Below are 288,358 nucleotides of genomic sequence, written 5' to 3' on the forward strand. Positions count from 1 at the left end.
GCTGTTAAGAAATAAATCTCACATAGGAGAGAATTATAGAGCAGAAACACTTTAGCTACAGAGCTAAAGGAGGAGTTTTCAAAAATCAAGTTCTGCTTTGAGATTCTCTCTGTGAGAGAGTTTTGTGTGAATTACTTAGGGAGCACAAGAGGAGCTTGTTGAATCAGGTCAATAACCCATCTAGCCCAGCAACCTGTTCTCACAGTGGCCCACGAGATGCCCATGGGAATCCCACAAGCAGGGCCTGACTGCGACAGTGCTCTCCTCTCTTGCGGTTTCCAGCAACAAGCATCGAGAGACATATTGCCTCTGACAGTGGAGGTGGAATATGGCCACCATAGCTAGTAGTCATTGATAGCCTTATCCTCCATCAATTGGTCTCCATTAATTTGTCTACCATCCAAGTTTACTACCCCCTGTGGGAGCCAATTCCACATGTCCTGTGTGAAAATGTCATTCCTTTGGCCTGCCTTGATTCTTCCAACATTGAACTTGGTTGGATGGCACCAAGTTCTAGGACTATGAGGGAGGGAGCAAAGCATCTTGCTATTCAATTTTCTCACCATGTATAACTCTACCATGCACACCTCTGCCATGAGCCCTCATTCCAGGGGCTGCTAGTCATTCTGTGCTTTGCTTCTGCGCTTCTGCTGCAAAATGGAAAATGGAAAATGGCACCTTCCAGCTAAAGCAGCAGTGGACCATCAGTTTAGAAGGCATTTCTCCACCCAGAGCTGGTTGTAGAAGCGGAGATGGAGCTGTCACCCAACTACAGATGCCAATGGGAGCTCCCTTGGAATCCAAATAGGGGCTTCAGAGATGCAGTTTTTGTTGGGACCGCGTCAAGAGGAGCTAAACTTCCCCTCAGTATGGATGCGAGGCTAACCAGGTTTTCCTGTCATGACAATTTGCATAACAAAATCTGTACATGTTAGTTGAATTCAGGCAATCGGTTCTATGCCCAGTTTCACCTGTGGCTTTGCATGTAAATGGCCCTTGGTTCAATCTCTGGCAAAAGCTAGATTGCTTTTGTGAAAGTAAGTCCAGGATTGCTTCCTCTCTGGTTGGCTCCAATACCAACTGTTCAAGGGCACAGTCATCTGGGGTATCTAGAAGTTTCTGGAATGCACATGTAGCCAACCTGGTATGTGAGAATAGTCACCCATTACTATGATGTTTCATCTTTTGGTTTTATTCTTCATCTCAAGATCTCCCTGAGCATTTTGATCTGGGAAATGCTATCACATCTCCAGTATGAAATTACTCTTGGGGCCCAGTATCATCACTCACAATAATTCTGTGGGGGAATCTGCCCCTTTTGGAGATTTTTAACTTGCTGGACTCAATGCTCCCTTTGATGTGCAGAGTGACACGGACTCTGTGATGTCCTTCTCTATCCTTTCTATAGAATTTGTACCCAGAGATACCCATATCCCTCTGGTTCGCCATGTTCCACCGTTCTAAGCACTACTTCACAATGTTTCGCTGGAATCTTAAGTAGAGTGCGAAAATGAAGGCAATTCTGAGTTTGCATCCTTACCAAATCAGGTCAGTTTGTGGTACAGGCCTTTAGGGGAGATTCCTGCAATTACGCATGCTGTTGGTTTTCTTTAAGTATTGCATTCTGGCTGTGCATTGCTCTAGTTCCTACCCTGACTCTGTACATCTTTCTTCTCCACAATCTGGTAGGCTCTATTAAAAAAGAGCTGGGGGGGGGGCTGAAATAGGTGGCTGCCAAGAGTGCTCTCAAGTGGTGTGCTCTGGTCTCCATTGTTGGCCATGTTTAGGAGGAAGTTTATTCTGGCCTTTGAGCAACTTGGCTAGGGGTGGTCTACTGTAGAAGTTGGCTATGGCTGTCGCCTGTTGTTTTCTCCTTTCCGTTTCAGTAATAAAGGGTTTCATAAGACCTGGAAATATCCCACAGAGTAACCTGAGATGCTCCAAGGCAGTAAATCAATAGGACTGGGTGATCTTTATACGAAGCTTCCACAGAGAATAAAGTGTGAAATAGCTGAAGTACTGATGAGGCTATGTGATGTATCCTGACAAACAGCAGCTGCTCCTGATGGCTGGAAAATTACTAACATGATGTGTGCTCTTAAACAATAGCCATGAGAGAACCTGGAAATCCTAGACAGGGAATTCTCCTGTCACTGCTAGTGGGGATTACTGATAAGACTGAGAATAAAAACTCAGTAGGATGAGGCTGGTCAAGTATCTCAAGTACGGATGGGAAAATCTGACAATTTTGGCTTCTTTCTTTTCCTCATTTATCCTATCTTACAAGACAGGAGTGCCTGGCGTGCTCTGGTCCATGGGGTCACGAAGAGTCGGACACGACTAAACGACTAAACAACAACAAAATCCTATCTTAAGTTCAGTTCTCCACATTGCCAGATCACTTTGCATTAAAAAAACCCCAAAACCATTCTGCATGCAAATTCACCAGCATTTTATTGCGAATTTCTCCTAATAAGCGCATTTCTGCATGCATTTTTGTGCAATCTCCACATTTTTGCAAAGCAACTTTCCTATGTACAATGCATTTTTTTTGTAATAAGAATAATAATATATTGTTATTATTTGTACCCTGCCCATCAAGCTGAGTCTCCCCAGCCACTCTGGGCGGCTCCCAATTGAATATTAAAACAATACAGCATTAAATATTAAAAACTTCCCTAACAGGGCTGCCTTCAGATGTCTTTTAAAAATAGGATAGCTGCTTATTTTCTTGACATCTGTTGGAAGGGTGTTCCACAGGGCGGGTGCCACTACCGAGAAGGCCCTCTGTCTGGTTCCCTGTAACCTCACTTCTCGCAATGAGGGAACCGCCAGAAGGCCCTTGGCGCTGGACCTCAGTGTCCGGGCTGAACGATGGGGGTGGAGACGCTCCTTCAGGTATACAGGACCGAGGCCGTTTAGGGCTTTAAAGGTCAACACCAACTCTTTGAATTGCGCTCGGAAACGTATTGGGAGCCAATGTAGATCTCTCAGGACCGGTGTTATGTGGTCCCGGCGGCCGCTCCCAGTCACCAGTCTAGCTGCCGCATTCTGGATTAATAGCAGTTTATATGAAATTTTCACCAGTATATTCACACCTTACCCTGCTATGTGCATTTTTGTACACATTACTTGGCTGGAGAGGTGTACTGAAAAATTCAGAGAAATGTGAATTTCAAAGGGTGGGCTGTTATTCAGTTTGTGTATTGTTTCAGAAAATGTAAATTAAGTTGGTTACCCTTTAAATCAGGGGTTCCCAAACTAAGGCCCGGGGCCCAGATGCAGCTCAATTGCCTTCTAAATCTGGCACGCGGACGGTCCAGGAATCAGCATGATTTTACATGAGTAGAATGTGTCCTTTTATTTAAAATGCATCTCTGGGTTATTTGCGGGGCATAAGAATTCATTAATATTTTTTTCCAAAATATAGTCCTCCTCCCCACAAGGTCTGAGGGACAGTGGACCGGCCCCCTGCTGAAAAAGCTTGCTGACCCCTGCTTTAAATGCAAACTGAATTGGATCTATTCCATGCTGTTAAAAGCGTGTCTTTCCCCATGTTTTGAATTGTCTGCATCAATCTGGGGAGGGGCTGATTGGAAGTAATTTGGAGCTAAGCCCCCCACCCTGCAACTCCTCAGCTTTAAAAAGAAAAACCAGCGTAAAAACAAAATTGTGCCATGATAACTCCCTGAAACGAAGTACAGGCAAGGTGAAAAAACTCAACTAATAATTCCTCAAAGGCAAATAATAGATTTAAATATTCCAAAAGAAACTAGGTATAGAGAAGAAATAAATATCCCCAAATAACCTCTAAATAAAAGAAACCTTGACGAGGTGCTGGCTACTCGTTTCACTGGAAAATATCTGTTTCCTCGGAAGGAAATTGTGGAGGAAATGAAGCTCCATTTCTTAAAGGGCTAGGAACAATTAATGGTCTTAGGGTGTGTCAAAGGACACTTACAATAGTAAAATACAACAAACTTACATAATGCTGGTTCCAAAATGCTCTTAACATGGAGAGAGTTATAGAGGAATAATAGTACCAAATGGAGCTCCATTTGGTATATAAGCCAAGAACCAGCAACACCCTTTAGCAGTCTGAACAATGGTGTCATACCATCACAATCAGGAGAGCTTTTGCAGCCCTGTATTTAAGTTTTTCAAAGAGCAATGATATTTCTCAGTCTTCTAACATTAACAATTTCCTTCTGAGGAAACAGATATTTTCCAGTGAAACGAGTAACTTAGCCGGCACCTTGTCAATGTTTCTTTTATTTAGATGTTATTTTGGGATATTTATTTCTTCTCTATACCTAGTTTCTTTTGGAATATTTAAATCTATTATTTGCCTTTGAGGAATCATTAGTTGAGTTTTTTCACATTACCTATACCTCGTTTCCGGGAGTTATCACGGCACAGTTTTGTTTTTACGCTGGTTATACCCTTCCGTGATGGTCTTTTTTGCTTTTTTTAAAAAGAAAACCAGCCTTGGTGCTCTGTTACATTTGCATTTGAATGCGGAGCGCAGTCCCTCAATGCTATCAGTAAGCATTTGCCTTTCTTCAAAGCAGCACAGCTTGACCTGAGAACATGCAGTTTATTCAACAGCCCTGTTGCTGATTCCCAGGTGTCCTTGTTAAAGAGGTGCTTCAGGTCAGGCAGCAGCTCAAAGCTTAAAAAACACACCTTACTCTGCATTTACCAACCCTGTCCTGGAAGATTCAGGAAAGAAAAAAAGAATACCATGTAGTTAATTTTTGGAACTCGCTCCCACAGGAGGCCATGATGGCTACCAGCTTGAATGGCTTTTTAAAAAGGACTGGAAAAATGAATGAAAGATAAAATGATCAATGACTACTAGCCATGATGACTCTGCTCTGCCTCCACATTTGGAGACAGCAATGCTTCTGAATACCAGTCTCTGGAAACCAGAAAAGGGGAGAGCGCTCTTGTGCTGAGGTCCTGAAGGTTTCCCACTGGTCATTGGACTAGAAAGACCACTGACCAGATGACCTGATAATCCAGCAGGCTCTCCTTACGTTCTTACCGGTGATGGGAGAGAAATGGGATTCCGTTCACATTTGAAGACTTAACTTTCCAAGCTCCCACTTTCTGAAACAAGATGTGAACCAAAACACAGCCATCCTTTGAAATGTGCACTTCTCCGAATTTTGCAGTGCAGCTCCCCTGCCAAGTAATATGTGCAAAAATCCATTGCATATGTGAGTGAAAACAACATAAAAAATGCATTCTGTTTGGGGAAATTTCTCTGCAGAAATGCATGTATTAGGCTAAATTAAATTGCAGGCAAACATCCGTATATCTGGAGACATTTGCTGGTGAATTTTCAAGAAAAGTTAACAAATAATAATAATGCAGATGGATGTGGAGATGTGACAAAGTGAGACTAAGATTGGAAAAACGAGAAATAAAAAATTGACACCTTCACCCATCCTTGGCATTCACCCAGAGTAAACTTGTAATATATACAAGCTGCTGGTAGGGAGTGGTTTTACTGTTAGGTCCCTCTGAGAACTGTAGATCTGTGAAGGGAATAGGCACCACCTAACTACTCTCAGCACCCTTAATGTTTCTGCAGTTCCCAGAATGCTTTGGGGGAAGCCATGAGTGTTTAAAGTGCTATCATAGTTCTTTAAAAGGATAGTGGGAATGTGCCCATTGTATACACACATACAGGCAGTAGCTCTCCAGGGCTTCCGACAGAAATCCTTTCCAGCCCTACCTAGACATGCCAGGAATTGAGCCTGGAACCTTCTACATTCAGTCCATATGTTCCTTTCCCATCAAAGGCCTAATTGATAAACACTGTGGCTTTTTCATGGACCTCTCTGAGGAAGTCAATTATATAAATGGAACACAGAATCCAGTGGACATAATGGGGGTTAAGAGCACTATTTGAATCATAAGATTGGGGGGGGGGAGCTGTTTGGTAGAATTTGTGCTTGCTCTTTCTCATGTGAAAGTTTTGATAAGAGTGCCTCCGAGGCAGGCTGAACTCCCCCCTTGAATACACAGTGCATTGCATTTAAAATGATGTGCATCATATTTATTTTAAATCCCTCACTTCCTCCAAGTTGCTCAGGGTAGAATATTAGTTTCTCCCCCTCCCATTCTGCACTCATGACACCCCGTGAGGTACTGTAGGTTAGACCAGACACCCCCAAACTTTGGCCCGCCAGATGTTTTGGACTACAACTCCCACCATCCCTGACCGCTGGTCCTGTTAGCTAGGGATCATGGGAGTTGTAGGCCAAAACATCTGGAGGGCCGCAGTTTGGGGATGCCTGGGTTAGACTGAGAGACAAGGGGGACTTTGAGTGCACGTCCCTCTGCTGTAACTGCTTGCCATGGACTGGCAGGATGACGGGGAGGAGGAAGAGGAGAAAGAGGAAACCGGCAAGGGGTGTAGCTGAGACTGGGACACACCGGGGCAAGCAGGGGATGGGGAAGGAAGTACTCTTAGGGTGGCAGAGGATGTTGAGGGGATGGAGGTCAGTGCACAGGAACCAGAGCAGCAGGAGCCTTCACCAGAGCCAGAGGGGCCCCTGTTTCCAAAAATATGGCAGGCTCTGAAGCAAAGGGAGCAGCACTCTAGGAGGCTGAGGCAGGCAAGGGCCCACAGCCAAGCTCCCTAGCAGCTGGCCAGGTGGGGCTTGCTAGCTCTGGGAGAAGGTGTGTGATTCCTCAGCTGGAGTAGGCTTGGAACAGGTGAGGGTCCCATGCCACAACAAGCCCATATGCTTCAACCAGCAGACAAAGTACAAAAGGGAAGCAGAGGGGAGGTGTTGTGTCTGCTCAGCTGCCCATGTTGGTGGACCTTGACTTGGATGTTCCTGGATCTCAATGGGACTGTGCTTTGGGTTTGACTCTGGACTGTATCCCGACTGCTGAACCTCAGATTTGGCCTACTTAGATGAACCATGGATGGTGTTTCCTGACCTTTGGACTTGGGACTTGACATCAGGTCAGGTAGGCCAGGGTTCAGGACCCCACTAACACCGCATTGGGGCTCTCATGAGAATGCAGCCCCTGTTTGGGACCCCCACTTCTCAATGAAATGCAGCAAAATAGCATCTGGGGAATTTGGATGAGGGGTGGTGGAATGGTAGGAGGAGAAATGGCCATCACACCTCACAGAGCTATGATTCCAAGAGTTCCTTGATAAGAGGGATTGACTATAAGACTACTCTGAGCATTGTAGCTCTGTGTGTGGAATAGAGGCTTCCTAACAACTCTAAACAACCTTAACAAACTGCTGTTTCCAATTATTCTTTGGGGGAAGCTGTGACTGTTTAGCAGGATGCTGCTTTTAATGTATTGGGCAGGTGGGGCTGTCGGATCAGTCCCAACCTTATCTACACAGTACTTCTGAAAAATTAATTTTTGATGCCATCCCCGTGGTTCCATAACAGTTTGCGGATGTTTGTGCTTTTGACAAATTCGAAACCAAGGTAATTCTGTACTACTTGTATGTTGCAAATGAATGCATCATGTGACTTTAAGCAATGATAACGGTTCACCAGCAAGGCCCTGAACTATGCATTGCCACTAGTTAAACCTTTATTAAAGCAATCTATTAATTGCTTGTCAACTATGTATAAACTCTTAGAAATGAGATCCTTTGGACAAAAGGGTGGCCTTAAATAATTCAGTGAGCAATCAAGAGAATTGTGGATGAGATCTGCAAAGAGCTATTGCGGAAATGACAGCGAAGAGAGTCCATGGTTACTCACTCAAAGTCCTTGGCTGCCATTGGTGCAGGGACTTGTAATTGTAAGGCTACTGGTGACCTCTGGATTCACCTTCAACGTGTCAGGAATGGCAAAGGGCTCAGGTCGAGCAGAACCAAGAGTCTCAGTTCCACAGGAGCATAAGCCCAGCAAAAGTCCTGAGTGTTGGCAGAACACAGGAACATGAGTCAGGTCCCTCTAGTACAGAATTGTCCATACTGCCTGGCAGCAGCTCTCAAACATTTCAAGCAGGATTGTTTCCCAGCCATAGCTGGAGACACCAGGGATTAAATTTGGGGGTCTTCTGCATGCAAAGCAGATGCCCTTTCCAGAAGCAAGTCTGCAGAGTTTCGTTGGCAGGTCAAAACAGAGTCTTCCTGCAGCCATGGATAAAAGGGCTTACTTTGGATCCGATTTCTTGCAACCCAGTTCTGTAAGGTGCTAGAGACTAGTCTGCTGTCCCCTGAACCAGACCAAAGGTCCACATGTCTCTTCCCAATGTCTGCCCAGAAGCTCCCTGTTGCTTCATGGACTGCTCACCTGGATTGGATGAGTTCTCAGCTGCCCAGCATTCCCTGACTGGATCTGTCTCCATTGCTGCAAGGAGCTGGTTGGACAATGATGGCACAAAACCAGATATGTTTATCTATAGCGTCTTCCCTACAAGAAGCTGTAGGAACCATAGTTTGGGATGGGTGCCAGGGGTTCTCTGCTCTGAGTTCCGGGGGGGGGGGCAGGGCAGGAAGGAATCACAGAATCATAGAATTGGAGGAGGACTCAAATTAATTGGAAATCCATTGGTACAGCATTTCTGATAGGTTAAAAACTTCTAAGGAAGGAGAGTACCCCGCCTTCTGAGGCAATCTGTTCCACTGCTTGCTTTGTCAGGAAGTTCTTCCTAATAGTCTACTCTAAATCCTTTTTCTTGTAATTTTGTTCCACTGGTTGGAGTCGTATCCTCTGGAGCAGCAAAAAGCAATTTTGCAGTATCAGCTACATGGCAGCTCTTCAGATATTTGAAGATGGATATCCTATCGTTGTGCTAGTTTTAAGGCTATGATGTACACAGAACTGGCCACCTGCAGTCATGCAGCAACCCAGGTGTTACTGCATTTCCCACTTGGACAAAATTCACGAGAAGATGCCAAAGTCTTTCAATGCTCAGCTCCCCACATGGCCAGAGGCTACACTTAATTGGCTCTGCATGAGTTCAGAGCTATCCCAAGATGGATTTTTAAAGCAATCATAGCTGTGCAGTTCTGCCCTTGGTAGGTGTAGCTATTTTCACTTTTTAAAGCATTCCTTAATGCTTCATGTTATATTTAAACTAATTGGCCAATTAGTATCAAATTGCAACATTAGACTGACTTTGGAGCACCTAACAAATTTATAGTAATTGATATTTCCACCAACCTCTGCCTGTATTTCTGGGATTGAAACCTGGGGTAGTCATGCCCTCCCAAGAGCTCAAATCAGGGTGTTGGGTTTGTTGTAGGATAATTTAAACCCACAACTAGGTGCTATATTAGTAGGAGGAGTGATGCATGTCAGCACCTTCCACAGTTCAGGTAAGCAAAAAAAAAGGGGGGGGGAACACTGCTTTTCTTTTTAAGACTTAGTTTTTATTAAGGTTTCTTGTGTTGCAAAACAGATAAACAGGGAAAGGTACATCTATCGTCTCCACTTTCAATTCACAGTCTTTTTCACAGTTTGTTTACACATGCACTCTTTAGGGAGACAACACAAGCCCTAAGATCTTCTGATACCCAAACAAAAACCCAGTTCTGCCCCCTCTCTGCCTTTTCCCCTGGTCCCCACCAGCCCAAATGCGGACTGTTTGAAGGACATCATCATAGCAGGGAGAGGGGAAGGTAAATCAGCCTCTGGTTATTCACTATTGAGAACAATCTCCTTACCAACAACAGGAGATATCCCACAGTCCTCCTGGTTCCAATAACTCCCTCCTTTCCATCTCCCCTCTTGCAATCACAGGGCTGTAAGAGTCCCCAGTCCTTTTCTAATACACCTGCAAAGTGTGTTCATTTCTCTGGCCCACCAAACATGGTACTTTTGGCAGGTAAACCTGCAGCTTGCTCTCGTTGTGAGCAAACAGGTTCCATACTTCTGAAGCAGGTGCACCCACCTCTGGCAGAGATGTGTGCTCACTCAATGCTGATTTCTCCCTCGGAAAGCTACATGCCAAGAGTCTTTGAACTTCCATTTCCTTTAACAGTGCCTCACCAGGTACATTACATTCGTGGTCTGGCAGGCAGCCATTGTTCTCAGCTGTTAACAGAAGCTTATTTAGAACTCAGGAGTTTCTGTTCCACAAGGAAGTGAGGTGGGGGGGGGGAGCGGAGCAACATCGTCCCCAGATTTGATTCATCATGTCTGCACACTGCGAGCTGTGCAGCCACACCTGGTGAAATTGCATCTTCTGTGCGCTATTAAAAGCGTATGAGCCCTGAACAAAGCCCACCAGGTACTGGTATGGGGCAGAGGAACAGTTTGGAGCCAGGTTAGAGAGAGAGAGAGAGAGAGAGAGAGAGAGAGAGAGAGAGAGAGAGAGAGAGAGAGAAGTGGCAGCAAAAACTGGGGGGTGGAGACTTAAGCAGGTGCTGCCTGGAAATCTGATGGAGGATATTGGCTGTGCTGCTTGCGGAAAGGGTCACAGCTCCACTATACTCTGCTCAGGCATAAATATTACAAGAACACTGTAGATCTCTAGTGCTCGCTTAGGACTCGGCTACATTAGTAAAAACAACAACAAAAAACCCAGTGTTTTGAATGCATTATAAACATGCAACACCAGATGGTGCTGGAGAGCAAAGAAAATTTCTCTTTGATTTTACATAGCGTTTTTTTTCTTTTGTTATAACAATTTAATTTCTGACTTATTTATAGGGTTTTCCCCTCTGTGTGTAGATCCACCCTTATTCTTTAATACAAAAGCAAACTTAACTCTGTAGCATTGCCCCTAGAACTACTTAGAGAAGATTAGGCAGCTTTTTTAATTAAGTACACATGAGAGCACAGGAAGCCACATGATACTGAGGCAAACCATTGGTCCATCTAGCTCTGTATTGTCTACACTAACTGGCAGCCTCTCTCTAAGGTTTCAAGCGGAAGTGTCTCTCTCAGCCCTACCCAGAGATACCCAAAATTGAACCTGGGCCCTTCTGCATACAAAGCAAATGCTCTCACTGTGCTACGGCCTTATACTGTACCATTTTTATTCTCTTCCTCTTTTCCTTCCTATGGAAATGACAACATGCTTCTGGGGTGGGGGGTGGGGGCAGAGAACATCCCCAGAGTTAGCAAACTTCGTTTTGCTCCGGATAAAAATACATCTGCAGTTCTCCTCTGTTTTGACACAGCAGGATCTCTCTGCTGAAGTTCAAAGCTGTGTGTGTATTTTAGCCCATCTCTAAGAGGGCATGTCCTAAATGATACACCACCAAACAGCTTGTAATTTATGCCCTTTCCTCTCTCCTTTTTGTGCAACTTCCAGCACCTAATCATTAAAGTCATTTATGTTAAGGAGCTAAGCCCTTATTGCCATGGAAACTCCATTAAAACAGCTTTTGAAGTTTAGATGTCCTTTGTTTATCTGGTAGCATTTGGTACCTTGTTGAACTTCTCTTTACAAGAGCAAACAAACAACATGGGGAGATAGGTATTTTAAAGTTTTTCTTTTAATGTGGTAAAATGATGATGATTAGGGTTTTGATGTTTAGCTGATTAGTTTACAATCCTACCAGCAAACTCAGCATGTATGAGCAGGCATTCTTGGATGGCACTGTTAATTTATTATCTATTTCAGAATCCTCTTGGTCAGTTAAAAAAAGGTGTTGTTCCTCCAGTAATCTGTTAGCAGATTTTAAAATTTTTATTATTATTTTGAGGTTAAATGGGAACATAGTGATGTAGGAAGCTGATGTAGGAGGCTGTTGGTCCTTCTACTGGTACCAGTAGTTCAGTCTTGTCTACTGAGCTATAATCCAGGATTCCAGACAAGGAGTCTTTTCCAGTGTTCCGTGGAGATTCTAGGAATTGAACCTTTGCTGGGACTTCCTGCAGGCAAAGCTACTGAACCATGGCCCTTCCCCACAGTTGTTCCGACTGACAGTTGTTGCAACTCGTGAAAAGGGCTTGATCAGTGCTGTTTTCCTAGAAAAAGAAGTGCCAGAACTAACCACAAACTTCTCCCTTGTTCTCTTAGAATGGCAATGGCACCACCTGAGAGGTGCCGGAGCTGAGCTCTGGGCTTGATCAGGGAGAAGGAATGGAACATGTGCTCTCTCGGGGATGGAGATGTTAGTAAATCAAGATAATAATCCTTGGAGTGCCCCGATAACCCTTTTGTGCAGAGAGCTTGAGCAGAGGACCATTATATTGACAGGCTTCCCTACACAGCGATAGCCCAGTTCAGTGCGGTTCTTATCTTCCCCCTATTCTTACACGAAGGCACTTTCTTTAGAAACAATAACTTTGCTCGTGCTGAGTAAAAATGATAAATCGGCTAATAACCACCCTTATTTTATCTCTTAACAATGTGCTTTGGAGTATACAAAGCAATAGAAGCACAATGGCTGTCAGCCCTTCCTACGCTGGGGCTGGCTTACAAGTGTTGGTTGCATTTAGAAACTGAGTTTTTCGAGCATATTTGTGATAGAATTGCATTGCCAGGCACTGCAGTGCCATCAATCCTTCAGATTTCTGGTTCGAAGCCTGCAGGAGACAGAGCGAGAGCTAAGGCTCATTTAAACACAGGCAAGACCTTAATATGGTCCTCATATATAGCAACATGCCAACTGCAAAATGATTTAGCTACGAAACATGAATGTGGGAAGGCTTGAATTGGTTACACTGTATAAATGAGTTGTTATATTTTTATCACACCCTTCCCCCAAGCGGCTTGCATAAGTCTCTCTCTCTCTCTGTGCAATTTACCTTCAGAACAACCCTGTGAGGTAGGTTGAGCTGAGCAATAGTAACTGGTGTAAGGACACACAGCAATGGAGTCTGGTCCAGTAAGGAAAATAAGATCCTGCCCCAGCAACTTCAGCCTGCCCTCAGCCAGCCCCCATCTGCCTGCAATTCTTACAGGTGGTTGGGTAGATGGCACTTGCTGTCATCTTCCTCAGACTCAGTGTTGCATTTACAGAATTCAACAGGGAAGAAGATGGGAAAAACTAGAATTAGTGGGCACCCCCTCCTGCTGCAACAAGCTCCCCTCCCTCCTTGTCTCTGCAGAACCAGAAGAGGCATGAAAGGGGCAGAGGAGAGGTTGGCTGCACGCGGTCTCTGATTGCTTGGGGAAAGCCCTGGAGATGGCTTTGAGGACACGGGGACTTTCAGTCTTGGCAACTGTTCTTCATGAAGTAAAACTGCTGGGAATGAGCTGCTGTGTTCATTAGGCCTGACATTCAGCCAAATCTGCGGAGATCATGTTTCTGCCAATAAAGAATTGACTCTAACTTTGAACTCTGTGATTACTTACCGACAGGCTCCCTAGACACCTAGCCAACTCTTTCCCCCAAAACATGACCTTGTCACTTGGGTGGACAGGGGACAGCATTTGCATTCAGAGCCTTTTTCTGCCGATCTTGCCACACTGATCTGTTAAGGTGAGTGTTTAAGAGAGTGTTGCTTCCTTAACATTGGATGAAATCTCAGCAGTAAAAACCTCTTGGAGGGGAAGGCCTGCAAGGCATGGTACTTCTTCATGCATGTAAAAGAGCCCTTTGGATCATTTCCCACACAATCAGGAATCAGAAGCTATTCCTCTTACAATTGGGGGGGACAGGACTTGTCAGGAATTTGTAAGCAAATACGGCAACTGATTGCAGAGTACTGGCTGACATCCTCAGAAGCATATTTCTTAACAACATTACGTATTCCCTGCTGAGGACTGTTTGGAAACAATCTCTTCCTGGTAGTCAGAATGTAAGAGAAACTGCTGGGATGTTGAAGTTGGTCATGATGTTTTTTTGCTGCGGGGTAGAGAAGGAAGCTGAAAGCTTTAAACCAGCATGAAACCCCCTCCCCTCTGCAGACTGAAAATTTATGGGCCAGTTGCCTAGTCCAGGTGTAGTTGTACATCTCTGAATGATTTGCAGTAAATCAGCAAGGATTTTCCTCTTCTAATTACATAAGAAGCTGTCTTATACTGTACTGAGTCAGGCCAAAGCTATCTGGGTTTCTGACAGGGAGTCTCTTCTATCCCTAGCTGAAGATGCTGGGGATTGAATTTGGGACCTTCTACATGCAAGGTGGATGAATAACCATTGTTGGACTACAACTCCTATCATTCCTGATCATTGGCTGTTCTGGCTAGGGCTGATGGTAGTTGTAGGTCAGCCAGCACCAAAAGCACTTGTTGTTTAGTCGTGTCTGACTCTTCGTGACCCCATGGACCAGAGCACGCCAGGCACTCCTGTCTTGCACTGCCTCCCGCAGTTTGGTCAAACTCATGTTGGTGGCTTTGAGAACACTGTCCAACCATCTCATCCTCTGCCGTCCCCTTCTCCTAGTGCCCTCCATCTTTCCCAACATCAGGGTCTTTTCCAGGGAGTCTTCTCTTCTCATGAAGTGGCCAGAGTATTGGAGCCTCAGCTTCAGGATCTGTCCTTCCAGTGAGCACTCAGGGCTGATATCCTTAAGAATGGATAGGTTTGATCTTCTAGCAGTCCATGGGACTCTCAAGAGTCTCCTCCAGCACCATAATTCAAAAGCATCAATTCAAAAAGCACTACAGGTTCCTCATTCCTGGTCTACATAATGCCAAGCAATCTGTTGAAACAAACAAACAAACAAACAAACAAATACTTCCAGTAGCACCTTAGAGACCAACTGTGCAAGTAGATAAATAGGTACCGCTACAGTGGGAAGGTAAACGGCATTTCCGTGTGCTGCTCTGGTTTGCCAGAAGCAGCTTTGTCATGCTGGCCACATGATCTGGAAGCCGCACACTGGCTCCCTCGGCGAATAATGCAAGATGAGCGCCGCAACCCCAGAGGTGTTCACGACTGGACCTAATGCTCAGGGGTCCCTTTACCTTTTATACCACAAGTTTAATTGTTTAGTAGTTGGAAAATTGGGTTAAGGGATCTGGAATGTAAAATAATTTGGTTTATTTAAAGAACCAGAAGAGGAGGTGGAGGGAAGTCTGGGGATATGGGGGGAGGGTAAAAATCTGTTCTTTTATCATTATTTTTTAATGTTAATGAGAAATGTGTGCGGTAATCTGGTATTGATGCAATGTGGCATATACTGGATTTAATTATTATTTTTTGAAAACTAATAAAAATTATTTAAAAAAGAAACCATAAGGCTAGGAAGGGTAGTTTGATCCAGATTTTTCACCCTAAAGCAGTGATGGTGAACCTATGACACGCGGGTCAGACGTGACACGCAGAGCCCTCACTGCTGACACGCGCCCCATCGGCCCATTTGCACTGTTGTTGCCCCCCCATTTGTTCTCCCACTCCTCCTACAGCTTGTCTCCACTAGAGCTTGTCTCCACTGTTAAAACCCGGGTCCTTTTTTTGTTGTTGTTGCCGGTAGCCAGAGTTAACCCTTTCTGTGCTTTTTTTCTGGCGCTTTGGCTGACGTTGGGTGTAACAGTGTTTGCACCCCCCAAAAAAAACTCCAAAACTTTGGTCAGCAGCTCCCCCCAAAAAGCTCAACTCTGGGCACTTTGTGATAAATAAGGGGTTTTTGGTTAGGTTAGGTTAAATAATTAGTTTTTGGTTTATTAAATACAGTTATATATTACAATTATACATTTTTGTTGTTTAAACTATAAATATCGTGAAATTATGTTTTTTTTCCCCTCGAAGTGACACACCACCCGAGTTATGCTCGGTTTTTTGGCGAATTTTGACACACCAAGCTCAAAAGGTTGCCCATCACTGCCCTAAAGCATCTGGTTCCTATCCCACATTCCAGCCAGGCAGAAGCACCCAAGGAGAGTGCAAACAGGGCCAGAAAGGATGAGGCCTGGGAAGACTTCTGAGGGCCAAGTAGTGAGGCCTTGAGGGCCACATGCACCCCCCCCCCGGACCTGAGGTTCCTCAGTCTTGATATCTAGCATAAAAACCTGAGTTATACCTTTGGCCCACCTAATCCAGTATTGCCTTCTCTGAGCAACAGCAGCAGCTGTCTAGGATCTCAGGTAAAGGATCTTTCCCATTTCCCGATAGCAACAGTGCAGCCCTATGTGTGTTTGCTCAGAACTAAGTCCTCCCGTGTTCAGTAATACTTACTGCCAGGTTAAGTGTGCCTAAGATTTGTAGCCTAAGCTACACAGAATGCAGTTATGAGGGAGCTGCAAAGCCTCTGGATTTGATGCTGATTCTGCCAATGACTCACTCTGAAAGTGAGGATAAATACTTCTGCTTTGAGCTTTATAGATAGAAAACAATATGTTGGCCTGATCAAAAGCCAGACTCAGGAAGCAGATGCTAATATCCTAGCCTGTGTTGGAAAGCGCTGTAACTGAGCACATTATGTCAGTGCCATTTTGCCTACACATGGAATTTCGTGCCAGAATTTGACTCACTGCTTAATTGCCCCCCTTTAAAAATATGAGGAAGGTGCTGTAGGAGGTGAATTCTTATCCAAATTGAAATAATACCCCCCCCATAATGACCCCAGGATGTCCATACTTGGAATAAAGCAGGTTCGTTCCTTGTTAGCTCAAGATGAATTTAAACAAGACAATTTTGTTCAAATGAATGAATGTACATACTGTATATTCCTGCGTATAAGACTACTTTTTAACCCAGGAAAATCTTCTCAAAAGTCGGGGGTCATCTTATACGCTGGGTCGTATTTCTTATATGGCGAGTATATCCCAAACTCGATATTTTAACTGGAAAAATTGGGGGTCGTCTTACACGGTATATTGAAATCTTCATTACACACACACACACACACACACACACACACACACACACACACCAATTAATCAAAATAAGCCTCATGACAACCAGCTGTTTGTTTTTCCGCTATGGGCAATAAGTTAATGTTTTCCTAGTGTAAAGGAAAGGTATTATTATCTATCAAGTACATTTTGCAGTTCTGTCTGGTGTCTTTGATACGCAGAATGACGCCTGTATCTCAAGCTTCCCTGGATGGAATTATTGGAGTTTATGTGTGCATACAATGAGTAGAGCATCTCCTGATTCTATTAAATCTTGGTAGCAGCTCCAGGTGCCCAAGTCAGGGCTGTACTCTGGACGTTGCACTCTGCCTCTCTGTTATTTATATTATCTAATCACATTTTTGGCATGGAAAATGCCTTTTTGGTGGTGATTTCTGGGGTTTAAATGCAGCATCTGAGGATGTTACCTGCTGGTATTTTCAATATACCCTTCCTTCCTTCTCACTTCCCTACCCTCTGAAGCCCTTTCCCCATACAGCACAAGGCTTTTCTGTTTGTCCAGGGCAATGGGATACTGAATTAGATGGAACAATGTGGTCTGACTTGGTATAAGGCAGTTTCCTATGTTCCCGAAATGCAATGTGAGGTGATTGAAAAGCCTTACCACTCAATTAAGCGGCTCTGATATCACAGTGCTGCGAGGTACCTTGGAGAGCACCACTGGCCAGACTAGACCTGGTGGCTCCAATCTAGTGCACAGTCTCCCTTTTGGATCACAATTCCTATCCACTCCAGCCAGTATTCTGCTGTGTTGGCTGAAGCCTGGCGTGAGGTGGTGTCTAAAGCTGCTGAAGAGCATCAGGCTGGAAAACATTGAGATGGAGGGTACCACTACTAGGCCACGTAAGATGGCCTTAACAATGTCATACCTGCCAACAGTTCTCTGATGAAAATAGGGACATCCCATTCCATAAGGATATTTTTTACTATTTATACCCCACACGTCTTATTGGGTTACCCCAGCCACTCTGGGCAGCTTCCAACATATATAAAAACATAATAAAACCTTAAACAATTAAAAAAAACTTCCCTACACAGGATTGCCTTAGATGGCTCAGGGGTCGGAATAACTCCATACCCTCCAACATTTCTCCAATGGAAATAGGGACATTCTGGGATCAAATCAGGAACCGGGATGGCTTCTCTAAATCCGGGACTTCCCTGGAGGGTCCGCAATCCTCCTCGCCCCTCTCTCTGTGTGTATAGATAGATATCTCTAATGCTTGTAGTCTCTTTAGGTCTAATGATGCTATCTTGCTGTGAAAATGGCTACGGTTGTCATGGCAACCAGCCGTGACGGGGATCTCTCAAATATGGATAGGTCTTATGGTGGTATTAGATTGGGGAGCTTCTGGCTTTCAAACAGCATTTCCTACATAAATGGTAGGACACTTGGTTGCATGATGGGAAAATACTGGTTTATGGACAGAAAATACAAATGTAATAGGCATTTAGGTTAGGCAGTGAGTAGTGTCAGACTGGGAAGGTCAAAATTCAGATTTCTGCACAGGCATAATGCTGACTGGATGACTGACCCGCTACTCAGCCATGAAGCTTGTCAGGTGACCTTGTGCCGTTCATACTCGGGCTAGTGATGGGTGATTCTGCCAGTTTAAGTTTCTCTCCGTTTCTCATTTCTCCATTCCTAAGTTCAGTTCTCCACATTTCTTCATTGGTTTGCAATTATTTTTTAAAGATAGGGAAACATTGACAGCATTTTAGTGCAAATTCCTCAAAACGTATGGAATTTTCCCCAATATAAACATTCTTTTGAAAAGAATTTCCCCTAATATAATGTCTCATTAGTTTCACTCATATATGCCCCCAATACATGCATTTTTGTATACAGTGGTACCTCGACTTATGAACGACTCAAAAACTGAATTTTTCGACTTATGAGTGGGGCAAATGGCTGCAAGTTTATGAATTTCTCAACATCCAAACGGAAACTGTGGTGGTTTTAGCTAGGTTTTTTTCGACCTATGAAGGTGCCTTCGGAACAGATTAAATTCATAAGTCAAGGCACCACTGTACATTTTTTTTTGGTTTGGAAAACTGTGTTGCAAAATTCAGAGAAGTGCAAATTTCAAGGGTTACTTTTGTTTCAGTTCACATATTGTTACTAGAAATGCAGATCAGGTAGGTTCACATTAAAATCCAAATTGAACCAAATTCACACTCCACTCCACCTCTCATTTAGACCCATATGAACCTGCTAAGATCCTCCAGTGAGCCCCTTCTTTTTTGGTCCCATCAGCAACAGAAGCACTGCTGGTAGTGAAAGGAGAGAGTCTCATTTCTGTGTCTGCTCCCGTATTGTGAAATTCTCCCCCAAGAGAAATTACATTGGCTCCTTCCTTGTTGTCTTTCCATCGACAGGCTAAGACCTTCCTGTCCAGACAGGCCTTTGGAAACTAATGCTGATCCCTAGGCTGCTGTCAATGCAAATTATATTTTAATTGCTGGTTTCAGATATGTTGTATTTTAATTATTGTTTTTAATTAGTTTGCTTTTATTCTGTATTTTATAATTGATCTTTTTAAATGTGGTAGGCCGCCATGAATTCCAACTTGTCAGAAAGGCTGGATACAAATATAATAACTACCTCCCTCCCTCCCACTTCAGGCTCTGCTTTTGCCTTCTGTCATATTCCATGTATGTATGCATGTATGTATGTATGTATGTATGTATGTATGTATGTATGTATGTATTTTAATTTATATCTCACCCTTCCTCCTGAAGGAGGTCAGGGCAGCAGACATATCCACAGATAGGTAAAGGTAAAGGGACCACTTACCATTAGGTCCAGTCGTGACCGACTCTGGGGTTGCGCGCTCATCTCGCATTATAGTCCGAGGGAGCCGGCATATAGCTTCCAGGTCATGTGGCCAGCATGACAAAGCCACTTCTGGCGAACCAGAGCAGCACACGGAAACACCGTTTACCTTCCTGCTGTAGCGGTTCCTATTTATCTACTTGCATTTTGACGTGCTTTCGAACTGCTAGGTTGGCAGGAGCTGGGACCGAGCAACGGGAGCTCACCCCGTTACAGGGATTCGAACCGCCGACCTTCTGATCAGCAAGCCCTAGGCATGGTGGTTTAACCCACAGCGCCACCTGGGTCCCCATATCCACAGATAGATGTATTCTAAAGCAGTTAAAATATTCTAAACACAGTTAAAACATTACTTTTTCCAGTGATCTCCAGGTTGCCAAGAGCAGTATTCTTCAGTCATCAAATACCTGGGTGAACACGAGTGTTTTCAATTTCTTCCTGGCAGTTAATAATGTTGGAGACAGATGGGGATCAACACTTTTTGCAGAGGTGGTGGAAATACGGCATGTTTTCCCATTGAGGGGCTCTTCTGTAGAATACGGATGATGGTCGTTTTAGTCCAGCAACATCTTCAGGGCTGCAGATTCCCCATCCTTCTTCCACAGCAGGCATAGGCAACCTTTGGCTCCCAGATGTTTTGGAACTACAACTCCCATGATCCCTGACCACTGGCCCTGTTAGCTAGGGATCATGGGAGTCGTAGTTCCAAAACATCTGGGAGCCAAAGGTTGCCTATGCCTGTTCCACAGCAATAACTCATCCATCATGGAGGTGATATTGGCCCAGTTCAGATGAAATTATCTTCGTACGACAGATCACGTTCCCCCACTCCCAACTAAAAACGAGTAGTGTCTACGTGCTGTCTTTTCTTTTTCTCTTCTCATGCACCTTAATTCACTGCTTCTGGGGTTTCTAAAACCACATTGCAGGTGGACCAGAAAGATGTAGTGGGTTCAAATGTAAGGAGAGTGCAAGCTAGGACTGCAAACCATGGTTTGATCATGGGTTGTAAGTAGAGCTTAAACCATTGTTTCTTGATCCAGATAGAAACCAAACTGGTATTCACCATGTTGTCCTCTCTCCTTCCTCAGGTTCAACTGTTTCATGTGCTGAGGTCCTCAGGGACCACATTTGACCTCCAGAGCAGCCATCAGTATATTTATATCCTGGCTTTCTTGAGGCTTTTTTTTTTTGGGTTCACATTCACTATTAATAACTGTATAAAAATAGAAGTCTATAAATTAGTCAACAGCAGAAGTCATATAAGGAAAAAAGGCTTCTAAAGTTCAGGTCTGAGGATTCGTCAAGAAAGTATCCCATAAAATTGGGGATCCAAAGTCCTTCTCTTTGTTTCTCCTTCCCCACCCCAGATGGCACCTCTTGTGGCGCAGGGTCATAGAGCAAGCTTCCCCTGTGGTTCCGTTAAAAAAGGATCAATGAGTGATCTCCCATAAGGAGAAGGACTCCCTCAAATGGGCGAGATCAGGCACCCCCAAACTTTGGCCCTCCAGATGTTTTGGAGTACAATTCCCATCTTCCCCGACCACTGGTCCTGTTAGCTAGGGACCATGGGAGTTGTAGGGCCAAAATATCTGGAGGGCCGCAGTTTGGGGATGCCTGGGCTAGATGCAGACCATTCATCATTAGAACAGAGGTCAATAGGTCCCCATGCTTTTCAACATCTACATGCAGCCACTGGGAGAGATCATCAGGGGGTTTGGGCTGGGTGTTCATCAGTATGCGGATGATACCCAGCTCTACCTCTCTTTCAAATCAGAACCAGTGAAGGCGGTGAAGGTCCTGTGTGAGTGCCTGGAGGCGGTTGGAGGATGGGTGGCGGCGAATGGATTGAAGTTGAATCCTGACAAGACAGAAGTACTGTTTTGGGGGGACAGGAGCCAGGCAGGTGTGGAGGACTTCCTGGTCCTGCCCCTGAAGGACCAGGTGTGCAGCCTGGGAGTCATTTTGGACTCACAGCTGTCCATGGAGGCACAGGTTAATTCTGTGTCCAGGGCAGCTGTTTATCAGCTCCATCTGGTACGCAGGCTGAGACCCTACTTGCCCGCAGACTGTCTTGCCAGAGTGGTGCATGCTCTAGTTATCTCTCACTTGGACTACTGCAATGCGCTCTACGTGGGGCTACCTTTGAAGGTGACCCAGAAACTACAACTAATCCAGAATGTGGCAGCTAGACTCGTGACTGGGAGCGGCTGCCGAGACCACATAACACCGGTCTTGAAAGACCTACATTGGCTCCCAGTACGTTTCCGGGCAGAATTCAAAGTGTTAGTGCTGCTGACCTTTAAAGCCCTAAATGACCTCGGTCCAGTATACCTGAAGGAGCGTCTCCACCCCCATTGTTCTGCCTGGACACTGAGGTCCAGTGCCAAGGGCCTTCTGGCAGTTCCCTCGCTGCGAGAAGCCAAGTTACAGGGAACCAGGCAGAGGGCCTTCTTGGTAGTGGCACCCGCCCTGTGGAATGCCCTCTCACCAGATGTCAAAGAGAAAAACAACTACCAGACTTTTAGAAGACATCTGAAGGCAACCCTGTTTAGGGAAGCTTTTAATGTTTAATAGATTATTGCATTTTCATATTCTGTTGGAAGCCGCCCAGAGTGGCCAGAGTGGCCAGATCGGCAGGGTATAAATAGTATAAATTTTATTATATATTATTACCAAGACACAACAGGAAGCAACATATCAGGAACATGCTGTTGTGAACTAGGGCAGGGGTAACAAACACGGTGCACTCCAGATTTTGTTGGACATCAAATTCTATTAGCCCCATCTAGCATGGCCAATGGTCAGGGATGATGGGAATTGTAGTCTGATGATATAGCACTGGCTACCCTTAGGCTAGGGGAAGCAGAGTGCTCTTGGCAATCACCAGATTACTGTGTTTCAGTACATACTCCCAATTCAGAAGTTATTCTGAGATCCCCCCCCCAAGCTCTGAAACAGGGAACTTGGTGGTAGCAGAATTTTCACCCTCCAATGTTTGTTTCCGGGAGATGTCAGCATGAGGTTAACACTGGCAAATTCAACCTTATTTATTTTATTTCCCCTCTGCAGTGCTACTGAGCCTACCCCTAATTTTGTAGCCTGAAAAGCAATGGATTTGAAGGAGCCTTTGTGTTTTGTTATGTTGAGGCTGTCATGCAACCCATATCTCAGCCAGAAGTCTTAAAGTTCAAATTGATTTAGAAATGTTTCCATAAACAGTCCAGCATTGTTTACCTCCTGATTCAAAACCATAAATCCTTACCTGGCAGATTTACGGAAGTTGTTTCTGGAGAGACATAGCCAAGGATGCTCTTGGAAAGTACATCCTCACTAGATCACCTTTCAAGAGGTCTCAGCGAATGTTGAGCTTTTGTTCACCCAATTCTAATCCTGACCTGAAATTGTATCTGAGGTGTGACATAGGACCACCTGTAGCCATTCGTCAGGCATGTTTACCTTAGCTGGCCATGGATCATTGATAGTTTATTGTTGGAGGCTGGGTAGACATTGGGATGCCCGCGAAATCCAGTTCAGGATTAGATTTTGGATGAGCTGTAGCAAATAACGCAGCCACAGCAATTTGTTTAACAATGATTCTGGGAATGATATTGGCTGAAGAATTTACCATGTTAATTATTCACTTTTATTATTTATTCTTTTCCTTTTGTTATTCAGTTCCCTAGGGCTGCTAATTAATAGAATTGAATACAACTCACTTTAGAACAGGGAATGGGGAACCTGTCTAGATACTACAGTACTTCCATCAGTCACACCCAACAAGGCCAACAGCCAGGAATGATGGGGGATGGAATCGAGTAATTGATTTTTCTTAAAGGCTTACTGCAATCAATATATAGTAATGGTTTCACCCAATTAAGGGTCATTTTTAGTCATCTAATTAAATTAGTTTTAGTTGTTTGATTAACTCTGCATCTACTTTTAAAGAACTAAAACAATAGTTCTGAATATTTTTAGATGACATATGTATACGGGAAATGCCTCTTCTAAGATAGCGCAGGCAGCTGCAATTTCTGTAAATATGTAAGTTGCTGAATTCATCAGGCATGACCTGTTAGTCAGTTTAAAAGTTTTGTAGTCAATTACTCTAAAATTGATTAAGGGTTACAGCCCTAATATAGTCATTATTGTCACAGAGGGAGGAAATGCACATTCAAACTCTCCCTAATTGCAACAGGTGGAGGGTTTCCATCCTGGTATGTTATTTACCGGTAAGTATGGTTTGGACAAACCATAGTTAAGGGACCCAGGTGGCGCTGTGCGTTAAACCACAGAGTCTAGGGCTTGCTGATCAGAAGGTCGGCGGTTCAAATCCCTGCAATGGGGTGAGCTCCCGTTGCTTGGTCCCAGCTCCTGCCCATCTAGCAATTCGAAAGCGCATCAAAGTGCAAGTAGATAAATAGGGACCGCTCCGGCGGGAAGGTAAACGGCGTTTCTGTGCACTGCTCTGGTTTGCCAGAAGCAGCTTTGTCATGCTGGCCACATGACCCGGAAGCTGTCTGTGGACAAACACTGGCTCCCTCGGCCTATAGAGCAAGATGAGCACCGCAACCCCAGAGTTGGACATGACTGGACCTGATGGTCAGGGGCCCCTTTACCTTTACCTTTATGGTTTGGACAAACCATGGTTTCCTGTATTTGGATGAAAAGGGAAAAATTCTTTCGCCAAATCATGACCAGAAATTTTACATCTGCTTCCATCATGAGAGGAAGAGGAGAAGGGAGAGCAAGTAGCAAGCCCACCCATGAATTGATGCAAAAGGTTCTCATAATGACCAGTCATAGTTTATTGTTTCATCCAAAGTGGGCTGGTGTGCTAGAACATTGCTAATAAGCAGACATTTCTCCGACATACTGTAGTACAGAAAGCCAGCTGGATGATAATGAGGTGGCAAAGAAATATATTTGGAAATGTGTTATTTAACGAGTGCCTCTTTCTCTCTCAATCTGGCTTTTTGTGCATGCCCTGGAACTCCTGACCTTTAGTGCTACCTAATTTGAGAGATTTATACAATTTCATAGAATTGTTGGATTGGAAGAGATCCCAGGGACCACCTGTAACGCAGGAATCACAGCTAAAGAAGCCCCAACAGGTGGCCATTTGTAAATAGCTATTATTGAAATGCTATTGTGGGAAAAAAAACCTGTTTGTTTTTCTTGGGGGGGGGGGGAGACACTGTTAGAATGCTTAGGCCTTATGACAGACACCCCCAAACCTCAGCCCTCCAGATGTTTTGGACTACAATTCCCATCTTCTCTGACCACTGGTCCTGTTAGCTAGGGATAATGGGAGTTGTAGGCCAAAACATCTGGAGGGCCACAGTTTGGGGATGCCTGCCTTATGACATACAGTTGGAATGGGGTTCTGTTTGTCAATCACAAGTTCTGCAGCATTGCTTCCTGTTGCCAAGGCAGAAGTGCTACTTATTAGCCTTTTCGTTTGCTTGCTTGTCAGAGTGGCAGCTAACGTTTTAATCTAGACCAAGGGTAGCCAACGTGATGCTCTCCAGAAATAAAGGTGTTGCTTTTTTTGATAATATTTTTTATTAGTTTTCAATTACAATAATCCAATTATATCATTATATCAATGCCAAATTATATTACAATTCCTAATACCAACCATTCACATGCCAAATTATATAAACTCCAGAAATAATGGTGGATCCTATTTTCCAGGGACGTCCCCTGATTTAGAGAAGCCGTCCCGGTTTCTGATTTGATCCTGGAATGTCCCACTTTTCCTTAGGATGTCCCTATTTTCATTGGAGAAATGTTGGAGGGCATGGAGTTATCCGACTTCTGAGCTGTCTGAAGGCAATCCTGTATAGTGAAGGGTTCCCCCCCCTTAATGTTTTATTTTGTTTTTATATATGTTGGAAACTGCCCAGAGTGGCTGGGGCAACCCAGTAAGATGTGTGGGGTGTAAATAATTACATTATCATTATGGAATGGGACGTCCCTGTTTTCCTGGGAGAAATATTGGAGGGTATGCCATCGGTCATAGCCATCATGAGAGGACTTGTAGTCCAGCAACTTATCTTGAGGGCACTGTGTTCGTCAGCCTGTTTTAAACAAATGGAACTGAGAGGGAGTCATATGTTAAGAGAAATGACATATGTTTGACCTTGGTTTTTCGAAACAAGAAAGCAAAGAAGAGAAGAATCGGGGCTTTTGCACAGCAAGGGCTTGAAACCTGCTTCAGTTGGCACCATGAAAGAAAAGGGAGAGATTATTTATTTATATATGGGCAGTGACCATTTTGTGAGGGGGTTCTGTTCCGGGCCCCTACACGCATTGGTAAGGCACGCATAAGCCCACCCCATCCCACCCTATTCAGCTCCCGCCCCACCCCTTTCTGCCCCTATTCCCACTCTTCTGGGTCCCAGTGGTGTCAGTGGTCAAGTGTCAATTGGACATGCCTAAAATGGCTACCACCTGTATCACCTTTTGTGCCCCATAAGTTAGATAGAAGGTGCAGGGTGTGGCAAGACCTTTTAAAGCAGGTTTGGGAAACCTAAGACTCAGGAGTCACATATATAGCCCCCCCCCCAGGTCTTGCTACCTGGCCCACAGGCCTCAGCCTAGAACACACTCCCGTCATAGCCCTCACTGGCCTGATTCTGCACACTCCTTTTTACCTGGCTGGAGAGTGTCCTTTAACTGTCTTGCTTGCCTGGAAGAAGAGTACCGTGTGGGCTGCTCATGAGGCAATGTAACCTTTGGACTGAAAAACGTTCCCAGACCTTGTTTTAAAATATTTGCCATGGTGGTGGTGGGGAGGCCTTTTAGCAAACTGTCCTGGGCCAGTACTGAGGAGAGAAATATGTTGGGTGGGTATCCTCTCCCCCCTGCTTGTTTAGAATGGTCCAATGGACACAGGAAGAATCAGTTTGGATAAGTGCAAAAAAATAACTGTGACTGTTAATTAACTGTTCACTTATCCATTTTGGGTGTGCGCATAGTGTTCTGTGCAAGAAGGATACCCCCTTCCATGCACGGGGCCCATGAAGGGTCAGGGAATTTCTGCTCACAGAAGCTGCTGCTAGAACTTCTGCCTCTCTCTGTACACTCCTCGTGTGCTAGTGGCACATTTCAGGGCCAATTCATAATGTATAAATTGGCTCTGTCTGCCCTCTCTTGGTGAGTGCAATCCCAGAGCTTGCTTGTGTCTTCTTCTTTTTTAAAAAAACATTTTTCAAAATTGATTTCCCAGTTACTTGCAACCAAAAATATAATTCAAAACCATCCATTGTAATGAGAAGGCAACGTTGTTATTAGACAGCAAAGGATCCGTCTTACGCAGTTGGACTTAAAGAATTGTCTCAACAGTGGAGAGAAGGGCATTTTGTACTGTGCGCATCAGGTACACATTCATTCTGCTTGGGCACAGTGGGAGGGATTCAGCACAGGGCTAAGGAGATAGCTCCGTCAGCACAAGGCTTGCTGCTTTCCTGATGGAACAAGCTCTCCCCTCCCCTCCCCAATTCTGAAGGTTCTCCTGACTGAGCAAATTTGGGGTGCAGGTAGAGGATGGTGGGGTGAGGTGGGATGGAGAGAAGCCTGGTTGCACTCGTAGAAGTCCTTGCATGGGCTTCCACTAGCATTACAATACTGTCAGCTACATATTCTGGATCAGAATAGCCAGCATGTTGCCTTCCAGATGTTGTTGGACTACAACTCCCATCATCCTGGACCATTGGCTGTGTTGACTGGGGCTTGGAAGGGAGTTGGAGTCCAACAGCATCATCAGAGTATCATGTTGGCAACCCGTGAGTTAGACGTACAGAAAGAGAAGAAGAAACAGGCGACAAGCATTTGCATCATTGCAATACATAAATAGAACAGGATGGGTGTAGGGATACAGAGAGCCTTGGCGTGAGTAATGTGAACATGCTGAATGTCCACAAGAGAGGTTAGAGGTTGAGGTTGCAGTTACTGGCCTTAGGATTGCTTGGCATTCTATCCTAGCTATGTTGGAAGTGCCTTTGGGTGACGCTCCACCCAACAGCATTTGTAGCATTTTCAGGAAGTCACATTTATCTCTTTTAAGCCAAGAGAAGTAGAAAATGTTTCAGGTTCATATTGTGGGTGAGCCGGAACATCAGCCTAGCTAAAGCCTATTGCAGAAAATAGAGAAGATGCGTCTCTGTGTATCTTTATATTTAAATACACACATTGTGTTAAATGTGTTCATTGCATTTTGTTCATTGTTATATTGTTCGTTCATAGTTATTGTAACTATTTTTAGTTACTTGCTCTTGGCTGAATTTTTTTTAAAATTGAATGTTTTACTTTACTGAATGGTAGTTATGAAATGAATCATTATTCCACTTCCCTGAAACACTGCTGTTGTGTTTGTAGGGGACGTGAACTGACATTGGACAAATCAAAGATCCAAGACCAAATCAGGCCAATTTGGATTGATCTGGGATTTCCCCAGAGTGGATGGAAGCAGGTCCAGATCACAGATCCATTAGTACATCAGTAGCTCTCCACCCCCACCCAACCACCATTCACAGATATCGAATGTATGGAAAGGGTTAAGCAGGGCAACCCTATGCAGAAGGAAGACACACAGAATCCATGGAAGAGTCATTACCTACACTGTTTGTGGAACAATGAATTATTCAACTGTACAGTACATCCCTTGGTTTCCTTTGTATAGATTAATAAGGGTAAAATGGAATAATCTGGAAATACAGCTTCAGCCATTTCAGATTTCCTTCTTTTTTCTTCTTGCAGGAAAGCAATTTCCAGATCCGGCCTTCAGCATTTGGCTCCTGTTCAAAACCACAACATTGCCATCACCAACGGCCCAGTGAAGGAGCTCAGAATGGCACTAGAATGGAGTGTAGGTGTTTCCTTTTTGTTCTGGATATTTAGTACTGTTATGTCCTTGGTGCATATAATAGCTTGGTTGACATTTCTAGTAGACAGAGTTCAAATAACTGTAGGTTGGCGTTTGAATAATTGAAGGCTGTCAAGAGTGTTGCATGGCAGGAAACCCCTAGAATTTCTTCTTTATGTAGACAGGGTATGAAAGAAGACCTGTGTTAGTCTCCCTTCTTTCCCGATACCTTTGCATTTGGGAGACAGGTAAGGGGCAGCTTTTGTCCAGTCACAGCTACTCTAAGATCCTGGATACCTAATGTTTTTCCTATTGGCAATCACTTCTCCACCAAGGAAGACCCTCACAAAAGACTTTAAAAAGAACCAACAATAGTCTTCTGTGGGCAAAGGGTGTGTCCCTGTAACCTTCCCTTAGATTTTTCACACATTACATATTGTGCAGATGTCCCGTTTTAAGCAGGGCACCCTGGACTGACAAAAACACAGGACCGCACTGGCTTCACCTGAGGGTGTGCCAGCTTTGCCAACCTCCCCCAAGGCTGCAGTGGCTTCACCCAAGGCCATGATAGCATTGCCCGAGGTGGTGGAGGCGGCAGAGGTGATGGGTTGGTGGGCAATGGCGGCTGGCAAGTGGTCAGAAGATGGGACGGTGAGGGAGAGAGTGGACAGGTGGCAGCGAGTGGGTGCTTGAGGGAGGGTGTGAGTGGGTGGGTGGCAAGAGAGGCGGGCGCGAGCAGGCGAATGACGGGAGTGGCGGGATGATGCAGGGTGTGTGTGTGCCAATTTTCTCTCCCAAAATGTTGGAGGGGATTTGACCGGCTTAAAGCACAGTTAGGTCATTCTTTTACTCTGTTCAGATCAAAGCAGGAAAAGGCATGAAAAAGCTGTACTTCATAATAAATTACAGCACAGATACAGGATATGGATTGGGTCTGACATAGTGTGTACACCGTTTTCCAAACCAGCAGTGAGAGTGAACCGAATGCAGAATAAATGGGAGTGTGCACACTGTCTTTGTCTAATTGTCTAGATCTGCTTTCCTAAATGTCAGTAATTGCTGTGACTTCATTCATTAACTAAAATGAGAGAGAGAGCATCCGTGTGATGTAATTGTCACAGTGTGCTGAACTAAGACCCGGAATACCAGGGTTTAAATCTTCACTCCACCATGAAGCTCCCTGGGCGCCCTTGAGCCCATTGCCATCTCTCAACCTGACCTACCTCACAGCATTGCTCTTAGCATAAAATGGGGGAATGGGGAGGTGTGCCAGATTGAACTCCTGGGAGGGAAGGTGAGATAAATATAACATTTTAAAAGCCTGGAACAGTCTGGCTTATCCCAAAATGAATGAAGAGAACCTTGCTCACAGGCTTAGCTTCATAATCTACAAAGCCTAGAATCTGTTTTTCAAGAAGAAAGCTATATATTGGGGAAACATGGCTTATTCAGATAGGGGACAACTGTATCATCCCTCCTGGATGTCAATTGGTGGAAGCAGTAAAGATAAGCTTGCCTCTCCCTGTTGTCTTTGCCATTCAGGTGAATATTACGATGGATATTCTGACTGAGGGGTCACTCTTGGCTGATCACAGGGATCATGACAGGATATAAGGAAATACGACAGTCTCTAAGTTTAAGCATTGATAGGTCTGTTGGCTGAAAAAAAAGAGCACAATTTAAATCGTACCTTCAGTGGCCTAGGAAGCTATATTTGACTGCGGAGGACCAACATAGTAGGCTCTTGATGAAGCTCCCTTTTACGTTTTCCCTCGTGGGAATGGTGGTGTAATTTACAAGGGCAATTGAGAATCCAGTGCTGTCACCTTTTCAAGGACGTCTACATGAAGAGAAACGAGATTTCTTCCCAACTGGATTGTAGAAATAGGCCATGCTTACCTTTAGAAAAAAAATCTAGCTAGGGGTGTAATGAAGAAACTACATGCACTAGAATAGGGAAAGACAGGAAGACTCTTTTCAATGTAAATATTGTTCCAATCTTCTCTTTAAAAAATAGTTTTGATGGCCTGGTTGCAATAAGTTTTTTTCTGACACCCTCCCCCCCTCTATATATACAGTAGTTTAAATAATGTTGTTTTGGAAAAAGCTACTTCACATCACAGAGCAAGTTAAAGGATTTGGTGAAATAGAGTAAGAAGTTGTCCTTTTTTTCATTGGTCTGCCCCATTTCTTTAACAAGCTACCTTTATAGTAAAAGAGAAAGTAATTCCTCTTTCAGCACACTGAAACTATCAGTGCTGTATATTGAAAATGGTTTTAAAAGACACAAAGCTATGCAGTTGATTGAAAGTAATCTGCTGTTGGACACCATCTGGTTGGAAAGCAACAATATTGCTCGTGACTTTTTTTCTTTTTCTTTTTGCAGAGCAGAAGCCAAAATATTAGGCGTGATCAATGCATTTTGTATCATGTTGCAGTTTTTTTTATAACGATTTATTAAATTTTCCAATTAAACACATTTAAAGACATTAAACAAAACAAACAAACATTTATAACAACACAATACATACATCACTCTTTTTACTCTTCTCACAATCTTCTATTAAAAATGCTCCGCCGAGCTTGACTTCCCTCCCTCCCCTCAATAGGTTTTCTAATCAGTTCTTATCTCGCAGTTCCTTTATATCTAGTCCTTAAAGTCAATTCGTAGGATTTATTTCAAGCCTGCAAGTGTCTTTAAGCTTCTACAGTTCTTTTCCATATAATCCACAAATTTACTCCAGTCTCTTAGAAACCTTGTTTCCCTCTGGTTTCGAATCCTGCTAGTCAGTCTCGCTAATTCTGCATAGTCCATCATCTTTGTCTGCCACTCTCCAATTGTCGGTAAGTCCTGAGTCTTCCATTTTTGGGCTAATAATGTCCTCGCCGCAGTTGTCGCATACAGAAATAAAGTATTGTCCTCCTTGGTTATCTCTTGACCTATCATTCCTAACAAAAATACTTCTGGTTTTTTGGGAAAGGTATATTTAAAAATCTTTTTCAGTTCATTATATACCATTTCCCAAAATTCTTTAACCTTTTCACATTTCCACCACATATGATAAAAATCCCCTTCCTTTTCATTGCATTTCCAGCACATTCTATTACTCATTCTATACATTTTAGCTAATTTCACTGGGGTTAAATGCCATCTATACATAATCTTCCAAACATTCTCTTTCAAGGCGGTACATGCTGTAAATTTTAATGTTTGATTCCATAATTTCAACCACGCATCATATTCAATATTATGCCCAAAATCTTTTGCCCATTTTATCATTACCTCTTTTGTCAATTCATCTTTAGTATACCATTCTAACAACAAATTATACATTTTAGACAACAATTTTGTTCTGCCTTCTAGCAACTCCATTTGAAATTTGGACCTTCTCTCCTCAAAACCAATCTTTTTATCTTTTGAGAATATATCATTTATTTGATGGTATTGCAACCAACTCGTCAAAAGGACTTTGACCTCTTCATAGGGTTTTAATTTCCAACCTTGTTCAGATTTTCTTAAAAGTTCCTCATATGTTGGTCTCTCCCCTTCCATATTCACCTTTTTTACTGTAATTACCTCCATTGGTGAAATCCACCATGGGGTCTTGGTCTCTAACAGCACTTTGTTTCTTTCCCATACTTCAAATAACGATCTTCTGATCACATGATTCGTAAATCCTTTGTGGGTTTTTTTCTTATCTCATGTTGCAGTTTTGGATTCCCTTTGCTTAAAGCAGAACATCATACATTTTCTGTTTGAAATTAAGCTGGCATTATGACAGGAAGGAAGCTGAAGTCCCCTTTAAGCTGCATCGTTATTATTCTGGGTTATGATTGTTTGAAAATAAATATCCTCATCTTAATATTAGTTAGCTATCGCTCACTTCCCCCCAATCTTGGAACCTACCTGGGAACATGTAATTCCAAGGTGGTCACCCATCCTGCCATTGACCCACCCCAGGTCTGTATGGCTGCAGCATTGTGGTGGCTTCATGTGCCTTCAGACCATACCCTGGGACCAAGGTTCCAAAGAAAGCTCATGTGACCATGGAATGTTCTTCAGAGACACAGTGTAGGCACCTTCTCCCTCACCAGCCAAAAGGAATCCAGAAGCCACCATCTATAGATCATCCTTCTCTAGCCTGGCGCCCTCCAGATGTTTGGGACTAAAACTCCAAACGTTCTAGCAAGGATGATCCAAAATGTCCGGAGGGTACCAAGGTGGGAAAGGCCAATCTATAGATGCACACAAAAATCTTGAAGCACAGACTTGCTGGAGGCGCCACCTGTCAAATGTGAAGAACGGAAGCCTTAACTGCTTCTGACCATTTGCAATCCCCATAGCACATTTCAAAAAAATACCATGTAATGCCTTTGGCAAATAATGTCTACCCATGAATTCAACCCTACATTCTGATTTTATACATGGTTGTGGCATTTCATGCTTTCCGATCTGCCTTTTGGGTCTGCAAAGATGGGAATGTTTGAACTAAAATGTCTCTTTTCTCTTGAGTTTTATTATAAATAGTGGGTTTTGCGGTCCTAAAAGCAAGTAATGGATAGTTATCAGATAAAAACTAGTAGACATATTTGATACATTCCTTATGACTAGCACAATTGGTTGGTGTGTTCCTTCTGTTTGAGCAAGGCAGGCAATGATGCTCTCTGAGCCTTACGGGATGCAGAGTGGAACAAACAGAAATGGAGCCCATGAATGCTGGAATTATTGATGTATATGTATTATAATTAGTGGTGTGCTGAAAAATCTCCTCCTCCTCCTCCTCCTCCTCCTCCTCCTCCTCCTCCTCCTCCTCCTCCTCCTCCTCCTCTTCTTCTTCTTCTTCTTCTTCTTCTTCTTCTTCTTCTTCTTCTTCTTCTTCTTCTTCTTCTTCTTCTTCTTCTTCTTCTATCATTTTCCATCAATGGATGAGAAAAGCAATTGCATTCAAACATAATAAAAGTGAATCAATTTTTTGGTGAAATTCTCATAGATGAGTGCAGGATTTTTGTCATAACTACCTTACTTATATTTGATGTGCTCAAGGGGTGTTTGTGAATCTTCTTTCATTCATTCAACACACCATTTCACCCGAAGACTCTGCAGCCTTCACGGGTGTCTATGCTTCAGTTGAAGCATGGAGGAAGACATCATGATGGATCATGGCTGCAAAGTGCAGAAGAAATGTTTACTGGAAAGAAAGAAAAGCACATGTTGCCCCTGGCCACCTGGCAACAAGAAGTAAACTTAGCCTCTCACACAGAACAATCCTAAAGATTCTCTGCGGTGCCCTGAGAATGAAGTGGGAAAATGAAATTCTGTTTAGTGGAGAAGAAAACAGTAGAGAAATTGGAATATGCAATATGAATGTGTCAAAGGATGTTGGGCAGAGGGAAGCATCTGTTGATAGTTCCAAAGTTATGCTTCATAAAGAGAAGTGGGGAATGTGGTAAATAAAAGAACACTGGGCTTTTTCCACACTGGTAAAGTTCAGACACGAACCTTGTGCATGGAATATGGCTCAATGTGTCTTGAATGTTTTATATTTTTGTAAAAAAGCAACAACCAGGTGTGCTTTATGGTCGTCACTGCAGCTTTTTTTGCATTTTGAAAAGCAGATTGAAAAAATGTAATAAACGATCAAGCAAATATCAAAAAATCCCCAAACTGTGCCTCAGACTTACAGCTGATCTTGATAAAGTAAGGGAGATGCCTGAATTTTAATATGCTTTTCAGTGTTTATCCAGAAGTAAGAACCATTGAGTCCAAAAGGGCTTACTTTCAGGTAAGTATGCATAGGTTTGCATTGTAAAACCCTGGATCAGGGAGAATCTGGTTTATAATTTGAAGGCAGCTCCTTAAATGTTTACCTTGGGTCTTCTTGCTATTAAACATTACTAATAATGACTACAGAAGCTTGCTTTTCCCCATCCTTTTGAGTAGCTAACTGAATGAATGAAAAAACATTTCCATTTTCTCAGGAAAATGCAGTGAATGGCGAACATCTCTGGCTAGAGACAAACGTTTCTGGGGACTTGTGCTACCTGGGGGAGGAGAGCTGCCAGGTCAAGTTCTCTGTAAGTGTTCTTTTTTCTCCCATAATTTCTACCCTAGTGTTCATATGGCCCTAGGTGTGTGGACAGATGGATGGGTACATCCATTCAAGTATTCAGTGAAGCCTACTGTATTGACACTGCTCCCTTCTGTATGTGTTCACTGAATGCACAGAGGAATAACGGCATAATAGTTTTATGTATGATCTGCATGATCCCTGCGCATACAGTAGGAAACTGTTTGTATAACACCACCTCCTTCAACATGATGCTTTGGATTACAAGCCTGGGAAGCAGCACCCAGCTGTGTAGGAATCACTCTTGCTGGCTGAAACGGGCTGCTTTGAGAAGGCATTCCCTGCAAGGAACTTGCTGCTGAATCAGCAGCCAGTAAGACGCATAGCTGCCAAGTCTCCCGCTGAAAATTGCAGGATCAGCAGCGGCGCGGCACCGGAAGTGCCGGCGCCGCCCGATTTCCGGTGCCCAGACATGGGTAGCGTGGCACCGGAAGTCGCTTCTACGCATGTCCGGACATGTGTAGAAGCAACTTCCGGTGCTGCTCTGCCCGATTTCCAGCGCCCAGACATGGGTAGTGCGGCACCGGAAGTCGCTTCTACGCATGTCCGGACATGTGTAGAAGCAACTTCTGGTGCCGCTCTGCCCGATTTCCAGTGCCCATACATGGGTAGCGCGGCACCAGAAGTTGCTTCTACGCTGTAGAAGTGACTTCCGGTGCCGCGCACTACCCATGTCTGGGCACCCATGCCTGGGCACCGGAAAATGGGCAGCGCCAGGACCCAAAATGGAGCCTCCCTGGCAGGTAGGAAATCTGGGGGATTTACGGGATTTTTTCCAATCCGGGCTGCCAGCGGGAAACGGTTTAAAATACGGGGTTTTCCCGCGAAAAATGGGAGACTTGGCAGCTATGGTAAGACGGAACCCCAGAGATGTCAGCTGATGGGCAGGTGGGTGTGGTTTTGGGAGCAGGGATGCTAGTACAGTGCAAACACACCAGCAGGAGTGCCAGATTGGCTCTGCTGGTGTATTTGCACCGCATTGACCTCCCCACCACTTTGCCCCTTCCCTTCTCACTCCTTTTAAGCAACAGAGACCCACCTGTTGGGAAGCTAGTGTATCGGCTCCATCCCGTTTTCCAAGCTACTCCTGCCTGTATACTGTACTCTCTTTGAGCAAGCTGCTTTCTAACCACCAATTGAAACCATTTACTATTCGTTCCAAACATCTTGGCAATTCAATGTTTACGACTGCTTTTTATTTATAACCTGCATCTTTCTTGCCTAACTACTGGGTAAGTCGCCTTTGGAAGCAGATAGACAGGGTAGAAGTTTTATTATTTTGACAACAAAGCGCATTGTCCAATTGCATACTGTCAACCAGGAGCAGAAAATCTTGACTGCATGACAAGAATAAAAGTGGGAGGGAGCGTGGAAGAGCAAGAAAACGTCCACACCATATTACCTCCTCCTATATTGATGAGCATATGGGTACTATATATATTTCAGAAATCAGCTCCTCGAAGAAAATGTGCCGCTTGTAAGATTGTCGTCCACAATGCATGCATGGAACAGTTAGATAAGGTAAGATGGTGCCACCTGCTGGGATATCTGTGCCAGGGAACAAACTTAGGCAAAAGACCCTGTTATTTACTTGCATAATGTTACTATATATGACATTTCAACCTGTAAGGCCAATGGCAGGTCTTTTCACCATAGCAATGATTCTCTATCCATCATAAACTACCCCTGCAAAAAGAAAATAAAAAAGAATATGTGAAGAATCTTTTAGTAGTGATGAATTCTAGAAGAGCAGCCATACTTGTCTCCAGGGGAAAGCAATGTTTCCAGGAACCTGCAGCATTTGTTACCTGAAAGTTTTTGTTGTTCAGAAATGCACTGAATATAATGTGATGAATTAGGCTCTTGCTTATGGAAGTTTGTTCCACAAATTAAATGATTGGCCTTCAAGTTTTTGTGCTACCCAGAAATCCTCACTGGGTAGAATCGGGATGGACAGATTATGCTAGAGTCAGATTTTGGCCACATTCACACCATTCATCTAAAACACCAGAGTTCTCTGGGGAAAGGGATTGGTTGTTAAACTACTCAGTAAATTGTAGCTCTGGGAGGAGGGTTGCCATATTTTGAAGAGCAAAAAAGGCAACACATTTGCCGACTTCTACTTTTAACTATGGATCGCTATGATGACTATCGTTTTAAATACCTCTGCTATATGTAGGCTATAGAAGCTGTGATATATTGCTAGTAGCAATGTTCATAACGTTCAACAAAATAATAATAATAATAATAATAATAATAATAATAATAACAATAATACACAACAACAACAATAATAATACATATTGCTCACTCACTTGCCACATGAAAGTATTTGGGCTCATGTTCACATCTTTGTGAACATAAGTGTGCACGGAGCAATTCAACTGTTTAGCATGTACATATGGACTCTCATTAAGGGCAGGGGAATGTTAACTCTTACCCTCCCAGACTACTTCTCCAAGATCTTGTGGCAGAGTCAGCGTCGTTTTAGTTCAACTACAAGAGAAGGGATTTCTACAGTATGAAGCTAGTTTAAGATGTTGCTCTGCTGTGATTCTCTGCTGCTAACTAGCTTAGCTGAGTGCCTTAGATCCGAGTCTTATGCACTAGCAATTTTTTTCTTGGGTTACTGTAAACAAAAAAACCAAACCAAAAAACTCAGGCATTTTGCCAAATTAAAAAAATCGCCCAGAAAGAAACTTTAATCCTGAAAAAGAGGACATGTACTGGGAAAGTAGGACATATGGCAACCCCATCTGGGAGGAAAATAAAGAGTCTCCTGACAGCTCTGAGCGCCCTTAACAGACTACAGCTCCCAGAATTCTTTGGGGGAAGCCATGACTGTTTAAAGTGGTATGACAATGCTTTAAATGTATGATGTGAATGTGGCCCTAGAATGTGGCCCCTAGCATAAATCAAAATTGGTGGATATGTGTGTAATATCAAAATACACATGGCTTCTTTTTTCTATTACTGTGCAGAGCAGGGGAACCATTAGAGGGTAGCAGAGCAGGAGGTTCTAAAATGAAATGCTGGTTGAATTTTATTGCTGGCCTTTACTGGGAATTATATGTACTGATGACATCTAGCAGAAAGCCACATGCCGCCAGACACAAAAGATTCTGAAATAGCCAGGTTAGTTAGTTTATAAAGGAAAGAACTCCAAGGTCATTCCGGCATATAAATCTGCCTCAAACTTTATCTTGTGGCAGTGGCTAATCCATTGCTTGGCTCAATGCCCAGCACCTAGGATGAATTTTAAACAATATGATTACAATTTAGATAGCTTTCCTATCTTGGCAAGATCTATAGAAGGGTCAAAAGCTTAATGGTAGCATTTGAGGCAGCTTAACAGCCTGGAGTGGGGCGAGCTGACATGCATTCTCCAGGCCATATGTAGGTCAAGAGTCCTTGTATATTTTGCTTGGTCACCGAATCTCAACTTAAGAAGCAAACAAGCAAGCAAAAGTGACTCTCTAGGCTTCAGGGTTGCAGAAACAGGGTTAGACTCAGACTTTGCTGCCGTGGGCTGGGATGTCACACAGGATGAACAATTGAAGGTGGAGAGACTGTGTCCTTCCAGGTGTCATAGAATTATAGAGTTGGAAGGGACCTTGAGGATCATCTAGTCCAACCCCTGCAATGTCATTGGACTCCAACTCCCATCAGCCCCAGCCAGCATGACCAGTGGTCAGAGATGATGGGAGTTGTACAACAACTCTGATTTGCAATATCTAGTTCTGGCTTTGGTGTCATAAGCGATGTACAACATATTCATATCGTAATAGAGGTCCCCACATAATAGAGGCCTCTATTACGATATGCATATGTTGTACATATGCCATTCAACGTGGACCAATACTGAGTCTGTACTATACTGAGCCTGGAACTATAGAAACATAGGAAGTGGCCTAGGAAAGGGAGACCACCGGTCCACCTCACTCAGTACTGTCTACAATATCTGGAAGAGGTTCTCAAGCAGGCACCCCCAAACTGCGGCCCTCCAGATGTTTTGGCCTACAACTCCCATGATCCCTAGCTAACAGGACCAGTGGTCGGGGAAGATGGGAATTGTAGTCCAAAACATCTGGAGGGCTGAAGTTTGGGGATGCCTGTAAATCTAAAGGATTTCAGGCAGCCCTACCGGATGATGTCACTAGGGATCAAACCTAGGACTTTCTGCATTCAAAGTGGACGCTCTACAACTAAGTTACAGCCCTTTACCAGCCCTTTTGGGTGCTTGGGAGGGGTGGCCTGTTTCATCATGGGGATAGGCCTGCCATTATTACTCCTGTCTGCTTGCTTCCCACCTGGCAGATTAACTTTCGTTGCAAGCCAACTTTCCGAGAAGGCGGCTCTAGATCTCCCAGAGAGGTGAGTGGTTTGTGAACGTTACCTATGAGTCTCTTTGCAGGATTGTGGCCCATAAGCAGCTGCTCCATTCTTTTTTTTGGGGGGGGGGGATACTTTCAGATCCAGTGGAGCTTTGGAAACTGCTCCTCTACTTTTCAGTTTTTCCTGGTGCAATCTGCCAGGCTGCAAACCAGAGAGTGTTCATATGCCATTAAATCCTAAAAACAGCAGGCAAGCACTGCCTTCCGCCTCCCTGGTTCTGCTGTGCATCCTCCCCTTCATCTCTTGTGACATGCAGGAGTTTAGGAGTGCCACATGGGAGGTGGAGATATTTTGTGGGGCTGAAGAAAGGAGACAGGGGAAGCACAGCAGAAAAATAAATACAAAATGTCAAAGGTGCATGTGACATGGTTCAAATGGGCTTCTTCAGGGCCCCCTGGACAACTTTAAAAGGCTGTTTTGCTTGCTGTCTGGGAGAAGTCTTCGACCTCGATTTGATTTTGGTTTACTGTATTATAGTTTAGTTTATTGTCACGGTTCTCGACCAGCATACACATATATACATAAAACAATCTAAAATATAAGCAATAAATATAAACCATAAACCATTTTTAAAATTATTAGATAAAAGAAGGTATCGCTACTTGGGAGGGTACAACAAATATATTTCTCTGCCACTTTTCATTCGAATGAACCCCAAAGCAGCTTACGAACAACAAATAATAATGATATAATAAAACATAATAGAGCATCACAAATACAGCGCAAATCATACAGAATAATTAACAAGTCATCAGTGAAACGGTTACAATGTGTAAAAAAACACTGTTAACAAAGCAACAACTGAATAATAAGCCAAACAGTGGCTTTAAAGCAGAAGTCATTATATGATTAACAAATCAATGCAGCATTTATAATCTATAAAACAAAATAAAAAACATGAAGACAATAGCAACCAAAAAATAAACTAAGCACTGTTAAGCTAATACCCAAACACTCTCCACATCTCCTTGACACGTAACTTTCATTTTATTTGGCTCATTAAAATATGCATACACATAATGCCCATGGCAACAACTCCCTCTTTGAAGGTTCCTCAGGCTGCAGGTGGAGCAGCACAGGTGAGAAACCAACCATGCCCTGATGGCAAACAGTGTCTCCTTCCCCTCGCAGTTCTTCCTATGGAAACAGCTCACTTATGAAGGCTTCTACGGCTGGAGGGTAAAGCAACGCAGGTGGAAAAAGTCATTGCCTGCTGGCCAACACAGCATTTCTCTCCCCTCATCAGATAATGTCCCAAATTCAAGGCAATGCCTTGAAGAAGCTGCTTCAGTTGTCCCCTGGGGAGGGGAGAAGAAGACCACGGGATCACAGAGTTTCACGAGCACTCTCCAGCATGCGAAATTCAGCACAGAATACTAGATCTGTTGTGTATCATTTGCTCCTGATACGTGCTTCACGAGAAACTGCGCTCATTCTGAAAAGAAAACCGCATTGCAGATTGATTGACAGCAGCATGTTGAGGATGTGTGTAAATGATTATGGATTGAGAAAAGCTACATTTTTGTGCTTCAGATCGCTTAGTGCATATGTAGTCTTAGAGCTCATCCACAATTCCATTTGCCTATCTGCTTTCTCCCAGGAAAACCCGCAGTTGACCATTGAATTGGAGCAAACATTGATTTGGTTTCCTGCAGTTTGCCGGTCATTTCGATTTAGTGCTAAAGTGTGCGTTCTCTAGGGGAAAGTGGTGAGACAATGGCAAGACCACTTGGGACTCATGTTTTCTAGGCATGGGACAAGCAGGAGTGTGGACGAGCCCTCAGTGTCCCAAAGGAACAGGAGTCCAGCCCTGCTCCTGCAAGGCCTATAGAGCAGTTCACACACAGGTCTGCTGGATCACACACCTTATAATAATCTGATCCAATGCGACAAAGTCATTATAAAAACATAACTTCAAAATAATCAACTTAAATCAAGTAAAGTAATATTCAACAGTATATTAGAATATAATAGTACACAATAAAATTATCCCACAAAATATCTGTAAATAATAGACAGAAATTTGCTCTTAACAGTTACAATAAATGATTGCTAAACTATAACCAACAGAAATAACAGCAAATCACAATGCATAAAAAAACCAACCACACTGCATGTAAAACCATGTGAAAGAATCAAACTGTAACTGCCTTGGTTGCACTAGTCGATGATCTCCGGAGGGCTAGGGACCAAGATGAAAGCTGTTTCCTGGTCCTGCTGGATGTCTCAGCGGCCTTTGACACCATCAACCATGACATCCTTCTGGACCATCTAGAGGAGTTGGGAGCTGGGGGGGGGCACTGTTATACAGTGGTTCTGCTCCTTCCTCCTGGGCCATGTCCAGAAAGTGGTTTTGAGGGATGAGTGTTCAGACCCCAGGGCTCTCGCTTGTGGGGTGCCTCGGGACTCCGTACTCTCCCAAATGCTTTTTAATATCTATATGAGGTCGCTGGGAGAGATCATCAGGGGGTTTGGGATGATACCAGCTCTATCTCTTCTTCAAATCAGAACTAGTGAAGTTAGTGAAGGTCCTGCGTGAGTGTCTGGAGGCAGTTGGAGAATGGATATAAATAATAAAATTATTATTATAATAAATGGGGGGCACACACAACTTAATTTTTAAAAAAAATGGGATGTGGAGGAATACTGCTTTGAATACCAAAAGCCAAAGTTTTCCTAAATGCCTTTTTTATTTTCTGTTATGGAACATCTCTCTCTTATGTGTGCTTCAGAACAGCTGACAGCTCCTATCCCTTCCTTTCTGAATTGCCTCCCAGCAATGCCAGCGGCAATCTCTAGACTGCCATATGTGAATGGTGGCTTTGGAATGCAAAGTTCTGCACCGGATGCTGGGCTGTGTTTTCTTTTATTAATTTTATTCCTTGCTTCCGCTGCCTCCCCCCTGCAGAACTTTGTCCGACATCACTGGGTGCACAGGCGGCGGCAGGAGGGGAAGTGCAAGCAGTGTGGAAAGGTAAGGCTAATGTCGGGACCAGCGCAATTCATGTTGCTGCTTGAAGATGAATCCTGCCTGCCACCAGACACCCCAGAGTCCATATACATAGGCCGATCAGATTGGCAATTTATTTTATTTACCCAAAATAAATAAATCTATGCACCAACATCTCTGGGTGACAGATTCATTTTAAGCAGGTGCCGAAATGTCAGTACTGTAGGTGCCTACCTGATGTTCACTGGAAGGTGCTACCACACTAAAATGTACCAATCTTGATGGACAAAAGCTGAACCTTGGGAGCATGTGAAGCTAAGGCAGGCACCCCCAAACTTTGGCCCTCCAGATATTTTGGACTACAGTTCCCATCTTCCCCAACCACTGGTCCTCTTAGCTAGGGATCATGGGAGTTGTAGGCCAAAACATCTGGAGGGCCGCAGTTTGGGGATGCCTGAGCTAAGGTGTCTCTCCTTAGGATTGAAGTGACTGAGGAGGGGGTATATAAGGTAAGGCATTCCCAGAAATAACTTGGTCCCCAGCTGTTCAGGGCCTTATAGCAAGACCTTGAACTTGTCCCCGTAACATATTGCCTGTGGAATCTTATTCCTTAGTGAACCTGAGGGCAGCAAGCAAGTTTGTAGGGTGTATGACAGGCCTGGGGCACATAGCTGTGGACTCTGATGGAGAGAAGCGGCTTAGGAAAAACAGCTGAGGTGTTTTCTGCTGTTCTCCTCAGTTTCTTCCACCTGAGGCAATTGCCTCACTCTGTCCAATGACAGGACCTCCCCTGACTAATATCTACAGCATTTAAAGCTTTGCGTATCATTTACTCCAGGCATTCCCAAACTGCGGCCCTCCAGATGTTTTGGCCTACAACTCCCATGATCCCTAGCTAACAGGACCAGTGGTCAGGGATGACGGGAATTGTAGTCCAAAACATCTGGAGGGCTGAAGTTTGGGGATGGCTGATTTATTCATTCAGTTCTCTAGTTGGCCACCCTCCTTGACACAACATCAATTCATTTTAAGGATTAGAGCTTCTCCCTTGTTCTTTTCCTTTATGGTTCCATGGACTTGCTCTGCCATATTCCACTCCCCCCTCCAGTTTTTTTAAAAACAAAATTGATTTCAGAATGGAAGCATGTAACATTTGCTGTAGCTTCCAACGCCTTTAGTTCATTTCCACCATATATAGTTTCTATTTTGCCCTTCATTGTCAGGGGATCTCAGGGTGTGTTAAATAGTAAGACACACACATACACCAGCCTTCCCCCCAACCTGGTGCTCTTCGAGTGTTTTGGATACGATTCCAGAGCACAAGAGGCTGAGTTCCCGCCTCCGGCTCATTTAAAAGAAGGGAAGCCCCGCCTCCCGGCCGACCCTATTGGTCGGCCCGGGTATGACAGAGGCGGGGACTCCAATCTTGCGAGGGGGCTGAGCACTCAGCCCCTATCGCGAGAGTTCGCTCAGGCCACGCCCACAACACCACCTCTGTGAGATGCGGAAGTGGCTTTCCCAACATCCCTGGCCATGGGCAATGATGGCTAGGGTTTTGGGGGTTGATGGGAGATGTAGTCTGAAACATCCAAAGAGTGCCAGGTTGGGGTAAGACTATTCTAGGGGATATGAATAGACTGGGGGAAGAGTTGGCCCCTTCTTTACACACACATGCATGCATTGTGCCTGCTTGAAACACGTGAAAAGGGCATGCACATGATTGCACCGCTATGCACCAAGATCCCTGGATTTACTCTAAATCCTAGCTTCATCTGCGCTGGCTGGGACTGACAGGTTTTGTAGTCCAAAGCACCATCTTAGGGAAGCACACAGTACAATCATTTGGTAGAGCATTAGCAAACATGAAATAGCACAGAAGATAATAAGTCTGATTGCACAGTGTTCTGATTTTATGCACTGGCAATGCAGGAAGGGCCTTGCAGACTCAAATCTCAAGATTATGAGAGACTTATGTGGTTTGAGAGCTGGAAGTCTTAATAAAGCCTTCAGCGCCTCGAGCAATTAAACAATATGATATTCAAAATTGTTATCAATTTGGGGCTTTTCAAATCTGCTTAAATGCCCAGCTCATCTTTCCTTGTTCATTACAGCCCCGTTTCTCAAGTTTAGTGAATTAGGAAAAAAAATCAATTTGCAAGAACCGCAGAAAAGAATCAGAGTCCCATTATCTCCAAGTAGCATCTCTGCCTCTCGGATCACCCAGTCCTCTCAGCCTGTTTTGAATTAATACTTTTCTGCGAAGCAAGATAATTTCACCATCTTTCTTATTCTTTCTCCTCCACTTGAAAAAATACCCCAATAATCTATCTCTTTATCTTTCTACGTGCACCAGTTATAAAGTTCCTGCAGTTTTTGAAGCCTGGCTCTTCACTGCATCCCTAAGAAACAATTTCCTATTATATATGTGTGTGTCAGGCAGGAGTTTGGTAAAGGCAGGAGGTACGGTATTCAGATGCTGTTGAAACGGGGATAAGAAACCTCCAGTCAGTGGGCCACTTTGCCAAGGCCTTGCCCCTCTCTCTTCCACCTAGTGCCATATATTATGTCAGGTACGGGGCAAGTAAGAATGTGGCTGGGCCCAAGGGGTGGGAGTAGGAGGCGCTGTCAATCAAGTCCCGCGCACAGTGCTTTGCATGCAACGGCATTGAGTCTACGTGGGCAAAGCGGGTCACCTGACATCTGATGCCAGGTGATTGACAGATGGGAGGCTTTATCCAGTGGCCAAAATATTCCCGCATGGATGGGGCAGATAAGGCTCCAGTCCAGTAGCCAGATCCAGTTCCCCACACCTGTGTTAAAAAATGGGGAGGATTTGGGCAGAGGCTGTAGCTGGGTTCCAGAGAACATGCTGTGCGCATGTACCTGAAGCATGAAGGCCCAGTATACCTGAAGGAGTGTCTCCTCCTCCATCGTTCTGCCCAGACACTGAGGTCCAGCGCCAAGGGCCTTCTGGCGGTTCCCTCACTGAGAGAAGCAAAGCTACAGGGAACCAGGCAGAGGGCCTTCTTGGTAGTGGCACCCACCCTGTGGAACGCCCTCCCATCAGATGTTAAAGAGATAAATAACTACCTGACATTTAGAAGACATCTGAAGGCAGCCCTGTTCAGGGAAGTTTTTAATGTGTGACATTTAAGTGTATTTTGGATTTTTGTTGGAAGCCGCCCAGAGTGGCTGGGGAAACCCAGCCAGATCGGTGGGGTACAAATAATATATTATTATTATTATTATTTATTTATTTATTTATTTATTTATTTATTTATTTAAACAAGGTCCAAGTTTTGATTATTGTTGCTTGCAAATAAAGCAGGTCCTCTGGTTAAAGAGGGCAAAATACTTGGACATTTGCCTGCGTCCCCAAACCAACAAGCGACCCTCTGTGCTCACGGTCTTACCATTTTACAGTGTTATCTTCCATAGACCTAGACAAACTTCAGAAAAGGGCAACCAGAATGATTAATGGGATGGAGAGACTCCCCCTGAGGAAAGGTTGCAGAGTTTGAAAATAATGTTTTATTGATTTTCACAATTGAATTCCACATTTAATCACAATAGTACTTCCCCCTCCCATGCCCAAATTCACAAATATCTTTTTCAAAACCTTGTCTTTGAGGTTCTTTAGACCTCATGACTTCCCTCCATTCCCTCTTCTTGGTTCTTTATATAGACAAAATTTGAGTTTGAGACTTTTAAGTTTAGAGAAAAGGCAAGAGGTGACATGTTGTAAACGTATGCATGACATGGAGAAAGTGGACAGAGAAATGCTTTTCTCCCTCTCTCAAAGCACTAGGGCTCGTGTGCATCCCATGTTGGTGAATATTGTAAGATTCAAGACAGATGAAAGAATGCACTTCACACAGCGCATAGTTAAAGTATGGAACTTGCTTCCACAGGATGCAGCGATGGCCAACAACTTGGATGACTTTAAAAGAGGATTAGACAAATTCATGGAGGAGAAGGCCGTCAGTTGCTGTTAGCTGCGATGGCTAGGCCCTGCTTCCAAGGTTGGAGGCTGTGATGCCTCTGAATACCAGAAGGGGAAAGTGCAGTTGTGCTTGGGTCCTACTTGTGGGTTTCCCATAGGCACCTGGTTGGCCACTGTGAGAAAAGGATGCTTGACTTGATGGACCGTTGGCCTGATCCAGCAGGTCTCTTCTTACATTCTTATTTCTGCTTTGCACAAAGTATGCAAGGAGTTCAGATGCAGCCAAAAAGAATTCTACGTTTGCACGCCCCACTTCTCCAAGGTCAGGGGAGATGACTGTGTATGCCCCTATTTTCCGTCAAAAAACCCTGAAGGCATCAGGGCTTAGAAGAAACAGTACTAGAGATTGGACATCTAGACTTAAGTCTCATTAACGTCATGGGTGAACGGAGCATTGGATGAAGTTTCCCCAGAAATGGATTCTCTTATGCCTCCGTTGCACCATTCAAAAAGCATGTGAAGTACACAGGGCCGGTCCACTCATAAGGCGAGCTGAGGCAAGTACCTCAGGCAGCAGGTTCCACAGGGATAGCAGATCTGGCCCTCAGGAAATGCCTTGCCTGCTGCTGTTGCAGCCGCCGCGATGGCAGCAACAGCTGTGATGTGCTCCTGGGAGGCCAGATCTGCTGTCTCCTTGGCAGCCCCTCCTATTTTATCTGCCCCTTGGTGGTCCTACCACAATTTAATCAAGGTCTGGTTAACAAAAGAGGAAGATACTCCCCTGTAGTCTCACTTGTAAGGAAAATAAAATGTTACCATGCAATGTAGTACACACCAAACATTTTTTTTGGGGGGGGGGGCAGGACAGCTGTGCAATGTGATTGTTAGGTGATGAATGTGATAAACTCACCTTGTCGTTACAGGGCTTTCAGCAAAAATTCTCCTTCCACAGTAAAGAGATTGTGGCCATCAGCTGTTCCTGGTGCAAGCAGGCAGTAAGTGACTTTTGCACAGTGAACTGTGTGAGTGCTTGTGACCGTCTCGCCAGCATGGCTTGGACGGTTCTGCTTTGATTGCATAGGCAGCATCTCTAATAAGAAAAGATCCTGCGGGCAGGCTCTACCTTGCTTATTTTTTATTTTCCCACTCAGCCCTCCTTAAAATGCCCAAGTATCTGTACTGTGAGAGGTGGACATGCTGCATTCCTCTCCCACAAACATACTGAAGAACGTCTCCTTTTTCTTGAACTCGTGGCACTAATAGGGCATTATTTTTCCTTTTATTTCCTTCCTTTGGTCCATTAAGATGATTGTTTATTGATACAGCGTACCAAAAAAATCTGGCAAGAGAGTCAGGGAAGGGGAAATGTAAAATACTGAGCATACCCAGAAGAGCATAAAAGCATTCATTTAAAGAAAAAGCACCTCGTTTTCATAGGTGTCCCCCCCCTCCCGCCAGGTATATATTGCTTTGCAATTCCTGTGCTTAGTGGTTCCCGAGCCAAGCGGCTGGCAGATCCTCTTGCGCAGCAGTTCCCAAGTGCCTGGCAGCCAGCTAGTTGTCAGGTGTGTTGGAAGCCCTGTGCAAGGGACCTGGACAGGTACCAATCATCTAATGTCATGGTGGTGTCAGATGCCTGTCCCACCTGACTGTGAAAATTGGCTTGTGGGGATGGAGAGATGAGGATCTGGCCTGCTGGGTCCGAAAGATTTCTCAGCCCCATTTTACAACATAATTTTCTCTTTCACACCTGTCTCCCTGTTTCATTGGTGCCTCTCTTTTCCTCTCTCAAGTTCCACAACAAGGTCACCTGCTTCATGCTGCAGCACATCGAAGAGCCATGTTCCCTCGGAGCTCATGCGGCTGTTATCGTACCTCCCACCTGGATCATTAAGGTGAAGAAACCTCAGGTAACTGCATGCCAATGTCTGTTTTGACACTGCTGGTTGACTCGCTTGGCTTAAACACCTGATGGTTTGCCAGACGGGCATGCTTCACTTCCTTTCGTCCACAAACCCACCACCTTCTGCACTCATAAGTGTTATAAACCATTATCCGGCCTTTCCAGTTACTCCTTGGGGAGGATTCCTTCACCATATTGTTTTGGATTGTGGAGAACCAGAATACTAGGCTTCGTGGGGCCATTGTTGGAAGCAATATTGGAATTCTTCTATCCTTCTTCCCTGTCTGAATGTAGCTGAGGGGGTGATGAACCTCCAGCCCATGGGCTGAATTAGTACCACCAGCCCCCCCCCAATTTGGCCATTGAAGCTGTTTTGGCCAAGCCACACCCTCTTGCCTTACACCTGCCCTTCTCAGAGCTAGGACAGGTTAAGATGCAGCTGGCCAGTGGGTGGTGGCAAGCCTAATATTAATAAAAAAAATGGGGGTAATCTGTGACTTCATTGTGGCATCAGGTGATTGACGTGAGTGTGGCTCCACCCACGTGTCATATTTGGACCAGGGTGTGTTTTGGGAGAGATAAGGAAGGATCCAGTTTCCTGCTCCTGGAATAGAGTTAGAGTTGCCGGATTACAACCTGGAGATACTGCCTGTACCTTTAAAGATTCTGAGGCAGTTGGTTCAGGGCTGCATCTATGTAGGACTGGACCAAGGACTTTTGCCGTCTGAGGCAAAGAATGAGATGGCTGCCTGCTGCCCATTCATCTGGCAAGACTAGGAGTTGAACCTGGTGATAGAACAGCACCCTCTAGCTTAGGGGGCACAGGGCAGGCCATGTAGCACACTCAACCCTACCCTCCAACACCTCACCATCGCTTCCTGCCCCAAAGCATATACCACCTGAGGCAGCTCCTCACTCTGCCTAATGGTAGGGCTGACCCTGTCCCTACTCTGTCCCTTCATTGGTACCTCCATTCATGGTCTCCTCTACTATCTGGTGGGTATTTTTGAATGCTTAAGCATTTAGTTCTCTCTGGAAAGTGAGGGATGTTTTCCCCTCCCCCTCCCCTGGTAACTTGTGTATATACATTTGGAAATGGCACTGTTGATTGTCAAGGGAAAGATGGTTTGGTATACTTTGACCTGAAGAAATTGGGGTGAGATCCAATGTAGTACGAGTGGGCTTCTGCTTGCAAAATGGGGCTTCTCCTTCCTCTCCTCCCCTTCTGCATGCCTACAAAATCAGCTCCAGGGGGTTGGGCGGCGACCACCTGGAACATACTTTGAGGACATTTGAAACGGGGACAGTAGAGGTTGGAGAAAATAAACCAGAAGTACCATTGCGCAAGCAGATTCCGTTACACAAGATGGAGGACATATTGGATGTCTCTGCTAGTTTACTCTCTTTAGCGCAGTCTTCTGTGTACACGAGGTCATACATGACCCAACACAGGAACATTATTAAGTCTTCTTCTGATCTTTAACTTTTTAATCTGAAAAGCAAAGAAAAAAATAACCACCGGCTATGATTGACTTCCTGTGCCTGATGAGATTTGGAACACAGACCATTTGGCACTGGGGGATAAAAGGTGGGTGGTCGTCATGAAATGGACTTTTAACAATGGAGTCTCTTTTAAAGCAACCATCCTGGCCTGCCTTGGCAGTGTTGCCCCACCTTGAATATAACCAAAGAAGTAGAACATTTGCAGTGGATGGTTGGCCATGAGAAGAGTAGTTTTAAAATGATGTTCATGAAACAGAAATGAAATGTTTGTCAAAGTCATTGTGACCACTAGATTTCTATTAGAAAGGGAAATTGGTCCTCTAACTTGCTTCAGCTTTACAACCCCACTATAAATGATTACCTTGGCCTAGGATGGTCTTATTTTATTTTTTTGAAATTTGTTTTATCCTCCCTCTCCCCCCCCCTCTCTTTGGTAAAATTGATTGATTAAATAAATGTGCTTTTTATTGCTGTAAGCTTTTTTTGGACTGGCTTTGCCCAGAAAAACAGCATACACGTGTCTACTAAAATAAAATAAATATGCATGCCAATACATTTCAACCTTTGCCTAAAGGGGGGGGGGAGTGATTCTTTGGCTTGTGTGGGTAATTATCTACACATGCCAAGTAATCACTTCCCCCCTTTTTATCTCCTATGCAAAGAGATTTGCACCTTTGGCATGCAGGGTTTTTAAATTATTATTTTCTGATTCTTCCAGGCAATGCATAAATAATAGTTATGACACATGCTCTTGGGTTAAATCAGGCCTCTCAAATACAACATTTCCTTCCAGCCTTTCTGTTATGGTATTTCTTTCTGTTAAATTCAGAGGCCTTTCCCATAAATTGTGATTAAAATATTAAGGAATTCTGAGATAGAAAAACATGGGCACATGAATCCATTTGTTCTATGTATGCTTATGGATTTGCAAAGATGTACACACACAGATGTACACACACACATTAGTGTGAAAGAGGACTGTGTTCCAGCAGACAAGATGCTCCTGAAATTATGCTATTGTCAGGGAGCCAGGCCTGACTAGTGAAAAAAATATAATATGTGTCTCGGAGAGAAGGGGAAGGAAGCAGTACATAGACAGATCCCAGGTAGTCTGAATAATGAGTACACAATCTGCATGTTCCATTTTCTTCTGAGTAATGAATGCACATCTTATAGTTTTAAGAACACATGATATGAAAAAATCAGATTTTAAGTGGCATCCAGTTAGCCTGACCTAGAGAGTAACAGTGCTTCTGGCAAGGTTTGTGTGACCTAGAAAAGCAAAATTTTAGCTTTTCTTTGCAATTTTCATAATCTTTCTTACCTAGCATGACTTATAAGCCATAGATTTCTGAGATATTTAGAGCAACTAAATATTTCACCTACAAGGGTTGAGAGAAGCAGGGTGTATGCTTCTTTCTTTGGCGATCACTCATTGCGTGGAGATGGATGAGGCTGAGCCTTGCTCACTTCCATACTTGGTTTTTTACAAATAAAATTTGTCTAGGTACTTAGCTTTGCTGCATTTTCATTGGTAAGAAATTGGGTTAAACCCAAATTCATGACTTGGGTTTTGTAATGGCAATATTTGGGGAAAATAAGACATGTTTACAATATCCATAATTTTCTGTGCATTTCTTTTGCACATTTCCCTCAAGTGAAACAAGCACAGGAAACAAAATTAAAAAAATTCCTTCCAGTAGCACCTTAGAGACCAGCTAAGTTTGTCATTGGTACCTATGTATCTGAAGAAGTGTGCATGCACACGGAAGCTCATACCAATGACAAACTTAGTTGGTCTCTAAGGTGTTACTGGAAGGAATTTTTTATATTTTGTTTCGACTACGGCAGACCAACACGGCTACCTACCTGTAACTAGAAGCATAGGAAAATCACCATTGAGTGTTTTCATCCTGAAATCCACCTGCAATGCAATGTTAATCTATTACAGTGTCACAAGAGCACGGGACATGCGGGAGGAGGAGAGGCGGGGAAAGCCCATTGCTGTAGCTAAGACTGTATGTGCTGCCTCCCACTGTCAGAGCTCCTTAGTTTAATCCCACCCAATACATTTCCACCATAGGCGGGAAGCTTCTGATTAGGTGACTTATGTGGCTTTCCAATCTGCTGACCAGGGGAAGCTTCAAGACCCTCACTTTTCTTTCTTATGATTACCTTTGAACTGGACTCTAGCCAGCCAGCTCTTCAGATACAGGAATCCCTTCCAACAGAGGGTTGTCTTCATATGTATCCCTTCGAATAGAGCAGTAGGCATCAACCTTTCAGTGTGGCAGAGCCACATGGAAAAGAAAGACAAAGGATGAGAGCTCTTGACCAGCAAGGAGCCCTGAGAGAGAGAGAGGAAGAGAATGAAGATTCCCTCCTCCTTCTCCAGGCCATTTTTATTATAATCAGGGTGGCAACCCAGAATTCAAACGCTCCAATAAGATTCTAGTACAGTGAATAATTAACAAAGCTATCCTGAAATCCTACCCCCTTCTCACATTTCCCTGATCAACACTACAAAGCATGTGAACAGGAGCAGAAGCGGGAAATTGTAAAAGCAGTAAAACACACACAGGAACCTGTGAAAGATAGTAGATCTACATCAAAGGCACTTTGGGAGGATGTTGCCAGAGACGAATGCAGGATGCCCTTTTGGCCAGTTTTTTAGCAAGCATGTGAGACAAATGCTCTAGCCAAATGGCTTGGGCCTGTTTACCACAAACTTTGAATTATTAAACATTGACCATGCTGAAAACCCTGCAGAATTGCATGTCAGAAGCCATGTCTGAAACTGGTTTAGTTAAGAACACCCTATTCAACCAGATTTATTTAATCCAGGAATATCCTGCTCGATTAACCACTGACCAGATTCTTTCATGAATTCCTTTATCAAATCCACAAGGATGCTACATTTCAGATCTGGGGCTCTCCTTCAACCCAAATTTTGCATTTTGGGATCCACATCTTAATCATTGTTATTTTTAACCATATATTTGTATGGTGGCAGTACTGCTGTTGTGACTCTTTTGGATCTCACAGGTAGGTCTCAAATCTTGTCTCACACAGGAAATGGGTAGGCCCTTGCAGCCCTCGTCTGGGAGCTTCCCTTTCTTCTCCCCGTCTCCCGTCCTGCCTGGGAGACCTTCTCTGCCCTGCCTGTCCCACAGGGTCCTTCACCAGCCAGCCGTCACCTTCATGCAATCCTTTCATTGACCCAGAGTAGAGGACATCTTGAAGGGGGAAAGAGAGAGAAGGAAATGGAAGCAAAGGAGCGAGAGAAAAAGTGACATCACACGAGGCTTCTTTGGAAGGGAGTGTACAGTGAAGTGGGAGTGGCGTAGCTTGGAAAGGAATGAATAAGTACACCAATAAATCCCATGAGGCTTAGCTCGTTTTATCTTGTTCTGCTTCACCTTTTTACACAGATGGTCTCCACATTAGGAGACGAACCTGATTGGGCGGGAGACTGGAGCCCCGGAAGGAAAACGGGCGTCTCCTACCTGAATTGGGAGGGTTGGCAGGTACAACATGTGCTGTTATGTGAGTCTATGGGAGCATCTAGTATTCTTCTCCCTCGCAGCCTTGGAAAGTCTCCAGTTCTGAAAGTACCAGTCTGGTGGTCTCAGTCAGTGTGTGGCTTTCTCCATAACCGGTGGTGTGACAGTGTAAAAGCATGAGGCGCATGTCTTTTTCAACCCACGCATGTGTGGTGTTATCATTCTCCAAAGGTACTGCCACAGAAGTGTTTCTTATAGGGATACTTTCCTTTTCAGTTTGTTCTTTTTAAATACTCTTCCCCTTCTCCTCCCTCCCCCTCTTTAAAAAAACATATATATACAGAATTCACTGAAAAATTCGACCAGGCGGAAGAAGAGGACGTCTTTCAAGAGGAAAGCCAGCAAAAGGAGCAATGAGGTAAATCTTTAATGCACACTTTAAGGGTCTGACATTAGCTGGGGTTCCTAGAACTATTTGGGGGCCTGACAGGTGGCTGTAGAGCTATCAGAAAAAGCTAGGAGGTTCTCCGAAATGTAAACTTGATGTCATAATCCAGTCAGTCAATGGAGAGTGTTTTCAGTCTCCACTGTTCCCAGGCCAGATATATTTTATTAAAAACTGTAATAGTTGAAGTAATGATTCTTGTCCCTCTTCCTTTTGAGTGTGCAGTTATAGGACTGATAATGAAATCCAAGAGGATGAATTCTAGTTTGTTATGGATTCCCACAAAGAGACATGGGGATTGAAGGCTGGCGAGTTCTCTGTTAGAATTCTCTGTTAGAGAAGACTAATCTTTCTCCCCCCCCCTACATTGCTCAAGTCCCCTGAGGGGATGATATGACGATTAAATTTTATATTGTAAATATGGTCTAAGAGTAGGAAGACATTGGCAGAAATGGGGCAACACATAACTTTTGCCGATAGGGGTGAAAAGTGTCATTTGAAAGTGTCTCACATTGGAGAACTATTGGAGAAGGAAGAAGATCATGGCAAGAAAGTAGTTGTGATGTTGACCGCTACCACTGTCAATCAAGATGGTGGAAGGAGTGTGTATATAACCCGTACAGCACTCTGATTGGGTCAGGAAACCAAACGTTCACCCATCTGCCTTTCTTCAGTCACACAAAGTGATACTGGGAGGTCCATTCTCCCTTGCCAACTGCCTTCATTTCCTCATGGAGGACAGACTCATAGCTTGAAAGACTTAAGTCCATCTCTTTCCTCGAATGTTATGTTGCTGTTAAAATGATGGCACATGTGTAGCTTCTTGTAAACATATTTAGAACATGCAAGCCGTCACCCACATCTCTTTCGTAAATCTTGAATTATCTGGTGTCTCTGACTGGTAATTTTGCATATCTAATTCAGGGATGGAAGAACCTGTGATCTTCCTTCTCCCATGGCATCCCGAGTCAACATGCTCATTCCATAAAGCACACACCAATGTCTTCTGACCCATTTTAATTTTCTTTCTTCTAGGAGAACAAAGGCCGTCCTTTTGTGGTAAAACCCATCTCTTCCCCACTCATGAAACCATTGCTTGTATTTGTGAATCCAAAAAGTGGAGGGAATCAGGTAAACATGGAACACCGAACTTGGCTCCTTTGTGCATGTTGCGTCTTTGTCAAAGATGTGGGTGTAAAATGAATTGATTTTAAAAAAGAAATACTGTAAATGCTTCCATCTTGAATTAAATGCTTCTGGAGCGGAGGATTTTGTTTTCAGTAATGCATTTTATTGATCAATTGGATACGTATTCTGCCTTTCTGCCAAGGCACCTGAGGCAGTTTACAGTGTTAAAATATTAAAACAAATGCATTATATAAAATGTAGAGTGACAGAGTCCTTTCAGGCCAACTTGGGGGCTGATAGCACAAGTAATAATAATAATTTTGTTGTTGTTGTTTAGTCGTTTAGTTGTGTCTGACTCTTTGTGACCCCATGGACCAGAGCACGCCAGGCACTCCCGTCGTCCACTGCCTCCCACAGTTTGGTCAAACTCATGTTAGTAGCTTCAAGAACACCGTCCAGCCATCTCGTCCTCTGTCGTCCCCTTCTCCTTGTGCCCTCCATCTTTCCCAACATCAGGGTCTTTTCCAAGGATTCTTCTCTTCTCATGAGGTGGCCAAAGTATTGGAGCCTCAGCTTCACGATCTGTCCTTCCAGGGAGCACTCAGGGCTGATTTCCTTCAGAATGGATAGGTTTGATCTTCTTGCAGTCCATGGGACTCTCAAGAGTCTCCTCCAGCACCATAATTCAAAAGCATCAATTCTTTGGCGATCAGCCTTCTTTATGGTCCAGCTCTCACTTCCATACATCACTACTGGGAAAACCATAGCTTTAACTATAATAATAATAATAATAATAATAATAATAATAATAATAATAATAGTCATAATAATGATTGATTAATTGTACCCCGCCCATCTGGGCTTTCAGCATATATAAAAAACACAGTAAAACATTAAACCTTAAAAAGATTCCCTATACACAACTGCCTTCAGATGTTTCTTAAAAGTTATATAATTATTCATCTCCTTGACATCTGATGGGAGCACATTCCACAGGGCGGGCGCCATTACTGAGAAGGCCCTCTGCCTGGTTCCCTGTAACTTTACTTCTTGCAGCGAGGGAACCGCCAGTGCTGGATCTCAGTGTCTGGGACCTTTTGGCCTGATGCAAGAGCTCATCTTATGTTCTTATACACATGCAGGTCTTTTTTAAGCAGGGGAAGATGGAGAAGGAGCTGCCCCAGCAGTTGGCTCAGGCCATTAAGAGAACATTTTACTGGCCTGAATGAATAATTCTTTAAAAAATAAATAAATTGCTGCAGCATTTGTCCAGGGATTCAAGAACTGTACTTCAGAGAAGTTGACTGTTTTCTTTTCCTCTTTCTTGACAGGGTACTAAGGTTCTCCAGATGTTCATGTGGTACTTGAACCCACGTCAGGTCTTTGACCTCTCTCAGGAAGGACCAAGAGATGCGTAAGTTCTGAGATGTTTGATGTGGTTTGCTATTCTGCACTTTTTTTTTAGCATTAGCATGGGTATTTTGAAGGGTACCAAAATTGGCATTTTGAAGCAACCATTAAGAGATACTGGCTGGAATAAACACATCTTTCACAAGGTGGTCCAGAAGAATTTATGGAAGGAAGGGAAGTTAAACTCCCTTTGTCTCTGTCACAGTCAGTCCCTGGGGAGAGAGTTCTTTAAAAAGAGCATCTCTGCTGAAATCCTTGGCTCCTTGACTCCAACAACCTAACTTCAGATAAAGCTAGGATTTAGGATAAATCCAGTGCATGGATATATAACGGGTGGAATGCAAATTCTGTGGAATGCAAATAAGTTGGAAGAGGAGCATGCAACATGATGCCTTCTGACTTTGCATACCTGAAAATGACAACAGAATATGTGCTCTACAATTCTTCTATATAATCCAATACTGAGATTGTGTATTAGAGAATTGGAATCGGGCTGAACTTTAGGTCAAGGAGAGAGCCCTGAGCAGGGCCGGATTTAGGTTTGGTGAGGCCCTAAGCTACTGAAGGTAATGAGGCCCTTTATATGTCCAGCTGTCCTTTGTCAACAACAAATTATCAATGTTTTTTGTGTTGAATATACGCTATATGGTAATTTATGGACCTAATAGGTACCTAAAACCATTTGCACATAACAAAATATGTATTTTATCAAAGTAATTGTTGAACTGAAATACAGTCAAGAAGAAGTATATTAATAGTCAGGGCCGGCGCGCTACTAAAGGCAAACTAGGCTACTGCCTAGAACGCTGAAATTGAGGGGCGCTGCGCTGGCCAGCCCGCCCGCCGCCGCCTGCAGGGCCATCCCTAGGCTCGGGCTGGGGGGTGCCAGGGCACCTGGCGAACAGGGGCACTGTGGGGAGGAGGACGCGGGAGGCGATCCTTCTCTGAGGCCGCCACCGCTGTGCGCACCTTCTGGAGGCTGGCCTGGGCGGCGGACACTGTCTCCGTGCCGCTGGCAGCACCGCTTCTTTCCTGCTCTCGGCCACTTCCGGCCGCTTCCTCCCGCTCGGCCCAGAGGCGCCCGCAGCTTCTGATTGGCTGCAGGAGCACCTCTGGGCCGAGCGGGAAGCAGCCGAGAGCAGAAAGGAAGTGGTGCCGGCAGTGGCACAGAAACAGCGTCTGCCGCCCAGGCCAGCCTCCAAAAGGTGCGCACAGCAGTGGCGGCCGCTGTCTCCATGCCGCTGCCGGCACCGCTTCTTCCCTGCTCTCTGCCGCTTCCGGCCGCTTCCTCCCGCTCGGCCCAGAGGTGCCCACAGCTTCTGATTGGCTGAGCAGCCAATCAGAAGCTGCGGGCGCCTCTGGGCCGAGCGGGAGGAAGCGGCCAAGAGCAGGAAGGAAGCAGTGCCCCTTTTCATCCCTCCTGCCACTCACACGGGGGGGGGGGGTGCGTCAGAAGGTGACCTCACCTAGGGTGCCAAAAACCCTAGTTAATAGTGAAATACATTTAAGAAGAAGTAAATTAATAGTGAAATAATTATTAAGCTCTAACTTAAAATGCTTTCCCCCCATAACAAACTTAATAATGCAAACACATTGGCATTTGGCAATAACAAAAGTTATATTTTAGAAATGCACTTCCATTTTCCCCCTTTAATTTTTTGGGCCCCCCCAAAGAGAGTGGGGCCCTAAGATATAGCTTGTTTAGTTTATATGTAAATCTAGCACTGTGAGACAAGTCAGCAGCTTCATCTCGGTGCATGTGAATTGAGCATGAATTCTACACAAAACAGATTTCTTGCAGGGAGAAACTAACCAGTGGTAAACTTCCATGTTGCAACTTTTCATTATCTGAAATGCAGGCCATATTTTTCAAGGCCACGAGGTGGTGCTCTCCGATAGTTACTAGACCTCCTATAAGGTGCTGCTTTCATCGCACTTTCAGTCGTGGACTGCTTTGTGTGTGGATGTTAAATAGTATGTATGAAATCAAATAGGATTGATATAGCCAAGAGGATCACTGGCAGAAATTGTGCCACGTTTCAAAAAGCCACACATGTAGTTTGAATAGGGTTGCCATATTTCAAACAGTGAAAATCCGGACAGAACAGTTGTTGAGCTGTTTTAAAGGGAAATCGCCAAAGATGACACTGCCGACATGGATTGCCATATGTCCAGATCTCCCCAGACATTTTTTATCAATTTTCGTTTGGACACTGCTTCCGAAAGCGGCATTCTAGGTATGTCCAGGAAATTCCGGTCGTATGGCAACCCTAAGTTTGAAGATATGTGATACAGCAACATAGCTAAGCAGGTACAAGTCTTTCTGTATCTGGATGGGAGGCCAAGAACGAACCTGGTGGATGCTGCCTTGACTTCTATGATGGAAGAAAGATGAGATAAGAAAACTAATCATTTAATAATAAAAACAACGTTTATCTAATTTTTCACTCAGTCAAATAACAATAAAAAAACTTCGAACATATGAGTCTGCCCGTATTTAGGCCTGTAATATTCTGTAATGATTCTCCACTCCACTAGGCCACCTGACCACACAGTTTCTGGGTGTGGGCTTGATTATTGCCTCTGTTTCTCTCTAGAGTTAATAAATTTTTGGCATTTTGATTGAAATGGTGCCCTTTCTCCCATCCATGCTGAATGCTGCTAAAGTCCTAGCCCCTCCTTGCCATTTCATTTGCCCTGTGATGTTGCTTCCCTTTCCCATGTTGATCCTTGGGGGGGGGGGAACCATTTGGTGGACCCCACTTATTTCCTGCTATATTTATTGGTATGTCCTAGTCTTATACCGGTAGTTCTCTGTCATCTGCTCTAACTGACCTGCCCACACCTGTTTACACCTGGTCGTACCTGGGCAGTTCACCTGCTTACAGTTGCTTGTTGGCATATCTCTCCTTGCTTTTTCAATGCAGGGTTGGCCAACTTATAGCCCCCAGGCTGAATCATCACATCAGCTTTTTTTCCATGCTTGTTTTCTTTTTATAGGCTTGAATTGTACAGGAAAATGCCAAATCTTCGAATCCTGGCCTGTGGTGGGGATGGAACGGTAAGTCCCACAACATTTTGGGGGGTAATAAGCAAAGGAGGGAAATTGCTGTGAGCCGAATGCACAAAAGGGGTCACATCACCACTGACAAACAGCACACGCCAAGAAAAAAAGGGGGTGATGATGTTGAGGAGCAAATAGTCTGACCTGGTATAAATTAGCTTCCGATGTGCATAGCTGTCAAGTTCTCCCTTTTTTTAAGGGAAATTCCCTTATGCTGAATAGGCTTCCTCGCGAGAAAAGGGAAAACTTGACAGCTATGCCAATGTGTGCCCTGTTCCTCATGGGTGCAACAGCATGGATAGAAAATAGCAGAAGGCTTCATAGTGAAGCTACTTCATGCAGGCAGCTGCTGGTCATAAACGGTTAATTCACACATCCATGCACATGACTTGACTTTTCTATTCTTTATTACCATATACGAACAGTGGCAGCGTTATATGACTCCAATGGAGAGCATTTTGTTAGGTGTTGGGAAGTTTGAGTTGTTATACCCATAGCTGCCAAGTACCCCGTTTTCCCCGGGAAACCCCCCATTTTTACTTACCTTTTCCTGGTGGTCCCCCGTATCACTTCGTCTCCCATTTTTCTCCGTTATTTTCTCCTGCCAGGGGCCATTTTTTTTCTTTCCGATTTGCCCTTCTATGGGCACCAAAAATGGCCACCACCAGCTTCAAAAGTCGCATCTATGCATAGAAGCGACTTCCGGTGTCGGCGGCAGCCATTTTTGGTGCCCATAGATGGGCAGAGCGACACCGGAAGTTGCGCCGACACACTTCCTGACATGCGTACAAGCGACTTTCGAAGCCGGCGGCGGCCATTTTTGGTGCCCATAGAAGGGCAAAGCGACACACGTCGACGCAACTTCCGGTGTCACACGGCTGCCGGACCCGGATTCTGCAGGTTATACCTGAGATGATCCACACATGCAAACAAGTCACCGTGCTACAGCTATCAAGTGTAAAATCATGCACGTGTGAAGCTTGCCTCAGCATGCAGGAGTAAAGTTTAGATAAATCAAGCAATTTGTAAACCAGGCCTTGGAATTCTGTATATGACTGCTCTTCTTTGCTCTTCCTATAGAAGACATTTCTGGCAGATGGGAGATTATCTCCTTCTGCCTCTGCCTCTCTCATAGTTATAGTATTGGGGGGTGTCATCTTTGGGATCTCCTCTAAGCTTGTGATTTATGTCTGCAAGAAGGGAGAAAGGCGCTGCTAAACGGGTCAAACCAGTCTCTTTATTAAGCCAATGGCTGCAGCCAAGTCTGTAAATGATCCGGCTGCATAAGTAAAGATAACAGGTGAGTGGTTGACACAGAAATGACTAACTGAAGATGGGCAGAAGGGGGAGCCAGCCATCCCTGGCTGGGGGAAGTGTCATTAGAGCCTGTGTAGGAGAACAAATACCGTAACTGGCAGTCTTGAACTTGGCATGGAAAAGAGACAGAGGCTTGACCAGGTTCCCTGTGCTGAATTCAAAGCTATGGCTTTGCTCCACCCTCCGTCTCCCTGAGCAAAGGAGAAAGTTATGTTGCAGTGCTAATGCTGTGAACCTTGCATCTTATGCTCAGCCCATGTATGTGCATAAATACAACCACATATCACAAAGGCCCCACTGTCTGATTCTACGTGCAGAGAGCCCTGAAATCTTGCACCACTTGATATATGTGATGTGCGCAGCTGTATTTTAAAACGCTGGCTTTGGGTTTGTTGTTCCGGCATTCCTTCCATTTCACATTTTGAGCTAACGGGGGCAGCATCTTCTCATTAATATGAGAGGCACATGACTTATCTATGCTGAGGTTATGTTAGAAACAAATTAACGTCTCGTTGTTCCAAAAGCCATTAAATCTAGAAATGAAAATCTTGCTCAAATGGATTTAGTGAATATTCAATGAGACCAGATATTACTTTGCATTATTGAAAGAAACAGAAAGTGGGAGATTTTCCAGTGTACCTGCCCAATTGTTAACTTTTCCCTCTTCTGGCAATAAAATGGAACACTGTCAACTTCAGGCAATCTGTATTCTAGACTCTTTCAGTCAGCCTTCTGATTCGGAACAATTCGGAGGGTGTCTTATCCAATTTTCTAAAGATCATGCAGAGCATTTAGGATCCATAATAATATACTTTTTAAAAAAACTCAGCTGAAACCCCCAAAGCTTTATTTCTCAAAATGCAGCTGCTGAGAACAAGTAGAGAATTTGGACTGGGGCTGTAGTACAACATGGAGGGTGAAAGGGAGATGAACCCTAAAGGAATCTAGGAGCAGGGAGAGGGAAAGAGTTTTGGCCACTGTGAGAACAGGATGCTGGGCTATAGATGGGCCTTTGCCCTAGTCCAGTAGGGTCTTATTATATTATTATGGGGGTGCTGCTGTCCCAACTTCTGCCCCTGATTGATTTCCTCTGCAAACTTAAAGTCCTCCCCAAGCTGCTATTAGCTGCGACAGGGAAAACCCGCAGGCAAAATGTTTTCTCCTTGCAACTGCAAGTTTTCTTCTTGGTGGAGAGAAAACTATTTGTGAATGATAGTGTTTGTGTGTGATTTGGATCAGGGCCATGGCACAGGGAGGGGACATGAGTGAAATTATTTGTTTGTACTTATTTATTACATTTGTACCTCAACGTACCTGCTGGGAAATCAAGGCAGCGTACGTGTTTCTCTCAACCTTTTATCCCCATTAATACTCCTGTGATGTAGGTTAGGCTGAGAATGGGTGATCCTGGTTTTCGGGTTCTGATCTTTAAATTCATAGTATAAACCACACACCAGCAGAAATAAAATGGCACAGACTAGAAAACGGTTGAGATATGCGTTCGGAGAATCCCAAGTAGTGTGTCTCCCCTGCCCCGTAGCCTATGATATCATTTCCTTTCCTGTAATATTTGATGTTTAGGTGGGCTGGATCCTCTCCATCCTGGATGAGCTGCAGCTGAACCCCCAGCCTCCTGTTGCTGTACTTCCGCTTGGCACTGGGAATGACCTGGCACGCACCCTCAACTGGGGAGGGGTAAGCGGATTGCATGTTATGCCTCAAAATATTTTATCAGACATTCTCCGGCTGCTGTTTGAAAGGTGTGAGATCTAGTTGAAGCAGGAGAAGGAGAAGAGGTTTCTGAATATTCCCTTTAGGAGGTGGCAGGCCTCTCCATCATTGAACCCGGTAGGCATTTCCTTGGTGGATACAAAGTACACATTTCTTTGCTTGGGTACCACTTTCAAGAGATGTGTGAAGCATGAAAGAGAAAGGGCTGCTTGATTTCCCCTTTCCCTTGCTATTTCCTCACATATAATGAATTTTTCTATGTTGTTTTCACTAATATCACCACCATCATCATTAAAGAGGTTTTTATATGCATGTTTTAAATGCAATTTCCCCTAAAATGCACATGCTCGCACACACTCTTTTTTTGTGTGCAGAACTGCATTGTAGCATTGCGAATAGAAGGCATTTCAAAGGATAGCTGCATTTTGGTTAAGTTATTGTTTTAAGATGTGCAAATTAGCCAAGTCTGCAATAAAATGCAAACTGAAGTGAATTTCTCACCCCTACCTCTATGGACAGAAGACACTCCCCACTAACTGATTTTTATTTCCAAACCTTTAAGGGAAAACAACTTAGGTGTTATGTGTTATCAGACAAATAGCTGGAAGGAAAAGGGTTAAACAGCTCCCCCCACCTACCTCATATCTGCCCCCAATCACAGTACTTCCAGTCTGTTTTTCATTACAAAAAAGCAAAAACAAACAGCAACACTAAATAACTAATCTCGTTTGAGCCTGAGAACTTGCCCTACTATTACTCGGTTTTATTTCATTCTTAATGCATAAATCTCCTTTTGGTCTAATGTTTGGGAATTTCTGGGAGTATTACCCCCCCCCCATAATAATTCTAGCAACCTCTCTCACTCTCTCTTGAAAAGTGGTTGGAATAATGGAATTCACATACAAGCTTTTAATAATATTGACGATCCCATATTCTGATCAAGTCTCTGCAATACTGTACATAATTTACTGAGTACAAATGCCAATTGTTGACACCAGGCTATGAATATCTCCTATTTTCAGGGATACACAGATGAGCCTGTTGCAAAAATTCTCTGCCATGTAGAAGATGGGACCATTGTCCAACTGGACCGGTGGAACCTCCAGGTGGAGAGAAATCCTGATTTGCCCCAAGATGAACTAGAAGATGGAGCACGGAAGGTTAGTATGAGATCTTCCTCTACCGGAACAAACCGAAGGAAGAAAATCAGGGTTCATGGAGGATGACAAGGGAATGCTGCCCAGGAATGCTAAGAATTTACAGTAGTTTTCTGGCTTAAATAATTGCATTTATTTACATGGTTGTTTACTGTTTCTAGAAAGGCAGAACTAGAGTAAGCCAATAATCACGAAATAAACCCTATCTGTTAGCAGCATTAGGTCATTTAAAAGAAGTAAAATCAAAAGAACTAAACTTACGAGTCCAGTGGACAGGGACCCACTGGTTCCTTGGCTGATGATGGCAACAGGCCCTATTCAGGCATCTTTCCTGAGCAAGCCTGTGAGCTGTTGCAAGCGAAACGGTATTCATTACTGCCTCTGCAGCTTGGCTAATGAGCGTCCCTAATTAGCAACAGTCCAGTAGCAACTTCAATGGTGCTTTGGACCAGGCAGACCTTCTAAGCCAGTCTTGTAAACTTGATGTGAGCTGCTGTTGCTACATGCTTCACCTGTAGCAGGAGGCATTTCCAGAGAAGAAATCTGAATTGCTTGAGAAAAAGGTCCTACAGGCTGAAGGCGACCTTTTTGTGCTCCTTTTACAAAGTCCTCCTTTGTCTCCTTCCACTTCATATGGGGGACGGTCCCTGAGTGGTAGAGCATGTGCAGAAGAACCCAGGTTCATTTCCTGGCCTCTCAGTTATTATTATTTTTTAATGCTGTAGCTGGGAAAATAATACTTCTTGAAGAGCTGCTGGCAGTCGGATCATAAAATATTGGGTTACAAAGAACAAGGCAGCTTGCTATGAGTATTTGGAGCCATCATGCCTAGTCATTCTTGCCCAAGGTGTCCTAACATTTGCCATTGCATATTCTTAATCTTTCTTTTCACACACAGCGTTTCCCTTGTTCCCCTTGTCTTATTATTGCAGCTTCCCCTCAGTGTTTTCAATAATTACTTCAGCCTGGGATTTGATGCTCACGTGACACTGGAATTCCATGAATCTCGAGGTGAGAGAACAAAAACAATATCTCCTCTTCCTGAGCAGCAGGGTGGAAAATGAATAGGTTGTGAATGCCTTCCTTCAACAGGTGCTTTACCTTATATAGCAGGCAGAGCTGCAACAGGTGTGGCTTCTTCCATTGCAGTACAGTGTGGGATGAGCTTGAGGTGGAGACTGTTCTTATTCCTCAGAACACAACAGAGGAGTTAAAGCAGGGATGCTGTAGGCCTTTCGATATTCTTGGATCTCAACTCCCATAATCCTTGACCATTGGCCATATTGGACTTGGAGGGTGACATATTGGACTTGGAGGGTGATAGGTGCCCAAGCCCTGAGTTAAAGGAAAACAGGAGATGATTTAGGTTTCTCTTTAAGAGCTGAAGCTTTCTGCAGACAAGCTGCTTATCAATCAGCTGGTTTTTGTGTGTGCAGGAATTACATGATGCATGCAATGTTTTTGAACATTCATTTGGATCTGTTTGTGGGAAGGCTAAATGTCTTCCCATAAATCTCCCATTTCCCTACAATTTTAGCGCATAAGCGTCACTTTCCTACCTGCAAAACAACCTGTCTTTTAAAGCAAGAAGTGGATTTGTTGTGCCATATTGCTTCAATCCACTTTAATAGTCTAAACCTAAATCTGGCATGCATTTGAAACCCTCCTACAAAGTCTGGAGGTGATCTAAGAGTATACCTCTAAGACAGAGGCGTAGGAAGGGGTGTGTGGCCTGCCCTGAGTGCCATCACTGGGTGTGTGTGTGACAAAATCCCCCCTGGGCAGGGATCGCCACGCCAATCTCCCTCCTGGGTGGGGATTGCCGCAGATTGATTTGGTAATCTCCCCCCCTGGGCAGGGATCACTTCAGATCGCTTTGTCAATCTTCCCCCTGGGCAGGGATCGCTGCAGATCGCCATTCCGCTCTCCCCTCTGGGTGGGGATCGCCTTGCCAATTGCCCCCATGGGTGGGGATCACTGCCTCGCCCCGTGGGCGGCCTGCAACGCCCCGTGGGCGGCCCGCACCCAGGTGCACAGCATGTGCACTGCTCTGGGTGCCCGAGTGGCTAGCTATGCCGCTGCTCTAAGCTACTTATTAATGAGAAAAATCTCAGAGGAGACCTAGCGCCACCCCTTCCTAGGTTTCCACCCAAAAGGATTGCCAACTCCTTTCTGGCAGGGCTCATGTAGTTGGGGGTTTGGGCTGCTTTTAACTCTTCAAGGTAACTTTATATTATTTTATGCAATGAGTCACGTCGACACTGGGCTTTTCTCCTCTCTCGTGTGGTTTAGCTATTATTGTCTATCACATCAATGCTTTGTTTTAAAGTTGTTATTATTTTAACATATTGCACACAGCATAAAGGTTTTCTGTTATGAGGTGAGCAATACAGCCAATCAATAAATGTACCCTTACCAGCTACACAGAAGGTAGATGTTCCGCAGATGAATCTTTTTCCTTGCATGGTGATTATTTACTGTTGCTGCTCAAAGTTTCACCTGATAAATTTCTGCCTGCCGTGCAACGTTGAAGAAATAGGGGCCCCACCCATAACCAATTGGAAATCCTACCGATCTTCTTTTGTAAAAAGGATTGCAGTGGTATCTCTGGTTGCGAACGCTTCAGGTTACGAACTCCGCTAACCTGGAAGTAGCTGCTCCTGGTTGCCAACTGTCACAGTGGCTGGAGCGGACTACTTCAGAGTAACAACTCTACCCAGCTCTGCATTTTATTCTTTTATTGGTGCTGCGTATTTACAGTGCTGAAGTCATTGCTATTTACACGGAGCGATGTGTTCAGTCGGGTTCAGAACCTCCGAATGGCTTTTGGCGCGTCTTTCTCCAACACAAAAGCTTTGGCAGACCCATCCTCTTTCCTCTCCTCTTTCTGCGTAATTCCGGAGTTGGGGGGATGGGTCTCCCCCCCTTATTTGCCCCTTCCTGTCCCACCTGGGACCCTGGCTCCGCTACCTTGCCTGAGCCTCGGACACAACTTCCTGCTTCCCCACTGGAATCGGAACTCCCTCTGCTTTCCCCTGTGCTCGGGGATGGGCTTGAACTCAGGAGGGGAGGGACTTCGCGATATCCTCTGTCCCTCACATCCACCCCCCTCCCAAGCTCCCCTTCTCCCCTCCCCAGGTCTCCCCCCTGTGTCGGTGACGACTGGAAGCCTAAGAACTCAGTACTTTCCGAGCCCGTTGGTGTGAACACCTCCCCCCAGTCCTTCTCGCCCCCCCTTCCGCCTGGGAGGACTGGAATCCCAAAAAGTCCGTGGCGTCAGAGCTGGTGGGGGTAAAAATGTGCTGCCAGTCAGCTCCTTCCTCTGACTGAGTGGATCTCGGCGACGCCCATACTTCTTCCTCTGGTTCCTCAAACTCCGCTTCCCATCTCCATGGTGAACTGCTCTCCCGTACTCCTTCCCCCTCCCCCTCCCCCTCCCTTTCCATGTGCCAGGGCTTGGGTCTGTGGGGAAAGAGGGCGTGAAATTCTTCCACCAAGAATTCCTCCTGTATCTGAGTGGCTGGGACCCATTCATTCTGTGACGGTGGAGCATCCTCCCATGCCATGAGATACTCCAGGCCCCCCACCCCTCTCCGTGAATCAAGGATGGCCGTGGCCTCATTGAGTTGCTCCCTGCCTTCCCTCTCCCCCCCTCCCTCGGGGGTTTGTTCGCTGTCTCGGAGCCTGCTACTTTCCCTGTACGGCGACAGCAGCGATCTATGAAACACTGGATGCACCCTCATGTCCTCTGGTAGTGCCAATCTGAAGGCTACCGGGTTGACCTGTTGCGTGACCGTGAAGGGGCCCAGCCGTCTGGGCTCCAGTTTTTTGCACCTCCCTCTGGTGGGCAGGCCCTCCGAGGACAACCAGACCTTGTCCCCCACCCTGATGACCTCCCCTTGTCGCCTGTGGCGATCTGCCCCCTTCTTGTACGCCTCCTTGGCCCTCTCCAAGTGTTCTCTGAGCTGCTGGTGCACTGTCTCCAGTTCCTCCGCCCAATCCTCTGCCAGTGGGCCCTCCTCCTCCTCCTCCCCCTCCCTTTCCGGGAAAGATCTGAGGTCGCGCCCGTAGTTGGCCTTAAAGGGCGACACCCCTGTGGAGACGTGCACTGCATTATTGTAGGCAAATTCCGCCAGTGGCAGGCGATCCACCCAGTCTGTTTGTCTCTGGCTGATGTAGCATCTCAGGTACTGCTGCAGAATGGCGTTGACCCTCTCCGCCTGTCCGTTGGTCTGCGGGTGTCTAGCCGTTGATAAGCTGACCTCCACCTGCAGGAGGTTCATGAGCCGCCTCCAGAATCTGGAAACAAATTGGCGGCCACGATCCGAAATAATCCTTAAAGGTAAGCCATGCAGTCTGAATACGTGGTCAACAAACAGTTTGGCTGTCTCTTCTGCAGATACCGCTCTGGCACACGGTATAAAGTGGCACATTTTGGACATAAGGTCCACCACCACCAACACTGCTGTCTTGCCCCTGGACGCAGGCAGGTCTGTGATGAAGTCCATGGACACCACTTCCCACGGCCTGTGTGGCGTGGTTAAGGGCTCCAGCAATCCTGCTGGCGCTGCTCTGACTACCTTTGCCCGCTGGCAGGTGTCACAGCCCCGTACATAGTCTCTAACATCTTCCCGCACCCCTGGCCACCAGAAGTGTCTCATGACTAGGTGAGTGGTTTTGTCCCTCCCAAAGTGACCCGCCGTTGGGTTATCGTGCATCTGCTTGAGGACCGCACGTCTAAGCTGGGTGGTGGGCAGGTACAGTGCACCCTTGTAGAAAAGCAGCCCCCTGCGTTCTGCAAAGTCTTTTGCCTGCTCCCTCCCCCCTCTCAGTTCTCTGAAGATGCGGGTGGCAAACTCATCAGCTGCCGCCAGTGCTGTGAGTTCTGCCTCGCTCACCACTGCTGCTCCGCAGGACCATGCTGATGGGGGGAAAATGTGCCTGGGCGCTGGTGGCAACTCCTGCTCCATGTACTCTGGTTTGCGGGAGAGGGCATCCGCCCTGACATTCTGCTCCCCCGGGATGTAGTGGATGGAGAAGTTGAAGTTCGAGAAGAACTCTGCCCACCGTATCTGTCGCTGGTTGAGCACCCTGGCCGTTCTCCAGAACTCCAGGTTCTTGTGGTCTGTGCACACCTGGATGGGTTGCTTGGCGCCCACCAGGAAGTGTCGCCAGTGCTGGAAAGCAGCGTGGATCGCAAGAAGTTCCCTATCAAACACCGTGTAGTTGCGTTCAGGCTGTGTCAGCTTCCTGGAGAAGAAGGCACAAGGTCTCCACTCTCTGTTGGCGTCCAGTTGCAACAGGATCGCTCCCAACGCCCGGTCTGAAGCATCTGTCTCCACGCGTAGGGGCGCATCCTGCACCACGTGGAACAGGTTCTGGTCGGACGCGAACACCCTCTTGAGGCTTTCGAACGCTGCTTGCGCCTCTGGCGTCCACCTGAACTTCTGCTTGCCTCTCAGGCAGTCCGTGATGGGAGCCGTAACCCGCGAGAAGTTCTTGATGAATTTTCTGTAGAAGTTGGCGAATCCTAGTAGGCGTTGGGCATCTTTGCGCGTCCTGGGGCTGTGCCAGTCCAGGATGGCCTGCACCTTGTCCTTGTCCATCGCCAGTCCCTTGTCTGACAGCTTGTAGCCCAGGAAGTCCACTTCCCTGGTGTGAAACTTGCACTTCTCCAGCTTCACATACAGGTGGTTCTCCTTCAGGCGTTGCAACACCTCCCTGACATCCTTCACATGTTGCACTGGGTCAGCGGAATAGATAAGGATGTCATCCAGGAAGACCAAGCAGTTCTTGAAGAGAAGGGACCCCAGGACGTGGTGCATGAAGGCCTGGAAGCATGCTGAGCCCCCTTGCAACCCGAAGGGCATCACCAGATATTCAAAAGAGCCCAGAGGCGTGAACATCGTGGTTTTCCACTCATCGCCTTCCCTGATCCTGATCAAGTTGTACGCCCCCCTCAGGTCTAGCTTGGTGAAAATCTTTCCCCTGCGTGCCGCTGTCAGGAGATCGTCCACTCTGGGCATGGGGAAAGCCACTGGCTCTGTCACTGAATTGAGCCGTCTGAAATCCACCACAAGACGGCGCTGTTGCGTGTCTTTCTTGTCCACCCAGAAGACCGGGCTGCCCCCTGCTGCCTTGCTTTCTCTGATGAACCCCCTCTTGAGGTTCTTGTCTATAAACGCACGCAGATCCTCCAGTTCCTGATCTGACATGGAGTACAGCTTGGCTGGGGGTATCGTTGCCCCTGGCACCAGGTTGATCTGGCAGTCGAAATACCTGTGTGGGGGTAGGTGGTCGGACTCCGCTTCGCTGAAGACCTCCTGCAGGTCCCAGTACTGCTTGGGTATCGCCTCACCCCCCTTGACGTGCATGGTGGCCACCGTGGCTATTGGAGGCCCCTCCCCTGGTTGGTGCTGCATGCAATGTTCCAGACAAAAGTCCGACCCAAACGTGATGCATCTCTGGTGCCAACTTATGGAGGGGTCGTGGCGCGCCAGCCAGCTCATTCCCAAAACGATGGGGGGGTCTGAGATGGTTGTGACGTTGAAAGCCAGTGTCTCTGAGTGCCTTCCCACCGTCATTCTCATGGGGGGGGGGTTTGATGAGTGATGGCCCCTCCCAGCAACTCTCTGCCGTCAATGGTGGCTACGTGCAGGGGAAAATCCAGTTGCAGAAGCTGGATCTGGTGCTCTTCTGCAAAGTTTCTCGAGAAGAAGTTGGCTGAGGCACCACTGTCAATTAAGGCGAGGACCGTCAGGGGATAGCCATTTGGGAGCGTTAGTGTGACTTCTAGAACCACTCCTGCTCTGGGAGGGGTGGGCTGGCTCTGCTCCTCGCTGTGCGGGTGGGCGGGTTGGGGCTGTTGTCTGCTGACTGTGCCTGGCTGCTGCCCCTCGTCTCCTGCAACCAGGCTTTCCCGTTTCCCTGCTGTGGTGCTGCTTCAGTGGGGGAGGGCACAACCGTTCCCGCCTTTCCTTGCCATTCTCTGCGATGTGGGCAGTCTCTGACGCGATGCTGGGGGGAGTTGCAGAGAAAGCAATTCCCGCCCCTTCCCTCCTTGCGTCTTGTCGCCGCTGGGGTTTGAAAAGCCCCCCCCCCCGCGCGCTATCAATTTGCATGGGTTCCTGGTCTTGGCCAGCCCCTGGCATGGCGTGAGGTGGCTGTTGGGGGAGTGGCTTCTCCTCCGACCGTGGGAACCAAGCCCGCTTTGCGCGCGTTGCTTGCTTGTCGTTCCACCGGGATTCCTGTCTCACCCCCACTGCTAGAGCTGCTTTGCTCAGCTGATCCATATTACTGGGCTTTGGACCTCTTGAGAGCTCATCTTTCACCTCCTCATTCAAACCTAGGTAGAACGCCGCTTCCATCGGAGGCGAGTGCAGTTCCCACCCCAGTCTGTGCACTAGCATGGTGAATCTCGCCCAATATTCGCGAACTGTCATTGTTCTTTGCCTCAAATTATGCAGTTCCTCTTTGGTCTGGTCCATATGACTATCGGATGCATACATGGTTTTCAAAGCCTCTAGAAATAGTTTGACATTCTTCATGCACGGATTTTTTGTCGCTATTAACGGTCTTAGCCACTCCCTGGCTGCCCCTGTAAGGTGTTCCACAATAAAGGCTACCCTGTGCTCATCATCCGGGAAGTCATCATGGTGCAGCTCAAGAGCATACACTATCTCAGTCTCAAAGCCATGATATTCCCTCGGGTCTCCATTGAACTTACTTACTAGGGTCCCCGCTCTCCTTCCTGGCAGCACTTGGAGTTGGGGGGCCCCTCCCGCCTTGTTTTTCTCGGCGTCCAGCTTGTTTTGGAGCTCTACCGCCACCGCCCTTAATTGCAGTTCTTTGTCCTGAAGTGCTCTCACCTGTTCCGCAAGTTGTAGCCGTTCCTCCTTGACCTTCTCGGTTTCTTCTTTAGCTGCGTCTAATTCCCCCTGTGCCTGCAGCGCCAGTTGCTGCAGGTCCTGTTGGGCTTTCTCCGCGATCTGCCGCCATTTCTCCGCCTCTGACACACTCATCCCGGCAACTCCAAAGTAGCCCCAAAAAGATTCGGAGGTTGCTGTCACAGTGGCTGGAGCGGACTACTTCAGAGTAACGACTCTACCCAGCTCTGCATTTTATTCTTTTATTGGTGCTGCGTATTTACAGTGCTGAAGTCATTGCTATTTACACGGAGCGATGTGTTCAGTCGGGTTCAGAACCTCCGAATGGCTTTTGGCGCGTCTTTCTCCAACACAAAAGCTTTGGCAGACCCATCCTCTTTCCTCTCCTCTTTCTGCGTAATTCCGGAGTTGGGGGGATGGGTCTCCCCCCCTTATTTGCCCCTTCCTGTCCCACCTGGGACCCTGGCTCCGCTACCTTGCCTGAGCCTCGGACACAACTTCCTGCTTCCCCACTGGAATCGGAACTCCCTCTGCTTTCCCCTGTGCTCGGGGATGGGCTTGAACTCAGGAGGGGAGGGACTTCGCGATATCCTCTGTCCCTCACACCAACTTTGCCCCAGGATGCCACCGGAAAGCGTGGCTGGAGGTGCGCACACAGCGGGAGGCTCCATTAGCAAAAGCGTGCCTCAGGGTAAGAACGGTTTCAGCTTAAGAACGGACCTCTGGAACAAATTAAGTTCGTAACCAGAGGTACCACTGTACTTTTTGCCCAGGAAGTAGGGCAAAAATCTGGGCTGTCCTTGCCTGATTCTTCTGAATATGATGCACTGTGCTATGAAAGGTTGGGGATATATTGTGAAGACACAGGACATGCATGAATACTGTAGAAGCAAGGCTGGCTCTCTAGAAGAATCCCTACTAAAGTGCATGATGCTATTTGTCTTTGTTCATACGAACAAAGTACTCCTATCTGTTTTGAAACATTGCCCTTAATACTCACGTAGTTCCATACAGCTCAACCCAGCCAAGCACTAATGGACAGTCATTATGACAGATGTCTGTATGCTAGGAAATCACATTGATGATACCCAAGTTGTTGTTCAGTTGCCTTGTTTGGCATGCGGCTGATTTAACTACAGCCATACTTGTCCTCGTTTTCATGCTATCACAAAGCCATGCAAAAATGCCCCCCCCCTTTAAAAAAGGACATTCTAATGCCAGGCTAAATAAAGATCTGAATGCCTGACGGAAAGAGCGAATGCATATTTTATCGTGTTTAAGATGACTGCGAGCAGTAAGCATAATAATGAAGGGCCATGGAAGGGCAAAGGAATGAAGTGATGACAGCTGCGCGCTCATTTCCGTATGCACATGTGCTGGCGTGCATGCCAAATGTGCCTGGGACTATATAGTAGGGATGTGGTCCTGAGCTACTTTCTCACTTAGCAGAAGCATTACTTAATGATGAAGTCATATTGCGCTATAAAGAATGAATGGATATTATTCCAGAGATGCCAGTTTGTGTGTGTGTGTGTGTGTGTGTGTGTGTGTGTGTGTGTGTGTGTGTCACACATGCACACAACACTTTTAGAGGAGAGTGATTCTGCTTTGGGAAAAGCAAGCCTGCAGCTGAGTAATTTGGCCAGAAAGATTTTTTTCCTGTTAATACAGAGTTTCCCACCTCTTCAAATGTATAATAAAAATGAATTTTGATACATAAGGTTGGTGAGGGGGACCCTCTAGTAGTTTGCTTTAGTGTCCTTATTGTTTGTGGACTTCCTTTTGGTGTCTCTCTGTGTTTCAGTCAGATGCTGTTTTCTGATAAGTAAGGAGGGTTGTTTATTTGATTGAAGGCTTATCCTCTTGGTCCCCCTCCCTGGGGGAAACTGCTCCTTAGCGTTCAATCAGAGCAAATGGCAATTTGGTTTTCTCCAGATTGATGTTTGCTCCAATTTAGCACTAAAGAGCAGGTTTTCCCTGGGAAAGGAATGGGGCAAGGGTAAACCCACTCAGACTCACGCCTCAAAAGTGTGCGTCTGAGCAGAAAACCGCTCAGACTTGTGCTTTCTTGGAACTGGAGAAGTGGACTTGTGGGCGAGCCCTGAGTGTACTTACCGTATGTGCCGCTTTTCAACAATGATCTGCAGATTTGAGGGTGGTTCACAACATAAAGATACAACATTAAAACACAAAATATAATATAAAAGCACAAGGCGTTGTTATAAGAAAAAACTGCTCCTTTTCCCTTATAGGGTACCCAAGAGCCCGTATAGAGTTCTTATGTAGGTTCTCAATTGGTAGCAGAGGCCAACCAGAGAATATTGAGAAGCAAAGCAGGTAGTAAGCCTGATCTTTATTAAACTGTTGCAACAGGGCTTTGCTTCTCAATATTCTCTGGTTGGCCCCTGTTATTTTCTCCTACTGATGGAGAATCTACCTAAGGACTCTATACGGGCTCTTGGGTACAGAGGAGCAGTTTTTCTTATATATGTATCAATGCTATTTTCTCATTTTTCTTAGAAGCAAAAGGGTAGGTCTTCCATTAATAATGGAATTACACTTCATTTATTAATCCAAATTAACACTTCTCAGTTGTGCGCAAGGCCATCTCACATCACCATTCAGCACACAATGGTTTCTAGAAAGAAAGAAAGAAAAAAGATGTGCAATTTGCCCCCTTTTCCATAACAGACTGATATACAGTTCATCAGTTCCTTTTGACTCCCTTATCTAGGGAACACAGAAAACAAAGAATTCATCCTTTTCGCCCCTCCTCTTTAGTTAGCAGCCAGCAATGGCTAGAAACTCAGCTGTTTGCCTGCCAGAAGGAAAATAAGGAACTGAACCATCAAGGGCAACGTACTGTTTAATTGACTTAGTAAAGACTCCTTGCATTCTGCTGTTTTCTTCTTGTTTATCACAGAAGCAAATCCTGAAAAATTCAACAGCCGCTTTCGAAATAAAATGTTTTATGCTGGGGTGAGTTGAAATGTGTTTTCCTGAATCCAAATTCTTCTTCTTCTTCTTCTTCTTCTTCTTCTTCTTCTTCTTCTTCTTCTTCTTCTTCTTCTTCTTCTTCTTCTTCTTCTTCTTCCGTGGGGGTAAACAGTTTATTCTTGTTTTATTGCTTTAATTATCAAGGATCATCACCACTATTTTTGGGGACATCAACCAACTGGCACAGATAGCACATCTTCAGGCTCAATCTTGAGCCCCTCTGAAGTCACCTGACATCCTAATGAAATTGGGTAATTGACAGTTTCCCATCCCTGTGCCTTCAATAGTTCACTGGTTATCCTTTTGGAGTATTTTGGGCTCCTATTCCATGGCGCTGTCCGATTCAATGGAACTTTGACAATTACAAATGTCAAATTAACTGAGAGCAACTTCAGCAGTTATCTGTGCCCTGAAACTCAGCCTTTTTCTGTGGGGCAACTTCACTTAACAAGGCCTTGTTTTCACTCCAGATCTTTGAAGCAACAAAAATGAAACTCAGATGAAATTATTAAATCACACTTCTTTTCCCTGTCTACTTTTTTGTATAATTTAGGCAGCTTTTTCAGACTTCCTTCAGAGAAGCTCTAGAGATTTATCCAAGCATGTGAAAGTTGTGGTGAGTATAAAAAGGGGAACTATGCTTTTTAATGACGTGCTGTAGAATTGGTTGGTTGGTAAAATGAGATGAGAAAAGTTTCATCTTGATTGTAAAGTTGCATGCTTTTCGTGAAGACAAGTGGAAATTATTTTCACTTACACTTAGTGAATCTTAGGAATCTGGGCTGGTACCTAGATTAGTTGTTCTAGAGTTGCCAGTTTTAACACAGAACAAGACTTCCATGCCTTTAACTGAAACACTTGGCATCAAACCACATTAACATCTGGAGTACTTGCTTTTGCCAGGGGAGCATAGCAAAAATAAATACAGTATGGGCTTGCCCCCTTTGTTTCATCTGGGCTTCTTGTGTGATGTGACCTTACTTTATTTCATTCTTTCTTTCATTTAAGTCCAAGATCTCATTGAAATAAATCCACAGGTGTTTATTTTATAATAAACCTTCCTACATACTTGTGTACTCTCTCTCACTCTCTTTGGCAGTGTGATGGCACAGACCTGACCCCAAAGATCCAGGAGCTGAAATTCCAATGTATAGTGTTTTTAAACATACCCAGGTAAGGACTTGTCCTGGGAGGACTTGCGACAGGGTGAGGGAACCCTAGGAGGGGAAACCATTTTTGAAAAAAATAGACAATTATCCCATAGATCTAGGATTAGATCTCTAGCAATTACCTGGAAGGGCAGTTGTTATAGTTCTATCCCCCCCTCTCCCCCTCTCAATCTCTCTCACACTGAATTGGAAGACCTAATTGCGTGCCGAGGTACCAAGACTTCCCACCAACAACTCACACTTCACACCTATTTTAAGTTTAAGGTTTTTGGCATTAATTTGGCCACAACTTTATTTAAATACAACTAATGTGAGTGGTTGCTTAGGCATTGGTTCCCCAGCTATCTGTCCCCTGCCTGGGACAGATCTGACTCCCCTAGCGTACTGGGGAAGTCAGGATGGGTAAGCACCCTCTGAGAGAGGCTGGGGCAGGGCCACCAAGCCCTTGACCTCTCCCCCAGATGCTCCCCGAGGCTCATGCGCGGTCCTAGCCCCTACCAGTGGTACAGACAAACATGTGGAGCTCCAGGATTCCTTTAACGGAATACCCCTAAAGGCAGCAGCAATTTTGAGGGGCAGGCCCAGCCAAAATCCGTACCCCTCCACCATCCAATTTGAACCAATGCCTAACCGCAGCCTTACAAGTTGTGACAGTTTGCTATGTAGTAGGCAAAAACCACAAGGCACCAGCCAATCAGCCAAGTGGCAAAATTCCTACTAGGCCCCCGCATCAAAATGGACAACCCCACAACAGGCACAGTAACGTCATACGCAAACAAACCCCTAAATATAGGGAGGGAGGGCGGGAGATCCGTTGCAAGCACCAAAAGTGAAACTGTAAGCAGCTTGCTCAGTATATATAGGCTGTGGCTGTCAATCAAATAAGTTGCAACGTAACATTTTACCCAGCAACAATACCCCAGTGGCCATCCAAACTGACCCACCCAACAAACCAGGGAATGTCTTGTTAACCCTTCCGCAACCCATGCTCTCCTTAAGGGGAGAACCTGCTTTGAAATAAACCAATGGAAAGGAGGGAACAGCTTCCCCTTGTCCTCTTTCCTCAGCTGGAAGCCCTTACTCACTTTTTGAGAAATTGTTGTACTTTGGTGATGTGAAGAGTTGAAACCAAAGAGGTGGTGGGGAGGACATATGGAGCATTAAAAATAAAAATGAGTTTCCTCTTTTCCTTACTCTCTCAGACCTTATTCAAACAGCTAACTGTGGGATAAGTCCGAGGGTGCAACTAGCCCCTGCCCTCTAAATGGAGAATTGACCACCCTGTTCTGCATGATGCAACTCTGGTATAAAGCAGAAGTGTTCCTTCTGAAGCCTTATCCTATCTGAAATATATTTGTAGAAGACCTATGCTTGGTTTTGTTGCTAAAAGCCAAGTGGGCCAGATGTTCAGTGTTTGCTCAAATCCCACGTATCCTCAACCTCTTTCTAACCTCTCACATTCATGCTTGTGGGCTTTTCATGGGCATCTGGTTGGAAGCTGAACTAAAGAGGCTTTTTACTTTGAACCAGCTGAGCTCTCCTTAATGTTTTTCTGTTCAGGTATTGTGCTGGCACAATGCCCTGGGGGAATCCAGGAGATCACAGAGAATTTGAACCACAGCGGCATGACGATGGTTACATTGAGGTCATTGGGTTCACCATGGCTTCCTTGGTGAGTCTTTTTCATAGATTGCCTCCTGCAAGCAAACTGTCTATAAGTCAGCCAGACTCACAGAGAATAAACCAAATAGCAGGTTTCCAACTATAACTGAGTATGTAGAGTGAATCTTCCTCACTCCTAGGTTTGCCATTTGAGGGAACAGTGAAGGGTGGGTGACCACCCCTTCCTTCTACACCTGAAAAAATGACTTTGTTGCTATCGTAATATCTGGTGCCGTGATTATTGCCTCCTCCCATTTTTATTCCTTGTTTCTCTCCATGTCTTGCCCTTCCTTCCTTCCTGATTATTATTTCTGCAAGGATAGGGGGACTAGAAGAGCAAGGAACAATCAGTTCTCCAGGGCATCAACCTTTCCCTACCTATTGCTACCTGTCTCCCACCCACATACCTTTATTGCTCCCAAGTGCCTTTTAAACAGCACAGCAAGTCAAACTCTGAAGCTTGCAAATGTTGCTGGTGTGTGACTCTAAGGGTTAAACTTCATGTGGCATTAAACATTGCTTTTATCCGTTTTGATTGGAATTGGTGACCACAAGGAGCTCCAATCAGGACCCTTGGTAGGTAGGCACAGGGAGTTTAACCCTTTCCACGCACCACCATGGTCCCAAAGAAAATTGCCCTCCCTCAAGCTGCTATTTGCACTCAGAGAGAAGTTCCTATTGGCACATGTTTAATGTCTTGAGGAAAGGCAGAAGCAAAAAAGCCCAGAGCAGACAGCTCATAAATATCCACCATCCACCCTAAAAGAACCATTTGGGACTTTAAAAAGACCTGTGTTCACCGAGGAAAAGCAGAATCTAGTAAGCCTGGGACAGGGATCGAGTACCATCACCCTCATAATATTTTACCTTAGTATATGTATTTTTGTGCACATTCCGTGGCTGGAGAACTGCACTGCACAATTTGGAGAACTGCAAATTTCAAAGCATGGCTGGGTTTCAGTTTGCACATTTGTTTCCACAAATGTGAATAAGGTAGATTGGCCTTTAAATGCAAACCGAATCAAATATCTCAAAGTCAGTAGGTATTGAGTCACCTGCTGAAAGCAATCCTTGAGTTCACATGGTCTTCCAAATAACACAGTGCATTTTAGCCAGATTTGATGACTTGAACTGATTCCTCCCCTCTTTTTCTTTTTCTTTTCTTTTTCTGTTGCTAAGGCTGCTCTTCAAGTGGGAGGCCATGGAGAAAGGTTGCACCAGTGTCGGGAAGTGACGCTGCTGACGTACAAGTCCATCCCCATGCAAGTGGACGGGGAGCCTTGCCGGCTGGCTCCCTCGCTCATCCGAATCGCCCTGAGGAATCAGGCCAATATGGTGCAGAAAAGCAAAAGGAGGACTTCGATGCCTATGCTCAACGAGTGAGTTAGCTGCATGTGCATCTTGGGAACAGGGAAATGGCAAAGTTGAGCCAAGTCAGTGATGGATCAAAGACATGGCCAAACTATGCCAAACAACATCCTGGCATTCTCCACCTGTCCAAATGATATTGCTTACCTCCTCCTTTCACCACATACTCCACCTTTGTTTGTGCTTATACTCCACCTTTGTTTGTGCTTAGCATGCAAAGACAGCTATACAGCCAGAGAAGGAGGAACCCTTTTCTTACCTTGCAATATATAATAGCAACCCTTCCCTCCCCTGCAATTCAGTACTGGCTGCCACTACTTTAAATGTCAGAATAACTCAGGACAATACCATCACCCTAGCCCTCCAGTCACTTGTTCGTGGAACATTTACTGTATTCTGGTGAGTTTTAATGAAACAGCACACTTTTTTTCATAGCATCCTTTCCTGATAATTTCACCCTCGCAGAGCCTTCACTCTGTAGCATTGCTAGCCTGAAGTTAATCCAACCCTCAGCACAAGACTCTCAATCTAAGTTGAAATGAACAACCCACCCCTCCAACATTTTCCTTTTCTTAAAAAAAAAAAAATCCTTCACCGAATATTATCTGGATCTATGTTGCCCAGGCATTTGGTGACATTTCCCTAATACAGGAAAACTCACTGGGTTTTGAAATGTTTTCCCTACAACATCTTCCCTCCCCTTACCAAATGGCTTAGAGCTTTCCCCTTGTGTTCCTTGTGGGAATGAAGTCTATTTTTCATCCAAAGAGCTATTACTCCCACAGTTCCAACACCACAAGCTTTTAAATTGGTAGTACAAATTGGTAGTACAAAGCATTTATGTATTGTATTAGAGGATTCAAGGTAGTTCACATCACCTGATAATGTGTAGAACACAACTTCTAGGACAAATCAATATCATTCCTATATTGCAGAGGAGAAACTTTGGATTTGTCCTCCTGTATTGTTATGAGGAGGGTCAGGATACTTGTAAAAATGTGACAGCACACACACTCCAAAAAAGGCCCACGTAGCCCCCCACTTTTTGTAAAAAAGTGGATTGTATGTTACTTATCAAACATTATACAATTCTTTTCTTTTTTATGATTACTAGACCTGAATGTGCTGTTCCATCCGTGAACAAACAGGCCCTTCTATAATTTTCAGAAGCTTAGTGCCTGTGTACAAGATTAGGTTTGCTCCTGAAGACGATCAGAACCAATGACAGTCAGATCCCACCTTTAAACACACACACACACACACACACACACACACACACACGCCCAATATCAGAACTGTTGTCACCAGATATGGAATCCTAGTAGTTGAATGCCCTTGTTTAACAGAGCCTCTTCACACCATCCCTGTTTTGCCCCTGAAACACAGATGAGCTCTTCAACAATATTGGCAGCTATTCATTTCTCTCCCCCTCTCTGCTTGTTTTCAGTGAAGGGAACTGATTTAAATTATGGGCTAGGAAATAAGAATCTGTCTCAAGATGATAATTGTGTGTGGTCTTTTTGGCTCCTTCTGAAAATATCATTACCGAATGGGTTGTGACTGGATTTGATTTTCATTTATTTTATTTATGTGGGTTTTTAACACATTCAGTGCCCCAAAATACTATGTTGTCTGCACAGCTTTACTTCCTGCAAGAAGTGACCAAATAAGTATTGGAGAAAAGACCCGGTGCTTCAGTTCATGCACTGCAACAGAGCTGGGGAACCTCCAGGTCCTTCTTCCTGGCCATTGGGACTCTTCCCAGGCCACATCAGCCCATTGTTGCACCCCCCTTAAATGTTCTTGCCTGACTGGAATGTGTCCTTGAACTCTGATATTGACCTTTGCTTGCCTGGATTGGAAGGCAGAGAGAGGCACAAGAGTGTGTGTAGAAACTAGCCTACCATTGAAGGCTAACATCTACATTTGTTTTGCCTCTGGCCCTTGGAAGGCTGTGACCTTCAGACTGAAGAAGATTCCTTGCCCCTGTGCGTGGGAACGTTGAGACCTATATTCTCTGCCTTCTCTCTTCCGTGTCAATTCATCTCCAGAAAACAACCCAGCAAAAAGAAGAGAGGTTATGTGTGAGAAAGAGATGAGATCAGGCATCAGCTAAGGGACCTAGGCAAAGAGTCTCCTGAGGTCCAAGAGGAGACTCCAATTTCCACCAGCTCTCTTTCTCTCTGCAGTCACTTTGCTTCCGGAGATGCTCACTTCTGTACACTCTTGCAGCCATGTCCTTCCTAGAGTGTTGGATGCTGGACTGCAGATGGTCCTATTGCCTTACCATTTCCTCCTTACTTTTGGCCTACTTTGCAGAGGACGTCCATCTGTCTGAAGGACTGTCAGTCCTCTGATTGAAGGAGTCCTCTGTGTGAAGAGCTGTCCTTTCTAAGTCTGAGAAAGAACCCTAAGAAGGGAGAGTAACCAGGGGCCTTGGAGGGGGCCAACCATAGGTAGCACCTAGACAGCAGGCTGAGCATCCCTGGTCACAACCTTCCCCACTATGTTAAGATGCAGTGTGTTTCTATTTTAATTACGGCAATTATTTTCTGAATGTGCATCTAGATCAGGCATCCCCAAACTTTGGCCCTCCGGATGTTTTGGACTACAATTCCCATCATCCCTGTTAGCTAGGCATCATGGGAGTTGTAGGCCAAAACATCTGGAGGGCCGCAGTTTGGGGATGCCTGATCTCGATGTATAAATTAGTATATACAAATCCTTTGCAAATTGTCCCTTTACGCCCTCTTTTTGGTTTTTTGGTGATGTGTAAGTGGCCACTCTAGGTAGCAGATACTTCATGCCCCTCACATGTCCTCCCCATTCACATATATAACATGAGAGGCAGAGTAGAAAGGGGGGGGGGAGTGACCCTGAATTTACCTCTCTTCAGCCTATTGTGTCAGACACTTTCTCCTTTACAGGCTTGCTTCCTGTGTGAAAGTTGTTATAAGAAAAAAACTGCTCCTTTTCCCTTATGGGGTATTCCAGAGCCCACATAGAGTCCTTAAGTGGGTTCCCTATTGGTAGGAAAAATAACAGAAGCCAACCAGAGCAAATTGAAAAGCAAAGTGGATAGTTGTTGTTGTTTAGTCGTTTAGTTGTGTCCGACTCTTCGTGACCCCATGGACCAGAGCACGCCAGGCATTCCTGTCTTCCACTGCCTCCTGCAGTTTGGTCAAACTCATGTTAGTAGCTTCGAGAACACTGTCCAACCATCTCGTCCTCTGTCGTTCCCCTCTCCTTCTGCCCTCAATCTTTCCCAAGATCAGGGTCTTTTCCAGGGAGTCTTCTCTTCTCATGAAGTGGCCAAAGTATTGGAGCCTCAGCTTCAGAATCTGTCCTTCCAGTGAGCACTCAGGGCTGATTTCTTTAAGAATGGATAGGTTTGATCTTCTTGCAGTCCATGGGACTCCCAAGAGTCTCCTCCAGCACCAAAGTGGCTAGTAAGCCTGATATTTATTCAAGGAACTGTTGCAACAGGGTCCCCACTCACCACACGTAGGAGGGAGGAGAACCCTGAACAATGGTGCGCAAACAAGAGTTTTGAAATTGCCCACCCTGTAGCCCAAGACCGCCCCCCTAAATCATCATACATACATCACAGAAGGAAGCGGTCTACAGCAGAAGAGGCGGTCTACAGCAGAAATCCTGTTTGCCAGGATACCTGATAATGGTCACTGATTGCATTACCTGGGCAGCCTGGGCACTCTTTTGTGATGGTTAATACTTTAGTTCCTGAATCCAGGTCACAGGCTCACCCTGTTCATACACAAATACACCCTAAAGACAGGATTTGAAAGTAAAAAGACAATGGGAAGGCTTTCCCCATTTGCCAACCTTACTGCAGAGGAATATTTGAGGTCATTGGGAGAGTCAGAATGGCTCCAGGATTGCTCTCCCATACTATTTCAGACACATGGTTCATATAAAAAAATTCCTTCAGTAGCACCTTAAAGACCAACTAAGTTTATATTTTGGTATGAGCTTTCGTGTGCATCTGAAGAAGTGTGCATGCACACGAAAGCTCATACCAAAATATAAACTTAGTTGGTCTTTAAGGTGCTACTGAAGGAATTTTTTTATTTTGCTTCGACTCAGACCAACACGGCTACCTACCTGTAACTAGAACAATGGTTCATATATTTAGATATGTGTGCATTTATGAATATTTATTCTGTATTTCAGACCTTAAAATTCTTATAACAAAGTCAAGGAAAGGCCTCACAAATGACTGTGCCAAGGGAAGGGAGGCTAAGTGCTCCTCTCTCACATACTTCTGTGGTTTACGATGTTAATTAAAGGGTCCATAACATACTTCTCTTCCTCCTGCTCCTCCTAATAATAATAAACCTAATATAAAATGAGAACAGAATGCAAACTTCAGAAGATAGAGCGGAAACAGAAGAAAGTGGGGAGGGCTAACTGAAAAGGCAGTGAAACAAAAAAAGTCTTCACAGCCCATCTAAGTGCCACTTGGGCCTACTTAAGAGCTGAGTAGACTTTGGGTGGCAGTGGGACACACAACAATGGCAAATGTTATGGTAAGGCCAGTTTGTGAGAGAAGGTGGCCCCCCAAACATTTTTTTACATTGTTAAAGCAAGACCTCTGCCCCCTTCCCAAATTATGTATTGAATGGTTGGGTTTCAGCTATGCTGTATGGAGCTGAAAACTATTTTCTACAGCCTACAGCCTATTTGCTCAAAACGTTTTCCTTCAGCAAACATCCCCCTGAGTTCCTCCCCCAAATTCTTTGCAGGAAGCTAATGTGAAACACATGCAAACATTGCGAGAGCAAATTAGTTTAAACTTTAAAAGTCTGGGATAATATTTACAGAATGTTTGGTTAAACTGGCAAACAGTGTCCACATTTAATATATATTGAGTGAATTTGCAGGCTTCCTACTGGCTTTATCTTTTTGATGTTGATGATGACAGGCCCTTCCAAGTTACATAACAGCATCCTTCTGCTCTGGCGCATTCCAGGACTATGGGGCTCTGCATGCCTGGAAATTGCCCCATTTTCTTTAATATTAGGAAGCATCCCGAATGCTGAATGGGAGTGCATGTTTCAGTGGGGCTGCATGCTTGGGCTATCATCTGCCATTGAAGGTGATGGGGCAGCAGTTCCTGTTTGCATGGAGCTTTCTGTGCTCTGTCGAAGGCTGTATTTTCCTTTTGTGCATAGCGACTCACTTCTATGACAGCTAGAGAGCTTAAATTTGGTAGTGGCAGTGTTGACCCAAGGCACTTTGGTACCTGAGGTGTGAACCACAAAATAGTGCCTCCCCCTGGCCAGGAAGAGTGAATATCCACATCGGGAACAAAGGAGAGGGGAATCAAATCAACCTTACCCAATGGTTGAACTGGGAATCAAAGGTGGGTGCGGAGCCCAGGAAGCCCCAGAGGGCAGCCCCACCATTTCCTCCCTAGGGGTGAAAGGGCAGCAGTGTCTCCTGTTTGCGGAGATTCCACTGTGGAGGCAGCATGGGGGTCGCGGTGCCCAGGAGGTGGTAGATCTGCCCTCCAGGGAGTGCATTGCAGCTACTGTTGGCACCACAGCAGCAGAAGCAGGCGATGTGTTCCTCAGTGGCTGGAACTGCCACCTGGATCCTGTCACCAGAGGTAGCTGACATCCTATAAGAGACTAGAAAAGTCTGTACTTTGTCCACCTCTCTTTCAAAACTTGCAGCAGGAAGTCTTAACAGTGGCTACTTCTTTGGCTCAGAGCAAGCCAAAGCACAGAAGGGCAGGGTGGCTGAGCCATGGGAATTCTGTTCTCCCTTTAAAACACTTGGGGCTGCTGAGTTGTGCGGCTGGCCAGCAGGGTTTGCAGCGGCAGGAGCACAGTTTGCTTAGCCATAGTTTATTTGCACAGCCAATGCAAATCCCACACTGGTGTGTCTCTTACCACAAAACCCACAAAGAGTGGGCAGCCTAAGTGCATTTTTAAATGGGGGAAAGGGTTGGTTCAGCTCACAAGCATGTTTCTGCAATGTTGTTGTTGTTTAGTTATGTCCGACTCTTCGTGACCCCATGGACCAGAGCATGCCAGGCACTCCTGTCTTCTAATGTTTCTGCAATTGGTGATGTTAAATCCTGCCACCACCACCCCCTTTAAGTTTTGCTCCACCCACTTGTATGGAACAATGGGGCTGCAAATAGCAGAGACAAGGATCCTATTGTCCATCTCAGACCCTGATGTTTCAAGGATCTGAGGTGTGTGTGTGTGTGTGTGTGTGTGTGTGTGTGTGTGTGTGTGTGTTCTTCCCCTTTAGGGATTTCCATCTTAAGAGATGGAGCCCCTAGAACTCTGCTACTCCAGGGCAGCCATCTCTGCTGTTTACTGACGGACACAATGTCTGGAGCTACTATATATTTGAGCAAGGGACACCATATACGCAAAAATTGATCTCTCCACATGCTTTAGATTGGGCATGGGGGGACCTATACAGCAGCTGGGAGCCTTTATTCACATTATGGGGAAAATATTGCACTACCCCTGAATTTTCCCTCCCAACTTCAGCAAAATCTTGAATTTCATGTATTTATTTACTGCATTTCTTTCCCACCTTTCCTCCAAGGAGTTTAAGGTGGCATGGATAGTTCCCCTCTTCCCCATTTTATCATCACAACAGCCCTGTGAGGTAGGTTAAGCTGAGAGTGGGTGACTGGCCCAAGATCAGCCAATGAGCTTCATAGCTGAGTGGAGATTTGAGCCTGTTGTCTCCCAGGTCTAATCAGACGCTACAACCACTACACCAAACTGCCTTTCTAGTCTTCCAGTGGCTAAAGGTTTGGTAAACTAGGACCTCTCTTGTCTCTGCAACTGCACTGAGTCAGCATCTGTTGTTGCCAAAAGCTATGTTTACAAGTATATAAATAAGAACGATGGGAAATTCTTTCAGAGGCAGAAGGTAAGGTGCAACTTGGGATAAAAGTTTAAGTGCCGCCGATGTGCAGTGTCAATATTGTTTGTCTCCAGATAGGGAAGAAATAGGAGGTATAGATGTGAACAAAGAGATATCATGTTTGTTTGTGGCTCTTATCTTTTGTCCATTTGTCTTCTGAGTCATGCTTGTTAAATTCGGTGGCAAAGTTTTACTGAAGTTAATCTGGGAGAGAGTCAATTTTGCTTTAGAAGAATGAGCCGCGTTTCAGTCCGCCTCATGCATCATTAACAGAATTGCCAGCTAAACTCCAGTTCCAGAATCTCTAATAGATGGAGGGGAGGGGGAGGGGGAAATACCCATCCAACTGAAGATAAATGAAAGAGAGGGAAATTGACTTGATAGTGACAACGCTGCAGTGCCGGCAGATTGGAGAACCTGGCCTGATATGTAATCTGAATGTCACTTTGAAGAGAAAAGTGCTACGGTATATAATCAGCATCCAGTTTCCCATCATGCACTTTATGATCCAAAGACAAAGTTGAAATGGGTTTCTCTGTAACACAGTCAATGAGGGACATCAGCTTCCTCCGTGTGAGGATATCTATTTTTTTCCTTTCGGTTTGCTTTTTTTTGGGGGGGGGGATATTCTGTGTGATGAAATGCCGTTTCAAAACTGAGCTATTAAAAAACTGTTCACCAAAGAACTCCAGAGAACTCAGGCCAGAGAACCAGGGGTTCAGAAAGGATCTCCCACTGGCTCTTCCAGACTTGCTTAGTTTCAGGGACTGTGATGCTGCTGCCTTCAGACCATTCTGTGGACCCAATTGTGGACTCACATCCTCTTACTTGGGCTATTGATCTAACAACAATAACAACAACACAATTCACCCTAAGGTCCCAGGGCACGTTACAACAAAACACAGCGTTACTATTAAGGCACAACAGTACACAATATTAAAAACAGTTTTAAACACCCCAAATCACCGAAATAAGGTGAGTCCTAAAAATACGCACCTCAAAAGCCAGGGTGAAGAGGTGCTGTGTGAAGTCCCAAAGGCCATCATAATGTATTTTCATGTGGACATTTTTATGCACATCAGTGGCTCCATTGGCAGTCCCTGACCCCTCTTTCAGATGCCATCCGGGCCATGTGTTTTTGAGCCTGTGTCGTCTTTGACTCATCTTCATGGAAACAGTTCTTGGTTGGCCCAAAGCATGGAGCTGATTGCCTCAGAAATTCAAAATAGGGATGAGGGGGAAGGGAAGGGAACAACTGAAGCGGGGTGAACAAGTGAGAGAGGTCGGGGGAGTTTGTGGCAATGATGTGCTTGTCTCTCTCCAAAGATGGTTGCATACATCCTCTTAGGATGAAGAACTGTAGCCCCTCTTTTCTACAAAGGATGCTTCAAACTCCAAGGTCTTGTAGTGCTGCCGGGCTCAAACCCCAGGAACCTTATGAAGCCCAGCCAAGGTACCAAACCATTGGTAATGCTTTGCCTCCAATATTGGAGGCAGCCTACCTCTGAAAAGCAGTTCCTGGGAATCACAAGTGGGGGAGAACACTGTTGCCCTCAGGCTCTGCTTGGGGGCTTCCCATGGGGATCTATGTGGCCACTGTGAGAATAGAAAGTTGGAATAGATGATCCAGCAGGACTCACCTTATGGTCTTATGTTCTCAACCCTGCCATTGACAGCTACTTGCCTTGTTGCCTCAGAGTTCACATAACCCGACGCCATTTTCCTCCACTGCGCTTGCTGATACCTCCCATTGGCTTTTCCACTGATGGTTGTGTTGCCTTGCAGCTTAGCACACATCTCCATTTTGCCTCAACATGATGCCTTCCTTTTGTTTCTGTTTAAATGTTGTTGTATGTCTCTCTCTCTCTCTCTCTCCCTGGGCTATTTCCCTGTCTGTCCATGCCGTTGTGCTGATCCTCTCCCGGCTGCTCATTTCCTGCTGCCTATAGCATTCCTAAAGTGCCCTCTGCTGACCTGAGGAGAGTTTCAGCTCCCCCTGATTCCTTCGCCATGTGAGTACTCCTCTTTTCTCTCCCTTCTTTGAAATGCCCTCCGCTTCTCCTTCCCACCCTGCATGGTTTGTTATGTGCTCATCCTTCCATCACCCTGAAGCACTTTCACCCATGGGCGTACCCAGGATCAAAGCTAGGGGGGCACACCAGCCACGCCCCCCAGCCACCTGATTGGCTAGCTGGCAATGACGTGGCCAGGAGGCATGGTCAACGTCCACGCCCCCCAGAGGAAAGGGGGCCGTTTGCAAGGCAGCACACGGAGCCACCCGCGCTTGCACTCCTGCCTCGCCCGCTCCTTTAATGGCAGCGGTGACTAAAGCGAGGCAGCAGCAGCAAAGCTGCTTCCGTTGAAGGAAACCTGGACCTGCACCTGGGCTAACTTCAGCCCACACTCTTTCAAGTCACAGCGAGCACAGCACAGAAAGTGCTGCCCCACAATGCTCCACGGCACTTCATTTGCAAGTAGGCTGAGGTGGAGCACAGCAGACAGCATCCCTTCCTGTCCTCTCCAGCTGCCCTGCTTCTAGGGGGGGCAGCTGCCCCCCTGCCCCATGCTGGGTATGCCCATGCTTTCACCCAAACCTAGCATGTCTGATGAGGCAGTTCCTAGTGTGCCTAAAAGAGGAGTTTTAATTGGGCAGTGGTCATGTGGTGGTAAGGTCGCTGAAAATACTTGCCCTCCAAGCAGAGCTACAGTACTGCCTGACATTCCTGTAGGATAATGCCTCTCCTCTGCCTCCATCCTTGATATGCTCTAGACTTTGGACCTTCTGCGTTGTTTTCTCTTTTAATCTCAAAACTCTACAAACAAAAACCCTTGTAAATGAAACTTAAATGAGAAGGAAAGTGTTTATCAGTACATGTAGTAATCGAGGTGTCTTAAACTGGCTATGTTACTACGCTCCCTTTGCATCTGTTTTGTTATGCTTCATAATTTGTATTTTCAAAAAAAAAGCTTAATAATGGGGGGAAATATGGTGGGTCAGTAGCATAGCTCAGAGAGCATCCAGCAGGCCAGGGACAGAACTGAGGAGAAACTTGGGGATTATGGGTAGAGCCTGGCAGAATTGCAACTTGACTACCTTTTCATATCTCTACACACAATTTGGCTGGTGGGGCAGTTAAATTCTTGGTGGTTGTTCCCTGATTATCTTTTCCTTTTTTGGCTTTTTCAACAAAGGTCTTGAGCAGGCATCCTCAAACTGCGGCCCTCCAGATGTTTTGGCCTACAACTGCCATGATCCCTAGCTAACAGGACCAGTGGTCAGGGATGATGGGAACTGTAGTCCAAAACATCTGGAGGGCCGAAGTTTGGGGATGCCTGTTCTTGAGGAACAACCAGCCCTAGTTTCCTGACTTCTAGAGGGAGAGCTGTAAGCCAGGGTCATACTTACATGTAACTAGACATCACTCCCTCTCTAGGTCCTCAAGACATGCTTGCAGTGAGGACCATAGCTGTCAAGTTCTCCTTTTTTTAAAGGGAAATTCCCTTATGCTGTATAGGCTTCCTCATGAGAAAAGGGAAAACTTGACAGCTATGGTGAGGACAAAGAGCACTTCGTCACACAGTACATGATTAAACTATGGAATTCGCTCCCAAAATATGTAACCTTAGTCATCTAGGTGACACACAAAACAAATGGAATAGTGCAATGAAATATCAAATAATGTACAACACCACCACCGCAAAACAAAATAATATATTTTTTTGAACATATACCCCACTCCCCCCCCCCCCAAGGAGCTCTCCCAGATCCCCATCCAGTGTTTCCCAAACTTGGGTCTCCAGCCGTTTTTTGACTGCAGTTCCCATCATCCCTGACCACTGGTGCTGCTAGCTAAGGATGATGGGAGTTGTAGCCCCAAAACAGCTGGAGACCCAAGTTTGGGAAACACTGTCCTAGTCCAACAATCTAACCACTGCTCCACACTGGCCATCAGAATGCTGCCCACATAGCTATCGACACAGAGATGGGAAGTAGGTGCATGATTACGATGTGCGCTCCCCCTGCAACGTGCTTACCAGCATCATGTTGCTTCCTAGCTTTGCAACGATTTCAGATCCACTTGACCCCTCTGCTCAGCTTCTCTAACATTTTCAGCATCTCAGTTAATTTTTGTATGTCAGGTCAAGGCTTGAAGAAAGTGGCAATTTTTACAAAGGGACCTAAGCTAATTTGTTAGTCAAAGCTCTTCTGTATCTCCAGATCTGAAAAGAATAGATTAATCAGGCAGCTGCACAATGACTGACAATTAGCATGTCTGATAAATTAAAGCACAAACCCAAGGGGAACTACAGAAATTGGATTTGGGATGCTAGTTGCTTTGAGATTCAAATGTTCTCCTTCAGCTTGGCAATGCGTGTTGTTTCTGAAATCCTGTTGGAATGATGTGGCGGAATTGGTTTTTGAGGAATATGAGTGGCTGCTGGCTGCAAATAACCTTCAAATATTTTGGTCCATTTATCTTATGGAAATGGTCTTGAATCTTGGATTGTGAAGCCTACAAATTGGTAGCCAGTGTTCTACATCATTAAATGGTGTGACCTTCTCTGAAATTGTATTGAAGATTTTGAGTTGGCATTCAAACCACATTCATTTTATATGGTCATTTGCCTACAGAGAGAAAGCTCAATCTGCTGGTTTTTGTAAATATTTGGCTAACATCTAAATTATCTTATTCATCATTGCTGCCCACACAAACAGCACCTTGTTGCATTCATCAACATTTCTGTACTTTCTCAGAGTGTTAATAAAACAGTAATCAAAGACATATTTTCATTTATTGACATTCTGGGCAGGAAATAGGAATGGGCTGTTTCTGACCATAGTGGGAGCTGGAGATTTTAATGCCATTTACATCTCAAAAGACAGACCCAAGAAAGGCTATTACCGCTAGTGTCTGAAGTAGCCAATATTAATTACTCATATGAACGCAGAAAAACCCGCACTTGGCTGCCTTCTCTGTCTAGCTGAAATCACTATGATCTGCAACTGTATATCAGCCCATCTGAAATCTCATTTTTGTTATCTGTGGAACTCTCAAAATGTTAATTCATTCATACCTGATTCTATGGAGAATTCTGCAGTAAGGGAACCTATGGAGACTGGGAATAATCGCCAGACAACCAGAACATATGTACACATTGGCTAATGCATTGAAGGTGAATTGATTGTACTTAGCAAGTTGAAACCAGAACAAAATGTTGCAGTGTGGAGGGTTCCAGGCAGGCAGCCCTTTTTGAATACAGTGGTACCTCTGTTTACAAACTTAATTCATTCCGGAGGTCCGTTCTTAACCAGAAACTGTTCTTAACCTGAGGTACCACTTTAGCTAATTTCTGTTCTCATCCTGAGGTAAAGTTCTTAATCCAAGGTACTACTGCCAGGTTAGCGGAGTCTGTAACCTGAAGTGTTTGTAACCTGAGGTGTTTGTAATCTGAGGTACCACTGTATTTCCATTCCCCATTCCCCATTCCCATAGCTGCCAAGTCTCCCGTATTCTCCGGGAAATCCCCGTTTTTTCAGCTGTTCTTAGCTGAAAAAATGGATTTGTTTGTTTCCCCCCGGTTTATTCTGGCGCGGTGGCCATTTTGGAACTGGGCGGAGCATGCTCAGAAGCGACTTTTGATGCTGCTCTGCCCAGTTCCAAAATGGCTGCAGTGCGACTTCTGGCGTGGTGGCCATTTTGGAACTGGGCAAAACAGCATCAAAAGTCACTTCTGAGCATGCTCCGCCCAGTTCCAAAATGGCGGCAGCGCTACTTCCGGTCTGCTACTTCCGCCCGGTCCCTTATTTCTCGGACAGCAACTTGGCAGGTATGCCCATTCCCCAACCTTCAACATTCAGCTACCATTCCATAGTTACTGAACATATTCAGTCCATGATGCGCTATTTTGGTGTCAAGGCACACTAAAAAAAGAGGACATATTTGCACAGTGCATAGTTAAACTATGGAATTTACTCCCCCAAGAGACAATGATTGCCACTAACTGGGATGATTTAAAATGAGGATTAGACAGATTTTAGACTTTTTCCTCCAAGGAGCTCAAAATAGTGTATATGGTTCTCCGCCTCATTTAATGCCCACAACAACCTTGTGGGGAGGTAGGTTAGGTAAAGAGGCCCTAAGTCACCCAACGACCTTCATGGCTGAATGGGGATTTGAACTCTGGTCTCCCAGGTCCTAGTCCGACACTCTAACCACTGCACCAAGTAAATCCTGCTCCAAGTAAATCTCCTGGAGACATATTGAAGGGAAAGAACTGTTGCTGACACACCATTAGTCTGTGATGTGTTGTCTCTGACTCTGTGGCATTAGGCACACCTGCATGGATTTGTCGGAAGGCATTGCATGCTCATCTGCTGTGACTTAATGTGTCACCCAAACGAACATGTGCTCAGGTTTTTGCATTCCTTGCCAGTCACTCAGTGCCAACAGAGTTGATTTTGGGTTCAGCAAAAGCCTGCGGATGGTGCTGCTGATGGTTAATGCTATCTGTGATTAGTTTTTATATGCTGGAGCTTTGCGCTGAAATGTCACAAACCGTAGCTGTTGTATTTCATGGCATTTTGGGTATCCCTGTTAGGGTGGCAGTTTACTGGCTGCTGGAAAGGGGAGGATCACCCCAATAGATGACAGATATTTTCATAAAATCGGCTATTTTATATGAATAGAATGCAAATACGTGACTAAATGTGTAATTTAATTAGAGGGAATCTGTGGAGAAACTTTGGCCAAGTATTCTGTATGTCTGCACTGTGTCTCAAGAGACAACGGAAGAGTGTGCCTTTGGGGGTCAAACCGTTGGAGAGTTACAGTGCCTGCTGTGGCTGGAAAGACTGATATGGGTGAGACATGTTTAGTTGCAGCTGGGGCAGATGAATGCATCCGGTTGTGCTGCTGCAGAGGCACCAGGGCATTTCTTCTCTGTGAACTCCGTCCGGCGGTCATTTCTCCTCTGTTCATTGCTGTGGATACACAACCTGTCTGTCTGTTTGTAGGCACTGTGATGCACATGGTGGGGTTGATGTTTCCAGCCTCCATGTCACATTTGCAGATATCTTCGTGACACAGAGTTGGTCTGCCAACAGGTCTGGTGCCTGTAGCCAGCTCCTTGGGGATCCTGCCACCTTCCATTTTGTGGACATGACCAAGCCAGCATAGATATCGCTGAGACAGGAGTGCAAACATATTGGGAATGTGGGCTTGGGAGAGCACATCTTTGTTTGAGAGACTGTCCTGCCATGTGATGCCCAAAATCATTTTGATGCAACACACGAGGAAGGTGTTGCAGAGTTGCTCCTGGCAGTTGTAAGTTGCACACGACTCACTTCCATAGGACAGTGTGCTCAACACACAAGCTTGGTAGACCTTCATCTTGGTATTGGTTGTTAGCATCATATTCTCCCATACCCTTTTGGAGACGTGAGGCATTGTCTTTAAGATGCCTCAAAACTCTTTTCTCTCTCCTCTGATGGCATCTATTTATGTTTTGAATGAGTAAAGCATCGTCAAAGAGAGCCTCATTTTTAATGTATCACTTCTAAGCTCTGACAACGAAATCTCGGTAGCAAGGTTAATTATTTTTCTTTTGTGGCCGCTGTTTTCCTTCTCCCTATTGTTCTAAAGGCAAGGGGATTTAATTAGTTTTGCATGTTTATTTCTTCTCCAGAAGATAGGTAATTCATTAATCTGTCACTGCAAACATGGCCCAGGGGAGCTCTGCATTTACTGAAGTTTAATTTCGGGGGATTTTTGTTTTTTAAATGGAGGCAGATTTCTCACTGAATCATACCAGCTAAGTTAGAATTTCAATGGGATGTGATGTAGGCTGTTTTCTTCCCTTTTTAAAAAATCTGTCGGAAATCTGTGACTGAATTCCTCCCTTGTCTGACTTTTCGCAGACACTTGAAGGATCAGATATGGTTCACAAGACTTGTAAATAATTGGAAGGAGAATAAGGGTGTGTTTTTAATTAAAAGTTTTCATCCGGCTGAATCAAACTGGTGCTGTGGCAGAAATGTTGTTTAGATGTCAGATGAGTGCTCTGGGTTCAACCGCTAGCCTGGATTCTCTCATTTTTTCTTTTCTTTTTGCATGTCAGTGGAGGCAGAAAGACATATCCCAAATGCTGCTACAGCAGCAGTATTTCCACAGGGTCTGGATAATTAACCAGGTAGTGCTAGAGTCACGCAGCTTCAACACAAGTGTGTGTCATATTGTCAGAGCGGTGTGTCTGGGTACATTTCCCCATGTGGGCATGAGAGGAAGCTGGCCCCTGAAGGGAGATGGACTTCAGGCTGTTGGCCTGCTGTAGATTTCATATGCTTTAGCACATTGGGAGAAGGGACTTCAGGTCCGTTGTGGGCTTCCTCTTCATCTCCTGGATCTATGGCTGCCCTGCCCTTTTGTGTTCTGCACTGCTGCTAGATCCCATGAAGCAAGGCTGAGCAGGAGTTTCAGGACCACGGATAGCTCCAAATGCTCTGATAAAGTTTGAGAGCAACCTGAGCCTTTTTCAGCCTCTGCCACCAGTCTACCTCTCCCGTGCTCTACCCCATTATGGGTAACTTCAGATTCTTAAAGGGTCAGTCCTCTGACTGGAAGATGGGCACTCCTCTGTTCTATAGACTCATATGTACATGGTGTACTTCCTGCACCAGTGGATTGGTGATGAAGCAATTGGTTCTTCGGGTTCAATGGAAGGCACCCATGAGGGTCCAGGTTCCAGCCTTACAGGCCCTGGAGGTATGAGAGGTTGTTCTGTTGACCCTTGGCTGTGAAGCTCAGCGATCTCATTTTCTCCAGCAATAGGTTCAGAGCCTAGAACCTCATCTGGCTCCTTAGCTGGAAACCCTGACTCTGAGTCTTGTTTGCAGGGTGAGGACATTGGGACTCTGCGACCCTCCAAATGTTGTTGGATTACACCTTTCACCATCCCATGCTGTCTGAGGCTGATAGGAATTGGTAATCCAGCATCATCTCAAGGGCTACAAAGTCCTCATTGTTGTTCTATATCTTCTTTGGCCAGATAGCTTTAGATGTGGACTCTAGGTTTAATCTCAAGCATCAGCATATCCCCTGCCCCAAAACATGGAGTGCGTGAAACATGAGCTGGCCAATGGTCTTGCTTTGTATAAGGGAGCATCCTACATTCCATTGTGGCTTCTAGTCCATGGGTGGAGAAGTGTTTTCAGCCCAAGGTCCATATTTCCTTATGGACCTTATATATCCATATATATTTGGAAATCCCTAAGGGCCAGATACAGATGCCTAGAGGGCTGCATTTAGCTTCCGGATGTGAGGTATCTGCTACTGCTCTATTCTTTTTTCTCTCCTTTGGGGCTTCGCTCAGAGTCTTTTATATGATCCTAAACATGATGTCTGAAAAAGAAAGCTACTACTCTGTTTCAAGGCCCATTTCAATTATGGACTTAAATGCATTGGATTCTGATTCTCGGTGTGTATGCTTCCTCCAAATGAGCTCCACCGCAGACCTTGTCAGCAAGAATCTGCCAAAAGGGCCACAAATCAGGACCTTTTCTGTTGCAGCCCCAAAATTTTGGACTTCCCATTTTCAGGGGATTTCTGTGGCTCCATTCCTCCCCCCCCCCGGAAGATAAGAACTTGGCTGTGTCTTTGCTACAATCTGTTTATTTGCTACAATCTGTTTCATTTTGTCAGTGCATAGGTTTTTTTTGGGGGGGGGTGTTCTTATTTGCAAATTGCCTTGGGAATTGTTAATATGCAAAGTGGGATCACAGTGATTGAAACGGATACATAAATGAAAAATATCCATGGCATGGAGGAAAACGTGCTTGGGAAGAATTTTTAGAGTTCGCAGCTTTGCTTGTGTACAAACCCATTTGTGCAAGTGTTCATTTGGCTCATTGGTTACTGATGCTGACGGCCAGAATACATACTTCTAGGCTTCATGCTGGGCAGAAAGTTACTGTGAATTTATCATTCCACCACTTTGGAAACCCAATTCTGTGGCAGGGTCTTTGGCATACAAGTGAGAATTCCAACAGCGTTCAGTGTCATTAGCACTGCCTAATACAAATGACTTATTTTTTGCTAACATGTTCCTTAGGAGGCAATGAAACAGAACCTCCTATATGAATGCATAGCTATTGCATTTCCCAGGGGCTTTTTAGTCTCAGAAATGCCTACGTTGATTTGTAATTTATGACTGAGAAATTACTGCAAAGTCTACAGTGAACTGCATAACTGCAACATCTCGTAAACCTAGTTTCTGGATTTGCTTGTCCAGTACTGGTGGACACATAAAAAGACATGAGAAGAACTGGTTGACGCCAAAGACCCACCATCATCCAGTATCCTGCTCCTGCAGATTCCCATTAGAAGCCCACAAACAGGACCTGAGTGTAACAACACTCTTCCCCACTCAGTTTGATTCACAGCAACTTTCCAAAGGATGTGGATAAGGCTGAAAGGGATTGCAGAAAATCTTCACTCAGCTTGAGCGCTGTATAAAATAATGCGGCCTAGGACCCTCGTACCTACAGGACCGCTTCTCCTGGTATGCCCCGCGGAGGACCTTAAGGTCCACAAATAACAACATGTTGGAGATCCTGAGCCATAAGGTGGTTAGACTGGTCTCAATTAGGGCCAGGGCCTTCTCAGTACTGGCCCCGACTTGGTGGAACGCTCTTTCACAGGAGACTAGGGCCCTGCGGGATTTGACATCTTTCTGCAGGGCCTGCAAGACGGAGCTGTTCCGCCTGGCCTTTGGCCTGGACTCAGTCTGACTCCTATGTTTTCCTCCCTTATGGTTTTTGACTTGGGCCTTTTTAAAAAATGAGACTGCATTTAAAATTTAAAATCTAAATTGTATTTTAACCTGTATTTTAACTAATTGTTTTCTTTTTATGCCTTATTGTAATTTTATTGGTGTCAGCTGCCCTGAGCCCAGTTTTGGCTGGGGAGGGCGGGGTATAAATAAATTATTATTATTATTATTATTATTATTATTATTATTTAATTAATTTATTATTATTATTATAAATGGCAGCTCTGAAAGAAATGGCCATTGATTTCAAAACAAAGATGTTAGAATTTGATCGGCCAATATAATCCCTGTCTTTAAAATGCTGGAAGCGGTAAAAAATGGATTCTTCAGTGTTATTGTAGACATCCTTTCCCTAAAGATGCAAAATTAAATGTAAGCTTTATATTTGATATTATATATGGGTTTCCTCAGGTCTTCTGAGGAACAACAACAGCTAGTTATCCAAATGGCCTAGGCAGCATTCAAAACTTAAAAGAATAAGGTACTCATCTCTGTATCTTGTTCTTACGCCAACATATCCAGATAGTGGTGACAAGGTGTTTTTCTGAAGGGGAAGAGAGAGACAATTTCTAGAGCAGTGAGAAAGCTGCCATGCCTCATTTTGTTCTGTGTCCATCAGTCTTTCAGTTTTTCATTGCAACGTTGCTGGAATACATTCCTTTTCCTCAGACATGGACTATTCAATTAAACACTTGTGTTGATTGAAGTCTGAGGACTTGGTTCATTTTGTTATCTGCTCTGTGGCATTTTTTAAAATCACCTTTTCATATAAAAATGTTTTTTGTACGTTATCTCATATTGTACCATCTAATGAGAAACCACACAAAACCATGCAGTCACCACCCAATGCAACAGCCGCAGGTCAACACAGGTAAAAATAATAATGTAGCCCATATAATTATTTAAAAGTCTTGTCAATATTTAATTTGCCTCCCCTCCCTGACTTCCCCACCTCCTGCGACTTTAGAGGGCAATGGCACCATCCATCATATTGATCTTAATTTCTCAGTCAACTTCTTTTTGAATGTTAAATAAATGTCTGAGTCAGGAAAGGGTCTGAATCGCCTGGCTTGCACTCCTGCTGTTATTCGCCTGCTGCTTTCTGCTCTATCCCCAGAGTTCTGAATCTCCAGATCTCCCTACAAAAACAAAAGAAGCAGCAGGTAGATCCTAACCTGTTAGATGAGATGTCCGAATGCCAGTTAAAGCAGACAGCTGTCCCCTGAAGCTGCTCGGGAAGTTATGGGTGCAGCTTTCTGTCTCAGACGAATCATGACAGCTTGCCTTGCATAGTGAGAGGGTGTTTTTTTTTTTGACATCTGAGGGCACATGGGCAGCAAGGCAGCTGCTATTTAGCACTGGGGAATGATTGTCTGTCCAGAGCAATGTGAAAACCATAATTATTTCAGCTAGTATGGTTTGCTATTCTTAGAATCCTTTAAAATCCCAGCATAACCTCTGAAGCTCAGAAATGTGTTGTGCTCCTCATTGCTTGCTGTAATGAACAACAACGAGAAAATTATATATTAGATACGTATTTTCAGTTTGGACTTAACCCGTAGTTACTGACTGTTACTTCCTGTCACTTCCAAGACCAGACAGTCTCTGCCTTTAGGTGTTGCTTTAATAGGGAGTTTGTGCTCCTCCTTAGTTTTAATGAGGTTGTTGTTTTTTATTTGTTGGTTGGTTTTATTTTTGTAAAGATGCCTTGAGCTTCCTGTGGTGAGGGAAGGTGTCTAATAAATTAAATTAATTAATTAATAATAAGACAAACCTCTCTGGGGAAAAGCTTTTCCTGACTTGAGAACTACTGCAGAGAAGGGCCTCTCAGGTAGCCTCCCCCCTCATCTTAGACAGCTGGGTCTCCCACAGAAGGTCCTCTGTAGGAAGCCCTAATCTACAGCTAGGCAAATTTCAAATTTATAATGGGGGAAAAAACCCAGCAGAGGCATGCCAGATTTGTAATGGAAACTTTTCTGACTTTCTCAAAAGGACTTGTTGACCCCTGTGACCTTCAAAGAATGCTGTTCCATTGAATCAAAGGGTGAACTGTTTTATTTGCAGAAAGCTCGTGTTTTGAGATTGGCAGCTCAGTGCTCGTGGGGATTTTATTTTATTTTATTTTATTTGCTTTTTGCTTCTGTTCTTCCTCTCTCATTGCAGCTCATTTTAGGAAAATCAGATTCTCTCTTCTGCAAACCAATGTTAGCCTTGACCCTGCCTAACATTTCTCTCGCCTTTCCTTGCAGTCCCCATGCCGTCTTAGAGCGCCTGAGGATCAGAGTGAATAGAATTAGTTTACAGGATTATGAGGGACTGCATTATGACAAGGAAAAGCTTCGAGAAGCTTGTAAGTATATATGTACATATGGCTAATTAGTATAACTGCATCCATGTGTTCTATGTATATAGGTAGCCTTTTGATATAGGGCTGACTTTTGGCTGGGCTTAGTCAACAGCCATTTGCTGCCAGGCCCTGCCTTCTTTACTTTGTGCTCCACAGAATCTGAGTGCATTTCTCATGCCTGGCAAGGTGGCTTTTATGAGGGAAAGCATTGGGCAAGAAGATTTGTGTGCATTTATAGCATCCCCTGCCCTCCAAACTTATAGCTTGGCACCTTTTTGAAATAGGCACTTGGGACTTGGAGGTCTTTAAGCTTGATGGCCATATGTCAGAATTCTATGACTTTCCCTGTGTTTTCCAGCATGTTTTCTTTTAAAATGCTGCTCCTGTAGTTGGAAGCTTCCCATAAACAGAAACCAGCCGATTCCCTCTATGATGTTTAGTCATTTGTTGCAAGAAACAATCTCCAAAGCAGATGCGATCATTATAGGCATAGCTGCCAAGTCTCCTGTTTTTCGCGGGAAACCCCCATATTTTAAACCATTTCCCGCTGGCAGCCCGGATTGGAAAAAATCCCGTAAATCCCCTGGATTTCCTACCTGCCAAGGAGGCTCCATTTTGGGTCCTGGCGCCGCCCGATTTCCGGTGCCCAGGCATGGGTAGAGTGGCACCGGAAGTCGCTTCTACGCATGTCCAGCGTAGAAGCGACTTCCGGTGCCGCGCTGCTGCTGATCCCGCATTTTTTCAGCGGGAGACTTGGCAGCTATGATTACAGGTATAATAGGTGAGCAAACAAGACATCAATAAAAGCCCCGAAGATAGAGATTTGGTGTGGCAACGGACAGCTGTGGTGGATAAGGCAAAAGTAGCAACTCCTCTTTTCAGATCAAGCAGGCTACGTGTTTGGAAGAAACCCATACCATATGGATATTGCCATCATGCCCTGCTGGTGCCCTTTCTTGAGACATCTGGCAAGTCTGCAAAGAAAGGCGAAAGGCTGAATCACACACTTCATTCTGTTCTGCTCCATTTTGGCATATGAACAATACAAACGTCTTATATACCATAAGGGCCTCATGCAAATACCCCTGTAGTCATGGAGAAGATTCCCATTAATTTCCCTGCTTCCCAGTTAAGACCTTATCAGCCTCGAACTTCACAGCTCCGCTGAGAAAAGCAATACACAATTTCTGGGAGAAAGTACTGTAGCAATTAATGGTCACGTTCAATCAATGATGCAGAAGTCCAAGGGAGAGGTCAGCCAATCTGGCGATACTGTTGACGGCAACACCTTAAAATGAAGTCCTTTTCCTTGGTGACATGCACGGAGTCATTAATCAGTGCAGGATGTGGCTGCTTGCGATAACAGTTTAATAGAGTCTTGTTCATGCATCTGGTTCATTATTCATATTCAATTACAAGGACGGCTGTTTGTTATGTAACAAAGCTGCAACTTCCTTTTTTTACAATATGGGATTCCCTGGTAATTACTGGATGGCAAATCTTCTAATTGGTTTGCTTATCTTCTTGTAGAAATATGGTTATTCTGTTTAGACAGTTTTATGCTCCCCCCCACCCTTTTCACTGTTCACTGGTACTCTTTCCCAGAGCTGGAAGATGATGGTCTCAATAATGGGAACGCAGGTTCTTCTAGCAAGACTAGCGCCAGCTCTTGCTACATATTTCCACCCAGAAAATTAAAGCCTTCATCATGGGTTTGCCAAACATTCTTCATGAAGATAATTGCTAGGGTTTGTGGGGAGAACGCATATTAATTATTGAAATTATGCTAGCTAACGCCGACAGCCTGGTATGTGGTGGGAGAGCTGTCTTGGATGGTGCTGAGCAGAACTCTTCATTGGGGAAAATCATTTGCCTGAGGAAAAAAAATTGCCAGATTTCAACACCAGAGGTTATTCACCTTTGTAACATTGTGGTGTGGTGCACGGCAGTACTTCCAACACAATGGGACAGTTTGGACATCATGATAAATGTTTGTTGATTGGAGGGACATGGAAGAAGACATTTGAGGACTGTAGCCTTGCTTTCTGCTCCCAGCTGTGAGCATCACCTCTGTGGAGAAGATAAGGAAAATGGCCAGAGCAGGAGTACCTGTCACTTTGAGCTCCTTGGAGGAAAGGCAGGATATAAATCTAACAATAAATAGCCTTTGACTTGCCCACTCATGCTCCCCTCTCCAGTGGTGATGGTATTGGAAGCCTTTTCTTCAGTTTTTGAAGAAAACAGCTTGTTTCATTTGAACCTGGCAAACTATGATTCACCTTATCTGTGGTTTGTTTTAAACCAGCCCACTTCAAACTAAGGGTTATGAAGACAAATTAGCTTAACAAACCACAGTTAAGATTAATCGCAGTTTAGGGTTCATGTAGGGAGGCGGGTGGCGCTGTGGGTTAAACCACAGAGCTTAGGGCTTGCCAATCAGAAGGTCGGCGGTTCGAATCCCCGTGATGGGGTGAGCTCCCGTTGCTCGGTCACAGCTCCTGCCAACCTAGCAGTTCGAAAGTATGTCAAAGTGCAAGCAGATAAATAGGTACCACTACAGCAGGAAGGTAAACGGCATTTCTGTGTGCTGCTCTGGTTCGCCAGAAGTGGCTTTGTCATGCTGGCCACATGACCCGGAAGCTGTACACCGGCTCCCTCGGCCAATAACGCAAGATGAGCGCCTCAACCCCAGAGTCGGTCACGACTGGACCTAATGGTCAGGGGTCCCTTTACCTAGGGTTCATGTGTAATGGTAAACCGTGGTTAATCAAAAATGGAAGTGAAAGCTTCATGTCCTTGTGGATGTGTCACAGGAGGAGTGAGAAGGGCGAGGAGAGCATGCGTCTTTGGCTTGCTGTGGCTTCTCCCATCATGTTAAAACAGGAATAACCAATGTGGGGCCCTCTAGATGTTGTTGCACTTCATTTGCCATCAGCCTAAGCCATCATGACCAGTGCTGATGGGATAATTGGAGTTGTAGTTCAGCAACACCTGGAGGGCATCACTTTGGCTTCCTCTACATTAAGCCATGGTTTACTACAGGCATCCCCAAACCTCGGCCCTCCAGATGTTTTGTACTACAATTCCCATCTTCCCTGACCACTGGTCCTGTTAGCTAGGGATCATGGGTGTTGTAGGCCAAAACATCTGGAGGGCCGCAGTTTGGAGATGCCTGGTTTACTAGAATGTCCAGTCCAGCTTATTCTGGATGTTACTCTTTTGTAGAAAAAGCTGTAGATCAGTCTCCAAATGCATGGGTCATGACTCTTTCCCAATGTTCCCCTTTCAATCTTGCCCACTTAAATAGGCAGTAAATGATGAAAATCATAACAGAGAAACCCGTTTAAGAATGAGCCATTTTATTATCCCTTTGGGAGCCCAGCAGGAAAGCTATTAAGATTTTTGCCTGAGACATGTCTTCATGATGGAGCATCAAATACTTCGACACCAGCGTAATAACCTGGATCATCCAAACTCGGAGTAAATAAATTTTGCTCTTCTTGTTTGCTTGAAATACCAATTTGATTCTATCAGTGGTCTCATCTGAAATTGAATTTTTTTTACTCCTGCATCCAACTCGTCATATATGCTGTTCAGAGAAGATTAATCTGGGCTCCACTGGAGGTAGACAACTCATTTTTGAAATCCTTCCAAGAAATTAAATGATTCCATACTTTCCTTTGTAATATTGAAACAACCAATTTTTTTACCTTATTTTACCCCATTTTTGTTACTTACTCCACTATTTTATTTTAGGTTACAGGTAGGTAGCCGTGTTGGTCTGGATCGAAGTAAAATAAAAAAATTCTTTCAGTAGCACCTTAAAGACCAACTAAGTTTTTATTTTGGTATGAGCTTTCGTGTGCATGCGAAAAAGAAGTGTGCATGCACACGAAAGCTCATACCAAAATAAAAACTTAGTTGGTCTTTAAGGTGCTACTGAAAGAATTTTTTTATTTTATTTTAGTTCTTTCTGTCTCCATCAAAGCACTTTGGTGATAGAATGGAACAATATTCTTATAAGAGGTACAGGTATTCACTTAGGACAGTAAGTGTGTGTGTGTGTGTGTGTGTGTGTGTGTGTGTCTGTCTGTCTGTCTGTCTTTCTGTCTGTCTGTCTGTCTGTCTGTGAATGCTTGAGAGGTAATCCAATCCAAGTTCCTTCACTGTAACCAAATCATTCCCCAAAGATGAATTTGTCCAACCAAATTGATTAGTTCATTTGTTCTTTAATGGTAAGCGTTCTTCTGATACAACAGTTTCCACCCAGTGAGTAATTTTGGAATGACTTCCAAAATCTCCATACAGTGGAGCCTCGGTTTATGAACACTTCGGTTTACGAATTTTCGGTTTACGAATGCCGCGGACCCATCTGGAACTGATTAATTCACTTTCCATTACTTTCAGTGGGAAAGTTCGCTTCAGTTTATGAACGCTTCAGTTTATGAACAGCCTACCGGAAGCAATTACACCCATGCTTCGGGTTAAGTACGCTTCAGGTTGAGTACTCCGCGGACCCATCTGGAACGGATTAATCCACTTTCCATTACTTTCAATGGGAAAGTTACCTTCAGTTTATGAACGCTTCAGTTTAAGTGCTCCGCGGACCATCTGGAACAGATTAATCCACTTTCCATTACTTTCAATGGGAAAGTTCGCTTCAGTTTATGAACGCTTCAGTTTATGAACAGACTTCCAGAACCAATTGTGTTCATAAACCGAGGTACCACTGTATAGGTAAATGTTACATCAGGCATCCCCAAACTGTGGCCCTCCAGATGTTTTGGCCTACAACTCCCATGATCCCGAGCTAACAGGACCAGTGGTCGGGAAAGATGGGAATTGTAGTCCAAAACATCTGGAGGGCCACAGTTTGGGGATGCCTGTGTTACATCAAAGGGGAGGGGAGCAAAATGAATTAGTGGAGAAAGTAACAAAAATCTTAAATTTCTAATTTTTAAATGAGGCTTATTGTCTTAATGGCTGACGACATGTGCTCAAAAATGTGTGGTCAGTACTTGGTGAAACATCAGAAACTGAAAAAGCACTTGAGAATGAGTTTTATTCACCAGACAGAAGGGGCTTCATTCATCCCCTTGGCTTATCCATAGAAGACTTTGCTGTTGTATCTTCCAAGTGTCAAATCCTTTCCTCCTCAGAAGTCCTGGGTGACTTGAATTCTGGTGGCAGTTACGTGAAATAAGCCAGTCTATACAAATAGGCTCAGTTTGCGTAATTTATTTTAATTGTAGCATTTTCATCAGGAACGGGGAACCTGTGTCTCTCCACAGGTACGGCCAATGAACAGGGATGATGGGACCTGTAGACTGACAACATCTGGAGAGCCACAGGTTCCCCATCCTGGCCTCATATAGTAACTGCCAGCTGTATGCCACTGGCAAGGCCAGGCAGAGTCAAGCAGCTGTACCCAAATATAGATCTGGAGGGTCTGACTCAGACCTCTAGCTCAGAGTCTGTAAAGCCAGTGCACCAAAGCTAGAAGCTGGAGCCTGATGTTCAGCAGAGAAAAGCTACTGCTCTGGATTTTCCAGAAGGAAGAAGAAGACAAACCTCCTAGTGTCTATGCCAGTCTGGTTGTCCCAAAGGAGTGTTTCTGTGCTTAGGTCTAACCATATGGCATGATGAATGCGTTGCCAACTGCTGACCTGTGTCTTCTCCTCATTCTCCCCAGTGACACAGTTCCAGGATGGCACAAAAGCAGTATGTGGCATTCTCTGGCAGCTACTGGGGCCACAGTGTCCCCTCCCCTCTTTAAAAGTGTATTGTAGAAGAAGCAGTCAGTTGGGAGCTGTGAATTAAGCTCCCCACAAGGACCCAGGATGATGATGCACCAGGAGCATTCTGGGAAATTAAATTGGCAGTTCCTAGAACTGATTCAGAGCACTTCATCCCACCTCCACATAAGCCTACTAGCGGCTGCTGTGTGTGTGTGTGTGTGTGTGTGTATTTTCTACCATTGAGCAATTTGCCAAGGGCTCGTTTAAACCTGGAGTTTGTCCAGATTACCGAAGGCACGAGCGATGTGATATCACCGTGCTCAGAATTAAGTAGCCCCTGTCAGCAGCACCCGGCGAAAAATGGAACAACTGCTTTGTTTCGGCGTAATATTTCAGCAGGCGAAATGGAGCCTTGCTTCTGATAAAAACACACGCATTTCCCCCGTGCGGAAAAGTTTAATAGAAGAAAATAGCACGAGAATTTATGAACCAGCTCTCTCTTAGCCCACTTACAGGAACAGCGGTGATGTATTGGTTATTGTTGTAAAAAGATAGAAACCAGCTTCTAAGCAGTAGCTAATGAAGAAACATGAAAACTATATCTCAGCAAGCCCTTAAATATATTTATCATAGTTCTTCTAGTTCTTCTTTTTTTTATGGCATGGTAAGCTATTATTCCCTTTACATTTAAGCTAACCAATAATAGTTCTGGAGGAAGAGAGGGGAACCTGCCCCGTTGTATATCAGGGGGGGGGGGCTGTGTGGAGAGAGTCTCCTCCTTTAAATTCCTGGGAGTTTACCTTAGTGAGGACCTCACTTGGAAAAAACAACATAACTCAGGTGGTCAGAAAGGCCCAACAGAGACTCCATTTCCTCAGGGTCTTGAGAAAAGAATAATGTTAAACAACAACTGATGAACTCCTTTAATCGGTCCGCAATAGAAAGTGTCCTTTCATATTGTATCACAGTGTGGTATGCTGGCCTGACAGCCATGGACAGACAGTCTCTACAGAGGGTGGTGAATACAGCACATGATATCATGGGCTGTCCCTTGAGTCCGCTGGATGACATCGGAAGGGATCGTTGCCTTAGGAGAGAAAGAACAATTCTCAGGGATGACTCACACCCAGGCCATCACCTCTTTAATCTTCTACCCTCGGGCAGGAGATATAGAAGTATAATCAGCCGTACCAACAGGCTAAAAAATACATTCTATCCGTTAGGCTGTTAGGCTGTTGAACGGGAAAATAACATAGCGAAATTGACTTGCGAGGTGGTGTGTTGTTTGATAAGAGATTGAGTGTTGGGGGGGAGAGGCTCATTTAATTTCATTGTACACATGTTGTAGAGCAGGCACCCCCAAACTGCGGCCCTCCAGATGTTTTGGCCTACAACTCCCATGATCCCTAGCTAACAGGACCAGTGGTCAGGGATGATGGGAATTTTAGTCCAAAACATCTGGAGGGCTGAAGTTAGGGGATGCCTGTTGTAGAATGACAATGAAGGTATTATTGTTGTTGTTGTTGTTGTTGTTGTTGTTGTTGTTGTTGTTGTTGTTGTTGCAAGCAGACTTTACTCTGTCAAAGAAGCAAAGTTTGACAGCCATGTCCATTTCACGTCTTATCTGTGCATTGATGTCACTTTTGAAAACCTCTCACATTTGCATTAAGAACAGGGATGAAGAGAACCTTTTTCAAACCGGGGTCTGTATCCCCTAATTTCAAGGGTCATATGCCATTGGTGGGCAGGGCAATGGATGGGACACCGATGCTTACCTTTGTACAGTCCAGCCATGCAAAAGTAAGTTAGCACCTCTTCATTCAGACATGCAAGAAGCATTGTTATAGTTCAAGTGGACGTTCTAGCCAGGCAAAAGAGCTGGATGATAAGGATCACCTGGAGGATAATGCATGAAATGAGTTATTGCATTTCATGGTCTTTGTGGATCCACTGCTTATATTTTAATATATTTTTCCTGCAAATGTGTGTATGGATACTTGGCAAATGAGGATTTTCCTTAATGCTTCTGATGAAGTGGGCTGTAGTCCACGGAATCTCATGCCACTGCAGTTGCTTGTTAATTTTCCTTTAAAAAGATCCTTCCCAATATTTATGTACCTGCAGTTGAGTTCCTGCCCAGTTAATGAAAGAGAAGTGGGAGCCACAAGGAGGGCATGGTCACCTAATTTGTTAGTGTCAGTAGTGGCTAGTCAGATAGTCTGCAGGTCTATCTTGATGGGCATCTTCTGAAAAGCCTCTCTGAAGCATCTCACCCATGGACTGCGTCAAACACGTCTTGATGCCAGTGGTCTATTGCTAGGGTATCCCCCCCTTCACATGAATAGGACAAAGTACTTTCCACATTAGGAGGGCTGCACTGATTAATGTTGAGAACAATATCCTTGTTGCTTAAAGTAGCATTGTACAACACTTGCTTTATTGGGGGAAAGGTAGGGGGCTTTTAATGACATGCAGAAGCTTCATACCCTGTTTCCTTCTCATTTTCATCAAATCACTCCTTGTCCCCTTCAACTGCCTTCCAAATATTATAGGGTTACAAGAGAAGGGGGCCAGGTCCCACCTGCCTTGTATTCTGAGCACTGGCACAGGAGCTAAATTAAAGCTCACACAAGATGTATGGAAAGGTAAACAGAGTGAAAACAAGCCCCCAATATAGGGGGAAAAATATATTAGCCTGCTGTTGCTTCTTATGCTTTTAAAAGCTCTGCATTAAACGAAGTGCCAACTGCAGACTATTCATTAATTTCCAGCATGCCAGAAATGAATGTCAGAAACAGTCCTTTAATTCTTAAGCCACTGCAGCCGGCTTAGAGCTCATAATATGATCAACCATAAGCAGTTTGTGATGAGTTTGATAGAAGAAAACTAAATTGTTTAATGATGCATCAATATGTAATCTTGAAGGTTTTTCATCCCTTTGAGGAATTTAAAGCTCTCCCATGGATTTGAAATGCACTGAGAGTGTATTTTTGAAATAGAAGTGTTGTTATTCAGTTTCTGTGCACTACAAAAATACAGTGACAACGATGCCTGGGATAGTTTATTCCTAAGCTGTTTCAGCACTGTTGTCCATGCTGCTGGGTAGAGAGGTCCATGCTCATACACACTCTTGCGAAGGCGGGAGGATTAGCAGTATTAGGGCAAAGAGCATAATTCACTAAGAAATTCTACTGCACACTGAAGGGGAGCTATGCAAGAACTGCTGTGGTTCTACACTAGGGATGGACAACTGCAGCCCTCCAGATATTATTGAACTCCAGATCCCATCAGCCCCAGCCTGCATGACCAATAGTGAGGGGTGAGGGGATTTGTAGTCCAGCAACATGTGCAGGGTCACAGGTTCCCTGCTCCTACACAGCTCTGATTCACTTCAGTGGGGATTGAACAGGAGAACCTCCTTGTGGATTGTGTCCAAAGCTCCTAGGAGACACATGCAATTTCTTTTCTGTGATTTTTGCTTCTTCTTTTTTTGCAAATGGGGATAAATGACCAGATGTTAATGAAACCCAGTGTTTTCATGGTGTTTTGAATTGCTTTACTGGACTTGCTCACAAATTTACTGAGAGCTGCACGAGGTATTATAGCTAGGAAGCGGAAGGGGCAAGGTGAATGTGAAATGGAAGAATGGTATAAAGAGGTGCGGGATATTAGCTATTAATGATAAATTAACATGCACTATTAGGGTGAGATGGGGAATACGCAGGAGAAATGATTTTGAGGAGATATGGAGGGTGTTTGTAGAATTTGTACTGTTAAAATGGAAAGGGGTCGAAACATCGCAAGAGGCGTTGAAATTTTGGGAGCCTGGATAGTTAAAACGGAATGGTCTCCGGGGTGGGGTGCACATTTTATTCTTATTTATTTATTCTTATTAGCTTGTCAAAATAAATTTTTAAAAAATAAAAGAATAAATAGATTTACTTTGATTCCCTATGCTCTTTACATTACTAAAACTCATGAAAGCCCGCTCCATGAACAATGGTGTATGTAGCATGAAAATTTCTACTCTCTCTCTCTCTGTAGGAATAATGTAAAATATAGTAAAGTCGCTTTATGTTGTCGTAAACAGCCTTGACTGGATTTTCTGAATGAATCCTGATTTTTTATTATTAACTATGCTGAGGTGACCACAGTTGAGATACCTCTACTTTAAAGTGTGACTGCAATCCAATACATGTTTCTTTGGCGTAAAACCCATTGGCTTCCTAGGTTGGTGTGCACCAGGCACACTGCAGGTGGCAAACATATAACCCTCCAGATGTTGTTGGACTCCAACTCAGTAAGCATGATCAATTTTCAGGGATGATGGGAGTTGGAGTCCGCCAATATCTGGAGGACCACAGGTCAAACGAGCCTTGTTGTATAGGATGGTGCTGCTAAAAAGATTGCACCCGACGGTGAATTTCTTTGTGTTTTGCAATGTGCTGTAGTTATTATTATTATTATTATTATTATTATTATTATTATTATTATTATTATTCCTGCAGCTATTCCTTTGGGAATGATCGTTGTCAGAGGAGACTGTGATTTGGAGACCTGTCGCATTTATGTGGATCGCCTAGAGGAGGTGAGTTGGTGCAAATGCACACAGATATTCAGGGCTGGATTTAGGTTTGATGAGGCCCTAAGCTACTGAAGGTAACGGGGCCCTTTATATGTCCAGCTGCCTTTGTCAACAACAAAGTGTTGCTGCTTTTTTGTGTTGAATATATGATATGGTAATGTACGGATCTAATAGGTATCTAAAGCCATTTGCACATAAAGAAATATGTACTGTATTTTATCAAAGTAATTGTTGAACTGAAATACAATTAAGAAGTATATTAATAGTGAAATACAATTAAGAAGAAGTATATTAATAGTGAAATAATTATTAAGCTCTAACGTAAAATGATTTTTTATTCATAACAAACTTAATAATGCAAACACAGTGACATTTGGCAATAATTGGCATTTGGCAATAACAAAAGTTCCTTTAGAAACACAATTTAGAAAGACTCATAATCTATTCTCTAGAAACTTGCTATAACATGAAATAATAATAGGTGTAAATATATGATGCAAACTACTAATAATTATAAGTAGCAGAATGTAGGCACCTTACATATAGAAATGAGCAAACCACTGATGTTTTAGGGAGAAGGCTAGCAGGCGGGACCCATTACTTACATCACAGGACAACACAACATTTTGTGACATGTCTGAACAATAATAAATGAAGAAGTTTGTATATGGCGACAAGTTAGCAAGGATGTTTGGAAAACGATGGAGGCTGAGGCTGGTTTGGGACTAACTATTCATTGTTTTGATCATTTTCCCTCTAGGATTTACAATCCGTAACTTCAACAACACAGAGAGTCCACTACCAGGTAGAGAATCTATTTACCCTTTATCTTTTAGAAGAATAAAGGAAGCTCTTGCTCTGTTTAAATTGTTCCATTGCTATTTTGGACTACATTTGATAGCAGCATTTGGCCAGACTATATCAATTTAATAAGCTGGGGATTTCTGATGAATGTTAGTTTACAATATCTTGGAATAAATAAAACAGTAAAGTCCTATCGTGCCTCCTCAGATGTAAGCCCCATTCTTCCCAAATCTGTGGCAAGTCATGCTCATTTGTTGAAGTACTCAGTGTTGGAGGACAGGAATGAGGAACCTGTGGTCCCTCTCCATAAGTTGTTGGACTCCCTTCATCCCTGATCATTGACCATCCTGGTTGGGGCACTGATGGGAGTTGGAGTCCAATAACACCAGGAGGCTCCCAATTGCTTCTGTAGAAGTTTGTGAACAGCTCAGTCAAGTTCAGATAGTTTACTCTCAATTCCCACCAGCCCCAACCAGCATGATCAATGGCTTGGGGTGATGGGAGTTACTCCCAGATAGGATTGCAACCTAAATGTCATTCAAGCATGCAAGTGTAGAACCCAATGTTCAAACTTGAGCAGGCCCTTGGCGAAATGCTGCTGACTGGCCGCTCAACATCCACCAGTATTGCAGCTAGTATCTGCTGTCTCTTGAGGAGCTGCTAATCTTCCCATCTCTCAGGTGGGTGGGTTGCCTTACCAAGTGGTAGTGGCAGCACCAGTGCTTTGATGGACCAGAAGCAGAGCAATTCAATGGTTTCTTTTTTGTGTCTGGTAATCCATTGTCCAACTTCAGGCAAGGATAATAGGAAATGACTTTTTAAAAAATATATATATAATTTTTATTAGCTTTAACATTTCTATATTCATCATTATAACATTATTCCTAAGAATAAGGAAAAAAAAATACAATTCTCACACTTCCCCCCCCCAACTTCCCTCAACTCTCTTTTCTGGTTCGTTACACGGTAACTTCTCCTGCTTGTTTTGTTGTACCTTAATATTGTTGTTGTTGTTTAGTCATTCAGTTGTGTCTGACTCTTCATGACCCCATGGACCAGAGCACAGCAGGCACTCCTGTCTTCCACTGCCTCCCGCAGTTTGGTCAGACTCATGTTGGTTGCTTCGAGAACACTATCCAACCATCTTGTCCTCTGTCGTCCCTTTCTCCTTGTGCCCTCCATCTTTCCCAACATCAGGGTCTTTTCCAGGGAGTCTTCTCTTCTCATGAGGTGGCCAAAGTATTGGAGCCTCAGCTACAGGATCTGCCCTTCCGGCGAGCACTCAGGGCTGATTTCTTGAAGAATGGATAGGTTTGATCTTCTTGCAGTCCATGGGACTCTCAAGAGTCTACTCCAGCACCATAATTCAAAAGCATCAATTCTTCGGCGATCAGCCTTCTTTATGGTCCAGCTCTCACTTCCATACCTTAATATTACAACCTTTGAATTAAATATTATTATATTCTCCTCTTTTTATACCATGATTGTTTTCAAATTACCTCTTACATTTTGATATTTTCCATTTATTACATCTCAATCTCTCTATTTTGTTGATTGTGTTTAATCAAACCCTGCTAGGGAGTCCACTTTACAATATTTCTGTAAATACAACATAAATGGTTCCCAGTCTTTTTAAAAGTCTCTATTGTCCTTGTCTCTAAGTTTTCCAGCTAGCTTCGCCATTTCAGTGTAGTCCATCAGTTTTCTTGCCATTCTTCTTTAGTTGGTATCTTGTCTTCTTTCCATTTTTGGGCTAGTAATATCCTAGCTGCTGTTGTGGCATACATGAATAGTCCTCTATACTTTCCTAGAAAGTCTTGACCTATAATTCCTAGCAAAACAGGACATGGCTCTTGAGAGAGGGCAAAGCCACATTCACCTCCTTTTTTATACAATACTAGCTGGTCCTGCCACGCGTTGCAGTGGCTAATCCGTGACTGCCCCCACCCTGCCCCGATCTATGACCTATTCTGTTCTTCCCCCCTGGCTCATCCCTGTGAATCCCCCAACTCCCTCTTCCCCCCAACCCCCACCCAGGCAAGTCAGTACCTCCATTCGGCCTAGTCTGTAAAGGCTTTGGCCTAGTAGGAGGAGGAGGAAGAGGAGTGGGTGGGATTATGGCAATATTTGCCGTCTGTTCCTTTGATGTCCACTTGAGGGCAGTATATTTTGCCTTTTTTATAGAGAAAAATCACGTTTTTAGGTGTGGTAGGGGTGGGATCTTGGCAATCTAAGGTTCTGCGAACCTTGCATTGGCAAGGAACGCTGTGTCCAAATTTGAGCGGAATCGGACAAGCTGTTTCCAAGAAAAGTGGACTATAACAAACATGGCCCTTCTACATTTTTAGATATATAGAATTTCAGTTCATGCAAAGATCACCTGCAGCAGTTTCTGTTTGAATTTACAATCTGTTTTTGAAGATTCATCCTCCAGCATGCATTTTAAATATAATCTCGCCTGATTCACGGAGTTGCATTTTTAATCTTGTTTCGCCCTAAGGAGTATTCTCTTGTTATCACCTTCATGCGCTTTCCACATCATTTCCCCCAGCATGCTTGCGCACACGCTAAAATGAAGAGTTTAATAAAGTATAGCACCAGCAAGGGGACCGACCTTAAAAAAAGGAGAGAGGTGTTCTGCATTTTTGAATTTTCTCATGAAGAATAAGGGCTCATGCCATTAAAACCAGGTCAGTCTTTGCTGCTCTCTCCAAAGCGTGAAAAATCAATAAAAGGTGAAGTTAGGAATGGATCATTCCTTTCAGAGTGTTTCGGTTCCAAAAAAATAGGTACATCAAGCTGGCTAACATTTGCATGGAACAGGTATTTTCGTTACCACCACCATCATCACTATTTAAGATATTACCTGCCGTTCACCAGCAAGTCCCAGTGTGAATTACTGCAGTTTAAGAACAAAACAGTGAAAACTGTTCTTCCCTCAGTAACACAAGGAAACTGCATTATTTTTTACTGAGTGTCCCTTCATTAAAAATTAACATTTCAAACCGGATCCAACTAAAGTTGTGACTCCAGTAGACATGACATTAAATGCATGAACACAACTGACATTTTTATATTATTATTACATAAATAGTAAATCTTGGCTTATACCAAGTCCCACGAGATGGACTGTTACTGTAGTATATAATATATACTGTAGTATTTAATGATTATTATGTATTTTTTTATACCCCTTCCCCCCTTTTCCCTTATGGGATTCTATGAAACATGAAGAAAGAAACAAGAATCACTAAAAACTGGGGGGGGGGTTAACCATTAAAAAATCAAACATTAATAAAATTAAAACTATACATAGATAACATCTGTTTAAAACATACATATAATTACAATAGGAACCCAGGTGGCGCTGTGGTTAAACCACTGAGCCTAGGGCTTGCCGATCAGAAGGTTGGCGGTTCGAATCCCTGTGACGGGGTGAGCTCCTGTTGCTTGGTCCCAGCTCCTGCCAACCTAGCAGTTCGAAAGCACGTCAAAATGTAAGTAGATAAACAGGAACCGCTACAGCGGGAAGCTAAACGGTGTTTCCATGTGCTGCTCTGGTTTGCCAGAAGCGGCTTTGTCATGCTGGCCACATGACCTGGAAGCTGTGCCAATAACGCGAGATGAGCGCGCAACCCCAGAGTCGGTCACGACTGGACCTAATGGTCAGGGGTCCCTTTACCTTTACCTTTTTATAATTACAATAACAACTGTAGTGGTTATCTGACCCCCCCCCCCATCTGCAGTGAGAAGTAAATATCAGGACAAAGGTTCCAGACTCGTGTTTTCCCTAACATCATAGTTTTTCATGGTGAAAAGTTTTTAATGGGGGAACCTTCAACAATATGACCCCCCCCCTGCACCAGCAACCTGAAATTCTACAGTCCAGAAATGGGTTTAAAATCTCATCTCTTATCTGTGAGGACTATACTTCTGTTGCAACTAACCTGGAGCCTTGACACTCTTCCTTGCCGCTAGCATTTCATAGGTGAGGGTCATCATTTTGACTCATTGCCATTGAAATGGTTCAAGTCTCTTTTTAATCCGCATCGTGGAGAGGGATAATTTAAAATATGAACTGGAGGGGGACGGGACAATGAAGTCGTTGCAGATGCTTGAAATGAGATTTCTTCCAGGACCTGCACATTTCGGGACAAATCCCGCCTTGGGGCGCTTTTGAACAGCAATTCTCATCAACAGCAAGGGAATTATTGTTGGGGTCACTGCAGTGTTCTTTGCTTTTTGATGTGGATTGCTGTTAAGAAGTGCTACCGAGAAAGGCCCTGTTCTGAAATGTGTTGGGATTGGAAGAAATCTCATTCCAAGCATATGGAGTAGCTTCCTCTCCTCTTCCCTGTTTGTGGTGCTTTCCAAGTTTTGTGGTTGGTAAAATATGAACTGTCATATTGCCTTTCCTCTGGTGATGGATGTTTCCACCTGTACCAGTCAGATTGGCTTGGACAAAAAAAAAGGCAAGCTATTTTCCCCACCTGCAAAGTGCTTCTCAATGTAGTGCTTTGAAAAGGGCTTCTGAAGACTCCTGGGAGCAAAGAAGGTCACCTGGCATCATTGCGATGTCAGGTGATAAGTAAGTGGCTCTACCCACCTGTCAAATGTGGCCCACAAAGAGTTGAGAAAATCATGATTTGGCCTCCTAGGTAGATCCATGAATCACCCACCCAATTCCGCAAGTAAGCCTCTTTGAATCCTCCCGTGTATCATCAGTACTTGATTATTACTCATTTTGAATGGACTCCTAGATTCTCTCCAATTTCCCAGGGAGTTATTTATATATTCTCTGAGCCATCTCTTTGAGCTCTCAACCCAAAGCAGCATTGTCTTGTTATCAACCTGGTATGAATTATAGAGAGATAGGTGGACAGTGCCTGCGCTCGAGCCTTTTAGTTAATAGAACTATCTTCCTGTCTTACTAATAAGGTGTCTGGGGCACTTTTAGATCTCATAAACAAAGTACATTTCATTCTTGGGGCTCCCTGGAGTTTGGAATGGGGAGAGTCAGCAGATAGCATCCCTGTGAACCCAGCTGCAAATGAGAAACTTGCCTCCAGATGCTGATTTGTGTTCCCTTCATTTTGTGTGTGTGTTGCTTGCTGCAGTATGTTTCATACATAGACACCCACCCTCATGTAAGTGAGAGCTCCACCTCCCTCTGGTTCAGCTGCTGTGTTTGGGTTGCCTTCTACAAAGTTACAGGGAGAGAGTCAAATAGATTCTCCGAGTGGATGACTGCCAAAAGCGAAGTCTGCATTGCCTGTGCAGCTGCGCTCAGGAATCTCCCCTCCCCTCTTCTTGTCAAACTATCTTAATCTGAGTTATCAAAGCCAGTGTTTCTCATATATTCCTCATTCTCTGCATCTTTTACCTAAAGCAGTGTCTGCACTCAAGTTCATTTGTAGATCAGCTGAGCAACAACTGCACCGTTCTCTGCAGCAGAGCTAGCAGGCCTAGGTGCGAGGCTGGCACCGCTGCGCCAGAAATCAATGCAATTTTCGGGGGTGCCAAAAATGCGGTTAGGGGTGGAGAGGTACTGTGTCCCAGAATCCTACAAGAGATCCCAAAGGGTGCCTCTCAGATTAAAGTGCAGCCATAGCTGAAACATTCTGTCTGCAATGTGGGATGCATAGAATATTGCAGGGTCGGTCTAGTGGTTTATTTCCACCACTTTCAGTTGTACAATATGCCCTGGACTTTCTCCTTTTCTATCCTTTGCTGTCCGTCACATCACAATGTTTAGGATTAACTGAGATTTCCTGTGCCCCAAGAGCAATTATTGCTGGGGTCTATAGCAAAACAGTGCCAGATGGAGGTTTGCTGTTCAGTGTCCCAGCCAGTGAAAAATTCGGTCTTCCATGAGAATCTATCCTGTCCAACCTGCAATTTTCTGTCGTCCCCCTCCAGACTTTCAGTGTTCTGAGACAGTTGAGCATGCTAAGTCCTTATTGGACAATTTTATTCTGGGGATGGCAGGGGTTGCCCCCTTAAACCCCCCCCCCCCAAAAAAACCTTGGTACTTCTGCAAAGTGCGTAGATGTGCATGCTGCTATCACCCTCCTCTTTTACACTGTACATGATTTGGCTATAATCCTGTTAACACTCACCAAGTGAGGTTGGTGGTTGTGGTGCTGATGATAATAAATAAATTAATTAAGGTATTACAAATTTCCCATAATTCCCCAGGGCTTGCTCTTTTCCAGAGAAGGTAAACTCACACTCAGAGCAGAGGTTCATGCCTAAACATAGGAAGGAGAAGCCATCCTTTGGTTGATTCTGGTGTATGAAGTGGATGGAGGATTTATGTGATAGAAATAGTTCTTGCAAAAGCAGCACAAGTCAGGCTTTGCTTCTGGGTTTGCCATATCTTTGAATCTCCTGGGAGCTTGCATGAGAAGGGTGTCGGAAGCATCATTTCCTTCCCCATCCTGCATAACGAAGGAGGGAAGTGGATGATAGATAGACGACTTAAAACAAGCCCGGAGGCAGGAGCTAATAAGACGAATCTTGCAGCTTCTCATGGGACCGACGTAAAGGCCATTAACCACCGGCAGAAATCTCATGCCAAGCTAATGAGCATCAGCCTGGTCGTGAGAAATTAGAGGTGGAGTCTTTCAATGAATTAAACCCTAATTGTTGCAACAGTATGGTTTTAGAAATTGCCCAGGCAGAGAGGACTGGCTTCTTGCACACCAAGAATACAAGAGCCAAGAACAGTTGTTGTTTTGTTGGAGTTGACCACAATCCAGATGGTATTTACAGTTCAGTTGCATGTTTTTGGCCATGGTGCTCTATCTTTTTTCAAAGCTGGCTTCGTTTACTAGCTGAGTTAAGAGCCTCTAGCAGGCTGTAATGTTTAAACAACAACAACATGGGACAGGCTAGTGCTTTTCTCGGTGCACATTTTAGAGGCTGTATTTTAAAACTAAACACCCATTTAACATAACTCAGAAGATTTGACCAATGACATCCATGGCTAGCCATGATGGCTGTATACTTGCTCCACTGCTGAAGGCTGTATGCCTCTTAACATCAGTTTCTGTGGCTGCGCTTGTATCTGGCTACCAAGCTTCCCACAGGGATCTAGTTGACCACGGTGAGAAGAGGACACAGGGCTGGACGAGCCTTTGGTCTGCTCCTCTAGATATGTTCTTATGGCACTGGCAATACATTACTGACAGTTACTGACTGCTCAGTAGGGTGATGACGTTTTTATAACCTCATTTCCCTGTATCACAATTTGATGAGCTTTCATTAAAGATTAGATAAAATCTTACTTTCAAAGAGATTTGATAAAAAAAACCTCACGCACAAAATGATTTTAAAAATTATTTATCAGTTTTTTTGACCATTTTTGAAGTCACTGTAAGCATATATAAAATTGAACCCAAGCTTTAGAGTCACATATATACAACATTATATAGGGTCATCAAACACACAAGGAAGCTTTTTTTAGCTGCAGTAACAGTACAGACGCCGCTAGAGGACGGTGTTTTGCTACCTCTCCTGTAGGTTCTTTTCCCAGCATGCCCGGCAGGGTCTGCTGGCTGAGTTTTGAGGTCCCAAAAAGGGGCTTTTACCTTGCGCAGGTGCGACATTTGTATACCCAATGTTGCTCAGAACACTCCCCATTGTGGAATGTGGTGTTGTGTCCAAATTAGATACGAAATATATATAGAATTGTTAATACAATTTTATGAAATGGTAAAACGGCACACAAAAATAAATAAAAACGATTTGTGCGTAACATTTTTAAATATTTCAATGGAATATACCTCATTTTAGTCATTAATAGGCAAAAGTTCGTCCATTTGTGCTACAGGAAATAATTTTTGAGAAAAAAAAGTGAAAAAGCCATCACCCTACTGCTCAGCTTATATGCAATTATTCTCATATAGATTCACAATAGCCCAGTATAATCCATCACAAAGTTCAAAAATACCCATAGGAATGATTCTCACTACTGAAAGTTGGCCTGGCTGTGTGGCAAGCTCCAGGTATCGTACAATTGGCTGAGCAACCATCTGGCATGTCCAGATAGATTTTCAATCTGCAATGAAAGTGTGTGGGTGTAATCGTCACTGCAGCCTAAAAACCAATTGGAAAAAAACAATAATCTGACGAATGCATGGCTGTTTGGCTCGCTCATTGATTTTATTGTCCAGCCGGGGGCAATTTTTCAGTCATGTGAATTTGCCCTGAAGAGTTCATTCATGCATGCATGTCACTCAGTGGCTCACACCTGAATGTGTGAGGCGATTCCTTTGGAAAGTGTTGCTTAGGAGATTACATGGAAGCTCTTTCTCTGGGAAACTGGCTGGTGTTGAGACAGACCACTTGTCCATCTGGTTCAGTATTAACTACACAGACTGGCAGCAGCTCTCCAGAGTTATAGACAGGAGCCCCTCCCTTTCCTACCTGGAAAGATGAGGGGTTTAACCCTGGCACATTTTGCAAGTATGTGGTTTACCCATGAGCCTTTCCCTTTCTGTACTGCTTCCCACATGAAATGTCCCTAGTGGTTGTTGCCATGATCACCTGACGGATAGGCATGGGGGAGCTCACCTTCCATATACAATCCTGATTAAATTCACAATAAAGCAATATTTGCAAAAGTTTAATATTGTTGCTGTTGCTGGACCATACCTTAGGCAGCAGCCAGAGAGTGCCCTGCCCACCGCTTCCCCATCACCGGAACCCTGGGTTTACTTGAAGAAAAGCCATTTTTCACATGCAATCCTAAGCATGTTTATTTGAAAGCTAACTCTGCAATATCAACAGGACTTGGTAGAAAACATGTTTGACAAAAGCAATCCCTCCAGCCCTAATGCATTTGCTATCACCTTGAAAATAACTTTTAGGTTAAATGCAGTTAATAACCATATCTGCACCAACATTTCAGTGGCAGGATTTATGATAAAATAAAACTGCTATTACAGGATCCCCACAAGATAACTGATATCTGCGATACGCTATATTACTCAGTGTTAAGTGTGATGGATAAGTGTCTTAAATGTGTTTTCCTCACCTTTGCACCAGGCCTAGCAAACTCAGTCCAATCTATCCTGTGAGTCAAGACTTGCTCCCATTAACCTTCTCACTCAGAAGGAGGAAGAAATTCCTATTGCCCGATGTTGATTTATTTCATATTATTTGCCACTATGCGAATGGTGCAGTGTTACGGAAATATATTAAGACTCGGAAAAACTGTTCTTTCCCCAAGGGACACACTTATCTGCATTAAGTAAATAAGTGGGAGGGGAGTTGACAAGGTAGCTAATCCTGGGGATTTGACTGAAACAAAGCATGCAGTGTTGGTGGTGGTAGGGAGCAAATTGCCTTTCAGATCTAGTACTATATTTAATTAACTAATTGCCTGGACATGTTTGTGGTGCCATCTCTCTCCCTTGCTTCGAATCTCTCCTTCTGTGTGGCCTGTGAATTATCTTCTGAATCCTTGAAGCACACATAATGGCATTTGTCCACAACCCTCAATCCCCTCCCATCACCATTGCCCCCACAATGTCTGTCTTTTTCTCTGAGCTTCTTGGGACCTTTCTGTTTTGCCTATAAGTTGTCCTTTGCAGAGATGGCCAAATATGAAGAACAACTACTCCTTCCTCTTCTTATTTCTTAATCCCCCCCCTCTCTCCCCACCTCTGTTCTACCCAGGACCAGGAAAGCTCTTTCCCAAGAGCATTGTCGGTTCAGAGGCTTTCCCCTAGATGGTGCTTCCTAGATGGTAAGTGCAGAAGATGGTTTCATTTATCCTTGCACCAAAGAGGACATAGGCTGTTTATACACTAAACCTTTAAAGCACATTCTGAACACATTCTTTCTCTCAGAAGAGTTCTGGACGCTGTAGTTTACCCCTCACAGAGTTACAAATTCCCACACAAGCTTTAACAAACCAGTGCTCAGAATTCTTTGAGGGAATGAATGTGCTTTACTGGTGACTCATGTATTTACGGTCTAAGGGATCTACTTAGACCAGGCATCCCCAAACTGTGGCCCTCCAGATGTTTTGGCCTACAACTCCCATGATCCCTTGCTAACAGGACCAGTGGTCAGGGAAGATGGGAATCGTAGTCCAAAACATCTGGAGGGCCGCAGTTTGGGGATGCCTGACTTAGACACTCACATTGAAGAGTTTTGCCAAGGGTAACTGCGGTGGCGGAACGTGGTGTCTCAAATTTTAGTGGCACCAAAATCCAGTGCCCCCTGCCTCTTGTCTCCCATTCTGTTCAGCCCGGACACTGAGGTCCAGCTCCAAGGGCCTTCGGGCAGTTCCCTCACTGCGAGAAGCGAAGCTACAGGGAACCAGGCAGAGGGCCTTCTCGGTAGTGGTGCCCGCCCAGTGGAACGTCCTCCCATCAAGAAAATAAACAATTATCTGACTTTTAGAAGATATCTGAAGGCAGCCCTGTTTAGGGAAGTTTTTAATGTTTGATGTTTTATCACATGATGATGATGATGATGATGATGACAATGATGTTGGGAGCCACCCAGAGTAGCTGGGGAAGCCCAGCCAGATGGGCGGGGTATAAATAAATATATAAAGCAATAGTGGTAGATCCTGCTCCAGTTCCCCAGAAGCTCTGAACCCAGTGCGACCACACCGGTCACATTCCCCTTGAGCAGCCTCTGATAACTGAACCTTTTCTAGCTGTCCTTAAAATGAATCTTGAATCTATTTTCTGTTAAATCAATACATGTGTGTATTCCATTATCATCCACCATCAAGATAATCAGTTATTGCTGATGATGTGGGTAATGTTAATTATGGAGAGTACAGGCTGGTGTCCTGTTGCACCTGCTATCTGAGTTGTCACTTGGCAATACATTTCTTACCCCTACCCCAGAAGAGACAAGGGGAAGCCCCCGGGGAAATCCTGCCATTTGGAAATGTGTTATTATGAGACAAGAGTAACGGTAAAGGTAAAGGTAAAGGTAAAGGTAAAGGTAAAGGTAAAGGTAAAGGTAAAGGGACCCCTGACCATTAGGTCCAGTCGTGACCGACTCTGGGGTTGCGCGCTCATCTTGCGTTATTGGCTGAGGGAGCCGGTGTACAGCTTCCAGGTCATGTGGCCAGCATGACAAAGCCGCTTCTGGCAAACCAGAGCAGCACATGGAAACGCCGTTTACCTTCCCGCTGTAGCGGTTCCTATTTATCTACTTGCATTTTGACATGCTTTCGAACTGCTAGGTTGGCCAGAGCTGGGACCGAGCAACGGGAGCTCACCCTGTCACAGGGATTCGAACCGCTGACCTTCTGATCAGCAAGCCCTAGGCTCAGTGGTTTAACCCACAGCGCCACCTGGGTCCCTATGAGACAAGAGTATTGCATCACTCCGTAAATAAGTAAACAAATAAGGCATGAAAATAGTGAACAAGAGTATTGCATCACTATTTTCATGCCTTATTTGTTTACTTATTTACGGTATTTTCCATGCTGGTCTTACAAAGTTTGAAAATAAAATGCCTAACATGCAAGTGCATACTACACATGATTGCTAATATACCAGCTCTCCATCAAATGTCTTAAATCACACACACAAAACAACACATGGTCAGATGTTACAGGGTAATCCTATTCATGTAAGTTTATATAACAGACAAATGCTGCAAGAACAAACATCCCAGGGTCTCAGCAAGCTTTATGTGCATGTGTACTTTGCAAACACTTTATACTGTAAACCTTTGGATGAAGGGTGGTGTATAAATGTAATAAATAAATGAATAGCAATATAGTTGTTGGTTGGGGTTTTTTTTTGTATGCAAGAGTTTTCACTGCTAAGATTTTTGCTGAACTTTTAGAAGAAGAAATAGCAAGTTTTAAGAACATTTCCCCTCCAGACCTTCTCATTAATGTAGTTATTTCCTTTTTATTTCCAGCAACTTCTGCTGATCGCTTTTACCGCATCGACAGATCTCAGGTACACCGCAGCACCTTTTCTTCCTTTCATTCCCCTTCAAGCAATCCTTGCCAATGTAGTGCTATGAATCTATTTTGTACTCCCACCAGTCCCCTTAGCTGCCAAGTATCCCATTTTTTGCGGGAAACCCCCGGATTTTAATCCGTTTCCCGCTGTTCTCCTGAATGGAGAAAAATCCCGGAAATCCCCCGGATTTCCTACCTGCCAGGGAGCCTCCATTTTGGGTGCAGCTCTGGCCATATGTGGGCACCAGAAATCGGGCAGAGCGGCACTGGAAGTCGCTTCTACGCATGTCCGGCAGCCATCTTGGTGGTGGCCGCATGGCGGCGGCTGTCACCAAGATGGCCACCGGGCATGTGTAGAAGCGACTTTCGGTGCCACTCTGCCCAATTTCTGGTGCCCACACATGGGCAGAGCGGCCGCAGAAGTTGCTTTATGCAACTTCCGGTGCCGCGCCGCTGCTGATCCCGCATTTTTCAGCGGGAGACTTGGCAGGTATGCCAGTCCCAGTCAAAAACATCTGGAGTCTGAAACATCTGGAAGGCACTAGGCTGGCAAAGGAACTGCTTTAAAAGATTTTGTCAGATGGCACAGGATTGGATTCACCATTATACTCCAGATAACAGGATAATAACCAAATAGCAGCATCTTGTTATATCTAATTGTTTATCAGTTCACAGAGTTGCGGCAGATGATCAAGTGTCCATCTTTAGGATATGATTGATCTGTGATGTTCCATGACCTCAGAAGGTGGTGGCCTCTCCTTCACTGAAGGTTTTTAAACAGAGGTTAGATGACCATCTGTCAGGGACACTTTAACAGTGATTCCTTCACTTCAGGGGTTGGACTAGATGACCCTTGTGGTCTCTTCCAACTCTTCCAATTCTATGATTCTAAGCAATGCTGAATTAAAATTCTAGGGTGTGCTGCATGCAGATCAGCTCACTTTTTTTTTGCAACTCAGGACTCCAAATCTCAGAGAAAACTTGAGCCCATTGTTTAAATGCTGGAACCTCAAATTCAAAAATATTGCATTCGGTAGAGTATGAATTAAATAAAACACCCTGTGTGAACTGGCAGAGGACAGCCAAAGTCAAAAGAACATTTAGAGGCAAAAAGGATCTGCTCTGTCTTCCTGGCTCAAACCCAGTTTGATGTCTAATAGCACAACTTTCGTCTCCTTTCTTGCTTATCTTTCTGTGCTCAGGACAGCTGCATTTTAAAAAGCAAATCTCCGCATTTATCTCCTTTTGCTGTTTACAGTCTGCCTGAAATCCTAATCCACTGCATGGGAGATAAGATAACTCTGGAAATTATGATAATGTTACAAGCCAGTACAAAATACATCTCCATGCTTTAAAAGCACATCAAACTAATGGTACAAACATTTGTCAGAAATGTAGCACTTTGTGTGCGTGTTGAGCACTTACTGGAAGTTTCGCAAACAGTAGTAGTAATTCTGTTTAGGCTTCCTTTTTTTAAAAAAAACAAAACAAAATCCATTTAATGGCTGTGCAGCTGCAATAAACTAACGAAAGGTGTGTTTGTTGCGTTCTGGGACTATAAGAAGAGCCCCGTTGGATCAGGCCAATGGTCCATCCATTCCTGCATCCCATCTACTGGATACATTTCATTTTTAAAAACCTCAAAGCAGTTTATAAAAGATAAAACAGTAAAGTCAAGAGAAAACCACAACCATACTTGAGTATCTGAATCATAGAATCTAAGAGTTGGAAGCGAACCCCAAAGGTCTTCTAGTCCCACCCCCTGCAATTGAGGAATCTCAGCTAAAGCATCCATGACAGATGGCCACCCAACCTCTGCCTGAAAACCTCCAAGGAAGGAGAGGCCACAACCTCCTGAGGGAGACTATTCCACTGTCAAACAGCTCTTACTGTCAGAAAGTCCCCCCCCCCCCCGATGCTTAGTTGGAATCTCCTTTCTTGTAGCTTGATGCCATTGGTTCAAGTCATACCCTCCAGTCTTTCAACAAAAGCACCTAGCTTGTGGTGGTCAGTTGAAATCTCTGTGCGTATTGACCCCTCCTTAAGGCCAGCCACTCACCATGCACAAGATCCAGGGGTGGTTTTTGTTGTTTGTTTTTGCATTATATAGTGTGTTGGGAAATAGAAGACATTTCTGGAGCCGTCCCCTTAATGGACTTCTTTGTGTGATGTTTGGACACCAATGCTTGGTTATCTAAGAACATAAGAAGAGCCTGCTGGATCAGGCCAATGACCCATCAGGTCCAACATCCTGTTTTCACAGTGTTCAATCATATGCCTGTGGGAACACCTTCATATAGCACCCAACCACAAGAGCACTCTCTCCTTCCTGCAGTTTCCAGCAACTGGCATCTAAAAGCATTACTGCCCCAATCATGAGTGTAGCCAACATAGCTGATCAATAGGACTTTCCCTCCATTAATTTGTCTAATCCTGTTTTAAAGTATTGGTGGCCATCGCTGTCTCCTGTGGGAGCGAGTGCTGTAGTTTAATTATGTGTTGCATGAATAAGTATTTTCTGTATTTTCTGTCTACAACGAAAGCTTCTGCATGGAAAGGATTTTCAGTTCCTTTCCATGCAATGGCCATGACCTGCTAATCATGGTGAACATTTTCTTTACATCTAGAAACTGAGATCCATTTAGTTCATTGTGCACAAACTATGGATTGATCATTCACTCTCATGCTGTCGCTGCAGGAACATTTGCACTTCGTGACTGAAATTTCGCAGGACGAGATTTTTATTCTGGACCCAGAAATGGTGGCAACGCAGCCTGCAGGGACGCCTCCAGGAATGCCTGATCTGGTAGTGGAGCAGGCCTCTGGGTAAATTTCTTCTTTCCCCCCAGCCTGATGTGGGATCTGGAAGTCTCTGTACATATATTTCCTTTGTATAATGGGAGCTGCTCCAGAGGACAGTTTCATGCATTCACCATTGTGAAGAGTACAAAAAGGGAGAAAGTGTTCTTACAGGCTAAATTTCAAACCAGAGATGTTAGTCGCACCCTGCTGCCTCCATCGCAGTTATCACTGATGTGCGCTGGCTCATACCTGTCTGCTTGCTGTGTCCTTCCTTTCAATGTTTGCTCCTTTGAGAGATGCAAGGACTCAGCCTGCATGGGAAATAGGCATCCTGCTTGCTTCAGGTTACCCAGATACCAGTCATAGGTCCTGGTGGTTTTTAACTGCTAGTGACTTCTGGGTATCTGGATTTTTTGCTCCTCTGACTCAAACTAAATAAAGGAACATTAGTTTTATGCAATTTTATGCAAACTGCTTCAAAGAATTTAGAACCTGTTTGATTGGTGCTACTTTCCTAAAGGCATCCTGGGAATTTATTTGTTTATTTTGCTTAGAGGTTTCTTCACCAGTAACGGTCACAGTTCAGAAAAAAAGGAAGACGGTACAATGAAACATCTGTCTTATCTATTTTAAAATTAAGAGTGTTGTGTATTGTCAGAACAAATCTTAATTGCATTTCATCAGGGTTGTGTCTGAAATAGCCCATGAGTGGCAACCCAGATGGCAGGAGTATCAGGAGTTCGGCAGAAAAGCTCTCTTGCAACCTTGTAAGATTGATAGGTGAAAATAATGGTCAAGGAAACATGCAAGAGTATGAGAAGAGTTGTGAATAATCAACTCTGCAGAGAAGCAAGCCATGGAATGACCCTCTTCTGGGAATAGTAATATGGATGAATCAGTCCCGTTTCAGTTTGCCCCCACACCTGCAAAGGAGCCTCAGAGACAGTACTGGAATTAGAGTTATATTTATTCGAAATAGAACAGGTTGGAGAAACAGCAAACCAACTTCAACCCAATTAACCCACCTTCAACTAAATTCAAGAAGTACAGGCAGGTGAGGGTTTAACTCATTCTTGTAGGGAAACATCTCACAAGCCTTCCTGGGCATGGGTTCGAGCTCCCCAGCAAAGGATGTGGAGCAGTAAACACCCTCCTTGCCAGGGTGCTGAGCAACCACTTAATGTGCACATGCCAGGCCTCAAGGATGCCTCCATTTCACCCCAAACAGATCTCCAAAGGGTGTCCTCTCCCAATAACGCCTCATTTCCCTCATTATCTCTTCACCCATTCTTTCCTTCCCTGTCCATGCTTCATGCTGCAGGAATGCTGAATAAACGGAACAATGTGAAGCAGGCAAAAGGCAGGCGGGTTCCTGGGCCAATCAGGCTGCACACCCACACCCACCCCAAAATAAAAATTCCTGCTCAGTTCCTTCAACAGGTGATTTGCTAATGCCCACATTGCACACAGGAAAAGAGGAAGCTTGCAAGCCAGGAAAGAGGAGGAATTGGCTTATGAAACCCATCTGCCCTCACTTTGCTGTCTCAGCATGTGATCCCCTCATCCTCTCCCTTTGGAAGCAACAAGCTCCTGAGCTATCTTCTGGAGAGGGGGAGGGTGGGGAAAAATATGTACCCACTTTAGAGGTGGGAGTGAAATTTTCTCAGTCTTCTGTTTCCCCCATATCTGCTGCAGTTTGCAATTGCTGCTTGATTGTAAAAACAAAACAAAACAAACAAAAAAACAAAAAAACCAACCCTCAAAGCAGTTCATTAAAAAGTCAGCATGTAAATTTCCCCCAATATCATAGCTGCCAAGTTCTGGCCTGAGAAATAAGGGACTGGACCGGAAGTAGCAGACCGGAAGTAGCACTGCCGCCATTTTGGAACTGGGCGGAGCATGCTCAGAAGCTACTTTTGATGCTGCTCTGCCCTGTTCCAAAATGGCCACCACACCAGAAGTCGCGCTGCAGCCATTTTGGAACTGGGCAAAGAAGCATCAAAAGTCACTTCTGAGCATGCTCCACCCAGTTCCAAAATGGCCACCGCGCCAGAATAAACCGGGGGAAAAACAGTTTTTTCGGCTGGGAACAGCTGGAAAAACGGGGGTTTCCCGGGGAATACGGGAGACTTGGCAGCTATGCCCAATTTTCCAAGGTTGGCTTGCAACCCTGTTAGAAAACTTACCTAATTTATGTATTTTTGCATTCAATTTACTGATTTGTGTGCACTAATACACCCCCTATATGCATTATTTTTGGCATGAGCACAGAACTTCAACATTTGGAGGAGCATGAATTTAGCTGTGTTTCAGTTTGCGTGGGGGTTCCTGAAGTGCTAATTAAGTAAGTTCACATTTGGAAAGGTGAACCAAGCAGCACTACCCCCACCCCGCTCCCCACCCCACCCCCACCCAAAAATAAAGCAAAAACTCCCATCTGAGAATAATGGTGTTTTCCATTTGGAAATCTTTTTCTCAGAATATCAGATCGGTGGAATCCTGCTGTTCGAAAGCGCATGCTGAGCGACAGCGGCCTGGGGAAGATGTCCCCGCACTACGAGGTACCTGAGAAACAAAAGGAGGCCAGCAAGACGCACATGCTGCTGTAAGAGCCCTCTGCATTTCTCTGCTTGATGCTGCATTGCTACCATCACCAAAGGCAATTTTACCTGCTCTTTTACAATGCGTTTTCGATACACTGTTCTGATGTGCTCTGCATTCTCTGCTTTCTGTCAGTCTTCCTCATACTTTTTCATCTTTCTTTTGCGTGCACCCTTGATTCAAACTAAGCCAGGGCAAATCTGAACCGCAAAGTCTAGGGCAGGCACATCCAACAGGTAGATCCTGATCTACAAGTAGATCACTGGATGTCTGTGGTAGATCACTGGTAGATCACTGGCTCCCCCCAAAGAAGCTCAACAACTTTGGCTCCCCTAAAAAACAACAACTCATGCACCCTTAAAAATGGGCCCCTGCACCCTTAAAAATGGGGCTTTCCCCCTCCCTAAAAAAGCTCAACAACTTTGACCTGAACCCCTAGATCACTGCCAGTTTTTAACTCTGTAAGTAGATCGCAGTCTCTTGTGAATTGGCCACCCCTGGTCTAGGGAATGTTAAAACATTTGAACGAGGAAGAAGAGAATGTACGAAGCCGCTTTATATATTGAGTCAGACCAATGGTGTATGTATGGCATGTTAGGTGAGGGGCAGTACCTCTGGTGGGGGACATGCCCCCCCTTTGGTCCCCACCCTACACTCAGATCTCACCTGTGGCTCTTAGCATGTGACAGCGGCCACATCTGAGGAAACAGTTTGACTGGGTGGCTAAACCAGGCGAGGGTAGCCGATGGGTCTTAAACCCTCAGTGAGTTAGGGACTTTGCGGATGAGACCAATGATGGGTTCAATGGTCTGGAAGGCGATTTCTGCACATGCTGCAGAGGGAAATGAGGGACAGATGGGGCTCATCAAATCTGGGAAGGTATCCCACCTAGGAGAAGGGAAGCTTTGATGTTAACCCCCCCACTGCTTTGCGGCTATACTCAATTGGGATAAAGGCTTCGGGAGTAAACCCTGAGGAATAATCTCTATCCACTGCCTTGCGGGACATCTTTGGGAGAATGCATATACACATATAGCCGTACCTTGGTTTTCGAACAGCTTAGTTCATGAACAACTTGGAACTCAAACGCCGCAAACCCAGAAGTAGGTCTTCCGGTTTGTGAACTTTGCCTCAGAAGCTGAACGTCCGGCGTGGCTTCCAATTGGCTGCAGGATGCTCCTGCAGCCAATTGGAAGCCACACCTTGGTTTCTGAATTGTTTGGAAGTCAAACGGACTTCTGGAATGCACTCTGTTCGAAAACCAAGACTATATGCACACACACACACACACACACACACACACACACACACACCACACAACACACACTTGTGACCAGAAGCATTTTAGATCTGCTTGAATTGGCCATGTCCGGTCTTTATGGTGCTCTCTGTGTATCTTGGAAATTTATTTTTGAAACACTCACCAGGCTGTCCTGACCTTTCTTGGATCACATGGGCAGAGCAGATCACAACTCCAAGACCCTGGGCTGGGGGCCTCTGGAATGCCTGAGCTATAAATCTAAACAGCAACACTTTCAAATTCTAGCTGGAGGCCATAAGTGAAGCTTGTCTGAAGGGAAGACAAAAAGGGGGGGGCGGGAGAAGGAGAATCCATTCCCTGACCCTTAGCAGCATTCCAGAACAACTTGAATAATTGTAGTCTCATCCATGGCAGTTTTTGTAACGGACAAGGAAGACAGGAGTGCACTCTGGGAAGAACAGCTAGTGATGGTTCTTAAGATGGTCCCAGCTTTTCTTGCATCCCCCCCCCCTTTTGCCCATGTACATTCTTAGCCCCCTGGTTCAGAATTATAACGTGGAGGCAGAAGAATGAAGCACATAGCATGAAGGCAATTTGCACAACGCTCCCTTTCCTTCCCTCAACACTCCCTTTCCTTCTGTTTGTCTTGCATCACAACATCGGCACAATTTTTATTTGTAACTTTTAGCGCAATTTCATTTCCACCCCACCTTTCCTTCGGGGAGCTCAGATTGGCATCCGCATTCACCTCTCTGCATTGTGCTTCTTTGTACACCATGTAGAGATGATTGCATTTTGGCAGCATGCAAACTGTTTAAATAGCTTATAAATAAAAGAAATATGCAGAACACCCCTTTTAAGTTTCCAGGTTGAGAAGATCATGGGGATTTGAACTCTGACCCTAGTCCAGGCATCCCCTAACTTCAGCCCTCCAGATGTTTTGGACTACAATTCCCATCATCCCTGGCCACTAGTCCTGTTAGCTAGGGATCATGGGAGTTGTAGGCCAAAACATCTGGAGGACCACAGTTTGGGGATGCCTGCCCTAGTCTGACCATCTAGAATCTGACCACGGCACCAGACTATCTCTTCAGCAGCTGATTTTTAAATGTATTTCTTTATTTGGCAAATTTTAGAACAGGCTGATGGTTTATTCACATATACAAGATAAAAGTGTTCCCTCTCCCCTAGGTGGCACAAACTCAGAGGTGTTTGTTTCCCCAAGAGCTAGATTTGCAATTCACTTTTGTGAAGGCCACATTTACATGATGCATGATGGGAGTCTTTCTAATTTATATTTGGTGTTCAAATTTTATATATTCTGGGATACACACACACACATTCCAAATTGATTGCTGCAATTGACTTGAAAAATAGAAGGTATGCAAGACTCTTGGCTCCTCAATCCTGATTTAAGCATCCTTTCCTCTCCTCATGATAGTGATGTGGAAATATGTGATGACTGGGGCAGGATTCTCACACCTTTGTTCCCTCAGCATCTCCTGCATCTGCCACCAGGGGCAGTGGCTCTGACAGGTGTCAGCAGTAGCCTGGCCAGGAAGCCCTGGCCTGTGAAGGACTTAGTATATGACTGCCGAAGCTGCCTGCTATTGAGAAGACAGGAGGCAGTGTAGTGGTTAGAGCAGGCTTCCTCGAACTCAGCCCTCCAGATGTTTTTGGCCTACAACTCCCATGATCCCAAGCTAGCAGGACCAGTGGTCAGGGATGATGGGAATTGTAGTCTCAAAACATTTAGAGGGCCGAATTTGAGGAAGCCTGGGTTAGAGGGTTGGGAGGGTCTCTCCAGGACCTGGGAGACCAGAGTTCAAATACCCATTGGGTGACCTTGAGTCATTAACTCACAGCCTAACCTATCTCACAGTGTTGTTTTTGTGGGTTAAAAAGGTAAAGGGGCCCCTGACCATCAGATCCAGTCGTGTCCGACTCTGGGGTTGCGGCGTTCATCTCGCTCTATAGGCTGAGGGAACCGGCGTTTGTCCGCAGACAGCTTCCAGGTCATGTGGCCAGCATGACTAAGCCGCTTCTGGCGAACCAGAGCAGCACATGGAAACACTGTTTACCTTCCCGCTGGAGCAGTACCTATTTATCTACTTGCACTTTGATGTGCTTTCGAACTGCTAGGTTGGCAGGAGCTGGGACCGAGCAACAGGAGCTCACCCCGTTGCAGGGATTTGAACCGCCGACCTTCTGATCAGCAAGCCCTAGACTCTGTGGTTTAACCCACAGCGCCACCTAGTGTCAATAATTAGTAAGTAAGAGCATACCCTCCAACATTTATCTGATGAAAATAGGTATATCCCATTCCATAATGATAATTTTACTATTTATACCCCACACATCACTCTGGGCAGATTTCAACATATATAATAACATAATAAAACATTAAACGCACCAAAAAAAAAAAAAAACTTCCCTAAGCAGAATTGCCTTCAGATGGCTCAGGGGCCGGATAACTCCATAACTTCCAACATTTCTAGGGACATCCTAGGGAAAAGCAGGACATTCTGGGATCAAACCAGAACCCGGGATGGCTTCTCTAAATCAGGGATGTCCCTGGAAAATAGAGACACTTGGAGGGTCTGTAAGAGTGGTCATTGGAACATCAGATGAATGAGGGGAAACTTAAATTTTCGAGGTTGAATCCTGACAAGACAGAAGTACTGTTTTTGGGGAACGGAGGGCGGGCGGGTGTGGGGGACTCCCTGGTCCTGAATGGGATAACTGCCCTTGAAGGACCAGGTGTGCAACCTGGGAGTCATTTTGGACTCACAGCTGTCCATGGAGCCACAGGTCAACTCTGTGTCCAGGGCAGCTGTCTATCAGCTCCATCTGGTACGCAGGCTGAGTCCCTACCTGCCCACTGACTGTCTCTCCAGAGTGGTGCATGTTCTAGTTATCTCCCGCTTGGACTACTGCAATGCGCTCTACGTGGGGCTACCTTTGAAGGTGACCTGGAAATTGCAATTAATCCAGAAAACGACAGCTAGACTGGTGACTGGGAGCGGCCGCCGAGACCACATAACACCGGTCCTAAGAGATCTACATTGGCTCCCAATACGTTTCCGAGCACAATTCAAAGTGTTGGTGCTGACCTTTAACGCCCTAAACAGCCTCAGTCCTATATACCTGGGCGTTGCTCAGCCCAGACACTGAGATCCAGCATCGAGGGCCTTCTGGCGGTTCCCTCACTGCGAGAAGCAAAGCTACAGGAACCAGGCAGAGGGCCTTTTCAGTAGCGGTGCCTGCCCTGTGGAACGCCCTCCCATCGGATGTCAAGGAGATAAACAACTACCTGACATTTAGAAAACACCTAAAGGCAGCCCTGTTTAGGGAAGTTTTTAATCGGTGATATTTTAATGTATTTTGGTATTTGTTGGAAGCCACCCAGAGTGGCCGGGGGAACCCAGCCAGATGGGCGGGGTATAAATAATAAATAATAATAATAATAATAATAATAATAATAAATATACCCAAGTAACATGTGTCTGTTTTATTGTATTTTAAATATATTGCAAACTATCATGAGAACTTTGGTTAGCAGGCTGGGTATGAATACTGAAAGTGAACAAATGTATATGCTAGCAAGAGACTTGCTGAGCAACAGAAATGACAGTTTTGCCACATGTGTGCTCCTTGCGATCTAAATTTGAAACATCTAAATTTGAAACATGAATGGGATCTGGATGCAGGCAATACAGAGTACAGTACAGTGGTACCTCGGTTTGCAACCACAATCCGTTCCGCGGAAACGTTCGCTCGCCGAGGGCATACTTCTGCGCGGGCGCAGATCGCTTCTGCACACGTCTGAGCTGCGCAGATCGCTTCTGCGCACCCGACGTCGCAGAACCCGGATGTAAACACTTCTGGGTTCACAGCGTTCACTCGCCGAAGTGTTCGTAAACGGAGGTAGTCGTAAACCAAGGTTCCACGGTATACTGTAAAGCAGGCATCCTCAAACTTCGGCCCTCCAGATGTTTTGGACTACAATTCCCATCATCTCTGACCACTGGTCCTGTTAGCTAGGGATCATGGGAGTTGTAGGCCAAAACATCTGGAGGGCCGCAGTTTGGGGATGCCTGCTGTAAAGTGTTGAATTGCTGCCATCCACTCCCATTCCTATTCTGAGTGAATAATGTTTTTTATATAATACAAATTCCCTGAAGTGGAAGCAAGATTGCTCTTTCCCCCTCCTCCGAATCTTGGAAACGGAGACTCTTAATTATGTTTTTGTAGCATCTCTGCACCTGACGCATCGTGGAGGAAATTTGCCCTGCTGACAAATTGCTCTGGCAGGTAGCGACACACAAAATGCACCCACATGCCAGCAGCTTACAAATTGGCATCTTCCAAACAAGCTTGCTGTTGACTAGCACCACCTCCATTCCTTTCCTTTTCCCCTTCCCTCCTTCCATCTCTGAAATGAACAGCTAAGCTCCTAACCTTTCTTTGGGACTGATTTCAAGAAGAACAAATGCTTGATTGGCTAAGAACATCACTGGCCCTGGCGCAGAAATGTTTTGCTGCGATTTAGATTTTATGTGCTCTTCAAATATCGCCAGCAACTAAAGCAAAGGCAAAAAACAAAAACATTTTGATAGCGAAGTATAAGACTTTAAAAAATGTTGGAATACATTTTAGGATACAAACTTGATGTTGGCAGAGAAGATAGACATATGATGCTTTCCCCATTCCTCACCATAATGGGAATTATTTTCTCCCCTCCATCCGGGTCTGAGTAGTTGCCTTGACCAGATAGGAATAGGTGGTTTCTTCAGAAGCCTTCTTTCTTTCTTTCTTTCTTTCTTTCTTTCTTTCTTTCTTTCTTTCTTTCTTTCTTTCTTTCTTTCTTTCTTTCCCCTTTTCTGTTTATTATTCTGTTCAAATGAAATGGTCAGAGAGAACAGAATGAACAAATTTCAGGGTCATAAACATTTGTGCAATGAGTTTCTGTCTGAATAATGAAGAGGGGGAAAAGGCCCGTGGGAATCTGATCTCTGTGGAGTTCTGCTTCTTCTCACAACTCTCTGATCTGGGGTAAAATTCAAAGTTCTGGCTTTGAAAGAAACAAACGGCTCGGGTCTAGGATACCCCAGGGGTGGCCATAGCATCAACGTTGCATGCAGAAGATTCCAGATTAAAACCCTCCCCCCCCCAACATCTCCATTTCAGACTAGGATTATTCCCCCCCCATCTGAAACACCAGAAAACTGCTGTCAGTCAGTGTCAACTGGTCTTCTTCATCCTTGGGTCTCCAGATGTTGCTGGACTACAACTCCCATCATTCCTAACCATTAGTCATGCTAACCGGGGATGGTGGGAGTTGGGGGTCCAACATCTGGGGACCCAGTGTTGAGGGAGGCTGAAGTAAGTAATTTTATTTGTTTGTTTATTTAGTTCATAAATTTTATTTCATTTTTTTAAAAAAAACCTCAAAGCTTTCTGGGACTATAAGAAGAGCCCCGTTCCATCAGGCCAATGGTCCATCCATTCCAGCATCCCATCTACTGTATGTATTTCATTTTTAAAAACCTCAAAGCAGTTTATAAAAGATATAACAGTAAAATCAAGAGAAAACCACAACCATACTTGAGTATCTGAATCATAGAATCTAAGAGTTGGAAGGGACCCCCAAAGGTCTTCTAGTCCCACCCCCTGCCATGCAGGAATCTCAGCTAAAGCATCCATGACAAGTGGCCAGCCAACCTCTGCTTAAAAACCTCCAAGGAAGGAGAGGCCACAACCTCCTGAAGGAGACTATTCCACTGTCAAACAGCTCTTACTGTCAGAAGGTTTTTCCATATGTTTAGTCGGAATCTCCTTTCTTGCAGCCATTGGTTCAAGTTCTACCTTCCAGAGCAGGAAAAAAACAAGCCTGCTTGCTTGGAAGTACAAAAGAGAATGCTGACTGACTGCTGGGACAGAAAACTGGGGGTGTGGGATAGTGGGACTGAAATGGAGTATATTTAATAAGAGCTATGCACGCTGCAACATTTTGCTGCAGGACCCACTAGTTTGCACTTAACTCTTTTCACTTCTCAGCCTTGGATCCCTTCTTCCATCACCGAGTCTCTTTTCCTGTCTGTTAGTTAAGTTTCAAGAGAGACCCTCTAGGTGGCAGTGGAACGCCGAGGATAGCAGCTTGTGTAATAGCTTCCTGAACTTGGCTGAAACTTTGCAGCAGACAGAAGCATAGCTGCCAAGTTTTTCCTTTTCTCGCGAGGAAGCCTATTCAGCATAAGGGGAAATCCCTTTAAAAAAGGGATAACTTGGCAGCTATGGACAGAAGTGGCAAAAAAATTAATAATCTTGAACCAATGGTGGATATAACCCGGGCTGCAGTGGGGAGGAGGTAACACCAGAACTGCTGCCCTTCCTTTTAAAGATGCAATCTCAACTCCACAGTGGCACAGGCAGCCCCCCTACCACACCCCTTATTATGTGGCTCAATTTGACTAGGCTCCCTGTGCAATTTTGGATGTTACACAGTCGGGATTCTATATTGTGCAGGGACCCTGTCCTACCATGGAAATCTGCTCGCTAAAGAAGTTCACCCTCAACCCAATGGAAGTTGGTAGAGCTAGGCCACCAGGAACGTGGCAAATCTGATGAGAAGCAAGATTCCCCACCCCCCCCACCCCTTCGTTCTGCTAAAACATGAATTATTCTTGTGCAATATTTTATGCACGGTTATATATCTAATAAGGACCCAGGTGGCGCTGTGGGCTAAACCACAGAGCCTAGGGCTTGCTGATCACAAGGTCGGCGGTTCGAATCCCTGTGACGGGGTGAGCTCCCGTTGCTCGGTCCCAGCTCCTGCCAACCTAGCAGTTCGAAAGCACATCAAAGTGCAAGTAGATAAATAGGAAGGAAGGTAAATGGCGTTTCCATGTGCTGCTCTGGTTTGCCAGAAGCAGCTTTGTGATGCTGGCCACATGACCTGGAAGCTATACGCCGGCTCCCTCGGCCAATAATGCGAGATGAGCGCGCAACCCCAGAGTCGGTCACAACTGGACCTAATGGTCAGGGGTCCCTTTACCTTTACCTATATATCTAATACATACATACGATATTATTGCTTTCCTAAAGTAATCATCACATTGATGCAGCAATATGTATATAACTGTGTGGAAATTCAAATACAGCCAACCAAGTTCTACTCAGAGTAAACCCATTGGAATGAGCAAGCCTACGTTACCCACATCCATTCATTTTTCAATAGATCTGCACTGAGTGGAATTTAGTTGGATGCATCTCATAGTTATAGAAGTATACTGCAGAAATATAGCACACAGCACAGTGTGGGATATGGCTCTTTTATAGATACTATACATACAGTACACATAGTTTGTATGTATACTGGGTGACCTTGGGCCAGTCACAGTCTCTCAGCCTAGCGTACCTCACAGAGTTGCTGTGAGAATAAAATGGAATTGGGGGAGGAAACTATGCAGGCATCAGGGACCAACAGGACTCCGAGGGATGTGTACAGGAGGCCAGGGAACCTGAGGAATATCTAGAGGAAGGGGTCAGCAATTTGTGTGGTTCTGTGCCACCCACAAGGCAAGGGTCAGAGCTTTGAGAAGAGGAATAATAATAATAATATTTATACCCCACCCATCTGGCTGGGTTTCCCCGGTGACTCTGGGCAGCCCCATAATAAAAACACGAGAAAACATCAAACATTAAAAACTTCCCTAACCAGGGTTGCCTTCAGGTGTCTTCTAAAAGTCAGATAGTTGTTTATTTCCTTGACATCTGATGGGAGGGTGTTTCACAGGGCGGGCACCACTACTGAGAAGGCCCTCTGCCCGGTTCCCTGTAACCTCACTTCTCACAGGGAGGGAACTAACAGAAGGCCCTCGGAACTGGACCTCAGTGTCTGGGCTGAACGATGGGGGTGGAGACGCTCCTTTGGGTATACTGGGCCGAGGCTGTTTAGGAAGAGTCAGGACTGTCAGAGGCAGAGGAGGCCTTTAAAAAAAATAAAAAATAAAAAAAATGAATGCATCCTGAAGAACTGGACCCTAGATTGGAAAAGAAACTGGGTCCCCCCTAACAAGAGGGCACGTGTTGTGGTGTGACCTGGCAACCAGACCCTGTGTTGTGGGTGGGAACATTTGGATAGCCACAACACCCTATTGGAGGTCCCTCGATCCTAGGAGCAATTGGGCCAGAGGGATGCCACTCAAAGCGATTGAGGGACCTCTGTTTAAGCCCATGCACATGTCCCTGATCTTCCTCTTTTGGGCTCAGTGCATCGGAATGCCCGCCCACCTCTCCCTATATTTAGGGCTTGCACACACGACCTTGCTATGCCGGCGTGTGTCGTCTGTCGTTGGGACAGGGGCACGGCAGGAATTTTCCCCACTTGGCTGATTGGCTGGTGCCATTTGGGTTTTGCCTGCTGCGTACCAAATCGTCACAACTTGTAAGGTTGCGGATAGGCTCTGGTTCAGGTGATAGGGGTGGTAGGATGCCTAGCCATCCCTATGCATTGGATATTCCGTTAAAGGAATCCACGGACTCATGGTTGGTCTTCCCTGTGAGGGTTTGTGCCCGGAGCCTGAGTCCAGGGGACATCTGGGTGGAGGTCCAGCAGCGCTCCTGCTTGCCACTGTCCCAGGTGTTCACCCAAGGCTGACCTATGGTTGGTGCCCAGGGTCAGCGCTACCTGCAAGGGTGCAGGGAGCTAGTCGAACCAGAGCCTATGCAATCACTCACTTTATTCTAATCAATAAAGTTGTGGCCTAAATTCTGCCAAAAACCATACCTAAAATTTGAGCCTTGTCTGAATTTATTTCGGGGGGTGGTGAAAAGGTCTACACACGCAACTAGGGAAACCAGAATTGACAGATTCGCCTATCCTATGCTGGAGACAGATGTTCTGCTACTATTTGTTTTTGAACTTCTGAAGGTGGTTTGAAAGAAGGAATGCTGGGGTTTTTTGGGGGGGGGGATTGAATTGTTTCAAAACCCTAAAATACATCTTTAAGCCAATGTGCGCATGGGAAAACAAAATGGGTGTGAACTGCATACCATCAGATATGAAACCTCTCTCAAACCACTTTCGTCTCTCTTTAATGGACTGGATGTATATAACCTTTAAAAAATAGCTTTCATGTTCTACCCATTGCAGAGGAACAACTAGTGAGTTCATTGGAACGAGAGAGAGAGAGAGAGAGAGAGAGAGAGAGAGAGAGAGAGAGAGAGAGAGAGAGAGAGAGAGAGATGTTTTGTTTTTTTAAAAAGAAACAACATTCAGCCCCCCTCTTTTTTTATTGGCCGGCTAACTGGCAGAAGTGCTGATCAGAAGGAGTTAGTGGGTATGTGTAAAATGAATTACTCGAGTGGCAAAGAAGAGAAAGGCCATAAAACTCCATGGCAGTGCTATAGAAGTATTGTTGTTCAGCCTTTTAGATTCTTAAAGGCTTTTCTTTCAGATGCTGTGGGTGGCAGAGGGTTTCAGTTGCAGGGTTATTGGTAAAAATAGCTGCTTGACGTTTCTCTGGAGGCTTTTGTCTTTATGAATAATACACCCGGTTGCCGGAATTTCTGTTAGACTGTGCCTGGAGGAGGCTGGTTGAATTTCCATGAAACCTCAAATCCCATAGACTTGAGCTCACAAGGTTGCAAATCCCTTCCTTCCCATACAAAGGCATGCCTACACGGCCACCTTCCTCAAGCAACAAGCCTCCAGCAGACTGAAAACACCAGGAATAGTCTGACTGGCACAGAGTTTTCCTTTAATGCTAAGCTCCCTTGGCTCACGGTTGGCCTTCAGTCAGTGGGCCTTAAGGAAGAAGGCACAAAGCCCCAGGTCCATTCTGCACAGACAAGGTGCTTTCTATTGCTGACCTACGCTTGACTTTGGCTCTTGACAGCACCTTGCATTGGGCCTAGTCATAGGGTTGCCATATGTCCTCTTTTTCCAGGACGTGTCCTTTTTTTTTAATGGGTTAGAGTCGCCATAGTGATCCAGAGTTAAAAATAGAAGTCGACAAATGTGTCCTCTTTTCTCTCCCTTCAAAATATGGCAAAACCAAGCCTAGAAAGAAGCTGGCAGTCATGTCTTTGGATTGGTCGGGGATAACAAATAAAAGGAGCCAGGACGTCTACCATTCTCTACTGACTCCTGCTTGCTCCATTTTTTAAAAAAATAATTATTATTTTTATTTTGACAAAGCAATAATAATAAATGAAATGAGAATAAAAAGATCCACCCCACCCTGAGACCATTCCATTGTAACTATCCAACCTGCCAAAATTTCAACACCTCTTAGGGTTGCCAGACTCAACAGAGGACAAGACTTTTGTGCCTTTAATTGCCCTGCTCTCTTTTGAGTCTGGAAACCTTAAAGAGAAACCAGCAGACCCTTTGCTTGGAAATTAAACAAAGGGTCTGCTGGTTTCTCTTTAAGGTTTCCAGACTCAAAAGAGAGCAGGGCAATTAAAGGCACAGAAGTCCTGTCCTCTGTTGAGTCTGGCAACCCTACTTGTGACCGTTTGACCCCTTTCCGTTTCAACAGTACAAATTCTACAAACAATTTCCATATCTCCTCAAAATCATTTCTCTTGCATATTCCCCATCTTACCGCTTGCCCCATAATTTCCTTAGCAGCACTTGCCATGGTGATTCCCACCCCCCTCGTCTTTTGGTCTTTTCAGATGCAGAGCTAATTACCTCTACCTGTCTTGCTGTGATAGAAATGCTAGCGTGACAAAAAAGGATGCTCATGCTCAAGTAAATGCTCAGTTATGGCTGCAAAATGGATTATTGTATGCTGTTCCGTTCTGGATCCCGGTAATTGCAAGTGCCGTTGGTTAGCTGTCCCTTCTGCTGTTGAATGGCTACAAGCGGCACTAAACTGTAGGGGGCTGGCGGAAAAGTTGTTCTCATAAGCACTTGAGTGGGGATAATCACTTGTGTAACACGCTTCCCCCTTCGCCTGCTTCTCCCAGGGAACACAGCTAAAGGAACGGTAGAGGTGGGGCTTGAACAAAAACAAGTCTCCAGCTGACTTGGTACCTATTCCTCCCCACTGAAAAATGGTAGCTAATAGTAGCTTCATGGGAGGGAAATTAAACTGAGAAAAGAGGGTGAGGAATCTAAACCACTGATCCCTCTTGGGCTTGCCAATCAGAAGGTCTGCAGTTCAAATATGCACGACGGTGGTGAGCTCCCATTGTTTGTCCCAGCTTCTGCCAACCTAGCAGTTCAAAAGTACACCAGTGCAAGTAGATAAATAGGTACCTCTGCGGCAGGAAGGTAAACAGAGTTTCCATGTGCCCTGGCCTCCGTCACGGTGTCCCAATGCACCAGAAGCGGTTTAGTCATGCTGGCCACATGACCCAGAAAGCTGTCTGCGGACAAACACAGGCTCCCTTGGCCTGAAAGCAAGATGAGCACCACAACCCCATAGTCGCCTTTGACTGGACTTAACCGTCCAGGGGTCCTTTACCTTTTTACCTCAGGTAGAGGTCTTTCCCATCACCTGCTTCCTGGTGCTTTTAGACTGGATTTTCCAAGGACTGACCCCGAAACCTTTAGGAGGAAAAGCATGTGCTCCCGGAGCATGACTGGCATTGTGGGGCAGGTGCCGCAGAGTTGCCCTCCTGACAGCATAATCAATGCTGCTTAGCTGGGGAAAGGCAGTATAGCTTTGCTACAGGGGCACACTGTCGTAGCCAATATAGTACTCCCAGCAATGCACCTAAGCAACGCTTCCCTTATTGCTGCCCTGCCCCTGCCTTTTCCACTGAGCTACCATTCTTCTCCCTGATAGTGTCTGTGATGCAGTTACTTTGAAGAGAAAAGTAAAGTGTTGGGAAATCTGACCGCAGATCGTTCGCTCTGCATTCAGCAGTGGAGCCACTGCTGAATTTTGATGGACCTTTGATTATCAATTCACCTCGGACCTGATCCACCGAAGCAATTTCCCCCCTGTTATTTTCTTTCTCTGACTTGAGACTGCTGAAGATGGAAACTGACTGCACACAGGAGGTTGAGATAATGGGTGGCAATAGCTTGTTCCTTGGGAGGCAGAGATCTCAGGGCAGGTCTTAGAGAGCAGCAACCAGGCTCATTATTGGGGGGCAGGGGGAAGACCCAGGGGAAGAGAGATGGCAGAAGTTTATCCCTCCAGCTGTTCCTGTTTACGAGGCACCCTTCATTCTTCTCCTTATATTTTCAAATAACAATAGTAAAGTTCTCCTTTCTCCAACACAGTAATGCAGAACTAGGTGGATGTTTCATGAGACTCATGCTGATGCAAAGATGGGATGAAGCGGGATCTGAATTTCAGCAATTGTTAGGAGCTGAACATAACATAACCTGTAGAAGTATTTAGCATCAGCCAAACTCTGCTTTACCAAGTGCTGCTGCAGAAATCCCTGAAAGTGCACTGAATTTTATTTGTTGCCTTTTCATCTTACCAAAAAAAGACTGATGGGTCTTTGTTGGTTTATTTCCAGGTCTCCAGTTTCTTCAGAAGATCAAGGTGAGAATCTATTTTATTTGTTTGTGTGTTGTTGTTAATTGTCGTATTGCAAACTCAGCTCGATAAATACGAATTTTGCTCAGGTTAATTGGATGAGAAGTGATCTAGATTCTTCACCACTGCTAGCCCTCGGTCTGAGTGGGGAAAGTTGGGTGAGAATAATATTTGGCATTTGTCTACCCAGGAATTCAAAAGTGATTTCCGCTAATCCACACAATGCCTTGTAAGGCAGGGATGAGCATGCTTCAGGTGTCTAAGATCTATTTGAAGAAGAAGAGTTTGGATTTGATATCCCGCTTTATCACTACCCTAAGGAGTTTCAAAGCGGCTAACATTCTCCTTTCCCTTCCTCTCCCACAACAAACACTCTGTGAGGTGAGTGGGGCTGAGAGACTTCAAAGAAGTGTGACTAGCCCAAGGTCACCCAGCAGCTGCATGTGGAGGAGCGGAGACGTGAACCTGGTTCCCCAGATTACGAGTCTACGACTCTTAACCACTGCACCACACTGGCTCTCATTTGGTTTGTTTAGTAAATGCCCAGTGTCTCTACAAACCAGAACCAGGTGCAAAAGACATAGGACTTTACCTATGTCTGGACTTTACTCTGCTCATGCAGTGAGACTTCATTGTCTCCTCTCTGGAGCAGATTTTGAGGGTGTATGGGGAGCTGCAGGCAAGAGGGAAAAAAGCAGTAAGTTTTTCCCTGGATACCTATATCTCTGGTGCAAATGGAATGGCAGCATTGGATGCAGTTAAAATTAAAAAACAGGTTGCCTCTCGGCTCATTCTCACTGAAATACTGGGCAAATAAAGATAGATGTTTGGGTCTTGGGAATGGAACAAGGACACACCCATTGGCTTGAATAACTCATGACTGCCTGTTCCAACAAACAGTAGATTCCCAAGATTCCCATGTTTGTTTTTGTCCTGCTGTCTTGGACCCTTTAACACAAGGGTGGGGGAACCTGTCTTCCATCGTCCTCATCCCCGCCAGCATGGTCAGAGATGATGGCAGTTGGAGTCAGCAACACCTGGAGGACCATAGGCTCTCCATCCTGCTTTAGCTGACCCTGGGACTTTCTGTATGGTTTCCTCCTGTTGCAACCCCAGGTCCGCTAATAAGATGGGAAATCATAACTGATACTGCACAGGCGGGAATGTGTTCATTTCAATGGGTCTTGCACAGGAGAAGTCCTTGATGAGCTGCGGCCCAGTTTCTGAGCAAAAAAGTTCTCTTTCCTTCCAGCCTTTGAAATGTCATTTCACAATGTCAAGAGAGCATATGCTATTCCCTCCCGTCGGGCCGCGGCTGAGTGATATGTTTATTATGTTGCATTTGATCCTTGCCAAAACCTGACTCCATCGCCTCTTATTCCCATGCTTCAGGGGAAACATTACATTTTAATAGGCTGTCCCGGGTACCAGTATCATGCTATTTGTCAATGGGCAGTGATTTATTAGCCGGGTTTATAGGTTTTCCTTACATTATCGTATTACTCTGTCATTTTATCTATTAATTGAGTGTCAGGCAGCATATGAAGTGCTTCCTTATGGATCTTCTTGGCTTTAATCTCCAGTATCTGCCCCTACCATCTCCCTTTCCTTTCTGCCTTCCTTGTTTCCCTCCTTTGCACAAACTCCTCTCATGTTCCATTTACCACCTGTGCCTCTGTGACGGGGGACCAGGTCTATAGTTTGATCAATATCCCTAACCACTCCAGAACCATAAAAGCATTTATGAGCTTACTTTGAAATGAAGAATCAAAGCCGCAAGCACTCTTCACCTATCATACCAAGGACATTAAAAGCTTCTGTTTAATGACAGTGAAATAGCTGATTGAGAAATGTATTACAGGGTAGAAGAATGGTTACAGGCGAGAGCCTTTTATGATGCAGCAGGGTCAGAACATTTAGTTCCGATGCTTGTAAATACTGTCTGTCATCCACCAGGAGAGGAATCGCCTTGGAACTTAGCTCTGCCTAGGCTTTGCCCCAGTGCCGCAGTGATGGCTTCACTTGGCAAATGGGGGCTGGTTGCAGCAGTCCTATGTGTTTCCCCAGCTGTCCCCTCCAGCAAAGCCACAGACTTGCATGGGCAAAGCATTTTGCTGCCTCCTCTGTACTCCAAGGTCAAACCCTGTGTCCTGGATAATCTTTGGGGATGATGCTCCCTGGTTCCTCGCTATACTAGCCTGAAGCAGCCTGATGTGCTCCCTGGTTTGTGTTTTCTCAGGCTTAGTGATGACGTGCTGTCACGGGGGCAGTCAAGAAATACAAAAGATTTGTTTCTGCCATCGCTCATTGCGTTCCCTTCTCCTTGGGGAAAGGTCATAGCAGGGGCAGACTTGGGTAATCTTTCGTGATGTGGTTCCCCGTGTGAGGTCAACATTTGGCGTTCCTCAATGGATCACCTCAATTATGGATCTTCTCAATTTTGCACCCCTGCAGCTCGGCACCCTCAGGGCCGGTGCATCCATTCAGGCGACCTAGGCACCTGCCTAGAGCGCCAGAATTTAGGGGGCGCTGGCCAGCCTGCCCGCCGCCCACCGGTGCTGAGCGGCTTCAGGCCGCTCTCCAGAGCTGGGCTCCAGAGAGTGGCTGAAGCCGCTCTACAGCTGACCTGGAGGCGCACGGGAGGGAGCGCGAGCCTGAGGCCACCTCCTCCGCCTGTCAGCTGTAGAGCGGCTTCAGGCCGCTATCCTGAGGCGCACGCGTGCCTCCGGAGAGCGGCCTGAAGCCACTCTACAGGCTACAGCTGACAGGCGCAGTGAGGTGGCCCCAGCCCCGTGCTCCCGCGCAAAGCTCCGGAGGCGCGCGGGAGCGGGAGCCTGGGACCACCTCCTCGCGCCTCTCAACTGTTTTTTATTTTATTTTTATTTTTCTACTTTTGATTTTTTCTATTTTTTATTTTTATTTTTTCTATTTTCTATTTTTATTTTTTCTATTTTTATTTTTCTATTTATTATTTTTATTTTTTATTTTTTCTATTTTCTATTTTTATTTTTTCTATTTTCTATTTTTCTATTTTCTATTTTTATTTATTATTTTTATTTTTTAATTTTTTGGGGGGGTGGGGTGGGGGCGCCAGAAGGTGATCTCACCTAGGGTGCAAAAAACCCTAGCACCGGCCCTGGGCACCCTGCATAGCAGAACCGCTCACGCCACCCTAAATCTGGCACTGGTCATAGCTCAGAGGTCATAGCTCAGAGCATGCAGAGGGTCCTAGGTCAATCCCCAGCATCTCCAGGTAGGATGGGAGAGACTTCTATCAGAAACCCTGGCAAGCCAGTCACTGTGAAGAACCCTCAGCTAGGTGGACCTATAGTGTCATTCAGGGAATGGCATCTTCCTGTGTTCTTACATGGTAGTCCCAGCAAGCTGAGGCTCTCTCTTGGCTTATGGAGTAGTTGTGCTTTTGGGGTTCATGGCTCCCCAGATCCCTGCTGGGGGTATGGCAGACAGGAGCAAAGCATTGCTGCTTAGGCAACACGTGTCCAAGAATGTAAGAACACCCATTTTCAGACCAAAGGCTAGTCTAGCATTTTGTTTCCAATAGTAGCTAGCGAGATGTCTCTCGAAAGCATTAGCACATGAGGCCACTGCTCTCCTGAAGCTGAGCAGGTCTGAGTCTGGTCAGCACCAGAATGGGAAAGTGCCAGGGAATCACAAGTATGTTGCCTTGCCTTGCATAATGGAAGAAAAGTGGGTTATAAACAAAACCATTGGATCTGCTATTGGAGGCTGTGAACAGGAATGGGCCTTATGCCAAGTTAGACCACTGACCGACCTAGCTCATCATTGTCTACACTGAATGACAGCGACTCTCCAGATTCTAGGACTCTTTTTCCTACTTGGAGGTACCAGGGATGGTGTTCTTCATGCAAAACAGATGCCCTACCGCTCAGCTGTGCCCCTTCCCCTAGAGTTGCAAGCTTTAATCCGCAGATGAAACCATTAGAACTTTAGTTGGCTGAGCAGTGAATATGAATCTTAATCAGTAAGGCAAACTTGTAATTGTTTCTAGACTGCATTTATAACTCATGTTGCGCCAGGCACTTAACAACAAAGCTTGCACGCCACATTTTAATTAGTGTGGCTGAGACTTCAGGGCACTTTTTCTCCTTTCTTTTCGGGTCTTATTTGGGTTCGGATATATTACTCTTACAGGGAATGTAAGAAAAAAGCAACACTCAAGGCAATCTCGGAGACAATGAAAACCATAGGGACCCCAGTGTGGTTTGATTTTAAAATCCTCCTTAAAGGCCAGGCAAAGAGGAGGATTTTCTTATGATCCTTTCTCTCAGAAACATCAACATTTTGAGGCTTCTCTCTCCCCCCCCCCACACACTTTGTCTTTTGGAGGTGGCAGAGAAGAGGGCCTGTTTTCCCCTCCCTCCCGCTTTTGCTTCTAATATGCAAAAAGTAATAAAATATTAAACATGAAGATGTTTTTCCCCCCTAGTATTGCATTATAGTTTCTTTCCTCCCCCTTTTTTTCCTGAAAAAAATTACAAACCGAACATCTCCCTTCCCTCCACTTTTCCCCAACCCAAAGGCATTGTTCAGAGGTAAACAATGATAGCAGAGTTTGTGAAAGCACTGAAGTGGAGATAGACTGAAAGTTGCCAATATCAAAATGAAGGAGAATGTTAACACAGCCATATATTACGGAATGAGGTGGGTACAGTTTGTCCTGTAGAGTCCTCTTTCCTGTGCTGGATGAATGACCACCAGTTTACCATAAAAGTCACTCCATCTCCCTCCCCCCCCCCGTCTCTTTTGCTCTCCAGCCACACAAAGTTTTTGCATCAGTTTTTCAGAAATATTTTAAAATGTTGTTAAAAACAGGGCTGTTTTTTTTAAAAAAAGATAATTTAATTGTTTTATCTTGTTTGTAAATCATTTTGCCTTTTCAAAAATATAAAATCAAATAAAGAGGTATGTAAATTTTATGAAATAAAAAAAATGTTGGCCTGGGTATATTACAGACATTGCAATGGAGTTGAATTTGTAAGATTAGCAAGAGGAAGGTCCCAAAGGCTGGCGATCCTTAGCCACTTTGCTGCGCGGCTTTTCACACCAAATCAGTGCCTGCAAACTTCTCAGCAGACAACTCTATGGGGCAAGCCTTTCATCCTGCAGTTTGTACAAGTCAAGCCACGTAGCCCTGACTAGGATTTACTTTAGCCGTCAGAAGTGACAGCTGACTTGCATTCAGGCTACAGCTTCCCCTTGTCAGAGCTGTTGAGGGGGGGGGAGACAAGACAAACCTATTGCACGGACTGCAATTCCCGTAGGGGCTTTGCTGACAAAGAAACAAGTGTCAAACTCTCGGTTTAAGCAAGGGCTGCCCTGTGGGATGTGTGGGAATTCTGAGCAGGTGAGTGAAGTGCCACGCAGCCCAAGGGAGCCGGCGAGAGAAGCTGAACGGGACAGGCAAATGGTTTGTGGCTTATTTTCCGAGCCTCCTCCATAGCAAAACCTGTAATTCTGGGAAGAATGATGCAGGGTCAGGCGAATCTGCAAGTGTTGAATGGCAATCTGTTTCCAATCCTACTTGAAGACAATGCCTCTTCCCAGTTTTTGTCTTATTCTGTGATGCCGGAATTTGGGTTATAATTCCGATCCTGCGTTCTTATGTGGCACTCATGGCAGACAGTCTGGCAAATTCAGGTTGTGCAGTTGTAGTTGACGGGGAGATCTTGCGCAAGAAACCTGCTTCCCCCAAAGATCTGATCTTTTGCAATAAGGAAAGTGATGGGAAAAGGCACTGAGAAGTGTGGGGTGATACTTGCTTTGGTGCAACCCCAACCTCACAAGCAAATCGGGATGAATGCTCATTAAATAGTCAGTGCCATCCGATCTCTCTGCAAACACATCAGATAAACAGGTCATCTGGAGGTGCCCTGGCTTGCAAGTAGCTTGAAATCACACAGGGAATCAATCACTTGTAAATAGCTTCCATGGTTAGTAGCCATGTATAAAGGCTTTCTCACTGAATGAGCACTGTAGAACCAAGGAGGGTCAGGCAGCCCTTCAGACAAAGGAGGAGTCTCAGTCTCCAGTCAAATGCATTCTGAGTGGGCCAGCAGTTCTTTCTTTTTCTTCTTTAAATTTTTATTTAAAATTTTTGTTTATATACATTACATCAATGATTTAACCATAGTTTTAACATTTTCTATTTCGACTCCCTTTCCCCTCTTTCTGCGGATCCTTACATTTTTGTCTTTTCCTGCATACTCCAAATTGCCTTCACTTATTTTTTTAAATCGTCTATTCTCATCCATATCTCATATATATATATATATTAAGCTGCAGGTTTTTATAATAATCCTGCCAATGTCTTGATCTGTTTACAGTTGGTAAATACTCATAAACTACTTCCATTCCCTTTTTTTAAATTTTTTTAAAAAACTTTATTTCGGTTCTTTAAAAAAGGTACATAAAACCATAAACTGATGAATAATACAAAAAAATAAACAAATAAGCAAATAAGCAAATTATAAAAGTATAATCAAAAATAAACATCATTCTAATCAAATAACTGAGATAGAAATAGAAAGGAACACACGAACAGGGTAATCTGAAGAGAACATATCAAATACTTCAAATAACCTATTCTGTGTTAAACATATATAAATAATATATTAATATTCATAATGAAAGAAAGGTAAAGGGGACGGAGAAAAAGGAAGAGAAAGAAAAAAGAAAATGAGGAAAAAAAGACAAAAAAAGACAAAGGAGAAGGCAAAAAAGAAAAGAGGGAAAAAAAGAACACAAATGGTAAAATCTAAAATACTTCCTGTTGTTTGGATACCGCTTTCCTTTACATAATTTCTTTTGTCTCGCTTTACCTCAGCTGTTATTTACACATATTTTCAAAATTTCCCTTTTATATCTTTCAATCTAGACAAATCACCAAATCTACGTTTATTCCTTCTTTCCTAAAAAAGTCCTCAACATACTTCCATTCTTTTTTACAAATTTGTCTGGGGGTATTTCGAATTGCTGCCGTCATTTTTGAGAGGTTCATAAATTCCATTCCTTTCTAAAAAGTTTGTTGTCGTGATTTCTTTTTCTTCCAGTTATTTTTGACATTTCTGCATACTCCATTAGTTTCTGTATCCAATCTTCTTTCGCTGGGACCTCTTCATCCTTCCACTTTTGGGCAAATAACATTCTTGCAGCTGTAGTAGCTACATAAATAAATTTCTATACTGTTTGGCTAGTTCGAATCCTATAATTCCCAAAAGTAAAGCTTCTGGGTTTGTTTGTTTTTACGAACATTACCTTAAACATCATTTTCAATTCATTATATATCATTTCCCAGTAAGCTTTGACCTTATTACAAGACCACCACATATGGGAAAGGGTTCCTTCTTTCTCTTTACATTTCCAACACTTATTCAATTTTGATTTATACATTTGTGCCAATCTACTAGGTGTTAGGTACCATCTATATAACATATAATTTTCTCTTAAACCATAACATGCCGTAAATTTTATATCAATACTCCATAATCATTCCCATGCTTCCATTTCTATATTATGACCAATATCAATTGCCTAGTGTATCATTGAAGATTTCACTTGTTCGTCTTTGGTCTCGCATTCCAATAGCATCTTACACCTTTTAGACATCACTTTACAGATTCACAGGTTTCTCTAATTGTGATAGTTGTTCCACCCCCCACCCCCTGCTTCATATTCTTTTAAAATATTTCATTCAAATGATAATATTGCAACCATGTTGTTAATATCCCAGATAAATCCTTAAACTTTAAAAATTTAAGTTCTCCACTCTCCTCTCTTAGCAAATTTCTATAAGTCGCCCAACTTTCCATCATATTTTTCTTTTTCACCACTATGGCTTCCAAAGGTGAAAGCCAAAGTGGTGTTTTATTCTCCAATAAGTTTTTATATTTATCCCATATTCTATACATTTCCCCCCTAATTACATGGTTTGTGAAGGCTTTATGTAGTTTTGCCTTTTCATACCACAAATAAGTGTGCCAACGAAAAATATTATCATGACCTCCCAAATCTAAAATATGTGGATTTTTCAGTAGCAACCATTCCTTCAACCACAGACAAGATGCTTCATAATATAATCTCATATCTGGCAGGGAGAAACCTCCTCTTTCTTTCGTGTCTATCAGTATTTTATATTGTATTCTCAGGGTTTTCCCCCCCATGTCAGATATATTTAGAAATATCTTTTTGCCATTTGTTGAAGCAAACTGTCTTGCCTATCACCGGTATTGATTGAAACAAAAATAGCATTCTTGGCTGTACATTCATCTTCATGGTTCACACTCTACCCAGTAACGAAAGCTTCATTCTACCCCATATTTGCAAATTTCTTTTAATACGGTATCCTCCCATGTTTTCAGATAGTCATCTTTATACAGCTGTAATCTGTTAACCATACACCTAAATACTTAATCTTCTTTTCATTCTTTAGACCTGATATGTTTTGTAATTTATTTTTATTCTCATCATTCATGTTTTTTACCAGGAGCTTGGTTTCATCTTTATTAATTTTAAGACTTGCTATTTCTCCATCTCTTCTAATGCTTTCGGAATTGACGCGCTTTGTTCTTCTCCAGATATCACCACATCATCTGCAAATGCTTTTAATTTGTATTGTCTCTGTCCCACCCTTATTCCTTTAATTTCTTGATTAGATATTATGCTTTGCTCCAAAACTTCTCAAACTAGTACAGGCATCCCCAAACTGCGGCCCTCCAGATGTTTTGGCCTACAACTCCCATGATTCCTAGCTAACAGGACCAGTGGTCAGGGAAGATGGGAATTGTAGTCCAAAACATCTGGAGGGCCGAAGTTTGGGGATGCCTGAACTAGTATAAAGAATAAAAGTGACAGCAGACAAACTTGTTTAGTGCCTTTCGTTATCTTACATTACATTCGTTATCTTACAATACATTATTTACTATCAACTTTGCTGATGGTTCTGTATACATTGCCTTAACTCCTCCTATAAAAATGTCTCCACAGCTCATATATTCCAAAACTTTAAACAGGAGACATTATCAAATGCTTTCTCTGCATCTAAAAACATTAAGGCTGCTTGTTTTTCTCATTTCTCACTTCTAAGTATCCTTTTAGAACCAAGGAGGGTCAAGAAGCCCTTCAAACAAAGGAGAAAGGAGGCATCTCAGTCTCCAGTCAAATGCATTCTGAGCGGGCCAGCAGTTCTTGCAATTAGGAGTGAAAGCATTTGCATACGAAGCCTTGATTAGCCTTTCATTCTGCGTTTGCTTTTAAATGTGCCATTACTCAATTGCTCTTCTCCCCTTGCCAGCATAACACTGTTTTAATGAAGTGCATGGGATAGCCAGCCAAAATCGTACTCTCTCCACTCACACATCTCCTTCGTCTTCCTGCTCCCATAATCCCTCCCCAACCCCCATCATTCTTTCAGCTTGACAACTATTTTCTCCCTTTTCATCGCTTCCAAAAGTGGCATCAACTTGCCCTTGGGTTAGTTTTCATCTTCTTTAAATGGTTGTCTTACAGAATACATCGGAGAAGCCAGTGAGTCTGGCGCTCTGGTTGCTCACAACTTTTCTTAAACCAGGGCTAAGAAAAGGAACCTGTGGCCCTCCAGGTATTGATGTTGGACACCAATTCGCATCAGCCCTGGGAAGCACAGTGAGGGATGATGGGAGTTGTAGTCCAACAAGTAGAGGAACAGTGGGAGTTGTAGTCCACAACAAATAGAGGGATGATGGCAGTTGTAGTCCAACAACAAATAGAGTGCAACAGGTTCCCCATCCTTGATTTAGACAAGAAAACTGTCACTCTACACCTTTGCAATGAGGACTCTGTAGCCTCTGTAACCCTCTGCACACATGTAATAATAATAATAATAATAATAATAATAATAATAATAATAATAATAATTTATTATTTATACCCCGCCCATCTGGCCGGGTTCCCCCAGCCACTCTGGGCGGCTTCAAAAAAAAATAGAAATTCTAAAATACAGAAATCCATCAAACATTAAAAGCTTCCCTGTATGGGAAGCAACAGCCAATCCTGGTTCTCCAACCTGGATTGGTGCATCCTATTGATACATATGTGTCATTCACACATTAAATTGCTAGGTGTACACCTAAGCAACATAATGAATTGGCTCTCATCTCTACTTTGCAAGTTGGCTCATCTAGTCCAGTACTGTCTGCACTGGCTGGTAGCAGCTCTCCTATCTGGCGATGCCAAGGATTGCTCTTGGCACCTTCTGCATGCCAAGCATTGTTCCCCATTCATTTAAAGGCACTGAAATAAATTCTTTAAAAAAAAATAGATAAAGATATGCACAAATTATTCCTGCGTTTTCATTTCTTTTTTAGATGCAAGCTACTATATTTCCTTTGCTTGAATTATTCTGGTTTTATGTAAGCCACTTTGTGTTCTGTGTGTAAAAAGGCTGAGCAAAAATTAACAAAACATGTAAAACATTCCACTTGGGGGAAGATGCGGTATAATTACCGGTATGCTCTGTCTGGGCTGAAATCTTATACTCGCTTACTTGGTAGTAAGCTCCTTTGAACTAAGTGAGGCTTACTTCTGCATATGCATGTATGGGATTGCACCATTGTAAGCCCCCCTTTTTTGTCCCCCCCCCACATTTTAAACACTTTCTGGCTTGCTACTGTTCATCTAACAAGATAGAGGGAGAGGAGTTGGGGCAGGGAGAGACTTTCTTTCATCTATCCTTGTTGAATGAAGACTACAGGAATAAAGGAAATGCTCCATTTATCAGGTCTGCAACTGTAGTGTGATGGCTTTAAGACATTGCTATTTCTAAGAATAGAAATGTTATTTGAGGCACTGTCTCAAAACAATGGCTTATATCAAGAGGTTATAAATTGTAGTCCCACAAAGTCTCTCTGCCTTTTATCAGTTCAAGGTATGCCTATGAATGTTACGAGTTGTATTCATTTGCAAACATTTCCACTAAAAGTATCAGTTAATTTTAAAAAATAGTAACTTTTAAAGTAAAGCATTAAAATAAAGTTTAAGGCTTTGGACTCAGCTACACTGGCAAAGAAAAAAAATGCTTTATATGCATTGTTTATGCATTCTAACACTGTGACACCGGGCAGTGCTGTGGAGTTCCATTTTTGCCAACCCGATTTCTCATGCAAAGTTTGCAACGCGTTTAACTGAAACGCTTCTTTGATGTGTCTAGATCCAGCCTATATTAAGAATGCTCACTATTGAAAGCGAATGAGCTGAAATGAGGATGTGACATACTGGGGAATTCAAACTTTTGACCTCAGATTTAAATGATAATGTTTTAAGACACTGCACTACAACCCCAGAACTGATAAACTGACCCCACTGGGTTAGTTTAGTTTCGGCTAGTTTAATATTTGGTTAGTTTAATCTGTGTCACCTACCTTAAGCAAACTGGGGTAACCAACTCACTGTGGCTCCCACAAAGGCATTCACTGGTACCCCAGGCAGCTTCCCAAGACTCTGAGCTTTCATTTAAAAAGAAGATGCAAGTATCTCAGCCTGGATTGACAACTGGGAAACACTGGCCTGCGAGCGCTCCAGTTGGAGAACAGCCTTTACCAAAGGTGTCATGGGCTTTGAAGAAACTCAATCTCAGGACGCAAGGGAGAAACGTGCTAAGAGGAAGACACGCTTGGCAAATCCACACTGTGATCAACTCCCACCTGGAAACCAATGTCCCCACTGTGGAAGGACGTGTGGATCCAGAATTGGCCTCCACAGTCACTTACGGACCCATTGTTAAAATCGTGTTTATGGAAGACAATCTTACTCGGCTACGAGTGATCGCCAAAGAAGCAGAGCTCAGTTGGTTACATCATGGTGCTGATAACACCAAGGTTCCAGGTTTTAATCCTGTGTGGGACGGCTGCCTATTCCTGCATTTCAGGGGGTTGAACTCGATGATCCTCAGGGGCCCTTCGAAACTACAATTCCATATTCTAGCCCTCAAAGAAATGAAGTTATGGAGTAAGAAAGCCAGGTATCTTCTAAGCAATTTATGTGAAACAAATGTGCTATGACCATCTTGTATATTTTCCCTGGTACTGAGGAATGCTCCCTGTTGCTATTAGCAGCAGCATCACTGTGTGTTTGTGTGATCAGTATTGTGTGATTTCCACAATCAGGACCAGCAAGACATAGCTGATGTCTGATGGTTGTGGGTGGTTGTCTCTTATTTTGTGTTATTTCTCACTCCCCATCACAACCATTTTATGACTGGTGCCTGCAGCACACTCTCAAAATTCAAAACGTGCCCACTGGTCCAAAAAGGTTGGCGACTTTAGTACAGTTTAGTACATGCTCACGTATGACGTGGAAATACTTATGGGGACTATGAGAGCCACATCTTGTAGCCACCATGTATGCTTTCATTGCAGTTTTAGAGTCTCCTCTGCTGCAGTAGGCTGCTATGTGAAATGAAAATACTGCATTTTAGGGTGGCTTTTGTAGACTGACTGAAAAAAGAATGAGAAGGGAAAGCTGTGCTAGAGCTACCAGCCAAATAGGTAACTGTGAGAGCACTTTTCCAGAGCTATGCAATGCTTTAAAAAAATCAAAAATAAATAAACAGCAGCAGCAGCAGCTCTAGGGCTTTGGCTTGTTGTAAATTACAGTGAACAGAACTTATTCTTTCAGTCCAACATCTGTTGCCAGTGTCCCAACATTTCTGAAAGAGAGAGTCTGTTTCTTAACAATGCGGATTGTGCAAGGTTTACCTAATTGACAGGGTTGGGGTTTTTTTTTGTTTTTTTTGTTTTACACTGGCAGCTTCAGCAAAAAGCACAATGGTTTAAAAATGCATAGAAAAGCAAGTTGCCTCTTTCATCCTCCTGGTTTCTCCCCGCTAGAAGAATGGAGGTCTATTGATGATCTAGCCAGCCCAGGAAAATGTGCTGTGTTGCCAACGTTGTATTTTGCCAGTTTGTTAGATGGGTAGAAGCTTTAGGTCTGCACTTTTGTCAGTCACACAAGGTTTTCTGTGGACTGTGTGTGTGTGTGTGTGTGTGTGTGTGTGTGTCTGTGTATAGCAAATCCACTTACCCAATCAAAGAGCACTAAAGCACTTCTATTTCTTGCTGCAAATGCTCATCTTAGGGAAAAGTCAAGAAAATAATGACTTGGTCTCCGTGTTTGTTGAATGGAATAATGCTTGGTGACATCTTCAAGGCCTGGAGATACTTTATGGCACGATAAAACGTGTGCATAATTCATGCTCTGTATTGTGAGGCAGCAACACTTGTCGCCCTCTGAATAAATGCATATTTAAAGGCCTCCTTTCGCCCATAATTGCACATTGATAGGGCCAGCCAGATTCTTTTTTCCTAGAGCTGAGAGCCAAGCCAATTTTCAACGGTTTGAAGCCTGAGTTGCAGCCATGCTCACATAGTTTAGAACAGTGGTTCCCAAAGTGGGTGGTGCTGCCCCCCCCCCCGGGTGGGTGGGTGAGGGGCAGTGAGATTACCTGGGGGCAGTGCTACAAGGCAAGTGAAGAGACAGGGGAGCAGGGTGTAAATGACTATCAGCCTTTGAAAAAGCTGGTATCAACTCCATCAATTTTGTTGAATTGTTTAGGCTAAACAGTTTTAATTGAATTGCAAATAAATGTGCAATTTATGGTTACTGTTTTGAATTTCATTGTGTTGTTATCTTCCTTAGTCGGTCCTGCAAACTACTGTATTCTGAATAATGAATGGCATCCCTCGGGAGGTTGTGGACTCTTCTTCACTGGAGATTTTTAAAGCAGAGGTTGGATGGCCATCTGTCATGGATGCTTTAACTGAGATTCCTGCATTGCAGGGGGGTTGGACTAGAAGACTCTGGGGCAGGGCCATCTTAAGCATATTCAACACCGTGGGGCAAAGATCACTCCAGCACCACCACCACCCCGTTTCCCAAAGTTGTTGACCTTTTTTAGGAAAGGTTCCCCAGAGTGGTTGACCTTTTTTTGGGAGCTGAAACCAACCACGCTTCCACATTATTTCTAAGAAGCCCTTAAAACAAAATAACATGAAAATGCAGGCAGAAGAAAATCTAATGAAGTCCTCAATTCCAAAGCAAGACTCATTCAAGACTCAGCAGTTCTTCTAACTCATCCTCATGAGTCAAATCACCACATATCAAAAAGTTAAAGCAATCACCAGTTTGTTGTTCTTTTTAAAAAATTAATAAAGACACAGACAATGAAGTTCCTGGCCAATTTGTGTTTAAGTACAAAGCTGACGTTTTCAAATATTGAGGGGGGTGGGGGTGGGTGTAAAGCAGTGACATCCTGAACCTAAAAGGGACTTAAAATTTGGGCCACAAAGGCTGCAGTCCTAACTGAATCTAAGCCCTGCTGAATCTATTTGGACTTTACTTCTGAGTAGACAGTAGGACTGCAGCAAGAAACACAGTTGGGAATTAGGGCTTTCTGTTTTAAGTCTCAGCCAGAGGAAAATGTAATATTGGAGATTAGGGAGAAAGGAATATGAATAGATTGGGGGGAGGGGGCTGACGAGAGACCAAAAACCACAGGTAGCAAGACAAGGCACACTTTCTGGGGAGCAAGTCTCTCACACAGTTGCTAGGGGCGAGGGTGGCAGAGGGACCATAGTTGGGTTGTGCGTGTGTGTTTTTCAGAAAAACGTAGAATTGGAAGGGACCCTGTGGGTCATCTAGCCCAACCCCCTGCAATGCTTTTTAGCTTGCATTGATCTCAAAAACCTTCAGTGCCTTTTTTGTTGTTGTTGGATAGACAATTAACAGACTTGTTTCACAAATAAGGGAGAAGGAGGGTTGCTGGCTTGGTTTGATTTGCCTTTGTTCTAGTTTTTAGCATGTGCTTAGTACCATAGTTTCAGGCTGGGGGCCGCCCTGATATCTATGGGTGGAGGGCAGTAGTAGTAGTAGTAGTAGTAGTAGTAGTAGTAGTAGTAATAGTAATGGTGATGATATTTTTCGCAGGGTTTGGAGTGAACGGGTGATGGCCAGCTGCTGGAATGAATGGGGTCGGTGCTAAATGGTCTGGCTTGCTTTACAACCCCTAGGGACCTTGTTGGTGGGGTGGGGGGCCGGAGAAGGAGCCCACCTCCCAAGAAGAAGAAGAGCGAAGGGAGGAGGCTTCCCTTCACCGGGATAGAGTTGCCCGTAACATTAAACATAGGGCACCAGCTGCTGCTACTCACAGCTCTGGCTAGATGTAACTGAACAGGACGGGCAAGGGGACCCTGCAAGCAGGGCTGCAAATGCAGTGCGGATGCTCCGGGGCCGGCTAGAGGAGGAAGAAAGGGGGCAAGTTGGGGGGCTCTCTTCTTCTTCTTCTTCTTCTTCTTCTTCTTCTTCTTCTTCTTCTTCTTCTTCTTCTTCTTCTTCTTCTTCTTCCTCCTCCTCCTCCTCCTCCTCCTCCTCCTCTTCTCCTTCCTTCCTTCCTTCCTTCCTTCCTTCCTTCCTTCCTTCCTTCCTTCCTTCCTTCCTTCCTTCCTTCCTTCCTTCCTTCCTCCCTCCTCCTCCTCCTCCTCCTCCTCACGCTCGGCATCCCCCTCGCCATCACCCACCTCCCTCTTCCCACAGGGCGAGAGAGAGAGAGAGGAGGCGCTTCAGCAGCCTGGGTAGAGGAGGAAGAAAGGGGGTGAGTTGGGGGGCGCCTCTCTACTTCTTCCACTGTGAAAGAAGAAGAGAGCCCCCCACTGCCCCCCTTGCGCTCCACGTCCCCTTTTCCATTGCCCACCTCCCTCTTCCCACAGGGCCGGCCGCCTCGCAGCAGAGCAGAGCACGAGGCAGCAACTGACCAAAGGCAGGCGTCTGGGGGCAGGGCAGGCCTGCGTCGAGCGAGGACACATGTGCTGCTCCCGCTGAGCGCCGGCTTGGTTTTTTCCCTTTTAGCCTTCTGGCGCCCCGCAGAATTCGTTGCCTACAGGCTGAAAGGGGAAAAACCGAGCCGACGCTCGGCAGGAGCGGCGCACTCACCCTCACACAGCACGCTCATTCGGTGTTATCCGGACTCTCGGCTGGCGCAGCACCCTCCAGAACCTTACGCCCTGGCGCCCCACGCCACTAGCATCTATGGGTAAGACACCCCTGCTTCTGGGGGGTCCCTCCCAACTCTACAGTTCTATAATTCTGTGAGTCAGGGCAGCTAACAAATGGACGGCCACTCACTTTCCAACGAAAAGGAATGGTGTCACAGAAAAGAGGAGTCTGATTTGCATAAAACTCACAGGTACTCATTTATATGTATACATGTATTACATCTCTATAGAGTACGTGCAGGGCATCTCATCATAGCGGAAGAGACAGTGGCAGGGCAGCTGGGTTGCCTGTTCAGTCTGCTGTCCAGGGGTTAAGTGCTGATGGGCAACTTCAAGGCTCCTGCTTTCCCTTCTTAAGGTTCTTTCTTTTTAAGTTGGACTTGGACTGGGCAACCCTTTAAAATGGGAGTCCCTACAAAAAGAGGACTACCCCCTGTAGAATAGGACACATAGCCACCCTGTCTGGCAACCAGTATTCTAAAGCAGGGACCAGCAACTTCTGGGGTGTGTGTGTCTGGGGGTGCATCAGCAACTGGAGAAATTCTTGCGGGCATCACACAGCGACGTGCATACCCACAACCAAGGACTGATAATACTGTTTAGGTGTGTGTGTTTGTATGTATGTGTGTGTAATGTTCAGTACCCCCCTCGTACCCTACCCTTCAAATTGCTTCCACGCTCTTCTATAGGCGGTTGCTGATGGTTCTGTATACATCTGTATACCCGTAGTGTCCAGTTCGGCCCTTAAAGTTGATGAAAAGCAAGTGGAATATTCTATAGAGACAAGTTGTTTTCGTTCATGGCCAGCAGAGGGAGTAAAGTTAACACTTCAAGGGATGCTTGTAATGGATGAATAGCTCTATTATTGTTTATATGAGAAATTTTCATTTGGGTTTTAAAATCCCAGTGTATTGACAGCTCCATCTCTCCTTCGGAACTGCACAGACAAAAATAGAAATAATGAAGGCTAACAATGCAAGCTGAGTTTTGTGGATTTATGGATCCGTGCTTCCAGTGTGAGAAAACAGGTTGCATGTGAATTGTTGCTTTGAGGTCTCCTAGCAATGTCTTAATAGATAACAATTTATAAAAGTTTAGCAATATAATATTCAATAAATAAACGTGCCAATAAATAATACTTAACATCAGTATAGTGATTTCAAAAGTTCAGAACACTCTACAGGCATTGCCCAGTTGAAATCTTTACAACTGTCCCTTCAGGTAAATGAAGTATTGTTGTCCCCCATACAGCTGATAGGCAGACTGAGGCTGGAGGAGAAGAGCTTTGCTTAAGACTATCGAGTAGACTATCTGGCAAAGGCAAGAGTAGAACTGGAGCTCTCATGATTCACATCTCAGTCTCTTAACCACCATGATATACAGTACCAGTTTTACATCCCCTCCAACATCCATGTCCCATTCCACAATGATAATTACTATTTATACCCCACACATCTTATTGAGTTGTGTTTTAAGACGCGGGTGGCACTGTGGTTTAAACCACTGAGCCTTGGGCTTGCCGATCAAAAGGTCGGCGGTTCGAATCCCCGCAATGGGCTGAGCTCCTGTTGCTTGGTCCCAGCTCCTGCCAACCTAGCAGTTCGAAAGCACGTCAAAGTGCAAGTAGATAAATTGGTACCGCTCCAGCGGGAAGGTAAACGGCGTTTCTGTGCGCTGCTCTGGTTTTGCCAGAAGCGGTTTAGTCATGCTGCCCACATGACCCGGAAAAACTGTCTGTGGACAAACGCCGGCTCCCTCGGCCTTTAAAGCGAGATGAGCGCCACAACCCCAGAGCTGTTCGTGACTGGACTTAACTGTCAGGGGTCCCTTTACCTTATAAAGCAAGCAATAAATAATTTTGGAAGGAGAGTTTCCACAAGTAGACTTGAAGAAGTTGTTTGGCTGAACCTGCTGGAGTTAAAGTATCTGCTGAACAGGGAAATAGTCTCCCCTCTTACACACACCTTTTTTATTCATTTATCTGCCCCTTTAGAAACAAACCACCAACAACCAGCAAAGCAACACGTGTGTCTCAGTTAATAGAGCTGCTGGGTGCTTTTCGGAAAACCTGTAAATAAGTTGTCATGAAATCTGCCTTAAGAGTTACTGTAGTTTTATTGGTTGTCTTATAACCCTTTTGGCTTGGATGTTACATTTTCCTGTGCTGCACATGGGAGATGAAGTGAGGAAATGTCCCTGAGACTCTTACACAAAAGTCTGATGCAAGAAGCATTTGGATCCTGTATTGCAAACATAGGCTCTCTGAGTGAGCAACACTGCTTAGTTTCTTTGCTTGCGTCCTTCAGTTCTTCCTGCAGTGATTTCTTTCTTTCTTTCTCCCTCTCCCTTTTACACATTTGTGGTGTTATTCCTGGAGTAATAATGAGCTCCTTGTGGAATTCTCTCCACAGAGGTGCCAGCCCAGCACTGCACAGAGAAAATTCTCTGCCAATTTGCTTGCACTTCTTCATTTTTCAGACTCCAGTCGAGGCGAGGGTTTCTAGTCAGGAATATGGTGGCGCTAGAGTCAGTTCCATTTCTCAAGGCAAAGGTGATATTTGGGGGAACCAAAATAATTTCAATTCTCATCTAAAGGCAAATCCATCAGAACTATACCTATTTAAACAATATGTGAACTGATTCACCTTTGAAATTGGCATTTCTCCTTTTTTTGCAATTTTACAGTTGACCTTTGAAGTTCATTGGGTTGTGGCGCATGGGAAGGTCTTCACTGTGATGGTCTCTGCTAAGTTGTGTCTCACTCCATCACTGGCTGCTCAAGATGCTTATTTCTGCAGAGCATAATTCCATCTGCAGAGTTTCTGCTTGCTTTTTGATATGGCCTAAGTCAGGCATGTCAAACATGCGGCCCTCCAGATGTTTTGGCCTACAACTCCCATGATCCCTAGCTAGCAGGACCAGTGGTTGGGGAAGATGGGAATTGTAGTCCTAAACATCTGGAGGGCCGCAGGTTTGACATGCCTGGTCTAAGTGATGGCTTAGTGTTGACCTTGAATGTAACCCACCTCGAAACTGCATGGTGATGGGCAAACTATAAATCAGGGATAGGGCTCCTCAATCCCAAAGGTCAAATGCAGCCCCCCCCAACCATCTCCATCTGGCTCCCATGACTATTCTCAAGCCATGTTCCCAGGCTACCCTCCTCAATTTTCCTGCCCCGAACCCTCCTCAATTGGTTTTCTCCTGGCTGGAATTTACCCTTGAATTATGATGGTGCATCTTCCTTGCCTGGATGAAGAGAAAAGAGCATGAAGTGTGGCTGTATGTAGGAACATCTGACTTTTACTGTACCATAGTAAGAGTTGTATCTGTGGCTCCACCCACTTTTTGCTGTGGCCTCATCCCCCACTGGCATGTGGCGCTTGGGAGGTTGCATATGAGGGACTGTGGCTCTCGAGGGTGAAAAGGTTCCCCACTCCTGCTATAAATTCAAACAAACAAACAAACAAACAAACAAACAAACAAACAAATAACTGATTGGCTTAACATCCTTTATATAAGGATATGACTTCTTAGAAAGATAGGAAGCTGCCTTATACTGAATCAGACCCTTTCTTCTTCTTCTTCTTCTTCTTCTTCTTCTTCTTCTTCTTCTTCTTCTTCTTCTTCTTCTTCTTCTTCTTCTTCTTCTTCTTCCTCCTCCTCCTCCTCCTCCTCCCCCCCCTCATTGCTGAGTAAGATTGTCTTCCATGAACATGGTCTTAACTTTGAGTCGTTAAGTGACTGTGAAGGCCAATTCTGGATAAAAATAATAAATAAATTATATATATATATATATATATATATATATATATATATATATATATATATATATATATATATATCCCGCCCTCCCCAGGCAAAAACCAGGCTCAGGGCGGCTCACACCAACAGAATTACAATAAAACATAAAAACAGTTAATTAAAATACAGATTAAAATACAGTATTAAAATTTAAAGTGCAGCCTCATTTCAAGTAGTCCATAAATCCAAGCCATGAGGGAGGAAAACACAGGGGTCAGGCTGAGTCTAACCCAAAGGCCAGGCGGAACAGCTCTGTCTTGCAGGCCCTGCGGAAAGATGACAAATCCCGCAGGGTCCTGGTCTCCTGGGAAAGAGTGTTCCACCAAGTTGGGGCCAGTACTGAAAAGGCCTTGGCTCTAGTAGAGGCCAATCTAGCCATCTTATGGCTCGGGATCTCCAGAATATTGTTGTTTGTGGACCTTAAGGTCCTCCGCGGGGCATACCAGGAGAGGCGGTCCCGTAGGTACGAGGGTCCCAAGCCGCATAGGGCTTTAAAGGATCCATATGTCCTTCCACAATGGGGACATAGGTTTTCGGGCGGGGGTTGATCACGGTCAGGGTTTGCCAAGCGTGCCTTCGTCTTAGTGCATTTCTCCCTTTCATCCTGAATTCGAGCGTCTTCAAAGCCCATGGCACCTTTGGTAAAGGCTGTTCTCCAATTGGAGCACTTTCAAGCCAGTGTTTTCCTGTTGTTGGTGTTTATACTACTACATTTTAAAAGATTTGCCTTGAAGAGTCTCTTTTGTTGATCACCAGCATTACACTTTTTAAAGTTTGGAATAGAGTAGTTGCTTTGGAAGACAATAATCAAGCATACTCACAATATGACCAGTCCAACAAAGTTGATGTTGACGAATCATTGCTTCAACACTGGTGATCTTTGCTTCTCCCAGTACACTGGAATTATTTCGCCTGTCTTCCCAGGTGATGTGTAAAAATGTCCAGAGACACTGTTGCTCCATCTAGCTCAGTGCTGTCTATACTGACAGGCAGCAGTTCTCCAAGGTTTGGGGCAGGGGGCATTCCCAACCCTACCTGGAGATGCTGACAATTGAACCTGGAACCTCCTGCTGGCAAACCAGATGTTCCACCACTGAGCTATGGCCCTCCTTGAATTGAAGTCTTCCGTAAGAATCTCTTACTGGTTAAGCATGTCACTAAGCATCTTTTCACACATTACATTGGTTGGTGTGCCCCTAAATATGTCAAGTGTTTATGCGGCAAGTGGATATTTGAAAATATTTGGGTTATACAGGTACATTCACCAGAGTTCTGGTGATTTCAGCGACTCCTTGCACTCAGGAGCAAATACGGGTTTGGTGTTACATAATGTGTGAAACAGGGACCGATGTGATGAGACGATTTTCAGGGCCAGACCTTGGCAATCTTACTTAATATGCCATTTTGCACAAGGCCAAAATTTGATGCCCCCAAATGGATCTTCTTAATTATCGTTCCTCTCAAATTTGCACCCCCTCAGCTCGATGCCATGTGCAGGAGAACTTCCTGTACCACTCCAAATCTGGAGCTGCCATTTTTCACAAGTGAGAGAAAAGAGAGAGAGGATCTTTTGGAAGTTCATATGCAGCTTGTACGACATGTGATACTTTTTGATGCAGAATAGAAGATGGAACAAGATGTAGGGTTGTTGTTGTTGTTGTTGTTGTTTTTACATTTGCAAATATTTGTTGATTTCTCTTCCGGGTGTGAAAATGCCCTTAAATCTAAGTTGCAATGCATAGCAATGGCCTGGAAAGGTCATGTCTGTAGAATATAAGACCTTTGGGGCGAGCCTCTTATTTTGTATTAATTATCACAATCGGGCAACATGACTACATTTGTGTCAAGAATGATTATTAATGCTAATGTCCTCTTTTTGTTCTTTGCAGCACTTTTACAGTCAGTAATAGCTGGTGATTTTCTAAAAGTAAGTAAAAGAAGTTCTGGTGCATCCTCGTTGATATTCCCTATACCCCTTACATGGCTGTTATTATTACCATTCATTTATTTATTTAGTACAAGTTTTTATGTTTCAAAGATGATGTACCAAAAAAGGGATAAAAAAATAACTAAAAATGTAAACATGGAGAAATACAACAACCCCCGAAAGCCACAGAATCTATGAACAGGATTAAAATGGCTGGTGGGCTAGCTTACATTTGCATCTAAATATTTGGAAAATTAAACCATGGCATTAAGATGGGCACCAGGCAAACCTCACTGGAGAGAAGAACTGGGGCACCATCGCCATGAAGCCTCACCTTAGACCCGTCTTTGCCAAACTGGCTTGGCCTGATGGGAGGGCACCAGGTTGGCAAAGGCTGCCTTAGATGATGGGGGCACTAGCAGGAGGCCCTCTAGTCAAGATCTTCATACAGTGGTACCTCGGTTTTCGAGTGTCTCGGAAGCCGAACATTTTGGTTTTTGAATGCCGAAAACTCGGAAGTAATTGCTTCCGTTTTTGAACGCACCTTGGAAGTCGAACAGCTCCCACTGTGTGTGTTTCCATTTTTTTCCTATTGATCTTGCAGCCAGCCCTTTGTGCCTTAGTTTTCGAACATTTCGGAAGTCGAACTGTCTTCCAGAATGGATTACGTCCGAGAACCGAGGTACCACTGTATTTGGGTGCTTTGATCCTAAGCTATGAAAGGTCAAAACAGTACTTTGAACTGGGCCCAGAAATGCATCGGGGGTGAGTGCAGTTAGTATAGTCCAGGCACAGTCTGTTCATAATCGCCATTCCCATTCTGCATTAATTTATCATTTCCAAACAATCTTCAAAGGCAGTCTCCCATATAGCACACTGTAGTAGTCTAGCCTGGAGGTCATCAAAACTTGGATAACTGAGGCCAGGATAATTTGTTATCCTTCTTCAAACTCCAAATGGGTACATAGGCTGTGACAAAATCTGATCACCAAATGCCAACTAGAATCACTTCTGGAACAAGAGATCTCATTGAGTGCAAGTATGTACATAAGTATGTTTTAAGCGCCTTCCACAGTCATCTCAAGGCAATGTACAGAAAGCAGCAAAAACCAGCTAGAAAACAGTTTAAAACAGAACAGAAAAGATCAGCAGCTCAGGAAAAAATAGGAAGTGGATATCCATGACAGAGACCTATTCATTCTGTTGGAAAAGCTTGTTGGAACAAAAATGTCTGCAGTCATATCTGGAAATATTTCATGCCTCCGATGAAATAAAGTAATACCTACAAGGCCTTACCCTGCACAACACACACACCCTCTAGTATACCGAGTTACTTTATAAGCTGAAGGATTACTATTAAATGCTAAACACTCACAACTTACCCAAGAGACTAGTCTTAGCAATGCTACAACATCAAAACACTCCTAAACGCATAGTTCAGTGCAGATGCAAGCAGCTACCCAAGTCAGCAACAGGCACCACAGTCTATCATCTTATGATTTGATGTATGGCCAGTCTAATAGCACATTAGTTTCTGCTCTCCTTTGCACTTCATTGCAATTTCAGTATTTGCTGTGAATGCAGTTCAGATATTAAGCAGGTTCCAGGAATGCCAAGCCTCTCCTATATCTCTCCTGTTGGGGTGGAAGGGGAGGGTTCCCCCCTCCCCAACTCCTATGTTGCTTATGTCTGTCATTGCCTCACCTGTTTTTCAATAACTAAGGCCCATTTCAGAGGTTATATTTTTTCTGATCAAGGGATCACTGCCACAAATGACGTTATGCCATAGCTGTCAAGTTTTCCCTTTTCTCGTGAGGAAGCCTATTCAACATAAGGGAATTTCCCTTAAAAAAAGGGAGAACTTGACAGCTATGCGTTATGCCGTTACATTTATTCTCTTACATTTCTATCCCACCTTTTGCCCGTTGTGGAACAGAAATTGATGCTCCTAAACAGACCCAAATCTGCTTAGCTTGGACATTTTATGTGCTTTCTGACCACAGACTAGGGTTTTTATTCATTCACACAAGAATTTGAGGTGGGCTATGCCCATAGCTGCCAAGTTTTCCCTTTTCTCGCGAGGAAGCCTATTCAGCATAAGGGAAAATCCCTTTAAAAAAGGGATAACTTGGCAGCTATGGCTATGCCATGAGAAGTTCTTGTTTCTGGATAATTGCAATCCATGAATTGGAGCTGGCTCAGTGCTTAAAAATGTTCTCTCTGTGAAGCTTGTGAAATGGCCTGGGAGAAACATTTTTGTGAAGAATGTAATATAAGAATCAAGTCCTGCATCCTCTTCTCACAGTGGCCAAGGAGATATCTATGGAAGGCTCACAAGCAGGGCGAAATATAGACCTACCAGGCCTCTCTAAGCAGCTCCCAGGACTCTCCCCACCCCACATTTCTCATATTGCCCTTATCTGCTTGGTATGCAGGCAACTCACTTGTCACAGCGACAGCTAATGTGTGCAGCAACATGGGCGTACCCAGGATCAAAACTAGGGGGGGCCAAGGGGAGGGGCCAAGGCACGGAAGGGGAGGGGCCACAAAGTGGGCAGGAACGGCGAACTCGCGCTCCGCCGGGCTGTGCCCCTCCCTAGCAGCAGGGCTGGTAGGCGGAGCCCAGCCCAGCGGAGCGCGAGTTCAGCGTTCTCGCCCGCCGTGCCGCGCTCTCTGGTTCCCCGCCGCGCTTGGCCTTGCCAGAGGGCGCGACGGGGAGCTGGAGGGAGGGCACAGCGCGGCGGGCGGGAACGGCGAACTCGCGCTCCGCCGGGCTGTGCCCCTCCCTAGCAGCAGGGCTGGTAGGCGGAGCCCAGCCCAGCGGAGCGTGAGTTCAGCGTTCCCGCCCGCCGCGCCGCGCTCTCTGGTTCCCCGCCGCGCTTGGCCTTGCCAGAGGGCGCGACGGGGAGCTGGAGGGAGGGCGCAGCGCGGCAGGCGGGAACGGCAAACTCGCGCTCCGCCGGGCTGTGCCCCTCCCTAGCAGCAGGGCTGGTGGGCGGAGGCGGAGCCCAGCCCAGCGGAGCGCGAGTTCGGCGTTCCCGCCCACCGCGCCGCGCTCCCTGGTTCCCCGCCGCGCTTGGCCTTGCCTGAGGGCGCGCCGGGGAGCTGGAGGGAGGGTGCGGCGCTGTGCGGCGGGAATGGCGAACTCGCGCTCCGCCGGGCTGTGCTCCGCCTCTGCCCACCAGCCCTGCTTCTAGAGTAGGGCAGCTGCCCTAACTTGCCGCATGGTGGGTACGCCCTTGTGCAGCAATTTTCTATGACCATTGCATGCAAACCAGTTCTCGGGACTTTCACTTGGCCTAGGGAGGATGGGCTGATATGCTGAAGGTTGTTGGGGTTACATCTGATTGTTGGTGTATTCAGAGAGGCCTGTGCTGCGTGTTGAAGCCCTGACAATCAGCTGATGGGCAAGGCTTCAAAGTTCATTGCAAAGGCTTTTGCAGGTGCTACCCATCAGTGATCAGTGGTGCCTGCAAACCCCTTTCCAGCCCAGCTGGAGCTTGACCTGCTCCATACCAGACATCATATATGATCCCTGGTGCAGGACAGGTGAGTGGTGGCTTGTCCAAAATGGCCTGGTGGATCAAATGGAGAGACATGGTGGGGCCAAATAGCCCAATGGGCCAGAGGTTCCTCACCTCAGTTACAAATAAATTTAACACAAAGTTAATAGGCCATTGTTCAACCTATTTTATATGGAAGCCCAGCAAACATTTGCCCAACAGCGACTTCTGCTTTAGCAATGCAATTTGTTTAAGGCCACATCTGCAAAAGGAAACCACAACTTCACATTACTTAGACTTTTCTCTACGCATTTATCTTCCAGTTCATAGACTGCTGCAAAAAAGGAGCTAATCTGTTAATCCAGGGACCTGACCACTGTTCCTTGCTTCACCACGCAGCCAAGACTGGGCATGGCGAGATTGTGAAGTACATCCTAGATCACGGTGAGTGAGGGGGTGGGTGCCAAGCTCTTCACATTCAAGGTGCCTTATTGGGTCTCATCAATTACCTGGTTGGAAGGCATGGATGTAAAAATAATAATAAAAAATCACTCAGTTTAGCCCTTCCATTGGCAAAGTGCACAGACAATAGCTTTTCAGACACTTGGTAGTGGTGTTGTAGAACCATTATTGCCAGTGATGCACACATGTGTTGGTTTGTGTCTCGCCACAAACCTTATTTGTTCAATAACAACATGATGAACTAACATGGAACTAAGAGTGTCACCGATACTGCCTGCAGCCCTGGGACATGACACTGGAAGGAGAGCAATCAGCACAATCTCTCTCCCCCTTCATGCAACTGATGCATGAATAGGGGTAAAATCTCTGACCAACTGGTTTCGTATGTTCCCCTTGGGAAGGCTGAAGCATATTGGCACTTCTTCAGCCGACAGCCATGCATTTTGATGTGGTGCTGTGGCGACCTTAGCAGCAGGCCTATTTCAACCATTTGAAGGCGGTGGCCTCAGTACATGCCTCTGAAGAACGTGGGATGAGTGACTGGAGCTTCAAGGGGGAATAATAATAGGGGATGGGGAGGTTGCATTTATCTTATACTAGTGAGGTGCTCAATGGCATCTGCTTGGACTTCCTTTCCAATGAATTTTTTTAAGGAAAACTCTGGGCTCCCTTGCACCAGTGCAGGGCTCTTTGCAGCCTGGGAGATGCTTTTTGACAACAACATACAAAGTAGCAGACCTGGGCTCCTTCCATTGCTTAGTTTCTCTTGCAAGTTGCTAGATGAATCTCCTCGGTTTAGTTTGGCTGTTGAGGTTCCTCCAGATCAAACGCACAGCCCTCATTATTAGTGCAGCCACATAAGCAGAATCAATTGTATGGGTCTCCGCCACCTGCCAGCTCCCACCCACGGGATTGCATATTCACACATGACATAGATGGATGGGAGAAATGCATCTCCCGTGGCTTGGAGTGCATGTGAAGAGGGTCTGAGTAACTACATTATTCTTGGTTGGAAGACAGAGGCTTAATGTTCTCTGTGTTAAGAAAGAGGGTTGATTGGGAAGGAGGGGATTGCATTTATGGGTGCCATGTTGTTTGGAAATCTGGCTGAAATGGGAAACTTTAGCTTCCTCTTTTGTCTCCTTGTGAGGGGGCAGATGCCTGATTTTCCACATCTTCGCCCCACCTTCTTGGCCCACATACACACAGCACCACAGGGATTTTCCTGTGCTTTGCTTCCTGGGAAACCACCAGTGTGTGTGTGTGTTTGTGTGTGTGTGGTGCAGCTAAAGGCAGGATAAAGGGAAAAGAATTATGAATTTGAGACGGGCTGACAATTGGAGTTGTTAAGGACAGACAGTGGTCCCCACAGGGCACCCTCCCATTGCTTTCCCCTTCTGAGCTCTTTTCAGCTGAGATTCCCCTCGCCATTCTTCCTTTAATTCCCTGATCCTTTTCTTCACTTCTCCACCTCCCTGCACATTTCTCTCTTTCCCCGTTTTGTTTTTTATTTCCCCCCTCCCTCCCTGCTGTTTTCCTTGATAGAAATCTCACTCATGCATTTCCCTTCCGGATTTCCATTGGGTTAGTTGGCACTCCCTTTCTCCTTGCCTTCCCCCCCTTTCCTTTGCTCCTTGTCCCTGGGTAAAAGCAGCCAGCTCCCTGCTGTGGCAGGATGACAGTGCCACTAGCTTTCCCCAGTGCCAGCCTTTCCCACATCTGTGTGGCTTTTGTCCTGAGCCAGAGGAGGATTTGGAATGGTCGCCTGGCAGCAAAGGGGAGATTGATATATATAAGAAAGCGAGGTCCAGAAAAGGGGAGGAATCAGAGGGGGGGGCATGAGATGGTTGCTGGAGAGGCAAGCATTTGAGAAAAAAGGCTGAAATCCCACGCACATTTAGGTTGTATGCACACTATACATTTTAAGCACCTCCTCACCCCAAAGAATCCTGGGGACTGTGGTTAGCTAAGCATGCTGGGAATTATAGCTCTGTCAAAGATAAACTACAGTCAGGGCTGTGTGTGTGTGCTTCAAACCTCCTTTAAATATATCACATTTATGCATCCTTACTTGGGAGTAAGCTCCATTCAGGCACGTGGCCGCCGAGACCACATAACACCGGTTTTGAAAAACCCACATTGGCTCCCGGTACATTTCCAGGCACAATTCAAAGTGTTGGTGCTGACCTTTAAAGCCCTAAAAGGCCTCGGCCCAGTATACCTGAAGGAGCGTCTCCACCCCCATCATTCTGCCCGGACACTGAGGTCCAGCGCCGAGGGCCTTCTGGCGGTTCCCTCCCTGCGAGAAGTGAGGTTACAGGGAACCAGGCAGAGGGTCTTCTCAGTAGTGGCGCCCGCCCTGTGGAACGCCCTCCCATCAGATGTCAAGGAAATAAACAACTACCTGACTTTTAGAAGACATCTGAAAGCAGCCCTGTTTAGGGCAGTTTTTAATGTTTGATCTTTTATCATGTTTTTAATATTCTGTTGGGAGCCGCCCAGAGTGGCTGGAGAAGCCCAGCCAGATGGGCGGGGTATAAATAATAAATTATTATTATTATTATTATTATTATTATTATTATTATTATTATTATTATTATTACGGATTAATTCCACTTAGTGCATTGATGTATACCACCTTAAGGGGAAGGAAGTGAAAATCCTCAGCATGCCCCTGAATCGGAACCCATTTTGTGTTGATGAACTTGAGGATGGCCATGTGATTTGCCTTGCTTCCTTTGACAGGTCCTTCTGAGTTACTGGATATGACAGACAGTGAAACGTAAGTCCTGCCCACTTGGCTCTTCTATTCCATTGGTTTCATTCCAGCTCACTTTTAGGTGTGTGCATTGCATTGGTCTCCTTTATTTATTTTTAACCAAGCAAACAGCGCCTCTTAAAATAACCCCAAAAGCAGTGGCTTCCTGGTGTTTCTTTCCAGTTGCATCATAATGTCTTTCCTAAACTGCAAAGCAAATGTAGATAAAGGGGCAAGCTTCACATGGATCGATGCAGATCTTTTTCTCTAGCTTCTTCTAACTTCCCTCTTGTACTGTGAACTCCGGTGCTTAATGCATAAAAAACAGAGAGTAGACACTGAAAAGATAGGTGTACTATTCCCCTCTCTTTTGTAGTATATACTGAAATGGAGATTCTAATCTAGGGCAGACAAGCCAGTGTGGCTAGAGTGTTGGACTAGTAACTGGTAAACCAGGGTCTGAACCTCCACTCAGCCATGAAGCTCACTGGGTGACCTTGGGACAATCACTGTCTCTCAGTCTAAGCCCACCTCACAGGGTTGTTATGGGGATACAAAGGAGAAGGGGAGAGCAATGTACACCACCTTGTGCTCCTTGGAGGAGAAAGGCAGTACAATACAGCGATACCTCGGTTTATGAAACTTAATCCGTTCCAGAAGTCCGTTCTTAATCCGAAACCGTTCTGAAACCAAGGCGTGCTTTCCCTAATGAAGCTTCCCACCATTTGGATTCCGTTCTTAGACCAAGGTAAAGTTTGCAAACCGGGACACTACTACCGGTTTTGCGGAGTTTGTAAACCAAATAGTTCGTAAACAGGGCTGTTCTTAAACCAAGGTACCACTGTATATGTTGCTGTTGTTTAGTCGTGTCCGTCTCTTCGTGACCCCATGGAGCAGAGCACGCCAGGCACTCCTGTTTTCAACTGCCTCCCGCAGTTTGGTCAGACTCATGTTGGTAGCTTCGAGAACACTGTCCAACCATCTCGTCCTCTGTCATCCCCATCTCCTTGTGCCTTCAATCTTTCCCACCATCAGGGTCTTTTCCAGGGAGTCTTCTCTTCTCATGAGGTGGCCAAAGTATTGGAGCCTCAGCTTCAGGATCTGTCCTTCCAGTGAGCACTCAGGGCTGATTTCCTTCAGAATGGATAGGTTTGATCTTCTAGCAGTCCATGGGACTCTCAAGAGTCTCCTCCAGCACCATAATTCAAAAGCATCAATAAATAAATGGAATCAGTGTGGTGCCCTTCAGATGTTACAGACACCATTCCTTTCATCCCTGATCATTGGCCATCTTGGCTGGGGTTGATGGGAGTTGGAGTTCCCAACCTCTGGAGGGCACCCTCTTGGCTACCCCTGTTAATCCATAACAGTCATTAGTCCCCATATGTAGATGAAAGCCAAATGACACAACAGCCTTGCTGAAGTAAAGAAAGTATGTCTATGGTCACAGCCTAGATGGGGGGTTGACCAGGAGCCCTACGTATGCTGTCTTGAGTTCTGTGGAATAAATTGGGAGGGGGGGGTGAAATCAGAAAAGGAGACAGGAGCCCAGGAGTAGAAGTTACTCCAGATTAATTAATGCAGCTATGAATTTGTGTATGTGACATTAGTCATGTATTAATTCTCCCCCCCTGCCCTGCCCCCCCCAGTGTTTTCTGCAAATATTATCCTAGTCTTTTTAGCAGAAATGTTCTGGAAATAATATCTGGTTTCTCCTCACTGCACCCATTGTCTGAAGAAAAGAAAAGGGTATAATATAGTTTTGTTTTTGTTTTATAGAGCTAGCATTGAAGTTAAGTGAAAATTTGTCTCAGAATATGCTTTGATGAAACGTGAATTTGAAAAATGGAAAAAAGCATTGTTGGTGTTGGGGTTTTTTTTACATCGGGTGTTATGCTGTGACTATCAAAATCTCTGTATTTGCATCTTCTTATCTGAATGTTGATGCATTATATTCTGAACCTGTTTGTATCTGATACGAAATCCATTCACCCCGCCTATTGCAGAATCCAGTTTAGGAAACATCCAAAAGCCCATTCCCAACAAGTGAATCGCACCCTTGTAAAACCCATCAGAAATTCTGGGAGCCAAGAATCCTGTTCTGAAACATCTTCTTAAGTGGCATCATTCATCCCTCCTATTAAACACAAAGTGCTTAGCTCATATGTGGTACTAGATTAATTAATGCCCTCTGGTGTCTTTTTGATGGCTGCTGCAATAGCCTAGGAAGAAAAGAAAAGGGAGAGTAAGAGAAAAAGCACTCCCAAGAACTCTAGAGCTCCGATGCTTCCAAGCAATGAGCAATGCAAAGAAAACTACTGTAATAGACTTATGCCAGCATCTCTCTGCCTTTGAAAAGGGAAGGCACAATTTATTCCCTTCTGTACCTGCAAAGGTTCCAAAACGGGGACTCAAATAACCTGTCCATTAGACAGCCTATGAGAATTACAATTTTGCATTTGCAGGCACTGCTAAAGCCTTTGATTCAAGTCCAAGCGGAGACATGGCCTTGAAGTTGCCTTTTGATATTAATTTAAATCGGAGCACCGAAGTTTCGACATAATGCATATATATTTTTCCCAGGATGATGTAAAAGGTTGTTGGAGTGCTCAAGTTGGAGTGTGTCACTCAGTCCCAAAAGACAAAGAACTGTGTGATATAAATGATTCCCGATTTAAAGTGTTTTTTCAAAAACATTTTTAAAGAGCACTGTTTGGCCGAAGCCAAACAGACTGGCCAGAGGATGTGGGGGGGGGGGGTAACTCAGAGGCAGGAAAGGGGGAAGCTCACTACTGTTTGCTCAGTGACAGAATTCATTGAACAGGGCGGGAGGGGGGAGCATTCTTGTAGCTGGTTTAAACTGGAGCTTCAGTCTGGACAGCAACTTGGCATTCAGTACATTGCTTTAAGCATGCTAATAATAATAATAATAATAATAATAATAATAATAATAATAATAATAATAATAATAATTGTCACGGTGGCTGGAGTGGGCTACTTCAGAGTAACGACTCTACACAGCTCTGCATTTTATCTTTTATTGGTGCTGAGTATTTACAGTGCTAATGGCAGTGCTATTTACAAAGACACATCTGCTCAGCTTGAATCAGAACCTCCAAGTGGCTTTTGGCGCGTCTTGCGCCAGCATAACAACTTGGGGAGACCCATCCTCTTCCCCCGACGCTTTCTGCGCAGTTCCGGAGTTGGGGGGACGGGTCTGCCCCCCTTCCTTCCCCCTTCCTGTCCCACCTGGGACGATGGCTCTTCTACCCTGCCAGAGCCTTAGACACCACTTCCTGTTTCCCCACTTGAGCTGGAGATTTCCCTCTTTTCAGCCTCGCTCGGGGCTGGGCTGGAACTCAGGAGGGGAGGGGCTTCGCGATACCCCTTGTCCCTCACAATAATAATAATAATAAATAAATAAATAAATCCATGAACACAACTGACAGCACCGAGGGGCCAGAGATCAAGACTTTAAAAAGTGTCTGTGTCAGCAGTATTTATAAGGGTGCCCGGGTAAAAGTGATTAATAGCAAAAAAAAAGGTGTTTCTTTATTGATAGTTTTCTCTGTTGTACACACACAGGGGTGAGACGGCACTGCACAAGGCAGCCTGCCAGCGCCACCGTGGCATCTGCCAGTTATTGGTGGAGGCAGGAGCGTCATTGAGGAAAACGGATTCCAAGGTAACCAAACCAAACAAACCCATTTCAACAATGCTGTGGACATGCATCCAACTCAGCCAGAGAAACGGCAAAAGCGTATTTGAGAAGTGCCAAGTGAACATTTTATTTATTTATTTATTTATTTATCTATTCATTCATTTACAAACTGTTTCAGGAAAGGCCCTCACAGACATTCATTATAATTAATTTACTTCCAAGTAAGTATGCTTGAGACTACGGTCTCTTAGCAAATCAGTTTCTTTACAGGGACTACCGTTGCTTTAAACCTTTGTGACCAATCAAACCAAAGACAGCTGGTGGGTTGCTCTGTGTGATGACTCATCTAACTACCTACCTGCCCACCATTACAAAAAATAAACACAATGGGGCTGTGTCAATAGGGCTACATGGGATACTATTCTAATTTCAGTTATTCACATCAGAAGGTAATGCATTTGTTGTAGCCAAACAAACCAAGCATCTGTTTGGTTTGATGCTGCTCAGTGTTGTGTCGTGTTGTTCCCCAGGCTATTTCTAAGCCCCTCTTCTCTTTGTCTGTCTGTCTGTCTCTCTCTCATTGTAGGGCAGGACACCTCGAGACAGGGCGCAGAAGGCTGGGGACCCAGATCTAGCCTCATATTTGGAGAGTCATCCGAACCACCAAGTGGTTCCCCACGAGGACCTAGAGACTGCAGTGTGATATTTGTGGTGTGTGAGAGAGATAAAACCCTAGGAGATCACAAGGCTACACCTGAGGCATTCTCGGGTGTCATGTGAGGAAGGAGCTAATGGAATCCATGCATCTCTCGCTCTCATGCAAAATATCGGAGAAGATGCCACCAATTTCTAAGGGCTACGGAGACTTGCCACGGAACTCCCATGTTCCCAGATGTTAGCCTGCGGGGTAATAGGAGACTCAAAGGTCTGTGGAATCCATGGGCCAAGGAAACTTGCTATTACTGCTCTCAGCAAGTAGCATGAACATCTCCCGTGTTCCTCTGTAGAAATTACTTGGAAAAAGAAGAAGGAAGGAAGGAAGGAAGAGTACAGGGGAAGAAACAAAGTAACACAGATATCCATAATCCCACCAAACATTTTCCTACTACAACTCCTTGCCCTGAACCTTTTGAATTTCCTTATGTTGACCCAACATTTTTCCCTCTTCACGCTTGCTTTCCACATTCCTTCCCCTTCAGTTTCCACAGTTGCACCTCTGTAAAGTGGTGTTTGCTTATCGGTGTGCTAAATCTTCATGGCTGCTCGGGAGGAAGGCAACGCTTTGTGGTGAGCCCTGGGTTTCCTTGGCAAGGCTGCACCTCTAAATAAGAAGTTCTCGCCTCATTGTCCTTCAGAGATTGCATTGCCAGATCGTTGCCATATTGAATACGCACCAGAGCTGTTTCGGAACCCATCACAAAATGTATTATGAATTTGAGAGAGCACAAAGGCTACAATGTAATGGTGGACCTTACAGAACTAGGTCAGGATGTAGACTTGTCTCAAAGAGTATGCTCCTCTTACTCAAATTCCTTTGGCATCCTTTCCCAGATGTTTGGTCTCAGGAGGAACCTCCACAAATTTGCTTCAGAGTTTGTTTTTGGCAAAATCTGATCACAACCTATGGATGTGTTGAATTCCCCTGAGAAACTGTGCTCATCATAGTCACTTTGGGGGCCATTCTAGTAAGACATCTCAGCTCCCTCTTTGCTGACCACAACAAGCTGGCCATGCTTTGTCCTGAATCTTGTCTGGAATTAGCCACATTTGGGTACTTGAGAAAACATTTTTTTAGGCTGCAAGAGATCAGAGAAAAATAAATAGCCATGCAGAGTATTTGATTAATGAACTTCAGCTTTTGCGTTTAATGACTACTTGAAACTAAACTGAAAACATTTGCTGTCAAAACTTGGCTTGCTGGCAACAAGAAAGGGAGGAAAGTCACATAAATCTCTCTCTTGCTTTCTCTCTCTCTCTTGTTCTCTCTTTCTCACTCACTCTCTCTCTCTCACACACACAAAACATGCATATATTGACAGCGCAGTGCTAAGTGTGTTTGCTCAAGTCTCTCCTAATTCAGTAGGGAAGCGTGTTCAGGATTGCAGCCTAAAATTCCCTTATGGTGGAGAATAGCAACTGCTGTATCCATTCAGACATACAGAAGTAAAATTAAAAAATGATCCCAATAATTATGGGACAAGTGGTATGCAGTTGCTATGGCTCTGCTGCTTTCTCTAAGGTAAGAACTTTGTAATGAGGCCTAAAATGATGCCCTGATGCTATATTTCCTGTGTCTAGGATATTACCATAATAATAAACCCAACAGCTGCCTTGCCCTGTTTTTTACATGAAGCATATGGTGTTAATTGCCACAGAAGCAGAACATTTCAGCCTGATTTTTTCCCCTGGCCAATTCTGATCAGAAAAAAAAGCAAAGCCCAACCCTAGGATAAGTTCGGGGTGATTTTGCTGCTGGGAATAATAGTTGTATCTTTTGCAATGTGACTGCCCATAAATCCTCTCACAATTGCACTGAACAAAATTATGTTGTGAACCACCTTGAGATCGGCGGGTGGAGGGGCAACATAGAAATAACAACAACAACAACAACAACAACAACAACAACAACAACAACAACAGAATTACCTACCAGAGTCTTTTACTCCAGCACTGGACCTGCTCCCATTTCAGGGTCATTCCCCAAGGCTTGGGTTGACATAATTCCAGTGCAGATGAACCTATTGTCCACAGAACCTTGGGACAGACACCAGCTGAGCTGCGCTCCCTGGATCTTTCTGATCTTTTCTCTTATGGGGGCCTTTCCATGTATTTATGTGGCCATTCTAGCTTCTGTCCCAAATGGAAGAATGAAGACTGGGCAGAACAGCATAGTATTCTAAATGTGGTTTGCTTGCCATAGCACCAGTGGCGGAGCTTCATGCTCCGGCAATGGGGACTGGGGCGGGGCTGGTGCCCGTTCTGGGAACGGGGCGTGCCTCCCGGAGGGGCGGGCCATGTATTCCAGGGCCGTGGGGTGCCTCCCGGAGGGCTGTGATGCACGCGTTCTGGGGGCGTGGCGCGCCTCCCGGAGGGGTGTGGCACGTGTTCTGGGGGCGTGTTTTGGGGCGGGGTGGGCGCCTCCGATGGCGACCCTTGGAGCCCGCCGCTCGGGGCGGCCCACCCCTACCACCCCTACCACCCCTATCTTCCTATGCCCCTGCATAGCACCAATTGTATTGACGCGATGCTGTATATACTCAGTATTTGACAGTAAACTCTCTGATGCAGTTACAACAAATGAAGCAAGACAGCAAGAGGGTTGCTTAATTTAGCAAGTGTAAGATGGTAGCAGGATGCTCCATTGGTATGAGGTACTCCCCATGAACCATTAAAGCTATGTGCTTGTGTAGGATCAAGGTGGAGTTAAAGAAAAATATCTTAGGGGTGCTATAGCTCATAGTGGTTGGCTTTCGATTCCATTGTGGTTTGGATTTCCCATAGCCAGACTCCAGCTTGATCTCAGCCTCTCTCAGTTCAGCCTGTGCATCCAGTTCAGGACATGATTATCATTTGCCCCCCACCCCACCCTTCCACTACAGATAGAAAAAGGATGTTAGTGTCAGAATGGTAGCATTGTGCTTCCTTTGCAAAGGCCACCTTCCTCCTCTGGGAGACCCACACCCACCCACTGGGAGCTCAGTCAGGGGCAGTCACTGTGTAGCGGAAACAACACCCAGCATGGGAGCTGGATCAGAAATTGGCATTTAATCGTGCCTTTTAATATTCAAGGTGTCCGGAGGCACTTTGCAAAAGCAACATGTCAGCAACTGGCAGCCGGCATATCAACTGTGAGCTAGATAGAACTGCTATTATGTTCCTGAAATAGCTTAAAAGCAGCCAAGGGGGTTTGCACCTGTCGTTTCCCTCCAAGGAGGAGAGAGGTTAGGGCTGAGATTCTATTGTGTTCATTTCAGCAGAGCCACGGCCTGTAAGGAACCCCACTCACTATCCAGCAGCATTGTAGTCAAGTCTTGTCCCACAGAAGCATGTTGTCATTATGGAACGCAGCATTAGGCAAACACAGTTTATGCCTGTACAACCACACTGGGAGCTGGAGGACCGTGGCGACTGCCTTTGTGGTGAGAGAATTTTACCAACCCCTTCCCAATGAATGGAAATGTGGTGGGGGGCATGGATCTTACGAAAATGAGCTGTGTGGCATCTTCAGGACTAACTATTTATTGTTTAGGATATTTGTTGATCCCTCTTCCTCCAGAGTTAACTTGGAGTGATGTATATCAAACATATCAGCATCATAACACAAGCAACAGTAAAAAGAAAGATTGACAACTCATTAAAACACTGATTCAGATATTTCTGCTGAATATCAAACTATTGAACAATGAGATCAGAGCATTGAACTATTGAACAATGAGATCAGACCACCATAGAGCATGTGGTCTGATTTATCCCAATTTAGGCTCTCAACAACCCATGCACAGGATCTAAAGTCGCCCAGTTAGTTTTGGGGCAGTGGAGGATCTAAAGATCTCCACCCTCATCGTTCTGCCCGGACACTGAGTCCAGCGCCGAGTACCTTCTGGCGGTTCCCTCGCTACGAGAAGCCAAGTTACAACAACAACAACAAATCCGTTTATTGTGAGGACCATGCCTGTACACAAATATCAACACAACTATAATTAAAAATATTAAAATTCATTGCATACTATCCCAACAAAACTTTCATCCCACAAAACAGGAAGAGAAGGAAAACAAGCAATGAGTTAAACAGACGATGAAGGGGTCTTTACTTTGTCATCCATAAATCTTTCCCTGAAGCCAAGTTACAGGGAACCAGGCAGAGGGCCTTCTCGGTAGTGGCACCCACCCTGTGGAATGCCCTCCCACCAGAGGTCAAAGGGAACAACAATTACCAGACCTTTAGAAGGCATCTCAAGGCAGCCCTGTTTAGGGAAGCTTTTAATGTTCAATGGATTTCTGTATTTTGTTGGAAGCCGCCCAGAATTATTATTATTATTATTATTATTATTATTATTATTATTATTATTATTTCAGTGGCTCTGTGTGATGCCAAAATTCGGTGCCTCTCGCACTCCATTCAAAATAATAGTTGCAGCATCTCCTGTGGCACCCCTGAGACTCCTCACCCAGTGCGACTGAACTGGTCAAGCTCCCCTAAATCCATCTCTGTTTGGGGCTAAGCAGAGATTGGAAACCAGTCTGCTTGGTTCGAGTTAAGAAGTGTGCTCTGTTCACTTTATCACACTGGCTTTCTCACTTGGCTGTCCGTTTTATCCCCCAGTCTGTACTTCACTGCGCTGGTATGTCCATGCAAGTTTTTGATAGTGCTTGAATTTACTGGCTGAGCACATCCGATCTCTACTCTGAACGCAGCAGAGCATGTGACACAAGCCATATGGAGAAATGTTGGGCAGAAAGCTTTAAAAGGCTCATTTTTATTCCAGTGCAGCCACCTGAACATCTGGCATAGTGCTAAAGCACTGAACCGGCAGTGTGTGATACTGCTTCAAGTCATGGATGCATGCCCACTAGTCATGCCCATGTCTGTGTTGCAAAAGGAGCAAGGTATATGCATGCAGTCCTAGGAAAACATGACACACTGAGTCAGTCGGAGATTTTCCTCACACCTGCATCTTCTTAAAGGTGTACTCTCCTTCCACAGGATTTTACTTTAAACTCCCAAGCTTAATATACAGTGGGATAAACTGCAGTGCTTTGAGAAGCACTGCAGAGGAAGATAGGGCCAGTCTCAGATGTCAGCAGGAACAGAAAGGTCCATCTTCTGGTCCAGAGAAAAGTCAGCAGCCAGTTGCATAGATGAATATCTCTCCTCTGATAATGGTGGTCAAAGCAGTAGCCTACTGCATAGTGATGGGGAAGCTGTGATTTTCTAGATGCTATCGGACCACACCTCCATTCATCCCTAGCTATTGCCTATGCTGGCTGGAATCCAATAACATGGAGGTCTCCATCCCTGCTGTAACATCTGTTGAAGTGTACTGGGTGTTCCCATCCATTGGCTATTAAACCTTTCTAGATGTCTCATGGTCGGTGCACTAGAACACTGGGCAGGTGGCAGGACTGTGTGAGTGAAGGAGGTTTGTCTATGGCAAACAGGTTTCATGCCATAGCTCAGATGACTCTGGTCATTTGCTAGGGGACTATCCAATCTTCCCATAAGAGAACTGTACAATTGCATCACTTGCCCGTGGTAGGATCTTCACATGACCTGCTCAGCACAGGCAGAATGCAGTCTTACCTAGAAAGGGATACCCAAGGAGATATATCCATTTGTTTAAGCATGCCCCTCTCTTCCCTTTGAATCCCGTCTCTCAGAGCTGAGTCTCATTTAAATGTCGTACTTGAGTCTGGAAGCCCAAGTATGTGTGCCTCACCAAAATAAATAAAAAATAAAATAAAAAATGAGGTTGCATGCATAACTCCCCCCCCCCTTTTGGTAGCATTTATCTTTAAAATGCACACAAATGGCCAGAGATCAGCCGAAAGACCACTGGCACATTTTTAAACTACACATATGCACCCTCTTTACTTGACATATATTTTGTACTCACATATTGACACCCAAGTTCAAACCATCAGATGAGACTTGGCCCTTAGCAACTTCTGAAGTCTTTGAAAGGTTGGGGAAAGACTCCTTATTCATGTGTGGGGCTGGAAACCCACTTTAATGTAAACAATATGAATTAAGTTTAATTTGTTTTTACAAAGCTGGTGTATTTGGATGACAATGCACTTATAAGAGGAATGGACTTCTTGGACTAGTAGGATTTACCTTGGCCTTCCACAATCTGGTGCCGTTTTGGCCCACAACTTCCATCAGCCCCAGCCAGCATTGCTAAGTTGATTGGGACAGAGGGCACCAGGTTGGGGAAGGCTGATTGTAAAGTATAGCCATATACAAAACTGGCCTTGTCAGGACCCAATGATGTGAAATGTGGCTAATCCTAGATTGTCTTTGTTGCATTTTGGTTCCATTGTAACTCTTAAAACGGCTGTCCCATTCTACAGTACGGCGGGGGCAACAATATTTCATGTTATCAATCGATCACAATAAATGTGATTCTCTTTTGGAAAAAAAATGGTTACGGTGTTTTTTAATGTTTTGTCAATTAATGTGGGTGTGTTGACAATACTAACTTCATAGTTACTCCTGTCATTGTACTTAAAAAAAAAGCTTACAAAGGATAAGAATAACCGAAATGTATCCTAGAAACTTTGCAAAGCGTCTGAAGTTCACCAGGGGAGGGGTCTGTCTAACCTCATTCAGGAGGGAGTTCCGCAGCAGTGAGCCCACAGCACTGAACTGCATGGCTTCTGGTCATGTGCTGACTGGGGCTGATGGGAATTGGGGCCCAAAACATCTGGAAGGCACCAGGTCAGTGGAGACTGATCTAGATGATAAAACAGCAAGATGGTCTCGTGCCCAAAAGAGTGACATATGGCTGGATGCTCTTTGAAAGCTGAGATACCATCCCTTCCTAAGCCCAATCGCAACTTGTGTTGGGCTAATCAGGACCACCAGCCTTGCCGCCCTGATGTTTCCAAGTCACTAATGTGGCCTGGAAAAGGATGCTTTTCTAGACCAAAAGGGATGCCTCCCTTAAAACACAAAGTGCTCTTTGTTTGACATCCACATTAGTAATTCAGTGGACCCACAGAAAGGATTTGTATTTCAAAATGCCATATGAAAGAAAGAGAGACGTTGAACCAAGGCCACTATGAGAACGTGGATGCCATTTTGCAATTACATTTATTTTGATGAAAACTCACCTGTGAATTTCTCCTAATATATGCATCTTTCTAATACAATTTCACCTCCTAGTACATCAATTTTTGCAAAGCAGTTTCTCCTAATTTAATGCATTTCATGCTATTTTCACCAATACATGCACGCTTATGCACTCTTTACCCCAGGATATGCATTCTGTGTACCACTGTGAGATCTTATGTTGAAGGGTGGTATATAAATTTAATAAATAAAATATTTTTCCCTTGGCTGGTGATCCACAATCCAAAATTCAGGGAAATGTGTATTTCAAAAAGTGTCTGTATTTCTGTTCACCTATTGCTTTGTAAATTAGGTAGGTCAGCCTGTAAATGCAAACAGTCAGATTTCTCCCCTGGCCCAGTGTTTCAGAAACGTGACTGTAAAACAGAAACAGCCTGTTTAGTTGGGGTATTGAAATGCAATTTCCTTCAAAATTAATTTGTGGAGCAACTCATCCCGTGGGCCGCCGTGAGAACAGGATGCTGATCCAAGAGGACTCACCTGACATCTTTAACAACAAAGGACAGCCATGGTTAGTTTTCTTGGCTTCATTCACTGTTCCTTGCAGGCACTTGGTTTCTGCAATGCTCTGTCGCCACATCAAATTTATTGCCTTGAATGCTATTAAAACTATTATGTTATGGGTGCAATATCTAATGCCCGGCACGCAGAACTTATCAGTATCATCATTCTGCGTTACAGAAGGGACAATTTTTTATGGGAATGAATAGTGTTTTATGAGACTGTCATTACAGCTAACTGAGTGGCAATGTGCTCTGATCAATAATAGAAGCCAGATTTATGTCTTTGACCCTCTGTTTTATTACCGACTGCGGGGGATGAAGTTCAGCAAGGCATTATTTGTCCATCCATCCTATTAATTATAATGCTCTGGCTCTGAGCTGTTTTCAAATCCAGATTGTCATGAATTTCATTGTGCAGGATGCATCGGGATGCATCAAATATAAGATTGGCGACACCTGGGTTGCCAGTAGTACATGTGCAAAGGATCCAGGGGCAGAATGCTGGACTAAATGGTCTGGGTCCTTTGGTCTGATTCAGGCATCCCCAAACTGCGGCCCTCCAGATGTTTTGGCCTACAACTCCCATGATCCCTAGCTAACAGGACCAGTGGTTGGGGAAGATGGGAATTGTAGTCCAAAACATCTGGAGGGCCGGAGTTTGGGGGTGCCTGGTCTGATTCTTTAGGGCTCTTCTTATGTCATCACACATGAGGAGAAGAGAGGATAGGGCAGGCATCCCCAAACTTCGGCCCTCCAGATGTTTTGGACTACAATTTCTTCCCCAACCACTGGTCCTGTTAGCTAGGGATCATGGGAGTTGTAGGCCAAAACATCTGGAGGGCCGCAGTTTGGGGATGCCTGGGATAGGGCATGTTTTATAAATGGCTTCTGAATTACAACTGGCACATCCCGAGTGATACTGCTGGAAACTAAGTTTTGAACCTTCCCCATTTTCTTTTTAGAACGTTTTTCAGTCCCACAATGAAAGATGCAAGCTGAAAAGGAGAACAACAAAATATGTCTTCGGTTAACATTTTTATGAGCATCCAGAGCCCCAGAACTTGTTGATATCATATCATTCAACCTCACATCTGTTCCAAGTGCTGCAGTAATATCACAAAAGGCTCATTCATGCCATCTGACCACACTGCAGAGTATCCCTGAGATGTGTATCAAGGGGCTGCCAGCTGGCAGAGAAAAGCTGTGGAGGGCAGGGGGGGAGTGGCAATGCTGTGCTTTAATCCAGAACTGGAGTTCAGATGGAATGGATGAGTTGAGAGAAAAGTCTGCAGAGGTTCCCCCCCCCTTCTTTCCCCTGTAAGTGGAAAAGTATTTTTCTTTCCTACTTTTGTCTTCAATTCCCAATGCATACAAAGCCAACTTGATCACTGAGTTCACAAACAGAGGTTCTCAACTGGAGTGGAAAGAACAAAAATAGAAATGTTAATTTTTTAAAAGATACACTTTCAATCTTGGAGACTCTTGCAGAATTGTATAAAATATAAATCACGAAGTAGAATGTTGTCAAGTGATTGCTTTCCCCTCTCAACAGGAAAAGATGAGTGCTTCAGGCAGGTACAAATGATTTGGAACTCAAAAGAATTTGCTGAGCACACAGACCAAGTCAACCGAAACAGTCCCTAATTGTTATATGAGGCTGGCTGTTTCCTTGAAGAAAGATGGTGATTGACTTGTTTACATAAACAGGTCAATGCTCACCTTGCTCCAGGAAAACAGGAAGTCTTGTGTAATAATGATGAATGATCCATCTTAACAAAACCATCAATGAGTCCTGGAACATTAGTTGCACTTTGCAAAGGTAGCCATGCAACAGTTAAAAACATGACCATATACAGTCACCAAGCCATGGTCTAAACCACTGAGCCTCTTGGGCTTGCCAATCAGAAGGTCATCAATTCAAATCCCTGCAATGGGGTGAGCTCTCGTTGCTGTGTCCCAGCTTCTGCCAACCCAGCAGTTTTAAAGCATGCCAGTGCAAGTAGATAAATAGGTACCACTGTGACAGGAAGGTTTCCATCACGGTGTTCCATTGCACCAGAAGCAGTTTGGTCATGCGGACCACATGACTCAGAAAGCTGTCTGTGGACAAACACTGGCTCTCTCGGTCTGAAAGCGAGATGAGCGCCATAACCCTATAGTCGCCTTTGACTGGACTTAACCACCCAGGGGTCCTTTACCTTTTTTACCTATACAGTGGGACCTCGACTTATGAATTAATCCGTTCCGAATGCACACTCGTAGGTCGAAAAATTCACAAGTTTTGTTTCCCATAGGAAAAGCGGTTTCCCATAGGAATGCATTGGAAATGGAAAAATTCGTAAGTCGAGGAAACAGCATCTAAAAACTCGTAAGTCAAGGAAAACGCATCTAGCCGCGAATGGGTTTTCCGTTCAGATGTTGGAAAAATCGTAAGCGCACGGCCACCTTTTCTGCTCGTAAGTTGAAAACGTCGGATGTCGAGGAGCTCGTAAGTCGAGGTCCCACTGTACCTGAAACTGTCATGTCTGACAACAGGCCACAGTTTACGGGATGTGACTCTATAAACAATTGCTCCAGTAGGAAGCTGTGGCTGATGGGACTTGTAGTCCAAAATATCTGAATGGGACCAGTTTGGCAGATGCTGTATTAGTGTTATAATTCTCTTGCTTCTTCAGGTGTTCATCTTTTCTTTTGCCCTACTTCTCCTTTCCACTTCTTTGACGGGGCATTTCTTGCATAACTTATACCAGCCAGTTCCTTTGCTTCTCATAGGCAGGACACTCCTTTGCAAAATGACAAAGAAGACTAGCATGATCCATGGAACCATATGGAGAAAAAGCCAGTTTCAGGGCTGGAAACATTTGGTCCAGGTACCAGGAAGTTTCCCGCGGAAAGTCCTCAGTAGGAAGGGCAGCACATTCCACCAGGATGTTGAAGAGGAAGAAACTCTTATCACAGTGGTGGGAAAACTCTGGCCTGTATGCATATTTGGTCGATGGGGTCATTTCCCCACAAGCCATGATCACTATACCTTTACCTGCTATAAAGGTAAAGATGTGGCTCCCTGCCAAAAGTAGGGTTTCCAAGCCCCACCAATCAGTGTGAGCTATGGTGCTTGACAGATGGGCAAGCCAGCTATCTGTCAAAACAGCCAACAGGCTTTGGGGGAGGTTAGATTCCGGCCCACCAACCCAATCCAATTCCCCATCCCTGGCTTATCAGGACAAATTGAAGGAAACAGGCAGCATCAAGCAGCAAGTTCAGGTAAGGGACCTTTCAATTGCTCCCACATGTGATTATTGTAAGGTACGGAAATGTGGTGGTCCACAGAGAAATGAATGTTGATTTTCAGTATAATACAGTTTGAGAGCCATTGGCATAAAGCAGGATGTGATCTCTTCCCGCTGTCATTCTTGGCTCAAAGCAAAATCTAGTCTCCACTCTACCTCCTGAAACAGGTGAGTGCTATATTTTAGGGAACAACTGCTTTTCCTCTCCTGTCGTGAGAGTGCTCTGCTGCCTCTGATGAACAATGAAAGATTTGTGCAGAAGACGGTGCTAGTAGAAGAAACTCTCTAAGGAGCCCAGTGTAAATAAGAGTCAGTGTAAAGCAGTTGGCTGAAAAGCTGAGCAATGGATCAGAATGTTCCCAGTCCAAATATTGCCTCTGGTATGAACTCAACAGATGGCTTTAGGCAAGATACTTTCTCTCAGCTTCAGCCCTTTATATCGTCAACATGGGGATAATAATACTTACCTTGCAGGGTTGTTATAGGGATATATCTGTGACAATGCAGCTGAAATGTTTTGAACACTCTAAAGTGGGGCAGGTAACAATTACCCTATTTAGGGAAGTTTGTAATGTTTGATGCTGTACTGTTTTTAATATTCGGTTGGAAGCTGCCCAGAGTGGCTGGGGAAACCCAGCCAGATGGGCGGGGTATAAATAATATATAATAATAATAATAATAATAATAATAATAATAATAATAATAAGGCTTTCTACCCAAAGTGGGGTTCGCAATCAACTGAAAAACACATCACCTGTCAAAATGGTCCATGGGGGTTGGGTAACCTAAGAATCCAGTTCCTTGGCTGCAAAAAGTTATCACCTTTTCCTCTGCTGCTATCCTATGTTGTCCCTTCCAATCTCTTGCATTTCCCCTCCATTTTTAAATAGTCCAGGTTCTGCACTGTGCTGTTATATCAGCACCATTTTCTGTGAAGGGGTTATTTTTTTCTATAAGGTGATCCCAGCCAATCAGGAAAACACAAAGTGAGCAGGATGATGTCATTGACTCACATAGCCTATCTGGCTGATGTGAGTGAGGGCATTTCATGTACCTATTCTTTCAGCCCCATTTTGGGTCCCAAGAGAAAGAGCAATCGGCAGATTCCTCCATCTGTACTTCTGGGTGATCAGCAAAAAAGACACAGCAGTAATGACCACCAACTTGGATGGCACTGAAAGAGGATACAACAGATTCGAGAAGAAGAAGAAGAAGAAGAAGAAGAAGAAGAAGAAGAAGAAGAAGAAGAAGAAGAAGAAGAAGAAGAAGAAGAAGAAGAAGAAGAGGAGGAGGAGGAGGAGGAGGAGGAGGAGTTGGAGTTTGGATTTGATATCCCGCTTTATCACTACCCGAAGGAGTCTCAAAGCGGCTAACATTCTCCTTTCCCTTCCTCCCTCACAACAAACACTCTGTGAGGTGAGTGGGGCTGAGAGACTTCAAAGACTCCAGCAGCTGCATGTGGAGGAGGGGAGACGCGAACCCGGTTCCCCAGATTACGAGTCTACCGCACTTAACCACTACACCACACTGGCTATCAGTGGCTACTAGCCATCAATGCTCTGCTCTGCTTCCAGGGTCAGAGCCAGCAATGCTTCTGAATACCAGTTGCTGGAAGCCAAAAGATGGGAGAGTGTTCTTGTGCTCAGGTGCTGCTTGTGGGCTTCCCACAGGCATCTGGCTGGCAAGTGTGAGAACAGGATGCTGAACTGGATGGGCCATTGGCCTGATCCAGCTCTTCTGATGCTTTTATGTTCTTACCAGCTCAAACTGTTTGCCCAATCAGCCCAGTATTGTCTTCTCATTCAGATGGAGTTGTAACACACTCGTTTGCTTTACTGAGCAGCTTGCGAGTCCTTCCCCAAGTTGAATAATACAAATATTCAATTATGGGTTACAAAAGGTATTGGCTATGTTCTACCTCCACTGTCAGAGGTGGTATATACCAGTGGCTGGGAATCTCAGAGTACCACTTGCTGGGCATTGCAGGTGGGCAGAGTACTGTTGCACTCAAGGTCTCGCTTGTATACTTCCTATAATCAGAACAAAAACAAAACTATGCCTTGATAAATCCCTGAAACAAGATATTGATAAGGTGAATAATACTAAAACTCAACTAATGATTACTCAAAGAACCATAATAGGTTTAAACTTCCCAAAAGAAACTTTGATATAGAAAAGACATGAATTTCTCAAAGTAACCTCTAAATAAAGTAAACCTTGATGAGGTGCCGGCTAAGTGACTCGTTTCACTGGAAAATCTCTATCTGTTTCCTCAGAAGGGAAATGTTTAGGGGCTGAGGTTTCCTTATAATCAAAAACTAAACAGGAGCTGTAAAATTACATAGCAGTCAGGGATAAACTTTCCCAAAATAAGACTATAGTTGTTTAAACTAAAGGTTAGCTAACATATGGGACAATTCAACTAATGAATATCATTGCTCTTAGGAAAAGATTACGGTAAATAAAGGGCTGTAAAAGCTCTCCTAGTTGTGATGTTGTGACACCATTGTTCAGACCGCAGTCCTTTATCAAAGTTTCTTTTGAGAAGTTTAAACCTATTATGGTTCTTTGAGTAATCATTAGTTGAGTTTTAATATTATTTTCCATATCTCGTTTCAGGGATTTGTCACGACAGAGTTTTGTTTTCGATTTTGCTCTGATTGTACATTCCCGTGATTGTCTTTTTTTGCCATTTTGTATACTTCCTATAGGCATCTGCTTGGCTGCTGTGAAAACAGGATGCTGGACTAGAAGGGCCATGGCCCCAATCCAGCAGGCTCATCTTCTGCTCCTGACAGGTCCCTGCTGAAGCTGCCTCTCTTGATCAGGTTGTAATCACCCTGCTTTCCAGGACCCCATTTTTCTCATCTCTCTCTCTCTCTCTCTCTCTCTCTCTCTCTCTCTCTCTCTCTCTCTCTCTCTCTCTCTCGTGTGTGTGCGCGCGCTCTTGAACCAAATTACATTGTGATGCTTCTTGTGCTGTGTGCTGTTGTTTTTAAGCTTATGGTACAGAATAAATGCTTTCCTCCTGGAAATCTTATCTGTAATTGACTGAGTCATTACATGAAAATCAAGAGAAAGGGGATGCAGCTTGGAGGACTTCTAAATTCCAGCAGAAGCCGCAAGTCTGATCCCTCTCTGTCTGGAAGAGCAGATCAGTTGCTCAAAGTGTTTAGCTCTTGTTTCTCTCGCTCTTCCTGTGCATCCTCTTAAGAGGAAACGTTCAAAGGGTGTAATGCTAACCACTCTGGGGATCAGTCCTATATTCATCAGCTGGAAAGTGTTATATTGCAAAACACACATATTCAAACATTGAGGAATTCATTGCTGTTCTGGTATCTTCAAGGTCACGGTGACGGGTTGAAGTTCTCTGAATGGAGTTCGATGAAACACCTCCCAGGGAGGCCAGAAAATACATCTCACTTCTAGTATAAGCAGGACCTTTCCATTAAAGACCAGCCCCATCAGGCTCTGCCCTCATCTTTCAATGCAGCAGCCATTCCATCAGGAGAGCAGTGGGACTGCAGGGTCTTTCCATCTGCTCAAAGATCAGCAACATTTGGGGCCTCCTTAGTTTCTCTTAGTTTCTCATTCATCCAGCCTTCAATTCAGCCCTCCACATTTCCACATTTGTTTGAAAATTATTATTATTATTATTATTATTATTATTATTATTAAAGAAGCCTTCATCAGAAAATTTCTCCCAATACACACATTTCTGCAAGCAATTTTCCCCACTATAATGCTTTTTAAATGTTATTTTCATTAACATATACACTTTTGTGCATACTTGTTTTTTATTGATACTTTTAATATCATTTGTAAACTGCTTAGAAGTTTTATTACGGACAACTGGTGTATATAAATTTTGGTATAGCAGTTGGTGGAGCATGAGACTCTTAATCTCAAGGTCATGGGTTTGAGCCGCATGTTGGGCAAAAGATTCCTGCACTGCAGGGAGGGTTGGACTAGATGGCCCCCATGGTCCCTTCCAACCCTACAATTAAAACAGAAAACACACTATGTGCCATTTGCAGCTGCAGCCTTTGCATAAAAGTATGATAGCGTTTCAGCTGGAAAAGCAGGAACTCAGGCTCCTTTACTCCCAGAGCAACGGGGATTACATTTCAGTGCCAGCAATGACTAAACAGGATGAAATTAATAGCAGGAGTTTGTTATTAAATATTACGCTGCCTCTGAAGGTACAATACAATACAAATACCTTTATTGGCATTACAGCCTCTGAAGGTATATCCAGTATCAATCCTGAAAAACAAATATTGCAGCATTCTTGCTGCCAACAATGGTTTGATAACAGTGCAATTTATGCTTAATTTACACCACCTTAATGGAGCCGTCATCTCAAGAAGTTGTATTGTTCCTGTCCCACTCGTGAGAAATAGCCCAAGAATTGCTGATCAGGAGAGCGGAAGGCTGCAGCGTAACATCCAAGACTTCTTCAAGGATCACCGTAAACAGTGAAGAGGAAAGAGGCATATGGGAATTTGATATCCACAGAACCCTGCTTCTTCTCACAACTTAGGTCAGGGTTAAACATCACCATTTGGATGACAGTTTGGCAGGGGGTTGGACTGGATGGCCCTTGTGGTCTCCTCCAACTCTATGACTCTATGATTTGAAAGGTGGCTTGGGATCAGGATACCTGAGGGAGGACTGCAGCTCAGAGGTCGAGCATCTGCTTTGCCTACAGAAGGTCCCAAGGTGAAGGCTCAGCAGCTCCAAGGAGGGCTGGCAATATCTGAAATCCTGGAGAGCTGCTGTCACTCAATGTAGACCATACTCAGCTACGTGGACCAATGGTCTGGCTTGGGATAAGGCAGTTTTCAATGCTCCTAGCAAGCAAGACTTACTTTGAAAATGGTTAAGTAGAGTTGATGTCATTGTAGGGACAAAGGTCACTTGGGGCAAGCCTGGATGCTGAGGGCAAGGTGACCCAGGCAGCTGCTTCTTGGCCCAGTTGCTGGTGAATCAGGAACTCGGGGCAACCCAACTGCAGCTTGTATCTGTAAGTCTCTGAGTTCAAAGTGCAGAGAGCAGGAAATTTGTTCCATGTAAAGGATTGCAAGTAGAACAGAAAAAGAATCACCACAAACAAAAAGGAAGATTATACAAGGCTAACCCTGAAGCAAGGGACCCAGGTGGCGCTGTGCGTTAAACCACAGAGCCTAGGGCTTGCTGATCAGAAGGTCGGCGGTTCGAATCCCTGCAACGGGGTGAGCTCCCGTTGCTTGGTCCCAGCTCCTGCCCACCTAGCAGTTCGAAAGCACATCAAAGTGCAAGTAGATAAATAGGGACCACTCCGGCGGGAAGGTAAACGGCGTTTCCGTGCACTGCTCTGGTTCGCCAGAAGCAGCTTTGTCATGCTGGCCACATGACCCGGAAGCTGTCTGCGGACAAACGCCGGCTCCCTTGGCCTATAGAGCGAGATGAGCGCCGCAACCCCAGACTGGACCTGATGGTCAGGGGCCCTTTACCTTTACCTAACCCTGAAGCAGCTAAATGATGTCACCCCATTGGGGTTGTAAAGACTGAAACACTTTAAACTTATTTTTGAGAATGACACAGAGAAGCTGCTACCTTACAGGTCACTTTTTCTTTCTATGCTACCAGCCAGTGCTGACTCCAGGTTCAAAATTTCAAAGCCAGCTATTTTCTAGCCACATGGGCAGAAGTTATTTGATGTTAATGGTTCACTCAAAATGAAAATCTTATCAACCCTGGGGAAGAATGTTTATCGGATCACTTAACTGAGTTTTGGCCTTTTGTTTGCAAAATGTCAGAGAAGTGCATCTTCAAAAGAGACCATCCCATTTCTTTACTGAGGATTCGAAGCACATCTGAACATGGACATGCCCATAGAAAGACTTTTGTTTTTCCCAGGTAGTCTTTCTGGGGTCTGCTTTCCTGCTTCCACTTTTCTTCCATCATTGAGCCCAAAGCTGGGTACTTGTGATTGCCACACGGTCTCCCATCCGGGCACTGACCAGACCCAGACCTGCTTAGCTTAGGAAGCTGGTCACCCCATTTGCCTTTAGTCCACGGCCTGTGCCAGTCTCTGCTGTGCAGGTGGGTGACTATGCACTCAGTTCTGTTTAAACCTGCATTGGTTTCTCCATTGGTTTACCCGCCTGCCCCTCAAGCCCCGGAGGGTGACTGATTTCTAAGAAGAGATTCCTGTCATGCCCCAGGCATGTTATGAAAGGTAGACCGAAAGCAGCTCAAGCCCCATGCTCGATATTTCAGCTAAATAATTCAGTATCACTAATGGAAATCTGATCATGGTAGATGAGGTGGCAGCTGTGGGCACTCACAGCTGACGCTTGGCAGCTCAATAACTCTGAAAACAACAGTGGAGGAGAAGGTGGGGGGAAATCTTTAAAGTGGTCATGTGCTCTCTCTCTCTCTCTCTCCTCTCTCCTCTCTCTCCTCTCTCTCGTTTTCCTGGAATGGGGTTGCTCCCCCCCCCCCGCGCCCAGTTTCATGCTTGCAGAGGCTAAAGGCTGGCGTGGATGAAAGAAATTGATATTTCTGGGCCATCTGGAACAAAGGAAAAAAGATCAAGATGCGTTGACCTGCTGACGGAGCCATGTGTGCAATTTTGTTTGCTTTGAGAAAGAGAGAAAACTTTAGTTGGTGTGGTGTGGCCCTATTCTACTTAGTCAGCCTTTCAGACAGATCAAATAAGATGTGTGTGTGTGTGTGTGTGTGTGTGTGTGTGTGTGAGAGAGAGAGAGAGAGAGAGAGAGAGAGAGAGAGAGAGAGAGAGAGAGAGAGAGAGAGGGATGGATGCTTGGGTATAAATACCAGAAAGGCCATCCATAGATCAGTGGTAGAAGAATATGCAGAATGCCCTGGATTCCTTCTGCAGCATCCCCTCTAGGACTAGAAACTTGGCTGCCAGTCAGTGTGGAGCAGGTATTCCAAGTTTCTTAACCTGGCCCTTGGGACTCACTCCACATCCTCCCTAGCCACACAGCCTGCTGGCACTGCATCACATCCTCCTGGAGAGTTTTGCCTAGCTGGAAAGTGTCCTTGAGGTGTGATCATGTTTCTCAGAGTAATCTCCCTTGGAGGGTCCTTGTGGGGGTTAAATGGGGAGAAAAATGTACTCCTCCTTGAGCAGCTTGGAGAAAAAAAATGCAATAAGTAAATCATCCCCAAAGATTTATGTACCTCCTCCCTTATGACATAAGGAAAAGTCATTTCAATGCATGCTTTCAGTACTGCAATGATCTAGTAAACATACTTATGATGCGTGTTATTGATGAAATGAGGTGGGGTGCACAGAAATCCCAACAGGCCCCAGATCTTATTTCTGATGCCTGTTAGTTGTGATTCCAGAGGGCTGGACTGGATGACCCTTAAGGTCCCTTCCAACACTACAGTTCTATGAGTCATAATGGAATGGAGTGGGGTGGGGAAAAAGTTCCCAGCATCTCTTTGACACCTGGCTAGAGACTGCAAGCTCTCCTTACTTCTGTAGCCAAAGAACAGAGGCCAATTGATGGTGCTGCTTACCGCAAGTACCTCACCATAGATGCTGGTTCCTGATTAAAGGCATTCAAAATTATATATGATCCCCACTCTTAGTGACCCCCCTCCCAAACTAGACTGCGTCTGAGACATCAGATTAAGGTGGTACATGATATGCCTCATAATAGACATATTCATTCCTGTCTTGAAATGGGTGAAGTTCTTTGGAATCAAATTCCTTAATTCCACACTTGGGCATTCATTGAAGGAGAACACTTATGTTTTTATGGGAATAATTGCAAGTGTGCCAACATGTTCAGTTCTGAGGGGTAACATGCACCCCACCAGATGTCATATTGGACGGCTTTAAAAGAGGATTAAGTCACATTCCTGGAGGGTAAGGCAATCAATTTCCCAGCGGCCATGATTGCTATGTTCCATCTCCACTGTCAGAAGCAGCATGTCTCTGAATCCCACTTGCTGGGCATTGTATGTGGAGAGTAGGGTTGCCCACACTCTCCACTTTTCCTGGACATTACCGGGGTTTCAAAGGTAGAAGTGATGTCTAGGGGGAATTTTCGTAAGGCGGAGGTTTGTCCTGGATCTTTGGCAAGTAAACCAAAAATCACTTTGTCTAAAAAAAGCATGGGCTGTCCTGGTTTTTACTTTTTGAAATATGGCAACCCTAGGAGAGGGGAGTGGTATTGTAGTCAGGTTCTGCTTGTGACCTTTATCTGGGCATCTGGTTGGACTAGAGTGCAGGGCCTTTGGCCTAATCCAGCAAGGCTCCTCTTATGTTCCCTCCCACAGATATTTTGGGGCACCTACCTCACCCCTGGGACGCGAGTGGTGCTGTGGGTTAAACCACAGAGCCTAGGGCTTGCTGATCAGAAGGTCGGCGGTTCGAATCCCTGCGACGGGGTGAGCTCCCGTTGCTCGGTCCCAGCTCCTGCCAACCTAGCAGTTGGAAAGCATGTCAAAGTGCAAGTAGATAAATAGATACCGCTACAGCGGGAAGGTAAACGGCGTTTCCATGTGCTGCTCTGGTTTGCCAGAAGCGGCTTTGTCATGCTGGCCACATGACCTGGAAGCTGTACGCCGGCTCCCTCGGCCAATAACCCGAGATGAGCGCCGTAACCCCAGAGTTGGTCACGACTGGACCTAATGGTCAGTTGTACCTTTACCTTTACCTTTGCCTCACCCCTTGGAGGACTAGCCTACTGGAGACGTTTGAAAGAAAGTAGCATATTTCAGATGAACACTTATCCTAGATTTTTCTATCCGTCTTCAAAAGAACTCCATCATATCTTCCCTTTTACTCAATGAACTGCCTCAGGAAGTCCCAGGCTTCATATTCTATGGAGATTTCCCAGCATGCCTTATTCTTGATCCCCTTTTCCTTGCAGGCTGTTTTCTCAGTCTATTTGAAAGTAGGGATTTGACTTCGGCAACTTTTATCGCTTACCTCTCCTCGCCCACCCTCTCCTTAAAAACACCGCCTTTATACATAATCCATCTGAAACTGAAGAGCTTGAAGGAAGCCCTGAGGGCAAGGATCAAAACTTAAACAGAGGAATGTTTTGCTTTTTTACAATCACCGGCGAACAAACACTTTTTCTCAAGGAGGTTTGGCTTCACTGGCCCATCTGCTTGCCCAAGCAGGTGTATTATGTGGTCTCTTGGGAGTGGTGAAATAAACTGAGGCAGAACATCAGGTATTGAGTGATAATCAGGCCAAATCTTTACTGAGATGGCATGGTAGTTGGGTAAGGAACAGTTGTTCTGTCAGGACTGGGAAGTGCATAGCCCCTTCCCTGGGAGTCTCCGAGTATCGAGTTCTGTCATGGTGCGAGCCAAGCCACCAGGGTGATCAGGGTGAGAGATTCCTGCCAAGCAGAGGCCCTAACCCAAGCTTAAGGTAAGGGTAAATGTACCCCTGACCGTTAGGTCCAGTCGTGTCCGACTCTGGGGTTGCAGCCTCATCTCACTCTATAGGCCGAGGGAGCCAGCGTTTGTCCACAGACAGCTTCTGGGTCATGTGGCCAGCAGGACTCAGCCACTTCTGGTGAACCAGAGAAGCGCACAGAAACGCCGTTTACCTTCCCGCCGGAGCGGTACCTATTTATCTACTTGCACTTTGATGTGCTTTCGAACTGCTAAGTGGGCAGGAGCTGGGACCGAAAAACAGGAGCTCACCCTAGTTTACTTCCCTAGTGCTTCCTCTTGTAAATGTAATCTTTGTGAACAATACAGAATATTAGAAGTAAATCCAGGATTTTAGTGTAGGGCACTGTTTCTTCATATAATCCCCAATTTCCCCCCAGTTTAGACAGAATTTCTGATTGCTACAGCCTCTAATTGCATCTGTTAATTTCACTAGATCTAAATAGCTGAATAACTTCTCCTGCCATTCACTAATTTTTGGTGTTTCTTGCTTTTTCCAATATGTGGCGATCAATATTCTTGCAGCTGCCGTCGCATAGAGAAATATTTTTTCGTCTTGCTTATTTATTCCTTATAAATGGTATTTGACGCCAGTTAAAATACACAAAATGTATAAAACAAAAGATAATTTATGCTGGAGGTGCCAAAAAGAAAAGGGGACCTTTGTGCACATGTGGTGGCAATGCGAAAAAATGAAACCCTATTGGAACCAGATTTCTGAGGAAATAAAAAAATATTGAAGTATAATATAAAGAAGAATCCTGAATATTTTCTATTGGGAATGTTAGTTGACCTTTAAAGCCTTTAATGGCTCAGGACTGCAATACCTCAAGGACCGCCTCTCCCCATATAAACCATCCCAGTCTTTGATATGTTCATCACCTGAGGCTCTTCTTTGTGTGTCTCCTTCACACAAGGTGCAGATGGCGGCAACATGAAAACAGACCTTTTCTGCAGTGGCTCCCCATTAGTGGAATGCTCTCCACAGGGTGGTTCGCCTGGTGCCTTCATTATATATTTTAAGGGGCCAGACGAAAATTGTATATGAGGAGAAAGTCACTGAAAAATGCTTGTGATTTTTCATGAGGACTTAAAAAAACACAAAGTGACTCCACTTAAAATGTCTAAAATATATCCAGGAACTAGCAATCTATGCTGGAGGTGCAAGAAGGAGGTCGGTTCTTTTATCCACATGTGGTGGAATTGTAGCATAATTAGAGATTTTTGGGAAATGCTATACAAGGAATTAAAGAAAATATTAAAATACTCTTTCAAGAAAAATCCGGAAATGTTCCTTCTAGGAATGATATCTGAGGACATCCAACCCAAGGATAGGTGTGTAGTCAGTTATGCGGTAGCAGCTGCTAGGTTACTAGTCGCAAAAAACTGGAAAACCTCGGTAATCCCAAGCAAAGACGAATGGCAGGTAAAATTATTTAATTATTATAACTTAGCGAAAAATTATGAAGAAATCAGAGGAACGAATTCAGAAGAGACCGTAAAAATTTGGAAACCATTTATTAATTACATCAATAGCAAATTGGAAAATTCAAAGGTAATCTCAGATGTTTAACGATTTTGTCATGAATATTTGATCGAGAAAATATGCAATTACATGTATTTTTCTTTGCCTTTTTTTCTTTTATAGTTAAATGAATCAAGGTATGTAAATAATATGTGGAACACAAGGATAAGCCCAAAACAGGATGAGAAGTGCGGGGGGTGGGGAATGGGGAGGAGTGGGAGGGAGGGAGGAGGTAAAATAAGAACGATATTTCAATGTGACATAATTTTCTTTTTGTTCATTGGTTTTATTGATTTGTACCTGTATTTGAGTTGATTGTATTTGATTTGTTTTTTGTGCTATTAATAAAGATTTTTTTTAAAATAAATAAATAAATAAAAAACACAAAGTGATGTGGGACTACGGAGAGCAGAACTTAATACAGTGGTACCTTGGGTTGTGGACCCAATCCGTTCCAGGGTGCTGTTTGCACCCCGAAAAGTCCACAACCCGAGTGGCGATTGAGTGCATGCGCGAAAGCGCAATAGAGCGCTTCTGCGCATGTGCACGTCATGGAACCCGGAAGTAAACACTTCCGGGTCCACCGCATTCATATCCTGAAAGAACACAACCCGCAGCGGATGCAACCTGAGGTATGACTGTATCTGGAAAAAATGAGAAGCTGAGGAAATCTGAAATTGGCAGAATCACCTATCCCTAATTGTTGGCACTGGCCCCTTGTTTACAGATGTAGCTGTTGTGATCCTTTGTTTGTGTATGTGACTAAAATTGCAGTGTTCACCTGTGTAGACTGCCTGCTCGAGCTGTTTCCAGCTGTTGTGAAAGACTGCTGACTTTTTGCTATGGACTGAGCGAAAAGGGTTGATACTCCCTGGTTGTGCAAAAGCTTACAAATTGATTGGGTGCTTCCTGCATCTGAAGTTTTTGAGGAACTGGATAGTATCCTCTTACTTTCCCTCTGCCACTGACTGAAGCCCCTTGAAAAAGATGTCATTCCTGATGGAGAGTTCTTCTCCGATTCCCCCCTCCCCGCTTCCTGCCTTTCCATCGGTCTTGGTGGGAGAGACTGCCCCTTGAGTGACCTGCTTTTAATAAGCTTCCCAGTCAGATCACATGAGGGGACTGTGCTCTGCTCTGCTCTCTCCCTCTCTCCCTCCCTCCTTCCCTTTCTTTTCTCTCGCTCACTCAGTCACTCACTCACAGTCTGCTCTCTCTATAGTCAAAGCAAGGATCAGGTTCCCTGCCTTGAGTAGAGAAATTCTGGGGGGGGAATTGAAAGAGGAAGAGGGTAAACTGAGAAGAAGAGGAGGAGGAGCAGCAGAGGGACATTGGAAAGGGGGCAAAGGAAGAAAAGGAGTCAATAATTTCGAGAAGGGGAGAAAAAGAGAGTGCTGCATTTGCCGAGTGAAGGTGTAGCGAAAGCTCAGAACTCACGGGGGATTGAAGACTGTTTAACAGAGACGGGAGATTTTGCAACTCAAAGTAAGTACAAGTGGATTTGGTTTGCAAAGGCTTCTGTTTGAACTCTCTTCCCCCCTCCTTTCAGTGTAAACGGGGATGGATGCTCAGCGACAGACATCCTTAACTTCCAATGTTTCCATGGATTGCAGAAAGTTGATGAAGAACCTCGGAGCGGCTTCTGGATGTGTGTTTTGTGTTTTCCAACAGAGCGAGGGTGCTGTTCCTTCTGTGTAACAATAGCAGTGTTTGGTATTCCCCAGTAGAAGTTCACACTGAGTGCCAAATAATATGAGCACCATTCATGAATTCGTTGGGTCCTAGATGGGTGGCGTGATGATGCGCCGACCAGGGGAACCAGTTTGGGTCAACTCTGAGCAAATTACGAGGGGCAAAATGTGTGGGGACTTTTCCTGGGCTTTTCTCTCTGGTATCTTCTGCATTTTAACAGACTGTATCAGAATTGTTAGAAGTGGAACGAGGGCCCAATTGCTGGTGTATTGAGATGGGATGAAGGAGAGCTGAGTGACGTGCAGAAGAACCTGTTCTTTCACATCTCTTCCCGTGGAGAGTGTGCGTTCTCGTACCCAGCCATAAGCAGAGGGGTGGAGCTTTCTATATACTCTCATCGGTACCAGCTAGTGTTGGCCACTTTTCCTTCAGCTCCATTGGATGAAATGACATTTAGAGGCTGACGGGGACAAGGCTGCAGATGGTTGGATGCCAAGTGAGGTTTTCTAGCATTAAAAAGCAGCAAAAAGCTGCTTCTGCAACTCTATTTTCAAGAATCTAATTTAGCTGGAGTTTTACAAGGATGTTTATACAATGCAACTGTCACGAATGGGATGTTTTTAAAAGCTGCTTACCCCCCCTCCCCATGCCCAAGACTGAAAGAACTCAGGGCAGTGTGTATATGTGTGTGATTGCTTTTTTGTGTTTAAATTTTATATCTTAACTCTTTTCTATGGAAGCTAAGGTGGCACCCAATGAAGTCTGGACAGTGTCCCAGTGGCACTGACCAGCCCCAGGCTTGCTGAGGTGCAACATGGTTGCCATCTTACTAAACTGTACCTTCAAACTATTCACTGGCAGTTTGATTGCTCAATTGCAACACAGGGAACCCAATTTCACCTGTAGTGTTAGCAGAGCAGCAAGAGACTGAGCATCTGACGTACTTCCTTTTCACCTGCTATAGGAAATGGAAATCTAATGTTGTCCCATAGAAAGTGTGAGGATAGGATGAGAAGGTCCAAGGAATGGAGGTGCAGCAATCACACAGTCTTCCATGGCCTCATTAACATCGGGCTTTTTGGGTTTCCAGTCTTCCATATGTGGTGCTGTCCCATTTTATTCTCTCTACTAGCTTGTGAAGAGAACTAGGCTGAAAGATGATGGCTTAACTAAGGCCACAGAGTCAGGATATGAACCCAGGACTCAGCTGAACCCTCTGTGCCAAGGATGGGGAGCCCTTGGCTCTTCAGAAGTTGCTTGAGTTCAACTCCTATCAGCCTCAGTTAGAATGACCAATGGTTGGGGATGATCAGAGTTGGAGTCCAACAACATCTCATGGGGTTGGTGTGGCACAGACTCCCCATTCTTGTTGCGTGTGGTACATAGATATCTAAACAACTTGAGAAAAGGCCTGCTGGATCAGGCCCAACACCCACCTGGCCCAGCACTCTGTTCTCACAAGATGCCTATGGGAAGCCCACCCACAAGCAAAACCTGAGTGCAACAGGATATCATCTGTTCTGGCAAGGGGTGCAATGGGGTTCATAATGAATGGTGAAGTTAAAGGGTTTTAAGCAGGCCATATAATAATATAAGCATGATTTTGTGATGATATATGATCATGCAATCATGATAAAGTCACCTCAAGTAGATGTCACCCTATGGCAAAACTAGTTGTGTGGTTATTTTTAAATGTTTCCTTAACTGCATTTTAGAGTAATGGTCGGTGTTCCAAAGTTTCATTGCCAACCAAAATCGGTCAAATGACCATTCACTCTGTGGTGCTGATGATAATCAAAGAGAACTGTTCCTCTGGGAGATCAGCTATCTGAACTGTGAATAATAAATGATGATGCAACAATAGACCAAGATGGGTTGGAAGTAGATCTAGCTGCCCTATATACCCCAATCTGCCCTTGCCAAACCCTAAACTTAATATCAATTTTTAAAGACCACCTGGGGCAACATCCCGGCCACCACTCTTGGTTTCTGGGTTGCAGTAGCGTTTCTTAAAATTAAATATCTAAATCCAGTTTTCCTTAAAAAAATACTGACCCACTAGTCTTCGCTTATATCAAAATCTGGCCTGGTGTTTTAAAATTTTATTCAATGGGATCTGAGAATTTGGATTTAACTACAGTTTAAAGGTAAGGCACCTTCCCCTTCTCCACTTCTTTTCCATCTCTCACCACACATCAGCCTTTGTCCATCTGATGCCGTCCAAACTATAACTCCTACCATGGTTTTCAAGGGCACCTTGCTATGCGCATGCACAGCTCTTTCACAGTGACACTAACTGCAGCCCATTTTGGCTTTGGCCAATGCACATGAAAGTGTACAGAGGGTGTTCAAGAGAACCCCACTATGGCCACAGTTAACACAAGGTATGACATGACATCATTGACACAAGTGATAATCAATGACATGGAGTGTCAAATTCTGAACTGATCTTATGTTACACTTCTGCTTTAGTTAAATGTTACTGGGATCCAGGGGCAAGACACTTGGATCGTTGTTGACCAACAGGGGGAGCCAATGTGCTGGCTCCAGATGTTGTTGGACTAGAATTCCCACCAGCCCTAGCCAGCATGGGTAGTGGTAAGGAATGATGGGAGTTGTAGTCCGAGAACAAGTAGGATGACACCATGTCAACTGCTTCTGGGTTAAAGTGATGGTGATAAAAAGGTGAGAGCTGAGGCAATCACTGGTTCATTGGGCAGTGCAAATCTCACTTTGTCACTCTGCTATGCAAGAGTCTGCTCTCTTTATTCCTATGGTATTATATTCCCCCACCCCCCAAAATGGGGACTCAGTTCTCTCTCCCTTCACCACATTACACATTTCAGGGTAATGTAAGTGAAAAAGAAGGTTGCCCAAATTTAGAAAGGAAGTAGGGTAACAAAGGGAAGGGAGGGAGAGATGATGTTAGCCAGGGATGAATGGCAGAAAATCAAATTACAAATATTCAGGGGGAAATGCTGTCCTCCCCTGGAGGCTGGAAGAATGGGAGAGATATGTTGGTGGGACGGGAGTTACACTGTTGGAAGTGCCTTGGCTCCACTGACATAGATACAGTGGTGCCTCGCAAGACGAGCGCCCTGCAAGACAAATTTTTTGCAAGACGAATGCGTTTTGTGATCTGGTGGTGACTCGCAAGACGAATTCGTTTTGCGAAAAATTCGTCTTGCAAATCACGGTTTCCCATAGGAATGCATTGAAATTTAATTAATGCGTTCCTATGGGCAAAAAAAAGAAATTTCAATGCATTCCTATGGGAAACCGTGATTCGCAAGATGAATTTTTCGCAAAACGAATTGACTCGTGGAATGAACTAAATTCATCTTGCGAGGCACCACTGTATTGCAAAAGTGCTGTTGGGTTTTGGGTCAGGGGTATTCAGCTCTTTTGTTTCCCCAAACTATAGTGGTCAAACTGTATGCTGGCATAGTTAGTTGCCTTCCACTGCAGTTAATGGGAGGGGGAAAAATGCTGCCTCTTACCTCCTGCTCTGGGCATTACAAAAGAGCAGGTCGATAGATCTGGCAGTAGCTATATCAGTAGATCTCCTCCACCCTTGGCATAAAGGAAAATTAGTTTTGCTGCAATCCTATACCCAATTAGCTGGAGTAAGTCCCATTCTGCTCAGTGGGGTTCACCTCTGTGCAGGGTTGCAAGAATTCATTGTTTTTTGTTCCACACTGTTTTCCTCACAAGCAGGCCTGCTTCCATTCTGTTGCAGTTTGTCTTTTGCCCCAAACTACATTATTTGTCTTGCTGTCCACTGTGACAAAAATTATGTTGTCATTATGTAGTTCCACCCCATATCCATTTCAACCCAAAAGAAACACAATGCAAATGCAGAAAAACACAATCAATTGCATATCATTTGTGCACTGAAAGCAACAACAACAACATCCAATACTGATCGTATTCACTGGATGAAGTTCTGTTCTAGACATGGGACAATAAGCAAAAAATGGCAATTTCCGCTCCTGTTTCCATTTTCATCGAAGTTCTCTGACGTCCCGATCTCTGAGGAGGCATGCATAGGATTGCACTGTTAGGCTTGGGTTCAGTTGAGAATGGGGACTGAAGAATTAGGCCAAAAGTGTAATGGAAATAGTGATTTTTGAAAAAAAATATAGCATTGATATGTTGCTGTGGGAAAGATAAAAGCCTGAACACACCTATTCTTGCTTTCTTGCTTGCATGCGTTGTTTTATTTTAAAGAAGAGCCTGCTGAATTAAGTCAGTGGCGCACTTAGCCCAGAATCCTGTTCTCATAGTGACAAGCCAGCTGTCTATTGGAAGCCCACAAGCAGGACCTGAGTGCAAAAACTCTCTCCCTTCCTATAGTATTCAGAAGCATACGACCTCCAACCCTGGAATGAGAATGTAGCCATTGTGGCGAGGAGCTATTGATAGCCTACTCTTCCATGAATGTTTGTAAACCTCTTTTAAAACCATCCAAGTTGGTGGCCATCACTGTGGGAGCAAAGGCCATAGTTTAACTATGTGCTAGGCGAAGGAGTTCTTTGTTTTCTCTGTCCTGAATTGTCCAATGTTCAGCTTCACGGATGTCTGCAGGTTCTACTGTAGTGCTAGAGAAGGACAAAAACTTCCTTCTGTCCATTTTCTCCACGGTTTGCAAAATTGTATACTCTTCTATCGTATCGCCTATTAGATGCTTTTTCTCTAAACTTACCAGCCCCAGATGCTACAACCCTTGATGGTTTTGATTGCCATTTTCTGAACCTTTTCAGAATCAGTGGCTGTAAAGAGGTCTGGGGAACCATGCACACACACACCAGGGGTGGGTGGGTGGGAGGTAGAAACAGATTTTCCTCTCACAGTGAAAATCTGAACTGCGTGAAAATTCAGTGGTGCCCTAATTCCACCATCAACCCACTCCTGTCATATGAGAAATCTGTTATGTCTGGAGCTTCAATCCCAGAATAATAGTCAGGTAGGATTTTAGATTGTAATAATCTGATTGGCTGTTGGAGCCGTCCAATCTGGCCCAGAAGGGAAGTTTGAATCAGCCTATCAGGTGTGACCTGGGGTGTGAACAAAGGATATATAGCCTAGGGTCTGGGAGGGGTCACAAGCACTGACAGACACACCTGATGACTGACTGTTTCTATTACAAACTGAAATAAACTCAATGCAATTGAGGATTCTCTCTGAGTATATTTCAAAATCCATCTAAACACTTTGTTAGATTCAATTTAGGGGATGTTGAAAGAAGTGCTGGTGTGGAAAGAAGACCCCCTGGACAATGAAGCACACAGCAAACTTTAAAAACAAATAAATCTTAAAACTAGAAGGCTTACATCTTCAATATGTGCAAAAATAAAGAGAGTTAGCACAGGGTTAGCCAATGCAGTACCCTATAGAAGTTGCTAGATCACAACTGTTACCATTCCTGAGCATGCTGGCTGTGTCTGATGGGAGTTAGGAGTCCAACATTTGAAGAGGGCCATATTGGCTGCCTCTGAATTTAGCACACAGGAAGGCTTCCTTCCCACCTTTGCTTCCATAAAACTCAAGAGGACCTGATTTCTCCACTTGAGGTGCCTGGAGGTGGTGGAAGGAAATGCCTTTTCTCCCTACTTTCATCTGTGGCTGACCCTACAAGCTGTTTTCTTCCTCTGCCAGACACATGAGAAGCGAAGAAGATTCAGCAGACCCCCTGAGGAATTACCCCTGAAGGCTAATAGGATAATGGAACAAGTTCCATGATCTCAGCTAAGTGTGGATTTGATGAAACAGCAAAGAGCTCCATTTAGCTATTTGGTAATAACATCACTCTGAAATTATGGTGGATCAATATGGATAAATATTAAAAAGCTTTGAGGAAGCGGGGGCAAATGGAGAGGAAAGTATTGAGTTTCTGTCTGGACTTTTCTACGGACAGAGGATGCACTCATGGAAGACAAGAAGCAACGATGGAGTCAGGGACTTTCCTCAATGCAATGGCAACTGATTAGGGTCAAATACTGCTCTTTAATAGGAAAATTAATCCTGAAATTTCCTTTCCTTGGAAAACATGCCACCCCAACGATAATTACATTGATTAAATCACTAACAGGTGATTATTTATTTGTTTTGCTTTTGTTTTGCTGAGTATTTTCAGTTACATTTTAAGGTCAATTTTGTGAGAACAGCTAAGAGTGAGGAAGAATTCTCTTTTTTCTGCAGAAAACATCATGATCTTCTAAAATTATTAGCTCTGTGTGAACCAATGTTGACCTTCATACTCCTCAACAAATATTTTTCCAACGGCACTATATCATACTCGGCATTAAGTAATGTGCAAGTTCATAGAATTGTAGAGTTGGGAGGGTCATCTAGTCCAACCCTCCACATAGCATATGGTACCCCATCCAGTTTGTTTGTTTTTTTTTTTTAAACATAATTTTTATTGATTTTTACAAATTACAAAAGATGGTACATACATAAACACCTTTTCCACCTTCTTCCCACCCCCCTCCATGGGTCCTCCCCTGCCACAGAAGTATCCCACGCAGGTGATCAGTCAGAAGTGGTCCATTTTATGATTGGGTTTCTGTCCTCCTCCCCCTCCCCTGCCCCCCAAGCCCCCCCCTGCCACCAGGGAGCTCCAGTGAACCAGGGCAGTACGCAGGAGTTCATCCATCCAACCATCTATTGTCATACCAAAAAAAAAGAAAATACAAAAAGAGAAAAAGAGAAAAAAGAGAAGAAGAAAAAAAAAGACAAAAAGGAAAAAAGACAAAAAAAAATTCATCATAATTGTTAAATTCATAATTGTTAAACCATATTTTGTGGGCTTCCCCACCCTCCCACCCTTCCCCGGTTTTCCTCCCTTATTTATCATCTTCAACAGTTTCATAGTTCATATTTTATAACATACACCTTTATATCTTGTACCACTTTTAAACTATTATCATTTTCGCCTATTGTCCAATCACTGAGAAATCAAACTCCCATTTTTTCTTCCCGTGCCTAATTTTTACCCCTCTATAGGCCTCCATATTTTCACCTTTTTCCAGAATCAATTCACTTTTTAAACCTATAACTATTCCCAAACTAACCTTACACCCCCCGAGTACCGGCTCCACCCCACCAATCCAGCAAGTTCCATAGTCAGCAGTCCAGTTATAGTCCTATTAACCCATCCTTACAATCACCACTTCACTTTCCCTTCACCCCACCCCCTGTTTGCAGTCTTTTGCCATCCAGGCCTCCATATCAGACCCCTGAGCTTCTTCTCTTCTCTGCTTAATTTTTCCTTCTTCCCTGTGGTCATTCTGGAGTTCCAGTAAGTCCAGTCGTGCCCCCCTCGAAGGGGAGGCACTCCATCCAACTTTTTGTAGAGTAAAATCATCATTTTTTTCGTGATGGGCTTCATTTTGTGTTAAATCATCACAGTCCTCATCATTGTCATTCTCACATTCATCTTCTTCAGTTTCAAAAGCTTCATCTTCTAGGAAATCATATTCTGTCATCACAATCTGGAATTGTTGCTGTAACACTAGCCGTTGTGTCTCCTCTTGACATAGTTCTATTCTTGCTTCCCACATTAAGGTCAAAACAGTCCGCTGAAACTCAGGCGGGTACCTTTTTGTTGACATAGTTCAGTCCTGTCAAGGTCAAAACTTGTCACATGGGGTGGAATATGATCGCAGTCTATTTTCTCGACTCCATTTTAACAAGCTGGCTGCATTCTTAAAAATAAAGTTCGAACTCACATTTCAAAAGCATATAAACCAAAAAAGAATTTCCAAAAAGTCCAGAGATAAAGATAGAAATAAAATTTAACTATAAATCCTGGTCAGCTCACTGGGTTTTCTGGGCTGCCGGCTCCCGAGAAAAAGAAAGGTCTTTCTTAGTCTTAACTTCATTCTGCAGGGCAATCACAACAGTCTCTCTCCCCTTTTACCCTGCATTTAGGGGAGATTCTCTTTGATGCCTTTGAGGAATCCTTTTAAGTTAAAATCTTCTGTTTACGGCTTCGGGTTTCTGTTTACTGTCTCTTATGTTACCGTGGGGGGGGGTGGCTTCCTCTTTTCCCCTCTCTCCCAGGTCCAAATTGTTGCCTTAATTTACATTCCAAAGAATCCAAATTACTCACAGTCTATTCATTTGCTGAATGTTCTTTGAAGAATTGGCCACCTCCACTTCCCAGACTCGCAGCTTCGCACTCTCAGAGCAGCAATGTCAGCCTGTCCGCCGCGGTTCACCTCCTCGCTCTCGGGGGCTTAAACAAAGCCGATCCGGGGAGGAGAGAGCCCGCTTTTGGCGCCGCCAGGCAAAATCTGTCCCCAAAAAGCTCGATTTGGGGCTTTTAAGGAGGTTTCGTTTCGCTGGAACGATTCCCTCCACCTCTGAAGCGCCGAGGTCCGCTCCGCTGTGCGGACCCCCGTCTGAGCAAGATGGCGTGGTCAACCGGAAGCCTACCCCATCCAGTTTGAAACTATACTAGACCCTGCTTAGCTTTGCAGATGGGCTGGAAGTTTTATTGCTGCACCAAGATAAAGAACCTTCCCTTTCCAGACCCATTAACATACTAGCCAATAGAACAGAAAAAAGATGTATAATGTTGTACATAAGATCCTTCTCAGACATTGTGAGACTTTCCAGACATTACAAGCAAAGAGGATTGCTTAAGGGATTTAGCCTATGTGGATTCTGATTAAGGATGGAGGGAATTTAATTCAGTTTGCATGTAACGATGAATTTACCTAATCCATACTTTCCAAAGTACAAGAACTGAAACAGAGCCAACCTGCAAAATTTGCACTTCTCTGAATTTTGCCTTGCAGTTCCTCAGCCAAGTAATCGAGCATGTACCAGAACACTTACATTACTGAAAATAACAATTGAAAATACATTTTATTGGGGGAAATTGCTTTCAAAAATGCATATATTGGGCAAAACTCCATACAATTTCTTGCAAAAAATATACATATTAAGCAAAATAGTATATAAAATTATGTAGATTGGGAGAAATGTGTCCTAAAATGCTGAATAATTTAGTGAGGTTTTTTTTTAAAAAAAAAATTGCAAACTGATGTGCAAATGTGAATAACTGAGCCTAAGATGGGGTGGGGGTGGGGAGAACTGAGGGGAAAAATTTGAAAGGTTTGCCCTGCCCATCCTTAATTCTGATGCAAACTAACCCAATCTACACCTCTGGGGCTCGTGTGGACCAGACCTTAGTTGTTCGCCATATTTTGCACATCTAGAGTGTTCCAATACAGTGATCAGCTTTTCTTTTTAAGTATAAAAATGCAGCTAGAAATGTGCGTTTGTAACAGGATAGAGTGGACTTGGAGGTGAAAAAAAATGCATTTGCAACACAGATTATTTGTCCAGCCTGGCAGACAAGTGCCATCATCTAAATGGGGAAGCGGTATCACAAGTGACTTGATTGTATTGTCCCAAAGCTACTCTGAGCTTATGAAGATTGTCGAGCTTATTAGAGATAAGTTTGTGTAATGAAACTGCAAACTCCAGCTGTTTATGTGTTTTGTGTATAAAACCACCATTATTTAGGATCCTAGGTCTTTGCAGAAATCCACTGTGTGTATTATGAACACACAGCTGGGGTGGGGTGTGTCCAGCCTGGACCCTGACCTATCCTGCAGGACTCCCAGTCACAGATCAGGGACCTGCACACAGTGGATCTGCCATTATGATCCCGCTGTCCCTTCCATGTTCAGTGGAATGAACCTTACAGAAGTAGAATGGAAATGGCCAACAAGTTATTCCATATCTCAATGTGTTAATAAAAGATGGCTGTTCCCTTCCCCCTCCTACAAAACCCTGAAGAAGGAAGCCTGTCATTTTTCTGGAGAAATTGTGGATTTCTTTCCTCATTGGTTCTCAATAAAACTGTATCTGCACTTAAATGTAAAGAACATGGCATACTTCATAGGACTGTCCAGTTTCTGAAAATAAGATTGGTATGATATGAATGAATGCTCCAGAACATCCACATTCTCCTTCGATAGGAATATCAGGGAGAAGTGTATTATCCTACTGTTCTCAATGTTCCAGACTTCTGTGGAAAGTTAGGTTTTTATGTGAGGAAGCATTCAAACTGTGGTCCTGCTCTTCATTCTAAAATGGTATCACCCAAGCACAATTAATCTGAATAGTCTAATATGCCTTGGTTCCAATGGTCAAATATCCTTGCCCTTCAAAAGCATATTTTCCAAAACGTGAATCTGCTTCTCTGCTTAAACCAAAGGAGAGAAAGAAGCATATCTTTCTGGTAAGGCTATAATTATTTCCCCTAAAAGTAGGCAAGTATTTTCTGCTGGAGCTTCAATTAATGGATTGGGAATATGTTGCATGCATGGGATTCATTTTGTGATTTTTTTTTTATCTCCAAGAAAAGCATACAGCAATCAATATGTGATCTGGTATGAAACCAGGACACTGTAACTAACCTAACATGCTCATGCACATAATTCCTTTTGGGATTCAGGTGCCTTGCTAGTGCTTGACCCATATCTTTTGTGTAATTGCCTGGAATTTTATCTTCCTTGTCCACAGAGAACAAGCAGCCTTCATGATCATTCAGCTTCCTGGTTTTCTCTCGGCTACTCTCTAGCTTAAACACTGGCATGTCTTTCTGTTTCCATCACCCAGCCACCTTGGTTTTATCTGATCTTCCACTGTGCTCTCAAGCTCCATTGTTGACCTCCATTTTTGATGGCATGGTGTCCCTCTGCATTGGCATTTTACCTCTTTCACAAATGTATATGCCACCTGGGGCAGTTCTACAAGAAACAATAAAATCAAACACCTATAACCTATTAAAAATAAAATAAAATAGCAACATCAAATAATAATAATAATAATCTGATATTTAAAATCAAAAAACACCCCTAGATATCAATACACGTCAGCTGATGGCATCAGATAAAGAGTTTATGATAGGGTTGTGCAGCCCATCTGCCCCAGCAAGGATGGCCAGTGATGAGGGAGGATGGAAGTTGTCTAACAGTATCTGGAAGGCCAAACATAGTTAATGGCACAAAGAAATGCCATGCATTTGGTGTAGTGCATTCATGCCTTTTGTACATGTAACTTTTGAAGTAAGCAAAATAGCTCTTTTTTTGCATGTTGGCTTCATTTTGTATTTCAGAAGAGGAGCAGCACAAAGAGGTTCCAAATATATACAACAGATGAATATCTCCAGTGGATTTCTTGGGTGGGCAGGTGGGAACTAATTCAAAAATGGTTCTGGAGGATGTGTTATCAATACTGGCTTTTGAAAGTGGTGTATCTCTCAGCAGGAGTTGTGACATCCCTAGGCGTTGGGCCTAAAGGACAAGGTGGATACAAATATCTCAGGTAGTTTGGCTTCTTCCATGCTCTTGGTTTGAGCCAGAGCATAGGGAAAGGGACTCTCACCATCTCTGAGTGTACCTCCCAAATCTCAAGTCTTGTCAGTCAAGTTCCTCCCACTCCCCTCGGTATGGGATTCAGATTTGTTGCTACTTATTAAGGTTAAATCACTGAGCCTAGGGCTTGCTGATCAGAAGGTTGGCGGTTTGAATCCCCGTGATGGAGTGAGCTCCTGTTGCTCAGTCTCAGCTCCTGCCCACCTGGCAGTTCAAAAGCACATCAAAGTGCAAGTAGATAAATAGGTACCGCTCCGGCGGGAAGGTAAACAACATTTCCATGCACTGCTCTGGTTTGCCAGAAGCGGCTTAAACATGCTGGCCACATGACCCGGAAGGTGTACGCTGGCTCCCTTGGCCAATAAAGCAAGATGAGTGCTGCAACCCCAGAATCGTCTGCGACTGGATCTAATGGTCAGGGGTCCCTTTATCTTTACCTTTACTCAGGCCATTGTGTGGTGGATGCACATTCGATATATGCGGTTTTATCCAACACATGCATTTTGTACTGTGCCCTGGTTTCTGCTGCACGTAGAATGCACAGTTGACATTTCTAAGTGTGCTGCAGGCTGGCGTAATTGCAGCTGTGACCATAATGTGATCGTAGCTGTGACAGCGTTGGGTAATTCTTTCCAAGGAAAGAAAGGAATGAAGGAAGGAAGGATGGATGTACAGAAGGAAATAAGGAAGGAAGGGACTCCCTGGAATTATATATGATCATGTACTCCCATGTGATTGTTGTCATTAATAGTGAGGTTTGACCAAAGTTTTTTGTGGCAACTAAAATGTCTATGTACAATACTGCTATGGAATGAATCAATACATAAATCTTGAGCTGCTTCTTGGGTGTTTTTTGTCTGTATATTCATTTCACAAAATTTCATGCACCACTTGATTGCAAAAAACAATGACCTTAAAGCGGGTTGCAAAGCAGTCCCTTAGTACACAGTAGTCCTCATGCAGTCTGAGATTTGATGCAAATGTTTACAAACTTGATGACTGATTTCTTTTTGTAGACAGGCACCTAGGAAATGTTGACAAATGCAAACCTCGCATCTAATAGTGATCACAACTGTAGTGTGTGTGTGTGTGTGTGTGTGTGTGTGTGTGTGTACCATTGTGACTACCGAGTGTCAGGCGGCTTGTGAAAACTCTCTTGGGGTCAGTCATATGTTTACAGTAAAGAGGGATTCTGGCAGAAAGCAGGTCAATAGCCTTTTCAAATTGATTCAGGGAACATTTTGGTCTTCTATTAAGCTCAGATAAGGCCTATCATCAGTAACAACAGAATATGCCCATCGGTGATCTCTCAATATCTTTATTTTGATGATTACCTAGTAGGTAAAAGCCAGCAATCTGTAAGGAATCCATCAACTGCCTACAATTTTCTTGGCTTGGAGTCACCTTCATCTATAGTGTTTGTCAGCTTAAAAAAACACACAAGAAAACACCAACATAGGGTCATGTTCAAAGTGCTTTTCAGGCTTCTGTAAATTTCAACTGCCTTTTAATTACCTTTTAGTTGTCACAGTGCCTCGATCAATGCTGTGTTAAACATACATACCCTTGATGTCATAACATAAGGCTTATCAGTGAGGAACAAATATGCCTACTTCTGGGCTCGGATCTGAAGCTGTTGATGTGCCGAAATCACTCACTCTAAAGTGTCCTTTCACAGTTTGCACCTGTGAGATTTGCAATTGGTACCATGGACACCACAACCTGATGCCGTTAGCTTTCCGCTGTCAGGAGAGAGTGATTTATTTATTTTAAGCCAACCTGTTTCTCCATCCTCTTGCTAGGAATCCTTGCAGTTACTGACGGAAGGCCTCTGAGATGCCTTGATTGTCTCCCAGTGGCCTGGGTCACCTGACGCAGTTGTTTGTTTGGATTGCTCTGTTCCCGGAGGTCACAATGGTGTTTTTGATTTGTGTGAGAGTCTCCGGCACTTCCACTAACAGATCGCCTGGGTGCAGCTTAGCCTACAGTGAGAACCAAGGCAAGGGTAGAAAAAGGAAAGAAAATCCGACCAGTGTTTTCCCTCCCAGACCAAATCAGAGTACATTTCAGTCAACAGTCACGGGTTTTCTTCATGAAAATCTCCCTCCAACTGCACCAGTGTTTCTGTTAGATGTAGCACCATTTCTTACCAGACGAAATGCAAGGTTGTTGAAAGCTGCTTTACACACACCAGAGGCGTCAGCTTGTGATGGATATTGTGGAGGCATGGCTTTGCATGTGTGATGTCATGCGTGTAACTCACAACACACACACGTGGCATCACATGTGCATTGTCGCATCATCGGGGAGAGGCCGAGTGCAGAGCTGAACGTTGCTTGGCTACAACGGCCAGTGACTCCTCCTCTCTCACACTCAGCCTCCTTCCATGGAAGGAGGAAGAGGAGCTGGCCACTGAAGCCACGCCACACTCAGCTCGAGAAGACTCTTATGGGGTCTTTGCTGTGGGATCACATTCATCCAGTGCTATACTAGCTGCACTGGCTCCCGGTGAAGTACAGGATCAGGCTTAAGGTGCTGGTTTAAACCTTTAAAACTCTATATGGCCTAGGACCCTCATACCTACAGGACCGCCTCTCCTGGTACGCCCCACGGATGACCTTATGGTCTGCAAATAACATCTTTGAGTCCCGGGCCTCAGAGAGTTTAGGCTGGCCTCGACCAGGGCCCTTTTCAACCTTGGCCCTGGCCTGGTGGAATGCTCTGCCACAAGAGATCAGGGCCCTGCAGGATTCGACATCTTTCCGCAGGGTCTGCAGAACGGAGTTTTTCCTCCAGGCCTTTGGTCGGGGCTCATCCTGACTCCCCTTTTCTTTTTGTATAAGAACTAATATGAAAGAGGCCTCCCAGCATTCTCACAGGCCCATATAAGATCAGCATAAACAGTTGGGCCGATGAGCACTTACTGTTTCCAACCCTAACCCTGCAGAAAGCCATCTAATTAGACTTTAATTTGATTTTGACCTGTTTTTAGGAGGTAATTTAATTATTGTTTGATTTTATACCCATGTTATATATCTGATGTTAGCCGCCCTGAGCCCGACTTCGGCCGGGGAGGGCGGGATATAAATAAAAGTAGTTGTTGTTGTTTGTTGTTGTTGTTATCTCCGTACTTGCCCTCCTCCAGCCCCTCAACTTTGTGGGGGAACCACCCAAAAGATATTGGGTGGGTCCAAAACAACTCTAACCCCATGCGTTGGCACATACCCACACAAACGAAAAATAGGTGGCGGTGGGGATTTCCCTCACCAGAGTTCAACATGTAAGCCAGCGGTGTTGTTGGACTACAGTTCCCAAGCAACACTAACTGTTGGGCATGCTGGCTAGGGCTGATGGGAATGGGAGACCCGGGGAGCACCATATTGACCTCCACTGGTCTAAGCATACTTACTCTTCTATGGAAACAAATCCTTAATCCAAACCAGCATCTCCCAGGCATGGTATGTATATGTAAGACTATATGTGTATGTGTGCTACTTTGTAGTGAGTTTCCTCCCTTCCCCCTTTAAAAATATCCCAGTCCAGCGTACCGGGAGTGTGGTGGGGGCTGCTTGTGGTTTACAAATGATTCCAAATAAATAATGTGGGGAATCTGAGGTCTCACTAATAACAATAATTTTATTTTTTATATGCCACCCATCTGACTGGGTTGTCCCAGCCACTCTGGGTAGCTTCCAACAAAATATTAAAACACAAAAACCTCAAATATTAAAAAACCTCCTTGTACAGGGCTGCCTTCAGATGTCTTCTAAAAGTCAGATAGATGTTTATTTCCTTGACATCTGATGGCAGGGCGTTCCATAGGGCAGGTGCGACTGCTGAGAAGGGCCTCTGCCTGGTTGCCTGTAACCTCACTTCTCACAGTGAAGGAACCACCAGGAGGTCGGGTCCTCAGAGCTGGATCTTTGTGTCTGGGCTGAATTATAAGAGCAGAGGTGCTCCTTCAGATAGACAGGGCCAAAGCCATTTGGGACTTTAGCACTCAGAAACATACTGGGAGCCAATGGAGATCTCTTAGAACCAGACTAGAGGAAGCCCAAGCTGCAGTTACATCCTACGCCAGCCCTCTCCCGTTCTCAGGATAGGCAGAGCTGGTATGAAAAAGAGCTGCACCACAGATCTGCATGTGCATAGATGTTCCAGGTGAGCATCCAGATGACTTTGCACAGGAACAAGCTATATTGTTGTAGCTAAACGTAATGCTGGGATATGGCCCAAATCCCATTAATTTTACTGGAGGAGATTTAAGCACATACTTAATTCTCCCATTGAAATAGATGAGCCTTAACAGTGCTTAACTTTGGCTGGAGCATGCCCTATCATTATAATTAAATTACAGGGATACACTGTCTACCACACTTAGCAGAAAGGACAATTTAAGATAATAGCTCAGTCATATTTCAAAGCTCATTCCACCCTTTTCTGCCTTGCCTCTGGAATGTGTATGTCAAAGAGATCCAGATATTCCAATATGTGGCATATTAGAATTATGGTTGTCTTGGTGGTAGCCAGAAGTCACTGTAGAGCTCTTGCAATTGAGCAACAGAGATGCATTTTAAAGAAAGTTGCCAGTTCATTGGGATGACTTTCTCCATTTATTCCCAAATCCTCTTGGCCGTGATCTGCAACTATTTTACTGGAGGATCGCTTTGAGGAAAGCCAACGTTTCTTTGCCAGAGTTTGGATTTCCTGAGCACTTTTGTGGTTATTCGTCTGAAGAGGTCTGAGGCTGCTGTTTGCCGGAAACTCCACCGACTTTTGAGAGTTGGGCCGGTCCCATGATGCTTCCATTAAGTTGGTTAATTACTGTAACTCAGAGTAGCTCTTTCCATTCATGGAAGCAGAAAATAACCCTGCAGTGGGTATTTACAGAATGAACATTACAGGCAGCATTAGGCAATACTTGTCAGCCTCAAGGGCAGTATTGGTAATTCAGGATCCCAAAATATGTGGCTCTGTATAGGCCATTTCAGTTGACTTGGTTGACTTCAGTTGACTTTCAGTTGACTTTGGTTGATTTGGCCTGTCACTTCAGGGGGTGAGTGCAAGCACCAAGTTTCTTTTTTTAAGGGGAGGGGCTTCCACAGGACATCTGCATTTGCCCCCCCCAGAGGTTCTACCCCAGGGGTAAGTAAGCTCATGCCTAGAGGCAGGCTTCCCTTTCTGCCTCTCAGCCATCTCCCTCTCCAGTCCTGCTCTGCAACCTCCTTGACTGCCTTTTTCTGGCAGGAATGTGGCCTTGAGTCATGACCCTGTCTCCTGCTTGCCTGGATGTGTGTGGGCATGTGAGCCAAACCCTCTGGATTTTGCATGGCTGGTATTTGCTTAGTGTACAAAGATAAGAGTCATATCCATTGCCCCACCCACATTCATATGTAAGCCTACCCACTTTTGCCTTTGGCCATATTCACCATGGCTGGCCATGTGGCCTCCAGAATGTTGCCCATGAGAGAATGCTGCCTTTGGTCTGGAAAACTCTACCAGCATCTTGCTGTTGTTGCCAGCTGCTGCTACAACTCTGCTTCCTGATTCCTACCACATGCTTGCTTGCCCAGCAGAGCCAGTGAGGAAGCACACAATGACAGCTACTCTTCCTCTTCCTCACCACTGCTATCTTTTGCGAGCTCATTCCCGTTGGGCCAGAGGGAGGTGCCTATGAACATGTAGGTTGCAATGGTGAAGAGCAAGAGAAGGTTGAGGGGACTCTTGTCAGTAGACCCCTTGTTGGGGTACCGATCCTAGGCAAGGGCCTGTGCATGCTGACCTTTGACCCCAGCCCATGAAGGTGGTTGGTCCCCATGTGCACGATCTTTAATCATTTCAATCAACGGCATAGCTTTGCATTGCCTGCACATTGTTGCGGCGAGATGTTCATGTGGTTGAAATTAGGCCCTGGCCATGCGACAAGTTCAACATGAAGTACATCTGTATGTCTGGCCAAATGATCAATTACTGCCTTCTCTGGCCAGATTAGCTTATTGTGATCGGTGGCGGAGTTAATCATTTTTTTCTTCCCTACACAAGCTGGCCCAACAACAGACAAATCACTTGGCTGTCCAGCAAGTTGTAGTTATGCATTATTTACAGAGCTTTGAAAATTCTCTAGGTGCTGTGCGAAAATCAGCAAATAACACTGGCTCCGGCTGCAGGCTTGAAATGTAGTAGACACCGTGTATTAGGGGGAAAAAAAAGAATCAGAGCAAAAAGGAAAACCATCAAATCCAGGCAGCGGCTCTTAACAGTTGTAATGTGCATTGACTGCTACTGAATGGCCAGCATTGTTTATTCTTACCTACCATTCTCCCCCCATTCTTAGCAACCTTTCTGTGCTAAGAATGGGTTACGGTACTTCTGATTTATTTATTACATTTGTATTCCACCTTTTCCCCCATCAAGGATCTCAGGTGTTCTTCCATCCACACACTGGCCAGACCCAGACCAGCTGGTGTCTGGACCCAGACATCAAGCTGGTGCTGGAGAACACAATCCTTGACACACTAAATACAAATAAACAACTAGGTCTAAAGAAACTTAATATTTAACACATATATGCAAGAATACAGTATCTGGCTGATGGCCAATAGGATATGCAATAATAACTGGATAATCTTGTATGGTTTTACATTTCTATGCATTTGCAGTGTGTTATAGCACTCCTTGTGCAGAAGGAGAAGCTCTCCAAATATTCCACTGACAAAGACTCTTGAAAGTCAAAATATGTTGGGAAAGGCATTTGGAATGCAGTTTCTACTATCAATCTTTAGTTGTGTTTTATATTGTTTCTAAACTTAAGTTTCGTGGTTTTTCTTACATGCCTGTAAAGAGCCTCAAGACTTACTGGTACGTGAAAGGTGATTCATAAATGAAACACAACAATAACAATAAATAATAATAATAATAATAATAATAATAATAATAATAATCTGACAGGACTCCCTCCAAGGGAATCTCAGCCATTATCCTTCAAACATTCAATGTGTTGAAGTCCAGCTGGTGGGTTGGGGATAATAAATCTATAACTCTCTACCATCAGTGTCTCAGAAGCCCCTTTGATATCCCTGGGTTCTGAATTCCTGAAGAGGGAAAGGGAAAGGGAAAGGGAAAGGGAAAGGGAAAGGGAAAGGGAAAGGGAAAGGGAAAGGGACCCCTGACCACCCTGAAAAGGGCTTGTGTTCAAAACCCAGGTTTGCTAAGTTAGCACACTTGAAAAATGAAGGAGTGATTCTCATGGCGGTGCGAAAAAGGGAAATTTGCCCATTTTGATTGACTAGGTCGGTGATGGCCAAACTTGGCCCTCCAACTGTTTTGGCACTAGAACTCCCATCATCCCTAGCTAACAGGACCAGTAGTCAGGGTTGATAGGAATTGTAGTCCCAAAACAGCTGGAGGGCCAAGTTTGGCCATCACTGGACTGGGTGATTCCAGAAAGCCAATTTGCAATAATGCAAGTCATCTTGTCAAATCCTATGAAATCTTGACTGCTGCTGCATGTTATACCAGCTGCTTCATGGCTTGCATACCTGCCTAACCCTGAAGGTTCTGTATTTCTGCCTTGTGCGCTGCAGAAAAAGCTGCAGCAAAGCAATGATTTAGTTTCTGGACAATCTCTTTATCCCCTTTGATTGCCCCTCCATAGCCTCCTAGTCTTGTCGGCCCACCATCTCTCCCACAAGGCGTCTTATTTCTGGTGTACTTAAAGAAATCCTTATGACTTGTCGGCCTGCATTTGCCTCCTCGTTCTTCAAATTTGCTCCTAGGCTTCTCTTAAATCTCCAATTTACATTTTGCCTGCCAACGTTGCTCCTTTCCATTAGCATCACTTGGGCTGGATATCCAATTTCTTTTTAGAAGGGGACCTTTTTTTCTTTTTTACTTTCTTTCTTTGACTGCATAAGGTCTAATTTTCAATACCATCTCTGCTTGCTAGGAGGCAAGTGCTGGTTTCATAGCTGAATTAGGATACCCTTCATGACACATTCCTGAACCTTTTATCGCATCATCTTTCCTCTCTCCATTGTTCACTAATGTGTTAAGTAATTATTATAAAATCATGGAGCCCAACATGCAGCACTGTGAAGTCTTAGAACAGGAACCTGTGGCATTCCAGATGATACTGGACCAATTCCCAGCATTTCCAGCATTTGGCCCTGTTGACTGGGGTTGCTGCGAGTTGGAGTCCAAATGCATCTGGAAAGCACCAAGCCAGGGATGGAGGAAGAAATTCAGATCATTTAAAGATGAACTTACTTAGCTGGTACTTCTTGAAAAAAGCATATGCTCTTTCAAAATTCACACTTCTCTGAATTTTGCAATGCATTTCTGCAGAGAAGTAATGTGTGCAAAAATGCATTAACCAGGGTAAAATGTGCATAAAAATCTATATCTTGGTGGAGAGGGCATATAGAATTGTGTATATTAGGAGAAATTCACCCTGGAATGCTGATGAATTTTCATGAGGACTGTGTGTGTGTGTGTGTGTGTGTGTGTGTGTGTGTGTGTACCCACTACCTGATATGGACATGTGGAAATGAAATTAAGAATGGAAGAATGAGATACCAAAATTGACAGATTTGTCCTTTTCTACACCAGATTGGGAAAACTGCCCTAAGCAAAGGCAGTTTTGCTTTCCTAACTTCATTATTGATCTTCTATCATATCCAGTTATCTTAATGTTTAAGACTCTTTCTCCCTGAACCTAGAAAAGTGGTGGAGAATCTTTGGTCCTCCAGATGTTATTGGGCTACAGCTCCCCTCATCCCTCACTATTGTCCACATTGGCTGAGGCTGATGGGAAGTTCATAATAAAAGGACCCACAAGTGCAGTATGACAAAAGCTAATTTCTCAAACAAGTGGGCCTTCACTGCAGAGCCTTACAAGGTAAAACTGAGAAAACATTTAGCTTTTTAAGATGGGCAGTTACTGAAGAAGCATTCAAGAGAGCTAAGTGTTTTGCTCGCTTCAGCAGCACATATACTAAAATTGGAACAATACAGAGATGATTAGCATGGCCCCTGCGCAAGGATGACACACAAATTTGTGAAGTGTTTCAGAGAGAGAGAGAGAGAGAGAGAGGACCAAGTGCTCAGGTGATATTATAATTAAATCAAGCTAGTGTATCTCATTTATTTAATATTTATTTCTGAAAATATGTATGTACCGTAAATTCACAAAGCATTTCACGACGACTTCACATAAAACAGGTACAATAGAAACCATATATATAAAAGGTTAAGACCAGGCATCCCCAAACTGTGACCCTCCAGATGTTTTGGCCTACAACTCCCATGTTCCCTAGGTAAGAGAACCAGTGGTCAGGGATTATGGGAATTGTAGTCCAAAACATCTGGAGGGCCGAAGTTTGGGGGTGCCTGGTTAAGACCACAAACAGATAACTATTGTGTAGAGATGTATTCTCACTTGCTTGTGTAGGCCTGATGGAATAGAAAAGTTTTCAGCAGCCGTTTAAACAGTTGCAACAGAACATGCCTGCTGAATACTTCAAAGGAATGGTTTGATGACACGAGAGTCTCAGTTCCTTGTTGTTATCAAATGAGCTTCGCCAGCAGGTGATTTCAGCGATGGAGCTGGAATATAAGGGTTCAGGCAGTTCTTGTAGCCTTTCATCCCAGTCTAAGACCTCTTGTGCAAGCACTTTTTCTAAACAGGTCAATCCCTCTGTTTTACCAATACATCACAAGCCATGACAGGTGTTAAAAGGTAAAGGGACCCATGACCATTAGGTCCAGTCGTGACCGACTCTGGGGTTGCGGCGCTCATCTCGCGTTATTGGCCGAGGGAGCCAGCGTACATCTTCCAGGTCATGTGGCCAGCATGACAAAGCCGCTTCTGGCGAACCAGAGCAGCACGCGAAAACACCGTTTACCTTCCCGCCGGAGCGGTCCCTATTTATCTACCTGCACTTTGACGTGCTTTCGAACTGCTAGGTTGGCAGGAGCTGGGACTGAGCAACGGGAGCTCACCCCGTCGCAGGGATTCGAACCGCCGACCTTCTGATCAGCAAGCCCTAGGCTCTGTGGTTTAACCCACAGCGCCACCTGTGTCCCTCAATTATGTAGGTGTTACTCCTACATAATTGATGAATCCTCTGGCAATGTGTGGCCAAGGGCAAGGATGTCAGGCCTATGTGTTTATCAAGGATTGTCCCCTCTTACCAGCTTAATTTCAAGGAGGTTTGCATTACTTGATGAATTGTGCTCTATGAGTGTTGAGTGCATTTTTCAACTTCATGCTATGTGGCCCTCAATAGAGATTCCAAGCCCCAACCATCCCTCCAGTCTAGGAGTTGCAATGTTAGGTTATCCTAATCGAGGTTTGGCAGTTACAAGAAAAACTTCAAATGTTTTTGTAAAACTAAAAATCAGACTATGGTGACAGACAGTACTAATCCAGTGTCCATTCACAGCATTCTAGCTAAAAGCTGCTTAAGTTAGTCTGTTGAGTACAGGGGGAAAAAAATCTGTCTGCTAAGTCCATTCCAATCCAATTATCTTGCTTATAAAGGAACACAAAAAGGGAATACTTAAGGAAGAACTTGTGCAGAAGAAACTGGACCGTGAATTGTTTCCACTGTAGATTTTCAAAGAGATAAATTTCCACTTGGATCTTTAATAGTTTTGAGTCCTGTCTTTGTACCTGCACTTTCTTAAGTGTTGCTGGACGCGTGGGTGACTGAATATTGGAAACAAAACACAGCCATCGTTTGAAATGAGCAATTCTCTAAATTTTGTAATAGTTCCCCAGCCAAGTAATATGTACAAAAATGCATTGTATTAAGGAAAATTGCATACAAAAAATGCGTATGTTAGGATAAATTTGCAATGAAATGATTATGAATATTCAGGAAATCTTAAAAAAATAATAATCACAAATTGGAACAGAACTCAAGATTGGAAAAATGAGAGAACCTGCAATGGTCAGATTCATCCATCCCCATTTGCTATTTTAACAACTCTCGGGAGATCTAGATCTAGATCTGCTATGAGTCAGATTTTTGTTGCCCGCCTTGTCCTGCTAATCAGCATGCTTATGTGTGTAAAGGGGGTGGACAGGGGCCTCCCTTGCACCAGTGCACATATCTGCTTTTACAACGAAAGGGAACACTCGCTTGAGAGTGAATGCAATGGTATTTTAGGAAACATTATGAAGTGCAGATGTGCAAAGCCCTGTAAAAACCACAGAAGCTCACCAGATATAGTTGCTCCTCTAAAATAGCAGTGGCCAATTTACCAACAATCCCCATAGAATCATGGCACCAATATTGCTCTGGTGAGTGCTTTGGTAGTAGGGGAGATAGCCCTATAGCTGGCACTGAGAAGTGCCTTTTTTAAAACCCAGAAGCCCCTGTTTCAGCAATGCCACATCATCCCATAGTGGTGTTTTATGGAGGTTGTGTGGGCAAACAGGAGATGTCAGGAGAACTCTGTTGAACCCACTATCTGGAATCTAGTCCTTGCTCATGCAAATTGAAAAAAAGACTCCCCTAGCACTTAATAATGATGGTGATGATGATGATGCTATTATTTATTTATTTATTTATTTATTATTTGTTTGTTTGTTTCTCTGGGCGGCTTCCAACAAAAGATCAAATACACATTAAAACATCAGTCATTAAAAACTTCCCTAAACAGAGCTGCCTTCAGATGTTTTCTAAAAGTCAGATAGTTGTTTTCCCCTCATTCCTTATGAATGAGGCAACAAAGAGGATGGGTTGGGATTTCAGCCCTGCCTTGGGTATACACAGCTACTCTGAGTTACATGTAACTATTACAGGCTAGAATTCTAACAGCACAACCTGCGAAATACCAGTGGACAACAAAAGAGGCTTAAAGACGTTCTCAAGGCAAATCTTTAAAAATGTAGTATAAGCACGGATAACTGGGAGACATTGGCCTACGGGTGGTTCAGCTGGAGAACAGCCTTTAACAAAGGGGTCATGGACTTTGAAGAAGCCAAACTCAGGGCGAAAGGGAGAAATGAGCTAAGAGGAAGGCACATTTGGCAAACCCTCACCGTGATCAACTCCCACCTGGAAATCAATGTCCCCACTGTGGAAGGATGTGTGGATCCAGAATTGGCCTCCACAGTCACTTACAGACTCAAAGTTAAGACCATGTTCATGAAAAACAATCTTACTCGGCTAGAAGTAATCGTCAAAGAAGAATGGCAGCACTAGTAAAGTAGACATCCAAATTTAAGTTTGGAGAAATAATTATTTCCAGTAATGTCCAATTTATTATACTTTTAAAGATTGATTTCTAGTTATTTATTTATCTATAAAAATGCCAAATTTGCATTCACACAATCCCAGTGACAGGAAGAGTTATAGTAGGGAATACTGTGTCCACATTCTTCCCTATTCATTGGAATGGTGGAGTAAAATTTCACTTGGAATTTTCTCTCCACCAGAACGAGGAATTATTTCCTCCCCCTTCCCTATGCTTACCTGACTTACCCAAGGTGGCAAAAGGGTGTTTGTGAGAGTCCTTTCTTTCATTCTACAAATCACCTCATCAGCAGTTCATGCAATGCAGCCATCCTGGGTGCCTGTGCTGCGATGAAAGCCCAGGGGATGGCGTCTTGTGGGGATTTTTCAGATCAGAAAGCCTGGGCAGCTGGCAAGGCTGCAAAGTGCGGGGCAAGTATTTATCAGGAAGAAAAAAATGTGCCTTGCATCCACAGAAATTTGGAGGAAATTCTAAAGCGCCATGGGGAAAAACGAACTGTTTTGCAGGGGTGGAAAACGTCTGAAAAACTGGAGATTTTTGGCATGGCATGAATTTGAGCATCCCAAATGCTTAATTGGGTTTATGACATACTCATGCAAACAACCCCTCTTTTCTGGGGGATGTTGCCTCATCTTCTTAATTGTTGTTGAATGAAGCCCTTAATTTATAAAGAGGCCTGCATTCTTACCAGTATGTCCTTTTATTTTCTTTCTCAGATCACATAGCTTCCTGCATGAAGTCATCTTTTTCTCTCCCGTGTTCTCTTCCCCCCTTTCTTTCCCCCCTTTCCCCTCTCTTACGCTTTGCTTTTCCACTCGTACTTCTCTCTGGGTCTCTCACTCAGTGATGAATGAGTTTCATTCATCTTTCTCTCTGTTTTTTTTTTTTTTTTGGTGTGAAAAGCTTTAGACTTCACTTGCTCCCATTTCCCCCCTCTCGCTATTCATTGCCATGGTGACGGAGAAAGAAGGGGGTGGCAGAGTGGGTGGCAATGGGGTCGGAGGTCAAGAGTGGCCACTTTCTGAATTAAAGCTTTGAATTCCATTAGAGGGGTGGCACAATGTAACCTAGAGTAACTCTCCAAGAAATTGGCTGTCAAAAGAATCAAAGCAAAAAAAAAAAAAGGTGGGGAGGAAATGGAGGGAGGAGACGAAGGGAGAAGAGATCAGGGAGAGAGTACGCTAAGCCCTTGCCGTCTCTGTCAGGATTACATTTGGTGACTTAATAGAGCTGTGATTCATTTGTGTAGCCATGTGCCATGTTCCGGCAGCCCAACTCTTCAAGTCTGCTCCCGAGTGATGGAGAGTCCTTCCTTGAGGACACTAACAGGTCTTATTTCTACAAGTGGAGATTAGGGATGGTGGGGTGTGTGTGTGTGTGATTTGGTTTGCATCCCATTCAGAGTAGCCACATTTGCACCATCCATTTAAAGCAGTATGAAACCACTTTAAACACTCATGGCTTTCCCCAAAGAATTCTGGGGTGTTTACTTTGTTAAGGGAGCTGAGTGTTGCTAGGAGATCCCCATTCCCCTCCCAGAGCTACAGGCCAAATGTGCCCCCCCCAATGCCTCTATATCTATCCTTTAAGACTCTCCATAAATCACACCCTCTCTCCAGGTCATGCCCCTCACCAACCTTGCTTCTTCTTTTTCCCAACCAGAATGTGTCTTGAACTGAAACACTGCCTTCTGCTAGTTTGAATGGGGAGGGGTGTGGTTGTGATGTAGAAAGCTTTGACATGGCTGCAATGCAGGACATTCGCAGGGAAACCAAAATGCTTGTTTACAAAGCTATTGTACTACCAACCTTACTGTATGCTTGTGAAACGTGGACCATCTCCAATCAGCTCCAGCCAACATGGCCAGTGATGTGAGCCATGGTTCAGAAACATTTGGGGAACACCACTTGCCTATGCTAAAAATCACCAGTTCTCGCTTAGCTATAAACTTGCTGTTTAGGAAAATCACCCACTGCCTCTCGGCCTCAACTCCTCCCAGAACCGTAATATGCAGGATAAGCACTCTGGCCTACTTTACTGGCTTGTGGCAAAGATTATTGGGGTAACCTAAGCACTTGGAGTGCTTATAAAAAGTGCTTCCTTGGCTATGTATAGGATCCAAGCAGGAAGGAAAGTTTCTAAAGTTGAAAATGGAAAGATAAGCACTTAGATGATTCAACTTGTGCTCAAGAAAGTGTGGCTGGGGAAACCTAGCCAGATGGGCGGGGTATAAATAATAAATTATTATTATTATTATCATTAGGACAATTACTACAATGGGTACAGGTTTAAGCGCTGGGTAAAAGAACATGAGCATTTCCCCCAGTAAGGACACACAGTAAAAATACATACCTTGGCATTCTTCTGTCACAAGAAAGAAATATGTGCGATGAATGATGCTAGTCAGGAAAGAACACATTTGTTGTTGTTGTTGTTGTTGTTGTTGTTGTTGTTGTTGTTGTTGTTGTTGTTAAACTAAATTTACTAGTCACTTTTTGCCATGGCAACACAATGTGACTTACAATATTTTAAGGAAACAAACAAACACATTCATACATACATACATACATACATACATTAAACCCAGCATTTACAGTAAAAAAATCACCCTCGCCAAAAGCCCCTATATAGTTAAAAGCCAAATGAATATTTCTGCCTGGCACCGAAAGATCTGTAAATATGGCACCTGGTGTGCCTCCCCAGGGAGGTAAGGAGCCACCATTGAAATACCTGTTCTCATGTTGCCACCATTCAGACCTCCCGTGGTGGGGGAAGAAAGGTGGAAGGTCAGTGGTTTGAATCCCTGCAATGGGGTGAGCTCCTGTTACTCTGTCCCAGCTCCTGACAACCTAGCAGTTTTAAAGCATGCCAGTGCATGTAGATAAATAGGTACCACTGCGGCAGGAAGGTAAACAGCATTTCTGTGCACTCTGGTTTCCATCACGGTGTTCCGTTGTGTCAGAAGCAGTTTAGTTATGCTGGCCATATGACCCGGAAAGCTGTCTGTGGACAAATGTCGTCTCCCTCAGCCTGAAGCAAGATGAGCACCGCACCCCATAGTTGCCTTAGAGACCAACTAAGTTTGTTATTGGTATGAGCTTTTGTGTGCATGCACACTTCTTCAGATACCTTTACCTTTACCTTCACCTTCCAGGGTCTTAAAGGGGGAATCTTTGAAGTGGAAGGAAAAGGAAAATATCTCCTGCTCAAAACGAAAGCTCTGCAAATGTGAACCAGTTAATTTGTTCGAAATACTGGCTGCAGTATAAGAACTAAATGCTGCATTTCCTCTTACTTGTCGTTTCAGTTTATAGAGATTTGCTTTATTTCCTTCAGAATGGTTGTGTGGTTCATATGCAAATTGGACAGATTAGTTGACTAATCAATTAAAATGCACATGAGTCACCAACTAAAGCCCTTTACACATGTTTGGAATGCGTTGACAGGGTGCGCAAAGGTGGACACGGGGTGTCCCGCCATCTCCCCCTGACCTCCAAGCCTTGTGTACACAGAGCCTACTTGTCCGCAGCTTTTATGCCTGCCAGCTTTGTGAACTCAGAGCTGATCCACATGTGGAGCTCAGGGACAGGGATTCAACATCCCCAACAGGCTTCGAGGGCTTATGCTTTCTTCAGGGAGCTGACAGTCTGAGTTATGACTGTTTTGCAAAAAAAATATGTATATACGCAAGTTATGTACTTACTCTGCAGTGGGTGGTAATGTTGATCCTTTTCTCTTTTTTTGCTTGGTGGCTAGAAGACTGGGCATCTTCTGGTAGGGAGACGGTGCTTTATGATGGAATTGAAAGTGAGCTGCAGAGAGCAGGGTGCAGCACATTGCAGGGAGACCATGTACTGTAATGTGCGCAGAACGCTAATTTATTGTGGCACCATTCAAGCATGGGGCTATTACTGCAGGGGGACGGTTGTTTGTTGAATGCGTTTGGTGGCTGGGAAGCTCCCAGGAGGCCTTGCTGCCGCACCAAGGGAAAAGTTCATGCCCTTTCCCTTCTTCTAGGCAGATGCCTCTGTGCATCTGTAAGAAAATGTAGAATATATGGAAGCTAACGGCAACAGAATGTGTGTTGAGCTCAGTGTGCAGTGCAGAATGCTCTTATATGCTGCTCTGACAAGGTCCAACTGTGTGAGGTCACAGCTCCTGAGGCTCTTCTTACAGGAAAAGTCTTATCTCTGTTTACAGGGAAGGATGAATGCCCTCCAACATTTCTCCAATGAAAATAGGGGCGTCCCATTCCATAATGATAATGTGACTATTTATACTCCACACATCTTACTGGGTTGCCCCAGCCACTCTGGACAGGTTCCAACACATACACACACACACACACACACACACACACACACACACACACACACATCATAATAAAATATTAAACATTAGAAAAAACATCTCTATACAGGATTGCCTTCAGACAGCTCAGAAGACAGATAACTCCACACTCCCCAAGATTTCTCCAGTGAAAACAGGGACATCCTAGACATTCCAGGATCAAATCAGAAACTGGGGCGGCTTCTCTAAATCAGGGTCATCCCTGGAAAATAGGGACACTTGGAGGGTCTGAGGATGCTGGATAGAGAAGTCTTGGAAGCAAACTTTTCTTCCACATACAGTATAGGGAACAGGGCATTTCTGCTTCCAGGGTTGCAGCTCAGTAGCAGAGTAATTGCTTGTACATACAGCAGGTCCTGTGTTCAATCCATGGCCTTTCTAGTTTAGGAGGGAGTCCAGCCTGAACCCCTGTAAGCTGCTCCCAGGCCCGGTGCGTCCATTTAGGCGGACTAGGCCATTGCCTAGGGCGCCAAAATGGAGGGGGCGCTGCCGAGCCTGCCCCGCAATAACCCCACGACGCCGCCCGCCCGCTCGCTCCCCGAGGAGCTCACAGCGTCCCCTCCACAGGCGGGAGGAGCACAAGCCAAAAGGAGAGCTCAGTGCCCTTCCGCCTATGGAGGGGACGCCGAGAGCTCCCCAGCAGCGGCAGCCGCAGTGAGCGAGCGGCGGCGGTAGTGGTGGCTGCATTCTCCTGGGTGATGTAGACACTGTTAGGCAGATGATTGTGCAAATGTACTCTGTCCATTTTCCTGCCTCCCACCCCGCCCTCTGCACAGCCCCGGGCACTGGCAACCCACACTATGCCACTGGGTCATTGAGAGCTGTTTGAAACCAGACTGAGCTTGGTGGAGCACTGCCCCATCTGCCCTAACAGACCACCCTCCACTCCTCTGACATCACATTTCCTCAATATGATCAGAGAGGGTACCTGGCTCTTCCAACACCTCCCCTCCCCAATATTCCTCTGCATATTTGAGGTTTTTAGATCTGCTTTTATTTTCCCCGAGTTATTTCTGGAACAGTAAATAGGGGAGGTATAAGCCTTGAGCCTTGTGAAGTAGTTAGCTTAATCATCAGAGCTTGTTTTGGCAGAAAGCTGCTTACAAGCCCAGCTTGCAAAGGGGAGAGGAATCCATAAATAGTTGGGGGAGGAAAAGGGATAGGACAGCCCGCGTAAGAGAGCTGAAAGCAGGTGGCAGGAATCCCACATCTTTGACGCAGAATGGGCGCAGTTAGCTTCTCCAGTGGCCTTTAGACCAACGTAAATGTTTATCTACAAAGATGAAGCTAAATTAAACTCTTGCCCTTTACTCAGTCCCTTCCTCTTTCCATTGCCAAAGACTTGTTCTCCTCCTCCTTGAAACTTCATTAAGGAAATGCCTGGTTCTCAAAGGAGAGCTGAATAAAGCATTATTATTAATCATCCTTATAAGGACCATTTATTTGATTTATTACCTGCCCTTCCCAGGGTGGGTTACAACTTCAAAACAATGCAAGTTTAAAAACAGTTAAAACAATTCACAGTCAATAAATTTCCAGTCAATTTACAGTGGTATGATATACAAATCTCAGTTTTGGTCTCTCACAGTCTCTCATTTTTCCAATCTTAGATTCAGTTCTTCACATTTTCACACCAGTTTTCTTAAAAAAAAAAAGCCCTCATGAAAATTAATCAGGATTTGTGGTTAACCCCCCCCCCCCGCAGCAATGTACACATTTTTGCAAAACAATTTCCCCTAGTATAATGCATTTCCCCAAATATATGCACTTAAATGCACACTTTGTACATTTTGGGTACACATTACTTGACTGAAGAATTGCATTGCAACCTTCAGAGCAGTGTGAATGTTGATTTGTGTCTTGTTTGGGGAAGCATGAATTAGGCTTGTCTTTAAATGCAAACTGAAGCACATTTCTCCCCCCCCCCTGTATCTCAAGTGTCAATGAGCATCTGGGAGGCGGTAGGGAGAAAGGCAACATTGCGCTGGTGAGCTCTTCCCAAAACTGTGGTCCTGATGAAAGTAGCTCCTTCCCCAAAGCTGCTGTTACCTGCCCCAGGAGTGAAGCTTCCATCAGCACTACACAGTTAACAGAAGGATAATTTTTATCAAGGGTGTTGTGTGTGTTTGTGCGTGTGTAGAGTTAAACCTCCTTCCTCCCACACTGTAGTCCAAATATAGATCAGCCCCTCCATAGCTGCCAAGTCTCCCGCTGAAAAATGCGGGATCAGCAGCAGCGTGGCCCTGGAAGTCACTTCTACGCATGTCTGGACATGCGTAGAAGCAACTTCCGGTGCCGCTCTGCCCGATTTCCGGTGCCCAGGCATGGGCAGAGCAGCACTGGAAGTCGCTTCTATGCATGTCCAGACATGGGCAGAGCGGCACCCGAAATGGAGCCTCCCTGGCAGGTAGGAAATCCGGGGGATTTCTGGGATTTTTTTCTATTCGGGATAACAGCGGGAAACGGATTAAAATCCGAGGGTTTCCCATGAAAAACGGGAGACTTGGCAGCTATGCCTCCACCCCATGGCTGTTACTACGTCCCCATCTGCACTATTCCCCTCCCAGAGTGGTTGAAACTATCAATCCCTCTTCCCAGGGAACTCTGGGAATTGTAGCTCTGTGAGAGGAATAGGGATTTCCTAATAACATGCAGCACCCTTAGCAAACTACACTTCCCAGGGTTCTTTGGGGGAAGCCATGATGGTTTAAAGTGGTATGCTACTGCCTTGGATGCATAGTGAAGATGGGGTCTCAGAGGAAAAAAGGGAGACACATTCACTCACACTTACTGGTAATTTGGCCCTTCGGCTCACATTTCATTGGGCTGGGTTTCAACAACTTGTCTGAAGTTCAAATCTCTGCATTGGCTCTTCACATCCTGGGACCTTTGGCAAGCAGATGGAGCAGAGGTCCACCGGTTCCTTTCAGAGATTAGATGTTGTCAGCCTGGATCTGCAGCCAGCCTTTCAATTCCCGTGGGAACGTAGCCCTGATCTCCCTTCCATTGCTTGGCTTTACAGATCAGAGATTCACGGTAACCAGCTCTGCTGCTCTGGGACTCAGGAGGAAACCTTCAGACTAACTGCTTGGCTGAAGTTTTAATTTGCTCATCATCTTTGGCTGATGTGATTAGCAGCCAGGGCTAATTACCTGCAGAAACGCTCCCCTCACTCTTCCCCTAGCACACACTCCAGAGGAGCAGCTTTGTGCCTCTTGTGAAGGAGAAACATATTTTTAAATGACAGGGCTGGATGATGGCTGAGTTCACATAAAGAGTTCCCTTGCTTACACACTGCTTTGGATTCTTTGATTGCTTCTTTGATTGCAGAAATGAACATTTGAAGGGTGCTTTCAATTTGCCAGGCCTGAATTCCATACTTCAAAGATGATTTTTTTGTCATTTGGAGCCAAACAGTGATTTGTTAAGAGGTTCTTCCCCACCTCCCCCACCAAAATGCATAGAGAATTTTATTTCCTGCTGCAACTTCCACCTGTGGGAAGGGCCATAGCTCAATGGAGGAGAATCTGCTTTGCATGCAGAAGATCTCAGGTTCAATCCCCAGGATCGCCAGGTAGGGTTTGGAAATCCTGGAGAGCTCCTGCCAGTTAGTGTAGACAATAATGAACTAGATCAAGCATGGGAGGCACCCATTGCCCTCACAGAGCTACAATTTCCAGAGCTGTTTTCAGTATGAACCCCTTTTCACAGGGAATTGTAACTCTCAGAAGTGAATAGGAGTCCTCTAACAACTCTCGGACCTAGCAGTTCGAAAGCATGTCGAAGTGCAAGTAGATAAATAGGTACTGCTCCGGCGGGAAGGTAAATGGCGTTTCTGTGTGCTGCTCTGGTTTCGCCTGGCCACATGACCCAGAAAAACTGTCTGTGGAGTGGACAAATGTCAGCTCCCTTGGCCAGTAAAGCGAGATGAGCGCCGCAACACCAGAGTCGTTCGCGACTGGACTTAACTGTCAGGGGTCCTTTACCTTTTTTTAAACAACTCTCAACATCCTGAACACTTTCTGGGATTCTTTTGGGAAAGCTCTGACTATTTAAAGTGGCACCCTTGCACTTTAAATCTATCGTGGGAATGTGGACTAATTCTAGTTTTGTCCCCATCCTGTTCCCTGCTGAGTTCTGCAAGGACAACACTCATGAAGACTAAGGAAGAGGAAGCAGAGAGTCAGGGGCACCTACTGATCTGGATGTGAGTAAGAAGGCTGGTGGGCTTGGGGATTAAGACTGAGTTTGGTGGGGCAGTGCCCCTTTTGCCCTAAGGGACCAACCTCCATTCTCTGCCCCTCCTTTCTCTGCCCACAAATAAAGAGACAACTTTTAAGAGCACACAGCCCCAGAACAAACCTTGTTTGTTCATGTCCCTTCTGTAACAGCTTTCTCAGGGAGAGGACAGATAAGGCAAGATGTCACCAAAACATCTCTCATCTCTTATCTTCTACTCTGGCTTTTCTCTCTATTTTCTGTGGCTGCCTCCTAATGCAGTGTGCCTCTTCCACACCACGCACATGCAGCGGGAAAAGCTCTGCGGTAGATTTATTCAGCACAAGAGTAAGTCAGGTATTTGGCAGGCCTTCCTTCGATACCTGCTGCTCTCGATTATTTCTGCCCAGTTTTCCTTTGGGCATACTTTTTTTTTTTAAAAAAAAGTACATTCAATGAATTTTTAAAAATAGTCATCTTCGAATATCTCAAGGGCTGTCACATGGAAGATGGAGCAAGCTTGTTTTCTCCTGCCCTGGAAGGTAGGACTTGAAACATTGGCTTCAAGTTACAAGAAAGGAGATTCCGGCTAAACATCAGGAAGAACCTTCTGACAGTAAGAGCTGTTTGACAGGGGAATGATCTCCATCGGGAGGTTGTGGACCAGGCATCCCCAAACTTTGGCCCTCCAGATGTTTTGTACTACAATCCCCATCATCCCTGACCACTGGTCCTGTTAGCTAGGGCTCATGGGAGTTGTAGGCCAAAACATCTGGAGGGCCGCAGTTTGGGGATGCCTGTTGTGGACTCTCCTTCATTGGAGTTTTTTCAGCAGAGGTTGGATGACCATCTGCCATGGATGCTTTAGCTAAGATTCCTGCATTGCAGGAGGTTGGACTAGATCAGGCATCCCCAAACTGCGGCCCTCCAGATGTTTTGGCCTACAACTCCCATGATCCCTAGCTAACAGGACTAGTGGTCGGGGAAGATGGGAATTGTAGTCCAAAACATCTGGAGGGCTGAAGTTTGGGGATGCCTGGACTAGATGAACCTTGGGGTCCCTTCCAACTCAAAGTTTATATGATTCTATGATTCATCTTATCTAATATTTCATACATCATGCCAAACTCGTTGCCCCCTTTCCCCCTTTTTACATGTGAGATAAGAAACATGTGCCTGTTTCTTGCTTTTGCGGGGATCCCTCATGACATGATGCTGTGTCCAAGTACAAGTTAAAACAGAGGTAATAATTAACTACATTCTCCCTCTCCACCCCTTTCGTTTTCACAAGTATTGAGTCACTTTTTACAAATACAGTTGTAAGGACTCAGAATAGGAGATACAGAAGTTTGTATCTAGCAGATTGAAGAACTTTCTAATTCACTCCAAAAGCAGCCTTCCTCAACTGGTTCCCCTACAGATATTTTGGACCACAACTCCTTTCATCCATGAGCGTTGGCCATGCCGGTTGAGATTGATGGGAGTTGTAGGCCAAAACACCTGAAGAGAACTAGGTTGAGGGAGGCTGGTCTGGAAGATTCCTGTTCATAGAAACTAGCAGATAACTTCCTTGGTAAATTCGCTCAGGTAATGGCTGCATGAGCAGTGATGCCTTTATGAAAAGAGTGGGCTGACCGGCCTTCATGATTTATCACAAACATCATATGCACCTTTGTGATTTGTATTTTCATGTGACAACAAGGTGATCACATATATGGGTATAAATCTGACAACTGATATTTTTATCATTTTATGATCATGCTTCCCTCTGCCCTTCTGTGTATTTTGTACATAGATCGTACATGCGAGACAGTAAGACTGGTGACTTTATGCTGCTTAGGGTGGGGATGTCCTGTTTGTTTGCTTTCATACAGTCCATGTCTTTGATTTGGGACTTCCTATCCTCTTGTCACTGTTGCCTTGAGGATGCTGTGACCACAAGAGAACAGGGTCATGTGAATCCTGTGCGTCTGAACTTCCTATGAAGTCTTGCCTCACCACACCAAGCATGGTCATTTTGGGGTTGTTCTCTAACATCATTAAGGAATTGGCACAATCTTATTCACATTTACACAAAAGTCAGCCTCACTGTGTCCACTGGGGATTTCTCGCAAGTAGAATATGCATAGGATTGCATATGCATGTCAACTTAGAAGTAAGTTCCATTGAATTCAGTGAGTCAACTTCTTCTTCTTCTTCTTCTTCTTCTTCTTCTTCTTCTTCTTCTTCTTCTTCTTCTTCTTCTTCTTCTTCTTCTTCTTCTTCTTCTTCTTCTTCTTCTTCTATATATAAACACCATTATATACCTTTGTGTTTTTCCTACAGTTTCAAGGTAGTATAGAATGCTAAAATATAGAGCATTATTTAAAAAGAACAACAATACTAAACAATGATTAAAATGTGTGGCAAGTAAAAAAAAGCTGCAATCTGCTCCATATTTCATTAGGTGCAGACAGATGAATAGATACCGTAGATAGATGATTAATGATAGATAGATGATAGATGATAGATAGATAGATAGATAGATAGATAGATAGACAGACATAGATAGAAAGATAGATGATAGATAGAGCCATGTAGGGATTAGAGCTGGCATCCCCAAACTTCGTCCCTCCAGATGTTTTGGACTACAATTCCCATCTTCCCCGACCACTAGTCCTGTTAGCTAGGGATCATGGGAGTTGTAGGCAAAACATCTGGAGGAACGAAGTTTGGGCATGCCTGGGTTAGAGTGTCAGACTAGGACTTGGGAGACCAGGGTTCAAATCTCCACTCAGTCATGAATCCCACTGGGGGATCTTGGACATTTCGTAGTCCCTCAGCCTAATCTACCTCACAGGGTTGCAGTAGGGATTAAATGAGGAGTGGGAAAACCTTGTACTCCACCTTAAGCTCCTTGCATAAAATAGTGAAATATCAATGTAATAAATGGAGTAGTGGTGCAAACTAGTTGCACTTTGAAAATGCGGAACAGCAGTAATTTTGTTGAAATCTATTTGTCTGCTGAAAAAAATAAGCCATTTTACAATTTTGGCCACAATTTTGACTTCCAGCTGTTCCTCTCTTTTCCCCTCCCCTGTTTTTGGGTCCTGATGGGTTTATTTTATTGCAGCTGATCCTGCCTTGAAAACAGTTTCAATCAAAAATGAAACCACTGAGAAAGGAGGAAAGAAAAGGAGTTCAGAAAAAGAACAAAGATGGCCCTTTTTAATAACATGACGATGACACCATGGCACCACAGTGCATGTTATGATGGCAGAGTTTAATTAAATCAACATACAAGTGAAAACTAATCATAACACCATTTATTTTTAGACAGAGGCAATCACCCACTGAGAGTCATAGAACACCTTGAAGTGAGAGGAGAGGCAGGCTAGATAATGTCGTGTTCGGCACACAACTTTCCATATAGGTGAAATAAGCTTTAGCAAGGGAATAAATAATAAGGCATGGGCTGGAACATAGCTATTCTCACAGTGACACATGTGGGTGGGTGAGTGGAGCAGAGCACTCAGAAAAGCATATTCTGAACTAGAATCCTAACCTAAACTATACTAATTAAAACTGCATTTTGTAATTGGAAGTTGTAGAGCAGTGCTCTTCAACCTTGGAGTCCCATCAGATGTTATTGGACTGCAACTTCCATCATCCCCCAGCAAGCTTAGCCAAGTGATTAGGGATGATGAGAGTTGTAGTCTGACAACATCTGGATACTTAAGAACACTGCTGGAGAGAGGGGGGGAGTTTTGAACACCGAGAATGAAGAATGCAACAATAAAGCAGAAACTTGTTGTTGTTGTTTAGTCGTTTAGCCGTGTCCGACTCTTCGTGACCCCATGGACCAGAGCACGCCAGGCACTCCTGTCTTCCACTGCCTCCTGCAATTTGGTCAAACTCATGTTGGTAACTTTGAGAACACTGTCCAACCATCTCAGCCTCTGTCATCCCCTTCTCTTTGTGCCCTCAGTCTTTCCCAACATCAGGGTCTTTTCCAGGGAGTCTTCTCTTCTCATGAGGTGGCCAAAGTATTGGAGCCTCAGCTTCAGGATCTGTCCTTCCAGTGAGCACTCAGGGCTGATTTCCTTCAGAATGGATAGGTTTGATCTTCTTGCAGTCCATGGGACTCTCAAGAGTCTCCTCCAGCACCATAGTTCAAAAGCATCAATTCTTCGGCGATCAGCATTCTTTATGGTCCAGCTCTCACTTCCATACATCACTACTGGGAAAACCATAGCTTTAACTGTACAGACCAGGGCTCTCACCCATTCACTCGATCTGCACACCAGATGAAATGGAGTTGATATCAAATTAAGCTGCTGAGAGAGGGTAATGAAACAATGTCAGAGAGGAAGGAGAGGGATTGAACGAGCCTGGTCTTTCAGTGAAGATAAAGGTAAAGGTAAAGGGACCCCTGACCATTAGGTCCAGTCGTGACCGACTCTGGGGTTGCGCGCTCATCTCGCATTATTGGCCGAGGGAGCCGGCGTATAGCTTCCAGGTCATGTGGCCAGCATGACAAAGCCGCTTCTGGCAAACCAGAGCAGCACATGGAAACGCCGTTTACCTTCCCGCTGTAGCGGTTCCTATTTATCTACTTGCATTTTGACGTGCTTTCGAACTGCTAGGTTGGCAGGAGCTGGGACCAAACAACGGGAGCTCACCCCGTCACAGGGATTCGAACCGCCGACCTTCTGATCAGCAAGCCCTAGGCTCAGTGGTTTAACCACAGCGCCACCTGGTCTTTCAGTGAAGATAACAATAGGTTAATGCACAAATAGAAGAGCTCCTTGTTTTAATTAAGACTCTCTCCCAGTCCCCAAGGACTTCTGCATGATGGCTGCATTACCAGATGTCCTGATTCCTTGGCTGCCATCCCATTCCACACAATATCAAGCCACACTGTTTTAAATGCCCTATTCTCTCTCTCTCACTCACTCACTCACTCACTCACTCACTCACTCTACCTCTTTGCGAGATCAGCAATACCAGAATTAGCACAAAACTCAGCCTGTGTCCCCCAATAGTGGCTTGGTTACAGGAAGTAACCGGAAAGGCAGAAGGTTTAAGATTTGGTTTCACTGTAGCAGGGAGGATAAAGATGTAGGGACAACCAATGTGTGTAGCCAGAACCCTGTGTGCTACTCACACAGAAACCCTATGGATTAGTAGATTTCCCCTTGCTCCATAGGTTCCCTCTGCCCCAGAACTCTGTATGCTATCCATTTTAACTTGGGGAATTTCTGCAACTAATGTTGGAGTGGACACTTTATCCACCAATTGCCATACTTCTCCCTACACTTTACTAATAAACACCAGCACAGAGCATATCCATGAGGAGAACGACATCCCAAAGAGGGATCCTGATGTGCACACAATTGCATCAGGAGTCCTACTTTGTGCTCTGATTTAATCGATACACATGTGTTAGCAAAAGTCCCTTAAATAATGCAGACAGAGTCCAGAGAGAAAACAAATCCTGATAACACTCTAGTAAGCAAACTGAACAAAAACAGTATATAATTTGAGGAGAAACAAGCAGAGACGATTTGCCTCTCTTAGTTCAGGCCTTGCACATGGAAGGAAAACATCCAGCCAAACACACAGAGAACTCCCTCAAAACTGCAAAACTCAGTCAGAGCATGTGCTCCCTCAGAGATGATCATGGTTGCCAGGCAACACCTCCCACTCTTGCTTAGTTGCCTTTAACACTAACAAAATTAACCCTTGAGTTTTGAACTGGTGTTGCACTTCCAACAGCAGACACATCCATGATCTATGCTCACTTGTACATGGATTCAGTTGCTGCATCAAAAGGACTCCAGTAGTAGTAGTAGTAGTAGTAGTAGTAGTAGTAGTAGTAATTAATAATAATAATTTATTTATACCCCGCCCATCTGGCTGGATTTCCCCAGCCACTTTGGGCATCTTCCAACAAAATATTAAAATACAGTAGTCCATCAAACATTAAAAGCTTCTCTAAACAGGGCTGCCTTCAGATGTGATTGTGTGCTCACATCCAGACAGGTATTATGTGTGTTTGAATAAGGACATCCACAATGATGTGCTATTTTTGGTTGACCTAATAAAGGTATTGCAAACAGGAATGAGATGAACTGGACCCCATATGCTTGGATCCTGTGAATGCCTGCTATCAAGGCTGCTTTCTTCTCCCTCTGCTCCAGTGGTCCAGTTGCTTACCTTAGTGTTGTGGAGGGGGAATCCAAAGGTGCACATCTTTGGGATTCCCCCCCCCCCCAGCAGGAGCAATGGCTTCATCTGCCAGAGCACCTGAGATTAGCATGGAGGGAGTAAGAGGGAATAAGGAAAATAAGAATGCAGAGTGGAGGTTCCCAAGCTACGGTCTGTAGACCACCAGTTGTCTGTAAGCTTCATTCAGGTGGTACATGGGATTGTCCATGTTAAATATTCATATTGATTTGGAATTGTATTTTAATTTTTCTTCCACAGAATTAAAATTGTAATCCAATTAAAATAAAAGAATGAACAAAAATACAATAAAAAAATCATACAGCATCTGGCACACCACTACAACAGGCAGAAAAGTCAGTAAGTGGTCTGCCAAGACCACCAGCAATTATCAAATAGTAAGTGAGGGGAAAAGTTTGGGAACCATTGATGTAGAGATGAGACACATCCAGGGCTCCCCCCCAGCCAGAACTCACTGGAACTCAGTTCCGGCACCTCTTAGGTGGGCGCCATTGCCATTGTGAGAGAACAAGGAAGGCGTTCGTGGTGAGTTCTGGCACCTCTTTTTCTAGAAAAATAGCACTGGACACACCTTTCCTTTTATTTGATGGGCTCCCTACTTCTGACTAGCCTTTTCAATAGCAGCCCTTCCTTGCGAGATAATTTGCATTTCTTAAAGGCAAAGCCTCCATTTCAGCAGGCTGAGGGGCTCAATCTGTTTGGCAAGTTGAATTTATGCAGTCAGAAGTAAGGGCCACTGAGTTCAATAGAGCTTACGTACAGGGAACTACATATGCAGGATTGCAGCTATCCCTATCCAGATAAATTGATTCTTATTCTATAGAGTGCTGCTGCTTTTGTGTGTGTGTGTGTGTGTGTGTGTGTGTGTGTGTGTCTGTCTGTCTGTCTGTCTGTCTGTCTGTCTGTCTGTCTGTCTGTCTGTCTCTCTGTCTCTCTGTCTCTGTGGCTTGCCAATCAGAAGGTCGGCGGTTCGATTCCTCGCAACAGGGTGAGCTCCCATTGCTCAGTCCCAGCTCCTGCCAACCTAGCAGTTTGAAAGCACATCAAAGTGCAAGTAGATATATAGGTACCACTACAGTGGGAAGGTAAACGGCATTTCTGTGCGCTGCTCTGGTTCACCAGAAGCGGCTTTGTCATGCTGGCCACATGACCGGAAGCTGTACTCCGGCTCCCTCGGCCAATAAAGCGAGATGAGCACCGCAACCCCAGAGTCGGTCATGACTGGACCTAATGGTCAGGGATCCCTTTACCTTTACCTGCCTTTTTAAACTCTTGGGGACATGCCAGTGTTCTTCTGCAGGTCTGCTCGTGCTCTCCCTCTGCTCTCAATTTTGTCCTGCAGCAGAACTGAGTATCCTCCAAGCTGCAAACAGGAGGTGTTTGCTGAGCAAGAGGATGAATGGACACCACCAGAGGTTCTGTGGTTTTTTTTCCAGGTTTTTCCCCCCCTCCAGATTGAGTTAAAACAACAACGTTCAGTTATCAGCGAAGCCTCAGCTGTGTGCGATTTATACTTCTCTGCAAACTGCAACTGTGATTAATGTGCCGCTAACTCCAAGTTGGGGGACTGGGGAAAGAATTACTTTTCAGCATTCAAGCTTTGCAACACACACACACACACACACACACACACACACACACACACACACCAATACCAATGGCTTTCTTTGGAACCTCTGTGTGACTTTTCAGGTCTCTTCCCAAGCTGCTTCTACAGATGGTAGAGATTTAGACTCATATTTGTACTGCGGTTTGTTTTCCAGGAAAGCTCCTTTGCTAGGATTGCTAGCATAATAATATATATCTGTGTGGCTCTCAGGATTCCTTTCACTTAACATGCCTAAAATTCTACCTACACACACGGAAGGAAGATGCTGCCAATTGGAGATTTCTCCCTGTGGTCAAAGGGTCAAATCTATAGGTGCCCTGAGTCTTGCCCAAGGAATAAAGAGCCAGGGATCAAGAGCTGGGCTACAACACAAGGGCTACAACTCCACTGGCCACAAATACGGCCTGCAACAAAATGTTACAGTGCAGCGTGCATTTATTCATTCATCATTCCCCTTAAATCCTGCTTTTCCTCCAAAGTGTTCAAGGTGGCAAATATGGTTCTCTATCCTATCCATTTTATCCCTCCCCCCCAAACCACCCTGTGAGGTAGGTTAGGCTGAGAGATTGTGACAGACCCAGTGAATTTCATGGCCAAGTGGGAATTTGAACACTGGCCTCCCCACTCCTACAACCTTTCATTGTATTTTTTTCCCTCATGCAAAAGTCTTTGCCACCCTGGGCTCCTTTGGGAGGAAGGGTGGTATACAAATTTAATAACTAAATAAGTTTTTAAAAGTGATAAGCAGCCTTTTTGTGTGACAGCACAATGGATATAGTTTTGAAAGTTTCTTCTTATTTGTTGCATTAGTTATACCCTACCTTTCCCTTTCAGACAAATGATCAAAGCAGCTTAACATAAATGTAACAAGAATAAATTGTTGTTGTTGTTTAAAAAAACAGACAAAAAAGATGAGGGGAGAGCAGATTTTCCTGAGAGTCACTAAAGCAGGTGTCAGTTTGGCAACTCAAATGCCAGCTGGAAAATTAAAAGTCTGGTCATATATGAGAGTGAATGATGGTTTTTACTGTGTGTGCACACCCATCACAAGATTCACCTTAAACCTGCTATCTGTAGTTTGGGGCAGCTTTAAGCCCTACTGAACCCAATGAGGGTTGCTCCCAGGCAAGCACGGTTGGAATTACAGCCTTAGATTTCACATGTGCATAGGACCCAATCAGTACTCACTCCCTAGCATCTCTTATCAGAGAGGCTTTGTTCACTTCATTTCTGCAGAAAGCATACAATGGACTGATCTGGAATCACTCAGTTCCTCAAAGTGTTCTTCCACACCGGCTAGAATCAAGGGATAGATATGCCATCCCAAATAAGACACCTTGCACTGGTAGCTCAGTCATTCCTGCTATACTAGATGGGCATTTGAATCTTACACAAAGCTGTCTTCTGTCACAGGATGTCTCACACTGCAAAAGGCAGGCTGTGCTTTTGTACTCTCGACCAGAACCAGAAAACTCTCTTGCGTTGAGTAGCTCTAGCATGTTCCAGCAGAGGGCTGTGATGCATTGTGCTGGCAGAGAGAAAGAAGTTCACCGAATTAATCACAAGGACTCCCGATAAGCAACGGCGACTGCTTGAACACAACAGCATATTCCATATACAATGAAATGCGTGCAGTTAATAAGAGAGAGAAGCCAAGAGAGAAGACCCTGGGAGCTGGAGTTTCGCAGTCAACATCTTTCACTGTGCAAAACACAGCAAACCCACCGTGACTTTTTAACCTAATTTTGTCAAAGAGGCAAGCCGTTTCCCTTCCACGGCATGGATTCACAAGATTCCTTTGGGGAGACGCACAGAACCATATGCCAAACCGAAACACACAAACTGGCAATAAAAGCTGTTCATGATCTCTGGACATAGGAGGGCACAGGCAGCTGTCACAAACCTCAAACTTACTACCATGGCAATAAATCATTCCATGCCATTTGGGCACCAGTAAATTCTGCAGATGCTATAGGGAATGATAGGCAGGGAACAGGGAGTCCACCTAGCTGGATGTTCCTCCTCTGCTGTTTCCCAGTGTTGTTATTCTGTACTGAAAGAATGCACAGAGAAGGAGGCCTTCTGATCCTTGCAATACCCACCCATTCACCCTCAAGTGGGATCCCTTTCCTTGTCCAATTGAGTTTGTGCATTCATTGCAGTAAAATACCTGTGGAACTGGGGAAACCGCAAGTTGGAATGCTTGCCTAGCAGAGAATGATAGCAAGGGTCCTCCACGTGGAATGAGAAAGCTAGCATGTAATTAATCTTGTTGCAGCTTGTATAAACACCAGGTACAGAGCTGTATATAGAGAGCTATATGCTTGAGAACTGCGGCTGTTACCAAAGGCAGAGGACCCCCTGTAGGCTTTCATTTTATTGTGCATTTGTAATGATGATCTGCGCTCGTGTTGGTTGTACACGATTCCCCTTTTCGATACAGTTTGCGCTTTCAAAAGTTCACGAGTGGCTCTGCTGCTTCCTGCTGTAATCATGCTATATTTTTAATACCACAAATGTCCTGTTGCTTGGGGGGGGGGGACTTTCATTGCAATGCCTCTCCAGTTATGGTGGGAAACTATTCTTGTTCACCTGTCTTTTACAGATTATGACATATTCCTACATGGCAGATTTGAAGATGCTCTCAAGACCAGTAGCTTAACTAGGGAGCCAAGACCTTTTGTCCCCCCCCCTTTATATTTTGGGGGTAGGTGCCACCCCCCAATGTCAAAAAAGTGTGGAGGTGAAGCACGGACACAACTGTGTCACTGCTCCAGTGACTAGCTCCTCCACCTCCTCCTCCTGCCGCAGAGAGGAAGGAGGGTCAAAGCAGCATAGCTACCACGTTTGTCTCAACCCCCCGTCTCCTCCTGACATCTGGATGTCATGCATTGCTCCCCCCCATCATTCTTGCAAGCTCCCCCCCGCCAATCAGGCCACAGTTTAAGGATCAGCAGACGATGCTTGCAAGTGTTGTAGCCCAAACAGTGCCCTGTTGTTATGTTCAGACTAAAAATTTTAATAGGTCCAGCCACTTTTGATTGATGGAATTTGTGTGGAGAGGGTAACAACGTGTAGATTTCTAGGCATTGAGTTACAGGAGGATCTGTCCTGGAGTGTTAATGCAAGGGGGCTTGTGAAGAAGGCGCAGCAGAGACTGTATTTTTTGAGAATTTTAAGGAAAAACCATCTTCCACAAAAGCTGCTGCTTGCCTTCTATCACTGTGCCATACGGAAGCTGTACTTCTCAGGACAGAGCAGGGCTGTGTAGAATTATTAAAACAGCAGAGAGAATTATTGGCTGCCCACTCTCCACCATAGAACAAATCTATACCACCAGGTGCCATAGAAAAGCACTAGACATATCAAGAGATCCAACGCACCCTGGTCACCATTTGTTTCAGCTCCTGCAATCGGGACGGAGATATAGAACTATGCAGGCAAGAACGAGCCGTCTCAGAAACAGTTTCTTCTCTAGAGCGATTTTGGCCTTAAATGAAAAGCCTGGACTTTGAAGTCATCTTATTTTACTTGTTATTTGTATTATATTTACTGTTTTTAATTTGGTTTTTCAATTTTGGGTTTATGCGGAATGCTTTATCTGAGTGGATGTAGCAACCGAGTAATTTCGTTGTTCCCGCAAGGGGACAATGGCAATAAAGATATCTTATCTTATCTTACAATATTTTGAGTTGAAATTGTGAATGCAGGTTCTCAGCTGGACAGGGGACTCCTGAGTGCTGGCGCCTGGGCTCTTGACAATAAGGGGGTCTTTTGAAGGCGAGCTTTGTGACAGATCTTGATCTGGAGTTGGCCTGAATGGTCTGGCTGGAAGAATGGGAGGCCTGTGGAAGCGAGCAAATGGTTGTTTGTTGACATGACCCCACAGGGAGCCGCTGCCAAGAGAACACTTTCTCTCTTTGCCAGTTTCTTCATCCTGAAAATACTGTATGGAATTTTGGCACGTAATTATGGTCTGGCAACCTAGGGGCAAGAGAAGGGGCAGCTTTCATTATACCGCTGGTTGAGTGAAGGAGAGCCCCCCCCCCCTCAATTTAAGCACTGAATCATATTGACTCAGGAATCCCTTTCAATTTAAAAGACTCCCACATAATGTATCTCATACTGGAGCGACCAGTAGAAAGAAGACTGCCTTTGAATTTGTTTGAAGAGTTTCCTGCTGTCTGTGGCCCACATAATATCTATATTTTATACTCACCAAACTTATTTAAAAACACCAAAAACAATTCAAAGCAATTTAAAAACAATCCATACACACATATCCCAGGGGTGTGTGTGTGTGTGTGTGTGTGTGTGAGAGAGAGAGAGAGAGAGAGAGAGAGAGAGAGAGAGAGAGAAATAGGCTCTACCCTGCGAAGAATTGCATACCCAAGAGTCAGTCAGAATTGCCTATTTGCAGAAGGCTCTCCCAAACAGAGACATATTTACCCATTGGCAAAGCCTAGGCAGGGAGGTAACCAAAGGCTATTGATTTTGGTAGACTATTCTTTAAGAGAAGGTGCCCAAGGGAAAATTGTCTGCACCCTTACTTGTCTTCCACTAATAAAGGGGGGGGGTGGATACAGAGCAGATCTAAGGGTGTTGGGAGGGATATATGGATGCATACTCTGTCTTCAGATCACCTCATGAATTTTCCCAGGCTGGCATATGCATGGTCCCTTGATTCCCTTCCAATGCTATAATTCTGTCATTCTTTGATTCCAGAGCAGAATCTGCCTTCCTGTCTAGCTAAACTGCTGACTGTTTACTGCAAATAGTCAGAAACAACATCTTAACAAGCAAGAAAAAGGAAGCAAGCTTATTTGTTCCCCCACCAGAGAATAGATAACATAAGCCTATTTCTTGTGCAAAAAAGCCTGGTTTCCTTGGGCTATAATATTTTCTTACATGTGCTCTTTTTTTTTGCAAAGCTCCCACTGTGTTTGTTTCCACCTCCCCCACCCTCTTTCTCAAACACACTCATATCAGGATAGAATTCCCTCACCTGAAGGAGGCCTAAACTGCTGATTGACTCATTAACAAATCCCATCAAAAATAATGTCTATACTAACAGCCAGGTGGGGGAAGAGGGCAGAGAAATCAGCAGGGACTAAACAAGGTGTCATGTGGAAGGATAATTACAAGGGGAGGAAGTTCATGTCAAAAGGGCTGAAAAAATAAAGCATGTTAGAGCTGTGTGATTTATGTGGTTTTATATTGCCAGCCCTTCCTCCATGCCTAGGCACCTTTGGTTTCTACCTGCGGGCATAATCTCAGTCTCTGCATCCATTCACCCACCCACATGCACACTATTTCTTGATTTATATTCACAGCTCTTCTATCAATGCTTGGGTCCCAATCCAAAACGCTTCCTTCCCCACAACCACAGTCTTTGGTCTGTGCTAAAACTTTAGATATGCCTGTTGTCTTTGTCCATGGAGTTTTCTTGGCAGGGATACTGGAGTGGCTTGCCAGTTCCTTCTCCAGGTGGATCACGTTTAGTCAAAACTCTCCACTATGACCTGTCCATCTTGGGTGGCCCTGCATGGCATAGCTCATAGATTCAAGCCCCTTCGCCACGACAAGGCAGTGATCCATGAAGGGGAGAGATCCATGACTATGAAGGGGAGAGGGCAGTGAGAGATTTTACTTTCTTAGGCTGCTTGATCACTGCAGATGGTGACAGCAGTCCTGAAATTAAAATACACCTGCTTCTTGGGTGAAAAGCAATGACAAACCTAGACAGCATCTTAAAAAGCAGAGACATCACCTTGCCGACAAAGGTCCGTATAGTTAAAGCTTTGGTTTTCCCAGTAGTGATGTATGGAAGTGAGAGCTGGACCATAAAGAAGGCTGATCGCCGAAGAATTGATGCTTTTGAATTATGGTGCTGGAGGAGACTCTTGAGAGTCCCATGAACTGCAAGAAGATCAAACCTATCCATTCTGAAGGAAGTCAGCCCTGAGTGCTCACTGGAAGGACAGATCCTGAATACTTTGGCCACCTCATGAGAAGCGAAGACTCCCTGGAAAAGCCCCTGATGTTGGGAAAGATGGAGGGCACAAGGAGAAGGGGACGACAGAGGACGAGATGGTTGGATAGTGTTCTTGAAGCTAAGAACATGAGTTTGACCAAACTGCAGGAGGCAGTGGAAGACAGGAGTGCCTGGTGTGCTATGGTCCATGGGGTCACGAAGAGTCGGACATGACTAAATGACTAAACAACAACAACAACAAAACTTTAGATGACAGCAGACCTGATTACAGCTCCTCCTCATCTCATCTATTTAGGATCACAATCTCCCTCCCTCCGCAAAGCAAGATTTGTCTGTAACATGATCTAGCACAAGGGGCGTAGGAAGGGGGGTGGAGGGAGTTTGGACCACCCCGGGTGTCATCCTTGATGGAGGTGACAAAATGGCACACTGCGGGGGACGGCACTTACCGTGGGGCCTGGCCTGCAGCGCACCCAAGCCATGCGTCTCTCCTGGGAGTGACACGGTGGCTCATGGCCCCACGTTGCTCGAAACGGCAGCATGGGGCTCGCGTCCACCAGGCTCCGGGTGCTGGAGCAGCTAGCTACGCCTCTGCTAGCACAATGGTGGCTGGGGGGCGGGCAGGTAAAATTCACAGAACCATTCAAATGTGCACTGCAGTGTGTATGTAGCTGAAGCTGTGTCTTGGGGTGGGAACTGTCTAACGGGCTAGAGCAGGCATAGTCAAACTCGGTCCTCCAGGTGTTTTGGGACTACAACTCCCATCATCCCTGACCACTGGACCTGTTAGCTAGAGATGCTGGAAGTTGTAGTCCCAAAAAATCTGGAGAGCTGAGTTTGCCTATGCCTGGGCTAGGGAATAGGCAGAAGCTCAGCACTGGCAAGGTGGGTGGCAGTTTCAGCCTAGGCTGGAACAATCCTCCAGGATTGTCACACACGTCACCTTCCTATGCCATGGGTGACCCAGGTTAGTTTGATACTGCATGCACATGACTGAGAAAGAGCCTTGGAGCGATTTTAACATGACTAAGCAATATATGGGGGAACTATTGCAATTGCTTCTTCCTTTTGCAATATGCAAGCGAGCCTCTTCTGCAGATGTCCAGTTCTTTGGAAACAAATTATTTACCCAGAAAGTGACTGAAAAGCCAGCTCTGTGCCTCTGTAATTATAATCACATGGTGGGCTGAAAAACAGAAGTCATTTGCAACAGTACATTTGTTTTCGATGAATTAATTTTCTCTCTCATTTCTTTATAGTTGTCCCCCCCCCCAGCCGATATCTTGAGTGTTTCTTCTATATATATATATTTCCAAAAGGGGAAACAATTTCCAGGATGGATTGGAGCAGCTTGCATATCTGTGGAAAGATTAATAGAGGGCAGAGGTGAAAGGTCATATGTGTCCATCTTAAACAGCTTTCTAATAATATTGTGTTTTTCAAGACAGTCAAGGGAATAGACCATGAATGTAGGAGACTTAATGAACAAATCAAATCAAGGGTAGGGTTCCATTCCTCTGGGTATACCAGATAAATTCCACAATTTATGCAACAGAAAGCAACAGAATTGAAGCCTTGTTTACACTGATTTTTAAAATATGCATACGTGCTGATTTGGAACACTTTGCAATCTTTGCATCTTTGCCTTGCATCTATGAGGACATCTCCCTCTGAACGCAGCAAGGCTCACTTCTGGGTAGATTACAGGTAAGCTACATCCCAGCCATGCAAAAGTCAGCGTGGACTTTACATCAAACCACAAAACAGACCTCTCCTTTCAGGCAAGCAAGAGGCATTATCACAGCTCAAGGACACATTCCAGCCTTGGGGGTGGGGGGTGGGAACAAAAGCACAAAACACTCAAGAAGGAAGTGGAACAAGCCTAGCACTCAGCTGGAGTAAATGGCAATTCGGGTTTTTGCTAGTTTGCCATTTCTTCTGATCTATTGCTGAAGAGTGGGTTTTTGCTTGGCAATGGGTGGGGCAAGGGGAAAACTGATTGGACCCGTGCCTAGAATAATGATGATGGTGGTGGTGGTGATGGTGATAATTTATTTATACCCCACCCATCTGGCTGGGTGTCCCCAGCCACTCTGGGCGGCTTCCAACAAAATATTAAAATACAATGGTCTGTTAAACACTAAAAGCTTCCCTAAACAGGGCTGCCTTCAGATGTCTTCTAAAAGTCTGGTAGATGTTTTTCTCTTTGACATCTTGTGGGAGGGCGTTCCACAGGGTGGATGCCACTACTGATAAGGCCCTCTGCCTGTTTCCCTGTAACTTGGCTTCTTGCAGCAAGGGAACCGCCAGAAGGCCCTCGGCGCTGGACCTCAGTGTCCAGGCAGAAGGTGCAGGTCAAGTGAAAAACTGCTTGGACGCATGCTTTCTTGGCACAGCACAAGCTGAAGTGTGGATGAGCCCATCGAGTAGCTCAGAGGCTACAGGCTTGAGTTCCCTGCACATAGTTGACATTATAAAAGAGGCACATGGACACTCATCCTATACGATCCTGCACCTCCCTCGTGATTCTTTCATTCCCTTTTTATTAAGGCAGAGGAGGGAAGCAAATCTCACCCTAGGCATGTTGTAGTCCAGGCCAACATGGTGCCCACTAGATATGTTGTTGGACTACAACCCCTATCATCCCTGACCATTAATCATGCTGGATGAAACTGATTGTGGTCCAACAATATCTGGATGGCATCACATTTGCCACTTGTGTTTTAGACTTTTTTTTACGGGCAAGTAGGGTAGCACTAATTTCCCCACTTGCCTGGAGTCAATTGCATTTTAGATGGTGCACCAAACCCTTCTGCATGCAGCACAGCAACCAAACCAGGAATCGTTTTCCATTTTCTAGAAACAACAACCAAAAAAATTGCAATTACATTTCTCCATCCCATTAGCTGCAGACAAAGCAAAATACAAAACCGTACAAAATCAATGCACAGCTGTATATTAAAGACTTCATACCAATCAAAGGGAGTTTCTCATTGACTTTGTATTGTTCGTTTCGTATCCACTGACCTGAATATAATTCATCAGGGAAGTCAATGCAGAACTCCCAGGGACTGGAATGGACTCTGAGCGTTATGAGCTCTATTCAAGGAAGTGGGAGGGGTTTTGTTTTCCATTATCATCTGAATTGTGGCTTCATCACTTTGAAGCTGTCAACTGAATATTCATTGGCTATATATAATTGTGATGGCTCAAATGACAGATTATGCAAACATGAATTTAAGTAATAATAAAGAAAACAATGGAGCACTGAAGAGTTGTTCCTTTGAAAATCCCAGTGCAGATTCTAAAATCCCAGTTTGCAGACAACACCAAATTGGGAGGGGTGGCTAATACCCCAGAGGACAGGATCACACTTCAAAATGACCTTAACAGATTAGACAACTGGGCCAAAGCAAATAAGATGAATTTTAACAAGGAGAAATGTAAGGTAATACACTTGGGCAAAAAAAATGAAAGGCACAAATACAGGATGGGTGACACCTGGCTTGAGAGCAGTACATGTGAAAAGGATCTAGGAGTCTTGGTAGACCACAAACTTGACATGAGTCAGCAGTGTGATGCAGCAGCTAAAAAAGCCAATGCAATTCTGGGCTGCATCAATAGGAGTATAGCATCTAGATCAAGGGAAGTAATAGTACCACTGTATTCTGCTCTGGTCAGACCTCACCTGGAGTACTGTGTCCAGTTCTGGGCACCACAGTTCAAGAAGGATACTGACAAGCTGGAACGTGTCCAGAAGAGGGCAACCAAAATGGTCAAAGGCCTGGAAATGATGCCTTATGAGGAACGGCTTAGGGAGCTGGGTATGTTTAGCCTAGAGAAGAGAAGGTTAAGGGGTGATATGATAGCCATGTTCAAATATATGAAAGGATGTCATATGGAGGAGGGAGAAAGATTGTTTTCTGCTGCTCCAGAGAAGCGGACACGGAGCAACGGATTCAAACTACAAGAAAGAAGATTCCACCTAAACATTAGGAAGAACTTCCTGACAGTAAGAGCTGTTCGGCAGTGGAATTTGCTGCCAAGGATAGTGGTGGAGTCTCCTTCTTTGGAGGTCTTTAAGCAGAGGCTTGACAGGCATATGTCAAGAATGCTTTGATGGTGTTTCCTGCTTGGCAGGGGGTTGGACTGGATGGCCCTTGTGGTCTCTTCCAACTCTATGATTCTATGATTCAGTTTTGAATACAGAAAAAGGGTGGTGGATTTAACCAGCAGAGACCGCGGTTCAGATCCCTGTAGGTCTGTACCAGTTATTTTCCAATTTTGATTTGTTTGGTTGAAAATTGTGATGAGGAATAATTGGAAAGGACCACATCTAGTCCCACCCCCTGCAATGCAGGAATCTCAGCTAAAGCATCCGCGACAGATGACCATCCAACCTCTGCTTAAAAACCTCCAGCAAAGGAGAGTCCACAACCTCCCGAGGGGGACCATTCCACTTTCAAACCACTCTTACTGTCTGAAAGAGCTTCTTAAGACTGAATTAGAATCTCCTATCCTGCCATTTTTAAACAAAAAGAAAGGGGGGAGGGAGAAAGAACTATATTATCCAATGAGTCTGTAAGGTACCCAAAAAATTGCTATATTTTCACCAAGAACCCATTAGAAGTTGCTTCCTGCCACTAGTGATATGCTTTGTTGAGCCCTGATTCTTATTAAGCACTTTGCTACTGTTAGAAGTGATATTTAAATTACTAGGTAGCAATTATCATAAGAGTCTTCTTTTTGTTGAAAATAATAGTAATAATAATAATAACAACAAGAACAACAACGATGATGATGATGACGATAATGATGATGGTGTTGGTAGTGACAATTTTGTGCTTTCCTGCAGCTTTATTTGCATTTAATTTGTTTTAAGTGGTAGCATGGGAAATTTTAATAGAAAAGAATATATATTTATTATCTGCTTGTTTATAGCAGCTATTCTCAGAAGGGCTTCAGGGATGGGAATGTTAGCAAAAATAGTGTAGGAATAAGTGACTCACAGATAAAAATTAAACAAAGAATCCCGAGGCACAGTTAGGACTAAAAGGGGAAAGATCAACCCGTCCTTTGGCAGAGCTCAGTATTGGGGGTGGGGAGAGTAGAAAGAAAGAAAGAAAAAGGGTAATTTGGGGTGACAAGTTGAGGGATCATATCAGCCACTGCCTGAGAGCCATCAGCAGGGGACCCCAACCCTGCAGTGGAGAGTAAAGCATTTATAAGAAGACTAGACACGTGAATGCCTGAAAGCTGTCAAAAATAAATCACTTAAAATAACAGGACTTTGCACCTCCAGGATATGGATTCTAAAAGCAACGTCACAAACTGAGTCTTTCATGCATTTTTTTCTTTAAAATGCACACCAATGAGAATATATCCACATTATTTCACACTTTTACACATCCTTACAGTTATTATGCCACATGTGTTGCCATTCATTGGGATATGGAAGAGGAAAGAAAGGGATGAATGATGAAAGTGACAGATTGATGGAAGAAAGCATGGGAGGATTTTCAGAAGTAAGTCCCATTGACCTCAACAGGGCTCGCTTCATTAGCACATAAGAAATTCCTGCTGGATCAGACCTGTGACCTATCTAATCTCATCCTGTTCTCTGGCTAACTAAATACCTATGGGAAGCCCACAAGCAGGAGTAGCCACGCAGAGCAGTCATGCATAGGACTGCACCATAATTTCAGTCACAGCTCTTCAGAGCTTATAGCTCGCATCTATGTTTCATTCCAGCATGCTTCACTAGTGTCTATGGTCATATAATGAAGGAAAAGCATATTCAGAGTTCTTCTCCCACATGACTGGCAAATGTTGGTAGCGCCATTATATGTGTAACTCTGTCATGTGTAAGGAGATTCTGATGGGGTCCCTTTATGGGTGTCTCTGAGGTGGTACTTACTTCCATCTTCATATTGTTCTAATGAGAGGCAGCATCTAGATGTTTTAAATAAATAAACGGTGCTGGATTTATTTGGCTCAGTTTAATGTGCTTTATTATTTGTATGCTTTAATTGGGATGCAGGTGGCGCTGTGGTCTAAACCACTGAGCCTAGGGCTTGCTGATCAGAAGGTCGGTGGTTCGAATCCCCATGACGGGGTGAGCTCCCGTTGTTTGGTCCCAGCTCCTGCCAACCTAGGAGTTTGAAAGCACGTCAAAGTGCAAGTAGATAAATAGGTACCACTCCGGCGGGAAGGTAAACGGCATTTCCGTGTGCTGCTTTGGTTCTCCAGAAGTGGCTTAGTCATGCTGGCCACATGACCCGGAAGCTGTCTGCGGACAAACGCCGGCTCCCTCGGCCTATAGAGCAAGATGAGTGTGCAACCCCAGAGTCGTCCGCAACTGGACCTAATGGTCAGGGGTACTTTTACCTTTAAGGTAAAGTCACAAAGTCACAAAGACCTATGTTTTAATCACACCACTATTCATGAGATTTCAAAGTTCACAAAATAAAACAATAAAACAACAAATAGACACCAACCCAAGCCCAATAAATGATGGTTCGATGAAGAAAACCACAGAATAATAATAATAATAATATAATAATAATAATAATAATAATAATAATAATAATAATAATACGGTAGTAGTAGTAGTAGTAGTAGTAGTAGTAATAATAATAATCATCTATTATTTATGCCCTGCCCATCTGGCTGGGTTTCCCCAGCCACTCTGGGCGGCTTCCAACAAAATATTAAAATACAATGGCCTGTTAAACATTGAATGCTTCCCTAAACAGCATTCTTTGCTTAACAGAGACACATGAGATAGGGAATTCAGGGAGCAGAGAGTGCAACAGCTAGGGTTTTCCACAGTTCACATCCTGCAGATTCCTCCATGCATACTTCACTTCAGTACCACGGACAGCTCCATTCATGCCTCCCGATTGCAGATGCAGTGGTTGATGCTGAAATGATTAAGTTCTCATCTTAGTATAGAAAGCTGCCTTATAGCAGGTCGGATTATTTGCCCACGTGGTCCAGTATTGACTGCTCTGGCAGGCAGTAGCTTTCTGGAGTCACAGTTTGGAGTCTCTCCCCCCCCCATCACCTTCTGCTTGATATCTACAGATGACAGAGGTTGAACCTGAATTGCGAAGCAGGCACTGTGAGTCCTTTGCTTCTTGCTAATCTTGTGGGTTCATTGGCACACCCACAAACCTTTCAATTAGACATTAAATGCTCAGTTCCATGTTTGGAAATGCAGTTGTTATGATTAAGGTGATGTTTTATTGCATGGCGTGTTCTGCATTTGAGAAAAGGTGAATGCCGGGGCAGAGCTCTCTTTCAGCAGACATCAGAGGCTAACATAAATGTAAAGAGATCCTGGGGTGAGGCAGATGCTCTGATTGGACTCTCTGGTTTGCTAGGAGTTCTGACTTGGAACAAATGCATCTAGTTAAGACTGGAGATGGAAAGAGAAGTGACAGATAGAAATGTTCTTTTTCTTTGTTGTTGTTGTTGTTGTTGTTGTTGTTGTTGTTGTTGTTATTTGAACCAGGAGTGGGGAACTTCAGGCCCAGGAGCTGAATGCAGGCCCCGCCCAGGTCTCCCCATCTGGCCCTCAGGACTCTGCCCAGGCCATATAAAGGTAAAGGTAAAGGGACCCCTGACCAGTCGTGACCGACTCTGGGGTTGCGGTGCTCATCTCACGTTATTGGCCGAGGGAGCCGGTGTACAGCTTCCAGGTCATGTGGCCAGCATGACAAAGGCACTTCTGGCGAACCATTTACCTTCCCGCTGTAGCGGTACCTATTTATCTACTTGCACTGTGACGTGCTTTCGAACTGCTAGGTTGGCAGGAGATGGGGCCGAGCAATGGGAGCTCACCCCGTCATGGGGATTCGAACCACTGACCTTCTGATTGGCAAGCCCTAGGCTCAGTGGTTTAACCAACAGCACCACCTGCATCCCAGGCCATACACCTTTCCACAAACAACCCCTCACTGATGCTGTGCACCCTCCTCAACAGCTTTTGCCTGGCTAGACAATGCCTTTCAACTGCAATAATGCCTCTTCCTCAGATTGATTGATGTATGTATACACAAACCTCTCTAGTCCTTGCGTGGCTGAAATGTAGGTAAGAGCTAAAGGTAAGAGCTACATGCCCTGCCCAACTTTTTGTCTTGGCTGCTGGAAGGCTGCTCACAATGAAGATTCAGGACAGAGAAAAGGAAGTATGAGGACAAGGATGACTACAAGCCGTGATGGCTATGCTCCCCCTTCATGGTCAGAGGCAGTAATGCTTCTGAATGCCAGTTCTTAGAAACCACAGAAATGGTGAGTGCTCTTGTGGGAACCCGGGTGCCTACTCTGAGTCCAGGATGCTGAACAAGATGGGACATTGGCCTGATCCAGCAGGCTCACATTATGTTCTTACGCACAAGAGAATGTAGCCCTTGGGCTTTCTATGCACAATAAGGCAGGATATTTTTGTTTCCAAATAAATGTGTTGGGTTTTTTTTAGAATAGACATATTCTAAAAAGGGGGAGGGAGGGAGAGAGAAGCGCGGTTCTGCTAGAAAAAATCATCGGTTCTCATTTTAGGGCTTCTCATAAACTCCGCTAACTCAAATGACTTCTGCTGATTACCTCATGCCTATTTCCCTTGCATTTTATTTCCTTTTCCTCCACCAGGGATCGATGGTGAAATGAACCATTACTTCTCAGTAATGCTTGTCCCTCATGCTTCTCTGGAGAAGCAACTTGACAGCACAGTTGTCTGAGGTTGCCTCTTCCTTCTCATTATCCATCTCACGCTTTCGTGGCTCCGGCTACTGAGCTCTTATTAACTGCTGGTTCTCTCATTTTATTTCTCACTTCCTCTTTAACTGTCTTGTGAGCTCCACTCACCCCTTTAAACTGCTCTGAAGCCCTCTTCCTTTTATCTGGTTCACTTGTGCATTATCAATACAGAGTGGTGGTCTTATTTTTTTGCCCCTTTTCAGAGGCTGGCATTTGCTCCATAAACTCTAAACCAGAGATGGGAGCGTGTGTGGCCCTTCAGACGTTGTTTGCCAGGTGGACGTTGGAACCAAAAAACATTGGAGGGCCAACAGGTTCCCTGTTACTGCTCTAAATATGTAAAAACTGCCTTGAACAGAGTCAGACCATACGGTCCTTGTTGAGCCTGGGATTTTCCACCATGGCAACCCTAACTCCCTGATGATTCTCCTACCATCCCTAGTGGCCACAGGTTAGGCATGTTAGCAGAAGCAGCTGAAGAAAACAGACTGAATCCAGAAAACACAGGACCTGTCAAACTTTTAAACTAATAGGCCGAACAAAACTGTAGCAGTAAAAAATGCTGTACCTAATCCCTATATATGGCAGCAAAACATACCAGGATAGGCTTCTAACAGAATGAAGCTGCTATCCCTTTTATACAGAATCAACAAAGACTGGAGGAAATTCATTTTGCTCCATGCAACTGCTAAGCACGCAACATGCCCTGTCCTCATTATGACCCATGCAAGGATGGCAACTTGAATAAAATGGAGGGGGGGCAGGTAAGCCCCATCCCAAATAATTGATCACATGATGTGGCACATGCATGCCATTAAAATGGCAATGCCCATCAAGTTTGTTTTTTGGGGGTGTCCTCCTCAAATATTTTAGGGGGGCCTGAAGGGACCTTGCCCCCTACCAGTTGGCTCCTATAGACCAGGCATCCCCAAACTTTGGCCCTCCAGATGTTTTGAACTACAATTCCCACCTCCCCCGACCACTGGTCCTGTTAGCTAGGGATCATGGGAGTTGTAGGCCAAAACATCTGGAGGGCCGCAGTTTGGGGATGCCTGCTATAGACCCATGTTTTCATCTAGTGCTCTCTGGAAGCATCCAGATCTGTTTATTAGTTCTGTATCCTGTTTGACTCTTGTCACTGTATCTACTGACTACATTAAAACTTTTAGAACAAATTAACCCACAGCTTCCACTCTTTGGTTTAGCTGAACCAAGAAGGACTGCATGTGGTCCAATCACAGCTACCCAAATCTGCTGTCACATGGACACCCCTGGACAGGAGTGGCTTCATCTAGAAGCCAGGTCTCAGAGGTAGATGAGAAAACCTGGGAGGTGGAATAGAATCAAGAGGTCCTCTAGGGAGAAGAGGATTCTTGGTGTGAGGGGGGAAGAGGAGAGTGCCAGTGGATTTTGCGGAGGAACTACAAGCTGCACATCTAGCTGAAAAGCCTCAGCTTTAGGAAGAAGGCACCAGGAGAGAAGGCCCAGTGAGGAAGCTGAGCTCCACTTTCTAAACCCTTCTCTAATGGCTTCAATGAGACTTTGAGGGATAAGGAGGACTCTTTGAAGAAACAGAGCCCCCACCACCACCAAATCATGGACTTTCTTCCTTCAGCAAGTAGAACAACAGGTTAAGGCAGGCATGTCAAACCTGCGGCCCTCCAGATGTTTTGGACTACAATTCCCATCTTCCCCAACCACTGGTCCTGCTAGCTAGGGATCATGGGAGTTGTAGGCCAAAACATCTGGAGGGCCGCAGGTTTGACATGCCTGGGTTAAGGGCAAGGAGAGAGAAGGTTCAGGATTATTAGTTGCACCTAGTATTAGTCCTACTCATAGTAGTTCCATTGAAATTAGTAGGCATTACTCAAGTCCATTCATTTTAATGGGTCTTCTCTGAGTAGGACTAGCACTGACAACCGCCCTATATCTGTGGCCATCTCTCTTTCTCTCTCTGATTGAATTCAAACAACTTCTGTGCAAGGTGGTACAAATCAGAGCAGGGATCGCTTCCACGTGCTGCCTGGCATCTCAGTGGCCCAAGTGTAAAAAAGATGCTACTGTATAGGCAAATGTTTGCTTAAAGCAGAAATGATGCCTCTGGCCCTGCCATACTGTCATAATGTTAGGATGAAGTGATGGGGAGGTGGGGAGGGAATGCAAACACCGAAATGGTGAGAGAATGAAGGGAGACCTCTCCCTCTCTCTCAGTGTGTGTGTGTATTATGCATGATTTACAACACTTTCATCAGTTAATAAACAATTCTACATTTGAATTGTCATAAAGCTATTCTTACAGTTCCTATATTCACAACAAGGACTTGTTTTAGGCTCTGATTTGGTTGCTCTCTCCTCAAGCCCATACACTTGGGCCAGTGTTATGTGTCTGACCAGACATTTCCTTGCTTTGGGGCAATCAACCCTTTTCTATCCCTCTACCTTAACTTGGTGCTTAGTCGAGGAGTCGTTCTTTCACATTGATTTTACATTTATTTTTATTTTTATTTTTTAAAACATACTTTTTATTAATTTTACAGAATACAAAAAAACAAAAAAAACGGTACATACATAAACACCTTTTCCACCTCCTTCCTACCCACCCACATGGGTCCTCCCCTGCCACAGAAGTATCCCATGTATGTGAACAGTCAGAGATGGTCCATTTTATGCTTGGATTTCTGTCCTCCTCCCCCTCCCCTGACCCCAAAGCCCCCCCCCCTGCCACCAGGGAGCTCCAGCAAACCAGGGCAGTACGCAGGAGGCCATCCATCCAACCATCTATTGTCATACCAAAAAAAGAGAAAAATAGAAATAGGAAAAAAGAAAAAAAGGAAAGGGCAAAAAAAGAGAAAAAAAACAATACAAAACAGAAATTTTTTTCTTACATTCATGATTGTAAAACCATATTTTGTGGGCTTCCCCTCCCCCCCTTCCCCGGTTTTCATCCCTTTTTTATCATCTGCAACAGTTTCTTACTTTATAAAAATACACCTTTGTATCTTATACAACTTATAAATCAATTGTTAACATTTTCATCTAATATTCAAATCACTGAAAAATCAAACTCCCATTTTATCTTCCCGTGCCTAATTTTTTCTCCCTCTATAAGCCTCCATATTTTCACATTTTCCAAAATCCATTCACTTTTAAAACTATAACTATTCTCAATTTAACCTTACATCCCCGATTACCGGCTCCACCCCCCCAATCCAGCAAATTCCATAATCAGCAGACCAGTTATAAACCTGTTAATCCATCCATATAATCACAACATCACTTTCCCTTCACCCCACCCCCTGCTTACAGTCTTTTGCCATCCAGGCCACCATACAGGACCCCTGAATTTCTTCTCTTCTCTGCATATTTTTTCCTTCTTCCCTGTGGGCGTTCTGGAGTTCCAATAATACCAATCGTGCCCCCCTCAAAAGCAGGGCACTCCATCCAACTTTTTGTAGAGTAAAGTCATCATTTTTTTCGTGGTGTGCTTCATTTTGTGTTGAATCATCACAGCCCTCATCTTCATCTTTTCCTTCCAAATCACAGTCATCATCATTGTCATTCTCACATTCATCTTTTTCAGTGTCAAAAGCTTCATCTCCTAAAAAATCATATTCTGCCATCACCATCTGAAATTTTTGCTGTAACTCTTGCCGTCGTGTCTCCTCTTGACATAGCTCTATTCTTGTTTCCCACATTAAGGTCAAAACAGACCGCTGGAACTCAGGGGAACACTTTTTTGTTGACATAATTCAATCCTGCCAAGGTCAAAACTTGTCACGTGGGGTGGAATATGATCACAGTTTATTTTCACGACTCCATTTTAACAAGCTGGCTGCATTCTTCAAGTCTTATTAACAATAAAGTTCGAACTCACATTTCACAAACATTTAAACCAAAAAAGAAATTCCACAAAGTCCAGAAATACAAAGTGAAATAAAAATTGACTCATAAATCCTGATCAACTCACTGGGTTGTCTGGGCTGCCGGCTCCCGAGGAAAAGAAAGATTTTTCTCAGTCTTTACCTCTTGTTGCAGGGCAGTCATAAACCACAGTCTCTCTCCCCTTCTCACCCTGCATCAAAGGGGAGATTCTCTTTGATGCCTTTGAGGGATCCTTTTGAATTGCAAATCTTCTGTTTATGGCTTCGGGTTTCTATTTACTGTCTCTTTTGTTGTCGTGGGGGGGGTGGCTTCCTCTTTTCTCCCCTCTCTCCCAGATCCAAATTGTTTTATAATCCAAATCGTGAGGTTACTTACAGTCTTTTCCAATCGTTTTATTTTCGGAAGAATCCAGCGCTCTCCGCCTTCGGCTTGAAGCTTCTCCCTGCTAGAATAACGTTGCCGCTCAAAATGGCCCCCGCGACTTCTACCCTCCTCGCTCCGGAGCTCTTATTAGAGCTAACCGAAGAGTTGGGGAGTCCGGATTGGGGCTGTGCCGAGCAAATTGCCCCCGGGACGCCCTTCCCGAGGTTCTAAGGGGCGCAGCGTCGCTCTCGCTGCCCTCCCCACTCCTAGCAGGGACGGGCCATCTCGGAGACGAGACGAAACCCCGCCGATCGGCGCTGGCGCTGAACCCGGAAGCCCATTGATTTTACATTTAAATGGAAATGTATCCAAAACACATTTAAAAGCATTGGCTCCAGCCCTTACACGGAATCGTTCAGCCCTGCATTGGCACTGTGAATCCATCTATTTCAGAAACAGGAGCAGAACAAAAGAAGAATATTTATCCGGGATAATGAAATATTTGATTAGCTGCATGAACCAATTAGGCCAAGCAAGGATGAAAGAACAGAATGTGCCTTTGTGGGATTCTTTATTTCACACAGATCAAACCTTTCTGTAACTAAACTAGTCACCCTTTTCTGGAGATAGGAACTGTATTACTTGATGGGGTGGGGGTAAGGGTGGTCAGAAAAGGGGAGTGCCATTTGCCCAAACCTCCAGGGCTCAAGGCCCCTCCATCATAGGCTTCTCTAAATATATTCAGTTGAACCAGACAGAAAATAGGCAAAAATGCATATCTTCTTAACAGCTAGTTAGCAATAGATCTCTTTCAAAAATCCCAGGATTCAGGACAACATCAGAACCCACAGTGTCACGCAGACAGTTTTCAGGGTCCTGCTAGGGCCCATGACATGGGGCAACCAGGCTGGAAGGGAGGGAGGGGACTGAGCCAGGTGACGAGGAGCCTGTAGTAAGTTAAAGGCAGGAAGGGAGAGAGACAGGAGAGAAAGAGTTAACGGAAGGAAACTCGGAGGTGGAAGGGATCTCGGATGCTAGCAAGGAGACTCAGCACCTCTTGACCAGTTCAGGGACTGACGGAGAGGGGGTGCTGATTCCTTCCGCGCAGGAATGAAGGGGGTGGAAGAGAAGGGAGCAGAGGAGGAGGCTGGGGTTCCCCAGGTTGCTAAGTTGGAGGAAGAGTCGTAAATCTCCACTTCCAGAATCTGCTAGCGATGAGTCGGACGCATGAAGAGTAACTGCAATCTGTATATATGTATACAATAAAGAACTGTAAATATAGCTCTACGTGAGCAGAGGTATTTCTTGTGGAAAGCTTCCAGACCCCTTCACAGCCCACTAATAACAATAATAATTTTATTATTTGTAGCCCTCCCATGTGACTGGGTTGCCCCAGCCATTCTAGGAAGCTTCCAGCATATACAACAACAATAAAAAAAAAACATTAAAAACTTTAGATGTCTTCTAAAGGCTGCATAGCTACTTCTCTCCTTGACATATGACTGGAGGGCATTCCACAGGGTGGGTGGTGCCACTACCGAGAAGGCCCTCTGCCTGGTTCCCTGTAACCTCGCTTCTCGCAGGGAGGGAACTGCCAGAAGGCCCTTGGCGCTGGACCTCAGTGTCTGGGCCGAATGCTGGGAGTGGAGACACTCCTTCAGGTATACAGGGCCAAGGCTGTTTAGGGCTTTAAAGGTCAGCACTGACACTTTGAATTGTGCTCAGAAACGTACTGGGAGCCAATGATAGGTCTTTCAGGATTGGTGTTATGTGGTCCCACTGCTAATTTCTGGTTGGGGCTCATTTCCAGTGTTCCAATTAGCACCTTCAAGTTTTTCATGATTTTCTGCCATAGGCCCATGGGTGCATTTAGCTTCCAGAGGATGCTAAAATGTCAGACCCATCTTAGAAAGACATTCCTTCCTGTGTGGAAGAAGATAGAGTGGGGGATGCTTCTCCCAATGTGTTTCCTGTCACCTGTGGTTCTTCAAAAGCCTTGTGCTAAAATGAATCAATGCAATAATTAATCTAACCAATCAATCGACTAAAACCCCAGAACCCAATGGGACCACGTGTTCTAAGAGATGTGTGGTGTGTGTCCCCCCCACCCCACCCCTTCATTTGACAGACTATTATTGACTTGAAGTCCCCACCACATTAATCTACCTTAGGTACATCTCTGTGCACAGACAACCCGCAACCACAACACTCCTGTGTGGTGATGGGCAAATGTTACCAATTTGACTTCTCTCAGTTTCTCATTTTTCCAATCTTAACTTCAGTTCTTCACATTTCTACATCACTTTTTGATTTTTTTTAAATGATCCCCCCCCAGCATTTTAGTGCAAATGTTGCCTAATATTCATATTTGTATGCAGTTTTGCCCAAAACACACACATTTTTTGCAAAGCAATTTACCCCATTATAATTTACCCCAATTTACCCCATTTTCATGTTATTTTCTCCAAAGTATGCATTTTTGCACACACCTGACCCTACTACAGTGGTACCTCAGGTTACAAACGCTTCAGATTACAGATGCTTCAGGTTACAGACTCCGCTAACCCGGAAGTAGTACCTCAGGATAAGAACAGAAATCGCATGACAGCGGCGTGGTGGCAGCAGCGGGAGGCCCCATGAGCTAAAAGTGGTATCTCAGGTTAAGAACGGTTTCAGGTTAAGAGCGGACCTCCGGAACGAATTAAGTACCACTGTATATGCATGTCTGTACACATTACCTGGCTGGATAACTTCATCGTAAAATTCAAAGAAGTGTGAATTTTGAAGATGGCTATGTTTTGGTTCTTACATTCTTCTAAAAAGGTGGGAATTGGGTCGCTTCTCCTTTCAATGTGGATTGAATTCCCCACCTTTCACCACTCCATGTCTCCTCTCTTCTCCTACCACTCTTACTTGAGCTCTCAAAGTATGTAGGCGCAGGAATTTAATGTTGTGTTTTTATTTTAACCATGCTCTCCTGACAATATCTGAGTATTCTGGCCTGACTGGAATGTGTCCCTGAAAACTCTTGCTCATCTGGGTGGAGGATAGAGAGGACTGTGTGCATGCAGAAAGTTGTCTACGAAGGTGAAATTCCCACCAATGGCTCTGGTCCTTTTTGCCTCTGGCCCCACCCAATCATAGCATGTGGTCCTCAGAAAGTTGCCTGTGAAGGAATGCGGCCCTTGGACAGAAAGGGAGTTTTGGAAGTTTTGTGAGAGCAAAGTTAGCCACTGTTAGATAAGCTATGCTGGGCCTCATACCGACAACAACAAAAGTTTCGTTCCTACGACTTGCTGAGGAAGAGATGGGAAGCAGCACTCAGAATAGACCCAGACCCTCCTTTTGACAAATCACAGCCATACTGCCATAATGGGTTCTGGGGGTCCAAATAACCCCCCTTTCCAGAAAACTCTAGCTCCTCCTACTGTTTTAAGGATGTATTCCCTGAAACCACTGTGTCCACCAGAGACAGCCCTATAGGTCTAAAGTACAAGCACAACCACTGTACTACTCTAGCGCAGAATGACTTAATTGTCCTGAATGATAACCTCATAATGACCTCTTGTGAGAAAAAGTGGAATTAGTAGTGGCTGGACATTAAAACCTCTAGCAGCATGTGAACATCACAGACCTTCCATTAAATGCATTGGTACTTTCCTGGGCTCCTTGATCACTGCAGATGGTGACAGCAGTCATGAAATTAAAAGACACCTGCTTCTTGGGAGAAAAACAATGACAAACCTAAACATCATCTTAAAAAGCAGAGACATCACCTTGCCAACAAAGGTCCGTATAGTTAAAGCTATGGTTTTCCCAGTAGTGATGTATGGAAGTGAGAGCTGGACCATAAAGAAGGCTGATCGCCGAAGAATTGATGCTTTTGAACTATGGCGCTGGAGGAGACTCTTGAGAGTCCCATGGACTGCAAGAAGATCAAACCTATCCATTCTTAAGGAAATCAGCCTTGAGTGCTCACTGGAAGGACAGATCGTGAAGCTGAGGCTCCAATACTTTGGCCACCTCATGAGAAGAGAAGACTCCCTGGAAAAGACCCTGATCCTGGGAAAGATTGAGGGCACAAGGAGAAGGGGATGACAGAGCACAAGATGGTTGGACAGTGTTCTTGAAGCTACCAACATGAGTTTGACCAAACTGCAGGAGGCAGTGGAAGACAGGAGTGCCTGGAATGCTCTGGTCCATGGGGTCACGAAGAGTCAGACACGACTAAACAACTAAACAACAACAACTTGATCATCCATCCCTGAGCTATCAAATCGTGGTTCTGGCAGCTTTTCCTATCAACCCATGCATTATTCTTTTAAATTAAATTTAAATACATCCTAACATACGTTGATGAATAGCTAAAGCTGCTGTTCCTGGATCATGAAAACGACCCCAAGAGCCTAATTCCCCAGAAACAGGATTTGCCAAGTGTGGACCAAGAGTTCTCCCGCTTTTTTTAAAGGAATTGCCATTACAGTTTCCTTTTACATCATTAGCACTGTGTAAATGATAAACACGACTGGCAGCTTGCAGTTCATGTGTTGCCTAGTTGTGTTTTTGTTTCATACCTGCTAATTACCAACCGTACTTCTAGCAATCAGGCACAAGAGGGAATTATCTAAGCAGATGAAGTTTGTCACGCGAGGATGAGCGAAGCCGTGCAAGCAGACATCTCCCCTTCCTACAGAACCAATCTGAGGCATATGAACTGTTGCCTGCTTTGCCCTTCCTAAAGTGAAAGCAACAATTCTTGGGAGAACTCTCTGAAATGGTTCAGAGAAGAGTGAGGTCAGGGCTGAGCAGCTCCATTGCCTGCAGTGCTCCCATAATGCATTGGCAACAAAATGTTACAAATCAGGATTGAAGCTTTCTGCAACTTCCTAAATGGCCTCGGCCCAATATACCTGAAGGAGCATCTCCAACCCCATCGTTCAGCCCGGACACTGAGGTCCAGGTCTGGCAGTTCCCTCCAAGCAAGTTGTGAGGTTACAGGGAACCGTGCAGAGGGCCTTCTCGGTAGTGGCACCCACCCTGTGGAATGCCCTCCCATCAGATGTCAAGGAAATAAACAACTATCTGACTTTTAGAAGACACCTGAAGGCAGCTGTGTTAAGGGAAGTTTCTATTGTTTGATGTTTTATCACTTTATTATTATTATTATTATTATTATTATTATTATTATTATTATTATCATTATCTGTTGGGCGGGGTATAAATAATAATAATAATAATAATAATAATTCCATGGTAGGTGAATCCTCCTTAAGGAGATCAAACTAAACGTGTCTATCTAGCCCAGGAAGGGGGAACCTTGGGCTCTTCAGGTGTTTTGGACTCCCAACTCACATCAGCACCAGATAGCATGACTATAAGGATGATGAAAGTTGTAGTCCATATTGGGGTGTGTGTGTGTTTGTGGTTTGTTTGTAGGCTCCTCATCCCTGATCTAGTCCATTATTGGGCTCTGACTACCAGCAGCTCTCAGACAGAGATATTTATTAGCACTTGCAACCTGATCCTTTTATATATATACACCAACAACTTAAAGCAACGCAAAGCTTACATCCACCAATGAGAACTTCACCCAATTTTTCCCTGCCCGTTGATAATTTATGGATGTAGTTTCTTTTTCCATGGAGACTAGTTGACCAGAAACAAAAACAAAAGACCCAGGATGTCTTTTTGGCACAGCACACCATCCCCTTCTCTTCTCCACAGCAAAAAAAAAAAAAAAGGATGGTTTGTTGCTGTGAAGTCATGTTGGGCTAGTGCAGGAGTTCTGTGCATATCCCCATAATGAAATAGTCTCTCTCCTTTGCGCAATATGTTACAACACTTAGGTAAATGATTCAAGAAGCTCACAAGTGGGTGGGCATCAAAGGGTAAGAGGAAACACTGTGGTAACTAAGCCAATTCTTCCTGGCATTAAGGTATTCACTCAACAGCCTATCCCACTGGACGTAATGTGGTGCATTTAAATGCGCATCTAGCTGCAGGTGCCATTCCCTTGCATCACATGAATTTCAGTGTGATGCCCATGAATGAGCATTTCAGTGCCAGGGAACATGCAACCCACTTGCCTTATCCATAGGGGCAAATTTATTCTTCAGCAACAGATTGCAAGAATGATGATCATGAACAGGTGTGTCAACAGGATCACAAGGCTGGATGCAGCGGAGGTTTGGGTGAATATGTTGCCTCTCTCCATTGCAAGGAATATCCACCTTTGTGGAAAATTCAGCAGAGGACTGCTCCCAAATGCAGGGCTATGCAAGGCTACCTTTTCGCTGCCAAACAACTGAAGAGCGGAACATATGCCTTAGGGTCCAATATGGGATCGTCTCACCTTGAAATGAGATTTATCATAAGAGGCATGCCTGGCTTCACAGTCTAATGTGGATATATCAGAAGGTGGTTGAATTTTCCTCGAGACTCGAGCCATTGCACCATTCATCCCCAGCTCTTGCATAAATACGGAGTGAATGGAAGCAATCATTGGACACTGTAATTGCCTCTCCCTGTTGTGGACAAAATCTGGATGTTGTTGATGTGTGGATGGACTAAAAGACTTTGATCTTTGTCCATGCCAGTCTGAAGTGACTTGCTCCATAAGCCCCTGGACTAATGTGTGAATTGGAACTTAGTTGCCTTCTAGCTTTGCACTTCCCAAACGTTCCAATGCAAAGGTCATATTTTTAAAAAATAAAGGTAGAAAAAGTACACTTGAAAACAAGTATTTTGAGAGAGAGAAATGCCAATCCTGTTCTGAGAAACAATGCATTTTAAAATATCCTTAATGAGCATTTAAATGTGATTTCCTGCAAAAAACAAACCCCACCACAAAACCTTTTTCTTTTAATGCCACAAATAAATGAATCAAAAGGTATGGAATGGACTAAAAGGTGAAGAAATGGGGAAATGCTATGGGCTGGAAGTAGAGTGATTCGCCATTTCCCAGGGTGGGACCATAAAATCTAGTAAGCATGAAATATAGGGGGAATCAGTCTTTTTGACCCTTGGGCACAGTTTTGACCCATGGGCAACAGTCTGGGCTGCCATGGGGGCATAACACAAAACAGCTGTCATGGTGGCATGGCATAGGAGAAAAGGGAACAAGACTACAACATGATGTGACCATATGCCAATAATAACAATTTATTAATTGCCTCTATACAGTCATCTCAAGATGATGTCCAATAAAAACTGCAAAAAGGACAGAAAACAGCAGATATGTTTAAAACAACATTAAAACTATACAGAATAGACATCCGTTGCAAAGATCCATTCATCCAGCTGGGGGAGCAAAAAAAAAAATGTCTTCAATTGTTTACGATAAGTGCAGATAGTATATGCCTGCCATCTTTTGACAGGGAGGCTATTCCACAGAGTAGGGACTGGCACACTAAAAGTCCTGCTCCATGTTCTTGTGTGGTGGGCATCTGAGATCCTTGGAGAAACTTTCTTACAGACAGAAGAAATCTACTAGGTCTATATGCAATATGATGGCCTCTCGAGTAACTTGGTCATGAGATAATAATAATAATAATAATAATAATAATAATAATAATAATAAATTTATTTATACCCCACCCATCTGGGTGGGTTTCCCCAGCCACATTGGGTGGCTCCCAACGGAATATTAAAAACACAATAAAACATAAAACATTTAAAAATTCCCTAAACAGGATTGCCTTCCGATGCCTTCTAAAAGTCAGATAGTTGTTTATTTCCTTGACATCTGATGGGAGGGCGTTCCACAGGGCAGGCGCCACTACTGGAAAGGCCCTCTGCCTGGTTCCCTGTAGCTTTGCTTCTTGCAGTGAGGGAACCGCCAGAAGCCCCTCGGCACTGGATCTCAGTGTCCGGGCTGAACGATGGGGGTGGAGACGCTCCTTCAGGTATACTGGACCGAGGCTGTTTAGGGCTTTAAAGGTCGGCACCAACACTTTGAATTGTGCTTGGAAACGTACTGGGAGCCAATGTAGGTCTTTCAGGACTGGTGTCATGTGGTCTCGGCAGCTGCTCCCAGTCACCAGTCTAGCTGCTGCATAGGGCTGCATATGTAAGTAACAGCACCTTGAACTTGGCCCAGTAACAGATTGATAGCCAATGCCAATCCTGCAAGGAGGGTGATTTTTGCACCTTTCCTGAATTCAGAACAGATGGAAGAGTGGGTGTCCAATCCTGGCATCTAATGAAATGTGGGCATGCTCAGTGCCTGAGAGGCGAAGCAAGAGCAAACAAGCAGTGAGCAGGAAGTGTTAGAGATTCATTCCCCGTGTTTGCATTCATGGGATTGTTGTCTATCACATAACTGTATATGTGTTTACATTCCACAGAGTGGGAAGTGACAAAGACAGGATGTTTGTGTTACTGTGTTCCTGAAGTGGGGCTGTTGTCCTTTGCTCTTTCTCTTTGCTGTCTGATGCTAGAGAAAGAGGGAGCCGTGTTGTAGTGCTCCGTGTGTGTTTAAATGTAAATAAAAGTTCAGTGGTACCTCGCAAGACGAATGCCCTGCAAGACGAATTTTTCACAAGATGAATGCGTCTTGCGATCTGATGGTGACTCACAAGACGAATTCATTTTGCAAAAAATTCGTCTTGCGAATCACGCTTTCCCATAGGAATGCATTGAAATTTAATTAATGCGTTCCTATGGGCATTAATCTACCACTGTAGATTAGCCAAATGCTGTGCTACTGAGTTCTGTTATGCAATTGTGCAAACTCTGCGGATCCGTAAGTGTGCTGATGTCTCCAAGGCATCAGTCGCTGTGATGTTCGGGCTGGAGAAAGCTTGTGAAGCTCCTGAATGATCTACCAGGAGGGAGAGAACATGCCAGCCAGGCATGTGTCTCTACCAGGGTCCTACTCGAGAGTAGGAGATCCTGACAGGAAGAACAGACTGTCCCTCATGCATTGTGGATTCCTGAGGAAATATTTACAGAAACCTTTCATAGGCACCATAGAAGGTACCAGTGGGTATATTGGTGCCCACCAGTGCCACATCGGTGCCCCTCATGCAAGATTTGTCAAATGATGCTTGGGGAATGGAGTGTACATAACGGTTTCTTCTTCACAGATTACTATATTGTCCTAATGGGGCTTTTCAGGGATGCTGTTAGATAGATCATCATCTCATGGCCATACAATTAACTTTATTGCAATCAACATCTTTATTTTTATGTATTAAAATATGTCCTCTAACGCCGAAGAAGTTAGCACTTTATTCTCCCCGATACTGGGCTTCCCTTCACAGTAGTGCACATCAATAGCAATTATGTGACTTTCCAGCGAGAAGGCAGCCAGCAGGAGACACTTAAAAGTGCCAAATGACATTTTCAAACACATTTCATGGTGAGAATTGCTTCTTCCCTTGTCGGATTAGAGACGGAGTCCTTTTACTTTCTTTTCAATATGAACTTAAAGCCTTTGCTTTTGAAGACTGGAGTCTGGTTTATGTACTGCTTTTGTCTTGTGCTGAAATCAGAGCTATGAAAGTCAGCCCCCCCCCCTCCCGGCGCAATATATATCAGTCTGCATGAAATTTATTTGGGAGCGCACTGTCCTCCAGTTGCCCCCATCTCCATAGGGTGGGCAGTTGGAGGGTGGGTAAAGAAGGGATAGGGAACCTGTGGCTCTCCAGATGTTGTCAGAGTCCTCTGCCCATCAGTCCCAGCAGGGAAGGCCAATGGAAAGGGATGATGGGAGTTGTAGTACAGCAACATCTGGAGAACTGCAGGTTATGCATTCCTGTGCTAGAGGACTGTTTTTCTTGGTGCGATTTCTAAATTTGAATCTATACATATACATTAGTATATGTAAATTGTATTCAAATCTCTGTTGTCTTCTGTTCTTCCTTTTGATGGTGGTTGTTCTCTTTTCTGTAGGTGCAACAGGGGCCACCCTGCATGGCAGAGTATTAAGGGAGGGCTCTCTCTTTTAAATGAAAGGTTTTATTATTATTAAAGCTTTAAAAAGGAAAAAGACAATGTACAAAAGTTAACATAAAAACTGAAAAAGAGAAAAGAAGAAATGAAAAGGAAAAGATTTCTTTCTTTAACCATTTTAAATTAGGTTTTACATTTTTATCATATTGCAACATATCAGATCATCAAAATCAACAATATACATTCCCCCAATTTCCCCCTCCCTCCCAACTTCCCTCAACTTCCTCTTCTGGTTTTTCACCCGTCAGGAATGCTTTGATGGTGTTTCCTGCTTGGCAGGGGGTTGGACTGGATGGCCCTTGTGGTCTCTTCCAACTCTATGATTCTATGATTCCCCCCATATTGACTCCCCCTTTTTGCTTTCAAATATCTTCGTAGGGTATCTCTATATTACCGGTAATTGTTATTATTTCTTATCCTTCTATCCTCATGTTTATAGTTTTTATACTTATTTTTTTGTTAATTGTAAGTTTTTACTCAAACCCTTAATTTTTTCATTTTTTCCTTTGAAAAGAAAAAGATTTCTGATTCTCTGTCTGTCAGCTACAGTGTTCATAGACTTATGCAAAAGACTTGCCCATTTAATCATGCATTCTTTAACTTGTCCCTCTTCCATTTCAAATTTCAGCCAGTGTTTATACATTTTTGATATAACATGTTCATCATCATTACACAATTGCATCTTAAAATCCATCTTACTTTGTTCCATGCCCCATCTTTTAAGCCAGGGGCCCCCAAACTTACCTTGCTGAGGGCCGATGCTGCCAGCGCCGATCGTGCTGCGGGCCGGAGTGCGCGGGAGTGCATGCCCATACGCATGCGCACATGCGATTTCCGGCGCACTTCCGGGTTGCCAGAACACCGAAAATTGTTTGTGCTCATGCGCATGGGTCTCCTCCGGCCCAGAAGTGCATCAGAACTGACGCTTGCGCATGCGCACAAGCTATTTCCGACGCTCCCGGCGACCTATAAGTGGGCAGCCGCACCGTGCCGGTAAGAGCGGGCAGCGGGGGTTGCCGGGGGCTGCATAAATGAGCCTCACGGCCCCCGGGCCTTAGTTTGGGGAACCCTGTTTTAACCCAACTTAAATCTCTCTACTAGTTGTAAACAAGAAAACCACTGAAACTCATGACCTCCCATTACTAATTGTTCCATTAATTTATTTATTTTCATTGTCTCCTTGATGCAACTCTAATAACTCTTGATAGGCTGATCATTTCTCTTTTCCTGCCACCATTTTCTTTGGAAATCCATTGGAGAGTGCTAAGCACTCTCAAGCCTTTCTCAACCTGGTGATTCCTTTGGCTGCTGGGTTATGTGGGAACTGGGCACCCAATAGCACAAAGGCAGCAGCACATTGGGAAAGGCTGAGCTTATCTTTTGACCAGTGGAATTAAAGGCATATTGGAGAAGTGGGGACTATCAGAGGCAAGACAGCATTAGAGAAAAGGATGAAGAAGTTTATATCTCAACCTGCCCCCTAACTCCATTCAGTACTAGCTGACCAAGCTGGTGCCCTCGAGATGTTCAAGACTACACGTCCCATCATGCCCAAGCAGCACACGTCTACTCAGAGGAAAGCCCTATTGAGTTCAGTGCAACTTATTACCAGAAATGTGGGTTTTTTGCATTGCAACCTGATAATGTGGTCTGCCCACATTCACCACAGCAAAAGTCGGAGAAGGGGGAAGTGGAGAAACAGAAATGCCGTGGAATCCAGATGCCATGGTTAGCATAAAAGCTGATAACTGAATAGCATGCGGCTGTTTCAACACAAACAGCTAAAAATGCCTTTGAGCTTCTCATAGGTTAATGCTGTTTAGGCAGAACAGAATGCAAAAGAGACACATTTTTAAATCAAACGCACCTTCTTTTTAAGAAATTCAGGGTTTTTTTCCCCCCTATTTGCAAATGGGCTTTTCATGCTACATACACAGGACCATGATCAAGAATCACCTTATACTTTGCTCTTCGATTATTGCTTTGGGGGTTTTGCTGGTATTATAAACTGCTGTTTATTACTGATATATTATCATTGTATTTTAAAAGCTATTTTTTAAAAAAAACTGTTTTGCTTAGGACACAGTTTAAATTACTTAGGTTGTTCATAACAGTTGCCATAAATGCTGGAAAAAAAATGAATCCCAATTCCATTGATTTGGGGGGTGGTTGTTGCGAACCTCTTCATATTGTTTTGAAGCTGCTATAAAGTTAAGGCGGGGGGGGGAGTATGTCTGAAGTCAGGCAGGGTCAATTCTTCGACAATTCATATTGGCAATATCAGCATATCTGATGCAGCCAAACTAACCCTTCTTTTTCTCTCCTTAATAAACAACAACAACAAACTTAATATTCACAGTGTTTCAACATTCTTCAGTAGGGTTGTACAACCAATTTGTCTGAATCCCAAACTGAACTGCACTGTTTATTTTAACAATTTGTGCTGAATCTAGGTTGAGCTGAGGTAGTGACATATCGCTACAGAGAGGCTTGAGTGGACCCAAATCAATTTGTAGCCATTTATGCCAATCCATAATGAGAAAAACACATACCCTCCAAGTGTCCCTATTTCCCAGGGATAGTCCCGGAATTATGAAAGCCACAGGTGCCAACTCCTAAGGGATGAGGTGTGTATTCAGCACTCTCAATAAATTTTATAGGGGGGCTCACCACCCCCAATATTGAGGGGGCTGAGGGTGGAGCGAAGAGTGGCACAGCATCAGTGGGAGGCTTCTCCTGAGCACGAGAAAGGAGAAGCCGTGGCCATGCTCAGCCTCCTGCCCACAATGCTGTGCTTCTGCTGCCACCTCCTGCCACTGCTAGGCCCCTCTTGCTGCTGCCACCACCGCAAGGCCTCCCAGGTCGCTAGAAGAACCTTTGACTTTGTATCAAATCTGGGGGACATTTCTTGGAGCTCATCTTCTAGCTTCCTAATACAGTGGAACCTCGGTTTATGAACACCCCGGTTTACGAATTTTCGGTTTACGAACGCCGCAGACCCATCTGGAATGGATTAATTCACTTTCCATTACTTTCAATGGGAAAGTTCGCTTCAGTTTATGAACGCTTCAGTTTATGAACAGACTTCCGGAACCAATTGTGTTCATAAACCGAGGTACCACTGTAACATCCTTGATCGCCTTGCACGTGAATGTGCTTTATTCCATTAGCAGTACACTATGAGTACAAACAGTGGTTTATTTAGTCGCTCTGGAGCATCTTACTTATATATTGCCTACATAAACACCATATATTGCCTTCTGATATATTACCTGCTTCTTAATTCCCAGAATGCAGAAATGGCAAGAACAGAGTCGTGTATTTACAGCTGTCCTCTTCACGTTTATTTTCCTGCTGGCAGCCGTGAGCACTACCGAGGCAGGGAAGAAAGAAAAGCCAGGTAAGGATGTTATTGCTTATTACCAGTAATTTCAAAAGGTAGAGAAGTTTTCACTTTCCTTGTCTGTTTTATACATGTGTTGGTATACAAAGTGTTTTCTCCCCCCTTCCTTTTCCCCTACCTTGTCTAGTTGGGGAAATGTTGGGAGGAAGAATTCAACATCTTGCTGTGTTGGTTGTTCTACCATCACAAGCATTTCAGCTTGCCAAATGGAATGAAATGCTCCCCCCCCACATCCTGTTCTGGGGTTCTCCTGTTCCCGCCCCCAAAGCCAGTTTTAGGGGGCATGAAGGGAAGAAGAATGCCCTACTGCAGAATTGTGTGCACAAGCTTCCTCTGATTTCACTCAGGTGAATCCTGCCCATTGTAACTACCACTACCACTTTTTTGGGAAGGGGCATATCAGTCACCTAAAACACTTTGTAGGTGCATCACTACATCACAGGCATGGAGAGGACAGATGGACAGCAACTGTAGTCTAGGGCTCGAGAGCTGGACTGCCACCCCACTCCTATGTATGAAGAAAATATGGACAAATCTGTCCATTTCATTTCTCCAAGTTTCTCATTTTCCCAATCTTAAATTAAGTTCTTAATAATAATAATAATAATAACAATAATAATAATAATAATAATAATAATAATACCTCGCCCATCTGGCTGGGTTTCCCCAGCCACTCTGAGCGGCTTACAACATATCTAAAAACATCATCAAAACATCAAGCATTAAACACCTCCTGATATAGGGCTGCCTTCAGATGTCTTCTAAAAGTTCTATACAGTGGTGCCTCGACTTACGAATTTAATCCGTTCCGAAGGCACCTTCGTAGGTTGAAAAATTCGTAAGTCGAAAAGCGCCATTGGAAACGTGATTTCGCATAGGAATGCATTGGAAATGGAAAAATTCGTAAGTCGAAGCAACCCCATTTAAAAATTCGTAAGTCGAAAAAACCGCTTCGGTTTCCATTTGGATATCGAGAAATTCGTAACCGTGTGGCCATTTGCCCCATTCGTAAGTCGAAAAATTCGGTTGTCGAGTCGTTCGTAAGTCGAGGTACCACTGTAGTTCTTTATCTCCTTGACATCGGAAGGAAGGGTGTTTCACAGCCTTCTACCAAGAACTATTTCTGCAACCATTTGCAGTTTTCTTTTATATATGAATAATATCTTTATGAATATTTGTTGGCATTTTGGCCCGAATTTCCTCGAATAAGCCTGTGTTCAAACTTCAGCTACGCTGGGGGAGGCCTTTCCATAGGGTTTGCATGACATTTTTCGGGACCGCCATTGCAGCAACCCAGGCATAAGGATCCATAGGGCATGCAGTTTCCCATGCATCCTGTAGATCTTACTTGGATATCAAGGTCCACCGGAACTGCAGCTGCCATGAAACCTTATGCTTGAAATTCTGCTGAAGCTATAATCCAAGTTCTGATAGTGAGGCATCCCCATTGTGATGCCTTGCTAGCACCAGGGTTTTGTTTCATCTTTAAGTGTGGGGCTCATAGGAAATTGGAGTGGGGAGACCTCAAGGAGTGGTCGCCCTCCGATGACAACATCAGGGGAGTAATTTCTCCTTAGCCCAGAATGGAGACCCCCTTAATTCATGCCTGGATTGAAATGAGCTCAAATTAACTCACGTTGTCTGAGCCCACTGCAAATTGAGTCGCGTATTCATAGTAGTGGCTATCATTTGGTCATATTACGTATGCTATGGGATGAAAATGTCTTGTTTGGTTCTTAGGATTTTAGTAATTTCAAAAATATGCTGCATTAACTGGGACATGAAGGCTCCACCGAAGTCACTGGCGATAGTTTGTGGTAAGCCCCGAAAAAACACTTAATAAAGCTCTTGGCACAAAAGGAGCACTAATTTGTGATAATGGAATCATTTCACAAAAGTGAGTACAATAATCAATAACAGTTAAAATATACTTCTTGCCAGATTTTGTGGTTTGTGGCATTGGGCGAATAATATCTATTCCAATTTTAGTGAATGGTTCCGCAATAATCTCACTGGGCTGTAACAGGAAATGTTTGTGATCTCCATCATATCCCACTTAACATCTCTAAACACACCAGGCCATTAAAATTCTCTAGAACCTTTCCAAATGGACTCCTGAACCCCAAGTGTCCTGAAAAGGCAGCTTTGTGAGCCAGATGTAAAACAGTCTTTCTGTATGTCTGGGGTAGTACCAACTGTTTTCTCAGCTCCCACTCTGTGGCAGATTTCTTTGGAAGGAAAGCAACTCAGGCTTTTCATGTCCTGTGCCTCATTCAAAAATTTCCTTGTGCCTCATTCAAAACCATACTGAAAATATTAGGGTTTGATTGGGCAGGCTCATCGACTCTTTCTTCTCCCAGGGGGCAGATTCCACTGATGCGAGAATGTCAAGTACTTTGTGCTTTGTTATGAAATACAAAGAAACCATTAACTTTTTTTTTTGACAAAGTGACTGGGGACTTGCTGAAGTGACAAGTTGCTGATGCTGTGTTTCATTGTAAATGGCAATGGAGGAATTGAATGCAGCAGAATCTGACATCCCTGGAGTCGTTGGCTTACAGCAAGGAAGAAATATAGCACCATATCTTCAAAACTGTCTGACTCAGGAAGGTTTCGGAATGGCTGCATCGCTACGTGAGGGAGGGGAAAACGTTTGAGAAAGAAAGGGTTGCTGAACCCCAGGATCAGTTAATTTTTTAGCAAAGAACTAGCTCTGATCTTACACAGTTTGATCATATACAAGTGGTTTAGCAGGGGAAATCTCAGACTTGCCTCAAGGTTTTTATTAAGTGGAGTACAGCAAGGATGCAGGGGCGTAGCAATAGGGGGGCGATGGGGGAGCAGCAAGAAGCAGCAAAGCGAGCTACGGAGGGGGTTGCCGGCGCCGGCGCCGCTCTAGCATCGGCATCCTTGGATCTGGGTTCTGGAGCACCGCCCCCAGCAACCTGCTCTGTAGTGCGCACGCATGAGCAACCTGCTCCGTTGTGCACATACGTAGCGACGTTGCATCACGATGCATGCGTCACGATGGAGCAGGTTGCTGTCCCGGGTAGCAGAGAGGCTCTGTACGCTCCTGCAAGGATGCAGGTACCCAGTGGCATAGCACCGAGGGGGGGGCACAGGGACAGCTGCCCCAGACACAAAATTGTTAGTGGTGCAAAATTTTGAAACTCAGTGTTGCCTCAATACAGCTGCATGCTTCTGTCGCTAGGCTCTGTTGAAAACAACTTCTCCATGCAAAACAGGAAGTGACCTCTCCAGACAGTGGAACAACTCTTCTTTTCTTATCTCTGCTGCTATGATCGCTGGGTGATGCAAATGCCATTTAGCAGTTGAATGCCTATGTGTACTCCATCCATTTCCTCCCCCTCCACCTGGCGTGGCCATGGCTGCTGGCAACCCATGCTATGCCACTGCAGTCACCTCCTGTCCCAAGCAGTCCGTCCACACGAGTTACTTTAGGTGCACCCTGACCTTTGTTTTCTTCTGAGTTGTGTTCCTTGTGGTTCTTTCCAGAGAAGAAGGTGAAAAAATCTGACTGTGGAGAATGGCAATGGAGCGTTTGTGTCCCTACTAGTGGAGACTGTGGACTAGGGACCCGTGAGGGCACCCGGACTGGAGTTGATTGTAAGCAAACAATGAAGACGCAAAGGTGTAAGATCCCCTGCAACTGGAAGAAGCAATTTGGAGGTAATGTTTACAGGGTTGAGATTAACCATTATGCTAAGTATGAGTACATACCTTGAACCATTTGTTAGATTAGGCGTTGCCAATGTTTCTGAGCCAGAGGGCGCCTTTGGAATTTTGAGGAAGTGCCGTGGGCGCCAGCCACAAAGTGGCTACCATGGGATGACATATCAGAAAAAAGGAAGTTGTGGAGGCGCCATAGGACAAAAGTGAGTTTTCAAGCTCCATTCATCTCTCCCAAAGTTCAAAAAAGAGTCAGAGTGATTTTATTTTTTTTAAGATGGCCATGTCAGACTGAGTAGGTTAATTAGCTCATCAAAGTCTCTGGGAGAACAGGAAATTTTGAGCAACAGGAAGTCAGTTTGATGAGACAGTTAAATGATAAAGCAATGGTGAAAAGTAATTAGGAGCAACATTCTGTTGCCTTCATTTGCTGGATATTTGAGCATATCATCCTACTAAATTAGGCATTTCTCTTCCATCAGGATTAAGATTTGTGGAGCGTTTAATTTTCTGATGCAGGGTAAAAGGGAAACCTAATGAAAATGCAATATTCCACAAGGCAATTTTCTGTAGTAAAACATAGGTAAAGGCAGACAGGTGGGAAGAGAGATAATTCATTTGGTTTCATGATCATGTTGAAAAATTCTTGTCCGAAGTCCCTGCTAGGAGTGCATGAGGAGAGTTCTGCAGCTCCCCAGACTAATGTGCAGAGTGAAACACAGTTACCCTTTGGATTTTGCACATCTCCAAATTCTGTAATGCGGATTGTGGCTTCAAAAAACCAAAGTCCCCTGGGAAGAGGGATTGATTGCTAAGCTCCTTTGGGAACTGTAGCTCTCGTGAGGGGAATATAGTTTTCCTAACAACTCTCAGAACCCTTAATATACTATAGCTCCCAGAATTCTTTAGAGGGGAAGCCATGACTGTTGAAAGTGGGATCATAGGAGTTAAAATGCATGGTGTGAATATGGCCTCAGAGTGTGGCCCTAGAGTCCAGCAACATCTGGAGGGCTACAGGCTCCCCATCCCTGATATAAAAGAGGTTGGTCCTAGATGACCTAACATAAATATTAGCAAAACTAATTGGAACGAAAAAGCAATACCATTTTTGCCCTGTTTGGGAAGGAAGCTACCCTATATCCAAGGATGTTCAAGTAGCCATATTATGTTTCAACTGCTGATAATAAAATATTATGTGCTTACTTTTTTTTTTTTTTTTGCAGCGGAGTGTAAATACCAATTCCAGGCATGGGGAGATTGTGACCTAAACACTGCCTTGAAGACTCGAACTGGGAACCTCAAGCGAGCCCTACACAATGCAGACTGCCAGAAGACGGTCACCATCTCAAAGCCCTGTGGGAAGCTTACCAAACCCAAACCTCAAGGTAACACACATCCGAAAATCATTGATGTGGAGCCTTTCCCATCATTCCACCATTGCTCTCGGTCTCTTTCAACTCTTGCCTTGTTTAGGGAACTCTTGTTTAGGGAAGCTTTTAATGTTTAATAAATTATTGTATTCTAATATTTCTGTTGGAAGCCGCCCAGAGTGGCTGGGGAAACCCAGCCAGATGGACGGTGTATAAATAGTAAGTTGTTGTTGTTGTTGTTGTTGTCGTCATCATCATCATCATTGCCTTGGCAGGGAAGGGCCACAGCTCAGTAGCTTGCAGTACAGATAGCCCTAGATATAGCCTTCAGCATCTCTAGTTAAAAGGACAGGTAAGCAGTGGCACAGGCCTGTTTGAGAGCTGACTAGAGTTTCGCAGACCACAAATGGACAACGCAGTTTTACTGAGTGCAAAGCAATGAACATGCCCACAAAGCCACCGTGCAGCCATTCAAAAGAAACATCCACAAGGCTTCAGGCACAATTACCATTCAAAAATGGCTCCCTGCAAGCTAAAGCACACCTTAATCTTCAAGAGTATACTTTTCTGATCAGTCCAGGCCAACATTTCCCCAATGGAACAGCCAGCCAGCCCTGGCACTGTGTTCTCCAGCGGCGATGGTCAATGCCTCATATTCAGCTGGCTGAACTGGAGCTGATGAAAAAAGTTGTAGAAAGATTCTTTTTGTTTTGTAGGTCCCCAAATGACAAATGTTCTGATGAGATAAATCTGTGTGCTTGCTTTACACTTGAGCTATATTTAGGGTGATCTTATAATAAGAAGGGCATTATCTGCCCTTCCCCTTCTTGTCTTTTAAATTAAAAACCTATTTATTCTGCCCTGGATCTTCTATAAACACTGAAGCAGTTCTAGCTTATGGTTTGGAATCCTCCCCTCCCCCTTCACTTTTCCTTTCATTTGATTCCTTCTTCCTGCACCATGTCTACTTCCTTACCCTTCCCAGTGGTTGATTTTCGACTTTGGACTCTGCAGCCAGGAACACGTTTCTGTTTGCCGTTTAAATATAATATACAACCCCCAAGTATTGTTAGACACTTATTACTATAATGATGTTTATGATACTGCTGCTACTGTTGATGATGACGATCAGGATTTTGGACAACTTCAGAAAAGTGAAAAATGTGAAGGAATAATTTACCATGTAAGCCCCAGAACACAGAGATCTGCATGCTCAACCACAGGCATACCTGCGTCAATCCCAGATAAATAGGTGTTGGTTTTTTTAAAAAGTTCTAATTAATTGAGTCTTTTAATGAACTCTGCAGCTCTAACAAGTGCTGCGTGCACAGGGGAACTGATAACAGGAACTGAAGCTGTGAAATGTACCACTGTGTCTAAGACAAGGGATTGTGTGCCCATCACAAAAGGTGCACTGCATGGATGCTTGTTTACTGGTTCAGAGTTCCTGCTGCCACCTGAAAAACAGGAGAGCCTAATCAAATATCGCAGTTTTCTTTTGGTTTACTTGCTCTGGATAATGAGACGGAGGCAGGATAGAAAACAAAGGAGGCAGGAGCCCTTTAAAGCTGTGTGTCTCAAACCTTTTACCTTCAGGGAAGACTTCGTGCTGACGTTTTGTCTCTGAACTGCAGAAGTTTTGAGTAAGAGCCGGGGAAGGAATCATCATGACTCCATGCGAACCAAGTGTAGAAGCTTGAAAATACCCACCACTCTTCTTTAGCTGTACATTGAGACAACATAGTTCAGTTGGTAGAGCATGAGATTCTTAATCTCAGGGTTGTGGGTTCAAGCCCCACCTTGGGTGAAAGATTCTTGCAGAGCAGCGGGTTGGACTAGATGACCTTTGTGGTCTGTTCCAACTCTACAATTCTATGATTCTATATATATATACTGCTGGATTGGGCCAATGGTCGAATTAGTCCAGCATCCTGTTCTTGCAATGGTCAACCAGATGCCTATAGGAAGTCCACAAGCAGGACATGAGTACAACATTGCAATTTCCAGCAGCTGGCTTTAAGAGGCGTGCTATCTCTGATAGAAGAACTTACACAACAACTTCACAAGTTCATCGGAAAAATCTGGGAAAGTAGACTTTAGAGATGCCAAAATTATCAATCTCTTTAAAAAAGGTGACAGAACTGATTGTGGAAACTACCGAGGTATCTCTCTATTAGCTGCGGCCAGCAAAATTCTTGCAAGGATCTTAGCAAATTGTCCGGTAACAATATCCGAGGTGACCCTTCCTGAATCCCAAAATGGTTTTCAGCCTTCTAGGGGGACAGTGGGCATGATTTTCACCGCTCGACAGCTTCAAGAGAAATGCAGAGAGCAAAACCAACCCCTGTATATGGCGTTGATTGACCTGACTAAGGCTTTCAACACTGTAAATCGTAATGCCTTGTGGACTGTCCTTAGGAGTGACTGGCATGCTCTGGTCCATGGGGTCACGAAGAGTCGGACACGACTGAACGACTAAACAACAACAACAACATCTCTGATAGAAAAGATATGACATAGATATTATGGCTAGTAGCCATTGGTAGCTATATCCTCAATTAATTTGCCTAATCCTCCTTTAAAGCCATCCAAGCTTTAAAGCCATCCCACGGGAGCGAAAGCCATACTTGGACTATGTGCTGTGTGAAGATCATTGATTCCTGTTCAGTGTTGACATGTGAGCCACAAAAAACAAACAAACGTAGGAACATTGGTAGCTGTCTTCTACTGAGTTGGACAATTGATCCATCTAACTCGGTATCATTTACACTGAATAGAATAGAATAGAATAGTAATTTATTCGCCAAGTACTTACATACCTGGAATTTGCTTTGGCTAATTTTACAATGTAAACGTACTTTATACAAAATATCTGTTAGATATATGTGTGAGGATTGGAGTGTGCAGAACACTATTTCAAGCAAAGAGGAGCCACTCCGACTGCGCCTGGAGCTTTTGCCTTCTGTCCCTGTAGTGACTTCAAAACAGGTTGAGGTGGTTGTGGTGCCTCTGGCGCTGAGTGAATTGCTCTAGTTCAGGCACCCTCCAGATGTTTTGGCCTACAACTCCCATGATCCCTAGCTAACAGGACCACTGGTCGGGGAAGATGGGGGTTGTAGTCCAAAACATCTGGAGAGCCGAAGTCTGGGGATGCCTGCTCTAGTTGATAATCCTTGACTTTGCTATTAAACTGATTCAGGTCGTTTGCCAATTTTTGACTCTCCGGAGCAGAAGAATATGTTTTCTTATATTCAGTAAAAGAAGATGTTCTCTTATATTCAGAAATGTTCTGTAAATTCTTCTGAAGAGTAGCCAAGACATGTTTGAGAATTGAGTCCGAATCATGGGTTCGTTATACCAACTAACTCTCTGGTGTTTCTGACTAGTGACTGTCAGGAGCTGGCGTTGGGGTGGGGGGAGTGACAATCCCCCAGGCATAACCCAGGAACATTCCAGCCGCCTTCCCAACATGATTCATGATCCGAGCCTGGTTGTTGACATCGGGCACATGTTCCATAAATCTTGCAGAGTAAACACACAGCGGTGAGGCAGAAGTTTGTGCACTAAGCTACTTTATCGCTAAGATTTAAGCAGAACAAAAGAAAACATGTCTCCTCTCGCTGAGAGAAGTCTGATGGAAAACAACAACAACAACCAACGGAAACAGGATATAGCATCACATCCTATCCCATGATTCCCAACAGTCATTGCTGGAATGTATCAACACAGTCTTGTGACTGCAGACTGCGCAGTGAGAGGAAATTGAAAGCTAACAGGGACATCCCCAGCCGTACCTGGCGATGCTGGAGAGGGAATCTGGGATCTTCTGCATGCAAAACATTTGCTCTAGTCAGAGAGGATAAGAAGACCTCTGGAGATGGCTTGGGAAATTCGCTCACCAGGGGAAGATGGTTTGAGGATTTTGCACTGATCTTTGCTCGACTGCACTTGCTGCCATTTAGTTCCCAGACCGAATTCAAAGTGCTAGTTTTGACCTATAAAGACTTAAATGGCTCAGCACCACAATACCTTAAGCACAACCTCTTTCCATACGGACCCACCTGGATCCTGCAATCATCATCTATGGCCCTTCTCCATATGCCTCCTTCCATAAGTGGTCCACAGGGTGTAAACACATTAATTAGCCTTTCCTTCAGTGGCTCCCTATCTGCGGAATGCTTTCCCCAGGGAGGCTGACCTTGTGCCTTCATTATTTATTTTTAACTGCCAGGCAAAAGTTGTTTCCCTTTAACCAGACCTTTGACTCATTAACATTCTGTGTCTTTTTAAAGTGTTTGTGGGAGAGGGGTCATTGGTTTGTTTTTGTTCTTCTTTTTATAAAGTATTTTGTGTTCTCTCTTTGTATTTTTGTGTTGTGAACTGCTCTGTGATCTTCGGAAGAAAGGTGTTATACCAATCTAATAAATAAAATTAAAAGTTAAATAAATAAAACATCAGTTCCTTGTAATTAAAATTGGTAGCTCAATGCATGACTATAGGTTTATAGCAGCAAAGAGGTGCAGAATTTGATATTATTGCCAATACTGCAAACAGCAGAATCACAATTACCGGTATATTACGCAACACAAGGTGGTTTTATACAGATGTGGTGCGGTGGCAGAAAAGTGTGTGTATATATATATATATATATATATATATATATATATATATATATATGTTGAAATATAGTAATTAAGAGAATGTGTTGAATGCTTCTATACCATATAATCATCTGGTCTGTTTACTGTAAGAGAATGTGTTCCAGAAAGCCAGCAAGTGGTATTTTCAGATCAATTAGTGTCTCACAAACATTGGAAAATAGTTATGATGCCGCAAAGCAAGAAAGGTATCACTATTGTTAAATTAATAAGTACCACCTAAAACACAATTTTTTAAAAATTCCCTTCGATATAGAGTGTTAACGGGGATCTGCTCATGAGGTTTTTAAAAACCACCTGTATAGGAGAGCCCTTCTAGATATTTCACTGACACAATCAATACACAGGGTGGGGACAGTGATAGGCTGCTGTCTTTCCTTTCGACGCTTTCATTGATGTCTAAAAGGGGTGTCCATGCAAGCAAGTCCTTCCAGATGTACAGTTGTGTATAGAGAGTGGAAGGTGAGTCCAGCATCTCCAGCCCCATTGTTCAGCTCTGAGGTCCAGCGCCGAGGGCCTTCTGGCGGTTCCCTCACTGCGAGAAACGACATTACAGGGAACCAGGCAGAGGGCCTTCTCGGTGGTGGCACCCGCCCTGTGGAATGCCCTCCCATCAGATGTCAAGGAAATAAACAACTAGACTTTTAGAAGATATTCTAAAGGCAGCCCTGTTTAGGGAAGTTTTTAATGTTTGATGTGTTATCATGTTTTTAATATTCTGTTGGGAGCCACCCAGAGTGGCTGGGGAAATCCAGCCAGATGGACGGGGTATAAATAATAAATTATTTTTTTAAAATTTTATTATTATTATTATCATTATGTACATTCATAAGGAAAGCCTGAAGTGAGCTTGAGTTTCATAGAATTTAGGCCTCATTTTTTTAAAAAAAAAATGGTTTAGGGTGTACTGAATGGAATTTGCTTCTAAGTACAGGGTTTTCGAAAAGTGACCATACACCTACTATAAAGACACCGTCCAAAAGTATACAGCTATTTTTCAAACACCCTGTATCAAAAACAATATAAAAGCTTGCTGGGTCAGGCCCAAAACTCATCTTGCCCAATGTTCCAGGATGTATCTCAGAGTAGACTCGCTGAAATTAGTGAGCTGAAGTTAGTCATGCATCCAACACTTTGGCTGTGGCCAGGTAGATGTGCATGGCAAGCTTGCAAGCTGAAATCGAGTGCAACTGCACTCTGCCCCCCACCACCCGCAATTCCCAGAACCTGGTATTCAGATGCATGCTGCCTTCAACCGTGAAGCTAGAACATAGCCATTTTGACTAGTGTTGTTGTTGTTTAGTTGTTTAGTCGTGTACGACTCTTCGTGACCTCATGGACCATAGCACGCCAGGCACTCCTGTCTTCCACTGCCTCCTGCAGTTTGGTCAAACTCATGTTCGTAGCTTCGAGAACACTGTCCAACCACCTCGTCCTCTGTCATCCCCTTCTCCTTGTGCCCTCAATCTTTCCCAGCATCAAGGCCTTTTCCAGGGAGTCTTCTCTTCTCATGAGGTGGCCAAAGTATTGGAGCCTCAGCTTCAGGATCTGTCCTTCCAGTGAGCACTCAGGGCTGGTTTCCTTAAGAATGGATAGGTTTGATCTTCTCGCAGTCCATGGAACTCTCAAGAGTCTCCTCCAGCACCATAATTCAAAAGCATCAATTCTTCGGTGATCAGCCTTCTTTATGGTCCAGCTCTCACTTCCATACTGGCTAGTAGCCAGTGATAACTGCTTGTACGCTGCACCGTGAAATCCCAACTGAAATTAATTAACCATTAAGAGAACTGAGGCACTGACCAAGGTTAGGCTCATCCTCTCAGAATAATAGAATCATAGATTTGTAGAGTTGGAAGGGACCCCAAGGGTCATCTACATTTCCCAGTATGCTTCCCAGTACATTTCCAAGCACAATTGGTGCTGACCTTTAAAGCCCTAAATGGCCTCGGCCCAGTATACCTGAAGGAGCATCTCCACCCCCATAACACCGGTTTTGAAAAACCTACATTGGCTCCTAGTACGTTTCCAGGCACAATTGAAAGTGTTAGTGCTGACCTTTAAAGGCCTAAATGGCCTTGGCGCCTCCACCCCATCATTCAGCCCGGACACTGAGGTCCAGCGCCGAGGGCCTTCTGGCGGTTCCTTCACTGCAAGAAGCGAAGTTACAGGGAACCAGGCAGAGGGCCTTCTCGGTTGTGGCACCAGCTCTGTGGAATAACTTCCCATCAGATGTCAAGGAAATAAACAACTATCTGACTTTTAGAAGACATCATTCTGGGGAACCTGCAATGCAGGAATCTCAGCTAAAGCATCAATTCTTAATTCATTAATTGCATTTATGGCTCATGCCCATATTTCTTCCTTGGAACTCAAGGCAGAGTCCCCTGGTGGTCTCCCCATCTAGGCAGTGACCAGACCTTGACCAACAATGCTGTGGCTTGTTTGCCTTATTGTGGGCCTTCAGGCAGTGTCCTGGGAGTTCTTTTCTGGTGACTGCTGCTTCCCGGAGATCCATCTCTGTGGCTGCTCCTTGGAGCCTGATAGAGTTCATCTGGACTGATGTGACTTGAAAGGCTTTTCCACAGAAGGGGAGCAGCTGAATGGGCAACTCATCACACTTTGCCATGTCTCTGGTCCTAATTACACCCCTAGGTGTCCCTCTTTTTTGCAGCTTGTGTCCGCCGGGTGTTGCCTATGCCGTGGTCTGCAGCGCCACCTTCTGCCAGCAGGTGCTGCTGTTTCCTGGCAAGTGTCTTTCCACCAGGGTTCCAAAAACCCAAATATGAAGCAGCCTACATTTAAACACAGGTGCTTGTTTTTAAAAATAGAACCCACACAAACATCGGCTCCCAAAGACAGGTAAACAGTCACAGGGAGAGAACCACTCATCTTGATCATTTGCAGAGACTTGTTAATAGGAGTTTGGAGGCTGAGAGCACCTGAAGCTGCCTCTTGTGAAGGGTGACCCTATGGTAAAGGGACCCCTGACCATTTAAGTCCAGTCACGGACGACTTTACTGGCCAAGGGAGCCGGTGTACAGCTTCCAGGTCATGGGGCCACCATGACTAAGCCGCTTCTGGCAAACCAGAGCAGCGCACGGAAACGCCGATTACCTTCCTGCCAGAGCGGTACCTGAAATGGTACGGTTCAGGAAGAGTTTAGAACACTTTTGTGCTGCTTGCATAAACTAGCAATGCATATATATTTTTCTTTGCATCTTCCTTCAGTGGCATATTTTGGCATTCAGCAGTGCCCATCACCAGCAAAAGTGCCTGGAGCTATTATGCTTATTGTGATAAAAAGATCCAGCATAAGCAAATGTTTATTCTCATTACTATTCTAAATGGGTAAATCATTTCCTTCCTTCCTTTCCGGCTTCCACACCCCCTTTCTTTCTTTCTTTCTTTCTTTCTTTCTTTCTTTCTTTCTTTCTTGTATTTAATTCCGCCCTTCCTTCTTGTCTCCTTCACTCCACCCTTTGTCCTCTGTAAGCATCTCACAGGAATTTTCAAGAGGCAATTCTCACACCTGTGGAATAATAAAAGCAAAGCTGCACCACCAGTTTAAAACACAGATCCTATCAGTAGGTTAATGCAGCTGGCATGACAACACACACACACACACACACACACACACACACACACACACACATCATACTGCCCTTTTATAAAAGCAAGCAAGCAGCCTTCTTGGAGATTTTAGCAAATCACTATCAATTTCTTTTCAATTTCTTCCCAACCTTTTTTTTTTAACCTTTGGAAAACAGTTGCTATTCTTCCAAACTGTTGTGGTGCTCATTCACTTTTCTGTTATGTCAACATGTATTTATTTACTTATAAGGTCTATATACCAGACCCTCCAAGTGTCCCTATTTTCCAGGAACATCCCTGATTTAGAGAAGCCGTCCTAGTTTCTGATTTGATCCTGGACTGGCCCGCTTTTTCTTAGGACGTCCCTATTTTTATTGGAGAAATGTTGGAGGGTATGGAGTTTAGACTAATGTTGAAGCTCTGATGGTGACTCCAATGGCAAGGCAATCAGATTTTCAAGCTGCAGAAGGTTATTCAGAAAGAACGAGAAGGTGAAAGAAGCTTGAAATGGTTAGGAAACTTTGGGAAAGAGGACATGTTCAATCTGCAGAGAATATCTAACGGGTTGTCTTCATCTGGAAGAACTGTCTAGATTTAGTTCTGCCAGTTATGATTTGTTGTTATATTTATATAGAAATGAAAAGGAGAAGGGAATGGAGAAGGAACTTGAATTCTAGGACAGAACTTTATGTGACAAGAAATGGCGGGTTGCTGCTGAAAATGTGCTGTTTTCTCTCTTCTCATCTATGAGGCGGCTGACAACTTACCCCATGTCTTGGTATCATTTTGCTGAGTATTTTATTTTCCACCACCAATAGCGTGAAAGCATATCAAGCCACGAAGTAACAAGGAACAAGTTCTGTCTCCAAGCTATTGCTGCCTTAAGCTCCTTTGAGAGGAAGAGTGGGTTGTAAATTTAATAAAAGAATTGAGGAGGGGAAAGAGAAGAAGGTTTAACTGTGCTTCAACAACAGCAAAAACCTGGTACTTTTCATTGACTCACAGGCAACATTTTCGACAGCCTGACTTCTTGCAAAACCTATGGAACGGAGCAGTGTGCAACACAGAAAAGAGCTTTATAAAGAGCAACTTGAGGCTTTGTGGGGACCATGAAGATCTGTTGATTGGCTGAAGTTACTGCTTCATGTTTATAGTGCCAACTGAAGCACTATAAACTGAAGCACTTAGAGTTTATAAATGTTGGTGGTACAAAGTGACCTGCCATATTCCAAGATCCAGGGGTCAGTCAATTACAGCTGGCAAACATTCAACATCCCAACACCAGGCTCAGTTCACAAACCTGTTAAGCAAGAAATCTTCGGAATGAACCCCCCAATCCCAACAAAACCTTTACATAGGAATAAGCCCTGTGGATTTTGTTGGGTCTAGATGTGATTGATTAGCATCACTTCTTAGTAATTTGATAGCAATGCTCAGCAGTGCTGAATAGCTGCAGGCGGCCTTTTCTAAGCCATCACCTTTACTTTATGTATATAAACCTTTACTACAAAAGTAGCGGGGGGGGGGGAAGGCAATTATGTTGAAGAGATAGTGCCCAAGGACTAGAAGCAACCCACAATTTAAAGCCACAAATGGAAAAAACAAGAGTCGAAGCACTACATTTATTTTTCGCAATTTATTTTTCTCAGTAAGAGGAGGGGCTGGCTCAGTTTTAACAACTGTGAGTTGTTATAGCATCCTAAAAAGTCATGGAAGCCGTACAAATGATGCTGAATCATGGCTCCAACCTGCCAAAGCAAACATACGTTTGGAGAAATCAGTGCACTTGAAGAGGAATTTAAATTCCCGCACAATAAGCCTTGTAAACTTGATTCATTGGACTGTTCTGATTTTGTTATCTTCCATTAAGGAGTCAATATGAACGACTCCGCGTTCAGAATAGCTGCTTATACTGTGACACAAACTGCATGCAGTAATCCTGAATTTTGACATCAACTGTTGTCAGGAGCCGGAGTCAGGAGTAGGTTAGCAATAAAACACCTGGTGCCAGTGAAGTTAGCTCTTTATTCAAAGAAACAAAAACAGTGCAGGCCTAATGATCACAGCAACTCTTCCCAGGAGGTCTTGCCCCAATGAGGGAGGTATGAAGAGGACTGATGGTCCTGCCTTCCCACTGGTTCCTTCCCCAGAAACCTAACATTCCTTCATCTTGTCTTCCTTTTCTCTTCCCTCTTCATTTCTCTGTGTGTTCTGGGAGACCAGGAGGAAGGGGAGCTGGTTACAGCAGGAAGGGGAGACTCCCTGGCTTCTTCACCAGCCTGACTCATCTCTGCCTCTTGGTCTCCCTCTGCCTCTGCCTCTGAGTCTGGACTGCTCTCTGCCCCAGTCTCTTCCTGCTCACTAAACCCTGTTGCCTCTTCTGCTCCCAACACCTTCCTCCTCCTCCTCCCAGTCTGATCCCTCTTCTCCCTCTGACCCACCACCAATCCCCTGGCTCTGAGCCTCCTTCTTCCCCTGGGGGTTCCTTTGGGGCTTTCCCAGTTGGTGCCTCCTACCACTCTCTGAATCCAGCCAGTCCATGACAACTGTGTAGCCTAGACTGGAACAGCATTCTTCCAAAACTGAAATGGATGCTAATTAGATTGGTCTGTGGCTGATCAAGAGAACATCATGGGATGGTGGATTGTGTCCTAAACCAGAGATAGATGGCTTCCATCTTGCATAAGGTATGCTTTTTAAGTTTAACTAGAACCCCTAGTTAGTGTAAAATTGAGCAAAAGAACCATGCAGTTGTCTAATTTGGCCACAAGTTTTCTAATTTGGTCCTGGGAGAGAGGAACTTTCTGGGGAGCAGTAGGTGGGTGGGGAGTTAGAAGGAACAGCCAGGTTGTGGCTGTTGCCCCTACTGCCTCCTGCTGCAGAAACCTCAGTTTGCCCAGTGTTAGAACTGGTCCTAATTTCAGACCACTCAATGTAGGCCTGCCACTTCCCGTGATATGATTTTCCAAATGATGTAATTTATTTATTTAACAAGGTTTATATACTGCTTAATAACTAAGTTGTTTACAAAAAAGTAGGTCTAAATGCATTAAAAATAGCAATAAAAGTAGTACTTAAAAACAGCAGACACTATAAAATCAAAATGAGATAATATCGACAGATTATTTAAAAACAACCACCACGAATGTTTCTAAATATGAGTAATGACATTCCAACTCTACAATGCTACAATTCAATGTCCTATAACGTGTTTGGATCGGCTTGCCTGAATAAATCTCTTAGTAGCTTGGCCTCCATCATCTGCCATCTCTCTGTCTCTGCCTCTCTTCTGAAAGAAAGAAAAATCTATACCCTTAACAGACAGGGGGGAAATACAGCCAGCATGTGGGGCAGAGAAAGGGGACTGGGGGTGGGAAGCAGGGTCAAATAAGTTTTTCAGGGAAGTAAATGCAGTTTCCGCAGTAAATAAGGACGGAAGCCTGGGAGGTTTCTTGGTGTCTCTGTGTTTATAGATGTATGTGTAAAAACCTTTCTCTTGCTTTCCACTGAGCCGTGACCTGGTTTCTCCAGGAGCTGCCTGCTATTTTCAGTTTGTTCTAAGCTAGACCCTGAGACAATACCTCGCATGCCAAGTAGAGCTGGCACTCGAGATCAGAATGCCTCTGCCTGAACCAGAGACTATTCCTCATCACTCCTCCCTTGCTTCCGAGCCCTTGAATATTCTTTTTGAATTTTTATTTTAAGAAACATCATCCTATGTATTAAGTGTCTATAAAGTTGCATTGAATATATGCATTGGGAGGAGACCACTGTGGTGCTCCAGGTATGCTGTGGACTACATTTCCCGTCAGCCTCAGTCGGCATGCCTAATGGTAAAGGATGATGGGAGTAATAGTCCACAACGTGGGTGGTCCGTCACCTTAGCAACCTCTGGAGTACATCCTTGCATTCTTGCAGGGGCCGCCTGAGGTGAAACGGGAAAGTGCCACCCTACTCTGCTGCCACCTCCTGCAGAAGCCTCCCTTATCTGGATTTTGTGGTGGTGGCAGGTTCTAGTGAGGTCTCGCGAGATTTCAGCAAGATCTCCTGAGATTTTGCCAGAAATTGGCACCGTTGCCAGTCCAACATTCCTCAGCTGAAAATAGGGCCATTCTATCCTACCGTGTTTCCCCTATTTTAAGACGTAGTCATTTTATAAGACGTAGCAGGATTTTTACACTTTTGCGGAATTAAGCCATACCCCGAAAATAAGCCATACCCCGAGCCACCTGGAACTGGTTGCTGCTGTTGCTGCTGCTGAAGCGCCGTGCAGCTCTCTATCCGTCCTCGCCCTCAACTGCTAATTTCTCACACGGGCGGGGGGGGGAGAAGCAGGAGGAGGCACAAGCACCGCGCGCTCGGCCCTCTTTCGGCGTCGCCAGGCGAGCCGCGCTGGGAGCCTCCCCACTCTTCCCAGAACTTTTTTACACTCGAGCGCCCGGACGGGGAAACCCCTCGGTGTCGGGAGCCCTGCTGGCCCCTTCCGCGCTGCCGGAATGTTGTGGGGCCGCATGGCCCGAAGCAGAGCAGCGGCGGGTGACAAGCGGCGGCAGGAGCCGCGCCGCCGAAACGTTCTGGGGCCGGATGGCCCAAGGCAGAGCAGCGGCCGGAGGTGACTGACGGCGGCGGGAGCCCTGCTGGCCCCTTCCGCGCTGCCAGAACTTTGTGGGCTGCATGGTCCACGGCAGAGCGGCGGCCGGAGGTCCGCTGGCCCTTCCGCGCCGCCGGGGCGACTGACGGCAGCGGGAGCCGCGCTGCCGGAACGTTGTGGGCTGCATGGCCCAAGGCAGAGGGGCGGCGGGGTGACTGACGGCGGCGGGAGCCCTGCTGGCCCCTTCCGCGCCGCCAGAACATTGTGGGCTGCATGGCCCACGGCAGAGCGGCGGCCGGAGGTCCGCTGGCCCTTCCGCGCCGCCGGGGCGACTGACGGCAGCGGGAGCCGCGCTGCCGGAACGTTGTGGGCTGCATGGCCCAAGGCAGAGGGGCGGCGGGGCGACTGATGGTGGCGGGAGCCCTGCTGGCCCCTTCCGCCTTCCGTGAGCAACAAAAAGAAAGCGAGCCAGCCAGCCAAGAGCTTGCGATCGCTCCTCCAGACCACTCCGCCGAGAGCCTCCGGCCTCTCGAGCGGCGATGCTCGGGCACCCAAATGGGAAGAAAGACCCCCCCTCACCAGATTCTGAGCGCTCCCTGCTCCCCGACGGATCGGGCAAAACCTGGCGCGCAGCGCAGGCGCGGGACGGAAGGCGCGATCCAGCCATTTAAAGCTGTGGCCGCCGCTGCTTTTTAGCCCCCTCCAGCTGTTTGCCAGTTTTCTGCGTCTTTTTTGTGGTGTGTGAGGAGCGCTGCCATAAGGCTGCGCTCCGGCCACCTTTCTAACCTCCCCCCCCCAGTTGTTTGGTAGCTTTTGTGGCGCATGAGGAGTGCTGCCATTGGGACGCGCTCCGAACTTTTTTCTACCCCACCCCCCCCAGCGGTCTGGCCGGCTTCTCCTGCCTTCGCAGAGTGCTGCCAGCCCAGCAGCAGCAACGCCGGTCGCGGCAGGAGGAGGCAGGAACCATACTAAGACACCCCCCGAAAATAAGCCATAGGCTTATTTTCTTGAGTAAAAAAATTATAAGACGGTGTCTTAAAATGTGGGAAACACGGTACATCAGTATCACTGCTTTTTTTTTTTTAAATGAATTTATTGAAGATTTTCCAACACACACATACAGAAATACAAAACATACAGACACACACAC

The 288,358-nt window shown here is 44.6% G+C and overlaps 2 protein-coding genes and 1 non-coding gene across 3 annotated transcripts in view; all 3 read left to right on the plus strand.

The window, feature by feature from the left end:
- The first annotated feature begins 28,304 nt into the window (after positions 1 to 28,304).
- DGKI (diacylglycerol kinase iota) lies at positions 28,305 to 174,936 on the plus strand. The gene is made up of 32 exons (XM_088652247.1): positions 28,305 to 28,409; positions 34,386 to 34,481; positions 35,981 to 36,055; positions 38,852 to 38,908; positions 41,838 to 41,903; positions 46,746 to 46,817; positions 47,616 to 47,732; positions 53,075 to 53,149; positions 54,212 to 54,307; positions 55,636 to 55,718; positions 58,715 to 58,775; positions 61,677 to 61,790; positions 62,849 to 62,986; positions 63,916 to 63,994; positions 73,793 to 73,848; positions 74,420 to 74,482; positions 74,966 to 75,039; positions 76,596 to 76,707; positions 77,877 to 78,076; positions 98,057 to 98,157; positions 108,401 to 108,480; positions 109,238 to 109,282; positions 118,966 to 119,035; positions 121,189 to 121,229; positions 123,933 to 124,060; positions 126,516 to 126,641; positions 140,391 to 140,416; positions 162,165 to 162,202; positions 166,029 to 166,149; positions 168,913 to 168,949; positions 172,511 to 172,610; positions 173,173 to 174,936. Exons 1-32 carry the CDS (start codon positions 28,392 to 28,394, stop codon positions 173,287 to 173,289), a joined length of 2,682 nt encoding a protein of 893 aa, XP_088508373.1. The 5' UTR covers positions 28,305 to 28,391; the 3' UTR covers positions 173,290 to 174,936.
- Positions 174,937 to 196,107: 21,171 nt separating this feature from the next.
- Positions 196,108 to 288,358, plus strand: part of PTN (pleiotrophin) — a 98,888-nt gene continuing 6,637 nt past the window's right edge. Inside the window, exons 1-4 of the mRNA XM_035128511.3 lie at positions 196,108 to 196,676; positions 269,196 to 269,305; positions 272,825 to 272,998; positions 274,222 to 274,383. Coding sequence (XP_034984402.3) covers positions 269,197 to 269,305; positions 272,825 to 272,998; positions 274,222 to 274,383 — 445 coding nt within the window. The 5' untranslated portion in view covers positions 196,108 to 196,676; position 269,196. The remainder of the gene's footprint in view (positions 196,677 to 269,195; positions 269,306 to 272,824; positions 272,999 to 274,221; positions 274,384 to 288,358) is intronic.
- LOC118091601 (U6 spliceosomal RNA) lies at positions 217,251 to 217,357 on the plus strand. Its single transcript, XR_004693408.2, has one exon. It is a non-coding gene; the product is annotated as a U6 spliceosomal RNA (small nuclear RNA).

Source organism: Zootoca vivipara, chromosome 9 (assembly GCF_965207765.1).
Source record: "Zootoca vivipara chromosome 9, rZooViv2.hap1.1, whole genome shotgun sequence".
Lineage (NCBI taxonomy): Eukaryota > Metazoa > Chordata > Lepidosauria > Squamata > Lacertidae > Zootoca > Zootoca vivipara.

What these genes read in the sequence shown, in the direction of transcription:
- DGKI (XM_088652247.1), top strand. An exon ending in AGTGCAAGCAGTGTGGAAAG is followed by an intron (nt 41,904 to 46,745) that starts GTAAGGCTAATG and finishes TTGTCGTTACAG; the next exon opens with GGCTTTCAGCAAAAATTCTC. An exon ending in TGAGGAAAACGGATTCCAAG is followed by an intron (nt 172,611 to 173,172) that starts GTAACCAAACCA and finishes CTCTCATTGTAG; the next exon opens with GGCAGGACACCTCGAGACAG.